Below are 256,108 nucleotides of genomic sequence, written 5' to 3' on the forward strand. Positions count from 1 at the left end.
AAAATGTGGGTGGTGACACAACTGTCAAATAAGGCATGATAACATTTCACTGCTCACCTGCTTTGTAGCATCTGCTGTGTCTGAACTCCCCTTACAATATTTTACAGTTTTGTAGTACTTGCTACCCACTGATAAAGGCAGGGATCACCACTAACAATGACTATGGCCAACTATGATTGCCTAACAATCAATAAGTTTTTCCCACTTATGATTGCTGGCAGATATTGGGGGTTAAAAATGGCTGCTAGCCTAGGCTATATATTGACAGCCATTCATGATTGCAGGCCGATACTGGAAGTCAAAATACCACAATGAAGACAATTGTTCATTTATTTCAATGTTTATTTATAATTTATAAATTATTTAGTCAATGTTTGCCCTTTGTAAAATCTTTCCTCTCCCTCATTTACTTTCTGAAATTTATCACAGATGGCAATATCTTTCGTACTGGCAGGTGATGTCCGCAGAATGTTCATTTACTCTAAAGCCAGTAGAAAATATAGCTGGTCTCCCAGAATGCTCTGGGGGTAAGAATTCTGCATACTAAACAGACTAGGCTAACGTATACAGCAATATATAGTATAAGAAGGGTTTCTGATGCTGAAACCAGGATATTTTACGTAAAAGTCGGTACCCTGAATAATTTACTGCATTCTACTATATGTCGTTATGGTTCCTCTTTAAAGTGTACCCGAGGTGACATGTGACATGGTGAGATTAACATGTGAATATACAGTGCAAAACATATTAATAGCCAGGCTGTTTTACTTGTTTTATTTTGCTGCCTGAAAAAGTTAATTTTTAGGCATGGGAGTGACAGCTTCTGTTTTGTTGGCACCTTGTGGGAATATAGTAAACATCAATGATAAGCAAATTACAGCCATAAACGTTTTCCTGGCAGAATTCAACTTCTAAGGGCAGGGGAGATTAGAAAAAGGTCAATAGTTCATGTATTTTAATTTAGGCACACTTAAAGCGGAACTGTAAATAGTTTGTAAACACAGTGTTTCACTTACCTGGGGCTTCTGCAAGCCCCAGCAGCCGCCCTGTCCCGTGTCGGTCCTGCCCGAGCCTCCGTTCTCCCGCCACCGTTCCATTCTGTTCCTAGACTTCTAAGTCGATGCCAGCGCGGCTCTGGCCAAGCGTATCTTTTCTTCGCATTCCCCCCTGCAATAGCAGGGGACGCGAAGAAAGGATACGCGTGGCCAGAGCCGTGCAAGCGCAGTGGCCCAGCGGCGAAACCGAAAGCAGCTAGCGGTGGGAGAACAGAGGCTCGGGCAGGACTGGTGCGGGACAGGACGGCTGCTGGGGGCTTGCAGAAGCCCCAGGTAAGTGAAACACTGTGTTTAGAAACTATTTACAGTTCCGCTTTAATAGGCTGCCACTGAGCAGAGACAACAAAACATACAATCTACTTTGTAATTGTTTAAATATAAAATAAAACCATGGGATATATTTTTCAAAAAGTCATTTTTAGGAGTAGGAGGATAAATACAATTGTTTATCTGATCAGTTTATTTTCACCTCGGTTTCGCTTTAACGCAATACAATACAATATGGGTTGCTGGCAAAAGCGCTACAGGCAGCATGTTTGTGCAATATGGCAGGCTGTCCCATTGCATTCCACTGAATGCGCCACATCATACCACAAAGTATTGCCACATCTGTTAATACAGTGAGAACCAGCCCTGAGATGTCAGATAGCAGTTCAGGGTAAAAATACTAACATTCAATTTTTATTTAAAAGTTTCTCTCCCAGCTGCATTGTCTGTGAAATGTTGCGTGGTTACCAGCCTTGATCGCATGCCAACATCACCCCGTCTTCAGCAGCAGTTGAAAAAGGATAGAGATCGGAATCTCCGCTCATGCTGAATTGATTTAGAATCCGCAGAATCCTTTAGTTGTTTGTTTCTTTCAGTGCTTCCATTATTACCCAGGGGTTCACTTAACAGGTCACTTCCAAAGACCTTGCCAGCAGCAGTTTTAAGAGCTGCCGTTTTATCCCTGTCACCCAGAGTGCTTTGTAGTGGAAGTCCCTGTCTATGATAGGAAGCACTTTACTGCAAGAATGACCTTAATGAAATTACTAAGAACAGCTCCTTTGACTGGGATTTGTGACAGAGCACAGCTTTTGTACCTAAATGTCTTTTCTTACATAGTTTACTCAAAGCCTTTAACTTCAGCCATTGTAGAGAGTGCCACTGTGGCAGGGCTAAATTAATTAATAACCAAGGTTTCAATGCAGATTACAAGTTCAGTGTCTGAGAGCTGACAGCAGGCAAACAAGGATAAATTGCAGTCTTGTACAGGGCCTGACACAGTCATATCTTTCATCTGACACAAGAAAGATCCGGTATTTTCCTCTTGTAGCTGAACTAGTGATGAAAGAAACTTGAGATCTGCCACTGTCTGATTTATTTGAAGGCAGTGCCGAAGTCAAGTAAAAAAGACATGGAACATCAATATTTTTGTAGCCGCATTTAAAGTGACCCGATCACGTTTAGGCGCATAGATAGAGGTGGATTCACCATGCAGTGGTAAAATTGTAATGTGCAGGGAGTGCACAGGAACTTTACTGGTACTTCTAAAGCGTGCATTACCTAGGTAATGTATATATTGCTAGGATACAGCGCACTACGCAATTATCCTCTCTTTCTGATTGTTTTGACACAATTGTATTTTTTTGGAAATGATTGGTTTAGGCCGGTTTCATACTGTATATTGGCGGTAGCCGTGCGGCTCAGGTCCCGCACCGCCCAAAACAGGCCTTCGGGGATTACAGCATTTACTCACTTCCTGTTGGTGAATTGATGATGTGCGCGAAAAGGATGATGTACGCAGGAACCACATGGTAACGTAGGTATGCTCTTGCGTTAGATAGGGTACATCCGACGCAGCGCACTGCACCGCATGCAATATAACCTACCCCATAGACTTTCATTGCCATAGCATTAAGCTGCGGCAAATTGCCACACCGCGCCAGTGTGAATGGGCCCTCAATGTTGCTATATCCTTCCACACTGCAGAGAGTACACAAGTACAGGAGGCAAAATAGTCAGACTCCAGGTTTCTTACAATCGCTGCGCCAGATGTTCGGGGTACCGAGATTATACAGCTGTCATCAAAGCGTTGAGAGGCAGCGGTTTGTATGACAAATTGCTTGGGAAGAGGACATGTGTAAGCAAACAGATTCACTAAATGTGTGCTGGGGAAAAGTCCAAGTTGGGTCATCTTTAAAGGACACCCAAAGTGACCTGTGACATGATGAGATATACATATGTATGTACAGTGCCTTGCACACAAATAATTATGCTGTGTTCCTTTTTTTCTTTCTCTGTCTGACAGAGTTAAATATCAGGTATATAAGTGGCTGACTCAGTCCTGACTCAGATAGGAAGTGACTACAGTGTGACCCTCACTGATAAGAAATTCCAACTATAAAGCTGGGTCTACACGTGCCGATCTTACTTATCAATCGAGCCGCTGATAAGATCCGACAGGTCCAATCTCGGCGCGGCCGATTCCCTGCTCGACCCCCGCGAGCGAACAATAGCGGGGAATAGCGAGTGGAAGATAAGTGGCGCCGGCGGAGACGAGCGGGTATCGAATTCGAAGGACGCGCGGACGAGCGGGGACGCGGCGGGTACGCGCGGGGATGCGGAAGGATCGATCCGGCGGCTAATCGAGCTGCCGGATCGCTCCATGTGGATGGGGCTTTAAAACAATTTCCTAGCAGAAAATGGCTGCTGAGAGCAAGAAAGAGATAAAAGGAGAATTTCTTATCAGTGAGGGTCACACTGTAGTCATTTCCTGTCTGAGTCAGGGATGAGTCAGCCACTTACCTACCTGATATTTAACTCTTTCAGGCAGAGAAAGAAAAAAAGGAACACAGCATAGTTATATGTGTGCTAGGCACTATACATACACATGTCTATCTCATCATGTCACATGTCACTTTGGGTATCCTTTAATAAAAGGCTCCGGCTCAAACAATATGGCGAGCTTTCTCCCCATTTTGGAGCTCCGTACACAATCTCAAAACAAAACAATTGTCGGACTGCTGGCAGATGTCCTGTCCTTGTCAACATGTGGTGAGACCATTACCATGTTAAAGGGAACCTGAAGTGAGAAGTACATAGAGGCTGACATATTTATTTCCTCCTATGCGGTTTCTGACCCTAGAAGTATCTGATGGCAGGTAGCTGTGGGATGCTGCAGGAGTCCTGGCCAGATGACAACAACACATACTATTACATGCTGTATTAATGCTCTACAATTGTGATTCCCTTAACCAGTTGCAAGATTCTGATCCAGTACAGTATAGTAAGCTATAGTAGACACCTACTGTAGCATAAATGCTTTGATTGTAATAAAGTCAGGGGCGTGGCTAGCATTCTAGAAAATCTATGGCACTCTCATGCAAATTAAACTGGGTGCTCTGGGCATGATGTCAACACATTGTGGGTGTGGCTAAATAATGGTCGTGATTTGAAAGTAGATAAGATACATTTTCTAGCCATATTTTTATTCACAACACATGCGGTAACCATACAATACGCTACACATAATATTGTCCCACAAGCAGGGAGCACTGCTCCTCATGCCAGAGTACTCCTTTCAGGAAAAACATCAGTAAAAACTTACTTAAAAACTAAAAAATTGGTAAAAACAGTGTAAAATATATTGAACCAGCAGATGCAGCTCTTTGCCCCATATCTCTAGACTACAGTTGCACATGTGTAGTAAAACCCATTAGGAGCCATGTGATCAATTTCATCAGGTGATAGATTTGAAAGGTTCTGATTTGTTTGTCACAATCATGTGATGTGGTGAAAAGGGCGCCCAAGTTTTCGTTTCTGCTACAAGGTTTTCAGTTCGGCTACAAATAGGCGCCCCTTTGTAGACGAGATTTCTGATTAGGCAACAAGGTTTTCGGCTACAAAAGGGCGTCCCTTTGAAGCTAAGATTATTGGTTTGGCTACAAGGTTTTCGGCTACAAGGTTTTTGATTCTGCTACAAAAGGGCGCCCCTTTGTAGCCAAGCTTTTTGATTTGGCTACAAGGTTTTCCGCTACAAGGCTTTTGATTCTGCTACATTAGGGCACCCTTTTATACCCGATATTTTTGATTTGGGGTGCAAGGGGGGGTTAGGATTAGGCATCACAAGAGGGGGGGGGGTCTTGGGGTTAGGCACCACAATGGGAGGGCTCTGTGTGAGCGTAGGGAGAAGTTAGGTCATACTTATCACTTTTCTATATCCAGAGCCCTTTTATAGCCCAACAAATTTTGCCTATGACATAATCCCTTTTATAAACTAAAATTAGCTTTTCGGCTACACCAGGCGCCCTTGTAGCCAAATTTCACATTTTGGCTACACCTGGCGCCCTTTGTAGTTAAATTTGACATTTCGCCTACACCAGACGCCCTTTGTAGCTGAATTTGACATTTCGCCTACACCAGACGCCCTTTGTAGCTGAATTTGACATTTCGCCTACACCAGACACCCTTTGTAGCCGAATTTGACATTTCGCCTACACCAGGCGCCCTTTGTAGCCGTATGTGGCATTTTGGCTACACCCGGCGCCCTTTGTTGCTGAATCAGGATTTTTTTGTCTATATTAAGCACAGGCACCCTTTTCAAATGTACGCAAAGACCAGACCCTAGCAACCCCACCAAATAAAGTAATACAAGTTGCATCTGTAGCGCTGCTGTGGAACGCTGCACACATAGGACTCTGCACTGTATTAAAGCCAAAGGCAATAACATATGGCATTAAAGGAAACACCAAACACATTTTCATTAATCATTAATTTTTGTCTTCAACATAAATAGGTCTGTGGGGTAGTGGAATTAAACTAATTCCATTCCTTATGGAAAATGTAATTATTGTTACCGCATTTCACAATGGATTCCGCTGTATGCGTGAGCTATACTATAGTGATCACTGAAAGTCTTTTGCAGACCTGCAGAAAGGATATTAAATTCCTGGAAGTTAAGCATTCTGTGCTGCCACTGGGGATAGGGAATATGACACATACATACTTGCATGTAAGCTATTAAACTACAGCTACCGGTAAATGATCTTTTCGTAGAGCTCAGTTCTAGTAAACAAAAAACGCAAATTTAATGTTTCAGGAAAAATCCCCATTTTAAGTTTTGCAAGCTTCATAAAAGTTCAATTTTATATCTGTATGTTGCAAAAATCAAAAATTGATTGATCTAAGTAGGGATTAGTTTAAAGAGAACCCGAGGTGTGTTTGAAGAATGTGATCTGAATACAGAGGCTGGATCTGCCTATACAGCCCAGCCTCTGTTGGTATTCCAAACCCCCCTAATGTCCCCCTGCACTCTGAAATCAGACATAGATCACAGCCGCGCTGTGCGGCTTTGTTTACATCTGTAGTGTCAGTCTCGGCTGCTCCCCTGCCTCGTGCAGAGCTCCGGTCCCTGCCCCCCTCCCTTCCCTCTAATCAGTGAGGAGGGAAGGGAGGCAGGCGGGGACCGGAGTTCTGCAAGAGGTAGGGAGAGCAGCAGACTGACACTATAGAGAAAAACACAGCCGCTGCGACACGCTGTGTGTCGATAGCACGGCTGTGATTTATCAGGGATTGCAGAGTGCAGGGGGACCTTAGGGGGGTTTGGAATACCAACAGAGGCTGGGCTGTATAGGCAGATCCAGCCTCACTATGCAGATCACATTGTTCAAACCCAGCTCGGGTTCTCTTTAAGGCCTCTTTTACACTTGCCGCAGGGTAACACAACGACAATGCAAGGCAATGGGGCCTAGCATACTTACCGCTTCATGACATGTTGTGCCGGAAGTGCCCGATAGGCCGACTATCCGCCACAAAGTCAAGCGCGTGTTACAGTCGGACTTTCGCAGCAAAGCAGCAGCGGAATACATAGAAGTCAATGGGAAATGCAGGGATTTTGAAGCTGCGCCCATGCAGGGGGTATATCACTAGGCGAGGGGCAGTGAAGGTTATGAGGTGGGGGGGGTCGATGCTATGCCACAGAGTCATATGAATGTCGTTTTTTTTCCTTGAGGTGTGATATAATTGGGGATGAAGTGTCGCACTGCAACGGTTAGGTGTAAAAGCAGCCTAAATTGTCACCATTTTCACATGGAAATTTGCATCCTAACCGGACTTGATATTTCAGCAAAAATATATTATGGATATGAAACACATTTTTTGTGAAAATTAGAACTTTTTGAAAAAGGCGGACATTCACTACATGCTGTAAAAATGATCATGTGCTCACAGCGATTTACGCAACTTTTCAGCACTCTACAACTCAAAAAGTACCTAAAAGTAGTTGCGAAAGTAATGTCAAAATTATTCTGAGTATTTTCGTGATTGCTGGTTGTATTTTTTTGCTTGCTGCAGGAGTATTTTTTTTACTTGCTGGTGGCTTCAAAGTTTGGTGGCACAAAAATGTTATTAATATGGTGTGAAAATATTACTTAGATAAAATAGTTAATTGCATGAGGGCCTATGTCAGTGTCCTTTAAACCACCAGCAATTTAGAAAATATGCAAAATAATTTTGGTAGAACAAATTTAACTCAAAACGTTAATGCACATATACAATATTGTATACCCTAAAAATGTCAGAGAATAATTGGTTGCTGTGGGTAAATAGAAATCTTTCACTTTAGCTTACTTTTCACATCAACAATATTGATAACAGCATGTGTGTTTCTTTGGGAATTTTCACCCAGACTGCAGTATCCCTGTCTAGTTTCCAAAACACAAATTCTGTATTGATATGTGCTGATGATGAACGCTTGATTGACGTCAGCCAATTAGAACGCTTGCTGAAATCTTCTGGTGGTTTCAAACGCATTGTTTGTACAGTATCTGCGCCTTCTCCAGTAAGTGGGACACACATGTGCAGATAAGGTTAACATCTAACAGTGAAGACGTGCTAGATGGAGGCATTAGAGGGAGAGATAAAACAGGGACTCGCTATGGGGCAGCTTTCTCTATTCCTAGAGCTGTTTTACAAAGGTCTTCATTTCCACCATAGACACACACTTCCCATCTGCATCTGCAGCATTGCTTTTATTATCTGAAAGCTCATCCACTGGCATTTCTATACAGATGGCTTTCATTACCTCGAAGGTTTGCAGAATTTGTTAGTCTGTCAGATAATCCTAGTAAAAGGATGACTGTAATCTCTCTGCTTTGAGCGCAGTGCTGGAGCCACACTATAACAAAACCGCCAATTTACACAGCCTGATCCCTGCATGGCTACAAAGTCTCCCCTCTTCTGAACCCTCCGCTCAGCTTTGATGTTAGCAAAATTGCTTGTGAAGGTTCCACAGCAATTAGACACACTTTAGCATACATCAGACATATCTACTGTGTAACAGGTATGGGCCGAAGGATGAGGCACGCTATATCCCGGATGGCAGCCATAACTGAAGATGGTGTGAGTGTATTGCTGTGTCCGAAGGAAGGACTGTGCTGTGCTCACTATGAGCAGTCATTTAGACTGAGAAGCCTGAATATATTGCTCTGTTCGTGCAGCCAGTCCAGGTCCACCTGGACTTACCCATACCTGTTTCACAATTTAGTTTTAATGTTAACTGTTATGTGCCAGGATTCACTAATGACTCTTATCCTAATTCTACATGGCGAGCCAAACCCCCAAAAATTCTGGCAAGGGCTTGTATACCTCCCAACTTTACCCGATGAGAAAGAGGGACACCTTAAGACACACCCCTGCCACACCTCTAGACACGCCCCCTGCCACATCCCTAGTCAGGCATACTACAAAGAATCCATAAGCAAAAGATTTTGTTTTTTTAATTCACACCACACTGGTCCTTTCTATTATCATTAGGGTTTCTTAATATTTGGAAATAAGAAAAGCATTGTGGAGTACCCAAATACATGTCAATGGTTTTTTTTTTAAACCAACAGAGTTTGTGTCTGTCTACTCAGGAGATAAGCCCAACACTACCTCCTTTTTAAACATTTTTTTTTAAACGTTTTTATTCTGTTTTGGCGCCTCTGTTCGAAACTTTTGTCTCATCAATTTAAAGGATGAGAATAAAGTTTAGAGTCAATTAAACACATTTTTAAGTGGAAAAATAAAAATCTTCCCATAGATCCTTACATCAGTCCTGAAAGAGGGTCAAATGAGGAAGAAAGAGGGACGGGGGAATTTGGTTCCCAAAGAGGGACTGTCCCCCCAAAAGAGGGACAGTTTGGAGCTTTGGACTTGTTGGAATTAATATCAGGGCAGCATTCCTCTGCACCCGGGTGAGCATGGCCGGGTGAGATTTCTGCTCCGGCTCTCTTTAAGAACGTGTTTCCAGTAGACATATTTTCAACTGGTTCCTAAAACGTTCACATTTTGCCAATTACAAAGAGACTTTTTTTTTTTAACAATGTAAATCGTGGTGCTGTGCCTCCCACTGATGATAGGCGATATGTGTCAAATGGCAAATGCACCTCATGCTGCATTTTTTGTACATTTGTGTTTCTGTACCATTTAGTTCAGCATGGGGCTTTGTTATCGCACCAGAAGTCGTATAGCAAATGCAACAGGAAAGACACATTCGTTCCCATTCTATCGCTTATCGGAGGACCTCCCCCTTATGCTGCCTGTGCATAGAGGTTTGCGTGTTACTTTTCCTTTCACAATTAAGCACCTTTTTTAGGATAATGATTATTTTTTTTCTTAACACAATTTAACTCCCTATTGGATTGCATAATATTAGAGGTGATTCATAAGTAATTGTATAGCTGTTTGAGGTTATAAGAATAGAGCTTAACCACTTCCTCTCCCCCAGCACGAGTATCTACATCCCTGAAAACCACCACTACAACTCGCAGGGACGTAGATACTTGCCTGTTGCCGCCGCACTCTCCCGCTTGCTCCCGCTCTCGCTTCCGTGCGCGTTCGCGCCACCGATAGTCATAGGGTATATGTATTAATGGAAACGCAGTAATCTAAGTCCCCTTGTGAATGATCGCTGGCATTAATGAGATGCCTGTGGTCTTTGTACTTACAAATGTAACACATCCACACATTACTTCCTGTTTGCATATTAATAGTATGCTCAAGAAATTGAGTGAGGACATCTTATGGGCAAATACTAAAATGACAGCTACATACATTTTTTTCAACAAAAACACCTACACATACATTTAAAATTAACCCCTTACCTCCCACACTCTCCCATAGCTGCCCAAATAAAACTTTTGCTTAAAAGAATGACAATTAAAAAAAAACAAAACATAAATATTTACCTTCAGGGGTGCTCATCAGGACTCTCGAATTCGAATGTACCCGAATATCCGGTAGATTTTCATGGTTTTCGAATTCGAAGAGGGATCCTGCTCCCAAATTTGAAGTCAAATTTTCCCGAATAGTGCCTCTCGAATTCGGCGGTGATCACGGGTTTTAACCCGTGATCATGAATTCGGATTCAACTACCGCCGCCCAAAACTCGCTGATTTTAAGGGTTAATTCCAAAGCCCCCTTAAATACCAGAATCACCAAATTTGCAGGTTATGTTAACAAGAAAAGTGGGAGCAAGGGGAAATGTTTTTTTTCAAAAAGACCTTATACTTTTTGAGAAAATCGATTTTAAAATTTCAAAGAAAAAAACGATACATTTAAATGCCGGTCAATGACAGATTGTGGGAAATATTTCCCAGCAGTTAATAGCAAAGGCCCCTTACATCCTAGTAACACCAAATTTGCAGGATATATTAGAAAGATAGTGGGAAACAATAGATTTTTTTTAAATATTAAAAATGTTTATTTTTGGGGAATGTTCTGCGTGTGGGAAATCTGGAAAAAAAATGACGTGGGGTCCCCCCTCCTGAGCCTCTGTAACCCCTTGCCCCCCATGCAGCCTGGGATAGCCAGAATGCGGAGCCCCGGCCGACTGGGGCTTCGCACCCTAAACTATACCAGCCCGCATGGTCCATGGTATGGTGGGCTCTGGGGGGGGAGGGGCGGCCAAGCCTTCCCCTCCCCCCAGAGCCCTTGTCCAATCCATGGACAAGGGGCTCTTCCCCACCTCCGGTGCCCCAGGCGGAGGTGGGGCGACGACTCCCTGGGGGGGTTCGTGGTGGCATCTGGGAGTCCCCTTTAAGTCCCCTTTATTGGAAATGTATTGGCAGATGAATGGACCAAAGCTGAAATGTGAAAATTGCTCTGGTGTTTAACCTTCTGGGGACCAGCAGCCTACCCCCCCTTAACCACTTGCCGACCGCACGCTTATACCGTGCGTCGGCAAAGTGGCAGCTGCAGGACCAGCGACGCAGTACTGCGTCGCCAGCTGCAGCTTAATTAATCAAGAAGCAGCCGCTCGCGCGAGCGGCTGCTTCTTGTCAAATCACGGCGGGGGGCTCCGTGAATAGCCTGCGGGCCGCCGATGGCGGCTCGCAGGCTAGATGTAAACACAAGCGGAAATAATCCGCTTTGTTTACATTTGTACGGCGCTGCTGCGCAGCAGCGCCGTAAGGCAGATCGGCGATCCCCGGCCAATCAGCGGCCGGGGATCGCCGCCATGTGACAGAAGACAGCCTGTCACTGGCTGCACAGGACGGATAGCGTCCTGTGCAGCCCAGATCTCCGGGGGGAGCAGGTAGGAGAGGGAGGGGGGAGAATGTCGCCGCGGGGGGGGCTTTGAGGTGCCCCCCCCGCAACATGCCAGACAGGAGGAGCGATCAGACCCCCCCTGCACATCATCCCCCTAGTGGGGAAAAAAGGGGGGCGATCTGATCGCTCTGTGTGGCCGCGGATCTGTGCTGGGGGCTGCAGAGCCCACCCAGCACAGATCCAAACAAACAGCGCTGGTCCTTAAGGGGGGGTAAAGGGTGGGTCCTCAAGTGGTTAAAGAGAATCTGTACTCTAATATTCTTACAATAAAAAGCATACCATTCTATTCATTATTTTCTCCTGTGCCCCTCTGTGCTGTTTCTGCCACTCTCTGCTGCAATCCTGGCTTGTAATTAACAGTTTTAGGCAGTGTTTACAAACAAACTAACCAGCTTCTAATAGGCTCAGCTAAGCATAGAGTATGAGTCATTCAGAGTATGCAGGGGGCCTGCAGAGGGTGTGTATCGCTTCTACCAATCACAAGCAGCCCTGCACATTCCACACAATCAAGCTTTAGCCCGACAAACAGGACAGAGGAAAGATACATTGATTTATTACAGAGACAGTGCAGTTAGGGAAGACTGCAGTAAGCCAGAGCAGATTAGAACAGGCATAGTAACTTATAGGATAGAAGAATTAAGGCTGAAAAATTTGTTACAGAGTCTCTTTAAGGACCAGTGTATTTTAGATGCGCGTTTGGGGGGTCAGGCAGCTGGATTCCCAGTATAGATAAATAGGCATTGCTGTCCCCAGTATAGCCAGGTGTCCCCAGTACAGCCAGCAGCCTTTACTCACCTCCTTGGGTCCTGCGATGAGTAGCTCTACCCCCCTCTGCTCTGTCCGGTATCCCTGCTTGCACTGACTCTAAGTTCCGGGTCCTGGCTTGATGATGTCATCAAGCCGGGACACGACATAAGAGTCAGAGCGAGCAGGGATTACGACCAGAGCAGAGGGGAGTGACGATAGCTAGGGGAACGTCAGGAAGGTGAGTGGATCCTCTTCTTCCCCTCCTATCGCTGCTGCTCCAATAGTGATTACTACGATTGGCCGGCGATAGTAGTGATCACGTGATCAGGAGCCAATGGCCATGGTTCTGATCACTGGGGGGAGATGTCAGCTGTCATGTGACAGCTTAATCTTCCTTCTCAGGTGCGCATGATCGTGGCGGGAGCGGAATGAGCAGTTTGCGTAAATATTCAGCCACAAGCGCAGCGTAGGATTTACTAAAGGGGGCCCCCAGAAGGTTAAGGGGGGAAAACCGTTAGAGGTGAAGTGGTTAAGCCGACACATTACTTATGACTGTCAGAATAAGTCAGCCCCCCCCTCTACCCCAATTTTCTATCTCCTGTCCACATCATACACATTATCACAATATGTGTTTGTGTAGCTTGGGTATTTCTGCAAAACTTAACAGAGAACATAGTCATGTTACTAACTGTCCCTCAACGGTGCTCAAGAAAAAAATAAAACTACTTGCCTTATATTTTGGTAGCCCACCTTGAATCACCCAAGCAGCTCTGTCCTTTCATTGATTCGACAACATGACGTTGACTTCACAAGACCACTGAAAATGGCCTGTGGTTGCACAAAGTCACTGGCAGCCGATCATTTTTTTGTCCTGTAAGTTGTGAGGTAAACCTCCATGCCACCAAATTTGTTCTTCCACATTCCATTAACTGAATTGAGGTCTGGGGATTCTGGGGAATTTGAAAACCATTTCTTCTGTTTCTCCATGGGCCATTTCTGATGCTCATTTATTTTCCCATTCAGAATCAATTTTTTTTTTTTTTACGCCAAGTACCGGTAAGTTTGCACCTACAAGGAATTTGTCTTGGCAGTTGCTTAACAAACACAAACAAAAACAATACAATACATTATAAGCACTTTCAGTAATGGATTTGGGTCAATGTGGGCACTCTTATGACGGCTTATGACGTTTTCTTCTCACTTATCATCTGCATCTTTCAACAATTTGGTGCCACAGTAGCTCTACTGTGAGATCAGACCAGATGAGTTATCCTTTGCTTCCTGTCTTGGGCATCCATGATGACTGTGTCTCCAGTCCACCAGATGCCCTTCTTTGTTCCACCTTTGGTTGGTATTATCCGTTGCATACTAGTAACCTTCTACAGGATGCTCTGACTCAGCTAGCTGTCTAGCAATCACAACTTGACCCTTGTGAACTTCACTCAGCTATTTATGTTTTACCAGTTGTCTTCATATGAATTCTATATATCTTCACAAAAATTTTTGCGTCTAGTGAAAAATGGCGCCAGACATCGTTTATATAAAAATGGCGCCTCATAGGAATTAATTGTAGAGATTATTTTTTCGTTTTTGAACGTTAAAAAATGGCGCCGACGTCCAAAACGATATTTATCGTTTATATGTGTGTTTTTAAATCTCTTTAAACTATATTTTTCGTTTAATACTAACCATTGAATTAGAACGTTATTTCACGATCTATTTGTTTCATCTATCCTTTTATTTTTCCGATTGTATCTGTTCTCAAAAACTTAATTTTTCATTTAATAATTATTGTTTCCTTTTTGGTTTATGTGAATATCTTTTTGGTACGATTATTGAACTGCGTGTAAGTATTTTACATATGGTTGCGCACTGATGTGTATTTGATACTCTATTTTGAAAACTATTACATAAGCTAAAAAGATACAGCAAAGATTTTACTTGGTATGTGTGCAATATTTTTTTAATTGCTCAAATTAAAAGATATATTTTTTTAAAAAAAATTTGTCGAGTCAATGAGATTCGAACCTGCAAATGTAAAATTCTTCTAACATAAGCCATAGGACTTACCCTCTACACTACGTCTTTTTTTTTTTTTGAAGTCTTGATTTTCATTACTTGTCTTTATAGTCAGTATCCCCGAAATAGCACCATCTAGTGTTCAAACGAAATATTGTCCTAAATTGCATTCTATTTTTTCCCAATCAATTCAGTATTGTCTTAAAATTGTCAATTAAAATGTGTATAGAATTGTTATTTTTACATAAAGTATTATCTATTAAAATATATATAGTATTTAATGTGGTCAATATGTGTAAGTAGCATCAGTTTATAATTTAAAACATAATTCTTATTAATTTTAGTTTCAGAACGAATTCAAAGGGAACATTCATCTTGTGATCATTTATGAACATTTTTTAAATATGGTTCAGTACATATGCATATTTTTTTTATATATGTTCTGAGAACAAATGTCTAATATATTAATATATATGAAAAATGTTTATTGTATGTGTAAACTTAAATTCTTATAGATAAAATTTAAAGTTATATTTTGTACTACCACTGAGATTTGAACCAGCCAATATAAAAGTCTTTTCACATCAGCCCTCTGCCTTATCCACTAAACTACACCCTTTTTTCTTATGCTAACTGTTCTAGTTCAATACTTCTATTCATACTTACTTCCCCTATAAATAGCACCATCTAGAGTTTTAATGAAATACTGTTCTAAATTGTATTTCTTTCTACATGAATTGAGTTTTGCTCCAAAATTGTAATACAAATTTGTAATCAACTCCTATTTTTATTTATTTATTACATAAAGTAATATCTACTGAAATATCGAAAAATTTTAATTTTGCCAATAGGGCTAATTATCATAAGTGTATAATATAACATTATACATGCTGCCTACTGCCCTGGCGGTCCAATTCATTGAGGGACCACCAGGGCAGGCTGCAGCCACCGTAGTCTGCACCAAGCACACTGATCTGCCCCCCTCCATCCCTCTGGTCGCCCACAGCACCCTTCAGACCCCTGTTTGCACCCAATTACCCCCCTAATCACCCATCAATCACTCCTGGTCACTAGCTGTCAACGCTATTCTTTATATTAGGCCCTTAACTGCCCCCTGTGGGCTCCTGATCACCCCCCACACCCTCTTATACTCATTAGACCAAACCACAACCCCCCCCCCCCCCTGTGTACTGTATACATCTATCCTTCCCTATAATCACCTGTCAATATCTTTTCAATCACCCTTTAATCACCCACCCATCAATCAACCCCTGTCACCACCTTTCATGGCTATCCATCCGATCATACCCTAACTTTCACCCTGCTGTCGTCTAATCACCCATGCACACCCTCAGATATCCCGCAGACCCGCCGTCAGATCACTGCCCAAGTGCATTGTTTACCTCTGTTCTCTCCTCTACACACCCACTAATCACCCATCAATTACTCATCAATTACACCCTGTCATCACCTGTCAGTGCTACCCATCAGATCAGACACTAATCTGCCCCTTGCGTGCACCCAATCACCCGCCACAACCTCAGATATCCCCCCAGACCCCCTCTGATCAACTTGCCAGTGCTCTGCTTGCATATATTCTCACTTGTAATCACCTATTGATTACCTATAAATCACCCTGTTCCCCCCTGTTACCACCTGTCACTAATACCCATCAGATTATACAATAATGTTCCCCTTGTGGGTACCCAATCACCTGCCACACCCTGTTCACTCGGCCACACCCTCATATCCCCCCTATATCCCCTTCCTATCCCCTTCTTAGTGCATTGATTTCATCTATTCTTCCCTCTAATCACCCATTGAGACACCCATCAATCACCTCCTGTCACCACCTGTCACCCCCTAGCACTCCCTTTTGTGATAATTTAAGTAGTCCTCAGTTATTTGGCCTGTGGTTTAGGTAAAAGGCTTGTTTGCATAATATACCTTTAAATTAGAGTTTCTTGTGATGCAGGCATAAGCATCTCATTGTCTGGTTGAAGCAGATGATTAACAAGCAGATACTGATAACATGTTTCTGAAAGAAGGCCACAGGCCTACACTGTCCCAGACATATGGACTATGAGAACAATCAACATAGGCCCTATTTACAAAATACCACATTCTTGTAAGTGAAAAGTTACATTAAATATTAATCGAGTAGGTGTGTATTACGACACCACGAGGAGTTTAAGCCAATAGTTGGGTCTGGTGGATGGCTAAGATGAGGTCACATTTAACTCTTTCCTACTCATTATTAAAGGGCCGGATGGGCTGACGGAGAGCACTCTGATTCCTACTTTTATGCTCTATATCTGCTGACTGGAACACCTAATAATTTCCTCTCTTTATGTAATCTTATCTAATGTATGCTGTACATAGGTAGGCTAGATGTAACTAGAGATGGGCCGAACAGTTCGCCGGCGAACGGTTCCCTGCGAACTTCAGCGGTTCGCGTTCGCGAACTTTCGCGAACTTTTGCGGAAGTTCGGTTCGCCCCATAATGCACCCTGAGGTGTCAACTTTGACCCTCTACATCAGTCAGCAGGCCAAGTGTAGCCAATCGGGCTACACTAGCCCCTGGAGCCACTCCCCCCCCCCCCCCCCTAATAAAAGGCAGGCAGCGGCCATTACGCTCACTCGTGTGCCTGTGTTAGTGAGAGTAGGGCGAGCTGCTGCAAACTGTCTCTCATAGGGAAAGATTAGTTAGGCTTAGCTTGTTCCTGGCTGCATACCTGTTCTGTGAACCCACCACTGCATACCTGTACTGTGAACCACCACTGCATACCTGTTCAGTGAACCCGCCACTGCATACCTGTTCAGTGAACCCGCCACTGCATACCTGTTCAGTGAACCCGCCACTGCGTACCTGTTCTGTGAACCCACCACTGCGTACCTGTTCTGTGAACCCACCACTGCGTACCTGTTCAGTGAACCCACCACTGCATACCTGTTCAGTGAACCTGCCACTGAATACGTGTACTGTTCAGTGAACCCACCACTGCATACCTGTTCTGTTCAGTGAACCCGCCACTGCATACCTGTTCTGTTCAGTGAACCCGTCACTGTTCATTTCCAACACTCAGCACATGAATAGGGCTTCTCACCTGTGTGAGAATTCGCATGTTTGACAAGACTTCCTCTCTCCCCAAAACATTTCCCACACTCAGCACAAGAAAAGGGCTTCTCACCAGTGTGTGTTCTCTCATGTCTGACAAGGTGTCCTTTCTGCCCAAAACATTTCCCACACTCAGCACATGAAAACGGCTTCTCACCTGTGTGAGATCTCTCATGTATGACAAGGCCTCGTTTCTCTCCAAAACATTTCCCACACTCAGCACATGAATAGCGCTTCTCACCAGTGTGAGATCTCTCATGGTTGACAAGGCTTCCTTCCTGCCCAAAACATTTCCCACACTCAGCACACGAAAATGGCTTTTCACCAGTGTGAGATCTCTCATGCCTGACAAGATGTGATTTCCATACAAAACATTTCCCACATGTGGAACAGGAATGGGACCCTCCAGCAGGGGGAGAGCTGTGCTGGGTATGGGGCCCTTCAGTGTTAGACAGGTGAGGGGAGTCTGGGAGAATATTTGGGGTAACCAGGATATCTGCAGGAGACTCTTGTCCAATGACATCATCATCCGTTGTACAGTCAGTGGATACATAGAGACGAGTCTCTGAGAGGTTCCTGATGCCGGGACTCCGCCCTGTTTTGCTCTCTGTAACAGTTTCCTCCTCTTTATTTGTCCTCATCATGTCACCCTCCTCCACAGACTGCTGATCACTCCTCACATATGTCTCCTCTTCTTCCTCTTTACTTGTCCTCATGTCACCTTCCTCCACAGACTGCTGATCACTCCTCACATACATCTCTTCACAGAACAGGTATGCAGTGGCGGGTTCACTGAACAGAACAGGTATGCAGTGGCGGGTTCACTGAACAGTACAGGTATGCAGTGGTGGGTTCACCTGTTCTGTTCAGTGAACCCGCCACTGCATACCTGTACTGTTCAGTGAACCCGCCACTGCATACCTGTTCTGTTCAGTGAACCCGCCACTGTATACCTGTTCTGTTCAGTGAACCCGCCACTGCATACCTGTACTGTTCAGTGAACCCGACACTGCATACCTGTTCTGTTCAGTGAACCATATGGGCTGTAAAGCCACCAAAACCTGCACTCTCGCCATGGTGCGCGCACCAGTCCAGCACGGCCGTCACTACACAAACAGCTGTTTGCGGTGCGTTACACGGTGAGTTTGGTGTGTCGGTGTGAAGCAGTACCTTAATTACACTACCTGATTGATGTATACACATGCAAGATGTTTTAAAGCACTTTAGGCCTGTCATTTAGCATTCAATGTGATTTCTGCGCCTTAAAACGCTGCTTTGCGTCAAATCCAGATTTTTTTCCCGGGACTTTTGGCATGTATCCCACTCCGCCATGCTTTCACGGTCAAGGCGGGGCCTATTAGGTTCGCGGATTGGAGTTTGCGTATTTGAAGGCATAACGGTTGGTCTCGGCACAAGTAAGTCGTTACAACACTGAGCAGGAATAAAAAAAAAATGAGGTTGGGAAGGTGATGGTTTGGACAGGTGGTCAACACGCAGGGGGGGGGGGAGGGATCAGGGCCTGATCTGATGGATATGAGGGCTAAGGTGTGACAGGAGGTGATGGATGGGTGTGTCAGTGGGTGATTAGAGGGGATAATGAATGTAATCAATGCACTGGGAAATTGATTGAAAGGAGGATCTCAGGATTTTGCTGAGTGAACAGTAGTACACACGGGGCAAATTATGGACTGATTTGATGGTTAAGTGTGCTAGGGGGTGAAAGGAGGTGATTGATGGTTCTGTCAGGGTGTTAGTAAAGGTGTCAATAGATGAAATAAATGCACTGGTAATATAATCGCGGGCTATGTGAGGGTGTGGGCAGGTGATTGTGTGGCCGCATGGGGCAGATTAGTGTGTAATGTGAGGGGTAGTAGTGACGGGTAGTGACAGGGGTGATTGATAGGTGATCAATAGGTGATTAGAAGGGAGGATAATTGCACGCATTGGACTGGGGAGTTGATCAGAGCGGGTGTGTGGGGCTATGTGAGGGTGTGGGCAGGTGATTGTGTGGCCCCATGGGGCAGATTGGTGTGTAATGTGAGGGGTAGTAGTGACGGGTAGTGACAGGGGTGATTGATAGGTGATCAATAGGTGATTAGAAGGGAGGATAATTGCACGCATTGGACTGGGGAGTTGATCAGAGCGGGTGTGTGGGGCTATGTGAGGGTGTGGGCAGGTGATTGTGTGGCCCCATGGGGCAGATTGGTGTGTAATGTGAGGGGTAGTAGTGACGGGTAGTGACAGGGGTGATTGATAGGTGATCAATAGGTGATTAGAAGGGAGGATAATTGCACGCATTGGACTGGGGAGTTGATCAGAGCGGGTGTGTGGGGCTATGTGAGGGTGTGGGCAGGTGATTGTGTGGCCCCATGGGGCAGATTGGTGTGTAATGTGAGGGGTAGTAGTGACGGGTAGTGACAGGGGTGATTGATAGGTGATCAATAGGTGATTAGAAGGGAGGATAATTGCACGCATTGGACTGGGGAGTTGATCAGAGCGGGTGTGTGGGGCTATGTGAGGGTGTGGGCAGGTGATTGTGTGGCCCCATGGGGCAGATTGGTGTGTAATGTGAGGGGTAGTAGTGACGGGTAGTGACAGGGGTGATTGATAGGTGATCAATAGGTGATTAGAAGGGAGGATAATTGCACGCATTGGACTGGGGAGTTGATCAGAGCGGGTGTGTGGGGCTATGTGAGGGTGTGGGCAGGTGATTGTGTGGCCCCATGGGGCAGATTGGTGTGTAATGTGAGGGGTAGTAGTGACGGGTAGTGACAGGGGTGATTGATAGGTGATCAATAGGTGATTAGAAGGGAGGATAATTGCACGCATTGGACTGGGGAGTTGATCAGAGCGGGTGTGTGGGGCTATGTGAGGGTGTGGGCAGGTGATTGTGTGGCCCCATGGGGCAGATTGGTGTGTAATGTGAGGGGTAGTAGTGACGGGTAGTGACAGGGGTGATTGATAGGTGATCAATAGGTGATTAGAAGGGAGGATAATTGCACGCATTGGACTGGGGAGTTGATCAGAGCGGGTGTGTGGGGCTATGTGAGGGTGTGGGCAGGTGATTGTGTGGCCCCATGGGGCAGATTAGTGTGTAATGTGAGGGGTAGTAGTGACGGGTAGTGACAGGGGTGATTGATAGGTGATCAATAGGGGATTAGAAGGGACAATATGTGCAAACATGGGACTAGTGAGTTGATCAGAGCGGGTCTGGGGGGTCTTTGAGGTTGTGGCGGCTGATTGGGTGACCGCAAGGGGCAGATTAGAGTCTGCTCTGATGGGTACCACTTACAAGTGGTGACAGGGGTAGATTGATGGCTGATTGACGGGTAATTGACAGGTGATTATATGGAAGGATAGATGTATATGGTACACGGGGGGGGGGGGGGCTGTGAAGAATCAGAGGGTGTGGGGGGTGATCAGGAGCCACCAGGGGGCCGTTAAGGGCATAATGTAAAGAATAGCTTTGACAGATACTGACAGGGAGTGATTAATGGGTGATTAGGGAGTGATTGGGTGAAAACAGGGGTCTGAAGGGGTGGGCAGGGGGGGGTTGAGGGGTGCTTTGGGCGATCTGAGGGAAGGGGGTGGCAGGATCAGTTTGTTTGGTGCAGACTAGGGTGGCTGCAGCCTGCAGCCTGCCCAGGTGGTCCCTCGATCACTGGGACCACCAGGGCAGGTGGCAACCTGTATGATACACGTATTATACATTAGAAGGCGTATAAATACGCATTACATGCCGCGATCCAAGGTTTAACAACCCGCCGGCGCTTAAAAACAGCCAGCGGGTTGACGTTGCGGATGGGCGGAAGCTATTGCCGGCGGATGCGCACAAATCACACCTCAAAAACAACGGCAAAACAGTGTCCCAGGACCCAACGCTACTTGGCGTAACGTGGTCCTGAGGCTGACACTTTTGCGCCACCAATGTACAGTAGGCGGTAGGCGAGTGGATCAACACATTTGTTTATGACAACAAAATGCACTTTTAATTACAAAAAAATTATTGTTGACATACACTGTGATAGGGACATAAATTCATAGTGTTGGACAATTAGCTAGTTAGCGTGGTACCGATTTAAAGAAGGGGTATTGGAGTTTGCAAGAGAAAAATATATGGTTGGTAATGTAACTGCTTAGTGTGGTGGAGACTTAGTACAGGGGTAAAGCAATGTACTATGGTGAAAATTTTGAAATAGGTTTAGTTGCCGGTTCGAATCCAGTAAATGCTCTTTTTTTATATAGGGATTTATTTATAGATGCACTGATATGTATACATTACAAAAACAGAAATTTAATAAGACATTTTTAATGAGGTTTAATTTTTTAATTTTTTATATCCCAACTGCATAACGAATATAACAATGTACGTGTAAAAGAAAGTGGGATGACAGAATAAACATGAGAGACAAGCTATTACTGGCTAAAAAAATGAAGAAAAATAGCTGTAGTGATAAGTAAAAAACATTGTAATTCATGAAGAAATGATTTTTAAATAATCTATAATTGATTAAAAAATCGTTAATTAATGTAAAAATAGAAGCAGTATCTATATATATTCAGGTAAAATAAATTATGAGGTTCAGAAGATTCGAACCTGTAAAATTTTGAACAAAGACCAGCACTTTACCACTGTGCTACAGCTGCTTTGCTCAAAATTGAAGAACATTATTTTAATATCCTTATGCGTCACAACAGTATGTTATACAACGCCATCTACTGTTCGATTATTTTAAAGCAAACCACGCCACCGAAGGCACTGAGGCATCATGATTCGCAATCGTGCCGTCTAATAAATGCAGGCAGCAGAAGAGAATAGAAGAGAGCTTCACACAACGGATTATTCAAAACGCGGTCAATTAAAGCAAGTGACAGTAATATAATTTGAAAACGCTATTTCACCGTATTTAAATGTAACGCTCATTACATATAAACGAAAAATACCGTAAACAAATGTTAAAAGAATAAGCATAAAACGAAAAAAAAAAAATAACAATATAAAAACGAAAAAAAAAAACAAAACGATATTTTTCGTTTATATGACGTTATCGATCGCTATCTGGCGCCATTATTTGGCCGGCGCCATTTTTCACGGACCCGAAAATTTTTATCTTCACAAAAATAAGATAAAAAAAATGAAAATGGTCACGTATCATCATCACTTATCACGTTCTGTCAAACTGATGCACATTAAACGAGTTTAACCAGAGCCACCTGAATCCTAAAACAATCACAAATTGCCTTCTAATCAGCAACACAATTATAATGCAGTGCTGATTGTGCCCCTTTGAAGTTGGGGAACTTCCTCACTGCCTGTTCTGTACATGTGCTTCCTCTTTACTTGCAATCTGTACATATATGTTCTCCCTCCAGATGCCCCTCCGCTGCCCATGTCTATCTGATAACATTACTGATGGATCTGATGTGACTTGCATGTTGGTGGTTTGATAACTGCCCATCAGTCCTGACCACTACTCTGTATTACATTCCTTCTTATGCACGTATCTGAAGTGAAATAACAGCTCACAGAACACAGATGTGTGGTTCAGATTAAAGTGAACCTCCAGACTAAAAATCGATTCAGCAGCACTGAAAAGGCCTGGTGTTTATTTAACAAACAGTTTCACAGCATCAGAACTTTGTTTCTCTTATACAAGCCTCATTTTTAGCTGCACAGAAGAAAACTGCCCGGGCAGTTTTCCCCTTATGCTGTGCAAAGCATGATGGGATTTCTGATGTTCTCGTTTTGCTGTTTTGGTGCAATTTTTTTTTTTTTGACATTTTGAATTTGACATTTGAAGCCTAGTGTGTGCAGCTGGGAGGGGTGATCAGGACACAGGACAGTTGGAACTGTGTCTCCTGCTCCCTGTCACCTCCTTTCAACCAAAAAGATGGCTGCCTCCATGACAAAGATGGCAGCCTCCGTGAATCACAAACATTTGCCTGTTCTTTTAAAACAGTGTGGGTAAAAGATTATATTACTTATCTATTCTAATTAACATAACTAATGTAACTTAATAACAGTATGTTTTTTAGGCTGAAGTTCCCCTTTAAGAATATAGGAGAAATGCTGGCGCTATTAGAATAGAGGAAACTAAGGCAGAATGAGGCCAGGCCAGCACACAGGTATTTAGCACCACAGTAGTTCTTGCTGAACAAATGCAGGCTGCTGGTGAATGAAGAATGTAGAGTTTGTAAAAATAGGTAGCCAGGAGCTCTTATCATGACCAGACAAAGGGCCAACAACAACCAAGGCTGAGAAGCTAAAGTGCAGCCCCTCAAGCTATCAGACACTGTGCTTGATCATGCTGAGGCTCAGAGGTGCCACTGAGTGGGTATTACAGGGTAGAAGAGCTTGACAGAGGGGAGTGGAAAGAAGTGGAATATTAATAAGGTTATGGCAGATGGGAGGTGAATGTGGTTTGCTGTTAGCAGTATGATTAGCAGGGGGTGTGTGGAGGAGTGAAGTTGCAGAGCGGTGTGTAAATTTCAGGCTTAACCACTTGCCGACCGCACACTCATACCGTGCGGCGGCAAAGTGGTAGCTGGAGGACCAGCGACGCAACTGTGCGTCGCCAGGTGCCTCCCTAATTAATCAGGAAAGGCCGCTCGCGCGAGCGGCCGTTTCCTGTTAGCTCACGGAGCGGGTCTCCGTGAATAGCCTGCGAGCCGCTGATTGCGGCTCGCAGACTAAATGTAAACGTAGGAGACATTAGTCTCCTTTGTTTACATTGTACGGCGCTGCTGCGCAGCAGCGCCGTAAGGCAGATCGGCGATCCCCGGCCAATCAGCGGCCGGGGATCGCCGCCATGTGACAGGGGACAGCCTGTCACTGGCTGCACAGGACGGATAGCGTCCTGTGCAGCCCCGATCACCGGGGATGAGCAGGTAGGAGAGGGAGGGGGGAATTTCGCCGCGGAGGGGGGCTTTGAGGTGCCCCCCCCCGCAACATGCCTGCCCACCGGAGCGATCAGACCCCCCCTGCACATCATCCCCATAGGGGGGAAAAAGGGGGGGGGGCGATCTGATCGCTCTGCATGAAACATGATCTGTGCTGGGGGCTGCAGAGCCCACCCAGCACAGATCACAAAAAATAACGCTGGTCCTTAAGGGGGGGTAAAGGGTGGGTCCTCAAGTGGTTAAACAGGTATCAACCTGTACATTTATGTGGATATTAAATACTGATGACTCCTAGAGAGTGTGGATGGTTTTAATTGCTTTTAAGTGTGTGTCCATGCAACTGCTATGTGTTTTTTGATATGATAAATAAACCTGTTATACCTTTTTGACTATACCCAGCAGTGGTGCTGTTAATATGGGGAGATCTTTACTTCCTTTGTGTGGCTAAATAGATTTTAGTTCCATATGATAATTAACATTTCTTTGCCATAAATTGTCTTTCTTTGAATTCCACTCCAGTGGTTGAATGATTGATATATTTTGTTTTATTAGGTGAGTTTAAAGAAATTGCTGTCTCTCACATTTACTGCTGCAGAGTTTCAAGCCTGGGAAAACTATGAAATTCAGCCCACAGCTGCTATGAAGCCGACCCCGCGATAAAGGGCGGGATTCCACTTCTTTCCCCTCCTTCTGTCCATTAAAAAATGGGTGCGGCTCACATACAAGCTAATCAACTTGCCCAATTACACTCTCCAGCGCCAATCTCCATGCCTATGGCGCAATCATGTAACCTGCCCTCAGTACGTACCAGTAGGCTGCTGTCGCCATGGAGAGAGTGCAATTAGGTGAGTTACCACCCATTCTCTCTCTGCGCATGCTCTTTCTGGATGGAGGAATGCAGCCGGCAGCCAGGAAAGTTTGCCCACCCCTGCTCTAGAGGCATTCCAGACAGGGGAAGGTTGTCCTCTTCACCTTAGCGGATCTAATCTGGGACTGACAGGTTTCAGCTGTGGGGTCATCACAGACTCAACATGGAGCTGCATGGAAGGAGTGGGCATTATTTACTCAAGGCTAAAGTAATTAACCTGTAAATGTTTCTGGAGAACTGTATTTGGTTTCTCAGTACAAATTACTCACCAATCGCTTGATTCATCAAACTACGCTACTAAACAAGTACAGCTTAATGAGAGGAGCGAGAGCTCATTGCACGCTATGCTGCAAAAGTGCAGCATAGCATGCGCTGGCAACTTACGTGCGCTCCTTGTAACTAACAACTGCTCCACTCTCCCGCCCTCAGCCCTGCCGGGACCAGTGACTTTATAGGACGTGATCCCCGCATGTTGATTGGCCCAATCGGCTACCTGTCAAGTGACAGTCAGCCGATTGGGCCAATCAAAGTGCTGAGATAATGTCCTAGAAAGGCACTGGACACGACAGGGCACAGGGTGGGACGAGTGGAATTGCCGTTAGTTACAAAGAGCGCACATAAGTTACCAGCGCACGCTACGTTGCACTTCCGCAGCAAAGCTTGCGCAGCAGCTTGATGAATCAAGCTCAAAGTTATTTTCTTATCCTCACATTAATAAAGTTTAGGCAAGAGTTTCATTTCTTTTTTAGATTACGGTAAATAATAATTTGCCATGTTCATTTTTCTCCAGAAAACAAATGCTGGAAGGGAACAAAACATCCCTCGTGGTTAGGGATATTTTAGACAAGCTAATTAAGGCTGCTGATGCTATTTGCAGTTCATCTTGAGAACCAGAATTGTTCAAGTGTTCTTTCATTTTAGCATTTTATGCTGCCCAATGGATTTCTGAGTTGGTGGCTGCAAATAATCATAGGTGATTAGGCCTCTGATTTGAAGATGTGTCCCTGTAGTCTGATATAGTCTGATATATTTATACATTTATATTTAGCACAGTTTTTTTTTTTGGTAGTAAGGTGTTTTTTTTTGTTTATTGTGAGCTTATGGTGTTGTGTCCTGAGCAGAGATTATAACCATTTCTATTGGTTGGGCCTAATTTTCAAGGTACCGGTAATTGTTCTATTCACAGCAGGGGGCGGATCCACCATCATCTCATTCTAGTCCAGGGCTGTTTTGCACAAATGTGTTGCTTGCACTGGCGTAACAATAGGGGATGCGACCCCTGCTGTCGCCGGGGTTCGGGGCCCCCCTATGGCCCGCTCAGGGACTTTTGGGGGGCAGGAGGGGTCGCAGCCTAAGAGGAGAGTGTGGCAGATCGGTGGGGAAGGGGGGAAATTCCCCCCCCCCTCCCTCACCTCGGGCTCTCCTCTCAGCGCTCCCCCTCCTGCAATCAATCATTGGTGACAGCGGGCAGCTGCGGCGGCGGCGGCTGCAGGCTGAATACATTACCTCCTTCTCGCTGGAGGTCTTCCGATCGCTTCATGCAACTTCCTGCCACCAATGATTGATTGCAGGAGGGGGAGCGCTGAGAGGAGAGCCCGAGGTGAGGGGGGGGGGGGGAATTTCCCCCCCTCCCCACCGATCTGCCACACTCTCCTCTTAGGCTGCGACCCCTCCTGCCCCCCAAAAGTCCCTGAGCGGGCCCTGGGGGGGGCGGATTTTTTTTTTGCAGGGGGGCCGGGGATTTCTAGGTACACCCCTGGTTGCTTGGTCAGGATTGTCTTATGTTAACCCTGTCTTTCCATGTAGGTGCAGCCGTGAAACCTGCCAGGGTGGGGCTATCTGCAGAAATCATTAAAAAAAGTTTGGAGTAAGATTGTTTTAAGCTGTACATTTGCCCTAATCCACAGGCTATTAGTGATGATCGTAATCTGCTAATTACGAATACGCAAAGTTTTGCAATTACAGCCATATGTAATTACGGTTTGGACATTCAATTGATTTTTTTGCATAATAATTATGCAAAATTTTGTGTCTAATTTTTTTCAAAAAAGAACTTGTCATTTTAAAGATAATTGATTTTGAAAATGCAAAGGAAAAAGGGTTTTTAAACTCTCATTTTGTGATTTTACAAAACATTTTGCCTTTACATTTTCATAATCAGCTATCTCAAAAACTACAAGGCCTTTTTGAAAAATTATTTTTTGACTTGTTTCCCATATTCCTCATACCTAACAATTTTGGTGATGATAGCACGTATTGTTTGCTATTAACCGCTAAAGTTGGCATGAAATTACGAGAGATTTCACGTAATTACAGATGGATTATGTTTACAGGCAAAATTAATTATGAATTTTCCAGAATTTTCGCAATTTTCCATAATTGTGAATTACGATGCGAAATTATGATTATGCAAAATTTGTGCTCATCACTACAGGCTATGCTATTCTAGGTCAGAAGAAGATCATGTGGATAGTCCATGTCTATTGGCTGTGCGGGAGGGGTGAAATTTGAAAGAAGGTGTTATACAGCTAATTTATCTTTCAATCCTGTTCAATTTACAGTTTATTGGGGTAGTCTAGGGCAGGCTTTCTCAACCCCATCCTTAAGTACCACCAACAGTGCATGTTTTGTGGAAATCCACAGAGGTAGTTAATCAGCTGTGGCGAGGCATTAATTGCCTCACCTGTGAATGTTTGTGGTTTTCTGGAAAACATGCACTGTTGGTGGGCCTTGAGGAAAGGATTGAGAAGCCCTGGTCTAGGGGAAAGTAGAACTCCAATGAAAATAATGTAATAAAAAAAAGTTCTTTAGTTTTACAATAATTATGTATAAATGATTTAGTCAGTGTTTGCCCATTGTAAAATCTTTCCTCTACCTAATTTACATGTCAGTGGAAGGAGATGCTGCTTGTTTTTTTGGCAGTTGGAAACAGCTGTAAACAGCTGTTATTTCCAACAATGCAACAAGGCTTCCACAGTGTGATGTCAGAACCATGGTCCTGACATCACACTGTGGGAGGGGTATTACCAAAATATCAGCCATACAGAGCCCCCGATGATCAGTTTGTGAAAAGGTAAAAAAAGGAAAGGATTTCTCATGGGAAAGGGGTATCGGCTGCTGATTGGGATGAAGTTCAATTCTTGGTTACGGTTTCTGTTTAACCACTTGCCGACCACGCACTCATAACGCGCGTCGGCAAAGTGGCAGCTGCAGGACCAGCGACGCAGATCTGCGTCGCCGGCTGCAGGCTAATTAATCAGGAAACAGCCGCTCGCGCGAGCAGCTGCTTCCTGTCAATTCACGGCGGGGGGCTCCGTGAATAGCCTGCGGGCCGCCGATCACGGCTCGCAGGCTAAATGTAAACACAAGCGGAAATAATCCGCTTTGTTTACATTTGTACAACGCTGCTAACAGTAGCAGCGTTGTACTAGATCAGCGATCCCCGGCCAATCAGCGGCCGGGGATCGTTGTCACACGACAGGCAGGAGCCTGTTAGAGGCTGCATAGGACAGATCCGTTCCTGTGCAGCCTCTGATCTCCGAGGAAGGGAGGGAGGAGAGGGAGAGGGGGAAACCTGCGGTGAAGGGGGCTTTGAGGTGCCCCCTCCCGCAAGCCACACGCAGGCAGGAGCGATCAGTCCCCCCCAGCACATCATCCCCCTAGTGGGGAAAAAAGGGGGGCGATCTGGTCGCTCTGCCTGGGGTTTGATCTGTGCTGGGGGCTGTAGAGCCCACCCAGCACAGGGTAAAGGCTGGGTCATCAAGTGGTTAAGGCTAGTTTTACATATAGAGTGGTATGATCATGCTGCAGCAGGAGAGCCCTCCGCATCATTCCCCCGTGCATAATACTCTGTGGCAGAGTGCTCTGACAGGGTAATATGCGTACCTCCCGCTCAATGACGTACTCCCTGCTGAACAGGAAGTACATAACTAAAGTTTCAACGCTCTGCACCTGCACATTGCGCCACTACTGCGATCAGGGATTTACACTTACTGCATTACCATAGACTTGCGTTAATGCATAATCTGTGCGGTAGGCAGGGATCATGCGGTAACACACTGCAGAGATTTGCATAGATTTCACTACTTTCGTCACACTGCATCATGCCGCCATAGTGTATAAGTCTTTGTAGACTTACATTGCCCTCGCGACAAGCTGCAGTGGGGGAGAGCAACGCGATGCGATGTGATGCAGGAACTGTGAAATTGCTTTGTTAACACATTAATAGGACCTGCCATATCATTCTTATACTAACAAGGCGTGTCAATTTATGTTTTAGAATTAACATTCGTAACCTTCTAAATTGAACTAACAGTTGTGCATAAGAATTCCATCAAGCACAATGTGCTCATAGCTCTGTGGTGCCCTCTCCTGCAGTTGTCACTCCAGGCATATGCCTGGTTTGTCTATGCCTAAAAACCGCCCTGGGTGGATCACAAAAATTACTGTAAAAACAAACAGTAAACTTTTTTTGATAGCCAGGGAAGTACTATAGTATCAGTCTATATTTTTTTAAGATAATATTTGATCCCTTTTGAAGAAATCTGTACTACTGTATGCAGAGAGTGTCTGTTATTGCCTGATTGGCTAGGCCCTCTGCAGTGCTAAACTACATTTCTTTGTTTCAGTCTGTAGTCTTTTTTTAAATGTTCTACTGAAAGGTGTCGTTTCATGTTAAACTTTAACAAGTGTAACACAGCAGCTGATGTCTATGTGTGTCTGCTGCAAATCACACAGCCTGTCCTGTTTCCACTTTAACTTGTGCTAGAAAGACAATCTGCAGTCAATCTAAATATGTCTGAGAGAAACATCAATTGTCTGCATTATGTGTTCGTTTCAAAGCAATCGGCTCACAGTGCTTGACAGGTGCTCCAGCAGCCTGGAACTAGCAAGTGGTTTATGAGTAAGACAAGCCTCCTTCAGGCATGATCACATTGCCCTCCAGCATATATTCTAGCTAGCTTCCATATAAACATGAGGAGAAACCATAGCACCCTGAAGATATATTGCAGCAGGCAGAGTCCCAGCAGAGCTAGACACAATTCCTTTGAACCTCATTGGTAAGCTTTCTGTTGAGGCCATACAGTAGGGTGACCATATTTTGATTTCCAAAAAAGAGGACGATCGGCACGGTCTCCAGACCTTCTGCTGCATTTACATCATCCTCTGTTTTTCCTGGTCTGACAAAAAACTCTGTCAACTTTGCAGATGAACTCTCACCTCGCATAGCTTTTTTATGTTTCTCGGTGTCCATGTGGGCTTTCAGATCCCCAGCACCTTTATTGGATACAGAGACATATGTACCGGGTTTGCACACGGTGCACTCCGCCTCCCACTTGTCCCGACCGGAACGGTATGTGGGAAATTTTCTTTGCAGTTCATCTGTAAAGCTGTACTTACGCTTAGGCATTTTTCCTGCTATACTGCTCCACTCTCTGCTCTGATCCCTGGCCTGTCTGTCTGCAGTCTGCACTGCTTCCTGTCTGTGTCGCTCTCTGCTCTGATCCCTGGCCTGTCTGTCTGCTCTGCAGTCTGCACTGTTCCCTGTCTGTGTCGCTCTTTGCTCTGATCCCTGGCCTGTCTGCACTAGTTGGCACTGCTACTGCTGCTCCCTGTCTGCTCTGTGTCGCTCTCTCTCTGCTCTGATCCCGGGCCTTTGGCCCTCTGCAGTCTGCACTCTCTCTGCACTACTGCGTCTGTGTCGCAGCTATAATTACTGCTCCCACAGGCCACACAGCACCAGCGTGACTTCACTTCACTGAACTCAGGCCCTAGCCTAACCTCCACCCCTCGTCGCTGCCCCTCTGCTCCGCAATTTGCTCTCAGTGGATGGGGCGGAGGCGGAGCAGAGCAGCAGGGATTGATTGCCAAAGAGCCATTTGGAACGAGCTGGCTCTTTGGGAGCCGAGCGGCCGAGCCAGAAGAGCCGATGCTTAAAGAGCCGGAATTCCCAGTCTAGTGATGGGAATTCCGGCTCTCTAGAAAGCATCGGCTCTTCTGGCTTGGCCGCTCGGCTCCCTTTAAAGAGCCGGCTCGTTTGGCTCCCAAACGGCTCTTCACTACCCGGACATTTCTAAAACCCACCAGGACGCCCCGGACAGGTCGGAAAAAGTGGACCTGTCCGGGCAAAAGAGGACGCCTGGTAACCCTACCATACAGTATATATTATGCAGGAGAACAGAGGCGCCAAAAGGATAAAAGGAAGCTAAATGAGCTTAAAAACCAAATTCTTGGTAAATAGAGGAGGTAGTGGTGGACTTAGCTCCTCCAAGTAGACACACAACGACTGTAGTAAACACAGTCAATATATTTTATTTATGAACTCCAAAACTTCTTTGGAGTTCATAAATAAAATAAAATATATTGACTGTGTTTACTACAGTCGTGTGTCTACTTGGAGGTGGTAAGTCCACCTCTACCTCCTCTATTTACCAAGAATTTGGTTTTTAAGCTCATTTAGCTTCCTTGAACCCCCTTTTTCTCATCTACAGAGAGCGACTTCTTATTCCTGAGTGGGGTCAGGAAAATCTCCCCACCTGCCTTTACAGTGGTTGCCTAATGGTAACCCTGGTTTTTGAGTATTAATATTTACTCTATCTAGTAACCATTTACCAGTACATATTACACTATTGGGGCTCTTGGTGTTCCTTGTTTTTATACAGTATATATTGGCTTATTAGTGCTCAGTGGAGCTTTTAAGGGAAAGACCACGAGTTACTCTCAGGTTCATCGTTTTGTTTTTAGGTAACATTTAACCACTTCCGGATTCTCGGTGCGTATATATACGTCCCTGAATCCTGAAGTGTATTCCATGGAAATGGCCGCTCGTATGAGTGGCCGTTCCATGTCAGTTCACGGAGGTTGTCTCCGTGAACACCCTGCGAGCCGATCGGCGGCTCGCAGGGTAAATGTAAACACACGGGGAAGACCTTCCCCGGTGTTTACATGTATACGGCGCTGCTGCGCAGCAGCGCCGTAGAGGAGATCGGTGATCCCCGGCCTCTGATTGGCCAGGGATCGCCGGCATCTGATAGGCTAAAGCCTATCCCATCAGGCGCAGGACGGAAATCCGTCCTGCGCCGCTCACAGGGGGAGGGAGAGGGAGGGAAGGGGAAGGAGGCCAGGAAGCGCTGCGGAGGGGATATTTGAAGAGCCCCCCCCCGCAAGCGCAAGCAGCCGGCGGCGATCAGACCCCCCCCAGCAGGACATCCCCCTAGTGGGGAAAAAAGGGGGGAGTCTGATCGGCCTGGCTGCTATCTGATCTGTGCTGTGGGCTGGAGAGCCCACGCAGCACAGATCAGCACACAATTTCATGGTATGGAAGTGGTTAATCCATTACAACATGAACAGGTTCTGGTAGCACTGCTCAGTTGCTTTTTCATCCAGACTCCAGCATCTTCTGCATCTGGCCCAGATTTACCTCACAGGGGCCTATAGGAACAGATGTTCTGGAATCTTAAGCTCAACACACACCATACAATCTTGGTTGTACAGATTTACCAAATCTATGTAGTATAAAGGCCAACAGATTGAAAATACCTTGAAAGATTGATTGGATAAGCTCTTATACTACATGAAAATGGTAAGATTGAACAACCAAGATTGTATGGTGTGTGTTGACCCTTAGACTTCGCCCACCATGAACCTACAACCAAATTGCAGTGCTACTGTGCTGGCAGGCCCAGTTGTCACTTCTCTTAATTCCTTTGCCCATCATAGATAGCTACAGGTGTCCCTTAGTATTAGGTAGCCAGAAGTACCATCAATATTAAGTAGCTAGATGTGCCCCCAAGTATTAGGTAGCTAAAGCAATCTCAGTATTAAGTCGCTCGAGGTGCTCCTGTCCTGACTAGGGGGAGATCTTATCAGTGGAATGCTGAGAGCAGGATGAGTAACCTCTCATTTACGCTATGCTCTGGACTCTGCATAGAGAAGGAGGGAGGGAGCCACTCAGGGAGGGAGCAACCTTTCCATCATCTGGCGCCTGTAGGCACGTACCTACAGTGCCTTATGGTAAATCCAGCACTGCAATGCATAAAACAAATATTGGGGGCATTTATACATGAGAAGTTTTATATATCCAAAAACACAAGTACAAATAAATATAGTTGATGTGTAGTTTGAGACATTAACAATACTGTTGCACTTTCATGTGATAACTTACAGCCCTTTTGAACTTACCATATAGAGGGTAATTGGTTGGAGACACAAGCGAAAGTGACACAGGTTAGAGGATGAGGCATTGAGCCTCCAATGCGACCTACAGCAAATTATAGGCTTGTCTACTAAGACTTGTTTTGGGAGAATGTTTCAAGGTTTCCAGGCTTGGAGCATGAGGCTGTGAGAAAGAGTTCCAAAGGAGAAGTGATGCATTTGAGAAATCATGGATAAATGGGGAAATGTATGGAGGTGACAACTTGCCATTGTAAGGCTTCTGGAGGGTGTTGTCATCCAGGACAAACTATTTAAAGGAACAGACAGTTAAAACCCCATCCTCACTTGAGATGTCATCACTTTTGAGATCAGGTGTTCACTGTGACATGGGAGCATTCTTGTTATTGTTTATTTGCATATGCTACGCTGCAAGAAATAAGAAGAACTTATTTATTCTTCGCAACTCTGCCCTGCAATGCCTTTCACTCCCTACGTTACAGGTGTTGCCCTTGCCCCATATCCCTTCTCATCACCCACCACTGGTGCAGCAGGAGGAGTGGGAGTGCCATAATTGACTGGCAGATCTGGTCATTCCTCTACATGATGTGGACATAAATAGTATTGAATACAAAAATGTGTATGTCTTGTTATAGAGCAGCAAAGAAAGCAGTGAGAAGGGAGGCAAGCAACCGGGGGAGCCCAGTGAGGTGGTCCAGTCCAGTCTCATTGCTCAGATTAAAAAAAAATGGCTCACCACCAGTTTATTTCCATTTTAACTTGCTTACACGGCAGCCTAGGACCGCTCAACGCCAAGTGGCGTGAAGTCCTGGGGCGGGGTATTGCAAGAGATCGTGCGCACCGATGCTCCGCCCTGTCATCAGTCTCCCAGCGGCAAAGGCTGTCTATTTACATTGTACAGTGCTGCGATCTACAGCAGTGCTGTACTGGGGACAGCCATCTGACACGGCTGTCCCCCTGAGAGGCACAGAAGAAATCGGCTGTTATAGGCTGATGTCTATGACAGCCAATCGTTGTGATTGGCTGGCGGGGGGAGGGAGGGAGCGACGGGTATGAAAAAAATAGTAATATTTATTAAAAAAAATAGAACTAAATGAATAAACATGTCGGCAGGGATCAGAGAAAAGGGGGGGGGGGGGAGATCACTTGTGTGCTGAGTTGTACGGCCCTGCAGCAAGGCCTTAAAGCTGCAGTGGCCTGTATTGTAAAAAATAGCCTGGTCACTAGGGGGGTGTAAGCCTGTGGTCCTTAAGTGGTTAAAGCAGCAGGAGGACAATTGTAGCATTGTAAGGTAATGTATCTGAGTCCTACCTTCCCATTCTCATAAGGGGACAACTAGGGCCTTAAAGATTAAAGTTCTTTCAGAGAAAGTTGAATTTTGATGGTGTGCTACAGGTTCACCTTGTGTTTCGCCTTACTGATCTGGCGAGTTCAAACATCTGTTCAGAGTATTTCAGCTTGATCCTGCCTTCTAAGCTTGTAAGTTTTGGGACCATTTTCTGAAAATCCTTTTATATATTATCTTTAGGGAACCTGATGTGAAGCCTGTACACAGTATTGGGCAGCACATGTGCACCGCTAGGTATAAGGGGATGAATGGTTTTGTATAAAGGCAAGATAAAGAGACATCAAAGTAAAGAACATCAAAGACAGGAAAAAGCACAGGCCTAATGAAGCGGCAGCACATTCTTCATAATTACACAACGCTTTACATAGGATTTATGGCTGGGTTGGTGTAAGATGACATAATGCAAAGTCACTGGCATTGGGTTGTAGGCAGTGTGACCTCGTCTCATAACCTGGCTTAAAAAAAATGAGGTGGACTTGGGAGTGATAGAGCCACTGAGGACTCTTTGATAAGGTTTTGCTGGAGTTGGAAAATACTCTTTGCAGCGATAAGATTTGTATTGTTATTACCTAATAAGTATTGTGTCATTTTCTTAAAACCACTTCAGGACCACGGTGCTAAATCCCCCTAAAGACCAGGCTATTTTTTTCAAAATAGGCCACTGCAGCTTTAAGGCCTCGCTGCAGGGCCGCACAACACAGCACAGAACTGATTCCCCACCCCCATTTTCTCCCCACCAACAGAGCTCTCTGTAGGTGGGGTCTGATCGCTCCCCCTGTGTTTATTTTTTTATCAATATTTTTCTTATTTATTTTTAAATAAATATAACTATTTATTTATAAAAAAATTTCCCTCCTTCCCCGCAGCTAGCCAATCATGGCGTTCGGCTGTCATAGACTTCAGCCTATGAGAGCCGATCGCTCTCTTGCGCCCCAGGTTGCAGCACTGTACTTAGTAAAATGACGGCAGGTATGCTGTCTAACAGTCTCCGAGCGGCCGCTGGGAGACTGAAAGCGGAGCGGAGCTCCGCCTACCAAGTAGGAGATGCCCGCGCAGCTTGCGTGCGATCTCTTGCAATAGTCGGCCGCAGGACTTGATGCCATTTGGCGTTAGGCGGTCCTGGGGCTGCCGCCCCGGTCACACCCATTAGCGTGACGCGGTCTTGAGGTGGTTTAGGAATGGAAACCTGACACATTTTACTTGCCTTTTCTAGCCTTGCAAGGAATAGGTTACTGGGGTCTGAACAGTACTAGGAGGGGATAGGAGGCACCCAAGGTAAGTGTATCATGTGTGGTGGACAGTAAAAGAACCTTACCTTGAAGAAGTCAATTTCATGGAGGCAGTATTTTCAGAAAAAACGTATTTTATTGTGCACATCTGACAACGCGTTTCATAGTGGGAGCCGCTTCATCAGGTAAAGTTTAAGAGGCTAAGGGAAATTCAGGTAAGTATTAGCCCTGAGTGTCTTTAGCAGAATTTCCCTAAGAAACTTAAACTTGACCCAATGAAGCGGCTCTCGCTGATGTGCACAATAAATTTAGCTTTTTCTGAACATACTGCATCAATGAAATTGACTTCTTCAAGGTAAGGTTCTCTTACCATCCACCACAAGAGAGTAAGATTCACTTACCTTGGACAACTCCTATTACTTCCCAGTATTACCAGTGACCCTCCATTCAGGAATTCACTTTACGCTCTCACCTTGAGTGAAATCAGCCTTTTTTTTTCTTTTTTGGAGAAGCGATCACCACCTTTCATCCACAAGGCTGAGTGGGGACGATACTTCCCTACATGCCCGCATGAGTGGTTGCATCTTCTGCAACCCACATTTGTGAGTATATTTGTCCATCTTATAAATATACCATCTGTCTCTACGATCTTACACGAGATTGGGCTCCCGGTGTCTCTGTGTGTTTTTCTTCCTGACAAGTCTGAGGGCTCATTCACACTATGTGCTGCGCTGTCAGTTTAGACGCAACGCACAAGGGGCTTGATTCACTAAACCGTGATAACTCAAATATCACACCTTATCAAAGATCAAATACCTTATGAAAAGATATCACACCTTATCAAAGATATCACACCTTATCAAAGTTAACACGCCTTATCAGAGTAGCATAACGAGCGCTACAAACGTATGCCTGCTAATTGGCAATGGCACTCGTCCTGCCGAGCCCCTGCGGGCTCATAGCGCTTGCTATGTTACTCTGATAAGGCGTGTTAACTTTGATAAGGTGTGATATCTTTGATAATGCGTGTTAACTTTGATAAGGCGTGATATCTTTTCAGAAGGTGTGATATCTTTTCATGAGGTGTGATATTTGAGTTATCACGGTTTAGTGAAGCAGGCCCATAGTGTACAATCTACATGGCAACATGAAAGTTCATAGATGCGTTCCCATGCGTTACAATGTAACGCTTCTTGGAACATTTTATCGCACAACGCACAAGTTTCCCGATGGGTGTGGCTGCCGACGTCTGCGCTCTAGCGCACCACAATGTGTATTCTGTGTGATGGCAACACATGCACAAAATCATGTATGCGCTCTGTAGCGTGAATGAGCCCTGAACAGTACTAGGTCTTTTTTTCTATAGGTTAAACAATGAAAAAAATATTTTAGAATTTCTTTTGGATCACAGTTCACCGATTACTGTACTGCTGTAGAGCTGTTGGGCTCTCTGCCAAGCAGCCCATTATGTGCCATGTAGCAGGGATGGGGCAGAACAAGCATGCAATGGGAACTGCAGTAGTAGTCACCCAAACAGTATCTAACTCAATGTATCACTGAAAAAGAAGCTACTGATGTCGGTGTTCTCGCACATTACCTAGGTAACTTCAGTGTGCAATTTCCGCAACAAATGCTATGTACCTGGCATAAGTACGGAAAAAGTGTCCTGGCTGCAGCTACCCTGTAATTGAGCTGCATAGTGTCATTACTGTAATACTTCTTTCATTCAAGTGAGGATGTGTAGGAAGCTGGCTGTCTACCAATTTGGCGGGCAATCGACTTTCTGATTTAATAATTATTATTAAAATGGATGAAAATCAGGCCTGCTGAAAGCATGCCCGATTGACGATGCAAAAAATTTCAGGCCGAAATTGGTCACATGTATCGATCAGACATGCTGCAAGATGTTGGGCCGACATGCATGATCGGTGCAAGACGGTAACAGCACACAATAATTGCGAACAGGCAATGCGACGGGAACTCCCCTAGTGTAAAATGTGCCGTCCGGTGCCCCATGCAGTTATAATGTAACGACAGCCGTCTCCACACTACTTCTGGATTCCTGCCCCATATGGTTGCCGGCGCACGATGTTATAGCACGTTAGGCATGTGTGTGACATCAAACACGTGCCTCACGTGCTATAATGCAAATTGTGTCATAGTGTCAAGAGATCTGTCTCTTGGTCAATCTGTCCATACATCGGCTGATCTATTGGCACCTTTAGGGGGAAACAGTAAATTTGGGCGCCTGAGGCAAGTGAACAAAAAGGACACCGCCATTCACTCCCATAATAAATATCGTTTAATGGGCGCCCAACAGGAAAAGAATAACGTTTTACAAGCGGTGCCCGGAGACTTTTACTGTTTTATAACTGCTTCTCATGATTACACATTATTTAATGATTTATAATTTTTTAAACATTATTTTTAAACGAAAAACTGTACAATATTTTTTAAAACATTATTTTTAAACGAAAAACAGCGCAATATTTTTTTCAAACGTTATTAATGCTTATCACAGGGGGGTCTTAGGTCTAGGCACCACCCGGGGGGTTTTAGGGTTAGGCACCACCTGGGGGGTCTTAGGTTTAGGCACCACCAGGAAGGTCTTAGGGTTAGGCACCACCTGGGGGGTCTTAGGGTTAGGCACCACCTGGGGGGTCTTAGGGTTAGGCATAACCTGGGGGGTCTTAGGGTTAGGCACCACCAGGGGGGTCTTAGGTTTAGGCACCACCAGGAAGGTCTTAGGGTTAGGCACCACCTGGGGGGTCTTAGGTTTAGGCACCACCAGGGGGGTCTAGGGGTTAGGGGTAGGTACAGGGAGAGTTCTGTATGAGAGTAGGTTTAGGTATAGCTTTAGTAAAATTCTTATTAATCTTTTATAAAACGTTATTATACATTTCACTTTTTAAACAGGGAAGATTTCATACACATTATTTAAACGAAATATAGCACAATTTTTTTTAAACGTTATTCATGCTTATCGTTTAAAACCCTGCGCCCTTTTTTCCTGACGCCCTTTTTTAACGTACGCCCTTTAGGGTCCTGGGTTCGATATCTGACAAAGACACTATCTTCAAGGAACTTACTTACTGCAAATGTTTGTGGGGGCTCCCACTAGTTGTAACGGTTTCCGCTCATTCAAATACATACGTGTAGGCCACGTGATTGTTTTTTCCCAAAGCTGGTTAGATATTGTGGTTGTGAGATCAAATTATAAACCTTTTTGAAGGAGAATGAGGGACCTGAACACTTCAGGAAGGGGTCACACTTATCTTTCAGTTTTCTACACTTTTCAGAAAACTGAAAGACAAGAGTGACCTAGTCCATTGATTAACATGAGTTCTCAGTTGAAAATGTTGCTGTGGAAAATTGTTCAGCTGTATTAAATTAAGCATATAGCCAGAATCTCAGTGTTAGCCCAAATATTCTTCAAACAAATTGATTTGGACTGGAAATGTGACCTTACACAAAACAACCACTCAGAAAGTGTCATAAATTCCTCTTAACGTTTCACTGAACAATTTAACTGACTTGCACAAATATTACAGGAACTCACATCACTCACATTATCATATCCCAGGCTTCTATTTGCCTGACACTGATCTTTCAGCTGTTTATAACAAGAATGGTGAGCGACTAGACTTGAAACTGAAAAATTACACTTCTCACCTATTGTCAGCTCAGATACTGAATCATCAATGACTCTCTTATTCATGCACCATCATTGAGAGCTTCCCTCATAAAATGCATTACTCCTGGAGGGACTGATCTAGTAACTGTAAGTTGTAATAGTAAAATTAAGACTTGTGAAACATTTGAGCACCAAAACTAAAACTAGAACAATTGTTAAATTCCAGTCAGGGCTGGTTATAGACTTTTTGCTGTGTGAGGCAAAATTATGAGGATGTGCCCCCCATTGTAATGATTGCACAGCACCCGACAATTTGCACTGCACGTTATAACTGCGGTGAGACCCCCAAAAAAACACCCTCAGTATAGGTAGGTAGCCAGTTATAGGTGCCCACAGTGTTGGTTGCTAGGTACAGTTGCCCCCAGTATAGGTTGGCCAGGCACTCTCTTCACTTCCTGTTTCTGCTTGGTGCTGCCCCCATACTTCTGTCGCCTGAGGAAGTCGCCTCACTTGGCATCATGGGTGGACTGGGCCTGATTCCAGTTAGTAAAATGGTGGTAAGTAACTCCTAATCTGTCAATGAGCAGAGAAATTCTTGTCACTTGTAGATGTCCACTACTATGGCTTAAGGTCTTGAGTAAGCCAGAGTATATATGAAATGATGTAGAAAACATTACATTGAGCCTAGGTAGTATAAACTATTGCCTGTTAACAGTGTTGCTTGCAAATTTTCAAAGCCATTTTCGCATCGAAAATGCTATTTTTAATTTCGATAAATTTTCACACAAAAAAAGGCTTGTATTTTTGCGGTTTCTGTAAAAAAGAAAAAAAAATCGGTATTTTTACTGCAAAAAAAAAAAAGAAAAGATATTTCTACTTCAACACGGACAGCAACAGATTTCACCACAAAAAAAAAACACAATATTTCTGCTGCGAAAATGTACAAAAAGCGTGAAAAATAATACACATTTTCGCTGAAATTTTCACTCAGAAATCGAATTTCACATTATTTTTGCGAAAATATATGTGAAAATAATATTGGCATTTTTCGCTCATCACTAGGGCATACTATCTGCAATTGCTGTGTTGCAGGACGGTGCAAGCACTGCTATTCTATATGCAGGCTGCAAATATTTAAAGATGCCATGGACCAAATCTATAAGTAATACATTTTGAGAGTGGGGGCCGGTGAAAAAGCCTCAGGGGGCCGCATTCGGCCTGCGGGACTTAGTTTAAGGACCACTGGTGTACACCAATATACAAAATACAGAATTGGTACAAAATACAGAATTGGGAATTACAGTGACAAAAGTATCATGAATAAAATGTATAACAAATTGATGTTGCATTGTGACCATTTGCTGCAGGCTGTGGCAGGTGGATGAAGTTTCCTATGCGTGAAAGAGCATAGCGCTTTGTCTTTTTACACTGTATTCTAAATTACTATGCAAATTGTATTTAAGGCCTGGTGCACACCAGAGGAGTTTTTCTGAGCGTTTTGAGTTTTTAAATCTGCTGCTAATGTTATCCTATGTTTCTATGCACACTGGAGCAATGAGGTTTTGTAAAACACCCCATAGCATTACATTGGGAAGAGCTTTTGAAACCTCTAGCGCCCAAACGCTAAAGGTTTCAAAAGCTCATCCCAATGTAATGCTATGTTTTTTTTTACAAAACCTCATTGCTCCAGTGTGCATAGACACATACAGGGCCGGCCCGCTCATGAGGCGGGGTGAAACTTTTGCCTCAGGCGGCAAATTTCCAGGGGCGGCACCCGCCCGTCCGTGGGTGCGGGGAGCCGGCCCGCCGAGCTGGAGGGGTAGCTGGCAGGACGGGGGTATTGGGCCAGCGGCGGGGAGGGGGGTCGGACCCCCCCCTCCCTCGCCTGGGTCCCCCGTCCTCCTCTCCCCTCCAGCCTAAATAGACGCAGCCGTATATGTAAGAGGCACGGGCGGGGAGACACTCACCTCCTCCTCGCTCCAGCGTGCGCTCCACTGACATCACTTCCTGCAACGCTGCAGGAAGTGATGTCAGTGGAGCGCATGCTGGGAAGAGGTGAGTGTCCTCCCCGCCCGTGCCTCTTACATATACGGCTGCGTCTATTTAGGCTGGAGGGGAGCGGAGGACGGGGGACCCAGGCGAGGGAGGGGGGGGTCCGACCCCCCTCCCCGCCGCTGGCCCAATACCCCCGTCCTGCCAGCTACCCCTCCAGCTCGGCGGCCCCCCAGAGCGGCCCCCCCCGAGGGGGGGGGAGGGGCGGCGGTGGCAATTTTTTAAAAAAAATTTGCCTCAGGCGGCAAAAAGTCTAGGGCCGGCCCTGGACACATAGGATAACATTAGCAGCAGATTTAAAAACTAAGTGTCAAAAAGATTTAATATTTTGTTTTTCAATTAAATTCTTTAGTGTTATTGTATCACAGGGTTCTTTTGATTACTGAAATTCTGATTATGGATATGGTATTATCAATATGCAAACTATCGGTGCCCAAGTTTACCGGCGCTATTATTAAGTGTAGACCTGGCATCCCCCTGGCAGCATCTTTGCTTGGGGAGCAACGCTGCTAGCATACAAAGGATCATAATGGGCAACAAGTTATATACACAGCAGCAAAAGTCAGCTATTAAGCCATCCGTTGAAGGTGGCTGTGGAGTTCATATATCTAGCCTGTAGATGGCACTGTGATACTACAGGACTGCGTAAGATTATCTAGTCTATTGTGAGTTGTTGGTTCCTGTCTTCTGCTGGCTAGAAACACTGAGTGATGCTGCTTATGTTGAGACCTGCTGAATCCTGTGAACAGTGACTCTATTTATGAATAAATAAGTAATTCATTCTGTGCAAATGGTTTATGGACCCCACAGATACACTTATTAATGCCTCATGTAGTTAGCAAGGTTTTTTTTTCCATTAATGGGGCCAATAAACTTTTTCTTGATTTCTGATTTTACTTTTAAAGCGGACCTGAACTCAGAACTTCCTATCTGCTCTAAAAATTACACAACAGCATAATAACCTTTAAAGAAAAATATTTCTTTGTTACAGCTGATACAAATCCTGCAATAAATATGCAGTATTTCTACTTCCTGCTTTCATGGAAGCAGACATATTGTTAACATCCTGTGGTTTTAAATGAGCTTATCTGCCAGGGGTGTAGCTTGGGGTGGGCGGCATAGAACACGTGCCCCCGGGCGATGGGCCCCTGGGGGCGCCCAGCCGTGACCTGAAGGTTTTTAAAAAAAAATATTTATTTATTTCCCCACAGTGGGAGCGCAGAGAAGAGGGAGAGTGGTCGGCACAGCGGTGGAGAAGGGGGGACGTCTCCCCCCCCCTCCTTTCACCTTAGGGCTCTCCCTCGTGCTCTCGATTTCCCCTGCAGATATGAGTGGGCGGCCAGCAGAACACTTACTCTATTCGCGGCGGGAGTAGACAGATCTGTCCGCCGCTACTCTGGTCTAGTCTAGACCAGAGTAGTGGAGCACAGATCTTTCTACTGCCGGGAATAGAGTAAGGAAACATTTACACTAGGAGCGGTGCGATGCGGCTACATAGCCGCATTGCACCGCAGGTGTCCTGAAACACATGCACGGCAATGGAAGAATTTCAATGCGTGGTTCATATGTATGTTGGGGGAACCACTGCTGCCAGATTTTGTCTATTTTGGGGGAACCGTTGCCAAATTATCTGTATTTTGGAGGAACCTCTGCCAAATTACATGTATTTTTGGTGAAATGCTGTCAGATTACATGTATTTTGGGGGGGAAACACTATGGCAGAGCTCAAACTTCGCTGGCAGATGTTTTACACCACTGCTAAGGTCATGTATATTTGGCCCCACCCATTACCATGCCCACATTCTGTAGCGTGGCCACGCCCCTTTTTTAGCAGGTCCCTCCTTAGAGGGCGCATTAATAGTCTTTGTACCCGGACACTGAAAGCCCTAGCTACGCCTCTGTTATCTGCCGTGGCAGTCAGGTGACACGGGAGAGATCAAATTACAATTTGTGATTAGACACAAATGAGGGGGGATTATACAGGTTAAACTCTCTAAATACATACAGGGTGTATTTCTCTCTGTTTTCCTTCTGTCCTGTGCAAGAGTTCAGATCCACTTTAAGACCTGGTGTTTAGATTTCCAGTATTCAGTGAACTAGAGATATAAAATTTCAATACAGCATGTATTCAGGCCAGAGGACATACTGCCTGGACTTAAGCATTAAAGCAAAATGGTAATAATCACCATCCCTCAGGGGTCTTTCACTGTGTAAGAGATCTGCACTACACCACATCACTGGTAATAATCCTGACCCGGTTAAGATCAGACACAGCTATCTATTCAATTTGCATTATTATTATCCAAAGCTGTCATTCATAATACTCCTACTCTATGTGACAAAATGTCATTTTTAATGGCAGGTATGAAATCTCGTGAGGCATTGTGCTGGATCCGAATGAATCATCTTAAATGATCACTTTGAATGAAGCACAGGGATGCGGATAGAATTGCCTTCCTCCACTTCACGCTTGACTGCAGACTGACAAAATAGCTTTCAGCGTGTGACTTGGAGGAGATTAAGCATGGTAGATAACCACCTATACAGACCCAACAGGCTGCATTAAATTATTTCACATCTAAAGTTTCAGCATGTTATTATCTCTACAAGTTAAAATTTATAGAACACCCCAGTGGATTGCAGATCTTACTGGCGGCTAACATTCACTTTACTTTTTTACTTAATTTTGTAGGAAAAAAAACATATTACCAGGGAATGGTACTGGACAGGTAGTTTCTGCTTACGGCGCTCACGGCAGGGTGCTGAAACTAGGCGGTCGCCAGACCCCTAATTACATCTCCCTCTGAGTTGTGACAACTACTGTATTTTTTGGACTATAAGACTCCCTTTTTGTCCCCCAAAAGTTGGGGGGGAGGCAGTCACTGCATCTTATAAAACAAATGCAAGGAGTTTCTGACTTGCAAACGCCTGTCAATACGAACCTCCAACCCACTGCAATGTTGGGGACTCCCTGTACAGTGCCCATGCAGAGGAGGACACAGGGGGACAAACGAAGGACGCAGGGGGACACAAAGGAGCATAGAGGAGGACACAAGGGAGACACAAAGGAGCATAGAGGAGGACACAAGGGAGACACAAAGGAGCATAGAGGAGGACACAAGGGAGACACAAAGGAGCATAGAGGAGGACACAAGGAGGACAGAGAGACAAACACAGGAGGACACAGGGAGACACAAGAGGTACAAGGGGCATGAAGTACAAAAGGGTAGTAATCCACAAGATGCACCTTCACCATGGATGCACCAGGTTTAGTATATTTTTTTCCTCCCTGGTTTTTGCCCTCTAAACCTAGGTGGGACTTATGGTTGTCATGATAAATGTTAGCACACAGAGAGAATCTGATTATCGGTGATCTGCAGTATCACCGAAAATACAGATATGTACCCAATTATTAGTGATCTGCAGAATCACTGATAATACAGATATATTGCTAACCTCTGGGCACGACAGCAAAAGTGACACAATAAAGACAGTACAATAACAGAAGTGTGGAAATATCCACCTCACGGTAATTCCTCAGAGGTGTGGTTACCTCTGAATGGGAACCCCGTGAGTTAGATCCTCTAACCAGGCTGAGTGAGGAATCTCGGCCCCTAGCAGTAATCGTCTGCTTGGGGCAGGCGTCTCGGAGAGGCAAGCCTCAGAGATAACCCTCCAGTGGGAGACGTTCCACTGAAGGGAGAAAGGTCAGACGGGCAAGGGTTCGGCAACAGAGATGACGGCAACAGTACAGGAGCAGAAGGCAGAAGAGTAATCGGTAAACGGGCAGAGGTTGGCAACAAAGATCAGATAGGCAAAGGTACAAGATCAGCAAGAGATAGAGTAGTCAGGGATAGCCAGAGTCAAAACACAGATCAATATACAATAATATTCCTAAGCTAAGGTGTGAAATCCTTAGTATCAACACCTGGGAACTGCACTAGGGTCTGAGCGCTAACACAAACAGTGTATTCACGACAGCAGACAACTTGCCACTAACAGGCAAGCTGTATTTGTAGCTGAAGAGATACTCAGCGCCGCCCCAGAGCCCCAACCAATCAGGACACCTCCTGAGGTCAGCTGACTATTGAGTCAGCTGATCCTCCTACGTAGGAGGTAAAAGTCCTGCCTCTTGGCGCGCGTGCGCGCGACCCTTTGCCTCTGCATAAAAGAGAGGCCAGGCCCCAATTCCGCGTCCGTTTGCGGACCAGAGTCTGCCTGCCGCCATGCGGGACCCGCCGCCGTGTCGCCAGTCGCGGTGGCGGTGTCCCTAGGAGAGTGTGTGCCGGCTGCTCCGCATGAACGACGGAGTCAGCCGACTGGGAAGCGGCGGCCGCTGCCATGCCGCCCAGTGCGCCGGCGGTCCCGCTATCTCTCATAGTACCCCCCCCCTTGAGGAGTGGACTCTGGACACCTCCTACCTGGTTTCTCAGGATTTAACTGATAGAACCTCTTCTTTAATTTCTCAGCATGCATGCAATTCTCAGGTACCCAAGATCTGTCCTCCACCCCATACCCTTTCCAATGGACCAGATACTGTACGGAATTCTGTACCAGCCGAGAATCCAACATTTTCCCAACCTCGTACTCTGTCTGGCCCTCCACTATCACTGGGGGAGGGGGGGGGGGGAGAGGAATCCACAAATACTGCTGGTTTCAACAAAGAAACATGGAATGATCTCCCACCTCTCATGCTGGCTGGGAGATCAATCACATACGAGACCTTATTGATCCTTTGGGCCACCGGATAAGGCCCTATGAATTTGGGCCCCAACTTGGTGGACGGTTGTCTGAGTGCCAAATGTCTTGTTGACACCCACACCATGTCCCCAGGAGAAAAGTGCCACTCAGCAGACCGTCTCTTGTCAGCCTGTTTCTTTTGATTCCGGAAAGCTATTCCCAAATTCTCCTTTACTTGTCCCCAAAGTTTTTTTAAAGCCTTCTGCCATTCTTCCAGGGCTGGGAAGGGAGAGGAGCACACCGGTAATGGGGAAAACTTAGGGGACCTTCCTGACACAACCTGCAAAGGGGACAAGCCCGTAGAAGCGCTTTTCAAGTTGTTGTGCGCAAATTCAGCAAAGGGTAAGAATTTGACCCATTCCGTTTGTGCATCTGCCACATAACACCTCAGGAATTGTTCTAATGCCTGATTGACCCTCTCGGTCTGCCCGTTGGTCTGTGGGTGATACCCAGATGAGAAGGACAGGTTCATACCCAAATTATAGCAGAAAGCCCTACAAAACTTTGATATAAATTGGACTCTTCTATCCGACACTACATCATCCGGAATCCCATGTAATCGGAAGACGTGCTGTATGAAAAGGTCGGCTAACTCTTGAGCAGATGGGAATCCCTTGAGAGGAACAAAATGGGCCATCTTGCTGAACCTGTCCACAATCACCCATATCACAGTCATGCCCTCCGACCTGGGAAGCTCGCCAATGAAGTTCATGGACAGATGGGTCCATGGCTCACTTGGAACTGGTAAGGGTTGTAAGGTACCCACTGGAGCCTGGCGAGACGGTTTACTCCTGGCACACACCACACACTCTCTGACAAACTCTCTGCAATCAGAGGTCAATGAAGGCCACCAAACACACCTTGTGAGTAGGTCTAAAGTGCGGGTGACCCCTGTGTGACCTGTGTTCTTATGGGCATGGAATAGCTGCATGATTTGTAGACGGAACAGGAGTGGAACAAAGAGGACCCCTTCCGGGGTATCTAGCTGGTGAGGTGCCAGTGTGACTGCCCAGTCCTCCCAGGCTTCACTGGCTGCCAGTACCACCTTGTGGTAAAAACATCTGGAGAGAGCGTCTGCCTTAACGTTTTTGGAACCTGGGGTATACATGACAATAAATCTAAAATGCGAGAAAAATAGGGACCAGCGGGCCTGACATGGAGTGAGCCTTTTAGCCCCTTTAATGTACTCCAGGTTCTTATGGTCAGTATATACAGGGATGGTGTGCTCTGCACCTTCCAACCAATGGCGCCATTCCTGGAAGGCTAACTTGATGGCCAACAGTTCCCTGTTGCCCACACCGTAGTTCCTCTCAGCAGGAGAAAACCTGCGCGAGAAATAGGCACAAGGCTGTGTCTTGCCCTGTAGACCCGAGCACAGCCCCCACCCCGATCTCTGAGGCATCTACCTCTACTATGAAGGGAAGAGCGATGTTAACATGTCTTAGAATAGGTGCTGAGCAAAACAGTTTCTTCAGGGTATTAAATGCGGCCTGGGCCTCTGATGACCACTGATAGGGATCGGCCCCTTTCTTGGTTAGGTTAGTCAGGGGGGCTACTACCGAAGAGAATTCTTTGATAAATCTTCGGTAGTAGTTAGCAAAACCAAGGAATCTCTGAAGTGCCTTTAAACCTACCGGTTGCGGCCACTCTAGGACCGCCGAAACCTTTTCTGGATCCATTGAGAGCCCTGAGGTTGAGATGATGTATCCCAGAAAAGGGATTTGAGTGACCTCAAAAAGGTACTTCTCTAGTTTTGCATACAATAAGTTTTGTCTCAACCTCTTCAACACATATTTGACATGTTTGCGATGCTCATTGAGGTTTGGAGAGAAAATCAAAATGTCGTCGAGGTATACCACAACAAACCTCCCCAACACCTCCCTAAAGACCTCGTTAATCAAGTCCTGGAAGACGGCCGGGGCATTACACAACCCGAAGGGCATAACCAGATACTCATAATGCCCGTCGGGTGTATTGAAGGCCGTCTTCCACCAGCCCTAATGCGCACCAGGTTGTATGCCCCACGTAGGTCCAATTTCGAAAAAACAGTGGCATTGGTAATCTGGGCAAAAAGATCGTCTATCAGGGGTAAAGGATAGCGATTCTTTATGGTGATCTTGTTTAGACCTTGGTAGTCAATACAGGGTCTAAGACCCCCATCTTTCTTTTTAACAAAGAAAAACGCCGCCCCGGCTGGTGACCGAGAAGGGCGGATGAACCCCTTAGCCAGATTCTCAGTAATGTACTCTCGCATTGCCTGTTTCTCTGGTCCGGAGAGATTATAGAGATGACCTCTTGGAGGCATACAACCAGATCTTAGGTCAATAGGACAGTCGAAACTCCGATGTGGTGGGAGTTTATCAGCGGATTTAGGACAAAACACATCCGCAAATTCAGCGTACTGTGCTGGTATCCCCTTGACTTCTACCTTGGCAGCACACATGGCAATCCTCCCCAAACAATGGTTGTGGCAATGAGAAGACCAGCTGAGTAACTGACCTGAGGCCCAATCTATTTGTGGGGAATGGAGCTGTAACCAGGACATACCGAGAATAACGGTGGTGGTTGCCATGCGCAAAACAAGAAACTGTAGACTCTCTTTATGTAGAACCCCTATCGTGCATGACAACCTTGGGGTCCGAGAAAGGGGTTGTCTACACTGTAGAGGGGAGTCATCTACAGCGGTGACGACAATTTGTCGGTCCAAGGTCTGTAAGGGGATACCCAGCCCTTTCACAAATTCGTAATCTATGAAATTGGCCGTGGACCCCGAGTCCACAAATGCTTTCGTATCTACAGTAAAATTCCCCCAGGAAATGGAACACGGGAGGAGTAACCGATTATTCTGACATAGAGGTAAGCTCTGTGCGTCTAGGGTATTACCTTCAACTACACCTAGACAGCAGCGTTTCCCGACTTCCTGGGGCAATTTTGAGCAATATGACCCTGCTCTGCACAATATAAACACAGATTTTCTGCCCTTCTACCCTTCTACGCTCCTTCTCAGCTCGAGTCAATCGAGACTGTCCGATTTGCTTCGGCTTATCCGTAGGAGGAGCAGGAGGAGCAGGTGATGAGGACGCATGAGAGAAGACTCTCACTGCATTCCTGCCTTTCGACTGGCGCTGATAGCGCAGTCTGCGGTCCGCCCGTATCGCCAGGGAAATGGCGTCATCCACAGACTTGGGCTCTGGGTGTCCCAACAATAACTCAGAGACTGCATCTGACAGGCCTGACAGAAAACAATCTAACAAGGCGTGAGACCACCACCTAGATGACACAGCCCACTTTCTGAATTCTGCCGCGTAAACCTCAACCGTGTCTCGACCCTGCCTGAGATTTTTTAGCTTCCTCTCGGCAGTGATCAAAGCATCCGGATCATCATAAATTATGGCCATGCTTTGAAAAATTCCTCTACTGAGGTGAAAGCCGTATCCTCGGACGGAAGACCATACGCCCAGGTTTGCGAGTCCCCGGACAGTAAGGTTTTAATAAAGGTCACTCTTTGCTGCTCAGAACCTGACTGAGTAGGTCGTAATTCAAAGTAAGATAAAACCCGGTTACGAAAGTTCTGAAATCAGATCTTTGCCCTGAAAACTTTTCGGGCACTGGCATGCGGAGATCTGTGGCCGGAGGGGGTTGCACTGTGGCCACAGTTGTCCGCAAGACCCGTACAGACCCAGCCAATTGATTGATCTGAGTCTGTTGCGTATTAACCACCTCAATGAGATTATTAAGTGAGTTGGTTAAGGTCTCGATCTGACCGCGTAGTGCTTCCATATTAATGGTCTGCTGTTCTGTCATGATAAATGTTAGCACACAGAGAGAATCTGATTATCGGTAATCTGCAGTATCACCGAAAATACAGATATATACCCAATTATTAGTGATCTGCAGAATCACTGATAATACATATATATTGCTAACCTCTGGGCATGACAGCAAAAGTGACACAATAAAGACAGTACAATAACAGAAGTGTGGAAATATCCACCTCACGGTAATTCCTCAGAGGTGTGGTTACCTCTGAATGGGAACCCCGTGAGTGAGATCCTCTAACCAGGCTGAGTGAGGAATCTCGGCCCCTAGCAGTAATCGTCTGCTTGGGGCAGGCGTCTCGGAGAGGCAAGCCTCAGAGATAACCCTCCAGTGGGAGACGTTCCACTGAAGGGAGAAAGCTCAGACGGGCAAGGGTTCGGCAACAGAGATGACGGCAACAGTACAGGAGCAGAAGGCCGAAGAGTAATCGGTAAACGGGCAGAGGTCGGCAACAAAGATCAGATAGGCAAAGGTACAAGATCAGCAAGAGATAGAGTAGTCAGGGATAGCCAGAGTCAAAACACAGATCAATATACAATAATATTCCTAAGCTAAGGTGTGAAATCCTTAGTATCAACACCTGGGAACTGCACTAGGGTCTGAGCGCTAACACAAACAGTGTATTCACGACAGCAGACAACTTGCCACTGACAGGCAAGTTGTATTTGTAGCTGAAGAGCTACTCAGCGCCGCCCCAGAGCCCCAACCAATCAGGACACCTCCTGAGGTCAGCTGACTATTGAGTCAGCTGATCCTCCTACGTAGGAGGTAAAAGTCCTGCCTCTTGGCGCGCGTGCGTGCGACCCTTTGACTCTGCATGGAAGAGAGGCCAGGCCCCAATTCCGCGTCCGTTTGCGGACCAGAGTCCGCCTGCCGCCATGCGGGACCCGCCGCCGTGTCGCCAGTCGCGGCGGCGGTGTCCCTAGTAGAGTGTGTGCCGGCTGCTCCGCATGAACGACGGAGTCAGCCAGCTGGGAAGCGGCAGCCACCGCCATGCTGCCCAGTGCGGCGGCGGCGGTCCCGCTATCTCTCACAATGGTCTTATAGTCCGCAAAATACTGAAATAGGAATAGCATTTTACGCCTCTAGGAATATAAGCGTCAGCAGGGTGAGCCATCATTCGGCTCTACCTGCGCCCAGCTCACCAGCAGCGTACACATACATATGCTTTTTCTTTGTTTGTATGGTACTAAAGGTGCCTCCAGACACATCCATGTATTGCAGAGCTGTCTTATTATAAAACCAAGCAGGCTTTGTGATCTGAATAACATAAATAGTTAAAAATAATATAAAATATTAAGCTTTTCTTTATAAGACTGCTGAATGAAAACAGCAGGGACAACCATACTATCCTGGGGCCAATAGAAAAATGTTCAGTGCCAAATTTTAATGTTACCTTTATTTTATTTTTTCCCTTCCATTTTCTTGTAGTTTATAAAGTGTGGCCCAGTTGTCAGAAAATTCAAGAGCCTGTCAAAGAGACTCCTGATCAGTTACGGATATGACAGGTAGTGGTGGCTTTCAGTGATCTCCACAATTTAACAGACGAATGGAAGAATAGAACAACAATGCAGTTTGCAGATGAAAATCCCAGAAGATGGAAAAAGTATACAAATAAGATTACATCAGAAGACAAGACTATACATAAGAAGATGAAGAGAGAAGTACACAAAAGAAAAGGAATAAAAATAATACAGAGGAAAAAAATAGTTGTTTTTTTCCATTTATCCTGTTTAGTAAAATATTTTTATTGTGTTTTTATTTCTAATAAAGTGTTTCTTTAACCATTTGTTATAAGTAGATACAGTGGCGCCGCTAGAGATTATGTGGCCCCATAGCATAACTTTCATGGCGCCGTCAGATATATGCATTTTAGAGCAATGCTACCTGCTCCTTACCTATGGATATGTGGCCAATTTTTATCTACACTGCATGCAGTCCATGGACACTGAGACACAGTCAGAGGGTGGAGGAACACAAGAAAGTTAATGGTGAATACATCAAGTACCACCTGGGCTCTCTCTGCTACAGGGCCCCATGGCAGCTGCTATGGCTATTGCTATGCCCCTGTAGATAGGTGGTAAAAAATGACTCAATTTTACCTATTTCCCTGAGTTGTGGTATTGCTATTAAAGGGGACTCCCAGATTCCACCATAAGCCCCATCTTTAGGGTCAACACCCACATATAAGCCCATCTACCCTACTCTACTACAATGGTGGGGTGATTTCCCTATTCATATCATACAACAAGAGCAAAAGGGGGAGGTGAGGTGGAGGATTTGCTGCCCTTTATGCAGATTGTTCTTCCAGTCTTATGGCCCATGTGGGTTGGTATAGCTCAAGGGGCAGAGACTCATGTTGGTGTGCTGTGCAGTAACTGCGTTATACCAACCTACATGGGGAGAAGGGGTTAAAGGGACTTGGTAGAGGGGCTTGTGCTCTTTTTTCATAATATATGTTTGATCACAATCTGCAGAGTTTCCCCGCAGGAAAATCGCATGGAGAAACTCTGCCATAAGGTACAATGGCGTCACCAGCCTGAATCGCTTGCACTAGCAATTCGGCCGACATTGTCATCCGTTTCTGTGCGGGAGGCAGCGAATCCCATAGCTGTGCATGGCACAGCTGATGGGATTCGGCTGCGTATCTGCAGACCAGGAAGTGCTGCCGCGCGCGGCACAAGTGGAGACAGGACCTCAGTTAAAAACGTTTGTTTGTTCCCACATACCAACACACATAGGGCTCGATTCTCAAAAGCGTCACAGCAGTTATCATGCGATCTGCTGCATGCAGAGAAAACTAACAGACAAATGTACTACCTGCCTAAAATTTCTGATAAGTGCGTTGCTGCATCAAATTCTGCCTGCTACCATCTTTAAAAACACAAATCGCACTTAAAATGCATAAAAATTTAAATCTTATAAAAACACAAATTCATAAAAAATGCGTGTGACTTTCTGCCACTTTGTTTTCCGTTGAGGTTCTGGGAGCCCCATATGAGTGATTTAGCCGCCCGGTCAGTTGGGCGCAGGGTGAGCAGAGTAACGCTGCGGCTGAAATATCGGGGATCATTAATTACTATTCCCCCTCCGAGTCATAGTAATTCAGAGGGAGAAGTAATTAGGGGTCCAGCTATCAACAGCACCCGAATTACACTGCTTATACAACTGTGCTGCCATAGACGTAATAACATTATGTCTCTGGCGGTGTCAGGCGCAGCTAGGGGAAGAGTGTGCACTGAAGTGACCTGCTTCGCTGGGAGCCTGTGTAATAGTTGTCCCAGCATCAGAGCAGGATCATCCACCAGGCAACCTAAGCAGCTGCCTGGGGCCTAGTGGGTGTCAAGGGGCCCACCAGCCATCTCTGATTTCTCTTCACTTCAGCTTACCAAAAAGACCACAAGGGGGCCTGCAATCTACTACCTTTTAGGGCCCCATTACATCTTATCCATCTCTGCCCAGCATCCAACATGATCCATAACTAAGTATGGGAATCCTGCTCCTTTACTGCTAAGAACAAACAGGCCAAACATAACAGTAGTCTAGAGATATCAAGCAGAGTATATACAAGCATACACTAATTACAGCTATATGATAGAATCCAGCTATTTGTCTGTATCAGTGTCAGCTCTTGTATAAGTGAGTCTTGCTGTCTGGGGTAGCATTTATCCTCCTGACCCTCTTACTGGCCCCCAACACCCTTCTGTGTGATATAAATGTACTACATGAATCACCATTTGATGTGGCAGCCTTCAATAAAACACCAACCTATAAGTAATCCCCATAGTGATAAAGATGGCAATCACTTTGATAAGCGGCCTTCTCAGCCCAGAACATTTACGACTTTGGCCGATTTCTGGCTCATTTCATTTTCTCTCTTGATTATTGGGTGCTAATCCAGGGATACAAGAGTTACACTATTAAAGTTCTCCTCTTTGATCAGACACAGCTGTGGGTTAAAGATGACCGGCGCAGACATCAAGCTGCAGATGACCCGTGAGTTCAGAGCATGTGTTTCCTAAAACAACACTTGAAAGGGGTCTTTCTTTTTTATCATCAGAACTGTGACATTTGTGAGGTTTGGCCTGGTGATCATTACCGTTCTCATGGGGTTAAAGGTCTGGGTGCCTCCTGTATTTCCAGGCTGATAATGGGCATTTGATCAGGACCAGCCCTACGCCTCTGGGTGGGTGTGGTGGACCCATTGATGTGCCTGGCTACACGGACGCACCATTTTACTTGATGTCTACCTTAAGTCAATTAAACTTGGATTCCTCTTTCCCTGGACCTCCAGGGGGGGTAAACATTTCTGAGCAGTGGTAACTCTTTGCAGCTGGGTTGCATTATATTGGAAGTCAGCAGTTATTACAATATCCATTATAAATCCGGCATCAAAGGACTGCTACAGCAACCTCTCAAATGTAGACAGCTGCCTGAAATGCCGGGCAATTGATGACTTTACTTTTTTCCCTTTCCATTATATCACGCATCCCCAGAGCTGTACTTGAAGGATTTTATTCAGGACATAATTTATGCACCACGGTGTGAAATATTTCCTTATAGAGTCATTATCTCTTAATAATGGCTATGCGGTGGGGATATTTCCATCTTGCTGTGTTGCACACTCTGTTATTTATCACATTAGTCATATTACTTGGCAAGTCCAAGGCTGTTTCTTACCATTCTGGCAGGTGACCAGAGATCAGCAGGAAGGCTGCTGTAAAGGAATCGGTATGTGTGCACAGGTGGACACCAAATTCTGGATCAGAATCAAACATGTTAATTGATCGCCGCTTTTGACCCCTTGCTGATCATAAATTCCAAATATCTTAGATTAAAAAAGCGCTAAAACCTGGGGTTAGCTAAAACATACCAGGGATGTTCTATGTGCCTTTGGGAGAGTAAAAAGGGTTAAATAGGCACCCAAAAGTAGATAAAACTAGGTTAAAAACACATACAATACAAAAGTAGAGGTGGCTTACCTCAGAAATGACAAGTTCATATAAATATGAATTTTAATAAGCATATTTAATAAGCATATGTTAATTAAAATTCATATTTATCTGAACTTGTCATTATTGAGGTAAGCCACCTTTTTATGTGTTTTTAACCTAGTTTATCTACTGTTGGGTTGGGTGCCTCTTTATCTCTTTGTGCTTTTCATCCTCCTTGTTGGAGGGGTGTACACAGGTATCTAGTGGCTCTGCCACTGATAGGACCTTTGTTGTTTTTCCAAGAGTGCGACCGCTTCCAGTTCCAGTTCAACACCCAAGTGTAGTCGGAGTTATTGATCTCCACCTTCCTATAATGGTTGGTTTCCCCTTGTGCAACCTTCCTTTGTGAGGAGCAGAAGTTTCTTCTGATATTCACTAATTTTCCTGTGATATACTGCACCATTGGGGCTCTCGCTGTCTCTGTGTTCTTGTTTTTAGAGTGTTTGCCTCCCCCCCCCCTTTTCACATAGCTGTTCAGGTTACCTGCAATCATATCTCCAGAACCCAGTTATGGGAAACCTAAAGTATTGTTCTTACCACAACTAGAACAGCACTCCACATAAAGCGTACCTCAAGTGACATATAACATAGGGATGTATTCAAAAAATTGTCAGAAAACTTGCCTTGTGCATGGAGCACATGGCAATCTTACTCTTACCTCCAACAGCAGGGTAGCATGCATTCTGCAATTAGCATGACCCTGGCAACAAGTATATTTCCTAGGTAACTACGTTACTGTTTGTATGGGAGGTGAATAAACATTAAATGAAAATCTAAGTTTTCAGTTGTCACTGCCACTCTCAGGTACATGAGGACAGTATTACACATTTTATACCAAAACAAGGTAATGGGACAACTTTTTGCTCTCTTTTAGGGCCTGTTTCCACTAGTGCCGCAGGCGGCTGGGAGACGCGTGGCGGCACTTCCTCGTCTGCAGGAACGCTGTCAAATCCCATAAGCCGTGCCATGCATGGCTATGGGATTTGCAGCCTCCCGCACGGAAACTGATGGCAATGTCAGCCGAATCGGTAAGCGATTCGACCGGCGGCGCCATTGTTTCCTATGGCAGAGTTTTCCCATGCAATTTACCTGCGGGGAAACTCTGCAGATTCGGCCCAGTTTCCATGCTAGTGGAAACGGGCCCTTAGTCCTCTACACTTTCCTAGTGATTCTCGCTCACCCTGAGCTGTTAGGGTATTCTGAGAAACCCCATAAAAGTCCTATTTAGGGTAGGGTTAACAAAACACAGAATAGCAATTCTACAGATTTCCTATCCAGGTAAATTACACAATTTCTGCCCCCCCCCCCCAAGTATATAGGCTGGGGGAGGGCTTGGCCTTGGAGTGCAATGCAGTGGGGTGGCTGGCAATGTGTCATTGACAAGGGAGTGTCTGTAATATGGTACACAGGGTTGTACAAGGAGGTGGAGGGGAGGGCGGAGTTGGGACATTACAAAAGAAGGTGAACAAAGCTCTGAGTAGCTTCAGGGATTGGGACTTCAAGGTTCTGTAGTCAAGTCCAGGCAAGATCATGACCGTTAGTTGTACAGGGATGTGGTAAAACTGAGGAAATCCACCTTCTGGCCAAGCAGCAAAAACCATGTGTTATCACTCCTAATAAAAACCCACAGCCATGAGCGTCCCTACATAGGGCAAAATGGGGCATGCGCACTCCCCTGGCTAGCTGACGTCTCCCCTTCCCCACCGCTGTGCCCGCCGCTTCTACCACCGCTGCCCCCCCTTCCCCGCCGCTGTGCCCACCGCTTCTCTTCTCTCTCTGCTGCCACTGGGGACACCTATAGACCTGGCTATCTATACTGGGGGGCACCTGTCACTACCTGAACTAGGGGGCACCTGTCACTACCTAAACTGGGGGGCCCCGTAACTACCTAAACTAGGGGCTCCTGTCACTACATACACTGGGGGGGTCCCTGTCAATTCCTGAACTGGGGGGCACCTGTCACTGCATACACTGGGGGGCTCCTGTCACTACCAAAACTGGGGGGCACCTGTCACTACATACACTAGGGGGGCTCCTGTCACTACCTAAACTGGGGGGTACCTTTCACTACTTGAACTGGGGGGCTCCTGTCGCTACCTAAACTCAAGGGCCCTGTCACTACCTAAACTATCCAGGCCAGCCAGCCCAGCATCACCACCAGCCAACCAGCCCAGAATCACTGTCAAAAAGGCCACAGCATCACCACCAGTCAGGCCAGCATTTACTTCAACCAACCAAGCACAGCCCAGCATTACTGCCAGCCCAGCCACAGCATCACCACCAGCCCAGCCACAGCATCACCACCAGCCCGGTCACAGCATCATCTCCAGCCCGGCCATAGCATCACCAAAGAAAGTGTTGCCAGGCACAGCAGCCAGTAGAGGAGACTTCAGAAGCCAGGTGAGAGATGTCTACCATATTAAGTATTCTGCCTATTTATATGAAATGCTGTCTATTTATGTGCCTCATGACTGTTGACTTTGTCTTGTTGGGGGCCTCATGGTTACTGAATTTGTCTTGTTGGGGGCCTCATGATTGCCGAATTTGTCATGTTGGGGGCATCATGATTGCTGAATTTGTCTTGTTGGGGGCCTCATGATTGCTGAATTTGTCATGTTGGGGGCCTCGTGATTGCTGAATTTGTCTTGTAGGGGCCGGGGGTCACATGATTGCTAACTGCGAGACTATGGAAACAGCTGAATCATCATCACATGAGACAATAGCATTAAACCTACTTAGCTTTATAAAACAAAAAAGAAAACTGGGAGGTTCTAAAAAAATGAATACATTTTTCAGGAGTAGGATGGATGAAATTGTTTATCTTCACAGTTTATTTTCAACTTGTATTTTCCATAATGTTCATGTATGAGTTAAAATGTTTGTATTTAGTTTAAATTGCTGTTGGCACTTTGCGATAGATAAGTGACTTTTGGGTTGCAGTTTGGGCACTCGGCCTCCAAAAGGTTCGCTACCACTGTCCTAATCTAATGTCCCAACATTGCTAAGTTCATGTAAATTTGTCTCCACCCGTGACCACACCCACATTCTGATAATTAAAAACAATGGTGCATGAGCCAGCCTGGGGCCCCGGGAACTCTCACTGTCCGGGGCCCCAGAACCAGCATCTAACACCATATGTGAGCGCAGCCAAAACCTTGGAGCTGCCACCTCCAAGGCCTGTCTCCTACTGCTCTAAAACTTACCAAACACACAATTGGAGAACCTCACTCCCAAACAGTTCTCTGCTGCTTTATAAAGCCTGCAGGCTGCTTATAAGCCAATGAGAAGTGCACACATAATACACCTAGCTTGCAGTGATAATCAAGCAAAAGCTGAGCAAGTCAGCCAATTAGTAGGAGAGGGCTTCAGTTGCATATAGACAATGGCTATATGACCAGCAGGGGGCACCAGCGTGCAGGATATTCCCTCTCATCTGCCCCCCTCCTAACTAAACTGCATGGGATACTACAATAATTAAAAACAATGGTGCATGAGCCAGCCTGGGGCCCCGGGAACTCTCACTGCCCGGGGCCCCAGAACCAGCATCTAACACCATATGTGAGCGCAGCCAAAACCTTGGAGCTGCCACCTCCAAGGCCTGTCTCCTACTGCTCTAAAACTTACCAAACACACAATTGGAGAACCTCACTCCCAAACAGTTCTCTGCTGCTTTATAAAGCCTGCAGGCTGCTTATAAGCCAATGAGAAGTGCACACATAATACACCTAGCTTGCAGTGATAATCAAGCAAAAGCTGAGCAAGTCAGCCAATTAGTAGGAGAGGGCTTCAGTTGCATATAGACAATGGCTATATGACCAGCAGGGGGCACCAGCGTGCAGGATATTCCCTCTCATCTGCCCCCCTCCTAACTAAACTGCATGGGATACTACAATAATTAAAAACAATGGTGCATGAGCCAGCCTGGGGCCCCGGGAACTCTCACTGCCCGGGGCCCCAGAACCAGCATCTAACACCATATGTGAGCGCAGCCAAAACCTTGGAGCTGCCACCTCCAAGGCCTGTCTCCTACTGCTCTAAAACTTACCAAACACACAATTGGAGAACCTCACTCCCAAACAGTTCTCTGCTGCTTTATAAAGCCTGCAGGCTGCTTATAAGCCAATGAGAAGTGCACACATAATACACCTAGCTTGCAGTGATAATCAAGCAAAAGCTGAGCAAGTCAGCCAATTAGTAGGAGAGGGCTTCCGTTGCATATAGACAATGGCTATATGACCAGCAGGGGGCACCAGCCCACATTCTGGTCTATGACCACACCCATTTTTCACCACACAACGTGCCTACTTCTTCCCTTCCCCCCTTTTTGCCCCCCCCCCCCCCCCCCGGAAAATTTTCTGCGGATGCCCATGCCCGTAGCAACTCTCCATTGTGAACAGCAACATAAGATTACTGCTGCTTGGCCACCTAGTGCATTTCCTCAACTTCTCCACCTCACTGTCCAACACTGTATACCGTAGGTAAATGTTACTTTCACAGTAATTAGGTTAAAGTAAGCTGAGCGCTAGAGGACATCTACTGGTTTGCAGAGCAACTTATCCCATCAACCATAAGAAATGGAGCCAAACTGTACTTTTACATTAAAAGAAAATGGCCCCTATTCAATAATCTTTTTCTCCTATCTTTTTCTCCTACATTTTCTCCTTGGTGATTTTTTCACATCTTGTTAATCAAATGCCCTTTAAAGCGAGATGAAAAACTAACTATAACAAGTAACTTGTCTATATATCTTATCTAAAATTTAGATTTACACAGCAAATCTAGCTGTAAACAGCTTCAACAGTTTATGATGATTTATTCCTGCGATACAATGAGGGCAGCCATGTAATGTTTGTCACATTACACACAGGTAAGCAGATAGCATCTCCAGCCCCTCAGCCTGTGAAAACTTAACTCCCCTCCTCCCCTCTGCCTCTGAAATCCCTGGCTAGTAACCTCCTCCTCCTTCTGCCCAGACTGAGCTCCCATAAGCCCTTGCTACATGAGTCTGAAAGTGCCAAGGCTCTGGAGAAGCTGTGGGCGAGGCTTGTTTAGTTTATAGGAAATTAAAGTATTAAAACAAAACAAAAAAAGAATTTGGCTTGAGGAATGCCCTATACAATGTGAAAGGAACACAATTATGCAATGTGTAAAAGTTTATCTCGGATCTCGGATAATGAAGTGTATGTGTAGAACGATTAATTAATAGAACATTAGAAGCAAAGAAAAAAGTCTCATATTTTTATTTTCAGTTATATAGCTTTTTTATAACATTGCATCATACTGTCACAGTTGCCGTTTTAAAACCACACTTTGTCGTTTGAGCTATAAAACAAAGCAGAAATAATGACCCTTTGAACCGGCAGTAAAACCTTATCCCAAGCTGTCTCTTACTTTTTCTTGGCTGTATAAGTGCTTCAGAAAACAGGACTGTATTCAACCGAGTGAGTCGAATAGCTCAGAGAAGCTCTTTTGCACAGATAACATCTGAAGTTTTTTTAACTCTTCCTGTACTGGAAAATAATATTAGACTTTTTTCTTTGCTACTATTGTTCTATTTATTAGCTGTACTACACATACAATTCATTATCTCATAAGTTTATTTTTGTATCATGTTTGCTTTAAGCCTCCAGCAAGGGGGAAAGTGCTTAATTTTGATAGTACTTTTTCACCTACTTGTTGGTACTCGTTCAACTGCTAAGTACTGAAAAGTTATTCAAACGAGAAGATTAAAAATGATCTTCTAGGAGAAAATTCAGGAGAAAAAAGTTAATTGTATAAGAACCAACATTTTACTTCAGCCCTTTATCCCTCAAATCCTAGAGCAAAAATGTACGACTTTCTTGGTGGTGGATTTTGCTGCCCAGGGAGGCAGAGCTTACCGCTGTAGCTCTGCCTCCATTCGCGTCAATCCACCATGGATCTCTACCTCTCTCCCGCCTCTCTCAGTGAAAGAAGACTGAGAGGGACGGGGAGAGGCGGAGAACAGCGGGGATTGATGCGAGAAGAGGCAGATCTACTGCAGAAGGCTCTGCCTCTTACAGGAAATACTCCCCTGTTTTTGCCCTGGGGATTTGAGGGTGATAAAACACTCGTTCGGCCGCAGGATAGTGGCATTTTAGGTCAGGTAATCATCCTTAACATAAATAAGAGGTCAAAACTGATTTTTAAAGAAGCTTCAGTCTCTCTTTAACTACTAATCATTTTAACACACAGTTGATATTAATATCTGATTTTGTATTTTTCATTATTTACATACTCCATTTATCCTGCAGATGTTTTTAACAGGTGCTGTTTACGAGACTGCTATTCTGCAGTTATACAGTTTTCGATGGAAACATTTACCAAAGTATTGAGCAAGCATTTTAGCTGTAATGCCCTTCAGATTTATAAAATCAAAATATTTTGTCTGTTTCACAGGTCTCAAGATATTATCTGTGCATACTAGTCTTCCTGCTTATGTTGGTACTTATTCAAAGTGAAATTTATTTTGCATTTTTCTAAGAAGTCTTAAAGACATATCCTTCCTATATGGAGTTTGTACAGCAAGATCTAACTAGCTCAATATACATACTTTTTTTTTTAATAAATAACCCTTTGTTGGCAGTACAACTCGAAAGATATGGACAGGATGACCCAGCAGAAAGTTGGAACAACCAAGGAATGAGAAAACACAAAAGAAAAGAAAAACAGGGGCCAATCATGTGGTATTGTTATGCAGCACCAAAATATGTATTAAAAGAAAAACTACTTCAGTGACTCGAGTGGTCACTCTCCTGATGATGCAGTGAGCTTTAAACAATTAACCCAAAAGGCAACAGCCTCCTAACTGAGGTGTGAAACTGTCAACTAAGTTTTGGGGGTCCCTGGAGAGTATAAAATAATTAAAAACAGTATAAAAAGAGGTATTGCTGACTTACTTCTATTGCAGATATGCACCAGTCACAGCAATACCTCTTTTTTATACTGTTTTTAATTATTTTAATTATTTTATACTCTCCAGGGACCCCCAAAACTTAGTTGACAGTTGCATACCTCAGTTAGGAGGCTGTTGCCTTTTGGGTTAATTGTTTATCCCGAGGACTCGGGATAAACCCCCAAAATGCATTGTTCTTTTTATTTTCCAGTACTAAATAAAAAGAACAATGCATTTCGGGGGTTTATCCCGCCTCCTCGGATCAATAAACGACAGTGTGCCCAGGGCCGGGCCGAGGCATAGGCTGGAGAGGCTCCAGCCTCAGGGCGCAGTGTAGGAGGGGGCGCACAATTCATTCAGCTGTCATTCCTAATTGTGTATGAGGCAGAAAGAAATTAGAAAAGGGGATACATAGCAGTGACTCCAAGCCAGATAACTAGATATTAAGGTGTTGGGGAGGTTGTGGGCCCTGTGGCACCTCTTAGTCTAATAGCAATCAGTGTGTGACGGCTGGGGTGGCAGGGATGGAGGGGCGCACTTTGGTGTCTCAGCCTTGGGTGCTGGAGGACCTTGTCCCGCCTCTGAGTGTGCCTAATTGCTGGGGTTCACTATCATGAGCGCCTCTATTTTAGGTTAGAGGTGCTCATGATAGTGAAGAAGCAGGATAAACCGATTATTGTCCAGTGCATTGACATATCTGCTAGAGAGGTAAGCCAACAATACTTCTCTTTTTTTTTGTATATTTCTTTTAACAGAGTAAAGATTACTAACCACAGGTGTGCGTAGGCACATCCATGGGCCTCTCTCTATTTCACTCACATGGCCAGGAGCATTCTGCAGTTGCGCAGTGTGAGTCTTTGTGAGCTGCGCAAATGCAGAATGCTCCCGGGCATGGGAGCGCGATTGAGCTGTGGTCGGTGATCTTTTGGAGGTGCTAGCACCGCACTGGAGGTCAGTGGAACTGCAGTGAGGGGAGAAGCCCCAGGTAAGTAAAGCTTAAAGTGGACCCAAACCAAACATTTTTTTTTTATTCAAAATATTTAATTGCACCACTCTGACACATACAAAGATAAATAAACACTCCTTCAAGCCTATGAGCATTTCAGTGCATGCTTTTCACCCTTCTCTTTTCATAACTAGGGTTATACAGGTGGCAGCCATTAGCAATTCCTCCTTTGCTGGACACCTCCTACTCCACCTGTCTGCCAGATTCTGTCCCGGCAATAAGGAAGGGAGGGGTTCCTCCAATAAATGTATAATATTTTATATTTGTTATCATGCAGCTGAAAAAAGGCTGCTATTTATTATTATAATTTAGAAAATATATTTTATTTCTGAAATCTTGTATTTTTAATTTGGGTCCACTTTAACCTTTACCTTTCAGTTCAGATATTCTTTAAAAGAAACCTGAAGTAAAAATAAACTAATAAGATAAACCATTATCTATACTTTATTTAAAGCTCCCCACTGTCCCTTTTTCAGAGGGGCTGTCCCTCTTTCAGAACTAAATCCTTCGGCCCCTCTTTTTTCCTCATGTGCCCCTCTTTAGGACACGTGTACAGATCTATGTAAATATATATATTTTTCGACTGAAAAATGTGTTTAATATACTCTAAATGTCATTTTTATCATTTAAATTGATATACTTCCTATTTTTATATGTTAAAATGAAGAACTAGTGATGATAGAGAGGACCAGTGTGTTCTGAATTTTAAAACTGGGTCTTTTGTTTCTTAATTCTTTCTGGTATCTGTGACAAGAGGTGTGGTGAGGGCGTGATTAAGGGTTTGTCTTAAAGTGTCCCTCTTTCTTATCTTAAAAAGTTGGGTAGTAAGTTTTAAAGAGTAACTGTTAGCCCCCAAATTGAAATTTAAATCTGTATTGCAATGTTTTATTTAGTATTTCTGTGAACCAAAAAGCCAATGCAGAACTTTAAAATCAATCTAATTTTTTTACAATGTAACCTTTTTTCCCCGCTCCGGACGCAAAGCCGCATATCTGATACTGCTTAGCATGCAGAGCATGCCTATGTCTGCCCGACCCCCCCCTCTCCCCACCAGGACCAGGTGCCAATATATTCTCCCCAACAAACAGCTGACCGCTCTGACACGGAGACAGAGCGGCAGCACTTCCAGCACCGTCACCGCAGAGCAGCCGCCGCCGAGTCACAAGGGAGAGAATCACATGTGAGAGATGCACGGCGGCGGCTGCTCTGCGGTGACGGCGCTGGAAGTGCTGCCGCTCTGTCTCCGTGTCAGAGCGGTCAGCTGTTTGTTGGGGAGAGGCAGATCGGCGATCCCCGGCCTCTGATTGGCCGGGGATCGCCGTCATTTGATAGGCTGAAGCCCATCCTACAATGCGCAGGACGGATATCGGTCCTGCGCAGCTCAGAGCGGAAGGGAGAGGGAGGGAGAGGGACGGAGCGCTAAAAAAACGCTGCAGAGGGGGGCTTTGAAGAGCCCCCCCGCAAAGCGCAGAGAGCCGGCGGCGATCAGACCCCCCAGCAGGACATCCCCCTAGTGGGGAAAAAGGGGGTAAGTCTGATCGCCCTGGCTAAAACCTGATCTGTGCTACGGGCTGAAGAGCCTACGCAGCACAGATCAGCCAGAAAGCCACTGGTCGGCAAGTGGTTAAAGACATTTTATCAATAAGTTAGAAAATATCACCTAGGAGAAAACTGAGGAGAAAAAGTTAATTGCATATGGGCCTGTGGCCCATATGCAATTAATTTTTTTACCTGAGCTATCTCCTAGGAGATAATTTTCATCTTCTCTATAAACCAAATTTTCAGAATTTTACAATTGAAAAAGTACCCAAAAGTTGGTGAAAATGTACTATGAAGTTTATTTTTAGTAATTTCTTGCTTGCTGGTGACTTAGAAAACATTTTATGGCAAGTTGTAAAAATATCACCTAGGAGAAAACTGAGGAGAAAAAGTGAATTGCACACGGGCCTGTGTGTCTTAGATCAATGATGATTGTTTAAAAAGGTTTATTCAGCTCCCAAACAGTTAAATCGTGAACTCTTTAATTTTTTTTAATCTTTATCTGGACTCAGAAGGGTTTTTCTCCGTCACACGGCAATTTAATGAGCTTAAATTAGTTATCGGTGAGAGTATGCTACTGTTATTGAAAGCTCTGGATTCTTAAGTATTGCTAATATAAATGTGTGTTTTAACACCATAACTAAATATACTTATGGAAAGAGAAGAGTGGAGGGTGGAGGCAAGTATGACGACAAAGGGAAAGGAGGAGTGAGATAGGAAATAGGATCATGGGAGACACATTGGCCTCAATTCACTAAGCTTTATCAAACACTTTATTGAGCGTTTGATAATTTACCCAATGAGTAAAATCTAGTTTTGTGTTCACTAATGTGTTATAGATTTATTGAACGTTTTATCGATAAACATTTGATAAATCTATAACACCTTATTGAATTCAAAATTAGATTTTGCTCATGAGGTCAATTATCAAACGTTCGATAAAGTGTTTGATAAACCTTAGTGATTCGAGGCCATTATATGAAGGGACTTGGAGATAAGAGAGGACAGCCGGTGTTCAGTTAGCAATCTTAAAAGCTGTTTGGAATTACTTATTACCCCAAATACATGTGACATATCATATAGCATAACATGGCTGCTCACATTGTTGGGAAGTCACAAAGTAGCCATTTTATTTTATACTTCCTTCCTTTTATTTCCTATACTTCCTTTGAGGATATTATTTAAATAGTTAGGTTTCATTTAAGTAACCTTTGTAACTAGTGTACTTTTTCAAGTTTGCTTAAGAACTCTTGCACGGGGCAGAAGGAAAACAGAGAGAAATGAACCCTGTATGTATTTAGAGAGTTTATCCTGTCTAATTCCCCCTCATTTGCATCTAATCACAAGTTGTAATTTGAACTCCTCCCCGTGTCACATGACTGCCACGGCAGATAAAGCAGATTTGAAAGCACAGGGTGTCAACAATATGTCTGCTTCCGTGAAAGCAGGAAGTAGAAACTGTGCAGATTTATTTCAGGCTTTGTATCAGCTGTAACAAATACATGTTTTTCTTTAAAGGTTATTATGCTGTTGCTTATCTTTTAGAGCAGAGAGGAAGTTCTGAGTTCAGGTGTACATCAACAGTTAAAGGAAGACACAGATATTTCCCTGCATGTACCTTTATTTCCCCAGCATTCCAGGAGTCACATTTTCTCTACCCCCTGGTGACTCAGTATGCAGATTTTCCAATTCTTAACTTCAGCCTGAGAGCTGGAAAGAAATATTTGCATAATGAGTACATGAAGTTCCAGAGAGCTCAGGAACATTATGAAAAGTACTGTATGTGCAGCCAGGTACCAATTGTCATATGCATTTAAATGATTAACATACTTACTGTCATACTAAATACTGTATATTCTGGCGTATTAGACTACTTTAACCCAGGAAAATGTTGTCAAAAGTCAGGGGTCGTCTTATACGCCGGGTGTCATCTTATAGGACAGGTGCTGAAACTACCGAGCCGGACTGGAGAATCTGCGGTTGCCGCATATAGTTGGAGGAGCACAAAATGACCGTGGCTGCATCCCCGCCGTATGCAGCGACCCTATGAAAGCAACAAGGGCGGTGCTGTACAAGTAGTCTTGGAGACAGGGATAGCTGACCAATCCAAGCAGGCTTTGTATACAACAACCAGCCAATCGCTCTTTGGCTGTTTTTTGTATACTGGGTACAACACAAAGTACAGCTCCAGTATCTGTACTTGTTTATACAGTATAGCACCAGTACATAGAGTACAGTATACAAATGTCCAACAGTCAAGAGGGGGTAGTCATATACGGCGAATATATCACAAAATATACAGTTTAACTGGAAAAGTTGGTAGTCGTCTTATACGCCCAGTCGTCTTATACAGTATATTAAATTCACCCCGAATTACCCCATGATCAATAATGTAATATAATGTATAATCCATTAGTGATTTTGCTTCCCTGAAGAGATCTGAAGGCCTTGTGGCTTGGAGATCCCCAAAGTGTCAGGATGATTATTACCAGACATGCTGTAATATGTACAAACAGAGGCGCCAAGCAGAGTAAAACAATGTTCTAAAAATGATAAAAAGAGGGAAGTCGAGGTGGACTTACCTCCCTCTGGTAGTGGACATATACTCAAATGCAGAGTAAAAAATATACAACTTATTCTCAGCTCCATAACATCGCAACGCGTTTCCCGGTCAACAGTCCCGCTTCATCAGGCAGTACAGGAGCATATAAAACTGGTTTAGGTCCATAAAGCATGTGAGCGCCTCACAGACACAGAGGCGCTCACATGCTTTATGGACCTGAACCAGTTTTATATGTTCCTGTACTGCCTGATGAAGCGGGACTGTTGACCGCGAAACGCGTTGCGATTTTATGGAGCTGTGAATAAATTGTATATTTTTTACTCTGCATTTGAGTTTATGTCCACTACCAGAGGGAGATAAGTCCACCTCGACTTCCCTCTTTTTATCATTTTTAGAACATTGTTTTACTCTGCTTGACGCCTCTGTTCGTACATATTACAGCACGATTAAGTCCACCCCTGGTGGAGGGGTTCTTTCCCCATTTTCCTGTCTACAGAGAGCGACTTTTATACCTGAGTGGGGTCAGGTACTAATACTCCTCACCTGCCTGTCAAGTGGTTACCTGATGGTAACCCACCTTTTGTGAGTATAAGTACCTTTGACATTATATATTGATATATTGAGCTTACCATACAATATTGCACTACTGGGCTCTTGGTGTCCTCTGTTTTGTAATAGGGCCAGTTCTAGACTTTTTGCTGGCTGAGGCAAACTTGTGTGGATACGCACCTCCCTCCCCCCCCCCCCCCCCCCGCCAAACTGGAATGATCGGCCAGCACCCGACAATTTGCACCGCTCGTTATAGCTGCTGTAAGCCCCCCCCCCCCCCAAAAAAAAACACCCTCAGTATAGGTAGGTAGCCAGGCATAGGTATTGGTAGCTAAGTACAGTTGCCCCCAGTATAAGGGCCAGGCACTCTCTTCACTTCCTATTTCTGCCTGGTGCCGCCCCAGACTTTTGCTGCCTGAGGAAGTCGCCTCACTTGGCGTCATGGGCCCTGGGTGTAAGGGCTGAAGATCCAGGGCACTTCCTGGATTTCCTGTGCCTCAGATATCAGGTCATGAAGTGCCTATCAATTGTGCCCCGATCCTGCTGTGGCGCCGGGCAGCTCCCGGTCCATTCATGCCACTATTCACCATGATCTGTGGCAGACTCACTTTCCTCTAAACAGCACCTGTATAGAGGAAAGCGTGTCTGCCATGGATCACAGCATGTGCAACAGGCAGCTATGGACTCTATCTACCACCCCTGGCAGCTCAGCCACGGTTATTATCTGCACCCTCCTCCACTTCCTGCCTGCCAGTGCTGTGGAGGGGAGTGATAAATGCATGGAATGCTTAAAACACTCTGGTGGTGTTGGGAACGCCGCGGTCTGCCGTACACACCAGCAGGCATCCCCCCTCCTATCCTTGTTGTTCCTGATTGCATTCTGGCGCATGTCGGTTTTCTCCTCTCCATCCCTCCTCTGGATGGGGCATCAGCTCACCGCGCTCGGTGAGTCCTTTAACTATGCGCTCGGTTTGCACATGGTATTTTGGTTACACTTACAGTTTTTCCTCACGCGTGACTAAGCACACAGCACATTATTATCGTCTCTCAGTACTTTCTCTGATCTTCTATTGTAGCACTTGGTGCTGCATATTTAAACTTGCCTAGTGCTCAGGGGTGCCCCGGATCTCCCAGGATCCTAGCAATGCCCCTGATTATTACTGTGTCCCAGAATATTTTTGGGGGTGGAGAGACAGTTTAGAGATGGAATGTGTTGCTATACTGGGTACTTTTTATTTTTGGTAATTACTATTAGCTCATGGAATGTAGGCGTAAATGGGAATCCGGAATTGGTACAAATATCATTAAGGTTGGTTCACACTACAAGAGCTTTTAAAGCGCTCGAGATTTTGGAAAGCTCTTGCTAATGCAATGCTATGTTTTTTTTTACACAATCACATCACTCCAGCGAGAACACACACATAGGATAACATTAGCAAGAGCTTTTAAAATCACAAAGCGCTTAGAAAAAGCTCTTTTAGGGCTTGATCACACTACAAGAACTTTTCTAAGCATTGCATTAGCAAAAGCTTTTAAAATCTCTAGCGCTTAAAAATCTCTCGTAGTGGGAATCAGAAGTGTAAATTAGCCCTAAGAACAACTAAACTAAAAGAAATCTCTGGTTCATCATGTGAAGGTTAGAATATTTACTCCCTTTCAAAAATTCTGTTTGCCTGACTGTCATGCTGATCTTCTGCATCACATAATCACTGTCCCAGTCCTAGTATGCAAAACAAGTCATCTGACTCTGGTCTCACTCCATAATGGCCCGTACTCACGGGCTGCAAAACTCGCCTGTCGCCAGCACACGTGAGCGTGTGGGCGACAGGCCGGCGACAGCTTCTCGCCAGGTCCCTCCGCGTACACATGCGGAAGAGGGACCAGCAGCAAGGCGGAAGCTGTCGCTGACGTTCCTCCTCCCCCCGCCGGAAGCTCACCGGAAGGTCTGTGAACCTCAATGGAGGTTGCTGTCGCTAGTCCGCGTACTCACGCGGACTAGCGACAGTTGCGGCGGGGGGGCAGCGGCGACTGTCGCCATGCGATTGAAAGTTTCAATCGCATGGCGACATAGCGACGGGCGACAGTTCGGGGGCGCGCGCGCGTGCGACGGCCCATACTCACGGGCGACCTGTCGCCGCAACACGCGCGCGCCGCGTGTTGAGGCGACAAAAGTCCCTCGTGAGTATGGGCCATTACTTGCATGCTTGTTCCAGATGTGTGGCAATACTTGGTTAGGGGTGATCTCCCTCTGGTGTTGTACGATCAGATGACTAATTCCACACAGGTGCAGCTGTATGATCCTGCTGAAGATAGAAAGACAAAAAGATACAGCGCTCACTGTGTGTGCTAGAGTTGGCCAAATGGCTGCGTGGACAGGTCTCACTGGGTTTTGATGGGCTGTTTGGTTAGGAATCCGTCTTTTAGCAGGTGCTTCCCTCCTGTGTCCGGGGACCCAGCACTCAATAATCTTTGGACCAAATGGTATAGGGCGGTAGCAGGAAAAAAGGGCGCCGGCTGAAGGTGTACAAAAAGGGCGCTGCCATAGACTTTAATGCAATTATCGTTAATACAGCGAAAACAGCAGAAAAAAGGACACAGTGATAAATATCCTTAAGAACATTATAACATTAAAGTTTTTGAAGTATGTTATCGTTTCAAAATCTTGCAATGTTATAGTTTTTTTTATCGTTATAGATAACAGATTTTACTTTATCAAAGATATTATCGTTTCTATGTGTAAAAGGGTGTTTCTGCAGAGGGAGTGGTTAGGGTTACGCAACACCAGGGGGAGTGGTTATGGTTAGGCACCACCTGGGCGGCGGTTAGTTTTAGTCAACACCGGGGGGGGGGGGGGACTGGGTTAGGGATAGGCACCACTAGGGAGGTGGTTAGGGTCAGGCACCACCGGGGGGGGTTGGTTAGGGTTATGCACCACCGGGGGAATGATTAGGTTTAGGCACCACCAAGGGAGTGGTTATGGTTAGGCACCACCTGGGTGGCAGTTAGTTTTAGCCAAAACACCGGTAGGGTTAAGTTTTAAGCTGTATTATTGAATTACGTAAAAATGTTTAACGTTAATATCTTTTCGTTATTACTTACAGTTAGAGATGAGCGTAATGACGTAATTACGATTTCGCGAAATTTCGCGTAATTAGTGTAATTACAATTATGGCCGTAAGTACATAATCGTAATGAAGAAGGATTTCACGAAATTTCGCGTAAGCGTAATTTTCGCATTACAGTGGGTATTACGAAAGTAATGCATATGGCCATGCTCCCAAGCGGAAAAGTTGACGCATGGATCAATATTAGGTAGCCGCCGACTTTACGGGTTAATAGCAAAGCCCCCTTAAATGCTAAGAGCCTCAAATTTGGAGAATATATTAAGGAGATCAAAAGGAATAAGAGGAAAACATTTTTTTGCAAAAAGACCTTATAGTTTTTGAGAAAATCGATGTTAAAGTTTCAAAGGAAAAATGTATACATTTAAAAACCCGCCGACTTTAACGGTTAATAGCAAAGCCTGCTTAAAGTTTAGGAACACCAAATTCCCAGGGTATATTAAGGGGATCAGTGGGAATTAGAGGAAATTTTTTTTTTCAAAAAGACCTTATAGTTTTTGAGAAAATCGATTTTTAAGTTTCAAGGGCAAAAATGTCTTTTAAATGCGGAAAATGTCAGGTTTTTTTTGCACAGGTAACAATAGTGTATTATTTTCATAGATTCCCCCAAGTGGGAAGAGTTTTACTTACTTCGTTCTGAGTGTGGGAAATATAAAAAAAAACGACGTGGGGTCCCCCCTCCCAGACCTCTTTAACCCCTTGTCCCCCATGCAGGCTGGGATAGCCAGAATGCGGAGCACCGGCCGCGTGGGGCTCCGCACCCTGACTATACCAGCCCGCCTGGTCCATGGATTGGGGGGTCTCGAAAGGGGAGGGGCAGCCAAGCTTTCCCCTCCCCCTCCGAGCCCTTGTCCAATCCAAGGACAAGGGGCTCTTCTCCACCTCCGATGGGCGGTGGAGGTGGAGGCCGCGATTTCCTGGGGGGGGGGGGGTTCATGGTGGAATCTGGGAGTCCCCTTTAAAAAGGGGTCCCCCAGATGCCCACCCCCCTCCCAGGAGAAATGAGTATAGAGGTACTTGTACCCCTTACCCATTTCCTTTAAGAGTTAAAAGTAAATAAACAAACAAACACTTAGAAAAAGTATTTTAATTGAACAAAAAACATAACCACGAAAAAAGTCCTTTAATATTCTTAATTAACCATTAATACTTACCTGTCCCTTTAAATAAATGATCCCTCGCAATATCCTCGGAAATGTTCTATCAGTTACAATGTAACAAAGTTATTACAATGTAACAACTTTGTTACATTGTAACTACGCCGCACCCGACGTCACTCGCCGCTCAGCCGCCGCATACACTTACACGTCCGTGCAGGACGCTAAGTCCCCGCCGGCTCCCGCCGTCCACCCCGCCCACATCTGTCACCCACATGTCACCCACATGTGGGTGACATGTGGGTGACATGTGGGAGAGGCGGGGAGGGCAGCGGGAGCCGGCGGGGACTTAGCGTCCTGCACGGACCCGACAGAGCTCTGAGCTATATAGCTCAGAGCTCTCTAAGCATCTTTGAAGTTGGGCTCCAAGGAGCCCCATTGGTCCTTAGCAGACCAATGGGGTTCCTTCGAATCAGAAGGAACCCCATTGGTCTGCTAAGGACCAATGGGGCTCCTTGGAGCCCGAATTCAAAGATGCTTAGAGAGCTCTGAGCTATATAGCTCAGAGCTCTGTCGGGTCCGTGCAGGACGCGTATGCGGCGGCTGAGCGGCGAGTGACGTCGGGTGCGGCGTAGTTACAATGCAACAAAGTTGTTACATTGTAAATAACTTTGTTACATTGTAGCTGATAGAACATTTCCGAGGATATTGCGAGGGATCATTTATTTAAAGGGACAGGTAAGTATTAATGGTTAATTAAGAATATTAAAGGACTTTTTTCGTGGTTATGTTTTTTGTTCAATTAAAATACTTTTTCTAAGTGTTTGTGTGTTTATTTACTTTTAACTCTTAAAGGAAATGGGTAAGGGGTACAAGTACCTCTATACTCATTTCTCCTGGGAGGGGGGGTGGGCATCTGGGGGACCCCTTTTTAAAGGGGACTCCCAGATTCCACCATGAACCCCCCCCCCCCCAGGAAATCGCGGCCTCCACCTCCACCGCCCATCGGAGGGGGAGAAGAGCACCTTGTCCTTGGATTGGACAAGGGCTCGGAGGGGGAGGGGAAAGCTTGGCTGCCCCTCCCCTTCCGAGGCCCCCCAATCCATGGACCAGACGGGCTGGTATAATCAGGGTGCGGAGCCCCACACGGCCGGTGCTCCGCATTCTGGCTATCCCAGCCTGCATGGGGGACAAGGGGTTAAAGAGGTCTGGGAGGGGGGACCCCACGTCGTTTTTTTTATATTTCCCACACTCAGAACGAAGTAAGTAAAACTCTTCCCACTTGGGGGAATCTATGAAAATAATACACTATTGTTACCTGTGCAAAAAAAACTGACATTTTCCGCATTTAAAAGACATTTTTGCCCTTGAAACTTAAAAATCGATTTTCTCAAAAACTATAAGGTCTTTTTGAAAAAAAAAAATTTCCTCTTATTCCCACTGATCCCCTTAATATACCCTGGGAATTTGGTGTTCCTAAACTTTAAGCAGGCTTTGCTATTAACCGTTAAAGTCGGCGGGTTTTTAAATGTATACATTTTTCCTTTGAAACTTTAACATCGATTTTCTCAAAAACTATAAGGTCTTTTTGCAAAAATGTTTTTCCTCTTTTTCCTTCTGATCTCCTTAATATATTCTCCAAATTTGAGGCTCTTAGCATTTAAGGGGGCTTTGCTATTAACCCTTAAAGTCGGCGGCTTTTTTATATTATACGGAGCGTTACGGTTTAACGCGAAATTACGGTATGGTTTAATGCAAAATTACGGCATGAACGAAACGCGAAATTACGCATTGAAAATTACGCTTACGGTATTTTCAATTACGATTTTAATGGCAATTACGCTACCGTAATTTCGCATCGTAATCGCAAATTTCGCATGCGTAATTATGGTAATGCGAAATTACGAAAATTTCGGCTCAACTCTACTTACAGTCTATATTCACAACGGTATTTATTGTTAACCAAGTTTGAGAACGATGTTTATCATTCTCAGATTTTGTTATCCACCTGCGCCATTTCGTTATCCAGCCGGGCCCTTTTTTCACTGTGCCCTTTTTTCATGCATGCGGTATAGGGCAGCACTCAGGATTTTGCTTTATGCAAAGTGCACTTGTAGGGGTTATGCATGCATACAAGCAATTGCAGGTGCAGCTTGTAAGGATGCACAAACCTGTAGACTAATACTGAAGTGATGTATACAAAAATTACAATGTGTTTCTAAAGGGTTCGCCTTTGCTTCATCAGGTAAATACAAAGAGCACTTGCTGGAATTGCGGTAGCCTGCTGGCCCTCTTCCCCTTGTTCCCGCATACCAGTGCTGGGTAGCGGTAGTGGTTTAGTAGCATGCCAAGGACAAGGATCATTCATCTCCAGATACCAGGAGAACTTGCCAGTGAAAAAGAAAGCATAATATTAGAAAACTGGCACTGCAGAGTAGTAAGCAACACTTTTTATTATGTAGTTATACTCTTGGCTTTATTTATTAGAGCTGAGTGCAAAATCACTTTAAGATTGCGTTTATTTATACTTCCTAATTTATACTTCCTAATTGAATGAAAGCATTTTATTTATTTTTCATCTCTTTAACCACTTCCGGATTCTCGGAGCGTATATACACGCCCCTGAATCCTGAAGTGTATTCCATGGAAACGGCCGCTCGCCTGTCGCCAGCACACGTGAGCGTGTGGGCGACAGGCCGGCGACAGCTTCTCGCCAGGTCCCTCCGCGTACACATGCGGAAGAGGGACCAGCAGCAAGGCGGAAGCTGTCGCTGACGTTCCTCCTCCCCCCGCCGGAAGCTCACCGGAAGGTCTGTGAACCTCAATGGAGGTTGCTGTCGCTAGTCCGCGTACTCACGCGGACTAGCGACAGTTGCGGCGGGGGGGCAGCGGCGACTGTCGCCATGCGATTGAAAGTTTCAATCGCATGGCGACATAGCGACGGGCGACAGTTCGGGGGCGCGCGCGCGTGCGACGGCCCATACTCACGGGCGACCTGTCGCCGCAACACGCGCGCGCCGCGTGTTGAGGCGACAAAAGTCCCTCGTGAGTATGGGCCATTACTTGCATGCTTGTTCCAGATGTGTGGCAATACTTGGTTAGGGGTGATCTCCCTCTGGTGTTGTACGATCAGATGACTAATTCCACACAGGTGCAGCTGTATGATCCTGCTGAAGATAGAAAGACAAAAAGATACAGCGCTCACTGTGTGTGCTAGAGTTGGCCAAATGGCTGCGTGGACAGGTCTCACTGGGTTTTGATGGGCTGTTTGGTTAGGAATCCGTCTTTTAGCAGGTGCTTCCCTCCTGTGTCCGGGGACCCAGCACTCAATAATCTTTGGACCAAATGGTATAGGGCGGTAGCAGGAAAAAAGGGCGCCGGCTGAAGGTGTACAAAAAGGGCGCTGCCATAGACTTTAATGCAATTATCGTTAATACAGCGAAAACAGCAGAAAAAAGGACACAGTGATAAATATCCTTAAGAACATTATAACATTAAAGTTTTTGAAGTATGTTATCGTTTCAAAATCTTGCAATGTTATAGTTTTTTTTATCGTTATAGATAACAGATTTTACTTTATCAAAGATATTATCGTTTCTATGTGTAAAAGGGTGTTTCTGCAGAGGGAGTGGTTAGGGTTACGCAACACCAGGGGGAGTGGTTATGGTTAGGCACCACCTGGGCGGCGGTTAGTTTTAGTCAACACCGGGGGGGGGGGGGACTGGGTTAGGGATAGGCACCACTAGGGAGGTGGTTAGGGTCAGGCACCACCGGGGGGGGTTGGTTAGGGTTATGCACCACCGGGGGAATGATTAGGTTTAGGCACCACCAAGGGAGTGGTTATGGTTAGGCACCACCTGGGTGGCAGTTAGTTTTAGCCAAAACACCGGTAGGGTTAAGTTTTAAGCTGTATTATTGAATTACGTAAAAATGTTTAACGTTAATATCTTTTCGTTATTACTTACAGTTAGAGATGAGCGTAATGACGTAATTACGATTTCGCGAAATTTCGCGTAATTAGTGTAATTACAATTATGGCCGTAAGTACATAATCGTAATGAAGAAGGATTTCGCGAAATTTCGCGTAAGCGTAATTTTCGCATTACAGTGGGTATTACGAAAGTAATGCATATGGCCATGCTCCCAAGCGGAAAAGTTGACGCATGGATCAATATTAGGTAGCCGCCGACTTTACGGGTTAATAGCAAAGCCCCCTTAAATGCTAAGAGCCTCAAATTTGGAGAATATATTAAGGAGATCAAAAGGAATAAGAGGAAAACATTTTTTTGCAAAAAGACCTTATAGTTTTTGAGAAAATCGATGTTAAAGTTTCAAAGGAAAAATGTATACATTTAAAAACCCGCCGACTTTAACGGTTAATAGCAAAGCCTGCTTAAAGTTTAGGAACACCAAATTCCCAGGGTATATTAAGGGGATCAGTGGGAATTAGAGGAAATTTTTTTTTTCAAAAAGACCTTATAGTTTTTGAGAAAATCGATTTTTAAGTTTCAAGGGCAAAAATGTCTTTTAAATGCGGAAAATGTCAGGTTTTTTTTGCACAGGTAACAATAGTGTATTATTTTCATAGATTCCCCCAAGTGGGAAGAGTTTTACTTACTTCGTTCTGAGTGTGGGAAATATAAAAAAAAACGACGTGGGGTCCCCCCTCCCAGACCTCTTTAACCCCTTGTCCCCCATGCAGGCTGGGATAGCCAGAATGCGGAGCACCGGCCGCGTGGGGCTCCGCACCCTGACTATACCAGCCCGCCTGGTCCATGGATTGGGGGGTCTCGAAAGGGGAGGGGCAGCCAAGCTTTCCCCTCCCCCTCCGAGCCCTTGTCCAATCCAAGGACAAGGGGCTCTTCTCCACCTCCGATGGGCGGTGGAGGTGGAGGCCGCGATTTCCTGGGGGGGGGGGTTCATGGTGGAATCTGGGAGTCCCCTTTAAAAAGGGGTCCCCCAGATGCCCACCCCCCTCCCAGGAGAAATGAGTATAGAGGTACTTGTACCCCTTACCCATTTCCTTTAAGAGTTAAAAGTAAATAAACAAACAAACACTTAGAAAAAGTATTTTAATTGAACAAAAAACATAACCACGAAAAAAGTCCTTTAATATTCTTAATTAACCATTAATACTTACCTGTCCCTTTAAATAAATGATCCCTCGCAATATCCTCGGAAATGTTCTATCAGTTACAATGTAACAAAGTTATTACAATGTAACAACTTTGTTACATTGTAACTACGCCGCACCCGACGTCACTCGCCGCTCAGCCGCCGCATACACTTACACGTCCGTGCAGGACGCTAAGTCCCCGCCGGCTCCCGCCGTCCACCCCGCCCACATCTGTCACCCACATGTCACCCACATGTGGGTGACATGTGGGTGACATGTGGGAGAGGCGGGGAGGGCAGCGGGAGCCGGCGGGGACTTAGCGTCCTGCACGGACCCGACAGAGCTCTGAGCTATATAGCTCAGAGCTCTCTAAGCATCTTTGAAGTTGGGCTCCAAGGAGCCCCATTGGTCCTTAGCAGACCAATGGGGTTCCTTCGAATCAGAAGGAACCCCATTGGTCTGCTAAGGACCAATGGGGCTCCTTGGAGCCCGAATTCAAAGATGCTTAGAGAGCTCTGAGCTATATAGCTCAGAGCTCTGTCGGGTCCGTGCAGGACGCGTATGCGGCGGCTGAGCGGCGAGTGACGTCGGGTGCGGCGTAGTTACAATGCAACAAAGTTGTTACATTGTAAATAACTTTGTTACATTGTAGCTGATAGAACATTTCCGAGGATATTGCGAGGGATCATTTATTTAAAGGGACAGGTAAGTATTAATGGTTAATTAAGAATATTAAAGGACTTTTTTCGTGGTTATGTTTTTTGTTCAATTAAAATACTTTTTCTAAGTGTTTGTGTGTTTATTTACTTTTAACTCTTAAAGGAAATGGGTAAGGGGTACAAGTACCTCTATACTCATTTCTCCTGGGAGGGGGGGTGGGCATCTGGGGGACCCCTTTTTAAAGGGGACTCCCAGATTCCACCATGAACCCCCCACCCCAGGAAATCGCGGCCTCCACCTCCACCGCCCATCGGAGGGGGAGAAGAGCACCTTGTCCTTGGATTGGACAAGGGCTCGGAGGGGGAGGGGAAAGCTTGGCTGCCCCTCCCCTTCCGAGGCCCCCCAATCCATGGACCAGACGGGCTGGTATAATCAGGGTGCGGAGCCCCACACGGCCGGTGCTCCGCATTCTGGCTATCCCAGCCTGCATGGGGGACAAGGGGTTAAAGAGGTCTGGGAGGGGGGACCCCACGTCGTTTTTTTTATATTTCCCACACTCAGAACGAAGTAAGTAAAACTCTTCCCACTTGGGGGAATCTATGAAAATAATACACTATTGTTACCTGTGCAAAAAAAACTGACATTTTCCGCATTTAAAAGACATTTTTGCCCTTGAAACTTAAAAATCGATTTTCTCAAAAACTATAAGGTCTTTTTGAAAAAAAAAAAATTCCTCTTATTCCCACTGATCCCCTTAATATACCCTGGGAATTTGGTGTTCCTAAACTTTAAGCAGGCTTTGCTATTAACCGTTAAAGTCGGCGGGTTTTTAAATGTATACATTTTTCCTTTGAAACTTTAACATCGATTTTCTCAAAAACTATAAGGTCTTTTTGCAAAAATGTTTTTCCTCTTTTTCCTTCTGATCTCCTTAATATATTCTCCAAATTTGAGGCTCTTAGCATTTAAGGGGGCTTTGCTATTAACCCTTAAAGTCGGCGGCTTTTTTATATTATACGGAGCGTTACGGTTTAACGCGAAATTACGGTATGGTTTAATGCAAAATTACGGCATGAACGAAACGCGAAATTACGCATTGAAAATTACGCTTACGGTATTTTCAATTACGATTTTAATGGCAATTACGCTACCGTAATTTCGCATCGTAATCGCAAATTTCGCATGCGTAATTATGGTAATGCGAAATTACGAAAATTTCGGCTCAACTCTACTTACAGTCTATATTCACAACGGTATTTATTGTTAACCAAGTTTGAGAACGATGTTTATCATTCTCAGATTTTGTTATCCACCTGCGCCATTTCGTTATCCAGCCGGGCCCTTTTTTCACTGTGCCCTTTTTTCATGCATGCGGTATAGGGCAGCACTCAGGATTTTGCTTTATGCAAAGTGCACTTGTAGGGGTTATGCATGCATACAAGCAATTGCAGGTGCAGCTTGTAAGGATGCACAAACCTGTAGACTAATACTGAAGTGATGTATACAAAAATTACAATGTGTTTCTAAAGGGTTCGCCTTTGCTTCATCAGGTAAATACAAAGAGCACTTGCTGGAATTGCGGTAGCCTGCTGGCCCTCTTCCCCTTGTTCCCGCATACCAGTGCTGGGTAGCGGTAGTGGTTTAGTAGCATGCCAAGGACAAGGATCATTCATCTCCAGATACCAGGAGAACTTGCCAGTGAAAAAGAAAGCATAATATTAGAAAACTGGCACTGCAGAGTAGTAAGCAACACTTTTTATTATGTAGTTATACTCTTGGCTTTATTTATTAGAGCTGAGTGCAAAATCACTTTAAGATTGCGTTTATTTATACTTCCTAATTGAATGAAAGCATTTTATTTATTTTTCATCTCTTTAACCACTTCCGGATTCTCGGAGCGTATATACACGCCCCTGAATCCTGAAGTGTATTCCATGGAAACGGCCGCTCCTACGAGCGGCTGTTTCATGTCAGTTCCCGGAGGGTGTCTCCGTGAACACCCTGCGAGCCGATCGGCGGCTCGCAGGGTAAATGTAAACACACGGGGAAGACCTTCCCCGCTGTTTACATGTATACGTATAGAGGAGATCGGTGATCCCCGGCCTCTGATTGGCCGGGGATCACCGGCATCTGATAGGCTAAAGCCTATCCCATCAGGCGCAGGACGGAAATCCGTCCTGCGCCGCTCACAGGGGGAGGGAGAGGGAGGGAAGGGGAAGGAGGCAAGGAAGCGCTGCGGAGGGGGGCTTTGAAGAGCCCCCCCCCGCAAGCGCAAGCAGCCGGCGGCGATCAGACCCCCCCAGCAGGACATCCCCCTAGTGGGGAAAAAAGGGGGGAAGTCTGATCGGCCTGGCTGCAACCTGATCTGTGCTGTGGGCTGGAGAGCCCACGCAGCACAGATCAGCACAAAATAGCGTGGTAGGGAAGTGGTTAAAGTCTCTATCTTGTCTAAACCACATTTATATTATAAAGAGGTGCGTTCTGGAACTACATTCGTAACGTAAGTCTAAACAGATGATGAAAGTTTGGTTTAATTCATGCATGTCAGCGGGGAAATTCAATATCCTGTGGTTAAACGCACGACCCTTGCACTCTAAGCCATATATTATCAGATCTCCCAGCATGGCTGCAGAGTCCAGTAGAGCTGGCTGCCTGCCTGAGCTACATGACATCATGTCTTGTCTGCCACTGTAGGCCTCCACTGCAGTCAATTTACTACCAATACACAGCCACGCCGTACAGTGTCATTACTTACTGCTGTAAAGGATGCTGAGCGGAGAAACCTCCGGCACCTTCACAGCTTACCAGGCAAACCGTGCTCCCCATATTCCAAAGACAGGAAGAAAATGGGTCTGTATATCAGTCTACATTCCAGATACAGCACAAGACAACATTTAACATGGTACAGGACATCCAAAACCTTTACAATGCTCTATAAGTCACACAGCTGTATGCAGAACCATGTGTCCAATAATAGAAACAACCAGCAGTAGCTACTAGAGAAGCTGGCTATTAGATAATACAAATACTATAATTAAATGGAGGCTAATAAAGACACAAATAGACAAGTTTTATGTGTTTTTTTGCTGAAAAATAACAATGATTAGAGAGACAGCAGATCTCAAGTACAAGCTGCTGTTACATAAAAGAGCTAATAACACTTCCTTGTACCTCTGCCAAAGTTGTGTTTTATATTTGCTCCAAAACAAAATCTGGCCTGTTTTTTATATCACTACTGTCCGGATTTATAGGCTGGAAGGGGGAACAGACACTGTACATGGAGAATGCTTGTAAATAGTGAAAGATCTCCTCTGCTTGTCATTCCTTCTGCTGGCTGCATATCTGGGATCTAACCATGTGTATTACACCAGTTAAGCTGTCCTAATGGTTTTCTTGGGGTGCCCTGGTGGGGAGCAGATAAAAATGACGCAGAGCGAGAGCCGATAAATATGTCGCCATAGGTGGCAATAGTAAAAGCCGCGATTAGCGGCAAGTAGGTTAATTATGATGCCCACCTCCTCGCCACTAATTGTGGCTTTCACTATTGCCGCCTATGGTGGCAGGGAGTAGGTTCAATTAGGCAGGGGGTTAGGGTTAGGTAGCGTGGAAAGAGTGGTTAGGGTTAGGCAGCGGGAGTGGAGTGGTTAAGGATAGGCAGCAGGGATGTAGTGGAGGGTTATTAGGGTTAGCCGTAGGCAGAGGGGTGGTTCAGTGTGAGGGTAGGCAGGGGTAAAGGGATACATTACCTGCTCCCAGCGATCGCGTCTCCCCAACATCCTAGTTAGTTTCTAGCTGTCCTGCAGCCGGCCAATGTCCTGCAGCCGGCTTCTGTCCCCGCATGGTGACTGGCTGGCTGCAACACTCTTGCAACTGGGAACCAGGATGTGAAGGAGGTAATGGGAGGGACCTGGTAATCTATGCAGATGCCAATAGTGACATCTTGTTACTAAGGTTATTTAACTTTTTAGGACATTTCTAAAACGTTAACGTGTACCTGAGACGAAGACAGCCTCAGGTGCCATATACCTGGGGTCTCCTTAAGCCCCCTTGAGGCCGCTCGGTCCCTCACCATCTCCCTGGGTCACAGCTGACCCCTGCTGGATCGCCCAGTAGCCTGGCCAAATCATGCTTCGTGGCGCATTCGTGGCTTGTCCTCGCGCATGCCCCTGTTGCATTCCCTTGGCCAGGAGCGTTCTGTGCCTGTGCAGTAACTACTTCCTGGCAGTCCTGCTGATTGGCTGCAGTAATGAAGAAGCATGCAACTAATCGGATCAGACTTCGGTCAGAGCACCTGACCTTCATGTTTGTTCAGGATCTATGGCTAAAAGTATTACAGCCAGATGCAGCAAGGAAGGATGTTCCGCTACACCATGGGTAGGGTATAAAGATTTCTTCAATTTTATTGACACATCAGAAGATACACATTTAGCCTTATGTGTATCTTCTGATGTGTCAATAAAATTTAAGAAATCTTTATACCCTACCCATGGTGTAGCGGAACATCCTTCCTTGCTGCTTGTGCTGAGACCCATGATTCCTGCTCCCCTGGGCTTTGTAGCGGTGGTGGCAGCATTTCCACTCTTTGCTTATTACAGGAAGATGATCAGCAGGATAGCCGTGCAATTGTTTAAAGGGACACTATTGATTAACTTGTTTTTTTTTCAATTGAGATAGGAAATGTTTGGGAAGTGCTGCTAAGTACTGGTGTATACATTTCACTGCTTATCTATTTGAGTACTGTTATCTAATTCCTTTCACATTTTTCTGATGGCAGTCTGCTGAAATTCTGACGGCAGACTCTGCCATAGGGGTGGGGGAATTCCCTCACAGTGCATCTTTATGTGTGCAGAGAACTCAGTCAGAGACAGGCAGCGCTTTCTCTCACAGAGAGCAGAGGAAATGTATCTTATGTGCAACATAAACATTTGTAATACTGTAGTGTGTGAAACCTGCTACCTGTTTTCAAGTAATCTGCTTCAATATTACACTGTTCTTAGCATGTCAGACTGCAGAGAGTCATACATCTGCAAATGAGACATTCCAAACGTAGCTAAAATCTACACACAATGAATTAAAGCTTTTGTCTCTGATATTTAACATGAATAGTAGGAAAATGTTAACACAGCTACTTAGACATTGGCCTCAATTCACTAAGCTTATCTCCTGTCTTTAATACGTTTCTAGAGTTGTCACCATAATGATAAGGCATGTAGTATTCAGGAAACATTTTACCTCAGGCAAACCTAAAGTTAACTCTTCTGTCTTTAAGTTAACATTTCAATCCTTAAAATAACTGCAGAATTAGACAAGCTGTTAATTAACTGCATGTGAAAATAACTACAGAGGAGGTAACTTAGTTACAGAGAAGGTAACTTAAGGAATGAAGAGATAAGATAACTCTCTCACTGTGTGGTGGTAAGTTTTCTCTTGCCTTATTATCTCCAGCATGATCTTAGTGAGTTGAGGCCATTATTTGTACGTTGTCATTTTAGAACACTTGGGCATTGATAGTATTCCTTTAAAAAAAAATAAACGTCATCCTCCATGTTCCTTTTTATTCAGGTGTCCTTTAAGTTGCTGAGCCAAGTAAGATCCTCCTCACTCACACAGCCTGCCGTTAAATTCAGCAGTTGGGTTTCTTCAGATCATAGGTCTGAAGTTTGAAAATAGGATTTAAATTAAAATGTAGAAACCTGATTTGGCAAACGAAGGGTAGCATCTGTGCTAGTGCCTGTGGTCCTGGTTTATTGAACATTATTATAAAGAACCCATTTGTAAATGTTATTATCAGGCCCAGGCATGGTGTGACTGTGCTGTGCTGCAGGTATTAAAGAAGGGGTTTACACGTCTGGAGAATCTGAGCCTCATAAACAGAGGTATTTATGTCATTCAAACCTGTTCCTCATAAATACTCAGCTTTATAGACTGCACGTGGCTCTGAGCATTTGTCCATTGCATTATACAGTATATGTGGCTCCTCTTGTCCCAAAAGGTGATCACCTCAGGCCAAATGCCTTTACATTCACATTCTACATCTGAGATTTCATTTGAATGTCAAGTTGTACCTTTGACACTTGCATACCAGGCTAGTTATGCCCATGGCAAATGGCCACACAGCCTGAAAAGACTGGGAAACAAATTAAAGATGCTATAATCTGGCAATGGCTAAAGACACATACGACACCTGTTCAGTGTATTAAAGGGAAGATGGCCTGAAAAACATTTAGTAAAGTAATGGAATGTTATTCTATATTGGACAGCAAGGAGGAACATGGAGACTGACATATTTTTTCTGGGCGTTTTGCTGTTCCTTCTCCTCTAAAGGCTTAATCCCACTAAATGATTTTTCATGAACGATTGTGCACGATGAACGATTTTTCCGTGATATCGCGCACTATTGTTTAATGAAAATTTGTTAAACGATGTTAACCGATGCACGACACCCACGGCGATCTTTAGTTTTTTAATCCTCACTGACTTGTGTGCGTTTTACTGCGATTGTGTAAACAATTGTTTATACAATTGTTTAGTTCCAACACTGCGAAGGACTCTTGCAGATTCGGCCAGGTGGATCAAGGATCGCCACAGACGAACGTCCGTTTCCCCAATCCATCTTGCCATATCTGCCAGTGGGTGTTTCGCTTAATATTTTTAGCCATAGACTCTAAACAAGCATGCAGATGAGGTACTCTGACTGAAATCATTAGCTGCAGCCAACTGGGATTGTTGAAAATGAAATAAATATGGCAGCCTCTATATCAGTGGTTCTCAAACTAAGGCCCATTGGCCGAATGTGGCCCCTTGAGGCTTTTTCACTGCCCCCCCCCCCCCCCAAAAAAAATGTTTTACTTATAGATGTGGTCAGCTACATCTTTAAATATTGGTGTTCCGCATATAAAATAGAAGTGCTGGCACCACCCATCCACATGGAAGCCAGAAAGCAGTTATTCGCTGGTTTCCAATCAAATTCCACATCAGGTGACACTGCTGTCCAATTGGACTGCAGGTTGTCACCTGGGTATGTTTCAATGTCTGGCCTGCAAAGACTTCTACATTATTTTATTTATATTCCGGCCCCCCAGCAGTCTGAAGTATGTTGACCCGGCCCTCTACCCAAAATGTTTGGGGACCCCTGCTTTATATGATTCTCACGTTAGGTTCCCTTTAAATGTATAGCATGCTTGTCCTGCAGGTTTACTATCCAGGGCTCTTTATAGTTATAGCCTACCATTTTTATTTTTGAAATGTTTTTTTTTTTTATTGTGGAAAGATACAAAAACAGCATTTTACAAGATCACATGTCTTTACAAATTCAGGCACTTTTTTTTGAAAATAAAAATAACTTAAAGGCACATTTCCACTTTGGTTACGTTGCAGACAGGCGTTTTTATTGCGAAATTGTTAAAACGCATGCATTTTTATTGCAAAATTTCAAAATATCTTTAAACTGCTCAACTGCTCAGACCCCTGAAAGTCGATTGAAATGATTATCGATCTAACATGTTGGGGCATCGATTGCTGTCAGATTGGATCAGATTGTTTGAATTTGCTGAGAATTGACCAGTTAAATCGATGGATGCATGGCTACCTTAATGGTGGCCATACATGGTACAATTTTTTCATTTTTTTTTCGATTAGATAAATTCGTTCGATTATCCTGTTAGATTGAAAAGATCGCATAGTTGTTTTTAAAGTACCATACACGAATGTTTGATTAGGCCGAAAATCCGGGGTAAATTATCGAATATGCCAAAAATTCAAATTGAGAAAAAGATCGAGATAAAAAATAAAGTATTCGATCTAATGGTTTATTCGATCGGAAGTGACTTTTTTTTTTCAACCGGAATCTCTTTTTTTCAGCTCGAGCTGTATTTTACCTCAGATAGTTAATCCAGACGTCAGTTTTAGCAGCAAGCGTCCATTGAGCTGTATTCTTCATGTTAATTGTTCAAATGTATTGATTCTGATGTTATTATTACCTCAGAACCACTATATAGCTGTGTTTTACCTCAAACATTTTTGGGGGGTGGTGTTGAGGGAATTTTTTTCCATAGAGCAATTACCAATGGCTCTATTAGGTAACAGAAAGAAGACCAGAATTGCTTTTGCATTGTATCTATGGACTCTCCTTGATGAGGAAAAGCCAAAAAGGAAGTGATGCAAAAATTGGCTACTAGAGAAAGAGAAATATCCTAATGTGTCACTGATAAGAGAATTAAAGGAGAATAATCCAAAGGATTTTCATAATTTTTTGCGAATGGATAATGGAACTTTTCAGTTGTTGTTGCATAAGATTAAACTGATAATTGATAAAATAAAATAAAAACAAAAACACGTAGTGGGAGCCGTGCATCATGGCTAAAGTTTTAATTGAGTCATAGCCCATGGGCAATACTAGTCAGCGTATGCCACTACACAGAATGGTCCATCGCTGTAACCCATTGCTCTGCAAACTTGTCTCTCCAGCTGTTAAGGAACTACAAGTCCCACAATGCATTTGCCTTTATGAATCATGACTGTGGCAGTCAGACTCCTGCAATGCATTGTGGGACTAATAGATCATTAACAGCTGGAGAGTCAAGTTTGCAGTTCACTGTTGTAACCAATTTGAACTACAACCAGGTCCCTACATGTCAACTCTGACCTGGGGCGCTGACTGAGTAGAATGCCAACTGTTGCCCCTTTGAGCACAAGGACAGGAAAAGTATTGAGTCAGAGCCACAGGCCAGAAAAAAAAATTGTAAGACATGCAGCAAGGAAAAGGTTTCAGTCATAGCCCATGGGCAATACTGGTCAGTGTATGTCACTATACAGTATGGCCCATTGCTGTGACTCAATTTGATCACAAACAAGATCATACCTGAAACACTGAGACAGTTCAAGTCCAGTTGCTGCTGTGACTGTGAAAAATACACCTATAAAACAAAAATTAATAATAACCACACTTCACATACAACTAAATAAAAACAATTATATTAAACTACTTATTTTTACTATACTTCACAAAACATTCATTAGAAAAGAAAAACAATACACATACTTCAATCTTTGATCTTTAATCTTGTTAGGATCACAATACAAATAAAGATTACACTTCTTACAATCTGGATCTAAAAGATCTTTTCATACATTCCAACATACATGATACAACTACAACACATAATCAACAAAAAATTTCCAGCATGTCCGATCAGATTTTACTCGAAAAAACGGGATAATCGTTCGAATTTCTTGATCGAAAACAAAATATTTGTTTTCGACTTTCATTCGATTCGATAGAAAAAACTATCATTCGTTTAGATAGAAAAAACTGGAAAATTGAACGTTTTTATTGTATCGTGTATGGCCACCATAAGTCACCCACCTGCCCTGCTGCCACCCTCCTTCCTTCAGCAGACCAGCACGCTCGACCTGCTGTGACGTACCGCTGACGCTGTGCCTCTCTTTCCTGTGGCCCTCTGGTATATGTATGATTTTACGTCATATGCCCGTGGGTCACACAAAAGGTTACACAACCAGACAGCGAGCTATGGAGATGGGATATGCTCACCAAAGGAGGAAATACTAACTCTCATCTACAAAGCCCTTTACAGTGCAGCTCCAACTACACTTATCTGCAGATACCATCCCATTTGTAGCCTCCATTCCGCTAATGATATTTCCCTCTCATCACTCCATTCATTTGCTCTCATTTTCACATAAAGACTTCTCTCACATTTTTCCCTCCTCTGGAACTACCTTCCACAACCTTTTAGGGACTCACAAAACCTTTCCATCTTTGAGTGGAACCTGAACCTAGCACCATGTACCCAGCTTTCCTTTAAGCTATTGTTGATATCCCTTAACTCCTTCAAATGCAATCTTAGAAGGTCAGCACATTTCTCTCTCGGGCATATTTACTACGCAGCGATAAAATTAAAGTCCGCAGGAGCTCATGCCGATTTTGCAGTTCCTTCTCACACTACGTAGCGCACGTTTTGCACTTAGCACAATATGCGTTACCTAGGTAACATGGACGCTGCCAGGGTACTTTGGGTTAAGCTACTAGTGTAGCATGCAAAATACAAATTGTCTAGGTAATTCTGGTCATGCAAATAGTACAATGCAAGCTACGTACCTGTCAGGAGCACCAGTAAGATTGCCCTGCTCTCCCTGCACATGGCAATTGTACTGCTGCATAGTGAATATGCCCCTTGTGTGTTTTAAAACTGCTGTGTAACCACTATTAACAATCTATTAGCTGATTTATTACAATGCTTAATCACTTCCTCTCACTCCCCATCCAGGACTTCTCATGAGCATCAGCTCTCCTTGGGAACGCTTTCCCACAGCCAGTCCGTCATGCTCTGGGCCTGGAAACCTTCAAACATTCTCCCAAAACACACCTATTCAGACAAGCCTATAATTTGCTATAGGTAGCATTGGTCTCCTCCCCTAATGTATGCAACCCACTTCCTTCTAGATTGTAAGCTTGCAAGGGCAGGGACCTCTTTCTATTGTTTTGTATTCTGATGTAATTTATCATAGGAACCTGTACTAGTATTAGTGATGCATCACACCCTATATCAACTATCTACATAGTTGTATTTGTATTGATGGATGTCCTGATTGTACACGTGGCCAGATTTCAGGCAAGGCCACAAAGGCTATGGGCTAGGGCACCAGGAAAGTAAGGGGCGGGCTGTAAGCAGCAAGGTTGCAGTAGCAGTTAGCCTGCCCATAATTCGTCCTGCTACACAGTGTTTGCACATAGCGGTGGGCGGATACCAACAGCCAGATTTGGCACTAAGGGGATGAAGGGGCAGCGAATGGGCACTTACAGTGATCTCTAGGCAGCCTGTCACTCACCAAATGTGCCGCTCGCCAAGGAGCTTACAGTCTGATCCCTGCCATCATGTCACTAACTGTCCTCAGAGGAGCTTATAATGTAATTCCTGCCATCACTTCACTATCTGTCCTCAGAGGAGTTTACATTTTAATCTCTGCCCATCATGTCACCATAACTGTCCTCAGAGGATCCTACAATCTAATGCCTGCTGGAGGGAAGTTTAGGTTGCTGTTGGTCCGGGGGGCAACTGGTGATAGTGGGCTTTGGGCAGTAAAAAGAACAAATCTGGCCCCGATTCTGCAGAGTTTCGAACCTCTCATGTATCTATGTTCTCCGCTATTTCATTTGTACTTTGTACAGCGCTACGGAAGATGTTGGTGCTATATAAATGAATAATAAAAAAATTCATATTAGCTGTATCCCATCATTATTTATATTACTCTATATACTATGCATTTTCTATTATACAAAACCTCACAAGATGGTGGCACTCCCTAAATCCAGAACAATAAAATAATAATAAATGTAAAATAACTATTGAATTTTATTATAATTAATATGTTCTAATCATTTTTCGTAGTTTCTCATTTTCTCGCCTAATCTAAGCAATCCCTTTTCAGCATGAGCAAGTGAAGGAAAACTTCAAATTGTTTATGTACGATTAAAGTTTAATATAAATTGATATTCTTTTTTTTTGTTTGTTTTACTTATTTTTTGTTAAATCTTATTTACTATTTTTGAAGAGGGATTATGTAAATGAGATAAAGGAATTACAAAAGGATAGAACTCCTGGGGAATGTGAAATAAATCTGGTCCTCAGAGAGAGAGAGAGAGAGAGAGAGAGAGAGAGAGAGATTCAGAAGTGCAGTGGTTGCAGACTCCATGGAAGGAATAACGTCCATATGATGGATTTTGTAGATGACATTTCACATCTGTCCTTCAGCACTCAGAATACCTGATAGCATTTGGTCAGTTTTTTTTCCCCTCTGGAAATGGGGCAGCTCAGAGATGGGACAGAGGGAAGTCTTTAAGTTGGCAGATGTGTTTTAAGAGAAGAATTGGATGCAGAAAGGGGATGGGCAGGGGCTGAAATGCATTGCAGGGGTCTCTGACACTAAAAAATAATCTCTGGGATGAGAGCAACACCCCTGCAATGAGGATTGGTCCTTTCTGCTGGCTCTGAAGAACTCTTAAACATCCCAATAGAGTAAGAAGCCAGCAGAGTCCAAGTCATCAGATTGGGGTAGGTGTTCATAAATCTGTGGTACCCAATGCAGTGGGACACTATGCTAGATGCCCTGCAATAGGCAGCTTTTTGAATACATATATTTGATTGTAGAACTATCTAAGTAAGCTTAAATATAGATTTTGTAGGAAAACATTAAATGTAAACTGTACATTACTTAACAGTTAAACATTATTATGTTTTTATTAATATTTCAGAACAACTGTATCAGTTTTAAATGTGATTGGAAAAAGGGCTCCTTTTAAATGGTTTAAGGATTTATAGCAGTTCTAGCATAGAAAGTGACTTGATACAATGTTTTATTTTGTTGGTGTTTTTATGAAATGAATATTTACCATTAGGATTATATGAGTTTTTAAAGGGAACCTGAAGCGGGAGGTATATGGAGGCTGCCATATCTATTTAATTTTTTTAAACAATACTAGTTGCCTGGCTGTCCTGCTGATCATTCTGGCATCAGTAGTATGAAAATCATATAACTGCATGCTTGTTTAGGGTTCTATGGCTAAAAGTAATGGAGGCAGAGGGTCAGCAGGACTGCCAGGCAACTGGTATCGTTTAAAATCAAATAAATATGTCATATCCCTCTCACTTCAAGTTACCTTTAAGTTTACTTCCTCCCATGTGTATAACTTATCTTTTCAATTTATGCTACTGTGGCAGACTTGTTGCACTTTGTATGTCGATGCACTAGGCTAGGCTGTAGATCGGGTAATATTAGGAATTAGCAGGGGACCCTTGTTTATGTGCTGTGTGTGGTAGGAATCTGAACATGGTGACACAGCTGGGATCAGTGAATAATGGCGCACAGCTCCTATGCATAAAAATGGCGCCACATTAAAAAGATACGCTTATCGCTATTTATCGTTAGTACTGCATAATAATGGCGCACAGGGAAAAAAGAAGAAAAACGGCACACACTAACGTTATTTATCAATAGTGGCACACACTAACGTTATTTATCAATAGTGGCACACACTAACGTTATTTATCAATAGCCCCCTACATAAGCCAAACTGCAGACGTTATTTAACTGCAAAACGGTGAATGGATTTACTGTAACACTGTCAAGGTTAGGGTTAGGCACCACTGGGGGGGGGGGGGGAGAGGGGTCTTAGGGTTAGAAACCACCAGGGGGGTCTAAGGGTTAGGCACCACCAGGGGGTGGTTAGGGTTAGGCACCACCAGGGAGGTGGTTAGGGTTAGGCACCATCAGGGGGGTGGTTAGGGTTAGGCACCACCAGGGGGGTGATTAGGGTTAGGCACCACCAGGGGGGTGGTTAGGGTTAGGCACCACCAGGGGGGGTTAGGGTTAGGCACCACCAGGGGGGGGGTTAGGGTTAGGCACCACCAAGGGGGTGGTTAGGGTTAGGCACCACCAGGGGGGTTTATGGGTTAGGGGTAGGTACAGAGAGGGTTCTGTGTGTTGACGCTAAATAACAATAAGGCTTTAACGCTAAATAACAATAAGGCTTTAACGTTAAATAGCGATAAGCAGCAAACGGATTTGCGGCAACACCGTGCGCCATTATTCTCAGGCGCCATTTTCAGATGTAAGCGACACAGCTACCCTTATATGACTGATCACTGCTTTTATGAGCTTTGCAGAGGTTGCTTGCATCTGTCCATGGTGATTAATTGCCTTGGTCAGTATGAATGACTCTTAGTGTCTGATTGGACCGTATGTCTCAGTGTGTGTGGACTTATGAGAGCATCTTTTATTCCTACAAATTCTGGCCAGAGTCCATTGTTCTTGGTGTTGACAGACTGACACGTGCTGGTTTTGCTGCAGCTTGTAAGTGCTAAGTGCAGAATCTTAATGATAAATTAGCGTTCCTCTTGTGATCTAACCCTAAGACCGACTATACGTGCAACTATCACCCAAACATATATGATTGAATCAGACATGTTGGACAATCTTGAAGTGATTGGGAGAGGGCAGAGGCTGTGGGGGATGGATGTCACATAGCGTTGCATTGCATGGAGCAGTACACTTGAGGTTTAATTAATGCTGTATAGATTTATGCTGACATCTATAGAAATTGAGTTTGTGTGTAGTGTAGGTCTGTAGGAATCAATCACTGTCTCATTGAATTCCTCTAAGGGAGGGATCGGTTGGCTTGGCATATCGGGGTGTAATCAACCTGTGTATACCATGGGGTTGATTCAGTAAACCGTGCTAACTGTTAGCACGCTTGTGAAAAGCCCCTCTTCACGCCTAAAATCACTTCGTCCGCGCTAACTAGCGCTCACGCGCAAAGTCCCGCGCGCAAAGTCCCGCGCGCAGAACTTTACGTGTGAGCGCTAGTTAGTGCGCACAAAGTGATGCACAGCGGTGCACGTGAAACGTCGCATCGCGGTGTTACGATAACGGCGCACCCGATGCGCCTATAAGGTCGCATTGGGTGCGACCTTAAAGTCGCATAGCGACCTTACAGGCGCAACGGGTGCGCCGTTATCGTCGCACCGCGATGCGACGTTTCGTGCACACCACACCGTGGGACTTTGCGCGCGATCTAAATTTGACTGGTGCGTGCTAAGTACTTAGCACCCTAGTTAGCATGCCCAAAGCCTTTAGGCGTGCTAACTAGCTTAGCACCGCATATTGAATCAAGCCCCTAGTGTTATTCTATCCTTACCACTAATCTATACTAACACTGACCAGGTAGCCTAACCTTTCACTAAACCTAACCTGTTAATTAATCTGATTTTTCAGAATACCCTTTCTGGAAATATGTAACCTTAACACATTAAGCTTCTGCAGAAGAATACTCATCTAGACTATGAGTTATCTTCTGCAGTTTCTGCAGCAAATAGTGCTTTGCAAGGATCAGCAAGTACCAAAGCCTCAGCACTAAGATTAGGCAAGTCACTGTGTGTGTGGACCAGCACTGTAGTGTTGTCCGGATCATGAACGATTCGGATCTATTTTGTGAGTCGAATCATCCGAATCATCAAAATGAGTGATTCGGGTCGCAAAGGGGGCAGGGCCAGGAGCAACACGCCCCCTCTCAGCAGGCAGTGGGGTCCTGGAAGCAGAGCAGAGATGGATCGCTCTGTTGAAGGGGAGGCAGCCTTGCACAGCCACAGGTAGATGAGAGAGAGGGGACATGGGTGCCACTGCCAGATATGTATAGAGCACACATTCTGACTATAATGTGCTGCTCATTATAGGCTGTCTGTTCCATAGTTGTGCACAGTGAACACATTGGAAACTTTTGGCACAGCTCAGTAACGTTACAGGCAGCATGCTGGGCTAGGACAGGGCAGGCGCTGTGATTGCAGGTCAATATGATCCTCCTGCACTGCTCTATACAGCTGCACTTCACTTCTGGGAATGCTTTGGGGAATGGGAGTTGGGAGTATACAGATGCACATATAGGTGAAATATATGTAAAGCATATGATTGCAGCATGTGGGTATTGTGTGCAAACAAACATTTATGCTCTCTGCTTCCCTTCTCTGTCCACTCCCTGCCCTCTGTCCATCTTCTCCCCTTCTCTGTGTGTCCACCGCCCTCCCCTTCTCCTGTCCTGCTAGTCATTTCCCCCCCCCCCCCCCCCCCCAATGCTTCCTTTGTAAAATGATCCGAGATTCGGATCAAAGTTCCGGATCTTTTCAATGATCCGATTCGAATCATCCGGATCATTGAAAAGATCCGAACTTCGCATCTCTACAGCACTGTACATCTTTCTATTGCTCAATGTTAGTAGGGCGGAGCCTCAGGGACTCCATTCCTTCCTGTGTGGTGTTGGAAGCACTGTGCTGTGCTGAGAATATGTAGGGGCAGAATAAACTACCTAAGTCTGGAAATGTAACCTTTTTCCAGAGCAACATTAGATTACTGTTACTGTGGCAATTTTGTATTCATATGAGGCTTGGTATTTCTCTGTGACCAACTTGGCTTGAGGAATTTGTGATTAGTTGGATTTAACTGTCTGATTGCTATTGTATACTCCACACAGCAGAAGGTCCAGAACCACACCCTACTTTACTCTCTGTAGGAATGAGCATTACATTTCACTGAGCAAAGATTGCACTCCCATGTGGGCATCAGTCATGGTTATACATTGGCTGTCTAACTGCCTACTAAGGGCTTGATTCACAAAGCGGTGCTAACCTACTTAGCACGTCTAAAGTCTTTAGACGCGCTAACCAGGGTGCTAAGTAGGTTAGCACCGGATTTCTCAATCAGATCGCGCACTAACTTTGCGCGCGCAAAGTTTTACGCACGCAAAGTTTTATGCGCGCTAAGTCCCATAGGCTTTAATGGGCACTTCGCACGGAGCGCCCTGCGCTCTGTGCAGTACGCGCGTAAAGTTTTATGCGCATAAAGTTTTGCGCGCATAAAGTTTTATGCGCGAAAAGCTTGTTTAGACGTGCTAAGGGGGTTTTCACAGGCGTGCTAACAGTTAGCACCGCTTTGTGAATCAAGCCCTAAGTGTGTATCCAGCACATGCATCATTTTTCTGATCAATTTGATCGCTTTTGATATGTTTTTTGCAATTTATCAAGCGAAAGCCGGATCAGACATGTTAGCAAATCTCCGTGAAAGGTGGGCGGGGCAAAATAATAAGGAACCGTTACAATGAGCAATACGATGCTTGTCGGATTTCTCTAGATATGCAGGGTAGGAATCGATCGATATCCGGCTGAATTCCAATCAGATAGAGATCAATTTACCACAGCTGACCTTTGTATGGCCAGCTTGAAGGGGGATAAAACTCTGACATAACATTAAATAAAAATTTGTTTTCTTCTTTTTGTTACCCATACAGTTTCCATATTTGCTTTTGTGCACATATTGCCTGTCTACAAATTCCAAAAATACAGTTTATTTACTCTGCAAGTTCCCATTTTATTTTATTGCATAGCTGCTGTATGTATATATTAAAATCTATCGATCTATCACTTCTCAACTCTTTCTGCTTCTCACCTCAGTACAGATCAGGTTCAGCAGTTTACTCATGTTTGCTCGGGGGAGGAGAGAGGAGTTGGCAATTGTGAAGAGTTGAGTTTTGAGGGCTTGTTTGAAGGTGTTGTAAGAGGGGTTGAGCCTGATGGGCGGTGGAAAGGAGTTCCAGAGAGTGGAAGTAGGGATGCTCATTCAGATTCCGCGGAATTGAAATTTCCGCATTTCCGATCGGAAATTTGTATTTATAATAGGAACTTGGAAATTGGATTTCTAAAAAAATACTGCATTGCCACAACTTGCGAATTTTAGCCCAATCACAGAAGCATTGGGCCAATCAGAGAATGCAGAGTCAACTCAGAAGCATTTGGCCAATTAGATAAGGCAAAAAAATGACCAAAAAAATAACTCCGCTAAAATCAGAATTGGAAAATGAAAGTCTGTGGAATCGATAATCAGCATTGGTGTAAATCAGAATTTCCGACCATCCCTAAGTGGGGGCAATTTTGGAGTCCTGCAGTAAAGGCAAGTATGGAACTATACCATAAATTACATACTATTCATATGCTAAATACAAATGTACAGTTGTCTGAATATTAATGTAAATTTTCATATTTGATGTAGCCATTACAGAGAAATTTCCTAAAAAAATTTGACCTAATGATGCAGCGATCCATTAAATAAAATGGCAGCCGTCAAGAAATTGGGTATTCCCAAACTAGTGGAAAGCTTTCACTCCCCTACTGCACATCATCTGCAGTATGTTCTGTGCATGTGCAGTACACTCCACACCACGTGCGAGTGATTGACAGCAGCGCTCGGGCAGATGCAGTAGAGGAGTACCTCAATAGAGGACGACCTCTCAAGGGCGGCCTCTGCACCAGCGGACAGACTTCTCTAGCTCTGGCTCCAGTACCGTGTCCCGTAAGTTCTGTCAGTCGCTGCCAGTCTGCACAAGAAAAGTGCGCCCTCTATGTATCTCTGTGGTGACCACCGCAGAGATACGTAAAGGGCGCACTTTTCTTGCACAGACTGGCCTCGAGGAATGAACGCAAGTCAAGTCAACGCAAGTCAGACGACTCTCCTGACTTGTCTCCCAGACATACTGCGCCGCGCATGCGCAGTTTGTCCTCTCTGCTTCACCGTGGCCGCGCATAATGGCGTAGCAGGCTGTACATGTACCCATATTGATGATTTTCAAACTACACATCAATTGTATGTATCTGTACTTGTGTCTCAGAAATTCCTGATTGTACAGTGTGTTGAACTGCTCACCCAAAAGGATTTACCGTAACGGAGGGGAAAATGATAAGCAATTCAATCAGACTAAAAGAATAGTTACGAAAATTCGGATCCGTGGAACGATCATTCATCATCAATCGGCACCACTAATGGCACCCAATGTGGTTGATCATATGGCTGACTATTTGCGAGATTGTACCATTAAAAGGCACCTTCATCTAATCTGACCACTTATGGGCAGATCAGGTGAAAGTTTTACGTATGTTCAGTTTTTATCTAACCAATGCACATGGCCCTGTTTGGGAAGTAGTGACCAGACACCATGGATTACGTCAGCCGATGGTTATGGTATTGACCCACAGTAATTAATGCCCCTCTTATACACAGCCTCCCCCCATCATGGCAGATGCCAGGGATGCCCTGTGATGATTAGAATGTGACATTGCATGCAGCACGGTGACATAGTGGATAGCACTCTCGCCTTGCTGGGCTTGGTCCCCGTAGTGATGCTCGAATACCCCCAATCACGAATTCGAGTAAATCCGGCTATGGCAGAATTGAAACCCGGATACACCGTGATCGTGATCCGGATTTGAATCAGAGCTCCAATTTCAACTCAGATTTTAGCCCTGATTACATGTAGAATCTGTGATCACGGCCGCGATCACGGATTTGACTTTAACGTTAATAGCAAAGCCCCCATACATGCTACAATCACCAAATTTGCATTGCTTACCAAAGTGATCAGTGGCTACAACGTAAAAAAAAAAAATTCAAAAAGAACTTTTCGTTTTTGAGAAAATCAATTTTAAAGTTTCAAATGAAAAAAGTTTTTGTGATTAAAAACCCGCCGAATTTAGCGGTTAATAGCAAAGCCCTCTTACTTGCTAGAAACACCAAGTTTACTAGATATGTTGAGAAGAACAGTGAGGACAAGAGGAAATTTTTTTTTTCAAAAAGACCTTTTAGTTTTTGAGAAAATCGACTTTAAAATTTCAAAGGAAAAAAGTATACATGGAAATGCGGTTAACACATTAACTGTCATTTACCGCATTTAAATGTATACTATTTTCCTTTGAAACTTCATCGATTTTCTCAAAAACTATAAGGTCTTTTTGAAAAATGTTCCCTCTTGTTACCACTGTTCTTCTTAACATATCTGGCAAATTTGGTGTTTCTAGCAAGTAAGGGGGCTTTGCTATTAACTGCTAAAGTTGGCGGGTTTTCAGGTAATAATCACGGGCCGGATTTGGACCACGATCATGAGTGTATTCGGAACTGAATCCGTGATCAAGAGGCAATCCTGAATTTGGAATCCGACCTTGTGATCAGGATAAACAGCTCGGTATCACGGGTTACCCGTGATCACAAGGCCGTGGAGAGCAACACGGTTCCCAGAATACCAGCCATGGCACTGTCTACACGGAGTTTGTATGTTCTCCCCGTGTCTACGTGGGTTTCCTACGGGCACTTGGGTCTCCACTCTCCACATCCTAAATACAGATAAGTTAATTGACTTCCCCCTAAATTGGCCCTAGATTACAATACATACATACATACATACGATACTACCCAATAAATACATACAGTACATACACATATGACTATGGTAGGGATTACGGTAGATTGTGAGCCCCTCTGAGAGACAGTTAAGTGACAAGACAATATAGTCTGTACAGCCCTTGCAGAAGATGTTGGTGGTATATAAATACTAAATAACAATAATGCAGGGAGGATTGTGGTTGATGATGAATCATTGTTTAAGAACATACTGCCAATTACTGTCTGTGGGAACTCAGTACCTCTTTCTGCATACTCATTTAGTGCTTGTCACCTCCTTGTCTGCATCTGTCTGTCTGTTCCCTTTGTGCTGAGTGCTTGTGTCTGTTTACAGCAACCACAACAGAGTAAATCCCATCTGTTTACCACAATTAGGTTCCAACAACTAGCACACATTTTATGGAGTGTGACTTCTACTATTATAGTTCCCAGCAGGGAGCAGCCTGCATACTTCTGCTAATGTCCACAGTAAGTAAACCACCATATCCACACGGAATTCCTTGTCATGGGCTGAAGATTTGTGAAATGTTAGTTTATGTAACAGTAGTAGCCATAGTGTAATTATAGTGTCATTTATCATCAGCATGTAGATTGTTAATCCATGCGTACTCTGTGTATATCTACATGCTTTGTATACATATGATCCTTTGAAGTGCTGGTTAAGTGCCCAGGTGGTAACTTTACTGGTTCATCTTTGGGTTAAAAGCCAAGACAATCGCCATTAAAGACATTTAGTGGAGATGGTAGCTTGAATGACAAAAACGCCAGGCCAGACTTCATTGTGGCTAAGTACAGTAGAGTACACCAGTATTAAAGAGGAACTTTAGTGAAAAGGGGAAAAAATGTATCAAAACATTGCAAAGTGAGAAGTTAACCACTTTACCCCCGCCCGTACGAATTTCTCCGTCCCTTTTTCCATCCTTTAACCCCCAGGGATAGAGAAATCCGAACTTTCCGCGCTCCCGCCCCTGCCCGCGCTCCCGCTCGCTCTAGCGCGCACTCCTGCGGGTAAACACGCCGCCCGCCCGGAGATCAATGAACGGGAAAATCCATTCCCGTTCGTTGATCTAAGCCCCGCAATGATCCGCTGCTTTTCCGCTAAGCAGCGCGATCATTGTGAAAAAAAAACAACTTACCCAGCCTCCTAGTACTTCCGCTTACCCAGCCTCCTAGTCGCATTAAACAAAAAGTTACTGTTGCCATCTTGTGGCCAAATAGTAAAACTACACCCTAAACATTTTTCACATACAAATGAATTACTTATACACAAAAAATTAACTCATTACCTCCCACACTCCCCATTTTTTTTTATGTAATTAAAAAAAAATTAAAACATTTCCAATAAAAAAATACATAAATAGTTACCTTAGGGACTGAACTTTTTAAATATTTATGTCAGGAGGGTACAACACTGTTACTTTATAAACTATGGGCTTGTAATTAGGGATGGACGCAAAACTGAAAAAAATGCACCTTTATTTCCAAATAAAATATTGGCGCCAAACATTGTGATAGGGACATAATTTAAACGGTTTTATAACCGGGACAAAAGGGCAAATAAATTTCATGGGTTTTAATTACAGTCGCATGCATTATTTAAAAACTATAATGGCCGAAAACTGAAAAATAATTAATTTTTTCCCACATTTTTCCTATTTTCCCATTAAAACACATTTAGAACAAAAAAATTCTTGGCATAATGATCCCCCTAAAGAAAGCCTAATTGGTGGCGGAAAAAATAAGATATAGTTCATTTCATTGTGATAAGTAATGATAAAGTTATAGACGAATGAATGGAAGGAGCGCTGAAAGGTGAAAATTGCTGTGGTGCTCAGGGGGTAAAACCCCTCAGTGGTGAAGTGGTTAAAAGGAAAAAGTGAGCTCAAGAAATGATTGATGTTCGCCATGTAATTTGTTCATGCTGCTTGATACACAATGAGCCTGTATGTCATCATCTTTACTACTGGCAGACATAAAAAAACAGGCAGCACCAACTGCCATTATTTATAACCACACCCACTAACATAGTGATAGGCTAAAAGGTTGTTTGTTTTTTATAGATATACAGTACATATGCACAGAGGGAGATACTGGTTTCTTGGCAGTTGGAAAAAGCCATTATTTCCCACATTGCAACAAGGTTCACAGACAGGAAACTGTTAGGACCTAGGTCTTGACATCACGCTGAGGGAGGGGTTTCACCACAATATCAGCCAGCCATACAGACCCCCCTGATGATCTATTTGAGAAAAGGAATAGATTTCTCGTGGGATAGGCGGTATCAGCTACTGATTGAGATGAAGTTTAATCCTTGGTTACGATTACACTTTAACTTTGCACATCAACTGAAATAGGAGTTTAATGAAAATGCGTTTCACTGGCCTGGAAATGCTGCAGAGGCTAGGAGGCTCTGAAAAAAAAAAATCTCTCTCGCCCCCTCCCCTCCCTCTAGGTAATTAAGTGAGCCCGCTGTTTTCTAAGTTTCTATTTCCTGGCCCATGAAGTGGATCCATCATGAACGAAACTCTAAATATAGCAGTAGCACTAATCATGACTCAGCTATAATACTATCAAATACGCTATTTATTGAGCCATATGTTTCCACAAGAGTTAGCCGACAATTGTTTTGGGGGCCGCGCAGGGTCCCCCTTATCAGGCATGTGGTTACACGCCTTGATAAAGGGGGACCCTGCGCGCCCCCGAAACAATTGCAAATTTTTCCAAGTTGATCCAAATTTATGCAATGTTTTATACAAATGTATACAGTTTGAAAATGGACCAATCAATTTAAACCCAGGTTTAAACTGATTGGTCCATTTTGAAGCTACATACATTTGCATAACAATTTGAATAAACTCAGAAGAATTTGCAACTTTTTGATCATCCCTAGTCTGAACGTTGATACTAGTAATTAGATATCACAAGCAGGGCAGCATGAGTTTTAGTTATGCCCCTATTCTGCTTCCAGATTTGCTGGTAGTGGTTGTGGGGCTTGGGCCCCTAAGGCTAGGTTGACAGTGGTCAGTTGCTTAATGCACACATTATAATCAGTGTGAACTGCAATGGAGACATAGACCTCAATTCACTAAGATCATGCTGGAGATAAAAAGGCAAGAGAAAACTTACCTCCACACAGTGAGAGAGTAATCTTATCTCTTCATTCCTTAAGGGCTCTTTCACATCAGACAACGCGAACAGGAGCCGTTCTCCTGCACGCGTTGTCTGCCTGCGGCGTGTCGCCGGGTATCTGCGGTGCGACGCAATCAGCGGTGGTAGCTGGTAATTAAACCCGACGGAAAACACCGGCTCGCGGGTGCGTTGGAGGAAAAACTGCGCCCGGATGCGTCGGAACCGCAACGCATCGAAACACAGCGTCGAGTGTGAAAGGTAAAATGAAAGTCTATGGACTTTCATCTTACCTTGGTTAACGCAAACGGCTGCCGTTTGCGTTAATGCACAAAGTCTGCCCTAATGTGAAAGAGCCCTTAGTTACCTCCTCTGTAGTTATTTTACCTCCTCTGTAGTTAATTTACCTTCTCTGTAGTTATTTTCACACGCCTGTCTTTAACTCTGGAGTTATTTTAAGGATTGGAGAGTTAACTTAAAGACTGAAGAGCTAACTTTAGGCTTGCCTGAGGTAAAATGTTTCCTGAATACTACATGCCTTATCACCATGGTAACAACTCTAGAAGAGTTATTAAAGACAGGAGATAAGCTTAGTGAATTGAGGCCATAGACTTTAATACAAAGCCTGCAGCCTGCATGCAGCGAGTGAGACTAATGTGATCCGTTACAACACAGTACTGTGAACAGGCCCATAGGGTCATATAGACAGAGAGTTGACATGCAAATTTATTCTGAAAAGCAACTGAGTGAGCGCTGTGAATTGGCCCTTAAAGGGAGGGTATTGTGTTTTTCTACTATACCTCTTTCATTTATTTAGTATAAGTTGCACCAAAATACTATTGAAAACGTATCTGCGATTAGGCAGAAGGTCAGCCTGACTGGGATTTGTGCAATGGCAACATTTTGTGGATAAAATTAAACTGTTTGTTTTGTTACTTTGGGCCTGAGGCTTAAAGTGCGAATAATTTTACCATGCTCAGGCAGCAATTTTACCAGTAGTAATGCTAGCAGAGTACCGTGTGTTGTGCAATTAACACATCCTGCGATACATAGGTAATCTGAGTGCTGCTATAGTGTGTTTTGATACTTTCTTAATGGGCAGGGCCGGATTTGTACTCTTTACCGCCCAAGGCCACTGTCACCATCCGCTCCTCTTCAGTATAGATAGTGAGTTGACCCCTCCCCCCTTCCCTCCAGTATAGGTAGCCTGATACCCCCCCCCCCCCAGTATAGGTAGCCAGATGACTCCCTTAATCCCTCCTCTCCCCCCCCCCCCCCCCTTTCAGTATAGGTAGCCAGCTCGCCTTCACACCACAGCAGCCATCAGTGTCACTCATTTATCCGCTTATCTCCAGTGCAGAAGCTTCCTTTTCCTTTCCATCTCCAATGCTGCCCAAGTCCATATCTGCCAGCCACAATTGCTTGATCACCCTGCATTGCAGCATTTGCAAGCTTGCAAATGCTACACCAGTTTATCCTGCTGCTTTGGTGCCCTTGCTCCTGTGGTGCCCTAGGCCATGGCCTAGGTGGCCTTGCCTAAATCCGGCCCTGTTAATGGGTGCTACCATAGCAACACTAGTGTTACTCTTGTGCTGTGGGTTGCGCTTGTTGTGCAACGCGCAGTATTCTGCTGGTGTCAGTACCGGTAATATTGCCAAGTGCTGCCTGTGAACGGCAATAATACCAGCAGGTCATGCATCAGGCCCCTTGTTACTTGGCAGTTGCTTGTCTGATGTTGTGTGATATCAAATGTTTGATCTTTCTATAGATATACAGAGATTTTGGACTCTGTTGGTGAGACTATCATTCCAACTTCATTGTAACAGTGGTCATCAATAGATGTGCTAACGTCTACAAATACAGTATTAAAGTTCCCATCTATGCTGTACATCACAAGGGTTTTCCAAATATTGTTTCAAATGTATTACCTTCAGAGACCACTGCATGCACACCTCAGCTTTCCAGCATACAAAGCGATTATTACCTGCATCAGTTTTCTGATTTGGGTTATCCTCCTGGATTGCAGTGCATTCTGTTTTGTGCTGCTAATTAGACACAGCAGGAGAAGAGTTACTGGGACATTTCATTTGCACACAACTTTAATAAGTACAAATTTCATGCTTGACATTTATTGCTATTTGAGTGTCCAGACCTACAGGCTCTTTAGAATCAGAATCAAAATCAATTTTAATCGCCAAGTACGATTGGGTCATGCCCAGAATTGGTTTTGGCAACAGCAGAGCATAACAAACAACAGACAAGCAGATAAACAAGGAATGAACAAAAAGCACAGGAATAGTGTGATAGCACAATAACCATAATAACCATAACCATGGTAAAGATCATGGTGGAGCGCAGGGTGCAACATCAGTGCTGCAGCCTAAGGAGGAACAGGAAGGGGAGAGGTGACATGGCGTGAATTCAAGAGTCTTATGGCAGAGGGGAAGAAAGTGTTGTGCCTAGAAGTCCTGGTAGGGATGGCCCATCCTGATGGTAGCCGGCTAAGGAAGCAATGACCAGGGTGTGAGGGGCCATTTGCGATTGTGATCCTTACAGCTCTGGTGTGCAGTCTGGTGTCTTGAATGAGGTCAAGTGAGGGTAGGAGTTTCCTGATTAACCTGTCCGCTGATCTTTTGACACTCTGAATCTTGTCTATTTGTCGGTGGTGGCGCCAGCGTACCAGCCAAGGATGGATGAACAGAGGACAGATTTGATTGTACCGGAGTAGAAGGTCCTTAGAAGTTCCTGTGCATTGTCAAATTTAAGTTGAGGGTCTTCTTCTGTGTTGAGATGGTATTGACCTTCCAGCCCAGGTCATCCGCGATGGTTGTGCCCAGGAGCTGGATGCTGGAAACTCTTCTGACTTCAGTGCCATCAATGTAGATTGGGGGGGAGGATTAATGGCACACTTTCTGAAGTCGACAACCAGCTTAACGGTTTTGGTTGTGTTCAGGACCAGCTGGTTCTCTCTACACCAGCGGCAGATTCTGTTACCCTCTTGACGATAGGCCTGCTCGTCGTTCATACTTACAAGGCCCACAATGGTGGTGTCATCAGCAAATCAGAGGATTTTGATGGAGATTTCTGTGGGTGTGCACTTATTTGTGTAGAGAGAGAACAGGAACAGTAACCAGACACAGCCTTGTGGAGCTCCAGTGTTGGTAATTCTTGGTCTGGAGGAGATGTCACCCAGTTTAACTTGAGACCTGTTCGTGAGGAAGTCTGAAATCCAAGTGCGGAGGATGGCATGGTTGTTTAGGACAAAACTTGAAAACAGCGATGAAAATATACATTGTAATATATCAGTGTAATCATCTGCCACACTTTGAAAAACTTGTGTTTATTGTAAAGAGATGCAGAGTCTAGAGATGTAGAGTCTATGTGACTATCTTCAGGGTTCCAGTATGTTACGGATTTGGAAGTAAATACTTTTGTTAACGGTTTTCTTCAGTGCAGGCATCTGTCATTCCATTTTTGCCTTGATTTGAATGTCTAGCCATTAATCAATGTAACTGCTTATTTGCATCAGTTACATTTACCCAATTGATATATTGGGGTTTTTACTTTGCCTCCTGTCATATCCATCACATTGGTCAGATGGACTTGTTAACCTCTGCTCTCTGAGCATCTAGTGGAGAACCTGTCAGCAGGGCTGCTATCTGTCACAGATAAGGATTCCCATCACTGAAAGGCTGGCATTAACTGATAATTACAGGACATAACACAGTGATCAGTTGCAGAGATGAAAAGGTCTCTGATCTGTCAACAACAGTTAGAGAAAAGCAGTATGCAATCTGCAACCTCATAGGCTGCTGAACTGACAGTTGAGGGCTCCCCCTGCTTCATATTAAATAGAGAACCCAATGAGGGAGCACCAACAGCCACCAGACTGTGCCTCACAAGGACTATAAAGGACCTTGGGATCTGGCCTAAAACCTTACAGTTAGGCTTCATTTACACAGACGGCTAAGCTGTACACTTGGGGAGCTCAGTCTCTCATTTGCCAGCACCTTCTGGCTGCAACTTAATGCCAACTACACGGCAGCATTTGACATATGGTGGCAAAAAAATCATCATGTCACCACGTTTGAGCATGGCTACATTCAGATGTGACAGTGTGATATTTTTTTCCACCTCATTGGGAATCACAATCACGCCCACAAAACGCACCCATAATCATGGTGAAATGTACTCTTGAAAATTAGTGAAAACCAGGATTACAGTGCACAGCGATTGCGTGCGTAAGGTAAGGTTCCATTTAGGTGCCCCTAACATTAGCAAAGCACGTACTTTTATGTTTACAAACATTTTTGGCAGGGATGCTCAAATCCGGTCCGGGAGACATCCAGATAATTGCTATCCGGATACCTCCAAGTACAGCTGTGCGGGGGCTGTCAATCTTACGCGTATGCCGTCTTCTTCTCTCCGTTCTAGGTGCCTCCCACGATGCGCTCCAAGCGCCGCATGCACCGGTCACGTAACTACAAACACTTCCTCCTTCCGGGTTGAAGGAGGAAGTGTTTGTAGTCACGTGACCGGCGCATGCGACATATATTCAGCAGCACTCCAAAAACATTTTTTTCTTAAAAGTCAGTGAAATTTTTTTTTTTTTTCCCTAAAGTAGTTTGAGCGTTGGTCCTTTAGCCTGATTTGGAATAAGTTCAATCTTGGGTTAATGTTCCTCTATAAGTGCATCAGTCGTATGTAACTCCATTCTTGTGTCCTTAGGTGCATGCCTATTTTATTATTATCATTATTGATTTATAAAGCGCTAACAAATTCTGTGGCTCTGTACAAAGTAAGAAACAAACATGTAGTACAAAACAATACTGACAAATAATAGTGTACACCAATTGCAAAATACAGAATTGGTACAAAATACAGAATTGGTAATTATAGGGTCAAAAATAACATGATTAATAAAATATATAACAAATTCCAAGAAACAAAAAGGGTGAGGTTTTACAGTATGTGCTAGAACAAATAGAGTACAAGTAGATGTCTGTAATGTAGGAAAACAGGACCTAGAAGCTAAGACTTGCTAAAGAGGCTCACATTAGGAAGCATAGGGACTAAATGTCCTTCAGAAAACCTAATTTAAAAAAAAAATCTAAAAAGATGTGGGGTGAGGCGCTAATGTAAAGTTATTAGATATTCCATCCACACTTCCCACTCTGGTGGCCTACAAAGAAAAAATAAAACATTATGGACTCTGACATTTTGCAACACAGATTTTCTTTATGGGATGTCTGCAGTTGCACGATTTGCTGTGTCATTGACATTATTTACTGCCGAGGGGACTGGTTCCAGAACAGTAAGCGTTATTAACGTTAATGACAAATCACAGGAAGATTTAGGACTTTCTTGTTTAGGTGTTTGTCCTCCTTGTCAAAGTTATGTGTGTTTGTCAGCCTTCATCATTATTTAGCTGTCTTTGGTATAACTTTGTAGATCTTTGATTTGCTGCCAGATAGTAACTGTCACTTTGTAGGTGACTTAAACATTTCTGTAGTTATCGGCATTCGGTTCACTGCAGAAACGGGCTGATGAACGTCTTCTTAACACTGTCCTAGTCCAAGGTGGACATTCACTGATCAAACAATGTCCACTGGATTTTATTTTTGTCCATCAGAAAACAGTTTGTCAATCAAGAGATGCACGATCACTACTTAACACACTGGAATCAATATCTGATAGATTTGTGCTGTCATTCAAACCAGAAAGGACAATTTGAGTGCAAGGCACACCTCTGAAATTTGAGCAACACCATAGGTACTCATATTAGGGAAGTAACTGGCTATAGCTACATAATAGCTGAAATCTATAGGAATGGTTGGCTTGCTGGGAGTAGCAGCTCATCTGAGTTTTGCAACAATGCACAAAATAGCAGTTGGTTAGTGTTAAGAGTAGATGGGGAGTGGTTAGGGGTAGAAATAGGTGGGGGGTGGTTAGGTTTAAGCATAGATTGAGGAGGGTTCAAGTGAGAATTAGGGAACAGAGGGTGATAGTAGAATATTGGTAAAAACACTGATATGCTACTATAGTGGATAGTAAAATATTTGTAAAATTACTGATATTCTATTACCGCTAGTTGAAGCCCATGTTCCTTGCGCCTCTTTTGCATAGATGCAATCAGGCTGCTCAGGAAATGAGTCATAGTGCCAACCGTCTTCCCTCTAATGATATACATGCTCAGAAACACTGAATTGATCAAAATATAACTGAAATGCGCTTGATTCTTGTACAATCAATCAACATTTTACATCCTGTTTGATCAAGCATTTGTTAATTATCTGGGACATATTGATCAATATGCATCAATCAATCCGGCAAAATTGTAATTAATTTATAATCGATTCGATAAAAACATCATATTTATTGTGTGATTTAACAGCAAAGCCGATCAATGTATGGCCACCTAACCAGTGAGTTCCTTGTCTAGCATAGAAGGGGCAATTTTATTGGTGTCAATGAATTTTTGACTTACTGTTTTGCTAGGAAAGTTATACTGTAGTCATCATGAACTTGAAAATCTTCAAGATGTTTGATAGTTAAAATTGTTTTTTCATAAGAGCAATGATGACTTGACCATGGAGAGAGGCAAGAGATTAATTCATCTCCCTCAATAAAAACCCTGTAGAAGTGTACATGGAAGAAACAATATTCCTCTCCTTTACAGATGTTTTGCCACAACCACCCAACCTAAGTCAATTTACGCAGTCAGAACAGATTGTGCTCCTTACCAAGGGCTATTTAACCCCTGCAGCCCCTTTTGCTGTGTGATCCAAGCAGCTCTAGTCTGTGTACCCCTGCGCTGTATCCTATTGTGACCTTGGCTACCTATTGCTTTTACTCCATATTTCTGTTGTGGCGTTTGCCTGCGAACGTGACTTTAGGTGACCTCCTCCTGCTCTGTGCTCAGTCTGTGACCTCAACTCTGCTTGATCAATCTCCCCTGACCACAGCTTTTGACCTGACTTAGCCTACTCACTGCCTAAATCAACCTTTGGCTTGCCTTCGTGCAGCTAGTCCACCTGCCAGTCTTGACCACCTGCTTATTCATTTTTTCCACAGTCCATGGTTTATTTATTATTTTATTTAGTTATTTGAGTATTTATATAGCGCTGACATCTTACACAGTGCTGTACAGAGTATACTGTCTTGTCACTAACTGTCCCTCAGAGGAGCTCACAATCTAGTTCCTCCTGTTATCCCTGTTTTCATTGGGCAATGCAGTTATCCAGCTAGCTATGACTTGATAGTCACATGCATCAAAATAGTCACCTGTTTACTAAAGGTAGTTGCAGAATGCTCTGGAGGGGATCATTAATTAGTTAGACTCCCGAACCAAGGGGAAGCCTTGCCTATAGACAATGAGTCAGCAGAGCACTGACACTTCGGCTCATGTAAGTAACACAAAGTAGTATACTCATCTCTATCCAGTCTTTAGTAGGCCAGTGTACATCTAGTATTTAAGGGTAAGTGTCTCTCTTTATAATGAACAAGTCAAGGAATTCTGCCCAGTGAATGGTTTCATTAATAATCCAAGTTTCATTGTCCTTCCGGGCTGTTTTTAATATTTGGTGTGTAGAATACATCTACCTTCTATCACATATTCTGGTGTTTTGATTTATTGCGCTATTGGCTCCTGGTTTGTGTCTTCCTTGTGTCTTCTTGATCCACAGATTCCTTGGCACACTCTCCTCCAGTAAGCCTGTATTAGACAACAATACGTGCACAACGGCAGTTCACGTAGGTAGAAAAACTCAGCTGATGTTGACCCCGTTTTAAAGACGTTTTACTTAAAACTGCTCAGACCTTATACTTGGTCAGTTGTATTTCAGACATTGTTTTTAAAGAGAGGAGCTATTGCATGTGCAAAAAAAGGCAGATGGAGCTCTGGCTACAGGAGGGGATGATTAAACATGAAACAGTGAGTAGAAAGACGGGTAGTTTTTCAAGGATACAAAACAAAGTATGTAAAAAATCTGTCATTATGCACATGTTTTGGCTAATATGAAAGTTTCCATTTAGCTATAAGTTATGTGAGCCACACTCCACCACTTGTGTTCATTATTTCCCCAGTGCGTGTGTCTGATCACACACATGTTACCCTCATGTCTTCTACAAAAATATTCCATGGGAATGTACAATTTTTTTTAAATATCTGTTTTATTTATGAAGTCTATACTATATATATGTATAATTTTGCAAACCTTGCATTTATACACTAACCCCCTGCTGCTGTCTTTATGCTAAAATAATTTCTCCTACATTTGCCCTTTCCTTGTGCAGCACACAACAAAAATGCTACAGCATGCCCCAATCATATACTGTAGAGATTGCTGTAGAACTCTCCTGTGCAGCCTACAAAGGAAGGGATTGTCTCTTCTCCATCCAAACCTCTGCTGTGTGGCTCATCAACCTTTTTTTTCACACTCCTTGAATATTGCTCCCCCTGCCATTCTCTCTATTCGCTGCCTATTGCACAAACAATCTAATTCAGACTTATAACACTAAGCTATAGAGCTCTCTTAACCCTCCTGGCGGTATAAAAAAATACGCCAGGAGGCAGCGCGGCAGTTTTTTTTAAATTTTTTTTTTCTATATCATGTAGCGAGCCCAGGGCTCGCTACATGATAGCCGCTCCCCCCGCCCTCTTCGATCGCCTTTGGCGATCTCCGATCAGGAAATCCCGTTCAAAGAACGGGATTTCCTGGAGGGCTTCCCCCGTCGCCATGGCGACGGGCGGGATGACGTCACCGACGTCACTGACGTCGGGTCGTCATTGGGAGTCCCGGGCCACCCCTCGGCGCTGCCTGGCACTGATTGGCCAGGCAGCGCACGGGGTCTGGGGGGGGGGGGCCGCGCGCCGCACCGTATAGCGGCGATCGGGCGCGCGGCGGCGGCGATCGGGGTGCTGGCGCAGCTAGCAAAGTGCTAGCTGCGTCCAGCAAAAAAAAATTAAACAAATCGGCCCAGCAGGGCCTGAGCGGCACCCTCCGGCGGCTTACCCCGAACTACGTTCGGGGTTACCGCCAAGAAGGTTAAGGAGATGAGAGAGTTGCAGCAAAGGTATCTTTAACATCACAAAATCAAAGTCTCCAGACTTGGTAACAAATACCGTAAGTCCTGTTGCTCTTCATATCATATCTTTAAAAGTGTTGTTATTTAGCTTTGGGTTGAAGTTATTTGATGGGTGTTGCAGTAAGTAGGTGTCAGAAGGATTGCAGCAGTCCCCCAAGTTCAGCCCCCCAAGTTTGCTGGCCACCCTAATGTTATTTTCACCACTTTTTATAATCTATCTGACGTTAGGGATGGTCCTTCAGAAGAAAGCAAGCTCTATGATCAGTCAACTCTTGGCTGGCTATGTCATTGACTGTCCATGATGTCCTGGCCAATCAGTGGCTTGTTCACCATCTTAGGTAAGCACAGTTCATCATTCAGCACACCATATGTGGATATTAAATTCAATGCACTTTTATTGTGCAATCAGTTACATGAAGTTCCAACAATTGTTTCGGGGAGCCTTGACCACACGCCTTGAGTAAGGGGGACCCTGTGAGGCCCCCAAAACAATTGTCGGAACTTCATGTGGCTATTTGTACAATAAAAAAAAGTGCATTGCATTTAATATCCACTTATGGTGTGCTCATGAAATGAACGAAACTGTCTACGTCGCATCATCAAGCACCCAGAACCTGATGGTGTGCCTGCTTCACTACGTGCATTGTTCACCAGCTTGATTTCTAACATAAAGCTCTAAGCTAGGTTTTACCACAATCCTGTCTTATTTTATCATGATGTTAATAACCAAATATGGTGTTAGTTAACTCCATAACCACTGGCAGGTGGGAAGAAGAACTCAGCTGACGTGGATCCTTTTTTAAAGGTTTCAGTTTACAAGTGGCTGAGAGGCATAATGGTCATCAGTCATCAGACAGCTCTTTAGTCAAGTCATCAAGACTTTATGAAGACCCTAATCAATGATATTCCTTTTACCCTGTCTATAGTGTGGGGCATAAATAAAAGCTTTTACTTATGCATTGTCCTTCTTCATTAAAGTGTACCAGAGACTATATAAAATAAAAGTTTTATACCTACCTGGGGCTTCCTCCAGCCCCATACGCACGGAGAGATAGGTAGAGAGTGCACTTCTCTTGCGCAGACTGGCCGAAGTTACCAGCGATACAGAAGGCTGAGGACTGCAGCGTGGGAGCGATCCATGCACATGGGGCTGGAGGAAACCCCAGGTATGTATAAAACTTTTATTTTATATAGTCTCTGGTTTCCTTTAAAGTTATTGGTGTTTTTGTGCCATTTAACTTTTTATGGGGTTGTGCAAGGGAAGAGGGCAGTCATCTGAGGACCACCTACAATTAAAGGGGCTTCTAAATGCTATCACTAGTTCTCCCATTTTACCAAAAGGGGAGTCTAAGCTGCCCCACTTGTAAATGGGAGCTGGGTCCATCTAGCTTTAGACCTCAAGCTTTTGGTAATTTTTGAAAAACTTCTCTGTTAAATTCCAGCTTTAAAGCCTAGCAACTAGACTTTATTTAAATATTAAGATATGCTCAAACAAAGGAATTACATTTTATTACATTTCAATAAAGCTATAATATACAGCACTATGCAGCATTGGAACATTCACTGCTACACAGGGGAGTTCCTAGGGTCCTTGGAGATCGAGGGCACCTGTGGGCACTATGTGGGGGTATATGCGCCGCGGCAAAAACATGGGCGTGGTCATGTAGTGAGTGGGCATGGCCATGCACCAGAACTTAGCAGCGGTGTAAGCTACAAATAACGGGTCTGCCCATCGAAATATTGGATGGAGCCCCCTGTCCTTTATTTATATAATTTACAATCAGTATAGACATAGATCAAAAATGTATACGCACATACAATTTTGATTGGTCAATCACTGACCAACTTTACCACCCCCGCGCAGTAAGTTGGTCAACAGACAATGAATTTGATGAACAGAGCTAAAATTGGCTAATAAAAATTGTATGTGTCTACCAGGCTTTACAGCTAATACTGTACATACTGAAAGTAGCAGGGATCAGCATACAATACAGCTGGTTTACAATCAGTAAAGGCACAGAGTAACACCTTATACTGTACACACTGGAGGTAGATCAGCACACAGTGCAGGCACTAGAGAACAGCTTATACTGTACATACTGTAGGCAGCAGAGATTAGCACACTGCAGCTAGCGTGCCGAAAAATATGAGGGTTACGTCGAAAAATAGGTGTGGCCATGGACCAGAAAATAGATTGGGGGCACCCCAGGACATGTTGGGGGCACGGGCCCCCCCAAAATAGGGCTAGCGACGCCCATGCTGCTACATACAGTATAATATTAAAAATGACTAGAGTCCCATCATGGTTCAGATTCTGGGTAGTCAGAAAACTGATCATAGTGCAAAGATGGAAAAAAAAATTAAATTTATATGTACATATGCATGGAAGATGTACATTTGTCCAATTAAATACATTTTTAGTTCCTATGTAGCTGTCACTTACAATAGGTATTATAATATATCAACTCTGTACCGCTTACCAGATTTGGACTAGTCCATTTCCTCATAGAGGATTATCAGGATTTGTTGAACGTTCAAATGCTCTCCTTGGATGGCACTGGCATAGTCCAACTTTTGAAGCAATTAAAAAGAAACTTTAAGAATATCTCATGAGGAGGAGGACTATTTCAAAACCTGTCAGTAAAAAGTTCAGACCTGTCAGATTATAATACCTACTTGATACACTGCAAGTAAAAAAATGTATAGTACATTTACTCTGGGACAAGCATACATCTTGTATGTAGGGGTTGATGCACTAACTGCCAGTAATATGTCATGTGCAGGTAGCAATATTACCGTTACTACCACCAGCAGTGTACCGCACATTACTTAGCGTGACCTGCAGTACATAAGAAAAGTAAGCATTGCTACAGTAACATGCACAAATAGCATAATGCACATTATCATAGCAATACACATGTTACTTATGTGCTGCGGGTGGTGCTGAGTGCATAACATGCAGTGCACTGCTGGTGGTAGTAACTGTAATATTGCCGTGCGTTTCTTGTGCATGGCAATATTACTGGCGGTTAGTGCATAACCCCCATGTGTCTATAAGGACTTTACATTTTCCAGTTTTTCGCTATAGTGCCCCTTTAAGTCTAATTTGTGATATGTAATATTTCTCAGAAAATAATTAAAGTCAAACTTACTTCAAAATATATTATGCTAAACTTAATGAATAAATTATAATGAAAAATAAATCACTGTATGTTCCGTTTAATTTATGTCTCTAATTTTATATGCACAAAGTACCTCTAAATTGATAAAAAAGGAAAGATAAACAGGTTGTATTCTTTGTGTCTATGTTCTTATTTTTATTTTATTGAGTATATTCAATATAACAAATTCCTTTCTTAATTAAGGAAGTACAAAATATGACATAATATTTTTTACATGATGTTTTCAGAAGGCAAATTTCCAAGCAATCTTGACTAAAAACTCTAATTACTTATGATAGGTATAACTAATGACACTTGCACAAGGTACAAAAAGCAAGTAATTACTGCAGTTCGGAATAATGATGGTGCAGCCACCAGCTAGACTTATTAGGTATACTGAAAAGTAAAAGATTTGTACAATCAGTTCATAATTACCTTCATCAAGAAAAATTGCACACACCACTCCACTGGTAATAAAGAAGAAAAAAATCAATATACAGTACATTCTCTTTAAATTATTTCATCTAGGTAAATTAGTAGTCTTAGTAATATATCCTCTTTTGCAGACATAAGAAGACTTGAATAGCACACATTGGCCCTGTGCTGTCACAACAGCCTCCTTTAATGTTATTTAACATTATTTATATTCTTTGTATTAGTATATTCCAGTCCCCCTGCAAGATTTAGTTATTTAGCATTTCCCAACTGTAACTCCCTGCTCAACAGCCTTGTCTAGATGTTTCTGCAACAGTTGAGTTCAGTTAGTGAGGATATCCTGCTGTGCTTGTAGTCGCATCATATTTTTACCTATGAATATGCTCTAAAAAACATCTTTGTATGCTTTCAACGCCAGTAAAGATACTACAGATTATACTTGGAGTCATTATTTCATCGAGTAAACTGCCTGTGGAGGTTTCTAAAATCAGTATGGAGTCATACTGCTATACAGACTGGGTCTTCTGGAGTATGCCTCACACATAAAGCGGGAATTCGAAACAGAACAGTAAAAATACGATATCTGCAAGAAGGTAATGGGATTTCCTGTCATCTCATCAGTAAAGGACTGATCTGCAATACGATAAAGGATTACCTAGCTACACCTCAAACACAAGTCTACAAAGAGTAAATAGACGTTCAGCAAAAAAGTACAAGAATTGCCTGTCTGCCTTCCTACAGTGAATACAGTGAGTACAGACTGCTTCAGAAATTGTACATTTCTTCTGTTTGGGACTATCGCTATTAAGTTTTAAAAAAAAAAAAAAAAAAATCACCCAGTGATAAGATTCATAAGCATCATATCTGCAGCCATAGAGCATGTCTATTTCTATGCATTCTATTAACATGGAAGATGAATTAATGCTCGGTCAAGATGATTCAGATAAACATGTTGTACTACCTGAGAGACCAAGGCGGTCAATACATCTTTCTCTAAAGGCAAGAGAGAGGTATGAAGCAGAAAGTGAAGGAATGTTTCATAGTCTGTCTGAATTGTGGATAAAAACGCTGCAACACATATCTGATATTGAGAAGACTGGCAGTAATGGAGAGCAATTAAACAATGCACTTACAAGACTTAAGAAGACATATGAAAATTACAGGAAACTCTCTGAAAAATATTCTTCCTTTCTATCGCAAGTTAGTACAGAACAAGCGTCAAAAGAGTTGAATGACTTTACCACTGCTGATCAACAGAGACATGTTACGTTTATGGAAGCGAAGTTACAGTTAGAGAATAGGATAGCAAATTTGATCGAAACTACATCCTGTACCTCTATTTCTTCTAGACACTCAAAAAAACTGTCAGTGCAAGCAACCTCTCACAGATTTACTAGATCAAGCAAATCGCTGCAGTCACTCTCCCAGAGGTCAGCATTAAGCATTCAGTTAGTCAAAGCCCGTGCAGAAGCAGAGGCTGCGAAAGCACAATCTTATTGCTTTGAACAAGAATCGACTCTTAAAGCGGACGCAGCACGCAAACAGGCGGAAGCAGCACGCAAACAGGCAGAAGCAACACGTGTGCAGGCAGAAGCACAGGCAGAAGCAACACGTGTGCAGGCAGAAGCACAGGCAGAAGCAACACGTGTGCAGGCAGAAGCAACACGTGTGCAGGCAGAGACAGAGGCCCAGTTAGAACTTCTGCAAAAGAAAAGAGAAGAAGCAGCAGCTCTAGCAAGGTTAAAGGTCTTCGAACAAGCTGTGGAAGAGGAAGAAGGAATTAATTACCCTAGCCTAAAGTCTGCTGACGATCCTGCTAAACGAACTTTGCAATTTGTTCTGAACCAGAACAATGGATATACTCCCCTACTTACAGCTGAAGTCTCTGCACCTACCTGTTCAGCAAGTAAACAGCCAGAATGCATATCGTTAAAACATGAATCTCAGTTTAACACTGTACCTTTGAAGGATTCTGCTATGCTGTCCAACACTACAAGTCCAAGAGAACAAATCTATACACCTTGTCAGACCTCAGCAAGATATAATCACAAAGAAATATCACAACCAATTGGAACAAATCCTATGAATCTCATAACACAGTCTTTTTCAAGCTCCCATGCTCCAAACATCACACAGATCAAACCCTCGCCTGGAGTAAACGCATCTGCATCTCCATTCTCTACATCACCACTGGAACAGCACAAGCCACATACTGTCTGCAGTGGTGACGCATTTCCACGTACAGAAATAAAATCAAAAAAGTCTGAAATTGAAGAAGTTGGCAAGTATATGATTCGCCGAGAGCTTCTTAACTCTGGACTAACGAAATTTGATGATCAACCAGAAAACTACAGAGGTTGGCGAGCTACATTCAAGACTATAATCCAGAACCTGGAGATTGAACCTATAGGAGAACTTGACCTACTTATCAAATGGTTGGGACCGCAGTCATCAGAACAAGTTAAAAGACTGAAATCTGTTCATTGCGATGATCCAGCAACGGGTCTTAACATAGTTTGGGAGAGATTAGAGAGAGTTTATGGATGTTCTGAAGCTATTGAGCTTGCTTTATTCAAGAGACTTCGAAACTTCCCAAAACTGTCTAACAAGGACAACCACCAGTTTCAAGAACTAAGCGACCTTCTTCTTGAAGTAGAAAGAGCCAAGGCAGACCCATACCTTCCAGGTCTTGTCTACTTGGATACAGCTCATGGTGTAAACCCAATTGTACAGAAGTTGCCACCGAATATTCAGAGTGAATGGGCAAAGAAAGGATCTAAATATAAACAGGAATATAAAGTATCCTTTCCACCTTTTTCTTTTTTCTCCAAATTCATTAGAGACATAGCTACTGTAAAGAATGACCCAAGCTTTTTATTTTTTGATACTACAGTTCTTCCTTCAACACCTTTAAATTGCGATACTCAAGGCAAGTTTAAGGACTCACGGAACTCTATCTATGTCAAGAATACTGGAATCTTCTCAAGTTCTCAAGACTCTGATTTTAAATCACAGCAAGTCAAGGAAAATGATCCTAGGTATCAATGTTCTATTCATAACAAGCCACACCCTCTTAGAAATTGTCGTGTGTTTAAACAAATGCCCTTTGAAGAGCGCAAATCTTTCCTCAGAGAACACGATATTTGTTATAGATGTTGTGCATCTACAGACCACTTTGCTAAAGACTGTAAAGTTCCTGTCAAATGTTTTGACTGCAACAGTGATAAACACATAACGGCTTATCATCCTAGTTCTCCCAAAGAAGTGCTTCAAACTGCTCAAGACTCAAAGACCACACCAAGTTATGGCGGGGAGAGTACTGAGGAAATGACAGCATCTGTATCCACAAAATGTATTGAGGTATGTGAAGAAGGATTCCACAGAAAGTCATGCAGTAAAATATGTCTGGTCAAGGTATATCCAGAAGGACGACCACAGAGCGCAGTGAAGATGTATGCTATCCTTGACGACCAGAGCAACCGTTCATTAGCAAGTCTAGAATTCTTCAACGTGTTCAATATTCAAGGAGAAACCTGGCCCTATACTTTACAAACTTGCTCAGGCCTGGTTAAGGTATCTGGAAGAAGAGCACATGGTTTTGTGGTAGCATCTGAGTATGGAAACACAGAATTTCCACTTCCAACACTTATCGAATGTGATCAGTTGCCAAACAATCGAGAAGAGATCCCTACACCAGAAGCGGCTCTTTATCATCCTCATATGAAACACATAGCCAGTTACATTCCACCGCTTGATGATGATGCAAAGATTCTCCTTCTTTTAGGCAGAGATATCCCAAGAGTCCATAAGGTGCGACAACAATGCAATGGACCAAATGATGCCCCTTATGCACAGAAATTAGATTTTGGATGGGTCATAATAGGAGATGTTTGCTTAAATACATTTCAAGAGTCTTATGATGTGTTCTCATGCAAGACCAGCATCAGAGAATCTGAATGCACCTTTCATTCACTTAAACATCCTTTTAACTTTCAAGTTCAGGAGAGTTTCAGTTTAAAGACTTCATGCGATGTACAAAAGAAAATCAGTTGTAAGAACAGTTCTCATCAAGACTTTGGTGACACTATATTCCAAATAACTCGTGATGACAATAAGACAGTTCCTTCCATTGAGGATAAAGAGTTCATAAACATCTTGAATAATGAATTCTTCAAGGATGAAACTAACAGTTGGGTAGCTCCTTTACCGTTTCGTTCACCAAGAATTAGGCTTCCAAATAACAAGAAACAAGTTATTTCTAGGCTAACTTCACTTAAAAAAATTCTGAAGAACAAACCCGATATGAATGATCACTTTATAAAGGCAATCACTAGCGATGATGGAAAGGTTCGCAAGGTGAAAGTGAAGACAGCAAGAAATAGTAGTGTTAAGACTTTGTGTAGACCCATCACGGAGACAGTCTTACTCCTGCCTTCAAATGAAGATGTCTTATCTACTCGATCCAAGGGAACAGCCTGATATGCCTTCAAGTCTACTGAGTTACATCCTTTCTCCAGTGATGGAAGATTCTTCAAAGATCTGCATTCAAGAATTAATGTTTATGTTTTATGTTTTCTCTCTTCTCTACAAGTCTTAATTATACTTATAGTTTTCAATGTTAAATTGTATTATATATAGTGGTATCTACCGATACCAAGCGGGGAGTGTGCTGTCACAACAGCCTCCTTTAATGTTATTTAACATTATTTATATTCTTTGTATTAGTATATTCCAGTCCCCCTGCAAGATTTAGTTATTTAGCATTTCCCAACTGTAACTCCCTGCTCAACAGCCTTGTCTAGATGTTTCTGCAACAGTTGAGTTCAGTTAGTGAGGATATCCTGCTGTGCTTGTAGTCGCATCATATTTTTACCTATGAATATGCTCTAAAAAACATCTTTGTATGCTTTCAACGCCAGTAAAGATACTACAGATTATACTTGGAGTCATTATTTCATCGAGTAAACTGCCTGTGGAGGTTTCTAAAATCAGTGTGGAGTCATACTGCTATACAGACTGGGTCTTCTGGAGTATGCCTCACACATAAAGCGGGAATTCGAAACAGAACAGGCCCTATTAAAACACAACTACTGTATTACTAGCATTGTATGTAAATATTGTGCTATGTGAAAGTTATGTCGCTTGTGCAAGTAAGTTTAGTATTTATTTTTTTACATTTAAAGAATAAAATAAAAAAAGTGTGCCTCAAACCTTATTAACCAATGAAGGCTGGTATTGTATAGGAAGGCTAAGGGCGGTTCACATTTGAAGCATATCGCAATTGCGTTCACGATTTGACGTACAAAATATTGCGGGTTTACCTAAATTTGCGTTTGTGATTCCCATTCAATAGAACGAGAATCACAATGCAATCGTCCCTAAAGCGCTGCATGCACTGCAGTTGCGATTTTTTAAAATCACGAACACTGCAGTGAGAATGTCTCCATAGGGATACATTAGCAGCAGCGCTTTGCTGATCGCTGGCGTCACGTCTCCTTCAGTTCACCCTGCTTCCTCATCTGACTTCAGTGCGTACCTCTGACTCCGCCCAATGGGAGACACAGGTGCGCACCGACATCAGATAAGGAAGCAGGGTGAACCGAAGGAGACGTGCTGCTCTGTGTTCCGCTGCCAGAGCGCATGCTTGTCCTAGTAGTCCCCTACGCTTTTACAATAAGGGCCTATTTCCACTACATGCGGATTCTGAATGCAGAAAACTGACTCCAATGAATGCCTAAAGAGAACTTGAGGTGGGTTTGAAGAATATTATCTGCATACAGAGGCTGGATCTGCCTATACAGCCCAGCCTCTGTTGCTATCCCAAACCCCCCTAAGGTCCCCCTGCACTCTGCTGCAATCCCTCATAAATCACAGCCATGCTGCTGACAAAAAGCTTGTCAGAGCTGGCTGTGTTTATCTCTATAGTGTCAGTCTGCTGCTCTCCCCGCCTCCTGCAGAACTCCAGTCCCCGCCTGCATCCCTTCAGTCCCTGCTGATTGGAGGGAAGGGATGGGGGCAGGGACCAGAGCTATGCAGGAGGCGGGGGAGCAGCTGAGACTGACACTACAGATGTAAACACAGCCTCATAGCATGGCTGTGATTTATGAGGGATTGCAGAGTGCAGGGGGACCTTAGTGGGGTTTGGGATAGCAACAGAGGCTTGGCTGTATAGGCAGATCCAGCCTCTGTATGCAGATAACATTCTTTAAACACACCTCGGGTTCTCTCTAAGGGAAATCTGCATCAGAAAAGTCGCTTTTAGTGGAATCAGGCCCATAGGCATTCATTGGAGTCAGTTTTTCTGCATCCAGAATCCGCGTGTATTGGAAACAGGCCCTTAACTTTTAGCTTGTACCGCCGGAGTGGAGGGTTTTCCTTGGCTGACCAACCTTTTATATGCAGTGATACAAGAGGCGCTTCCGGTGAGTGGATGCACAAAGGGGTGACCCTTGCTTTTATCCTTCCTGTGGTGGTGGCACTGCCCTCAGGAGTGCAGCACTGGGTGCTGTGTGTGGAGTAACTACAGCAATACTTAGCACTGTGTGCAAACTTTAAATTGTGTTTTACAGGGTTTTCCACTCCGTTCTTGGATTGTGAGTGGAGGCACGAAGCGCAGTGGTTTGTTTGCTACTTAGTGAGATGAAATCTCCAACACTTCCTAACAGAACAAGGACAGGGGTAAAAGTACCTATTCCCACAAGCAGTTAAAAGTAAACATAAAACAGTAAAACATAAAGGGCTTGATTCACTATAACAAATAGTGTGCCTCATCAGATTTAACATGTGTTATAAGAGTTAACATGCCTTATCAGAGTTAGCATGCCGTATCAGAATTAATGTGCCTTATCAGAGTAGCATAGCGAGCGCTATGAACTTATGCCTGCTAATTGGCAATGACGAGGGCTCCACTCGTCCTGCCCTGAGCCCCTGTGTGTCTATCACTTTAAAGGACATCATCCCCGCACTTTGATTGGCCCAATAGGCTGCCTGTCAAGTGACAGGCAGCCTATTGGGCCAATCAAAGTGTGGGGATAATGTCCTTTAAAGCGATTGGACCTGCAGGGGCTCAGGGCAGGACGAGTGGAGCTCTCATCATTGCCATTGCCCGTTAGCAGGCATAAGTTCATAGTGCTCGCTATGCTACTCTGATAAGGCACATTAATTCTGATACGGTATGCTAACTCTGATAAGGCACGCTATATTTTATAGTGCATCAACCCCAAAGTCCTTTATTAAAAGATATAACACTTGCTAGAAAAAATAAATGTTTTTTTTATTTTTTATTAACCTTCCTGGCGGTAACCCCGAACGTAGTAAGGTAACGGTAAGCCGCGCAGGAGGTTTTCTCCGGCCCTACTGGGCCGATTTTCTTAATTTTTTTTTTGCTGGACGCAGCTAGCACTTTGCTAGCTGCGCCAGCACACTGATCGCCACCGGCCTGCGCCCGATCGCCGCTATCCGTTGCGGCGCGCGGGCCCCCCCCAGACCCCGTGCACTGCCTGGCCAATCAGTGCCAGGCAGCGGCGAGGGGTGGATCGGGACTCCCAATGACGTCACGACGTTGCTGACGTCATCCCGCCCCGTCACCATGGCGACGGGGGAAGCCCTCCAGGAAATCCCGTTCATCGAACGGGATTTCCTGATCGGAGGTCGCCGAAGGCGATCGAAGAGGGCGAGGGGATGCCGCTAAACAGCGGCTATCATGTAGCGAGCCCTGGGCTCGCTACATGATTTAAAAAAAAAAATAAACTAAAAAAAACTGCCACGCTGCCTCCTGGCGGAATTTTTCATACCGCCAGGAGGGTTAATGTCCCCTGCTGTAATTCAAATCATGAGCTATCCTAAGCATTGTGATCCTAGAGTCTTTAATACATCTGGGATGGGATTCCCAGCAAAATAATCCTTAAATTTCCTGCTGGGGCTTCCTATTAGTCCATTGATCTGGACCAATAGGAAGCATCCCCTACTGGGGGTCTCATTGGTTCAGAACACAAATCCAAAGATACTTTTGCTGGGGCTCCTTCCCAATGGTGATGTGCATGTTTTAACCATTTATGAGGATGCATAACCAGCGCCAGTGTACCTTTATATTAATTTCCTATGGGAGGGGATGGATATCATGTGACGCCCTTATTGAAGAGGGCTTCCAGATTTCCCAATCAGCCCCTCTCCATTATCCACATTATCTTGAGCACTGACGATTAGAATGAGCCTCATGTTATTGACAAATGTGCTTTTGAAGGGTAGGTGGAGGATTCAAGCCCCTATTTGCAGAGTACCCACTGTGAAGAACCAAACTGGTATTGGTTTGGTTTTGTTAAAAATGGTACAAACAGATACATGTGACCTGTCCCATAGAAAATCATTGTCAGCTTTGACCTTTGGCTGCCTGTTGCATCTAAATGCAGGCCAGTGGACCTAATGTGAACTGAGCCTAAGTTAACAAAAGTCTCCTATCTGAGGTCAGCAAAAATGTCTGATTGCCTCCTAGGCAGAGTAAAAAAAACAACCTATCCCTCCTCTGTTCTCATTTTTTTTAATGATAAAAGGTCTTGGAGTTGCAAACATTAATGTAGCATTTGAAACAGATGGTAAAGCGTGTGTGATGCAGGCTGATGGTTTATATGAACCAAGGTTTTTAAAATTGAATTGGGTACACATTGAGTCACCTGACCCGACCTGCAGCCTTTTACTACCTGTTCCTTCTCCTCTCTTCTCTTTCAATCAGCCACAGGCTTCAGGCTAATGTCCAACAACACGACACTATGAATGTACATTACTCAAATTTCCATGTAGATTTATGGCCAACAATGTCAAAGAGTTTAACTGAAATCAGAAATGCATTAAAGTAAAACCTTTTAACCTCAGAGTGCCAACAATATAAGAAGTACTACAGCCTCTAATGAACACATTAATCAGAGAACCTGAAAACGAGCTTCCTGCCAGTAGAAGACAGCTTGGCCTGCACAGCCTTTGCTGATCCTAGACCTTCGCCTCCACCCCGTTAGAATGGAACAAGAGTTGAAAACATGGAGGGCCATGCCACCAGCCTAGAACACCCCTTCCTTTCAATGATAATTGATCATCAGTAGCAGCTAAAGAAAGACAATAATAAGCATGTGTCAATTGAAATTGTACTTAATGCATATAGTCAAATGCAGCATCTAAGTATAAGTTTGTACAATATATTTTTTTTCCTGCACCTTTGGAGTCGTCATCAAGGGCACAGCCAATTGAAATTTCCTTCAGCTTATTTAACTCATTTTCTAATTCATTGTATGTAGAATAAGGTGGCTGCCCCCCCCCCCCCCCCTCAGGAGGCAATTCTATGCAGCTGCCTAGGACCTAAAGATAGAGTCAAGGGGCCTGTTGGATGATAGCTCACACCAAATCTAACTAAAAAAGCCAGGTGGTGGACAAAAAGTGCCATCTTGCCTAGGGCTCCATTTCATCTTGATCCTCTTCTGGGCACCACAGACCTGAAGGGAATATTCTACACTCACATACATAAACAATGTTCAGAATGATGGGCCAAGTAAACTGGCCATCACTGTTTATAGGAACCAGACAATTTCAGGTGTGTAGAAAGAACAATAGGGCTGAGGATTTAATTTGTTGCTAATAATAGTCTTTGGTAACCGAGGCATAACGTGTTTTTATCCTATAAGTGATTTCTTTGAACTTCTCAACTGAAGATGTTGACTGCACTATGCAATAAACTATCCACCGCAAGGCAGAGTTATAGATCTTGCATGGTAATGTGACACCGAAGCTTCCTGAAAATGACATCCAAAATTACTACACAACTAATGTAGTTTGTGTTTTTGTTCTTTTTTTTTGTTTTAATCCACAGAGATCTCTGCACAGTCCCAGAATGGAGCTCTTCTGGGGAGTTCTGGTTCGGTTCCTCCTCCTTTGTTGTCCCTGCCACCTTCTGACCACTGCAGCTGTCATCCCCGTTGAAATTGGAGAATGCAGCAGCGAGCAAGGACTCACCATTACCCATGTCTACAGCGCTCCTGGGGACGACGAGCAACTATCAACTGTGCAATCTGATAAAAATAATCTTGTATTCCGGCATCAACTTCGTCTCCAGAACCCTGCCGGAGACTGTGAGAGGAACTCCCTATTAAAAGACCTCTTGGCTAGGCTGCAAGCTCTGGAATTAGAGATGACTGCGATGAAGGACAATTATGAAGGATGCTGCGGAGGAGCAGGTAGTTTATATTCCTGTATCTATAAAGTGTATTCTAGGAGGGTGAGGTCTACCAAAACTCTAAGTGATGGGCGGATCTACTTGTAGTACAGGTACAACTGAATAAACAAACCAAACAGGCACAGGTCTTGGCATTGTAGGTAGTTGGAGATATATGGTGTGAGTAGACAGGAGGTGAACTATGCAGAACACAGAGACTATAGTACCAGCTACCGAAGCAGGTTAATGCTGGGTGCCATCATAGCAGCAATGCCATGCCCTGCATAGCTGTAATTCGGGGCTCCAGTGGTTGCCAGACCCCGAATTACATCTCCCTCTGTGTTGCGACAACTCAGAGGGGGAATAGTATTTAACGCCGCCAGGAAGTTTAGTGGCAGCAGGGAGAGCTGTCATTCGGCTCCCCCTGCGCCAAACTGCCCAGCGCCCAAATAATATGTACTCCCATCTACCTACGATGAAGATACTGGAGAACAGCAGAGGGCATTTTCACAATTACCTTTCTGCTGCAATGAACACCAAAGAATGTGACTTATTAGATGTCCGTTCTGGCGCTCTCAACAGATTAATCCCACCATTGTCCAATTTCTTATTTCTTTCTTATTTTACTTTGCTGAGCATAAACTGGACATATTTGCATATTTCATTAGCACAATACATAGGCTGGTCAAGAGCCCAGTTTTTTTGGCACAGCTAAGGACTACACTTCCATTCATCACCGCTTGGGCCAGGAACGTCCTGCATTGGTAAGGGGATTGATATTCTTCATGTACCAGTTTCAGCCTCCTGTGTCCTCAGCAAGGTCTTGTTGGTGCGACCAGATAAACAGTAGTTAAGTGATGCAGCACTTTTGTTCATGCTAGACCAAGGCCAGATTTATACTTTTTCCACCCTCAGTTCAACTTTCTTGCAGCTTCTCTTCCATGTGCTGCACCTCTCTCCTATTCCTTGTGCTGCCCCCTCATTCATGCCTCCTTCAGTTCTATACAGGTCCCTTGGGCAGCAGCTCCCTATTTCCAAATGTTGCTCCTTATTTGCAACCACTGTATTCCATTTGCAGCCTCTTCGTCCAGCTATGGGTGGGCAAGGTGGGGACATAAGTCCCCCGGTGCAGAACTGTGAGGGGGCTCAGCACAAATGCTGCTGTACCCCCCACACGTGAGAGGCAGTTTGCTGGCTGCCCAAAGTGCCCCTGCTTCTCTCCCTCCCTCTGCAGAGGAGAGCAGATACATTATAGCAGCAGAAAAAGCAGGCACATCTGTCTATATAAACGGGAGGAAGGGGGGCAATTCTGGCTATATAAACAGGAGGAAGGGGGCACATCTGGCTATATAAAGGGGCACATCTGGCTATCTATGTGGGAAAGGGACACATGTGGCTATCTAAACAGCATTTGTCCATCTGTCTCCACCCATAACCAGGCCCACATTCTGATGCATGCCAACGCTCATTTTGTCCAGGTGGTGGGGCGCAAAAATTGTCTTTGTCCCCAGGGCGCTGAATACCATAGGTATGCCTCTGGCTGCCGCCCAAGGCCTTGGTGTCCTTTCCAGACAAGTGGCCCTGTGCTAGACACCAGTTCTGAACTTACAAAGGGTAGGCTTTATTGTGATCCAATTATAGTAGAGTCTCAACTATTTAGGACCAACAGGGGTCTGCTGATGCCAGATAAGTGTACTTTTTGGTTGCTTGCAACTCAATGTTAAAAATAGCAGGCCTAGCCACTACAGTACTACTGTATACCTCATTTTATATACAGTACATACTATGAACTCTGTATTGAATGTTAAAATATAGTAATTGGAAGTTTATTAACCATGAGTGAGCTGTGAAACCCAGTCTTTAAAGAGACACTGAAGCAAAAAAAAAAAAAATGATATAATGACTTGGTTGTGTAGTACGGATAATTACTAGAAAATTCGTAGCAAAGAAAATATTCTCATATTTTTATTTTCAGCTTTACAGTTTTTTTTATTATAAAATTGCATAATTCTCTAATATTTGCAGTTTAACCACTTCACCACTGAGGGGTTTTACCCCTTGAGCACCAGAGCAATTTTCACCTTTCAGCGCTCCTTCCATTCATTCATCTATAACTTTATCATTACTTATCACAATTAAATGAACTATATCTTGTTTTTTCCCCCCACCAATTAGGCTTTCTTTAGGTGGGACATTATGCCAAGAATTATTTTATTTTAAATATGTTTTAATGGGAAAATAGGAAAAATGTGGGGAAAAAAATCATTATTTTTCAGTTTTCGGCCATTATAGTTTTTAAATAATGCATGCTACTGTAATTAAAACCCATGAAATGTATTTGCCCATTTGTCCCGGTTATAAAACCGTTTAAATTATGTCCCTATCACAATGTTTGGCGCCAATATTTTATTTGGAAATAAAGGTGCAATTTTTTCAGTTTTGCGCCCATCCCTAATTACAAGCCCATGGTTTATAAAGTAACAGTGTTGTACCCTTCTGACATAAATATTTAAAAAGTTCAGTCCCTAAGGTAACTATTTATGTATTTTTTTATATTGTAAATTTTTTATTTTTTTTTAATTACAAAAAAAAAAAAAAATATTGGGGAGTGTGGGAGGTAATGAGTTAATTTTTTATGTATAAGTAATGTATTTGAATGTGAAAAATGCTTTAGGGTGTAGTTTTACTATTTGGCCACAAGATGGCAACAGTAACGTTTTGTTTAATGCCACCTCCAAGCGTCCTTCCGGATGCTTGGAGGAAGTACTAGGAAGCTGGTAAAGTTTTTTTTTTTTTTGTCACAATGATCGCGCTGCTTATCGGACAAGCAGCGGATCATTGCGGGCTTAGATCAACAAACGGGAATGGATTTTGCCGTTCATTGGTCTCTGGGCGAGCGGCGTGTTTACGAGCGGGAGTGCACGCTAGAGCGTGCGGGAGTGCGGGCAGCGGCAGGAGCGCGGAAGGTACGGAGAAATTCGTACGGGCGGGGGTAAAGTGGTTAAACACTACTCAGCATTCTAAATGATTTCACAGAGCAGGCTAGTGAACTTTTGAACTGTCCTCTGCAGGACAAAAAAAAACCACATTACAGTTAGAAACACTTGAGATGATTAGCTTCAGAAGACAGAGTTCGTGGAGCTCAGTGGCTCTTTTGCATAGATAACAACTGGAGTTTCTTAACTCTTCCTGTACTGGAAACAATATTAGACTTATGTCTCTGCTCCTAATGTTTTATTTCTTAGCTGTACTACACAACCAATTCATTATATAATAAAAAAAATATTTTGCTTCAGTGTCTCTTTAAGCACAGCAGAGACCACAAACTGCCTAAGAAATTGGCCTTTACCACCTTGAGTAATGCAGCAATTTGTGCTGGTTGGTTGAGACTTCTGGTTAGTTAAGTTACGAATAACCAGGACTATACTGTACTAAAGAGTGCGTTTCCATTGCTGAGGTATGAGTAGGTCTTTAAAAGGGTTGTATTTTCTTTCCCTTTGGTAGACATGCTTTCATTTTTGTAACTTACAAAAGTGGCAGAGACAAAACATGAGCAACAGCTTATACATTCAAATGGCCGGATTGCCACTGACAATGTCATAAATGGGTAAACAATGTATTTCACCTGTAGCACATGCTTAGGCGAGGTTCATGGTTGGGTGCCCGTTACCGGTGGAAGTTTGGGCCCATTCCAATATCAACTTTAAAGGGAAATTTGAGCACCCAAAAAAGTAACATTTTTAGATTTTCCTGTATATTAGGGAGGTTAAAGTTAGCCATGGAGGGGGGAGGTTAGGCTAGCCGTTTGGGAGTTGGTGGTTAAGGTTAGCCGTGGGGGTTGGTGGTTAAAGTGAGGCATCTGTAGAGGGATGGTTCAGTGTGAGATTAGGGTTGTCTAATATCTGTGGAGACAAAAAAAATCTAATTTTTTTAGGGCCCTTTTTTCTTTGGTGCCCTTTTTGCATAGATGCTCATTATCCTGCCTTATGCAGGAACTTTCTCATGCTGCAAGCCTCAATGTTTTCCATCTCACACTTTAGTCACTTCTGGCACAATCTGTAAAAGAAATAAAGGATTCAAGGAGCCGATTTTCTCAGCATCATGCACTCAGGGACCAATGATAACACTGACAAAATGTCATCAAAATACCAAAATAACTTCCGGGTAATAATTAAAACTTTATGATACCCACCAGGCCCAGATTTACCTCACAGAAGCCTATAGGCACAGATGTCCTGGCACCTTACACTTTGCCCTCCATGAACCTACAAGCACCTGCTGAACCATACTGCAAGTGTGCCGTCTGTCCTCCCTTACTTCCCTTGGCCATCATAGTTATCTACAGGTGCCCCTTATTATTAGGTAGCCAGAAGTACCATCAATATTAAGTAGCTATTAAGGTGGTTCCAAGTATTAGGTAGCTGAATGAAGGGAGTTCTCACCAGTGGAATGTCCCAAGCAGGATGGGAAACCTCTCATTTACACTCTCATCAGGACTCTGCATGGAAAAGGAGAGAGAGAGGCACTCAGGGAAAGGAGTGAAACGCCTTTCCATCATCGGGGCACCTATAGGCATGTGCCTACAGTGCCTTATGGTAAATCTGGCCTTGATACCCACTATATCGCTATATCCTCCTGTGTTCAGGCATTGTTATGCCTCTCCATAAAATCCTCCTATCCCCTCTGGTATTCATGATCTTCTCTTCTTGGTGGTTCAGTGGCTGATTAACTTTATGCAGAAGCCCATGTAGCTCCATGAGTGACCTCTCCACCACAGCTATATACTTACTTTGAGCTCCATTTCAAATGATCCCTCTTCCCTGCCTAATGACTGCTAAATACAAAAAGCAGTGCTTACTAGGGTGGACTATGCTGAATAAAACCATACTGTCCAACTGCTGTAAGGAAGTGTACCACAAGATGGCGCTTTGCACCAGTAAAACAGAGCTGTACCGAGTGATACAGAGTGAATCAAAGATATTTGTATTGCTGAATAAATCTCTTAGACATTCACATTAAATCCCTTTCCGAGCTGAGAGATTTAGCATTATTTGCCATAAAATTCTTCTTTTATCTGTAGTAATAAAAATTCCACAAATAAACTAGCCTACCCAATTCGTGTCAAGAACCATTATTGATACAAAACAGAAATCTGCTGGAGTCATTGAATTCACTCCCTAAATTGATGTTGTGCTGCATCTGAATGTGCCTTGCAGCTTCGTATCTTTAAAGTGCAACTCCAGCCTCAGAAAAGGGTTATATGGCTTCCACTTCAAGGCTGAAACCAACCTATAATGAAGTGTAAACAGCAGTGGCGTAGCTAAGGAGCTCTGGGCCCCGGTGCAGGTTTTAGATTGGGGCCCCCAATCACTCTATACATAACAATTGATATGGCGCACCAAAACCTGCCAAGGACAACCCCAGTGTCAGAGTTGCAAGAAGGGGATGGGGAACAGTTTGTTAATGATTACTACTATTCAAAGCATCTATAGAAGTGTTTATTATGAGCACAGGACCAATAGAGAGCTAATATTGTGATAGAGGGTGGACCCTTTTGGGGCCCCTCTGGCCCAAGGGCCCCGATGCGGTCGCTACCTCTGCACCCCCTATTGCTACGCCCCTGGTAAACAGTAACGTAGCTAAGGAGCTGCGAGCCGCTATACAATTTTTACAATGGGGCCCCTCAAGTACTCTATACATAACAATTGATACGGCACACCAAAAACTGCCAATGGCAACTAGAGTGTCAGAGGTGCAAGAAGGGGATGGGAAATAGCTTGTTAATGATTACCACTGTTCAAAGTCTTTATAGAAGTGATTATTATGAGCACAGGACCAATAGAGAGCTAATACTGCAGTTGAGGGAGGGCCATTCGGGGCCCCACTGGCCCAAGGGCCCCGCTACGGTCACAACCGCTGCAACCCCTATTGCCACGCCCCTGGGTGTAAACCAGGCATTCTCTAAACACAACTGTCCATGAATGTTATGGTCTCTGACTGGCTTCTCTCTCCACCACTGTAATGTACACAACAGTCAAATTGGATTTAAAGTATAAAGGATAAAGTGAATTAGGCTTTTTTTTTAATTGATAGAAATAGTCAAAACAAGCAGCATGTGGTGGAAGAAAAACAACAGCAAAAAAAAAAAAAAAAATTCAGTCAGTGAGCATCCCATCGCTTGTCTAGTTAAAGTGGATCTCCAGCCTTCCTGTAAAAGAAAGTTATAGTTACCTGGTCTGCTGTCTCCCTCGAACCCGTCCCGACTTACGAATCACCCAACTTCCAGCGTATTGCCCCACCTTACCTCCCTACTTGGAGAAAAACGCAAAGAATTTTACTCCAGTAAACATAAAAGGCCACACCCCAGAAGTCAGGTGATTCAGGACGGCTTTGAGGGACAAGACAGCGCAGGCAACTATGACTTTCTTTTACAGGAAGGCTGCTAGATTTTAGCTTGCAGGCTGGAGAGCTGCTTTAACAACTGACATGCAGATCAGCTCATTCTCTTGTGGGGGATAGCAAAAGTAGCTGCCGGTTTTTTGAAAACGTTCCCTCCCTATAAGGATGAGATAGTGGTACGTTGAATGGTGGTATGTTCCTACCTTCCTCATCTCCCTCTCCCTAGCTACGCTGATCTATGAGGCCCTCGGCACCTTAGCTAGCTTTTGTGTGGACATCTGCGTGCGGCCGTCCCCCACTTTAGTGAACAGCACATGACCGTTATTCTTTCACTATTCTTTCACAAAGGCAGGTTGCAATCCTTGCAACCACCATGTAAGCATGTGGGAGAAATAACCGTCCTCCGTTGTACAGGAGAATCTGGATGCTGAATGGTCACTCTCCTGGAAGACTTCATAGATAACAACTGTAAAGCCATAAAAACCTCCTCTGGAGGTCTAAACTAGACTGGTTACTGTGGTGTAGGCACCCGGTGTATCTATGGTTGGTTCATAGATAAAAACAATACACAGTACAGTATATCCATAAAGGTATAAAGAAGCAATAGCTTACCTCTCTAGGCGAATAAGGCAATATGACAACAGTATACTGGAAAAAGATTTTATTCAACAGAAAAAGATCTTTTTGTGTGGAATAACATCTTTTTCTAGTATACTGGTGTCATATTGTATATAGAGGTAAGCGATTGCTTCCTTATACCTTTATTTATTTTAAGTATTTATATAGCGCCGACATATTATGCAGCGCTGTACAGAGTATATTGTATTGCCACTAACTGTCCCTCAGAGGAGCTCACAATCTAGTCCCTACCGTAGTCCTATGTTTATGTATGTATCATGTAGTGCATGTATCATAGTCTAGGGCCAATTTAGGAGGAAGACAATTAACTTATCTGTATGTTTTTGGAATGTGGGAGGAAACCGGATTGCATGGAGGAAACCCACACAGACACGGGGAGAACATACAGTGATGTGAAAAACTATTTGCCCCTTTCCTGATTTCTTATTCTTTTGCATGTTTGTCACACTTAAATGTTTCTGTTCATCAAAAACCGTTTACTATTAGTCAAAGATAACATAATTGAACACAAAATGCAGTTTTAAATGATGGTTTTTATTATTTAGTGAGAAAAAAAACTCAAAACCTACATGGCCCTGTGTGAAAAAGAAATTGCCCCCTGAACCTAATAACTGGTTGGGCCCCCCTTAGCAGCAACAACTGCAATCAAGCGTTTGCGATGACTTGCAACAAGTCTTTTACAGCGCTCTGGAGGAATTTTGGCCCACTCATCTTTGCAGAATTGTTGTAATTCAGCTTTATTTGAGGGTTTTCTAGCGTGAACCGTCTTTTTAAGGTCATGCCACAACATCTCAATAGGATTCAGGTCAGGACTTTGACTAAGCCACACCAAAGTCTTCATTTTGTTTTTCTTCAGCCATTCAGAGGTGGATTTGCTGGTGTGTTTTGGGTCATTGTCCTGCTGCAGCACCCAAGATCGCTTCAGCTTGAGTTGACGAACAGATGGCCGGACATTCTCCTTCAAGATTTTTTGGTAGAAAGTAGAATTCATGGTTCCATCTATCACAGCAAGCCTTCCAGGTCCTGAAGCAGCAAAACAACCCCAGACCATCACACTACCACCACCATATTTTACTGTTGATATGATGTTCTTTTGCTGAAATGCTGTGTTACTTCTACGCCAGATGTAATGGGACACGCACCTTCCAAAAAGTTCAACTTTTGTCTCGTCGGTCTACAAAGTATTTTCCCAAAAGTCTTGGCAATCATTGAGATGTTTTTTAGCAAAATTGAGACGAGCCTTAATTTTCTTTTTGCTTAAAAGTGGTTTGCGCCTTGGATATCTGCCATGCAGGCCGTTTTTGCCCAGTCTCTTTCTTATGGTGTAGTCGTGAACACTGACCCTAATTGAGGCAAGTGAGGCCTGCAGTTCTTTAGATGTTGTCCTGGGGTCTTTTGTGGCCTCTCGGATGAGTCTTCTCTGCGCTCTTGGGGTAATTTTGGTCGGCCAGCCACTCCTGGGAAGGTTTATCACTGTTCCATGTTTTTGCCATTTATGGATAATGGCTCTCGCTGTGGTTCACTGGAGTCCCAAAGCTTTAGAAATGGCTTTATAACCTTTACCAAAAAAACCCCAAAAGTTTGCTTTCTTAAAACAGAAAGAATTTGCGATAATTCAGGTTGGGGTGAGCTTGAGATGTCTCCCAGAGCATCACTGCTGAATATATGCAAATTAACCATTGTACCTTTACCAGACTGATAGATCTCAATTACTTTTGTTCTCATTTGTTCCTGAATTTCTTTGGATCTTGGCATGATGTCTAGCTTTGGAGGTGCTTTTGGTCTACTTCTCTGTGTCAGATAGCTCCTATTTAAAGAGACACTGAAGCGAAAAAAAAATTATGATATTATGATTTGTATGTGTAGTACAGCTAAGAAATAAAACATTAGGATCAGATACATCAGTCTAATTGTTTCCAGTACAGGGAGAGTTAAGAAACTCCAGTTGTTATCTCTATGCAAAAAAAGCCATTAAGCTCTACGACTTTCAAAGTCGTGGAGAGGGCTGTTTTCTGACTTTTATTATATCAACTGATAGTGAACTATTTACTTTTTCTCTTCCAGAGGAGAGGTCATTAGTTCCCAGACTGCTCTGAAAGAATCATTTTGAATGCTGAGTGTTGTGTAATCTGCACATATTAGAGAATGATGCAATGTTAGAAAAAACACTATATACCTAAAAATAAAAATGTGAGAATATTTTCTTTGCTGCTAATCTTCTAGTAATTATTCATAATACACAACCAATTCATTATATCATATATTTTTTTTCACTTCAGTGTCTCGTTAAGTGATTTCTTGATTGAAACAGGTGTGGCAGTAATCAGGCCTGGGGGTGACTACAGAAATTGAACTCAGGTGTGATAAACCACAGTTATTTTTTAACAAGAGGGGCAATCACTTTTTCACACAGGGCCATGTAGATTTGGAGTTTTTTTTCTCACTAAATAATAAAAACCATCATTTAAAACTGCATTTTGTGTTCAATTATGTTATCTTTGACTAATAGTTAACGGTTTTTGATGAGCAGAAACATTTAAGTGTGACAAACATGCAAAAGAATAAGAAATCAGGAAGGGGGCAAATAGTTTTTCACATCACTGTACAAACTCCTTGCAGATGTTGACCTGACTGTGATTCGAACCGGGGACCCGGTTGCAAGGCGAGAGCGCTAACCACTACGCCACCGTGCTGCCCACAGATATATATACTGGTATATAGTTTTTAGCTATGAATTAACCATAGATACATCGGGTGGCTCCACCACAATAACCAGTCTACCTCTATATGTGCTTTGAGTAGTGGTAATTATTATCAAACTGTTACCCTTCTTACATACACCTCTGACACTGTGGCAGTAGTTTGAACTTGGCAGGTTTTGGTGATCCATATCACTTGTAATGTACTATAAACAACTTGAGAGCAAAATTGGTTTTAGGAGAAATGGGACCATGGGCGGTGCTACACTGGGGCACGCTGGGGCACTGGCCTCCCCTGGGAATCACCGTGCCCCCCCCCTGAGTGCCCATCCTGTTAAGTAAGATACAGTTAAAAGTACCCTGAGCAGTCAATAAAAATGAAATTGGTACTTACCTGGGGCCTCCTCCAGCCCACCGAAGGCCGCGAGGTCCCCCCAGCGTCCTCCTGGCTCCTCTCCTGGTCCCGCTGGTGGCTCCGTTACCAGCGACTTTAGGGTTGAAGGTCTGCCGTACGCTTCCTGGATGAGATCGCTCCACATCATCACACCCGCCGCTACGCGTCCTCACACCGCCGTGACAGTCCTGCACATGTGCGGTTCAGAGTTAGAAAACCCCTGCTCCCCTATGGCAACTCCACTAAACGAGGGGAGACCAAGTCCCTAATGGAAGTAATAGCACTCTTTTAGGAGATGCAGTGTAAAACTTGCTCTGGGCCCCATAGCTCCTCAGGTATTCCCTTAATTCCTGCTCTGCTGCCAGATTCCCTTAGAACAGCCAACTAGTTGAAGGAAATCTATAAAACAGGGACAGAGGCAGCAATAATAAAAGCAAGAGGGTTTCCAGCCTTCCCTGCACTGTCTAGAACTAAAAGAAAGAGTTTGACTGGAGTTTTACTTTATAGAGTTTTAATTAGCCCTCCTGCAGCGGCTGCCTGTGTTCTCACAAGGAGAGTGGGAAGTATCCGCATTACAGGTGTTAGCAATACATCCTAATTATCTCCACTCGCTCCTCATCCATTTCATGATTAGCTCACAGTTGCTGTAGTTAACACAAGCGTTCATTTTTTTGGAAATTATATTCACAGTAGACAAACATGGCATTTTTTTTACTATTTTAAGACACTGAATCTGAGGATGAAGCCCACAGGCAGTCATTTTCAAAGTATTTTTTGTTCATTTTTTTTTTAACATCTCTTTTCTGAAATGAAGACAGAACACAATAAAGCGGTCATTTAAAATAGCCTGCGGCGAACTCGTCTACTGAAGTGAATTGCAAAGCATCCCTGTGAAAGGTAGCAATAATACCCTTCTGTGGGTGAAATGGTTTGTATAATGATCAGCCACCCACGTCTAGCTTGTCCCAGTGTCAATTAATAATGAAAAGGAAGCAGTACAATGAGCTTATCAGAACTAGGACAAAAGGAAGAGGTCTTGTCCGCAGCAGCCGTCTCCAGAGGTCGCTTCTCTGGGGCACGTTAGGGCATGAAAGCTACGATCTAATTGGTGGAAAAGGCCACTCTTTGTTTTTCTCTTTTTTGCTTAAGTTTTATTTGAATTAACCCGTCAGTGACTACAGCTCTCTTAATGGCAAACATTTATTCAATAACTTGTGGTAAAATTGGCATGCTACCGGAACTTCAGACAGCTCCATAGTGCACATTGTTCACTTTGCGCATTTCAACCAACGTTTGCATTGTTAGAGTAGCAGCTTGAAGTCCTGAGAAGATGTGGTTACACACGAAAAAGCTACTGGCTCAGGGGGCCTTTTTCCACGCTAAACTTTCGACTGTGTTCAAAGAAAACCTCAGATGAATAGAACATGAGCATAAGGATTCATACTCGGGCCTCGTGCTTCCTCCAGCCCCCTGTAGTTTGTCTGCTCGAACGCAGTCCTCCAGATCCCCTCTGTTCTTTGGCAGTGGAGTCCATGATCCAGCCAGATTGTGGGCAAATGCTCATGCGTGGTCCTGGATGCACACCCTTGATCATGCACCCGTTAAGAGTAGTGTGATCGGTGGGCATGCGTGGCTGGGACTGCAAATGCATAGTGATCCACAACTGGGCCAGTTGTGGCCTTTATTGGGCCACATTGAGAGAGAACTGAGGGGATTGAGAGGACAGCGACAAGTATCAGTGTACTCTAACAATCCTTGCGGGTCGTGCGGTTGTGGGTCATCTTGTTACTGTAAGGGTACAATTGGTGTGAGCTACCTGTGCATGGCAACATTACAGTACTTTTGTGCACATGCCCCTATGTAACTGGCACAAATAGTGATAAAATTGCTGTGCCCTAACTGCCCACTACAATTTACCACAATTTAGTGCATATGCCCCACAGATTGTTCATCAGTAAAGTGTTGCATTTCTGTAAAATACTTTCAGATCCCCACTTTTATAAAAAAAAAAAAGGTTTATCGGCTTAAATGATGGCTACTTCTATACAGAATCACTACATTTCTGAGATTGTTACTTTACCATTATTAAACCACTTCGCATTCCGAGTTTTTTTCCCCTTCAAGATTCCTGACAATTTTGTCATTTCAGCTGTCACTATTGATACATCAATAACTTTTTGATTACTTATGCCATCAAAGTCATACACATGTAGTTTTTACGGGCATTTGATATGGAAAAAATAGACTTAAGGGCAGAAAATACACATTTTTTCATATTTCATCCTTCACAAATTTTACATGATAAGTGCCACAGTTATAAAACATCTCAAAATAGGTTACTTTTCGTTTTCCAGTTAAATTGATACCCTACATGACATATTTCATCACCAGTTGCGAATGTGGCATACCATTATAGGCAGCTTGTGTGTTTGCAGTGATTGAATCCAAACGCTACGGCGCACAGTTTGGTGACCTCAGTGCTGTACAGCTACATTGCAGGGAACAGCACAGCAATGCATATGTACAGTGTTGGGTCCCGGAGCTGACGCCCTATCGATTGCGTGCGATCGCTACTGGCGGCAGCCATTATAGGTGTCCGCTAATACTAGGGCTAAGTATAGGAGACACAAGGGGTTAATTAGTTAGGTAGGAGTTAATATTTTACTTGCGGAGGGAAGAGAAACATTTTATTATTTAATGGGGACACTGTCACTTTAATACTTTTTTTTTTCTTAGTTTCATGAATAAGTGCTGTTAGTGGTAACATTCATTCACAGTTAAATGAATGCACACGAACACAAACATGCGCGGGACCGACGGGAGAGCTCATGTGCACGCGGCGGCCTTTTAACTGCAGGATGTGATTTTCACGTCCGGGAATGTACAGGGGTCTAATTAGGATGTGAAATTCATGTCTTGGAATCTTAAGGGGATAAAGGCAAATTATTGATGATCATCATGTTATTAAAGTGGCACTCTGCTTAAAGCAGTACGATCAGCCATACTATGCCAGGGAAAAAAAACACATATATAAGTAGATAAATACTTGAGCTACTTGCATAACACATGTATTATACTGTCCACGTTTTGATTTCAGTGAATGTTATATAAAGTAAATGACGAGAATTCTGTTCCTGGTGGGGGCCATGTCTTTTGCCCACAGTTTAGGCTAACTCGTGATGTCATTTCTGCCCTTTATTTTTTTCCTTGTCTCCTCCAATCGCCGAGTCGCCTCAGCCTTGTTTGTAAACACAAGTGAATAGGGGATTAGGTTTCAGATAAGCAGCAGGCAAGGAAATAAAGGGAAGAGGAGGAATAGATTATAGATAAAAAGAACCCCCAGCATGCAATTCTTTGGCACCGACTACTAAAGAGCCAGTGCTCCTAAGGTATGTGATAACTCCAAACCATAACAGCAGAAAAAGTTTGGAAAGTTTTGAATGCAGGAATAGCATCTTTATCACTTAATACACTCAGACCAGTTGCTGTTGAAATTTGATTTTTATGGTAACGATACCGCTTTAATATGTGGCCTATCTACAGAACCATAGGCCCCACTGCAGATTTTACGCTGTGCCTCCCCTCCAGCACTGTATGTAAAATCAGGCCCGTTTCTAGGGGCCGTGCAGCCGTGCGGCCGCTCTGAGCGCTATTGGGAGGAGGGCGCTGTAATGGAGGGGGGAGCCGCAGTCACGGGGAGGGCAGCCCGACCTCTCCCACCCTTCCTCTCCCCGGGCCGCCCTCCGTGCTCCCCCCTCAGATGCAGAGTAATGCGCAGGGAAGCACTGTAAATAGCTACTCACCTCCCTGGTTCCAATCGCTGTACACTCACTAGCCGCTGGTCTCCTCTCTGCATAGCCGTTTGGCAGGAAGCAGCATGTGTATACCCGGCTATGCAGAGAGGAGACCGGCGGCAAGTGAGTGATCGGCGATTGGAACCAGGGAGGTGAGTAGCTATTTACAGCGCTTCCCTGCGCATTACTCTGCATTTGAGGGGGGAGCATGGAGGGCGGCCCGGGGAGAGGAAGGGAGGGAGAGGTTGGGCCGCCCTCTCCGCGGGTGCGGCTCCCCCCTCCATTATGGGGGGGGGGGGCAACCTACCTACCTACCTAACCTACACTGGGGGGCAGCTACCTAATCTAAACTATACTTGGGGGGCACCTACCTATTCTAACCTATACTGGGGGGCAGCTACCTATCTAACCTATACTGGGGGGCAGCTACCAATCTAACCTATATTGGAGGGCAGCTACCTATCTAACCTACACTGGAGGCACCTACTTATCTAACCTTTATTGGGGGCACCTGCCTACCTAGCTAGCCTATACTGGTGGCAACTATACTGGCTACCTACGTATATTGGAGGCACCTACATAACTAACCTATACTGGGGGCACCTACCTATCTAACCTATGCTGGGGGCAACTATTCTGGCTACCTATATTATAGGCACCCACCTAGCTAACCTGTACTGGGGGCACCTACCTATGTGACAATGGTAGGGATTAGATTGTGAGCTCCTTGATTGACAGTTAGTGACAAGACAATATATATACTGTACAGCGCTGCGTAAGATGTCAGGGCTATATAAATGCTAAATAATAATAATAATACCGGAGGCGCCTGCATATCTAACATATACTGGGGGCAACTATACTGGCTACCTATACTAGAGGCACCTACCTGGCTAACCTATACTGGGGGCAACTATACTGGGTCACCTATGCCTGGCTACCTATACTGGGGGGACCTATATCTGGCTACCTATACTGGGGTACCTATTCCTGGCTACCTATACTGTGAGGACCTATACTGAGTGCAACTAGACCTGGCTAACCTATACTGCAGGCACCTATACCTGGCTCCGAGGGGGGCACAATTTTTACACCCTTGCCCTGGGTGCATTTTAGCCTAGAAACTGCCCTGTGTATAATAAGTGTTGGTGAACAGATTTGGAACACCCAACCACTCCTAAACAGCACACTTAAGCACCAATTCAGTACTGAACAAGTGGACAGGGTTGGGGGGAGTTCATTTACTTGCATGGAGCTTTGGAAGGAGGAAGCGTCAGAGTCACGTGAAACATGTGATGCGATGCACAACTGAACTCTCCCTGACCCTGTCCACCTGTTAGGCACTTAAAAGGAGCTGAAGTCTGGTGTTCAGGAGAATTCCAGTATCCCGAAGTCGATATGGTGAATTTGAACACCAACACTAATAATATATGGTATATGCAGGGACATGGTTTGTTAATGATTAGCAATATTCAAAGCCCATATAGAGGATGGAGATCATAACTACTACATGACTAATAATAGGCTTATGCAGAGATTGGAGGTGGGCCCTGTGTGGGTGCCTCAGGCTCAGGGGCACTGGTAGTAGCGTAAGTATAAATCATGGACATTGGTGGGGCCACTAATATTCACACACTCGCACGTGCATCACACGAGTGCGCTAATTCTGGCGCCAGAATTTAAAGTATTTCAAGAGACTGATCACAGCCATCCAGTGGAGCAAGTTTATTCTTGAGCCTGATATTTCCTGTATTCCTGTTGCTGACCAATCGCCAATTACTAATTACTCCTGTCTGCCACCTGTCTTGGCCAATTGCCTGTTACCCGAGTACGCCTGTATGCCACCTGCCTTGATCTACTGCCTCTTTCCTGATTACGCTTGCCTCAAGTTTTCCTGCAGTAGAAAACTTCTCTCTGCCTCCCGTGGGTCAATCGTGGGGCCTGTGTCCTGGTGCCTACCAGGCAGCAAAGTGTTCCCTTGCCCGCTAGGGGTAGAGGTCCATTATCCCTTGCTGGGTGCTCTGGTGAAGAACCATAGTCACTTAGATTCCTCACCCCGGGAGAGCTCACGCTAACCACTGGTGTCAGGGTCAACGGCATCACAGACCATAACAGACTAAGCATTACCTTATACTCATACTGTGCTGTGTGATCTGGTTTTCTTGTATTCCTGTATTACCATATTGCTGTATGTCACCCCTAAATATTGTCTGTAACCTAAATTAATGTCCAGCGCTGCGTAATATGTTGGCTGTGAGAGTCCACGGAGACGCCGCCGCGTGGGGCAACATGGTGCTTCACATGCGGAACTGCTGGCACGGGTTGGTGGGGACACCGCCGCCGCGGCTGGCGACATGGCGGCGGATCCGGTGGTGCAGCCGGCGGACTTCGGCACGCGTTCGCGCGCGGACCCTAGGCCTGGCCTCTCTTGTGCACAGAGGCAGAGGGTCGCACGCGCGCGCGCAAGGAGGCAGGATTTTTACCTCCTACGTAGGAGGGTCAGCTGACTCTCCAGTCAGCTGACCTCAGGAGGCCTTTTGATTGGCTGGGCAGCTGGGTGGCGCTGCTGATGCGCTCCCAGCATATAAGAAGCTTATTTTCAGCTGCTCCTTGTCTGCTGTCGTGAATACACTTCTGTGTTAGCGTTCAGACCTTAGTTCAGTGCCCTGGTGTTGATGCTAAGGATTGTATCTGTGTTTGACTCCGGCTATCCTTGACTACTCTCTCTCTCCACGCTATTGTACCTCTGCCTATCTGATTCTTGTTGCCGACCTTTGCTTGTTTACCGATTACTCTTCTGCCTTCCGTTCCTGTACTGCTGCCACCATCTCTGTTGCTGAACCCTTGCCTGTCTGACCTTTCTCCCTTCAATGGAACGTCTCCCACTGGAGGGTTATCTCTGAGGCTTGCCTCTCCGAGACGCCTGCCCCAAGCAGACGATTACTGCTAAGGGTCGAGATTCCTCACTCTGCCTGGTTAGAGGATCTCGCTCACGGGGTTCCCATTCAGAGGTAACCACACCTCTGAGGAATTGCCGTGTGGTGGATATTTCCACAGTTCTGTGATATATATTACTGTCGTTATTGTATTTCTTGTGCCGGGTGTCCAGAGGTTAGTCATATATCTGTATTATTGGTGATTCTGCAGATCATCAATAATCAGGTTCTCTCTGTGTGTTGACACCGATCATTACATTGGCGCTTTATAAATACAATAAATAATAATAATAATAACAACAGTATTCATCAACTGCATCAGCTGATTAATCTGCAATTCAGAAACCTTGTATTCACTGGGGTGTATTCACTAAAAGTCGGTAAAGTTGCTGTGCACTGGGAGCAAACAGCAATTTTATCATTACTCATACTATGTAGGTGGTGCGTATTGTACAATTAGCATGACCTGCATTACCTAGGTAACGTGAGTGTCACTGTTTGCGTACCGCGTGTTACCCCAGTAATACTTGTGTTAGCTAGGTAACATGAATCACGTTATTTGTGCAATGGGTACTACCTTCTCATTGTGAGTAACAGCAAAATTGATGTGCGCTATCTGTGAAAAGGCCGAAGGCGGAAGGACACAACCAATGCAAGAAACACTTCTTTCAGACTTTGGCTGGCCAGAACGTGACCAGATAAGAGGCGGCCAGCCAAGCCATGAAGAAAGGCTTTCGTGGAATGCAACAGAAGGAGCAAACTGCTTCAGCAGTGGCATCTGCATTACCCAGCTCTGGCTCCTTTCCCTGCCCTTCGCCCCCAGTGTCCTCTCCAGAGCTGGGACACGGTCCTCCAGCACCCAAGGCTGAGACACCAAAGTGCACCCCCCCATCCCTCCCACCCCAGCCATCACACACTGATTGCTATTAGACCAAGATGTGCCCCAGGGCCCCCAACACCTTAATCTCTAGTTATCTGGTTTGCAGTCACTGCCATGAATCCCCTTTTCGTATTTCTCTCTGCTTCAAAAACAATAGAGGAATGATAGCAGGGGCGTAGCAATAGGGGGTGCAGCGGTAGCGACCACATCAGGGCCCTTGGGCCAGAGGGGCCCCGAAGGGCTCTCCCTCAACTACAGTATTCGCTCTCTATTGGTCCTGTGCTCATAATAATCACTTCTATATATACATTGAGTAGTGGTAAACATTAACAAGCTCTTTCCCATCCCCTTCTTGCACCTCTGACACTGTAGTTGCCATTGTCAATAGCTATGTATAGAGTGCATGGGGGGCCCCATTGTAAAACTTGCATCGGGGCCCACAGCTCCTTAGCTATGCCACTGAATGATAGCCAAGTGAGCTGTGTGCCCCCTCCTACATTGTGCCCTGAGGCTGGAGCCTCTCTCGCCTCTGCCTTGGCCCGGCCCTGGTCCTCTCACATCTGTCTCCAGGGAGGAAATATACAGGACAGTTCCTGTGCCTGCACTCTCTCTCTCCCTGTTGTGTGTGTGTGTGTGTGTGTGTGTGTGTGTGTAGCCTGCGAATACTGGCAACACAGCCATACACACACACAGCAGGGAGGGAGTGAGTCCAGGCGTGCTGAGACAGGCTGCCCTGTATAATTCCTCCCTGGAGACAGATTTGAGAGGAGGATGCAGGGGACAAGGGGAAGGAGGAGGAGCCAGGGATTTCAGATGACACCCCTAAAACTTGTGCAGTTTGCCTTTCTTCAGAACTTGGCCTGACAGGTCCTGTCCCGTTCTGGCTGTCTAAAACCCCAAAACGTCAGTATAATGCGATGAATTTGCATATTGGCCGGCCAGATTCCGAATTGGCCAGACTTTTGGTTTTGGCTGTAATAAGTGAAGTCAGGGATATCTTTGCAATGCGTGCTTGGGATCAGAGGGTTCACTTAACACTTTTAATATTTGATATATTTAACCTTATCTCGTTTCATATTTTTCAGGCAAATGCAATGGGAATGGAAAGTACAGACCTGAGTTGGGTACCTGCGAGTGTGACGAGGGTTGGGATCCACCCGATTGTGCTACAAGGAGCTGCCCAGGCAACTGTGGTGGAAACGGCGTGTGTGTCGATGGCGTCTGCCAGTGCGCTGAGGGCTTCACAGGAGACGACTGCAGCATTAAGAAATGTCCCTTTGATTGCGGGAAGTTTGGCACCTGCGTGGACGGCGTATGTGTGTGCATGGACCCATACATAGGCCCAGCATGTAGGAAGAAGAAGTGCCCCTTCGACTGCAGTCCACATGGAAAATGCGTTGATGGTGTCTGCCAGTGTGCAGAGGGATACACAGGACCTGACTGCAAGGAAAAGAAATGTGCTGTCGACTGTCGTCCTAATGGCCGCTGTGTCAATGGCGTCTGCCAGTGTGCAGAGGGATACACGGGACTTGACTGCAAGGAAAAGAAATGTGCTGTTGACTGTCGTCCTAATGGCCGCTGTGTCAATGGCGTCTGTGTCTGTAAAGCAGGCTTCATCGGAGATGACTGTTCTATCGGTAAGAAAATTTACACTGATTTCAAAACTATGTTATGTCATAATGTCATTAAAGGAAATTTATTTTTCCTTTTAGCATTTTTTGTGTGTATACATAACGTGTGTAGCATTAAAAAAAAAATAGATATTGCAAGTTCTCCAGACTTGGTGACTGATAACTAGGCCTAATAGTTCTCTATGGGGCAATTTTACTGATTGGGACCGAAAATAGAAGAGTGAATGAATGTTATATTTTCTTTGTGATATGAAACATTGTGGTTGATTTATGAAACCTTGATTTGTACAGACAGCACATGTCAAGTTTAACAATATTTACATAAGAGGGGTACAGTGCGTAGCGCACATAGCACAATTAATATAATGCATGTTGTAGAAGAAGCAACATACATGTTATTTGTATAACACTATGGGCTTGATTCACTAAGACAAATAGCATGCCTTATCCGAGTTAACATGCCTTATCAGAGATAACCTGCCTTATCAAAGTTAACATGCCTTATCAGAGTAGCATAGCAAGCGCAGAGGCGCAGCAATAGGGGTTGCAGAGGTTGCGACCGCACCTGGGCCCACCCTAAAACACAGTATTAGCTCTCTATTGGTCCTGTGCTGGTAATAATCACTTCTATAGATGCTCTAAATAGTTGTAAACATTAACCTTTTGAGGACCACAGTGCTACCCCCCCCCTAAAGACCAGGATATTTTTTGTGTAATGGGCCACTGCAGCTTTAAGGCCAAGCTGCAGGGCCGCACAACAGCGCACACTAGTGCTCCCCCCCCCCTCCCTTTTCCCCCCACCAACAGAGCTCTCTGTTGGTGGGGTCTGATCTCCCCCCAGTGTTTGTTTGTTAGCGGTTAGGGTGCTTGCCCACCACACAGTGAGACCCGGGTTTGATTCCCAGCCAATGTGAGTTGGCTTTTATGCTACAAATCCTTAAAGGGAACCTAAACGTTGAAGGTTATGGATTTTTCCTTTTAAAATAATACCAGTTGCCTGAATCGCCTGCTGATCCTGTGTCTCTAATACGTTTAGCCACAGCCCCTGAACAAGCATGCAGATCAGGTGCTCTGACTTAAGTCAGACTGGATTAGCTGCATACTTGTTTCAGGGTGTGATTCAGCCACTATTGCAGTCACAGAGATCAGCTGCACTGCCAGGCAACTGGTATTGTTTACAGGAAACATCCATATCACTCTCAGTTAAGGTTCCTTTTAATCAACCTAATGTTTCTATTGCATTGAGCATAAATAGTAAATGCTAGGCCAGCTTCAGTTTGTACTGTTGTGGTACAGCAGTTAGGGTGCTTGCCCACCACACAGTGAGACCTGGGTTCAACTCCCAGCCAATGTGAGTTGGCTTTTATGCTACAAATCCTTAAAGGGAACCTAAACGGGGAAGGATATGGATTTTTCCTTTTAAAATAATACCAGTTGCCTGAATCGCCTGCTGATCCTGTGTCTCTAATACTTTTAGCCGCAGCCCCTGAACAAGCATGCAGATCAGGTGCTCTGACTGAAGTCAGACTGGATTAGCTGCATGCTAGTTTCAGGGTGTGATTCAGCCACTATTGCAGTCACAGAGATCAGCTGGACTGCCAGGCAACTGGTATTGTTTACAGGAAACATCCATATCACTCTCAGTTAAAGTGAACCTCCAGACTAAAAATTGACTCAGCAGCACTGAAAAGGCCTGGTGTTTCTTTAACAGTTTCACAGCATCAGAACTTTATTTCTCTTATACAAGCCTCATTTTTAGCTGCACAGAAGAAAACTGCCCGAGCATGATGGAATTTCTGATGTTGTTGTTCTCGCTCTGCTGTTTTTGTGCAATTTTTTTTTTTTTTACATTTTGAATTGGACATTTGAAGCCTAGTGTGTGCAGCTGTGAGGGGTCACAGGACAGTTGGAACTGTGTCTCATGCTTCCTGTCACCTCCATTCAACCAAAAATATGGCTGCCCCCATGACAAATATGGCAGCCCCCATGAATCACAAACATTTGCCTGTTCTTTTATAACAGAGTGGGTAAAAGATTATATTACCTATCTATTCTAATTAACATAACTAATGTAACTTAATAACTGTATGTTTGTTTAGGCTGAAGTTCCCCTTTAAGGTTCCCTTTAAGCAACCTAATGTTTCTATTGCATTGAGCATAAATAGTAAATGCTAGGCCAGCTTTAGTTAGTACTGTTGTGGTACAGCGGTTAGGGTGCTTGTTCACCACACAGTTGGACCTGGGTTTGATTCCCAGCCATGGTATGTAAACTGGTTTTTGAAATAGTATAATTCCCTGGCAGATGAGACCCTCCTCCCTCTGGTAGGAGGGAATGGGTAGAAGGGTAGGAGGGAGGGCCTCCAGGTATTAGAGCCCTTGAAACATGTTTTCTATCATTTTTCCAGCCGGTAGAATTTTTTCAAATTTTCAAAGTTCGCCTTCCCATTGAAGTCTATTGCGGTTTGCGAACTTTTTCGTGAACCGAACCTATCGCGAAGGTTCGCGAACAGGGTTCGCGAACCAAAACTCGGGGGTTCGCGACATCTCTAGTTAACTTTGATAAGGTGTGTTATCTCTGATAAGGCGTGGTAACTCAGATGAGGCATGCTGTTTGTCTTAGTGAATCAAGCCCTATATGTGCAATGCACGGTAGGTGCTTGCATACACACTGCTAACATTTGCTGTGGTTTCATTACTCAAGTCTTTTTAGTAGCATCTCTAATGAAACAAAATTGAAAACAAATCACTCTAAAGTGAATACATAGGATTTTTTTTAGTGTTATATCTATTTTAATTTGGGATAATACAAGCAATAATTTCAGAATTGTGGAGATCCACCTCCTTGTTTGACCGTTATGTTTTTTCTTCTTTATTCTTTTTTTTCTTAACTAATAATAATAGGGCCTATTTACAGAGGCGTAGCTATGGGTGGGCAAGGGGGGACACGTGTCCCAGGCACAGCACTGTAAGGGGGTGCAGAGCATGGTCACCACAACACCCCCAAGTGAGTGAGAGGCGGCTCGCTGGCTGCCCGAAGTGCCCCTGCTTCTTTCCCTCCCTCCCTCTGCAGAGGAGTGCAGAAGTGTTAACAGCAGCAGAACAAGGGGGCACATCTGGCTAATTATAGTGGGTACATCTAAACGTGGGAAAGGGAGGCACATCTGGCTTTCTAAAGGGGGGCACATTTGGCTATCTAAACAGGGGGAAGGGGGCACATCTGGCTATCTAAACAGCATTTGTACATTTGGCTCCACCCATGATCACACCCATATGCCCAATTTGTCCAGAGGGGGCACAAAAACTGTCTTTGTCCCTGGAAAGCCTAGCTACGCCTCTGCGTATTTATCGGAATCGCTAAAAGAAGCATGGACAAATGTAGGCACCTGCTATTAGAGAGCGCCAACATTTTTCTTAGGGGATTGAGGTTAGGGAGGGAGGGAGGGCTGGGGGGAGGATAAGGTTAAGTGGCCACTGGTTAAGGTTAGGTGCCCACTGTGGTGGTTTTAGGTTAGGGCCCAGTAGGGGGGTTAAGGTTAGGCACAACCAGGTGGGTTTTGTGTGAGAGTAGGGTGGGGTTGGGTAAAAGTGAAATATCTGCAAATGTTACCGATATTTCACTTTATGAAACCAAACACATTTTTTCAGTTAGCAAAAATTGGCTAGAGGTGCTTTTGGATATGTGCGTAATTATGAGTCACCAAGTCGTGAGACATAGGGCCAGATGCAGTAAAATGCAAAAAGTTGCGCAGAGAGCTACAGGGGCAGTATTAATTTATTCTGCTTTCAGGGTAGCCAGTCCACCTGACTGACAGGTAGCCATTTGTCTGTAATTACCCCCGGTGAAGCACTACCCGTTAACCCGCTAGCGCTACAAGCATTTCCACGCTAATGTGGGCATTGCTATGCATGGTTACAGTTTTTAGGGCAGTGCTCCACCGGCGGTAGTAACAGTAAAATTGCTGTGCGCTCCCTGTCAGTCAGGTGGGCTGGTGCCCCTGTAGACTTGTTTTCAGCAAACAAACACTACAGTAAGGACTGTAAATGTGTGCATAGACTGAAACCTTGCCATTAGGGAGCAGCGTGTCCAGTGTGAATATGACACAAGCTCACATTTATTTCATGACACGTTTGATGTTAGATTGCATAGGTTTACCACCAGATCTGCTGCTCCCAGGCCACCAAGCATGAGTGGAGTTGGCTGAAATTCCTGGTTGCTTTTTTAGTATTGTCAGGAGACTGTGTTAACAAACAATGACTCCAGAAAATTCTGTGGCGCCTACATTCTGAGCAAATACCGGTATGTTTTGCCTGAGCTCATGCTGTTTTTTTCCACACAGCTAAAAGGTTTGTTTTTGTTGTTCTTGATGTAAATGATGCATAAATTAGGATCATTAATCTTATCTATTTTACATTGCTGTGTTTGTAAATATCTTTATGTAGTTTGTTTTATAATTATATTTATTAACCATCTTAGCGGTATGGACAAGCTCAGCTCGTCCATCACCGCCGATGGCTGCCGCTCAGGCCCTGCTGGGCCGATTTTGTTCAAATAAAGAGCAGCACACGCAGCCGGCACTTTGCCAGCCGCGTGTGCTGCCCGATCGCCGCCGCTCCGCGGCGATTCGCCGCGAGCAGCGGCGAAAGAGGGTCCCCCCAGCCGCCTGAGCCCAGCGTAGCCGGAACAAAAAGTTCCGGCCAGCGCTAAGGGCTGGATCGGAGGCGGCTGACGTCAGGACGTCGGCTGACGTCCATGACGTCACTCCGCTCGTCGCTATGGCGACGATCTAAACAAAACAAGGAAGGCCGCTCATTGCGGCCTTCCTTGTTTATTCTGGGCGCCGGAGGCGATCGGAAGAACGCCTCCGGAGCGCCCTCTAGTGGGCTTTCATGCAGCCAACTTTCAGTTGGCTGCATGAAATAGTTTTTTTTAAATTTAAAAAAAACCCTCCCGCAGCCGCCCTGGCGATCTTAATAGAACGCCAGGGTGGTTAAGGGTTTAGTTGCTTAGCAACCAAAGAAGATTTAATTAATGTTTCCTTTGTGGTTATTAATAGAACAGTAGAAGGAGCAAAGTACTAATGTAGTGCCTACAGGACACGGAGAGAATACAGCCACCTTCCAGGCACAGAATTGCATTTCTGATGCGGAAGACATTTGAAGTTTATCACTGTCATGTGTTCAAAAAGTAAGATCAAGGCTAGCGCTGCCAAGGCAAAGGGGCCCATGACAACTGAGGGGATCCCCTGCGCTACGGTGGGGAAGGGTGCGTGGCAGAAGTGGGGAGGTGGGGGTTGACATCATTCCTCCCTTCCTCTCCATGGGCCCCTCTCCTGGGCCCCCCTGCAGAGCTGGAGTACAGTGGTGCAGTGTGTAATTAACTCACCTGTTCGCCGGCTCCATGCGCTGCACCCGCTCCAGCACTGCAGGGGGGCACAGGAGGGGGCCCCAAGGAGAGGGAGGGAGGATGATGTTGGCCCCCCCCTTCCCGCAGTGTCACCTATACCTGGCTACCTATACTGGCTGCACCTATAACTGGCTACCTATACTGGCTGCACCTATACATGGATACTTATACTGGCTGCACCTATACCTGGCTACCTATACTGTGGGGACCTATGCCTGGCTACCTGTACTGGTGGCACCTACAGTATACCTGGCTACCTATACTGGCTGCATCTATTCCTGGCTACCTATACTGGGGGCACCTATACCTGGTTACCTATACTGGTGGGAGGTATGCCTGGATACATATACTAGGGGCACCTATACCTGGCTACCTATACTAGGGCACCTATACCTGGCTACCTATACTGGAGGGACATATGCTTAGCTACCTATACTGGTGGCACCTATACCTAGCTAACTAAACTGGCTGACTGTACCTATATCTGGCTATCTGTACTGTGGGCACCTATACCTGGCTACCTATACTGACAGTACCTATACCTGGCTACCTGTACTGGGGGCACCTACACCTGGCTACCTATACTGATGGCACCTAAACCTAGCTACCTATACTGGAGCACCTACACCTGTCTACCTATACTGGCTGCACCTATACCTGGCTAAATATCCTGGGGGCACCTATATGCAATGCTGTAATTGTGGCTCTCCCTCAGTCGGGGTGGATGTGCGGTGGGCTAGATCGGAAGGCCTGGGGGTTGACTTTGGTGGTGGTGGGGGGGGGGGGGGGGGGGGTAAGGGCAGAGGGGGTCTGGCAATGTATACACCTATTCAGGCAGTTGAAAAAAAAAGAGTAAGGGGGAAATGACATCAGGATTGGCTTCAGACTGCAGGCAGTAATGATGGAAAATGCCTGGAACAGTTTCCTCTTTATTTACTGTATAGAATTCACTGAAATCAAAATGTGGACAGTACAATACATGTGTTATGTAAGTAGAACAAGTATTTATCTACTTATATATGAGTGTTTTTTCCCGGGGCTAGTATGGCTGTCCCTGCTGCTTTAAGCTGCTTTGGGGATATGGGAGGTAGTATGAGAATAGGAAAAGATGAGCTGGTAATAAAATATCAGTAGCTCTACTGATATTCTACTATCGGGTAGATCTCATGCTCATTTTAACCTTGCAGAGCTTTTAAATAATTGCTTTATTCCTTGCAATGCATAGAGCTAAAGTGAAAGTATTGCGCTTTTTTTCAAAGCCTAAGTAGAGTTTTACCTCAAACATCATCCTACAGGAAAGTGGTTCACATGTGCATAAGAACTAGCATATAAAATGTATAAAACTCGCCTTTCAAGAACACGGCTGAATGGAACAGAACTCTAAACGGAAATTGCATATCAGTATCCTGGCATAAACTCATTTCAGAGATGAGACCATGGAGAACACAGGCATGAATGGAATTGTGATAGATATTGAATGAAGACCGCCGTTGTATTGTTCAGCAAAGGAACACTGACATAAACAGGCTTGTTTAGAATGGATGTTTGCATCCATAATGTGTAAAATGCTCCAAGACTCAGCATTCAGTCAGATTCCGCTCACACTAGTGAGAGGATACGTGTAGCAACACACAGGGATACCCTAATATATGAATAATCACCTCACAATTCCTGCAGATTTATGTACCCCAAATGGAGCTGAAAGCCATGGCCATTTTAAAATTGGACATTTTCCTATGGAGAGTCAAAAGTGCAGTCATTGTCAGCTGTAACCCTGTTCTGGAATGGTCTAAACCGATACAATCCATTGTCAGCTGTAACCCCATTGGGAAATGGTCTAACCTAAAATATTCCATTGTCAGCTGTAACCCCATTGGGGAATGGTCTAACCTGATACAATCCATTGTCAGCTGTAACCCCATTGGGGAATGGTCTAACCTGATACAATCCATTGTCAGCTGTAACCCCATTGGGGAATGGTCTAACCTGATACAATCCATTGTCAGCTGTAACCCCATTGGGGAATGGTCTAACCTGATACAATCCATTGTCAGCTGTAACCCCGTTGGGGAATGGTCTAACCTGATACAATCCATTGTCAGCTGTAACCCCGTTGGGGAATGGTCTAAGATAAAATATTCCATTGTCAGCTGTAACCCCATTGGGAATGGTCTAACCTAATATACAATCCATTGTCAGCTGTAACCCCATTGGGAAATGGTCTAAGCTAAAATATTCCATTGTCAGCTGTAACCCCAAAGGGGAATGGTCTAACCTGTAACCCCGTTGGGGAATGGTCTAAGCTAAAATATTCTATTGTCAGCTGTAACCCCAAAGGGGAATGGTCTAACCTGTAACCCCGTTGGGGAATGGTCTAAGCTAAAATATTCCATTGTCAGCTGTAACCCCATTGGGGAATGGTCTAACCTAATATACAATCCATTGTCAGCTGTAACCCCATTGGGGAATGGTCTAACCTGATACAGTCCATTGTCAGCTGTAACCCCATTGGGGGATGGCCTAAGCTAAAATATTCCATTGTCAGCTGTAGCCCCAAAGGGGAATGGTCTAACCTAATACAATTCATTATCATCTGTAACCCCATTAGGGAATGGTCTAACCTAAAATATTCCATTGTCCCCTGCAACCCCATTTGAGAATGGTCTAACCTGATACAATCCATTGTCAGCTGTAACCCCATTGGGAATGGTCTAACCTGATACAATACATTGTCAGCTGTAACCCCATTGGGGAATGGTCTAACCCAGCCTTTCTCAACCTTTTTACTCTGGAGGAAAACTGCAAATAACTTTTGGCTCTCAAGGAACCCCTGCAAGTAATTTTTTGATCTTGAGGAACCCCTACATTTATTTTGCAGGAGGCAACTGCCGCTACCACCTAATACACTGCCACTCACTATACTGTCTCCTTATCCTAGTGCTTTTTATTAATGTACTCATTATTATTCTGACCCCCAATTTAGTGCTTCTTTTTACAGTACCCCGTATTGTAATGTTCTGTATCATACTTCCCCCACGATGGGGAAAATGGCAAGGAACCCCTGAGCAGCAGTATTCAGGGAACCCTAGTTGAGAAAGCCTGGTCTAACCTGCTACAATCCATTGTCAGCTGTAACCCCATTTTGGAATGGTCTAACCTGATACAATTCATTGTAGGCTGTAACCCCATGTGGGAACGGTCTAACCTGATACAGTGTGTTGGTAAGCGCATACAGACGAGAGGCCTAGTCCTTGTCTGAGTCCAGTACAAAGCTGTCAGGTAGCAGGTCACCCGCTGTAGTGGGAGGAAATGGAAGCATGCAACCTTTTCCCAAGGATCAGTGGTATGGTAATGCAGCTTTGGCCAGTAGTCAAGAATTAACCCTTTCTAATCCTTTGTTGGACAGTAGGGGGCGCTGTTGCTGGATAAAATCTGGCCCCTTTAGATCTAAGTACCGGACTAAGTCAGTAGCTGCAATGTGCTCTCCCCTCCCCCCCCCCCCCCCAATATGTAACATGCCACATCGCTAGTGGTGCCTTTGCCTTATCTGGCCCAGTAGGGCAATACCCAAGTTTATCAATGTGTCAGGCATTTTGATCCCCTCCAGTACCACACTGCGCCATGTTATACCATTATTATACTAGCGTGCGTGCAATGGGGCGGAGCTGCAGCACCTCCTCGCTCTAGCATCACATTCCCCGGTATCCCCTGCACACCGTAAAAAAACAAGTGCTGGGAGGACGTGGATGATCACAAAAATGGATTGGAAAGGGTTCATATTATGAACTTTACTGGCAACATGTTTCATGGCTGAGTATCTCACCCTTGCTTCCCTATGAGAGCTAGATGCTAAGCTCAGACAGGGATCAAAGTGGTGTACACACATATCGCACACAGAGATTGCTTTGTACTCCATGAAGAGTTTGGGGGCCAAGTGCTGCAGGGACACATCGCTATCCTGCGGGCTTGCGCAGAGTGCATGTAAAGTTTACTGGCCTTGACACAATCTGTGTAGAGCTTTATACAAATAGCATTCCTTGAGTTGTACATGCCATGCCTACATTGCTTTTTATATAAGTAACGTAGGCACTGCATGAGTAATGTGTGTTATGCTATCTGCGTGATGTGCTACACAGACTCCATAAAACCTGGTAAACATTTACCAAGGTCCTGTGAATACACCACATGGTATCAACTGTAATGCAGGGATGCTGGGAAATGTATCCTACCATCTATTGTTCTTCCTATATCTGGAGTCACATGGACACACGTGATTGACCCACCCACCAGTTGAATCCAGAGAGGAGAGGAAGTGATGTGAGGTTCACCTTGCCAAGCACATTTGACCCTTAAAACAGATGATCTGTCCACCACTGCTTATATACACTGTTAATATTCACTTCTCTATCTGATTACTACTAGAGATTCACTTTTTCAATTTTTGGTGTGGTTGAGCAGTAAAGTTACAACTTGGTTGTTAGAGGATTCTGTTCAATCTGTAGTTTCATAAAAAAAATGATTATGAAATATTCCAATCATAAATGGTCTGCCTTTCTTATTTCAGACATCAACACCCTTTGCAGCGGCAATGGCAGATATGATGTGGCCACTGGTTCCTGTGTGTGCAAAGCAGGCTGGGAAGGTCCAGACTGTTCTATGAAGAGCTGCATCCCAGCCTGTGGGGAAAATGGCAGGTGTGTCAATGGTGTCTGCGTCTGCAATCCAGGCTTCTCAGGACCAACCTGCTATGAGCAGGACTGCGCCGTCAGCTGTGGTGAAAACGGGCGCTGTGATGGTGGCCAGTGCTTCTGCGAGGAGGGATTTTTCGGCGAATCCTGTTCAGAAGGTAAGAGATATATAACTGTATGTTAAATATTGTAGCTATATAACTATTATAGTATAACATGATGAGATAAACACATGTATGTTTAGTGGCAAGCACACAAATAAATATGCTGTGTTCCCTTTCTTCTTTCTCTGTCTGAAAGAGTTAATATTCAGCTTTGCAACTGACAGTTTTACTCCAATGGGACCGTACGTTAAAAAAGGGCGCCGGGATAAAAGGGCGCAGGGTTTTAAACGATAAGCATGAATAACGTTTAAAAAAAAATTGTGCTATATTTTGTTTTAAAATAATGTTTTATAAAGTTATAAATCATTAAATAATGTGTATGAAATCGGGAATTGTAAAAACGTTAATCTTCCCTTTTTAAAAAGTGAAATGTATAATAACGTTTTATAAAAGATAAATAAGAATGTTACTAAAACTATACTTAACCCTACCCTCACACAGAACCCTCCCTGTACCTACCCCTAACCCCTAGACCCCCCTGGTGGTGCCTAAACCTAAGACCCCCCTGGTGGTGCCTAAACCTTAAACCACCCCTGGTGGTGCCTAACCCCTAGACCCCCCTGGTGGTGCCTAAAGTTTAGGCACCACCAGGGGGGTCTTAGGTTTAGGCCCTAAACCTAAGACCCCCCTGGTGGTGCCTAACCCTAAGACCCCCCTGGTGGTGCCTAACCCTAAGACCCCCCTGGTGGTGCCTAACCCTAAAACTCCCCTGGTGGTGCCTAAACCTAATACCCCCCTTGTGGTGCCTAAACCTAAGACCCCCCTGTGATAAGCATTAATAACGTTTGAAAAAAAATATTGTGCTGTTTTTCGTTTAAAAATAATATTTATAAAAACATATTGTACTGTTTTTCTTTTAAAAAAATGTTTAAAAAATTATAAATCATTAAATAATGTGTAATCATTTATAAAATGTAAGCGGTTATAAAAAAAAGTCTCCGGGCGCGACTTGTAAAACGTTATTTTTCTCCGGCGCCCTTTTTTCCTGTTGGGCGCCCATTAAACGATATTCATTATAGGAGTGAATGGTGGCGCCCTTTTTGTCCACCTGCCTCATGCGCCCAAATTTCCTGCTTCCCCCAGTCGGACTATAACATCCCTCACTGATAAGGAATTACAGCCATAAACGAGTAAGAGGATAGATAAAATTGCTTATATCATATTTTCACTTAAAGTAAACCTGAGTTAAACAAAAATAAAAAAGTTATACGTACATTGGGCTTCCTCCAGCCCCCTTCAGGCTAATCGGTCCCTCACCGTCCTCCCCAGCCGCCTAGAGCCTCAGGTAGATGCCTCTTATGTTCGCCAGTTGGGGCGTACAGCGCATGTACGGATGTGTGTACTTGCCTCGTCACGCTGGGAGTGTTCGGCACCTGCGCAGGCACAGAAAGCTCCAAACCGCAGGAGCGCAACGGGGGACTGTGCTGCCTGGCAAAGATAACGGGGCATCTACCAGATTATCTAGGCTGCGGAGGAGGGTGGCAAGGGACTGATTAGCCTGAAGTGGGCTAGAGGAAGCCCCAGGTATGTATAAGCTTTAGTGAATCAAGCCCCATATGTGAAACCAGCTTTAAAGGGACACTTAACTGGAAAAAAAAATCTCCCAGTTACTTATCTGGTGCTTCTTCCAGTCCACTGATGTCCTCCTGCAACCTTGCCGTGTTTTTGCATTCCACTGTACCCCTCCATAAGCCCGCCTCTGCTCATGCATAGCGCTGGCCGTGCGCCTCCTCTATCGTGATTCCAAAGCTAGGAGCGTTCTGCACATGTGCGGTAGGAATTTCTGTTTACTGCGCAAGCGCAGAGTACTCCTCGCCATGGGACAGCCGTGAAGCAGGTGCACAGCAAGGGGCCGCGCATTCAGCGTTAAGAGGGTGACGACGGGGGGAACTACGAAATGCGTGATCATGGTGAGGGACCAGAAAGACTTCAGGGGGCTGAAAGAAGCCGCGGGTAAGTAAATTACCAATTTTTCCCTCAGTTAAAGTCTCCTTTAAACATTTTATTTATTTTAGTATTTATATAGCGCTGACATATTACGCAGTGCTGTACAGAGTATATTGTCTTGTCACTAACTGTCCTTCAGAGGGGCTCACAATCTAATCCCTATAAACATTATAAAGTAAGACAGCAGAATGATCAGTGCGAAAAAACCAATTTTGAACTCGGTTTATTGGATCACTGCTGACTGCTAGCTACTGATACCGATGTTGGAACAAATACAGTCACAGCTATGGACTAGGTGCAAGTGATTATTTTGATTATTTTACATCGTGTTTTAAACCAGATAAACCCCATTGAGAAATCAAACCCTTCTACACGACATCCAAAACTTGAAAAAAACAATTGTGTGTGAGGTTCAATTTCACTGCTGCGTGATTACACAAGTTATTTTCTTGTCTGGTGTATTCCATTAAAGGAAACAGACGAGGCAGGCACTGAAGATGTAGAACGAGAGAGTAAATTATTCACATCCACTGAAATAAGTAATTTTTTTCCCTGTCTAGTGATGTCAGTGCAGAATTTACGTCTCATCAGCACCACCGAGGACTCTCTGAATATCGCCTGGGACGTGCTGGTAGAAGTGGATTATTACTATATCACTTACTATCCTTTTGGAGATGAAAGCCAGAAGAAGCAAATTAAAGTGGCTGCAAACAAGGACTATTACCAGATCGGAGATCTCAGCCCCAGCACTCTGTACAAGATACTGATGTACCAGGTGAAAAGCAGCGTGACCAGTGAGCCTGGGGAACTTCAAGGCCGAACAGGTGAGAAGGACAGGGGGGAATTAAAAGGTGGATGTCAGATGACCCCTGTGCTCACCAAATTTAGGCCCACTATGCTGGTGGGTATACTGTCCCATCAATATTTTTGACACAGTCCTAAGCCTTTTTGCCAGGCCTCTGTGACAAATTGTAACACTAGGTGGGTGGCTAAGGCAAGGCCATCTTTGTTATTATTTAGTATTTGTATAGCACCAACATCATGGGCGTCCGCACATCGGGGCAAAATGGGGCGGACACCCCCCCTCCCCGGCCATCAGCTGCCTCGCCGTCCGACAGAGTGCCAGCAGCCAGCGTCAGACCTCCGATCGGCTGGCAACCAGTAAATGCAGGCGCTAGGACCTTGCGGACACTGCACTGATATGCGGAAGTGACATCACTTCCGCATATGCAGCACGGTGTCCACAGGGGTACTGTGTGCCCGCTCTCACTGGTCGCCGGCAGATTCTGAGGTCTGACGCTGGCTCCTGGGTCAACTGAGTGGGGGTCCCTGTCATTAAACATGGGGGGGCACCTTTCACTACCTAACCTGGGGGGCACCTGTCACTACCTTAAATGGAGGGCACCTGTGATAAGGGTTGTGGCAGGGGCTTGGCTTAAGTGTCCCTCTTTCTTATCTCAAAAAATTGAAAGGTATGCACATTTGCTATTGAGAAGGAGCGGCATCAGAATTTGTTACTTGTTTATGTGGTGATAGTGGTGGTAGTGGTTGGGGGGGGGGGTATCGTCACGTTATAGTGGGAGGAGGGCATTGTGATGGCCAAACATTCTTTGGTGGGGGAAGGTGGCCACACTTGGTCACAGGGGTAGGGGTGGTGCTGATTCAGGATGGATTTGGAACTACGCCACTGTGTCTGAACCTTCCTTCTCTTCTCCAGATGATGCACATCTTGGAACTCTGTGGGTGACAGGAGAGACAGCGGATTCTCTGGAGGTGGAATGGGAGAACCCCACTGAGAGAGTGGACTACTTTAAACTGACGTATGCTGCCCAGCCTGGCGGCGCTAAGACAGAGGTGAAAGTGCCTCAGAGCAATGATGCAAAGACCAGCTATATTATTAAAGGTAAGTTATCAGCTTCCACGCACTGTCGGTACCAGTCCTCAATAAATATCATTTACATTAGAGGTTCATATTCTATGGGCCCTATCTCCTCTCTGTCCAGCATTTTCTTTATTGAAATTTTTTTTATATACATAGAACAGTGTTGTTGTAGTGACATTGCTAGGATCCTCAGCGATCCGGGGCACTTTTGGTCACTCCAGCCGGAAAATGGGAGCGGTCACGCACCAGAATGTGGGTGTGGTCATGGGTGGAGGCAAATTTACATGAACTTAAAAACGGTCTAAGTAGGCCTGCCCAGCAAAATGTTGGATGAAACACCCCTCTCCACTAATGCAAAAAAAGCAGCATATGATATGAATAAGCAGTGTCACTTAAACATTACAAAACAGAGGTACCCGGGTTCTGTGCTGGCTGGTCTGGCTTTCTGCTGGGCAGGCTGGCCTGCCGCCAGGTTATCTGGAAGTCCCCCCATACCATTTAGGCACCACAACTCCCAGCAGGCCCCCATAGAATAGCCACAGCTCCCAGCATGCCTGCCATTGAGGCACCACAGCTTACTCTGTCTGGGGGACATCTGGGGCACCCCAGAATAGATCTGGGGCACATGCCACTGATCTTTGGGCCTAGCGACACCCCTGGTTGTACGAGTCTTTTTGCAAGTTATTAAAAATACCTGCCAGTTTCAATCTGCAGCAAACTATGTTTTTCAGTTATATTTCTGGTGAAATCTGGTTAAATATATTCAATAGATTTAGGTGGAAATCTTGAAAAACGATCAATATCAGGTAGATATTGATGATTTACTGAATCCAGCACACAACTCATAGTATGTTCCCAGTTTAGGAATATAGCCATTTCTGATCATTTCTGGCTGTGCTTAGTGGAACCTGAGTGGACAGCGGAAGGGTCAACCTGTAGGCATCACTGAATCCAACAATACAGAGGTCCGACAGGGTGCAATTTTTTTATCAGTATTTCCCACCTCAGTGGAAGGCAGCTGGAGAGGGCTTGCTATTTTTCAGCTTCTTCACTCTGCAGTGAGATAGCAGCTAGGCTGTGGAAATGCTGGCGTGTAGGCTTCAATGATCTCTAAAGGCAGCATACTGATAGCACATCCCACTTCCTTGTTAGACTGGCCAGTAGCAAATGGTACTTTGAACTCAGGCTACACCCTATCCCAGGGGTGTCAAACCCAATCACAAAAAGGGCCAAAATCTGAAACATGGTCTTAGTTGCAGGCCAAATTGTTTATTAAATTGTAATGGGGTGTGGGCACCCTAAAAACGTCAGGTGCAATACCTGAATGTGGTCCTACACCAGTGTGTTCCTCTGGATCGGAAGGCAGCCTGCCATCACCTGCAGTAAAAATAAAGTGGCAATGGAGGGCAGCAGCGTGTGATGTATACTGTATTCCACAAATCTGCTCACAGCAAACCGGACCTTACATGTGTATTGTGGGATACCCAGGACAGTGAATGGGGTTGGTGTGGAGGGGGTAGCAGCTTCAAACAGCTAACAGCTGTCTTGCATAAAGAAGAGAATATTTCCTTACAGCTTTCGGTGGTATGGGTGGGAACGCCAAAGACGCCATGCTTTTAAATGCGTACTGTGAATGTGCGGTAGACCTATACAGGGGTGCATATATTTAGAGATAAAACTAAAAAAATGTAAGGATGTCTACTGTCACTTAACCACTTTGTCCTCCTTGATGTAGTTATACGTCAAGGAGGACATGTGCGCTCCCGCGGCCGATCGCGCGCATGCATGTGCACTCCCGGCCGGAGATTGGTTAGCCCAGGAATCAATGAATTGGGCCATAGTGCCCGATCACTGATTCCTCTCCCCCGCTGAAAAAGTGACAGCTTCTCTCGGAAGCTTCGCTTTTTCTGACTCCTATGTCCCTCTAAGCCAGGGGTGTCAAACTCAAATATAAGTGGGCCGATATTGTACACTGGGACCAAGTCGCGGGCCAACCTCAATGTCTACTGGCCACCTTCCTCCCTTATAAAGTTCTCTGGTGTCTAGTGATCCTCTCTCTCCTATACAGTTCCCTGGTGTCTAGAGACCCCCACCCTCCCCTATACAGTTCCCTAGTGTTTAGTGCTTTCCCCTACCTCCCCATATGGATTTCCCTGGAGTTATAGGACTTCACCTCCAGTATAGCTTCCCTGGTGGTCTAGAGTGGGCCATACGTAATGCAAAGTGGGAAAACCACTTGAGGGCCAAATTTAATGGCTCTGAGGGTCAAATTTGGCCCGCGGGCCAGAGTTTGACATGTATGCTCTAAGTGTACATTGTGCGCTTAGAGTGACGTCATGTAAACAAACTCAAGGTTGTCATCTTGTGGCCAAAAAGTAAAACTACATCTAAATGTAAAAAAAAAAATGCACATATATTTACCCCAAACAAATACTATTTACATCCCACCCTCCCAAAAATACCCACATAAAATGTTTAATAATAACAAAAAAAAAACCATTACAATAAAAAAACAAACACATAAATATTTACCTAAGGGTCTAAACTTTTTAAATATCTATGTAAAGATGAAATATTTCAATTATTTTTTATTATAAGTTTGTAAATAGTGATGGATGCAAAACGGAAAAAATGCTCTTTTATTTCCAAATAAAATATTGTCGCCATACATTGTGATAGGGTAGGGACATAATTTAAACAGTGAAATAACCGGGACAAATGGGCAAATACAATACATGGGTTTTAATTATGGAGGCATGTATTATTTTAAAACTATAATGGATGAAACCTGAGAAATAATCAATTTTTTCAGTTTTTTTCTTATTCTTACTGTTAAAATGCATTTACAGTAAGGTAGCTCTTAGCAAAATGTACCACCCAAAGAAAGCCTAATTGGTGGTGAAAAAAACAAGATATAGATCAGTTCATGGTGATAAGTATTGATAAAGTTATAGGCTAATGAATGGGAGGTGAACATTGCTCAGATGCATAAAGTGAAAATGACCGAGGGCTTAAGTGGTTAAATATATAGTACTCTACCAGGAAGTTAGTGAAAAAAGTTACATCTGCAATGGCCTGCCTTCCTCATGGAAATGTCAAGAGCCACCGGGACAAAAACACAAGTCTATATAGCAAGAATTAATTTCCTCATTTCTTTTACTGCTTACAATCATGCAGAGTTGAGGCTCTTGAGGGCCACATAAATCGGTGTGGGGCCGGATTCGGCCTGCAGGCAGTGGCGTAGCTAAAGAGCTGTGGGCCCCGGTGCAAGTTTTACATGGGGCCCCCCCAAGCACTCTATACATAACAATTGATACGGCGCACCAAAACCTGCCAAGGACAACCCCAGTGTTAGAGGTGCAAGAAGGGGTTGGGGAACAGTGTGTTAAGGATTACTACTATTCAAAGCATCTATAGAAGTGATTATTACCAGCACAGGACCAATAGAGAGCTAATACTGTGATAGAGGGTGGACCCTTTGGGGCCCCTCTGGCCCAAGGACCCCGATGCGGTCGCTACCTCTGCACCCCCTATTGCTACGCCCCTGCCTGCAGGACTTGTGTTATACACAAGTGCCCTAACCTGACTGTAACTGTGCAGCTCATTAATGGCAGTACATGCTGGGGACTCAGTTCACAGGTCCTTACTGGCCCACATAACACCACAATCATATGGATTTATGAAAAAAAATCATATAAATGATAACACTTTGGCCAATATGCAATAAACCTTCTCTCCTGAGTTTTCTCCTAGGAGATTATTTTTCAACTTCTTTTTAAAGTAACTTTTTAGCAGTTGAAAAAGTACCAAAAAGTAGGTGAAACGTACTATAAAAATCGGAGTATTTTTTCGCTTGCTGTTGATTTAAAAGGTGTCATATTGACAAGGAACAAAAATATCACCTAGGAGAAAACACAGCAGAAAAGGGCAATTGCATAGAATTGTCTTTATACAAGAAAAAAAAATGACCAAGAACACAGGAAGCATTCATTAATGTTATTATTATTGATTTATAAAGCATCAACCTATTCCGTGGCGCTGTACAAAGTAAGAAACAAACATGGGGTACATAATAATACAGACCATGGTATATACCCCAATATACTAAATACAGAATTGGTACAAAATACAGAATTCCGCTTTAAACAATCACATATCCACTCATCTGCAGGTTAAGCATGGAGCATAAATCTTGATCCAATTAGTCATTGGTATAATCATCGATTATGTCTTGTAATGTGAAAAGTGATTGTAAAATCCAGAGATGTGCTGTGTTGAGTTAGTGCTCTTCCGTGACTTCTGACCCTGGCAGAGATACAGCCAGTCTGCTAACGTCTGTCGGTAGCAGTTGTGTTTAACTGGTTCCATATGCTCACAAGATGTACAAAACATCTTGCAGGGGCTGCCGATACATTTTTGGCCCCCAAGGTAACAAAGGAGATAGGAATTAATGCAGTCATTACTGCCTGCACATTTCAGTGTAGACTGTCTAAAGGAAACATTCTCTAAAAGCTCTTATCCAGCTGTTATTCTTTTATTTCCAACTTTCGTTTTTAGTGTTCTTCAAGATTTGTATCAGAGTGCAACATTTGGGTTTTAGAAACCTGCCAACCGTTTTTGAGGAACAGGCATGCAGAAAACAACTGCCTCAGTCATGGCTGTAAATAATCTTTTAGAGCAAAGAAGAAATGTTGAGTTTCATACCACTTGCCGTCCCCCTCCGCCAACTGGATCGCCCACAATTCGGTCTACCGAAAGTCTTTCGGTCTGGGGCGTTCTGCACTTGCCCCCTGTTGGGTTCTGCGCCTGCACAGTACTGTTGCTCCAGCACACAACGTTCCCCATGACAAGAGTACAACGGGGGAGCGTGCATGGCTGGGCTGCACCTGTGCCGACAGGAGGAGTTTCTGGAGCAAACTGCAGGCTATCCAGGCGGCAGTGGAGGACAACAAAGGAGTGATCAGCCTGGAGGGGCTGGATAAAGTCCCAGGTATGAATATATATATATATATATATATATATATATATATATATATATATACTGTATATATATTTATTCTGTCTCGGGTACACTTTCAGCGAATATACCCTTAATTCACACTTGTGGAGAAACTGATGACAGGGTGCTTTAAGACAGCAGATCAGGTTTCCAGGAAACCTTCAGTAGTTAATGCAAACTTATATTCCTGGAATCTCTGGTGCATTGTAAATCTCTGCAGTAAGTCTCTTTGCATTGAGTCCAGGCTATGTGTCAGACTGCTGGCATTTACAATACACCAGGGATCTCCGCAATGCAACCTCAGAGTAACCTAAAACTCAACTCACTGGAAACCTCTGCTGCTGTCTTATAAGCACCTGTCACCAGTTTCCTGAGATAACACTGGAGACAGGTATACTTTATGGTAAATGATAAAGAAGCTAATTTCACATTACAGATTACAATGCCTGATTGCAAGCTCCCTACCTCTGTTGCAGTACTTTTTTTTTTCATTTTTCTTTTTTTGTCTTATGAATTAAAGAACCACTATGTGAAAATGATTTGACATTCCCATTTAGATGTTCATTTATTAGCAGCGTTTAATAGCAGCTGCTGTCCGGGAAAAAGATCCCCGTCCTCACTTGGTCTCACAGTTCCTTCACCACAGTTACTGACTGGTCAGCAGATGTATGTGGAGAAGCAATGGCATTTAGAAGTCTTGTCTGGTGGAAGAGTCCATGCCTATAGGGGGCTCTCTCCCTGTCTGTTGGCCTTCTTTTCGATGAGGAGCTGTCAGACATTGATAGGCAACATTTCTGATCATTTGTGTCTAGATGGATAATTTTTTTCTCCCTATGCCCGGCAACAATGGGGGTGAGGAGGACACTGGAAGCCTCTGGACTATATGGACTAGCCAGAGGCTTCTCTCCACAACTTTTTTTTCCTCGCGTTCACTTTCATTTTAATACCCCTTTACTTTGGCTGGTAACCTGTTTTGAAAGATTCCAATAAACAATCTGTTCCTGTCCTATAATGCCTCTGTATTGTTGCATGAGTCTCAACATAGTTCCCAACTGTCCCTCTTTTGGAGGGACAGTCCCTCTTTGGGAGCCCTGTCCCTCTGTTCCTCTTTCCTCCTCATTTGTCCCTCTTTCAGGACTTTGTCCCTCTTTCTATGTAAATATATATATTTCTCTACTAAAAATGTGTTTGATTGACTCTAAACTTTATTCCCATCCTGCGTAATATGTTGGCGCTTTATAAATACAATAAATAAATAATAAATAATAATATATTTCCAATTTTAAAATGTTAATATGAAGGAAAATGAACCAGGATAGAAAGGACCGGTATGGTTTGAATTATAAAACAACACATTTTTCTTATGAAATCTTTATGGTATGCGTGACTAGGGGTGTGCCGGGGGCGTGATCAGGGGTGTGGCTTAAGTGTCCCTCTTTATCATCTCAAAAAGTTGGGAGGTATGTTCTCAACAGTGCTTAACCTCTTTAATACGCGTCACCGCGGCGGCAGCCCCAGGACCGCCTAACGCTGATCGGCGTAAAGTTCTGGGTCCGTGTTTTGCAGGAAATTGCGCATGCCGATTCGCGCCCATCTCTGCTTGGATGACGGAGCTCTGCTCAGCCCAGTCTCCCAGTGGCGATTAGTACAGTGCAGCGATCTATGGCAGCGCTGTACTCGGGACAGCAGTTTGACACGCCTGTCCCCCTGGGTGGCAAGACAGCGATCCGCTGTCATAGGCTGAAGCCTAACAGCTGATCACACTGATTGGCTGGCGGGGGGAGAAAGGGAGGGTGGGTAAAATAAAAAATAGGAACATTTATTAATAAATAAAACAAATAAATATTTATTTAAAAAAAACAACACTCCAGGAGCGATCAAAGCCCACCAACAGAGAGCTCTGTTGGTGGGCAGAAAAGGACTTGTGTGCTGAGTTGTGCAGCCCTGCAGCAAGGCCTTAAAGGTGCAGTAGCCTATTTTGGAAAAAATGGCCTGGTCACTAGGGGGGTTTAAGCCCCTGGTCCTTAAGTGGTTAAAGCAAGCCCAAGGCATGGTTAAAAAGTTGGTCTTTACTCATCCGAACCCTCTTCCAGCCCCCTACGTTGTCCTCCCAGCCCCCTCCTCAGTAAAGTCTGCGAGTTGGCTGGGTTGCACAATACTTCACGTGTGCTGATCCCACGGCGCACTGCTTCGAATGTGCACCCATAGCTGGGAGCACTCTGCTCATGCGCAGTTACATGTGTTGACGTACTGTGAATGCACAAAATGCTCCCGGCCACGTGAACATGAGCGAGGAGGGATGCCACTGGGTCAGCACATATGCAGCGGTGCACAACTCAGCTGACTCGTGGATTTTACCAGGCTGGCCTCCATTGTGGAAGTGGAAGATAGTAAACAGCCAAACCACACAGCTGAAAAAATAGCAATGTTGTCTGGGCTACATTGCAGCGCAGTGGCATAGCAATAGGGAATGTGGAGGTTGCGACCGCACCAGGGCGCTTGGGCAAGAGGGGCACACTTCGGGTCCTCCTTTATCCATCTAATTAGCTTTTTATTGGTGCTATGTTAATAACCTGCTCGTCTATATGTGTATTGAATAGTGGTAATCCTCGACAAGCTATTTTCTTGCTGATCACACCAGGGGCGTAACTAGGAATCACTGGGCCCAGCCGGGAAAGCTTTGGTTGGGGCCCCCTCCAGGATGTGGCTGGGCGCTGTACAGAAGAACCTGCTGCACACTGAATAGGGACTGTCTATAAATCTTTGTCTACAAAACTTTGTATGATTTGTTATCAGTGGCTGAGCAGATGCAGTCATTAGAACAATTGTGCAGAGAATAGAAAGCGTTTTATTTCTGTGCCCAGACTCCTCAAACATCACTACAGGACACAGCACTTGGGGAGGGGTAGAGAGGTTGGGGGAAGGGCGATGTACACAAGAGCCTGCTGAGCACTGAATAGGGACTGTCTACAAATCTTTGTCTTCAAAACTTTGTATGATTCCTTATCAGTGGCTGAGCAGATGCAATAATTAGAACAATAGTTTTTTTCTTCTTGCCGTTAGTTGTGAATCTCTCAGGACTGGGCCACCTGTGGCTTCTGGGCCCCCCTGCAGCTGCATCCCTTGCAGGGTCTATTGTTACCCCTGGATTACACCTCTCTGACACTGCAGCTGTCCTTGGAAGGTTTTGGGGATCTATATAAAACTCACAACAGGACCCCAAGTTCCTTAGTTACGCCACTGTTGCTGCTCCAAATAGGAGGAAGAAGTGGCATGACACCCTAGGTCTCTGGGCATGTGGATGACTGTTAACAAATATTGAGGATTTTTGAGGGTTAAATGGAGGTTATAGGGATATTTGTAAAACAGTTTTTTTTTTAATATAATTCAGTATACCTAGATCCTATAGTTATTAAAGTACACCCGAGGCAAACATAAACTAATGAAATACACAATTGTATCTATCTTCCTTCTCCTAAAAATTACTTTTTAATATATTGCAGTTTTATTATATGTTTAAATCTACTTTTTAAGTTTTAACTGTTTTATTGTTTTTGCTCAATGACACATTCATTGAAATATGTCAGAGCTAAATTCTATGAACTATTGACCCTTTTTTCTCTTTCCTGCTCTCTGAAGCCATTTTCTGCTAGGAAAGTGTGTTATAGTAGGAATTTCTTATCAGTGAGGGTCACACTGTAGTCACTTCCTGTCTGAGACAGGACTTATGCTGGGAATACACGTTTCGTTTTTGCCTTCGTTTTAGCCTTCGATTCGTTTGGTAAACGAATCGAGTGTTGAAAACGTATGTGAAAATAGTCATTATCTCATTATAGTTTCGATTAATAGACCCCAAAAACGAACGACTAGTGATCGAACATGTTTGATATTATCTCTCTTTATCCATCTAATCGAACCATTGGTAGGCTTGATGGCTGTTCAGATCGATTATATATTCGTTTATGCCGTCCGTCCCTATACTACGTTTCGTTTCTTTGCAGCCTTCGATCATTGGAAAAACGAAACCATCAGAATCGAAAAAAAAAAAATGAAACCGTGGGTGGTGATATTAACCGTACGATCGATTATTTCGGGATCGAAAAGGACAAAAGGCACAATCGAAACGAAGGTTTAAACGAAGGGAAAAACGAAACGTGTATTCCCAGCATTAGCCAGCCTCTTACATACCTGATATTTAACTATTTTAGGTAGAGGTAGAAAAAAGAGGAACACAGCATAGTTATTTATGTGCTAGGCACTGTACATACTCATGTCTATCTCATCGTGTCACCTCGGGTATCCTTTAAACAACAGCTAGGTTATTCTTCCATTCTTTTGTGGCTAGTCCTTCTCAGAAATGCTGTATATACACAACAGTCTCGTATTGATTTAATGGCAATCTACCGAGAATTGATGTTGACAACATTAGTTTGAAACTTGTGCTTTGTAAGTACAAGTTTAGCTAATAAAATCACAGCCAACTAAAGCACTACAGAAAAGAAAAACACATTTTGCAGTATAAATTGGGTTATTCATCAAGGTACTGTTCCTGCAAACAAATATCAACATGTTTAAAAAAAAACACACAGCACAAATTACCATCAATTCTGTGCTCCCGTTTGACCTCTTCTACGGTAATAAAAGATTACTTGTCACGTACGCCGGGAGAAATATAGATAATCTTAAACACGTTATTTATATGAAGGGATCTCGATACCAAAATGTGCCTCCTGAATTGTTGCCGTAATACATTTGTCTGCGATGTGCTTTCAGGCTGAACCTGTTTTATGAGGTTGATAACCAAGATAAGTGAACATCTTAAAATTCTCTATACTGACTATTTGCTTGGTTTTTTTCTCTGTAATCTGGTGCTTAGAGTGAAAGTCCACAGCATCAATTGCCTCATTCTCCCACTAAGGGTTGTTATAGGGTGAAAAACACTCTGCGCAATGACCTAATAATTTCCTCCTCACCTCAAACCAAACACAATGTACGGCTACAAGAGTTCTCTTAACTGTTCCCATTAAGATTCTGTTCCAGACCAAGGACCTGATCCTATTGCAGCTATTGCCAGAGTACAGGGCTAGTGATAGTCTGTTAATGTGTTTTTATATAATTCAACTAAGGCCTCTTTTTCCACGAGTAGCTAAAGACAGGGATGTAACTAGAGGGGAGCAGCACTTGCGATCGCAGGGTGGCCCAGAGGTGCGGGGGCCCCCAGCTACTAACCTTCCCTTCCTCCAATACAGGGGACTATACTTCATATCAGGTGTTTTTGTGGCTTCACTTGATATGGGTGTGAAGATCATGATGTCCACACTTGTTTTATGACCCCTATAAGATGGGCCCCAAGGCCTTGAAGGGCACCAAGGAAGGGGTGTAAACATTGGGGGGATCCATCAAAGTTTTGCGGGAGGGGCCCATGAATTGTAGTTACGGCACTGGCTGAAGATGGTGAATCCACCACCTGGCTGACTTTGTTCACCGGCCAGGTGCCAGTGGTGTAGCAATAGGGGGTGCAGAGGTTGCAACCGCATCAGGGCTCTTGGGCCAGAGGGGCCCTCACTCAACCACAGTATTTGCTCTTTATTGGTCTTATACTTATAATATTCACTTCTGTAGATGCTTTGAATAGTAGTAATTATTACACTGTTTCCCATCCCCTTCTTGCACTTCTGACAGTGTTTGTCCTTGATTGGTTTGGTATGCCGTATCAATTACTACGTGTATAGTGCTTGAGGGGCCCCAATGTAAAACTTGCACCAGAGGCCAGGGGCGTAACTAGAAGTCCCTGGGCCCCCCCTGGAAGAATTTGAACGTGCCCCCCCCCCCCCCACCTCGGGGCCCGCTCATGGCCGTTTTGGGGGAGGGGCAGGCGGGGTCGCAGCATGAGGGGAGAGCTTTGCACATCAGCGGGGAGGGGGGACAGTCGGAGTCCCCCCCCTCAACTCGGGCTCTCCCCTTTGCGCTTCCCTCCTGCATATATCTAAGTGTAAGCAGCAGCGACGGCGGCAGCAGCAGCTATAATTACCTCCATTCACCAACGGAGGTCTCCGATCTGCAAGGGCTTCACATTACTTCCTTGTTTTAACAGGAAGTAATTTGAAGACCTTGCAGATCGGCAACCTCTGGTGGTGAATGGAGGTAATTATAGCTGCTGCTGCTGCTGACACTTAGATATATGCAGGAGGAGGAGCGCAGAGGGGAGAGCCGGAGGTGAGGGAGGGGGAAGACTGTTCCCCCTCCCCGCTGATGTGCAAAGCTCTCCCCTCATGCTGCAACCTCTCCTGCCCCCCAAAATGGCCATGAGTGGGCCCCAGCCCCCCCCCCCCCCCCCGCGGGGGCTGTTTCCCCTAATGTTATGCCAGTGCCGGGGGCCCTCAGCTTCATAGCTATGCCACTGCCAGGTGCTTACTAGCACTTGGCATAGGCAAAGGTCAGGCGCCCCCCCATATGGAGTTGCATCTGTGCAAGGGGGTTGTCATCCTCAGACACGACATGAGACTTTTTTTTACTGCCGGGAAATGTGATGTGTCGTGTTACCAAATGCTACCATTCCGCTGCATGTATTTGCAGCTTCTGCCAGCTGCTGTCTGTGAAAAAGGCCTACATGTTCTTTGTTGAAGTAGAAACAAAATCGTTAGCGTGAAGGGTGATCCAGTATTCTATTCTGTTGATTTAATTAGTGTTTGTGTCGACAGTGTTGTTTATTGTCAAAAATCTGAGGAAATGAATAAAGATGTTTTCACTTGCTTTGAGATGATGAAAAAACACCTACGTAATTTATCTCAGGATAGAGATGTTTAATTAAGCTTAAAGGAAACTTAAAGTAAAAAAAATGCTCATTTACTTACTTGAGGCTTCTTCAAGCCCCCTAAAGGGCTTTCTGGTCCCTCGCTGTCATCCCACACTCTGCCGTTCCTCCGGTGTCCCCTTCCATGCTGGATACGCACCCCCCCCCCCGTGCCACGCCTGCCCTCTATAGGGAGTGGTCTGCGCTTGCACAGTAAGCAAGAATTGCTTTTGCGTAGAACGCTCCTGTCCGCGCGAGAGGATTCACGATAGAGAACGCGTGTAGCCAGCGCTGCACATGCGCAGTGCCGTTATGGACGGGACAGACTGACTGAACGCGGGATGACGGCGAGGGACCAGGAAGACTTCAGGGGGCTGGAAGAAGCCCCATGTTAGTAAATGGGTAATTTTTGTTTACTTTAGGTTCAATTTAAGTTTTAAAATCAGTTAAAAATGTTTTTACATTTGCTTTTTAGCAATAAAAAAAAAACGGCTCTGATATCTTTTAACCTGTTGCTGTTCCAAGATGTAGATTCGTAATACAGGGGCAAACCCAGGATTTTCAAGGGGGGGGGGGGGATTCCTGAAAGGTCTCCCTCAGCCACACACAATACAGAATAATAATATGGCAGGTCACATCATGTGGGTACACATAATGTAATTTCCCTCCTGACCGACAACGGGATGGATCAGGAGCAGTTTGGATACAGATAATAATGAGGACAAGGGACATTGTTAATGAAGTGGAAAGTGAAGCATTCACAAGGCAGGGCACAGGGCTGTGCTCATACCTGACTCTGAGTTACCCAGAGTACCAGCTGAATTATTGCAAATTTCCTTCCATTTTAGGAAGGCAAATCACACTAAGCGTTGCTTTTTAGTAGGAGGGCTTTTCGGTCTCTTTTATTCCCCTATACATTCCTAGTGGTTTGGGTCACCCTGAGCTGCTAGGTTACTCCATGCTCTGTACAAACGTTGCTGCTACATCCAAAGTCAACTGTAGCAGAGAAAGAAAGGGGGCAGTGTGAGCTGCAGGATGCCTGCAGATATTCTGGTATCTCAACTTGTGCCTGTCCTCAGACACTGCACCAGCCCTGGTCTGAGGGAGGATTCTGGGCAGCTGTAATCCCCAGTAGAAACCAAATGTCAGCCGGCCTCAGGTGAATCTTATTTACGGGGAGTCCTAGTGGGATGAGGGGTCCATCACACCTCATCTGTCAATAGTCCAAACACAACAGGAATTATCCACACTGGACTCAACCCTTCCACGGATAAATATCCAACTTCTTTAATGCATATCAGTGCGGGTACAGCATACAGGTAGCACAACGTTTTGGGCCAATCGCCCTTTCTCAACCTCTGGAAAAACAGTGACATGTATACGATATATAGACAATTAACAACACGCCCACTAACTAGGGGCGGGTACCTCCTTAACACACTGTGATGATCTGCTCAGCTGGCTGCACAGGCAGACAGCTGTTTGTCCATTCCTCTAGTCTGTGGGCTGCAGGTCTCTGGAACAGAGACCTGTCTTTCCATTGCAAGTTTCTGGTCTGTTTTCTTGATGGGGAATTTGCATACATTCGTTATGCAAATCCCCTACCTGCCTTCTTTGATGACTGGCACTATAAGAGCTTTATGTTTCCTAGAAGGCTTTGCTGGTCATTTCCTTTCCGTGGTCTGTTCCTGATGGACACTGCTGGAGTGTCAGCCATTGCTATCTAGTATAGTTAATTCCTGGGGGTTGCTTTAGGCTCCCCTTCTAGCCCAGTCAGGTTGTATTATCTGTATTGCCTGTTCTGTCTTGTCTTGCCTGTTGCCATTGTCCTGTCCCAAAGGTGGTCGACAGGAAATGGTTCTGATCTCTGTTCTTGGAGTATAGCTGGTGCAGCGGTTGCTACCAGCTATCTCTTCTGTTCTGTCTCCTGGGATCGCGCTAGCTACTTTTCGCTAGCGCTGGGGATCCTTCTGTTCTGTCTTCTGGGATCGCGCTAGCTACTTTTCGCTAGCGCTGGGGATCCTTCTGTTCTGTCTTCTGGGATCGCGCTAGCCACTTTTCGCTAGCACTGGGGATCCTTCTGTTCTGCTACTCTGTACCTGGATCGCGCTAGCCACTTTTCGCTAGTGCTGTGGATCCTATCTCTCGCTTGTCCCTGTTTTCGTGTGTCTGTCTTGTCCGCTACGCTTGCTGGACGCTCGGTGAGGTAACCGTTAAGCAAGCGCTCGCGTCCTCTGTTTTATGTTTGTCTGTTAATGGTTAGTTAGGCGTGCTTGTCTCTATTGTGCTTATCACGTGGAGATCGCGCATAACCGCGTGCACTGTTGCGAATGAGTGCGGTGTTTGCGGTTAGCTAGCGTTTGTTATTTTCCGTATCTCCTTATTGTATTATTTGCTGTGCCTTTGCTACCCTCGTATTCCATTCTGATCTGCCTTGTGTCATGTCTGGCGATCGCACCTCTCGCGATCGCGTTCCTATTTCATATCTGCTGTTGTGTGTGCGCGGTCGCGGGGTGGCGACTGGATTGGCGCACACACATACAACCTGTCCCTTTGCTCAATCTCATTCGCAATCGCCTCTCTTGCGATTGTGTTCTGCGCTTCGTACAATTCCTGTCTGGCACTTGTGGAGGTACAGAGGATTGGTTCCTCTGCACTCCCCAGCGCCATCTGCCGACAGGAATTTCCCTCTACAGGTGCGTAGCACCTTTTGCTGGGTGCCTGCAAATATACGCTTGTGGAGGATTTCCGCCGTGTCAGCGCACGCGTTGTGCGCTGATCACGGAGAAAGTTCTACAATCGTTACACACACCTGATTAACCCTTCACAGGGTTAATAAAGTTTACAAAAAATATCTCAAGCTAAAATCCTCATTTAGACCACCCGATGACTGAGTATCCAGCCTGTCCATCCACCAGGTCTCCCGTCTGAGGAGGGTGTTCCTATGGGGTCTACCTTCCTGTATCTGTACCACCTCCAACACTTGCCATCTTAATTGACTAGCATTATGTTTCAATTCCACAAAATGGCGTGCAAGTGGGGGTGCCTTACTAGTATCCCCTCCCTCACTCATCTTTTTCTTAAGGCTAAGTATGTTACTCCTGTGTTCATTGAGTCCAGTTTTTATATCCCTTGTGGTTTGACCCACATAGGCCAAACCACAAGGGCACTTAATGAGGTAGACCAACCCCTTAGTGTCACACGTAGCAAAATTTTTCAATGGCATTGTTAACCCTGTCAGTGGGTGGCGTACTTCCGGACCCTTTATGATACTGTTACAGTGTTGACAATGTAGGCACGAGAATGTGCCGATGTGTGGTGTGCCTAAAAACCTTTGTGACACCCCGTTAGAACGACCTTTATCTGCCCTCACCAAATGATCACGTAACGATTTGCTTTTCTTATATACGAATCTGGGTGGAGACCTGCTGAATGGAACAAGCTGGGGGTCACTCTAAATCACCGGACAGAATTTTAAAAACATATCCCTAAGTATATTAGATTCACTACAAAAAGTAGTCACAAAATTCACATCATTACTGCCATCATTATTCACTGCTTTATATTCCCTTAATGGTTTACGATCCATCTCACCCACCTCTGCCATGATATCATCACATCTCTTCCTGCTATAACCTCTTTTCTCAAAATCCTGAGTGAGGAGCTGCACCTGTTTTGAATATAACTCATCTAAGGAGGTGATCCTCCTCTCCCTGACAAATTGGCTTTTTGGAAGCCCATTTATCAGTGATCGTAGGGAGCTGCCCATGCTGAGAAACTGTGAGAATCCCAGACTGGAGTGCAGAAAATCCACAATGTAATAAAAACTTGTAGTATACTGTAACATTATATATTTATATATATATATGTACACACACACACACACACACACATACATCACTTCCTGGTTAGCAGCCATATTTTTTGTTTGTACACATTGCCTGAAACTGGTGATTAAAAAGCCAGGATCATGGCGAGGAGCGGCGGAAACGGCAAAGAGGGATCCAGGAGATCACAGTGATTTGATTAGTGTGTTTTTTATTGTACAAATCGGACAGTACAGATTCTCTTTAAGGCAGAGACATAGCTAGGGTTTTCAGCACCTGGTGACAAAGACAGTTTTTGCACCCACACCTGGACAAAATGGGCATGGCCACACATCAGAATGTGGACGTGGTTATGGGTGAATGTACAAATGCTGTTTAGATAGCCAAATGTGCTCCTTTCCCCTGTTCAGATAGCCAGATGTATCACCCTTTAAATAGCAAAATGTGCCCCTCTTTAGATAGCCAGGTGTGCCCCTCTTTAGATAGCCAGGTGTGCCCCCCTATAGATAGCCAGATGGGCCTCCCTTTAGATAGCCAGATGTGCCCTCCTTACCCCATTTAGATAGTGAGGTGTGCCCCCCTATAAATAACCAGATATTTCCCCTTTAGATAGTCAGACGTGCCCTGCTTTTTCTGGTGCTGTTTACGCCTCTGCAAAGGCAGGGAGAGAAGCAGAGGCACTTCGGGCAGCCATCAAGCCACTTCTCCTGCATGTGGAGGTGCAGCGACCATGCTGAGCCACCTTACAGTGCTGTGCCCGGGGACATGTGTCCCCCCCTGCCCACCCATAGCTACTCCTCTGCCTTAAGGGGTAAAAATCGTGGAACACGAACCAGTGATATCAAGCTATGTTAATTCATCTTTTCTGTTTTTATTTGCTGGCTTTGTATTATTTTGTGCTGTTTAGTATGTTAGTTACCTGTGTTTTGTCATGCTATGTAATAATTTTCAAAGACAGGAATGTGAGGATAATGTTTCTGTTCCTTGTTTCATCATCAGGGCTACGACCAAGCACAAACTACGACATCAGTATCCAACCTGTGAAAGGAGGCCGGGAAAGAAAATCCTCTACAGCTATTGGTTTAACCGGTATTATAATAATACTAATTCCTTTCTCTTTTTACAGCTATATTGAGCAGTGAGATTGCAGATTGCACTGTATACAGTGTGACTGTATGGTCTGTAAGAGGTCAACCAGCATCAAGTTTTTTTTATACCTGCAGTGGTGACAGTAAGGTTAGGCGTGGGGGAGAAGGAGTTAAGGTTAGGCGTGGGGGAGGAGGGGTTAAGGTTAGGCAAGGGGGGAGGGGTTAATGTTAGATGTGGGAGTGGGAGTTTGCGGCGGGGATGGTTAAGATTAGGTATGGGGAGGAAGGGTTAAGGTTAGCCACGGGATGGTTTGTGGCGGTGGGGGCAGTTAAGGTTAGGCTTGGGGTAGTAAGTGTTAAGGTTAGGTGGGAGGTTTGCAGCGGCGGGGGCGGGTGGTTGAGGTATTGGTAGTGGGAGAGTTCATTGTAAGAATAGGCCTAGGTTGAGCTGTAGTAAAGTATCGGTATTCAATGCCGATATTTTACTATCAGTTTTACACTTTATTAGTAAAATATTGGTAAATTAACCAATATTCTACTATCGGGATTACTGGGCGCCCAAATCCCTAGGCGCCCCTTTTTGACCTATGCCATATGCATGCATAAACATGTAAATGTTTTGTTTATTTCTTCATATATGCATGCTCTCCAGTACTGAATACTTTATATACTGTATGCAATGCACAGTATGTATGTGGTCCAGTGTTAGTAGAATCCGAAGACATAACAACAAAAGTTGTTTAGGTCAGGAGATACCTTTAAAGAGGAGCTGTCAGCCATACTATCTCAGAAAAAAACACATATGTAAGTAGTTTTGATTTTAGTGATTTTTCTGCAGTAAAAAAAGAGAAAATCTTTCTTATCATTTCCCATTTTAAGTGTGGCTATTTTGATGCCAATCCTGATGTCATTTACTCCCTTAGGCTGGCCATACACTGGCCCGATTTGCCGCCGTTCGACAGCAAATTCGATCACTGGGATCGAATCTGCTGCCAATCGTTTGCGCTAAACGCACCCACCGATCCGATTTCCACCCGAAATCGGATCGTTCCGTCGATTGCGCCGTGCGGGAAATTACCATCGATCACCCGCGGGTAGGGAGCGCGTCGCTAGCGGCGGCCGATCCGATACAGGTATACATTACCTGACGCTGGCTCCCGGACATCTTCTCCGCTCTGCACCGCTCTGTTTCTGCTCCATCTCAGCGTACATTAACTTCCTGTTTCACTCCAGTGACCAGGAATTTCAAATAGAGGGCGCTCTATTTGAATTTCCTGGTCACGGAGTGACACAGTGTACGCTGGGATGCGGTGCGGTGCGGGATGCTGGGATGCGGTGCAGCGCGGAGAAGAGGACCCGGAGCCAGCTTCAGGTAATGTATACGGGGGGGACAGGCGGCAGGAGCAGCTCAACAGATTGTGATCGGTTTCAGGCTGAAATCGATTCACAATCTGTTTGCAGTAAAGGCAGCCATACGATCCCTCTCTGATCAGATTCGATCAGATAGGGATCTGTCAGTTGGTCGATCTAATGGCAAATCGACCAGTGTATGGCTACCTTTACTCTACTCTGTCTGATTTGCCCGCCCTTCACTATAGAAAGTGCATTGTCTCAGAATGAGAAACATTGGCCAAACAGAGAGGAACAGAGGTGTGGGAGGGGAAAACAGGAGGGAAAGAGGATTCATCCAGTCATGCTGCATTAGTTAAGTCTGAGGGGAAGTAGAGAAGCAAAAAAGGACAACCCAGCATGCCGTGCAACTTCCTTTTTGTGTAATTCATACTAAAAGGAGAGGAAAACTGAGGTTACGGGTAATCCCAAATATTTACTCTACAACATCAAATTCCAAAATTACCAAAAATACTTTAATTAGTTCCAAAATACTGTAAAATACTAAGTTTTAAAATTAATCTGAGATGGCCATCCCATCAGGCAACCAGCCACGTCTCACATCAGTCTCCACACAAACACACACACTATCTGTAAGATTTGAAGCAATGTAGGGGGTAAAGCGGTCTAGCAATGCATAGGGCCTTCACTTTAACAGTCCAAATGTGCACTTCCTCCCAAATGATGAGACACAAAGCTTGTAAATGATGAAACACAGTTCATTGTCCACAACTGAGTAAACTCAGACAGATGGTAACTGTTGGTGATGCAGCATATCATAGAAGCAAAAGATGCAAGAAAAGCCAGCAGTCAGCCAAGCAAAAGTCTAATATGGCAGCATTAAACTGGCAAGCAAGAAGCACAGTTGAAAAATGGCACAGTTCCATATATGTATATAGTACTCTTACCATACCACGGATCTTCTCTGTGTACTTCAGTTCAATGATGCATATGTCCGACCGGTACTTGAGAATACAAGCAGGCTGTAAGTAATGATGCACTTACTTCAGGCATGAACACATTTTGCCCCACAAGGAGGCCATAGTGTGCAAGTGTGTCAGCGTCGCTTAGCATGGACAGGCATAACAAGAAAATGTGCTTATGCTGGAAGGAGAAGTCCCCATAGGCTGATGTAGTATCAATCCACGTGTGAGCCGAACAGCAGTTTCCCCAATTTACCCAGCAGGTCCAGTCGGGAGAAGTGTAGGTGTGGGAGAGCGTGGGGTCCACTGGTGGGAGGTCAACTCATAAGAGGCACGGCCCTAACATGTTTCGCCGGCTTCTGGCGTCATCCTTTGTGTGTACCAAATTTTGTATGCACCATATAAGAGTCAAGTAAACTGGGGAATGATCATTTATCAACAAGAAAAGTAATAGTGATTTTAACTCTTGGATTGCCTGGTTAGCATCCTTATTACTTGTTTACCGGATAAAAATAAAGAATTGATTTTTGATTTTATGCCCAACAGTTACACTTTAATGACTAACTGTACAAGATTTATTTTTTAAGCTTTCAAAATGTACGTTTCTTCTGCAGGCATGATACAAATCTGGATCAGAACCTAAACAATTATTTTTTGTAGTTATGTCTTTGGATCCTGTACATTAAAATGAAAATACCTAAAGGCAGTGGTGGTAGTGGTAGTCACCAGGGGCGTAGCAATAGGGGTTGCAGAGGTAGCGACTGCATCGGGGCCCTTGGGCCAGAGGGGCCCCAAAGGGCCCTCCCTCAACTACAGTAATTAGCTCTCTATTGGTCCTGTGCTCATAATATTCACTTCTATAGATACTTTGAATAGTGGTAATCATTAACAAACTGTTTCCTATCCCCTTCTTGCACCTCTGACACTGTGGTTTTCATTGGCAGGTTTTGGTGCGCCAAATCCATTGTTATGTATAGAGTGCTTAGGGGGCCCCAATGTAAAACTTGCATCGGGGCCCACAGCTCCTTAGCTACGCCACTGGTAGTCACATTCCACTTTCCATTTCCAGTTCCTCTCCTCTACATACATCTGTCCTCTACAGAGCCCATCTCTTGTACAGCAACAGTGTACCAGTTCTCTGTCCCCTTATCTTCATAGCCACATCCCTATTTATCACTCTCCAATGCAATGCCCCTCATGTACACAGAACACACTGTAGTGTGCACTTCTCTCCTGTGCAGAGCCTGTATTGCAGCATGCCCCTCATGTACACAGAACACACTGTAGTGTGCACTTCTCTCCTGTGCAGAGCCTGTATTGAAGCATGTCCCTTGTGTACACGGAACACACTGTAGTGTGCACTTCTCTCCTGTGCAGAGCCTGTATTGCAGCATGCCCCTCATGTACACAGAACACACTGTAGTGTGCACTTCTCTCCTGTGCAGAGCCTGTATTGCAGCATGCCCCTCATGTACACAGAACACACTGTAGTGTGCACTTCTCTCCTGTGCAGAGCCTGTATTGCAGCATGCCCCTCATGTACACAGAACACACTGTAGTGTGCACTTCTCTCCTGTGCAGAGCCTGTATTGCAGCATGCGCCTCATGTACACAGAACACACTGTAGTGTGCACTTCTCTCCTGTGCAGAGCCTGTATTGCAGCATGCCCCTCATGTACACAGAACACTGTAGTGTGCACTTCTCTCCTGTGCAGAGCCTGTATTGCAGCATGTCCCTTGTGTACACAGCACACACTGAAGTGTTCACTTCTCCACTCAAGGGGGTATGTTGTAAATAATATTATAATGGTGTGCACACATACCTCTCAACTTTTTGAGATCAGAAAGAGGGACACTTAAGCCACACCCCTGCCACACCCCTAATCATGCCCCGACACACCCCTAGTCACACATGCTATAAAGATTTCATAAGAATCATATGTTGTTTTACATTTCAAACCACACTGATTCATTACCCTTCATATTAACATTTAAAAAGAAGAAATATATTCATTTTCAGGATGGGAACAAAGTTTAGAGTCAAGTAAACACATTTTTCAGTAGAAAAAAATACATATTTTTACATAGATCTGTACGTCAGTCCTGAAAGAGGGACTGGGTTTCCAAAGAGGGCCTGTCCCTCTAAAAGAGGGACAGTTGGGAGCTATGGGTGCACACAAAGTTGTGAAACACTGTTTTAAAGTATAACTGCTTTGAAATGGTTAAAGATCTGAACAGGAAGTTCATGTAGCTTTTTGGCATGTCAAAGCATTTATGAAGTGATGTACAAACTCTTGTGATGAGAGCAGACTCCTAGCTAGACATGAAAGATGACATGTGATTGGTTGGCATGGAAAATGACTTCTCTGATGCTCTAGCTTGCATAAATCAGCTTCACTGACTCTCCCAATCAGTTGGTACAATGGCTGGATAGTTCTTTTATGGCCTGTCATGCAGTCTCTGAACAAATGTCACGGATGAATATTGCATGAGGATGTCACAAGTGTTAATAAGGCTCTTACATCCCTTTCATGTACAAATGACAGGCCAGCTGCTACACTGACATACACTTCTCTATCTCCTCGCGTGTAAAATGAAATGGGAGCTGTTGAGAGCGATGATTTCTGGCGTATGTGCGATTCTTCATTAAACAGTGCTATTTACTCAGGGAGCGCTCCATGAAAATGCCATATTTGCAATATCTATCCCACGGCACACAAGAACTCATGGGTATCGCGGCGTATATATCAGAGGCAACACCGCCTCATACATCAGTCAGATAAGCATCGCTGATACCGCAGCAGCCTTGTACAATTTCATTATTTGCGTCTTCCCATCTCCAGCACCCGATTCCCTCCATAAATCCCTGAATTATGCATGTTTTAACTCCCTCTATGAAGAAACAGTGTCGGCTCCCCATAACATCTGACTTCATAAATAACGCACATTATTATTTTTATATACTTTAGTCGGCCATGTAAATTTACTTGGGATAATTAGATTCATTAAGAAAACCGGAGACTAATGAAAGTGGTGATTTACAGCAGGCCCCAAGCTGTAGTAGAGTCTAATCATTACATGCTGGCTTATAGGAAAATATACAGAAAGAACTAAATCATATCACATGATATCGAGAAACTTATGGAGGAACGCTGCTGCATGCTGACAGGCTGCAGTGTAGAGACAAGAGGACCCGGAAGTGATGGAGCATGCATTAGACTTCTGCTGCAAGGTCTGCCATTGGATAGGGGAGAGAGAGGTGGGCTACTAGCTACCTATACTGGGCTGCTAATCTGGCTACCTATATTGAGGGGGCTACCTTTACTGGGGGGCTACTTTGGCTGCCTCTGCTGGGGGATAATCTTGCTACCTATGCTGGGGGGCTACTTATGCTGGGTGGCTTATCTGGCTACCTTTACTGGGGGACTTATCTGGCGATCTATATTGGGGCGCTACCTATACTGGTGGGCTAATCTGGCTACCTATATTGCAGGGCTACATATACTGGGGGACAAATCTGGCTACCTATACTGTGGGATTTCCTAGACTGGGGGCTAATCTGGCTTCCTATACTGGAAGGCTATGTATACTGGGGTCCCTTGCTACCTATACTGGGAGACTACTTCAGGCTACCTACAATAGGGGGCACATGTGACTATCTATACTGCCCCCCCCCCCCCCTCTGGCTACCCCTGTACTTGGGAGCGTCCTAAGGCACAACTGTACCTCTTTTGCACTTTTGCCTTCTTTTGGGGGGGGGGGGGGGTATTCTACTGGACACAATTGCTGGTGGGGGGTTGGGACTATTGTACTGGCCACTCTTATTAAGGGGTTTAGGGTTAGGCTGGCCTACTTGCTTTTAGTGGGGGGGGGGGGTGCATGGTGATTGATCTCACTTGCTAGGCCATGGTGGGGGGGGGGATTATTGAGGGTAGAGTGGGACTAAGGTGGTGGGGGGCCCATAGTTATGCCCCTGGGAAACAAAAAATGTAATCAGGAGTCTCAGGCTTTGTTACCCTTAGGCTATCCCCAGCAGGACAAGTGTGTTTTGTGAATGATGATTAGAGCAGTTGGAGTGCAGGTAAGGTTGGAGAGACATTTGAGGACGAGTTCATACGAGTTATATTGTGCCACCCCAGTTTGTAGAGTTGAAATTAGAAGTTTACATACAGTCACTTTATAATGCCAGCTGCCACAAATGTTAACAAAACCAATATTGTTTAAGACATCTACTTTGCGCTGAGCAAAATATAATTTTCCAACAGTGTTCTCAGACAAATTATTTCACTTTTTATTGAATATAACACAATTCCAGTGAGTTCTAATTTTACACACACTGTTAACTGTGCCTTTTTAACAGTTTTCTAAATTCCAGAAAATGGGCCCCGGGCCCATAGGCAATTCCCTTCTGCTCTGAAGTTTTCTCCTAGGAGATCAATTTTCATCTTCTCTTTACAATAACTTTTCAGCACTTTGCAAATGAAAATGTACCAAAAAGTAGATGCAAAAGAACTAAAAAGTACCAAAAAGTATTAAAAAGTACTACTTTTTAATTTTATAACCCAATCTCGGGCTCTCTTTAAGGAGCCCTTACTCTGACACATTAGATCAGAGTGATTGATTCTGCAGGGAATCCGAAATGATTAGTTTCGATTAAGTTCTGATTGATTTTGACCTAAAATCAATTAAAGTATCAATTGGACCAAATCAAAGATTTAGGTTAATCAGGTGGGAGTAATGGTCAATTGACACCCCACAGTGTTAGACTGCAGTTCGAGCAATTGAATCTATTGAAAATCTGCGTGTGTTAGGAATTGATTCTTCTGAATTGATTCCAGTCAGAGAGAAATCGATTGTTTTGCCACATTGGGCAGCAATCTATAAGTATATGGGTACCTTTAGACCCTGCCACTCATTATATACTAAATTGCCTCTGTGGCCTCTTTACACAGCTTGCACCTTGGATCCTGGGCAGTGTGTTAGATCCCTGCTTCTATGCATGTGGTGCTGCTTACTACTTGCTCTTGTGCTGCCATGATCCGTGCTTCATTGCTACCTGTGAGTACAGTCCCTTCCAGCCACTGGTAGGATTTCCCCTCAGCTATATGTCAGTGGTATATCCCATGGAGACAGGGACGTAACAATTAATCATGAGGCCCCCTGCAAAAACTTTGATGGGGCCCCATTAATGTTCCTTGCCTCCCCCTGGTGACCCTCACAGCATGGGGGTCCATCTTATAAGGGTCATAAACAAGTGTAGCCATAAAGATCTTCCCACCCATAACATGTGCAGCCCCAAAAAAACAACCACCAGATCTGGAGTATCAGAGGTGGGAAGGTTAGTAGTTGGGGCCTCTCCACACCTGTAGGCCAACCTGCAGTTGCAGGGGCTGCCGCTGCTCCCATGTAGGTACGCCCATGCTTACAGGGTCTTGTCTTGCCATGGCATTTCCTCTCTTTGCTCTTCCATACATGCCTGTCCCCACGTCAGGTATCAGCATATACTATATAAAAGTTTCCCAAGTCGCTCATTATATTGTAATCAATAATAATAGTTACAGAATTCCAGGAATTCATATTTCCATGCACAAAACTCCAGGTTTCTGGAAACCAGAGAGAAGTGGCAGCCGTGATTTGCCTCACCGTTTATAGCAATGCTTTAAACAATAAGAAGGTAACAGTATAATATAAAGCTTGGAACTATGAGACAGATATACTGTAAATGTAAAAATAATGCAGCCCTGCAATATATTCCCTAAATATTACCATTGGCCCATTTATAATTAGCTCTTCCTCAAAAGGATATACTGGTGAGATGAACTCATAAATGTAATGAGGTCATAATACCCATATTTCTGGCGCTCTGTAATGCAGCTGGCCAGTGATAAAATCAGTGTTCCATGGAATAAAAATATTAATATAGTAGATAAAAATACACGCTAAAGGAGAACTGTTTAATAAGTGTTTCAATATTCTGGAAGATTAGCGATCTTCATAAAATTACAAAATGATCAGCTAAAACTCTTGTACTGCTGCGTTACCACTGCGTTTTATAGCTGATAAGTCTCTGTAATGAGAACACCTGATAGCAATACAACAAGCAACTAAAACAACAACAACAAAAAATAATGTACTAAGCTTTGTGTATTCTCCACTATTAAAAAAGTTAAGGTAGCAAAACAGCTACCGATTTTGCAGCCACATAGTTACATAGTTATTTTGGCTGAAAAAAGACATACGTCCATCGAGTTCAACCAGTACAAAGTACAACTCCAGCCCGTTCCCACATACCCCTGTTGATCCAGAGGAAGGCGAAAAAAAACCCACCAGACATGGTCCAATTAGCCCCAAATGGGAAAAATTCCTTCCTGACTCCAGATGGCAATCAGATAAAATCCCTGGATCAACATCATTAGGCATAACCTAGTAATTGTAGCCATGGATGTCTTTCAACGCAAGGAAAGCATCTAAGCCCCCTTTAAATGCAGGTATAGAGTTTGCCATAACGACTTCCTGTGGCAATGCATTCCACATCTTAACCACTCTTACTGTAAAGAACCCTTTCCTAAATAAATGGCTAAAACGTTTTTCCTCCATGCGCAGCTCATGTCCTCTAGTCCTTTGAGAAGGCCTAGGGACAAAAAGCTCATCCGCCAAGCTACTATATTGCCCTCTAATGTATTTATACATGTTAATTAGATCTCCTCTAAGGCGTCTTTTCTCTAGACTAAATAAACCCAGTTTATCTAACCTTTCTTGGTAAGCGAGACCTTCCATCCCACGTATCAATTTTGTAGCTCGTCTCAGCACCTGCTCTAAAACTGCAATATCTTTTTTGTAATGTGGTGCCCAGAACTGAATTCCATATTCCAGATGTGGCCTTACTAGAGAGTTAAACAGGGGCAATATTATGCTAGCATCTCGAGTTTTTATTTCCCTTTTAATGCATCCCAAAATTTTGTTCGCTTTAGCTGCAGCGGCTTGGCATTGAGTACGATTATTTAACTTGTTGTCAATGAGTACTCCTAAGTCCTTCTCCAAGTTTGATGTTCCCAACTGTATCCCATTTATTTTGTATGGTGCTAGACCATTGGTACGACCAAAATGCATGACTTTACATTTGTCAACATTGAATTTCATCTGCCATGTATGTGCCCATATAGCCATCCTATCCAGATCCTGTTGCAATATGACACTATCTTCCTGAGAGTTGATGATTCTGCACAATTTTGTATCATCTGCAAAAATAGCAACATTGCTCACTACTGCATCTACTAGGTCATTAATAAATAAATTGAAGAGCACTGGACCCAGTACAGACCCCTGTGGGACCCCACTGCTAACAGTCTCCCATTTTGAGTACGATCCATTGACCACAACTCTTTGTTTTCTGTCCATTAGCCAGTTCCCTATCCATGCACACAAACTCTTCCCCAGTCCTTGCATCCTCAACTTTTGCACCAGACTTCTGTGGGGAACAGTGTCGAAGGCCTTTGCAAAGTCCAAGTATATCACATCTACAGCATTCCCAATATCCATATTAGCATTCACTACCTCATAAAAGCTGAGCATGTTAGTCAAACAGGACCTGTCTTTAGTAAACCCATGTTGATGCTGAGAAATAAGATTATTTTCTACTATGAAGTCATGTATAGTATCTCTTAGTAACCCCTCAAATAGTTTGCATACAACTGATGTTAAGCTTACAGGTCTATAATTTCCTGGATCAGATTTTTTGCCCTTCTTAAATAATGGGAAAACGTGGGCTGTACGCCAATCCACTGGGACTCTGCTAGTTGCAAGAGAGTCACAAAAGATAAGATAAAGGGGCTTAGCTATAACTGAACTTAATTCTCTTAGGACCCGAGGATGCATGCCATCCGGGCCAGGTGCCTTGTCTATTTTTAATTTATTTAGTCTTGCCTTTACTTCTTCCTGCGTTAAGTATTTAATATTACAGTTAGAAGATTGAGACTCTTCTGCCTCTGTAATTTGCAACAGTGCTGTTTCCTTTGTGAAGACAGAAGCAAAGAAAGCATTTAATAACTCTGCCTTACCTTGGTCGTCCACCATTGAGTTCCCACCCTCATCCTTTAGGATTCCTATACAGTCAACCTTTCTTTTTTTAGAGTTGATGTACTTGTAAAACTTTTTTGGGTTAGATTTTATATCCCTAGCGATTTGATTTTCAGCTTCGATCTTTGCCAGCCTAATTTCTTTTTTACAATTTTTATTGCACTCCTTATAATTGCTTAGTGCAGCCTCAGTCCCCTCCTGTTTTAGGACCTTATAGGCATTCTTTTTCCTCTTCATTTTATCCCTAACCTTTCTATTCATCCATAGAGGCCTTTTTTTATTCCTAGACATTTTGTTTCCATATGGGATATACATACTACAATATTGATTGAGAATACGTTTAAAAGCTTGCCATTTCCCTTCAGTGTCGTCCCCTTGTAGTACATTATCCCAGTTCACCAAACTTAGTGCCTGCCTAATTTGATTGAACTTTGCTTTTCTAAAATTCATAGTTTTAGTGGTCCCGCTGCCCCGTGGCCTATCAGTCACCAGATCAAACGTTATCATGTTGTGATCACTATTTCCCAAATGTTCTTGAACCTGCACATTTGATACATTATCTGGTCTATTAGAAATGATCAGATCCAGTAACGCATTCCCCCTAGTTGGTTCCGTTACCATTTGAGTCAAGTAATTGTCCTGTAGTGCTGCCAGAAATCTGCTGCTTTTACCAGAATGGGTAGCCTCAATACCCCAGTCAATGTCTGGAAAGTTGAAGTCGCCCATAATTATGACCTCGTTTTTACTTGCAGCTTTTTCAATCTGCTGTAGTAATCGCAGTTCTGCAGCTTCATTAATAAGAGGTGGTCTGTAGCATACCCCAATAAGCAATTGGCAACTTTTATTTCCACCATGAATATTTACCCAAACGGACTCCACATCTTCGCAATCTTCCTCCATCTCATCGTTGAGGACAGCTGTAAAAGAATTCTTAACAAAGAGACAAACCCCTCCACCTTTTTTCCCTGTTCTATCCCTCCTAAACACATTGTATCCTTTTATTTTAAATTAGCTATCCAGTCATGGCTTTCATCCATCCATGTCTCGGTTATTCCCACAATGTCATAGCCTTTGTCATTCAGAATGAACTCTAGTTCGTCTATTTTATTTGCAAGGCTCCGAGCATTGGTTACCATGCACTTTATATTTTTACCAACACATTTACCTATTTTGTTTACACGAAATGGGCTACTTGAAGTTTTACCAACCTCCTTAATCTTTACACTGTCTCCACCCCCCTCTCCACCCCCCATAATGTTAGGCTCCCACTGTCTTTTTACCTTATCTTGTCTACATCAACCAACCCATTCAATAATTTTATCAAATTGGATGAAAATTGGTGTAACTACAAGAATGTCTGAAATTGGTCAAATATATTGGTTGGGCATGCTGGAAAGATCTCAATTGAAAGGGCTTAATTGCCTGCATGATGGTAACGGCATTCGATATTGCGACAACCACCAAACCTGCCTGGCCACTGAGGCAGGTAAAAATGGCGCGTGTAAAAATGGCACCGCATTGATTTATATTATATAACGCTATTTAACATTATAAGTGTTAAAACATGGCGCATGCAGGGTGACTTACACTTATAATGCTAAATAGCAATATAAGGGCTAAAAAAATGGCGCATGCAGGGGGGGCTAGAGTTAAGGCAGCGGGAGTTGGGGGGAGAGGCAGCAGGACACTGGTGTTAGGCAGCGGGGGTGGAGGGAGGATGTGTACATTACCTTGTCTTGTATTCCTGCATCCAGCCAATCACGATACGGGGACTGAAGCCACATGGTGATTGGCTGGATGCAGGACTATAGAAAACTAACTGAAGAAGTGAAGGAGCAATCACTGGGACAAGGTAATGTATGCCTATGCCACATCCTCCCTCCACCTAATCCTACTCCCTCCACCCATGTTGCCTTAACACCAGTGTCCCACTGCCTCTCCCTGCGACCCCCGCTGCCTAATTAACAGTATTTGAAAATGGCGCACCATTTCGCCAATAAATGTATCATAAAATGCAATTTACCATTTTAATGTATTAATGTATTTACATTAAAATGGTAAATAGCCTTTTATGATACATTTATCGGGGATACGGTGCGCCATTTTCAGATCCTGTCAGAGAGGAATATTTCTCTTGGTCAATCTGGTCAATGAGCACCTTTACAGTTTCCATAAATTATTTAAGACCTTATTTACTGAGATATATTTAGAGGTCTCCAATCCTCTCCAGTAGGAGATCATAATTGATCCAGCAATCCTGGCCTGAACTTATAAAAAAAAAAATAAGAAAATGGCTGCTTTTGAGTGATTATGAGTCACATTAGATGACAGTCATGGTTGGTGAGTTTGGGGATTATTCATGAAATTGTGCTGCCTGCCCATGGCAGTATTACTGGTTCTTTCACCAGTTAGGTAGTATACCATGGCTGAGTCAGACCAGCAGGTATGCGTAGCTTAACAATCATATTGGAAGCTGAAAAAGGCCATGAAGAGAATCCACTGTGCAATTCACCACTGACTTTTCATCAGGTTGCATTATTTACCAGCTAATGACAGGCTTTTTTTTTTTTTTTAATCCACTCTGATGGTTGCAGGATCACTTATGATATCCCCCTGAATATGATCTCTGGAGATGCTTTAGTAAATCAGGCCGGTCAAGTTCCATTATTATGCCTTTGAAGTGCTGAGATGATTGTATAGAATTCGATGAATGGCTGTAATCAAAAATTGTTCATCATTCAAATGTAAATGAATCACTATTCACATACAAATCCCTGTCAACAATATGCAGACAGAAACTGTTTTTCAAAAGTTGCTCTGCAAAGGTGTGGTGGTACTTTAGCTTCTGTATATTTGTATGTCTGAATTCGGAGTTGTCCCAAATTAAATAATTTATTCACACATTCCAGTATAGACACTATAACCCAACCTCCCAGAACGGAACGTGTTTGTGTGCAGGGGGCCGCCTTTATGTTAATTATTGATTTTGAACCATTAAATACAGATCACGTTTAGCAATGAATGTCAAAAATTGCCACCCTCCCTCCTCTTTTGTCAACAATTGAAGTCTCATCTGCCTAATGGAAGGGCTAGCCTTCACATAGTGCAGCGTCTAAAGCTACCCACAGCAGATGGATCGGGGATCTCTGTTCACAAAGGATCGTTTCTCGATCCATCTAGCCCAGTGACGGGCAAACTATGTTACATAGTTATTTGGGTTGAAAAAAGACATATGTCCATCGATGTATGTCTGCTTCTCAGGCCCTCTGATAGGCATCCAGATTCCCCTCCTTTCCCCCTCCCTCTGTGAAAAGTTGCGACTGGGCAATTTGAAACTCATCTTACTCACTGATGTCCCGTGACATGTCTCCATGGCAACAAGGCGTCACATGGCCTGTTGTCAGGGAGCGCCAGCGTGTAATATGCTGGCACGTCTTGACGTCATGTCATGTGATGCCCTGTTGCCATGGAGACGCGTCACGGAACATCGGTGAGCGAGGTGAGTTTCAAATCCCCCACTGCCCACTCGCAACTTTTCACGGAGGGAGAGAGGTCGGAATTTCAGGCATGTGACCCGCGGTCCGCACAATGTGGCCCGGGCCACGTAAAATTTGCCCAGGCCTGATCTAGTCTAATCTGTAAGTGTCATTTGCATTTATGGAAGCAAATGATTGTTTACATTATCCCGGAAACTGCTGTGGGAGTCTGTGGGGATTTGAATGATCGCTCGTTCAGAGATTCGACACGACGGTCGTTTAATAGGAACTACCACCGAGGGTGATCACACATCGTTAAACATTGTTTCATTAATGTTTGTTGAGCAATGTTACGCGATATCATGAAAATGATCAATTGTCACCAAAATGTTTCCTGAAAAATCGTGTTGTGGATATGGGCCTTAAAGAGACCCTGAAGCGAAAAAAAAACTATGATATTATGATTTATATGTGTAGTACAGCTGAGAAATAAAACATTAAGATCAGATACATCAGTCTAATTGTTTCCAGTACAGGAAGAGTTAAGACACTCCAGTTGTTATCTCTATACAAAAAAGTCATTATCTCTAAGACTTTCAAAAGTCGTGGAGAGGGCTGTTTTCTGACTTTTATTATCTCAACTGTTAGTTAACTATTTACATTTCCTCTGGCAGAGGAGAGTTCATTAGTTCACAGACTGCTCTGAAAGAATCATTTTGAATGCTGAGTGTTGTGTAATCTGCACATATTAGAGAATGATGCAATGTTAGAAAAAACACTATATACTTGAAAATAAAAATATGAGAATATTTTCTTTGCTGCTAATCTTCTAGTAATTATTCATAGTACACAACCAATTCATTATATCATATATTTTTTCGCTTCAGTGTCTCTTTAAAGTCTCTCTAAAGACACATACAGTATTAGATTTACTGAAATTTTAGTAGGTGTAACTATTTGCAGCAGCTATATTAAAGCAAAACTGTGAGTGGGAAGCCTCTGGATAGCCGAGAGTCATAGGCTTCCAAGATCCTCCTCAAGCCCACCACTGCTGCCCAGGACTCTCTCTCTCTCTCTCTCTCTCTTCTTGGCCATACTCCTGTTCATATATGAGCACATCAGTAGTGCGTATGCCCAGTAGAACCAAGCCACAGGTCTGTTCTACTGGGCATACATAGACCGTATCTTGCATGCTCAGTATGAATGTGCTTGCTTGTACACGGACGGAAGCAATGTCACAAGTATACACTTGTAGTCCAGTGTAGACAGGAGGGAAGCAGCACCGATATGCCGACAGTTGGAGCGTGCCCAGGTCCTAAACACCCCAGTGCCTCCTGGGGAGTGCCACGTGTAATCACAAGAAGGAGGACCGGCACCGCTCAAATGTATCAATTGCTCTTTATTGAAGATAAAAAGGCAGCAGGACAGACCGCTGTTTCGGGATAAACCCTTCTTCAACTGCTTAATGCCATACAAACATGTGATCCCATACACCCTTAAATACCCTGGAGGCGGACCTGATGGAGACCTGTTGAACTAACATGCAAAATATAGTCAAAAAAATCTAAAAGGCAAAGCGCAAACTCACCATGGTGGTACAGAGTAACACGCTCTGTATAGGACAACAGCGCACGCCTCTCCAGCCGGAAGCACCCCATGTGAACCCGACAGCCAACCACAATGTGTCAAAGCGCCACGTCATGCACTGCGTCAGGGCAACCACTCCCCCAACGTCAATCACAGGCAAAAGAGCGGTCTGACGCGTAAAGAACGCCACAAAGAAGGCGTCCAAACGCGATCCTACACGTAAAAACCGCCGCAAGAACAGCGCCCAAACGCCTATACAAGACATGGCGTAAGGGGGGGGGGGGGGGAAACCGCAACCCAATGCGTGACAAACGCCGCAGGGACGCCGCACAAAAAAAAGGCGTTTTCGGAAACCGCAACCCAATGCGTGACAAACGCCGCAGGGATGCCGCACAGAAAAAAGGCGTTAGAGTGCCATGGCGTATAGGTGGTTAACCATCCAATCGATGATACAGCCACAACCTAGCGCGTATCAAACGCCATAACCAAACATGAATGTGGCGTGGTCAAGTGCATGCAGCACGCCTCCTAAAGGCGTGCCCACGCAGAGACCAATAGTAATGTTCAAAAGTGCGAACACAAAGTAAAACATGCTAACCTCGCCATGAACCTACAGCGAAGCGGCATGATACAAAACTGATGAACAGGATGTGTCGCACAACATGAAAACATGTCCTGTGTCAACACACCTGCTCATATACGTGTTACAATAAAAACAATACCTCGACATGACACATATGAAGGATTAGCTGAAGGGACAATGGCGATGCCTCCCCTGTAGAGACTCAAGTTCATCCATGGAACAAGGTGGGCTCTGCAAAAAATGCCACCTATACGCCATGGCACTCTAACGCCTTTTTCTGTGCGGCGTCCCTGCGGCGTTTGTCACGCATTGGGTTGCGGTTTCCCCCCCCCTTACGCCATGTCTTGTATAGGCGTTTGGGCGCTGTTCTTGCGGCGGTTTTTACGTGTAGGATCGCGTTTGGACGCCTTTTTTGTGGCGTTCTTTACGCGTCAGACCGCTCTTTTGCCTGTGATTGACGTTGGGGGAGTGGTTGCCCTGAAGCAGTGCGTGACGTGGCGCTTTGACACATTGTGGTTGGCTGTCGGGTTCACATGGGGTGCTTCCGGCTGGAGAGGCGTGCGCTGTTGTCCTATACAGAGCGTGTTACTCTGTACCACCATGGTGAGTTTGCGCTTTGCCTTTTAGATTTTTTTGACTATATTTTGCATGTTAGTTCAACAGGTCTCCATCAGGTCCGCCTCCAGGGTATTTAAGGGTGTATGGGATCACATGTTTGTATGGCATTAAGCAGTTGAAGAAGGGGTTATCCCGAAACAGCGGTCTGTCCTGCTGCCTTTTTATCTTCAATAAAGAGCAATTGATACATTTGAGCGGTGCCGGTCCTCCTTCTTGTGATTACAAGTATACACTTAACAAGCTCTTGTCAAATATGTTCGGAAGGTCCAAGCATTGGAACGGATGGCTAAATTAGGATCAGGGAAGCTTCTGGACTATCTAAGATTCTTCCTACTTCAGTAAATATCTGCTTTTTAACTTTTATTCCACTTCAGGAAAGCTTTATAGGAAACACGAGGTGAAAATAAACTCGAGATAAACAATTATATCCTCCTCCTAAAAATGACTTTTTTTTAATTCATCCCAGAGTTTTACGTTTTTACTGTTTCATTGTTCTATATCACCTTCAGTGAAGTATGCCAGAGCTCAAATCTATAAACTATTGACCCTTTTTATCTGTTTCCTGCTCTCAGAAGCCATTTACTGACAGGAAAGTGTTTTATGGCTGCAATTCCTTATCAGTGAGGGTTACGCTATTGTCCCCGGACAGAAACTGTCACTTGCACAACTGATGTTTAACACTTTCAGGCAGAAAAAGAAAAAAAAGGAACACAGCCTAGTTATTTGTGTGCTTGGCACTGTACACGTCTATCTCATCATTTCACATGTCACCTCGTGTTTCCTCTAATAAAGGTAAGCAGCTTTCTCCTGGCAGCACTTGTTCCCTGTAATGTTGTGCTAATGATCGAGTAGCAATATTTAAAGTGTTTACAGGGCTTATGAATTCACATGCTGTTAGCAGATGAAGTGTTGTACACAGAATAAAATAACATGGACGCACTTAAAATGATCTGTGGGGAAGAGATATGGCATACAGAACATAACCTTGTCTTGGAGTAACGTGTGGTTTTGTATGATCTGTAGTTGAGTGGATCTCTAGCTCACCTGTGCAAATCCAATTAGTTAAATAAATTGTCTCATCCTGCGGAATGGTAATACTGTTGTAATACTGTTCTCTAAGTTCGCAATAGTTCAAAGTTCAAGAAAACTTTTGGTAAGAGAAGACTATTAACATGTATGCAGATAATAACCTTTGAAGGATAGTGACTTTGGGACATGTATAACTTACAAACCTTATTATTATTCAATCTCCAATCCAATGACACATCATGGCGCTTCTCCTTAATAATGCTCTTAATTGGACCGTGTAGATGAAGGACGCTGCTGAGGCTGCAAGAAGGTGACACCCTAGCAGGATTACTTGTTTTCATCTGAACAATGTAAAGAAGAATTAAAAACAGGATGGTGACCGTGCACAGACAAAAACATTCCCCCTGTGGTCCCTCCGGCATTATCATTTGGGATTTGTGAATATTACAAAAATTATTTTTTTACAAGGTAGAATTATTTGCAGAGAAATGGATGCTATCTCTGACAAAACATCCCAGGCAGAAATCCATAATGCTCTGTAAGTCATACAGAAGTGACAGCTGCTCTTACTGAGTGACTATTGATGTGCTGCACAACACAATGCACAATTTGTATGTCATTTTGAGTAATTCAACTCAAAATAAAAGGCATGAAGTACGACTACAGTATATAAAACCGAGAAATGGAGGTAACTGTGATTGTCATAGTAATGTGTGGACAGGAAAATTAACCGTGGCAATGTACACGATGTGTTAAGATATTGGGCCTGATTCACACTCTGCCGGTAATATTGCCATGCGTCCAGCCTTCTACTCTCATGGGGGTTGATTCATTAAGGATAAGGCACTCAAGCAGCGCAAGTTAATACAAGCGAGCAAGAGGAACCACCCAGAGGCGCTATTTGTGACCTTGAGACTATACTATTGTATGCTCCCAACTTTTATTGCCTGAGGAAGCGGGTTTAAGCCTGTGAAACGCGTTGCAGTCCCCCCTTTTTTTGGAGTATGCCAATAAATGTATTTATTTGAATACTACCACTGCCTCATAAGCAATTTTAAATGTTTTTAGCACTTGTTCTTATCCTTTTGGCGCCTCTGTAATCTCTTCACAAACGCTACGTGTGGTCCTGTCAGCGTAGTGTGTGCTCTTAACTTATGCGCGGTTCTTTGAAGTACCACGCAATGTGATGGTAGCTAGACCTCGCTTCTTCACTAGCACAGCCACTACTACATTAATTAATGTAGTAGTGGCCACGCTAGTAAAGTATCGTGGTCGCGTTACCATCACATCGTGCGACACTTCAAAGGATCGCGCGTACGTTAAGACCACGCGATACGCTTACAGGACCACACATCCATGTTTGAGTGAATTATCATTAGGGAATCAAACCCAAGGTGAACAAGTCCTGTGTCAGGAAAGACTGCCTGACACACTATGGGCTGTTTTACTACATGCAGTTTTGCTGTGCTTTCCAATTGCATGCAAATCGCAAAAGCAAGGTGTTATAATTCGCATGGAGTTTGTGCGCTGCACCTGGAGCAAACAGAAACCAACGCACAAACCCGCAACCAGGCAGAGATGTCACTGTTTAGGAAAAGACTGCCAAACCAGGAGTAAATGAATAATAAGGATTTATTATTAAATGAAAATAAAGAAATACTGTGCATTCACCTCATGCACAGAAACAATCAGTATCAACTTGCAGGCAATGTATTCTACACACACATACAACACACTGCATCAAATAATACTGGCAGATATATACAATAAGCATACAAGGTATGAAAATCAGGGTTTATACAAGGACCTCTCTGCATAAGCGAGCTATGCAGAGTAGATCCAGTGTATAGAATTGTGTGCACACAGACCCTGGATCCAGAATAGTAATACAACATAAACCTAGGAATATATATACAAAATACAGATTACAATCGAGGAGGAGACACACGGATAGTCGGCAAGCAGAGGTCATACACAGGAGATCAAACAGTACAGTAATCGCTAGGCAAAGAATAGTCGGAATACAAAGCACAAGGTCAAAACACGGGAGATCAATACAGCAGGGAATCAAGGAACAAGGTAACCAGGAACAGGGAACTCCGGACAGGATGGCTAGGATCAGGAACAAAGAGCTAGCAAGTTCAGAGTGTTCAGGTGTGGCTTAAATACCATGCGATAGTCCAGGCCTCCTCCCTGTCTGTGGAGAGATATCCAGAGAGTCCACCCTCTGCTGGTGGGCAGAGGAAAGTTCAGGCTGTATATTCATAGAGGCTGGTGACATCTGCTGGTAAAGCAGAGGTAGTACATGCAGGGATCTACCAGCAGATGCAGATTGTAACACAAGGACATCAGCAAAATAATGAAAACCACAGCCCTTTTATACTTGTGTGATGTGATTGTGAAGCAGTTTTGCCTGATCGCAAAAGTCTTCTCCTTGTGTTCCTAGCATTCAGAGAAAATTGCATCAAAATTGCTTTGTAAAATCCCAATTGAAATTATATTGCATTTGCGATTTGCAGTGTAAAAGAGCCCTAAACAGCCCGTTACCACTAAGAAATGTGTTGCAGTCATGATAATGGAAAAGGGCCCTAACAGAGACTTGGGGTGCCCCCCCCCCCCCCCCCCCCCCCGTTCCTTACACCATTCTTGGGTGCCAGTATTTCCACTTCTATTGAGAATGAATTTAAAATTAAATATGTTTCAAAATATGTACTTATTATTGGATGATGGTGACAAATTTCAATATTAAATACATTGGGTGTTTTGTGATAGACGAAAATATCTTTTGTCTTAGGTGATTGTCTAAAAAAACAAATGTTTTCTGTTTTCAGGAATTGATGGCCCTAAAAACTTGAGGACAACACAGGTTGGAGAAGACACTGCTAGCCTGGCGTGGGAGGCTGCTCGTGGTCAGATAGATAAGTATATACTCACGTATTCGTCCCTTGATGGGCACAGCGAGGAGGTGACTGTGGGCAAAGATAAGACCACCACTACTTTGTCTGACCTTACCCCAGGTATGGAGTACGTCTTCCATATATGGGCAGAGAAGGGAAGCAAGAGGAGTAAGAGGGCCAGTGTCACTGCTGTTACAGGTAAGAATTGTCATCCAGCAAGTTGCAATATGACATCTCATCTGCAATTTCTGTTACTTCTTAACTTGGCCTGCATTATATTACATTAATGCTCTGCAAAGCTCACCTACCACATTCTACTGGTACACAAACTTGGTACCTGGCTGCTGGCGCCAGACTGCTGCAGGAACACGACTCCTGCTACTTAGGTATTGCCCATACACTCGTCAGATTGGCAGCAGATAGATAAGAAATGCATCTGATGATCTATCTGATGCGTTTTTAGAACATTTTTTACCAGGATAGAATTCCAATAGATTTCAGTTTGAAATCTATTGAAATTCGATCTGATGGCATTTTTTTGCCATCAGATTTCCATTAAGGCCAATGCAAACTGATAAGCAATCTCATCAGATCGACCTAAATTTTCCACCCTGCCAGTTCGATGGAAATCCATCGAAATCGGCCATTGATCGGTCTATTGGCCAACCGATTTGCAATCGATCTATCGATCGATCGATCGGTCGGCCAGAAAATCGGCTGAGTGTATGGGCCCCTTAAGGAAAGAAGACAGAGATGCCCACAACTGGCTACAGCAATAACTTGTATCAGAGAAAACAGGTGAATACACAACCTTTCGGGCGTGGTCCTTCCTCAGGTCCCTTCCTCCTGGCCCTTCCGAATGTGAGGAAGGGCAACGCCCAAACATTGTGTATTCACCTATTTGCACCAATACAAACTATTGCTGTAGTCATTTGTGTCATGAGCTGTCTCTCTCTTCGTTTTACCTCATGAAATGTAATGTTTACTTGTTATAGTTAATTTCCTCCTAATGAATAGTCAATGCTAAACCTAGTAAAACACAGTTTTCAAAAGGTTTCAAATATGCTAAAATATACTAAATATTTCCTTTGATTTCCAAATGATTTGATTGACATAAGCTTACTACCTCTACACAGATACACAGAATAAGCCATGCCAAAGACAGGAAAGGACAAGGAAATTATTTGGGCATGGAGTTGAGCTGTAAAGTGTCCCTGTAGGGAATCACTACCTCCATATTTGTCCATCACTTACTAGCTTAAAAGCATGCCAGACAACTCCTACTTACAAGACTACAGTGAGCCTCTGTGAGTGTCAAAGTTTGGCATAATCTTCACAAAATAGGGGCACAGTGACTCACTGCTTTAACTCTGTATACAAAGGCCATGACTAAGCTTAAACAGCAAAACTACATAATTTGCGACTGGCTCAAATAATTTCCATAAAGCCAGGAGACAACTACACCTACATTCCTCCTCTATCATTCACTGCCTGTTGAGTAGTGTTGTTGTTTGGCATTATGGTATTCGGGACCCAAACACACATTCACCACCATATCAGCACCAAACAGCTGGACAGGGGGGGGGGGGAAGGGGTCATTTATCTACTTCCTCCTTCCAAGCTTCCCCATCCAGTTGTTCGGTACTGAAATGGTGCTGAATATGTGTGGTCCAAAATTCGAAAAAAACACTATTGATGTGAGTCATGCACAAAACGCTGTATAATTGTTACCACAATCAAAGCACTTCTTTCCCAGAATATTATTGGTCTTTGTTGCTGTTTAAGACACACCTCTATAATTTACTTGAATTATTGTTCTTTCCTTGTGCTTCTTCCACTCATGCCCAGATCAACTGAGGTGAAGCATATCTCGTTTAGTTGATAGAACAGAGGAACAGAAGAGAGTAGTTGAGTGTTATGTAAACAAGTTTTCAATTTTTTTTTAGATATTGATGCTCCTAAAAACCTGCAAGCCACAGAAATTACAGAAACAGAAGCCACCCTGACATGGATTCCACCCACGGCACAAATTGAAGGCTACATATTGATCTATGAGGATGGCGATGGCAACCGTAAGGTACTTTGACCAAATTAAAGCATTCGTCCTATATATCATAGGGAGGCTGACAATGATAACTGCATTCTCTAAACACAAGAGAGTAGGCCACTTTAACAGTGGCCAAAAAACATATACCATTAACCTAGACAACTGAAACTGATGATATGATGCTAAAAATACATAATCATGTTTTCGAAAACTGCATGTTTAAGAACATTAATACCGTAGTTCCAAGGATACTAGAGGCAGATGTCAAAGGTCAACTGAAAGGTAATGGAAGTTGAGCTCCTGAGGTTCCCTATTGGACACTGGAGCCATCCATCACATTTAATGACCAGTAGAGAAGTTTGGAAAATCAAAGAGACAAGTTAAGCTTGACTTTTCTAGGAAAGTCAATATCTGCATACTACTTCAGTAGCTGGTATCTCTAGAACTACAAATTCTTTTGACAGGCAGTTTTCTGTAAGGGTACCTTCCAGTGGCGTAGCTAAGGAGCTGTGGGCCCCGATGCAAGTTTTACATTGGACCCCCCTAAGCACTCTATACATAACAATTGATACGGCGCACCAAAACCTGCCAATGGCAACAACAGTGTCAGAGGTGCAAGAAGGGGATGGGGAGCAGCTTGTTAATGATTACCACTATTCAAAGTATCTATAGAAGTGATTAGTATGAGCACAGGACCAATAGGGAGCTAATACTACAGTTGAGGCAGGGCCCTTCGGGGCCCCTTTGGCCCAAGGGCCCCGATGCGGTCGCAACCTCTGCACCCCCTATTGCTACGCCCCTGGTACCTTCTCATTTTCTTTACTTTCAACATAAGATCAGATTCAAAAGTGCCACCGTGATAAATTTTCGCATTTTGTAAGTAACCCATATAGTATAATAAAACATCAGCTGACACTATTTGTGATCTGACTAAATAAAACTACCCATCCATTCATATAACACCATCGTTACCCAGCCATTGTATATATTTTGAACCATTTTCATAACCCATAACTGTAACCACTTGTGAGGTCCACTTGTGTGGATTGTCCTGCATATCTGCTAGCAACTAAAAAACTGATTGGTGGAGACACATTCCAGTTTGCAACTGCCATGTTCACATGGGTTATGTAAAAACAGCAAATCAGGATTCTTGACTCTTCTTATCTTTTTACCTGTTCCAAGGGAAGTAACAAAATACAATTATAACCAAAGGATCAACATTACAGCCATTGAAGTAAAATTATTTTAGAAGGAGTTTCAAGATAGCTTCTATAGCTAAATACAAACAGGAATGCTTTAATGTACATCTGACGGAGGCAAAGCTACCTAAGGTAAGTACAGAGGTATAAACGGAGAGATACCGAGATCCCAATATAGTGTAGTACGTATTGGTGAATCATGGAAATATAGAAGAGTAGAAAAGTAATATACTCACAAGACAGGGTTACCTCCAAGGCAACCACTGTGTAGGCAGGTTAGGAGTTTGTCCTGTCCCCACTCAGGATTAAGAAGTCGCTCTCTGTAGATCGGAAAAAAGGGGGGATCCCCCTCCACCAAGGGTGGATGCAAAGCTATGTATTGAACAGAGGCGCCAAAAGGACAAAAACAATCTTTAAAATTGTTAAAAATGCTTGGGCGGCAGTGGTGGACTTACCTCCTATAAGCAGACACTAGAAACTGTCAATTCTTCAGATATACAATTTATTGGCATACTCCACATTAAGTTGCAACGCGTTTCACAGGCATAACCCCACTTCCTTTGGCAATAAACGTGGGGGAGCATACAACAGCAGTAGGTCCGGTATACACCAGGGGATGAAAGTATATTTGATTATATACTCACAAAGGTGGGTTGCAGTTCCTGCAACCACTGTATAAGCCTGCAGGGAATTCACCGTCCCCGCTCGGTGCTCCAGGTCCTGCCTGATACTGGATAGTCACTCTGATGTAGTTCAATACACTTTCCAGAAAACTGTAAACCTATTACCTCTAAGGAGGTCTGAATGATAGAAGGGTGGGGTGTAGGCACCCAAAGTATATGGGTGTTAAAACTTTAAAACCTAACGTATAAACGAGAGGTAATCACTTTCTTCTTCAGAAGATACAGAAACCAGTTCAGCTGGGAAAATATTTATTCAAAAGATTGACAATGCATTTTGTGGGTCTTGGCCAGCTTCTTCAGGTCAATAAAAAAATGTCTTAGCAGCATAAGGAGTAGAGACGCCTACAATCTACTTCTTATGCTGCTAGGGCATTTTTTGTATTGACCAGAGCTACCAGGCCAGTTGAACTGGTGTCTGTATCTTCTGGAGAGGTAAGCGATTACCTCTTTTTTACACATTATGTTTTAAAGTTTGAACAACCATATACTTTGGGCACCTCCACCCCACCCTTCTATCAGACAACGCACGGACTGTGCTTATCTTAGGTAGCTCTGCTTCGGGTCAGAGTAATCTAGACTTGTTTACGGATACACCAGTCACATTAAACCATTTGTTCTCCATCTTATATTTTCCAATGAAGATTTTGTTCAGGTTAATATCTGGTGAGCAACAAATGAGACCAACACAGAGAGTGTTTGAAAGGTTGGAGTGATTTTGTTGTCTCAGACTGAGTCTAAACAATTTGTGTGTTCCTCTGCTAGAGTAGATATCAGTAAAATGCAGGACGTAAAAGGCAACAAAAATATATTTCTGTTGATGATATCAGTTTACGATGCACTCCTGGCATCGTAATGACAAAATTGCAGGTTAAACTTAAGTCTGACAAAACCCTATTAATGTAAGTCATTTTAGTTATGTTCTTTGCTTCTAGTAAAAGCCAAACAAGTCTGTGGACATAAACAAATATTGCTGTTCTGTACTTAACCCTCACTGGTTTTATTTCCCATTCTAAAGCCTGGCTTATGTACAGAAGCATAAAAATATGATTGAGCAAAACTTGGTGCGGAGCATCTAAAATTCCGCGCTGTAAAGGTAATTACATCTATGCCAGATGGAGGGATATGAGTTTGGTTTGTTTAGTATAGCATTAATATCTACACAATGATCTCAGAACAAGCACTTTGCACTGTAATACATCAATGAAATTTGTTAATGTATTTTTGCTTTGCTGGAATCTTTTTTTCATCTTAAGAACTTTATGTGCCTCCGAAAGCCAGTAATGGCTCTTTTATGGCCACAAACTCTGGTTAAGGTAGAATGGGGGTTACATGGGCTGTTCTTAGCATTACTGGTGCTATTTGTCTTTCATTTTATTATGAAGACGAAACAGTTATCAGCTTATGTCAAAACAGATCAGTGATTAAAGTGGAGATATTTTTTTCCTGGTTGGATTTACTGCTGTAAAACATATTTCCTAAGCAACAAAGAGAAGTGGAATGTGAATTTTGTATTGAGAATGATCTATAACTGGACTTTTCCCCCAACTTTTAATTACTCATCTGGTACTCAGTAACATCTTTAAAGAGAACTCGAGGTGGGTTTGAAGAATATTATCTGCATACAGAGGCTGGATCTGCCTATACAGCCCAGCCTCTGTTGCTATCCCAAACCCCCCTAAGGTCCCCCTGCACTCTGCAATCCCTCATAAATCACAGCCACGCTGCTGACAAACAGCTTGTCAGAGCTGGCTGTGTTTATCTCTATAGTGTCAGTCTGCTGCTCTCCCCGCCTCCTGCAGAACTCCAGTCCCCGCCTGCATCCCTTCCCTCCCTGCTGATTGGAGGGAAGGGGGCAGGGACCGGAGCTATGCAGGAGGCGGGGAAGCAGCTGAGACTGACACTACAGATGTAAACACAGCCTCACAGCACGGCTGTGATTTATGAGGGATTGCAGAGTGCAGGGGGACCTTAGTGGGGTTTGGGATAGCAACAGAGGCTGGGCTGTATAGGCAGATCCAGCCTCTGTATGCAGATAACATTCTTTAAACACACCTCGGGTTCTCTTTAACATTTCATGGTCCAATTCCACAGCTTCAGTAACCACTGGAGGCTCTCCTAGCTGTTATTTTCAGGGTTAGTATAATATAGATGCCAGTTAGGAAGGGGTCACTCCCTTCTATGTAGCAGTACGTGTGGGATTCAGAATGGCTTGGCCAATGATCTGCATTTCTCAGTACTGCAGTACACATGACAGTGCTTTTTTTCCTCTACGGACACAGCTATCATTAGGATGGCCAATTAGAACCTTGCTCGTATCTGAAGGCACATACATGAGGACTAAGGTTGTTAGTAGTACTAATTAGTGTAAAATGGGACAACCTTGGAGCTGGCAACAAAATGAAACAGTAATGGGTCTTTTGCTTTCACTACTGATGTACATTAGAACACCTGTTGATTACGTTGAATTTTTTTAGTTGCACTTAAATTGTCTTGGAAATCAGCTTAGTACCTCTTCCAGTTTACGATCAAAGAAAGGCTTTTAGAGTGGTCCTTAAGACCCTCTCTGGTGTTCCTTTGAAAGGAGATTAACACTCTCCTTGACTTTAAAGTGTTTTACTGCAAAAGCAGCATTTCAGGGGAACCTGGAGAGTGAAACACTCAGTTTCCTTCATCACTAATGGTTAGTTTGGTCACATTTTGACACCTGGTAACTGTGTCCTGTACCAAAAGCACTGTTTTTTGGGAATAAGAGATATGGATGGAGACAGAAGGTTTTGAGCAACTTAAGGCCTCTTGCACACTGCACGCGATTCCGATTCAGATTCCGCTTTTTAATCAGTTTTTACATCCGATTCAGATTCCGATTTGCAGTGTGCAGGGAGCAAACTGCAAATCAGAATCTGAATCGGATGGAAAAACTGATTAAAAAGCGGAATCTGAATCGGAATCGCTTGCAGTGTGCAAGAGGCCTAAATGGAAAGTCTGTCTTGCCCCAACCTCCTAGTGGAGAATGTTTGCAACTGGTGTTCTACAGAAATGGATGCAGCATATGTTGGCCAGATGTCCCTCAAAGAGATCTCTGCCATTTTTCCTTTAATGATGACTCGTTACTGAGTCTCCGTATACAGAAACCTGTTACTGAGTCTTATTTAAATGTCCTTGACAGGAGGTCAAATTGGATGCGGCAAGCAAGCGCTATGAACTGAAGGGCCTAAAGAGAGGGGCTGACTACAAGGTCTACCTGCAAGCATACAAAGGAAATAAGCGAAGCAGGCAGGTCATTACCACCTTCATTACTGGTAAGCACTGAGCTCTTACCCACTGGATAATATACAGGTACTCAAATCTCCTTCACACCAAAGGAAAGGCAACAAAACAAAGATTTTAGTTCTCTCGACCATTTCAAATCAAAGATAGCTTTATTGGCATGACCAAGATTCATACAGGCATTGCCAAAGAAGGGTGGAAATGGGAGGGCATGGAAGGGGGTAGAATGGGGTACAGTGGGTTAGCAGTTTGTGTACATTTTTAGGTTTACAGTTCATTTATGCTCCTCTCAGTCTGTGGCATGCTATCACATAATGTGCAGCGACTGACACTGTGGATTTCTCTTCTTCTAGTATGTAGGTAGAAAAAAACAAAGTCTTGTAAAAGTAATACCTTTTAATGGCTAACTGATAAAGTTAAATAATGCAAGCTTTCTGGGATCTAGTCCCCTTCTTCAGGCATATTTCTAGATGTTAGCTGTAGTAAAACACTGATGCAGGGAAGCTGCATGAAGATGGCAGTTGTACTGGTTGCTGTTTAGCAGTTAGATGTCAGGTGATCAGCAGGCTGGAGCCAGTGAGCTTATGCAAGCAAACATGAAATCTAGCAGGTTTCTGAAGATAGTGAAGCCAAGTCAATCATGTTACATAAGGAGTCATGAATCCCATTCCACAATTTAAACCTTCTGTTAATGTCTTGAACATTTTCATAAATTTGTACTCAGAAATCTTTCTTGCTTGTTCATTTTTGAAGTTACCCTTAAGAATAAATACTTTTAGATCTTGCATGCTGTGTCCTGGTTCGCAGAAGTGTTGGCCAGGGAACCTGGACACAGCATGCAAGATCTAAAAGTATTTATTCTTAAGGGTAACTTCAAAAATGAACAAGCAAGAAAGATTTCTGAGTACAAATTTATGAAAATGTTCAAGACATTAACAGAAGGTTTAAATTGTGGAATGGGAATTATGACTCCTTATGTAACATGATTGACTTGGCTTCACTATCTTCAGAAACCTGCTAGATTTCATGTTTGCTTGCATAAGCTCACTGGCTCCAGCCTGCTGATCACCTGACATCTAACTGCTAAACAGCAACCAGTACAACTGCCATCTTCATGCAGCTTCCCTGCATCAGTGTTTTACTACAGCTAACATCTAGAAATATGCCTGAAGAAGGGGACTAGATCCCAGAAAGCTTGCATTATTTAACTTTATCAGTTAGCCATTAAAAGGTATTACTTTTACAAGACTTTGTTTTTTTCTACCTACATATATTGTTTGGCTAACACGGTACAGAAACATTTTTACTACTATCTTCTTCTAGTAGAATGTAGAGTTTTCTCTCATCCTCTGAAGTCGGGAAATGGTTCTATCAGTTTCTTGAAGGTTTGCCTGGTTGCAATATATTTGGGGTAGTGCAGCCGGAAGCGATTCTCATCTTTGAGGGTCTTCTGCTCACAGTATTGGCATAGTCCATTCTCTATGAGTTTGTATTTCTGTCTGTGTCTCCCAGACCTGATTTCCAGGTTATGAGCACTCAGTCTGTAGGCACTCTGGATTTTTCTCTCAAGAGTTTTGGAGATTTTCCAGGTATGATGCCATTTTATATTCTCTCTGTAGGAACCGGTATATGGTTAGCTCTTGTGACTGTTTTATTTCACTCCTCCATTTTCCACATAGTTCTCTTTGCTCATGGCTGTGGTGTACTTTATCTGAGCTCTTGATAGGACCTGAGGATCTGAGTTTGGGGGGAGCAGAGAACATGGCTTTTCTTGATTTTCATTGTGCAACATGACTTTGTAGTAGGGTTAGTCAGGCCTGCAGCTCTGTAGGTGGGCCCAGTAGGACAGCACTCTCTTCTGTTCTCAATGGAAAGAAAAAACCTCAATGTGTACCAATACCTGTGTCAGAACCCTTGTAGAAAGGATGGCATTTTTTCCTCTTTGCATAGTAACATAGCTAATTGTGTATGAACACTGTTCATATGGCATTAAAACTTCCTACTTGCTTTATGTAAACAATTTCATCATTGGTCAGGTAAACTAGGTGTAAACAGTAAGAGAAGCACCAGGAACTGGACTGTAGATTAACTGAGCTGGTATCATAAGGAATAGATTTAACCTTAAAGGGAATATAAACTGAAATTGCCATGGATGGAGCCATTGCTGACTCCCCTTGTTATATGCTAGTCGCTTGGTTGTTATGCTAACTCTCTTTTTCTGAAATCATTTCAACCACTGATCCAAATGGCAGATGTAGGTTAGGCTTCCTGACTGCACTGAATGTATTCTTGCTCCTGGCATGTGAACTGGAAACATTAAAGGCAATGCATCAACATCAAAGCCAGGCACTGGCATTTCTTACAGCACACCTGAAGCAAGAGAGATATGGAGGCTGACATATTTATTTCCATTTAAAGGACACCTGAAGTGAGAGGGATATGGAGGCTGGCATATTTATTTCCATTTAAAGGACACCTGAAGTGAGAGGGATATGGAGCCTGACATATTTATTTCCGTTTAAAGGACACTTGAAGTGAGAGGGATATAGAGGCTGACATATGTATTTGCATTTAAAGGACACCTGAAGTGAGAGGGATATGGAGGCTGACATATTTATTTCCATTTAAAGGACACCTGAAGTCAGGGAAGGATCAAGACGAAGTTGCGCCTGGGGCAAGGTCATATTTTGGCGCCTAAAGGTCAGGTTTTGGCGCCTAAACTGCCATTCATTTTGCCGCCTTTTAAAGAATTCAACAAACTGCACCTGGGACAAGATACCCGCTTGCCTCCCCCCCCCCCCCCCATAGATCCGTCCCTGCCTGAAGTGAGAGGGATATGGAGGCTGACATATTTATTTCCTTTCAAGCTATACCTGTTGCCTGGCTGTCCTGTTGATCCTCTGCCTCTAATATTTTCAGCCATCGACATTGAACTAGCATGCAGCAGCAGATCAGGTGTTTCTGACATTATTTTCAAATCTGACCAGATTAGCTGCATGCTTGTTTCTGGTGTTTTACAGGCACCACCGCAGCCAAATAGATAAGCTGGGCTGCCAGGCAACTGGTATAGTTTAAAAGGAAATAAATATGGCAGCCTCCATATCCCTCTCACGTTAGGACCCCTTTAAATAATGCAAATTGCTTGGCATCCCTGCTGATCATCTGCCTTTGCTACTTTTAGCCAAAGACCACGAGAAGCATGCAGATCAGATTTTTCTGACTGAAGTCTGACTGCATTAGCTGCATGCTTGTTTCAGGTGTGTGATTCAGACACTGCAGCCAAAGAGATAAGCAAGACATCCAGGCAGCTGGTATTGTTTAAAAGCAAATACATCAAATTTTATTTGAAAAAACAAAACAAAAAAAAACCAGCAAATACATATGGCCGGCAGCCACAATATATCTCTCGTTTCACGTTCCCTTTAAAAGGATATGATGGCAGCTTCCATAATGCTTTCAGTTCAGGTTTAAAGTGAACCTTAAGTCATCTAAAAAAAATGAGTTTTACTCACCTGGGGCTTCCCTCAGCCCCCTGCAGCTGATCGGTGCCCTCGCCGTGTCCCTCCGATCCTCGTGTCCCCGCCGGCAGCCACTTCCGGTTTCGTCGTCACCGTCCATCAGGCAAGGAAGGCAATAGCAGTATAGGGGGAGATATTGTGGCTGGGAATGCGAAGAATCACTCGCGTTCCCAGCCTGACGGACGGTGACGGCGAAACCGGAAGTAGCCGCCGGCAGGGACGGGAGGATCGGAGGGACACGGCGAGGGCACCGATCAGCTGCAGGGGGCTGAGGGAAGCCCCAGGTGAGTAAAACTCATTTATTTATTTTTTTACTTAAGTGCCCCTTTAATAATAATGTTTTAAAAAATATTTAGTTATATATGTTTAGTTAATATATATTTAGTTTACAATATATATTATACACTTTTGGGTACGGGACATTAGTGTTAAGCAGGTTGCTCTGCCTGAACAGGATTTGAGAAGTGATAAAATTACCGTAGCTACACTGATGAAACGATCCTTAGCAGGGTAACAACTAGTGGAGCGAGTATCACATTTTTGCTCAGCGCTTACACTGAACAACAGCATATTAACTGCATATCAACAATATCACATTAACCAGCACCATGAAAGACGCTGGCTGGCGCTATATAAATCAATAATAATAATATCAACTAGGTTCGTGACATTTGTTGGTTATATTTAGACAGAGTAAACTAAAAATGATTAAAAATTGTAATGGTTTGTCTCCTTAACACCAGTGGCCATGGTCATTACCTTCCCTGTGGACTGTGTCCAAGTTCGAATGGCTGGCAACAAAAAGAGTGGAGTGTACACCATCTATCCTGATGGAGAGAATAGTAAGGGAGTTCGAGTATTCTGTGACCAGGATACAGATGGAGGAGGATGGACTGTAAGTGCTTTGACGTTCTGTATTACTTTGATGAGATCACATTGCCTTAGACAACACTGTTAATTGACACTTGTATACTGTATTACACAAATGAACCAGAAAGTGTTTTTAGGTTGGCATGTTGGTTGCCTTCCTTTCACAGTGATCACAGACTGGACAATACAACCTCCTTACTGGAGGTGGCAGAGATTGAAAGATGTACTGGGGGCGGGGCCACAAAAAAAAAAAGAGTATTTTGACTCTTCTCAGAAACACCTCCATCCTCACCTTGTTATTGTATTGTTTTAGATGTAGTATTCTGATCTTACTACACACAATAACAGCTTTTCGTTAAGATTTATTTTGTGGCTTCAGCTGCTAACAGCAAGTGGAAAGCAAATAAATAATTATAGGTAATCATATTTGGGTAGTTCACATTTAACTTTTTAAGTTCTACCCATACTGATCCTGGTTCCTAGAGTAGAGGTATACTTTCACAATAAACTCCACCTAGTCGTGCTGGTGTTGTGAAAGTGGCTATCCTAAGGTGCCACCCTGGCCACGCCCACTCACCACACATGACCATACTCCCAGCTGGCTCCACCCCATCCAAGTGCAGAGGGTAGGGTGGACCCACAGCTTGGCAACCTCACAGTGATTGTGTTTGCATACCCACTTGAAGGAAGAGGTGCTAGGTCTTGAAGAGTTAGTAAAAGGGTGCACATTATTGGTGACGGTGAGTGGTTGAAAGCAGCAGAGAAAGAAAGTGAGTGGGGACAATTACACTGTTCCAAATGTACCCTTACTCTTAGCAGGAGAGATATACTGTACTTTGAAGGACACCTGAACTCAGGGCAGGATTTGTACTTTTTACCACCCAAGGCCAACTATACTGTCTGTATGGTTGTTATCTCTGTGTGCCCCAATGAGAATTCTACTAACTTTCCATTATTGGATGTCACAGACAATAAGTATTTTAGTAATACGCGTATAGGTTATAAGTTATGTTTTCCTTAAGAACTTTTATGTTATGTTTGCCATCTTGTTAATGATGGACCCACTGTGTCACCATGAAAGTTAGGCTGATGTGTACCTGCAGGATAGAGCTTACAGGTCTTGCAGGGATGACACAAGTACAGGACACAGAGTACAAAGGGTTAAAGATATCCTTGTAGACAGGGATGGCTGCACAGAACAGCTTTACTGCCCCTCACTGAGCCGCCCCTAAATTTCTGGTGCCCTAGGCCATGGCCTATGTGGCCTTGCCAGAAATCCGACCCTGCCTGAACTGAGATAGATATGGAGGCTGCCATATTTAGTTCCTTTTAAGTAATACCAGTTGCCTGGCTGTCCTGCTGATCTTTGGCTGTAGTCGTGTCTGAATCACACACCTGAAACAAGCATGTGGCTAATCCAGTCAAACTTTAGTCAGAAACATCTGATCTGCATGCTTGTTCAGGGGCTATGGCTACGAGTATTAGAGGCAGAGGATCTGCATGTCAGCCAGGCAATCTGCATTGTTTAAAAGGTAATAAATATGTCAGCCTTTCCTCTAACTTCAGGTTATGCTTTAACCTCCCTGGCGTTATGATTATTTCCAGATTTAAAGATATCCTAAAGTAAAAAAAAAATGAGATTAACTCACCTGGGGCTTCCCTCAGCCCCCTGCAGACAATCGGTGCCCTCGCAGCTCCGCTCCGATGGCCCAGGACCCGCCGGCAAACACTTCCGGTTTGGCTGTCACCGGCCAACAGGCATGGGAACGCGAGTGATTCTTCGTGTTCCCAGCCTGTATATCGCCCCCTATGCTGCTATTGCATGCCTGTCGGCCGGAGACGGCGAAACCGGAAGTCGTTGCCGGCGGGTCCAGAAGCATCGGACCGGAGCTGCGAGGGCACCGCTTGTCTGCAGGGGGCTGAGGGAAGCACCAGGTGAGTTAATCTCATTTTTTTTTTTTTTTTTTTGCCTTTAGGTTCACTTTAAGGTCTAAAAGCCATACAATTTTTTTCACAAGCTTTTAGACCATAAAAACAAGAAGAAAAACATACTACAGAGAGGTCTGCAGCAGCTCCTGCATGTAACCACCCTGTTCTGCGGCTTTCCGTTCCAAGCCTGACTCAGGATTACAGCTAAGGAGGCTAATGGCAAACATCACAATTGTCATCTGAACCTACATATTATCTCAATCCCAACAACTAACCCCATACAATCCACTTATTCATTATTCAGGTTTTCCAGAGAAGAGTCAATGGGAAGGGTGACTTCTATCAGCGCTGGAGAACATATTCTGAAGGATTTGGAGAACTCACTGAAGAGTTCTGGTTGGGTAAGTGATAGAAAAGGTTTATTATATGGCACAATGCATAAAAACATGTTCACTTACTTCAAGGAGGCGCAAACTCTGGCATTGTATCCCACTCTGGCTTAAAATTAAATTGTGAGCAGCAGTGACACAGGAAGACATCACCTTCGTTTCCTCGTTCTGAATGACACATTTTCAGCTGCCATTGTTTTATCAGACCTCAACAGTGCTGTAATCTGTAATATGGATGCTGCCTATTATTATTTTGTATTTATATAGCACTGGCATCTTTCGCATTACAGAGTACATAGGGCCTGATTCACGTAACTGCAGTAATATTGCCATTCAGACAGGGCACAGCAATGTTTCCCTTACTTCCACTATTAGTGCAACCCACGGTTTTCGAATAGCAAAACCGTTTCTCCCAAAAATGTGCATTATTTATAGTAAGTAACGCTTGCTAGTAGCACAACCGTAGTTACCATAACCGCGGTCACACTACTAGAGTAACGGGGCTGGCTGAACAGCACTTGCAAAATAACCAGGGAGTGGAGGAGATGCTTGTGCCGGGAGCAGGTAATGCACAATAATGCTCTGCTGAGCTCTGCATAATAATGTACAGGACCCCCCCCCCCCCCCACCACCACCACCACCACCACCACAACCACCACTGCAGGGGTTACATAGTTACATAGTTAACTAAGGCATACGTCCATCAAGTTCAACCAGAGAATAAAGTACACCACAATCCTGCACCCTCATATATCCCTATTGATCCCGAGGAAGGCGAAAAAACCTTACAAGGCATGGTCCAATTAGCCCCAAAAAGCGTAAAATTCCTTCCCGACTCTAGATGGCAATCAGATAAAATCCCTGGATCAACACTACTGGGCATTACCTAGTAATTATAGCCAGTGGTGCTCATCACGAGCTTGTGATCAACACTAACTCGTGATGAGCTGTTTTTTGCTATCACGAGTTCGTAATCGGTACTAGTGATCAGTTTTTGATCACGAATGCAGATCACAAATGCATTCGTGATCGCACTCATTACCCGACTCGTGATCACGAGTTACTCGGGATCACGAGTCGGTGTTAGTGATTGAAAACCCACCGACTTTAGCGGTTAATAGCAAAGCCCCCTTACATACTAGAAACACCAAATTTGCAGGATAAGAAAAAACAGTGGGAACAAGAGGAAAAAAAAACATTTTAAAAAATACGTTCGTTTTTGAGAAAATTGAAAAAGTATACATTTAAATGCGGTAAATGTCAATCAATGTAGCAAACCTAACGGTAGTGTAAATTTACATATATCAAAAGAAAGAGCAATGAATTTCATGATGGGGTTTCCAGGGGGGTCTGTACGCAGTGCGTACGGACCCCCTGGAAACCCCTCTGGAGCCGAAACGCTTTGGCCAGGGATCGCTATACAGCCGCAATATGGCTATATAAAGAACCCTATATAAAGAACGCTGGCATCTCTTCCTATTTTTTCTAACTTTTTTTTATGATCAGAGGTTATAAAAAATGTTTTTAAAATGATATGAGTACCCCCCTCCCAAGCATCTTTAACTCCTTGGGCTCGATTCACAAAGCGGTGATAACCCAGTTAAAGACTTTAGGCGTGATAACCATTTTTATTATGCCTAAACTCAGTTTAGGCATGATAAGTTTAGGCATGATAAGTTTAGTTAAGTTTAGATCGCACGCAAAGTCCCGCACGCAAAGCAGCGCCATTAAACTCTATGCGAAGTGCACCAGACTTTGCTAGCGCAAAACTTTTGATCAGCTGTGCACTGCGGTGCTAACCCAGTTGGTGCTTAAACTTATCACGCCTAAAAACTTATCACACCTAAACTTATCATGCCTAAACTTATCACACCTAAACTTATCACACCTAAACTTATCACACCTAAACTTATCATGCCTAAACAGAGTTTAGGCATGATAAAGGGCTTTTCACTAGCGTGCTAACTGTTAGCACCGCTTTGTGAATCAGGCCCCTTGTCTCCCATGCAGGCTGGGATAGCCAGAATGGGGCTTTGTACCCTGAGCTATACCAGTCCGTGTGGTCTATGGTATGGGGGGCTCCGGGGGAGAGGGACGGCCAAGCCTCCCCCCCCCCACCCCCCCGAGCTCATGTCCAATCCATGGACAAGGGGCTCTTCCGGTGCCCCAGGAGGAGGTGGGGGTGACGACTCCCTGGGGGGGTTCATGGGGGCATCTGGGAGTCCCCTTTAAGAAGGGAACCCCAGATGCCCGCCCCCCTCTGAGGAGAAATGAGTATAGGGGTGTGGGGGTGGAGAGAACAGCAGGAGCTGGCGGCAAAGGGTCCGCATAGGAAGTGCTCTTCAGGATTCACCTGAAGTCAGCGTGTTACCGGAGCTGCCAGCAGGGCAGCAGAGTGGGCCAGGAGGATGCCAGGGTCCTTGCGGGCTACGGTGGGCTGGAGGAAGCCCCAGGTAAGTCCAGTTTTCTTTTTTAATATACCACTCAGGGTTCCTTTAATATCATTACTTTTCCTGTCCCTTAATCTCTAAGGAGCTTGTGTAAAAATGCTGGGAATCCACAAGCTGCTATTTACACCCTATATTGTAGGTCACTTATAGATGACTAGATGGGGAGGTCGAATAAACCTCTCAGCCAACAACTGCAAATAGAAACAAACCGGAGGAGAAAAATCTACAACAGACAAAAGTGAGGTAAACAAGTTTTTATTTAACACTTTAAAAGACTTTTAGGGTGTTAAATAAAAATGTCCTTTAAAACAATAAAACGTATCTGTTAAAAAAATGTCCTTTACCTTATGCAAGAGCATTCTTCATTGAGCCACCTTTATTACTTTCAGGGCTGGGACCCACTAGAGCGATTTTGGCAGCATTTTTGGATTGCCAACAATCGCCGGAGATTTCAAAAAACGCATTGCCAATGTATTTACAGGAGATGCAGCATTTTAGGTGCATTTGCGCTCAATGCTATGTAAAGAAGCGCAGTACAATCGCTTTGAAAAGCAATTTTGCAGAGATTTGGGGGCTGAGCGTTTTGATTTTTAAATAAAGTTATTTACACATACAGAGTGTCTTGATGTCCGGCTTCCGCCCATAGCCCCGCCCCCTAGCACAAGAGGTCACAGGCGCTTCTCTGATTCATCCTAGAGATGCACCTATGACCTCTTCCATTAGGGGGCCGGTCTACAGGCGGAAACTGGACATCGGGAAACCTGGTAAGTATAATAGAAAAAAAACGCTTATCGGAAGCGCTGTACAGTTTACTGTACAGAGCCTCAAATTAGTGGCAAACACAACCGTAATCGACCTAGAAGTTGATGCACACAGCGCTTGCGCGATTTAAAAGCGCTGCATCAATTCCAGTCCCAGCCCTCAAGATGGTTTTACATTTTTTAATCTCATTTTGGGCTGCCTCTTCCATTCCAGTTTTCCCCAGTCACTGAATGGTATCAGCACTACAATGGAGAGCAATGTAGGTGCCATTTGTTGATGTACAAACACACAGCCGCCTGCATTGTATAATGAAAATGAACCCTAAGGCCAGGGGCGTAACTAGGAACCACCGGGCCCTCCCTGCAGAGATTCTGACGGGCCCCTCCCGGGTGCCTGCTCAGGGCCGTTTTGGGGGGCTGGAGGGGTCGCAGCATGGGGGTAAAGCCATGGCCACACATCGGCGAGGATGGAGGACAGTCCCCCCTGTTCTCACCTCGGGCTCTCCCCTCTGCGCTCACTTCCAGCTTCAATAAGTGTATTTGCAGGCAGCAGCAGTTGTACATACCTTCCTTGGGTTCCACCTCGGATGTTCCTCGCTCTAGTGTCTGATGCTACTTCCTGTTTATACAGGAAGTAATGTCAGACACTAGAGCGAGGAACATCAGCGCGAGCGAGGACAGTCCCCCCCCCCCATTCTCACCTCGGGCTCTCCCCTCTCCGCTCCCCTCCAGCTTCAATAAGTGTGTGTGCAGGCGGCGGGCAGCGGCAGATATACATACCTTCCTTGCGTTCCACCGCGGATGTTCCTCGCTCTAGTGTCTGACGCTACTTCCTGTTTGTGTGGCCATGGCTTACCCTCATGCTGAGACCCCTCCAGCCCCCTAAAATGGCCCTGAGCAGGCCCCAGGGGAGGCCCGGGCCCCTCGCAACTGCAGGGGCTACAGCCCCTATTGTTACGCCTCTGCATAAGGCCCTTTTCCCACTAGCATGTTTTCATTGCATTGTGTTACCCATTTTTACCACAGGGTGATGCTAAAGCAATAAAAGTCTATGGAACATTTCATAACTGATGCGAGGCAATGCGGCGGAAGTAGGCAAATGAATGCTAGGGCAACAGCGCGTTATGGGCCAGCATCTGCAGTGTCATACGTTGGCCGGAAGTCAGGTAAGTCAATGGTGCTGCAGATATTCTAAACTGTGTTGCGGGGCGCTTGCGCAGAAGCAAAATTTGTCATTACACTTGCTTACAATACGTATTTCTGACACAGGAAGGAAGCAGTAGAGAGCCTCAATTGTGGTATGTTTTGCCAACATGAATAACATTGACACGCATTACCGGAGGTATCTATGAGGCTTGTTTTTAGCGTTGCGGTGCAATCGCAATGAAAACGCTGATTGCAGATGCGAAACTGGCCTGAAGCTTTTTTCAGCTTGCAGAACTTTATGGCTTATCTTGTTTCATAAGTGCTCAGACATGGACAAGCAAAAACATTAAACAAAAAGATTAAACAAAATTTGTAAATGTCGCAGTTTAGAGATGACATTGTTCCCATAAACACAGGTCTGTGAGAGTCATGGAGCAAATACATCTCTTTTGATGAAAAAATAATGTGATCTTCCTACCTCTGCAGGTCTTGAATGGATCCATAAACTGACCTCCACCGCTGTGCCATATGAGCTGCGTGTGGACCTGCGCACCGGACAGGAGACCGCCTACGCCGTTTATCGCACCTTCCGTGTTGGCACATCTAGAGACAGATACAAGCTGACAGTGGGTGACTACTCAGGAACAGCCGGTAATTGGATTCCTTACTTTTATCAAAACTCAAAAAAAAGTTACTTTCATTTGTTGATGCTGGTGAGATAAATGACACCCACCTGCTCTGAGATGCCACCTGATGCAGCTTTAACCAGGAGGATTCACTCTTCCTCCTATAAATTACAGACTGTGAAGCAAAAGAAGCAAGAGGTCAGACACTTTATTAGCTGGATCTTGTTATAGAAGCTGTAGATTAAAAGTAAACCTGAGATGAAAACAATACGAGAATGTATACCTACCTGGGGCTTCTTCCAGCCCCCTGTAGTCCATGGGCTCCCTCTGTGTCTGTCCAATCCTGTTTGTTCTCCCGCTGTTAGTCCCAGTAGTCGGGGACTACTGCACATGTGGGACCGTGCCGCACTCCTTCTTGGTCACGCTTCGGTGGCCAGGTGCGTTCTGTGCCTGCACAGTTAGTTAAAGGGAATATCCGCGCAGCTGCAAAAAAAAATACAAATACACTTACCTGGGGCTTCCTCCAGCCGGGAGGCAGGGCGTGCCCTCAGCACCGCTCCGCAAGCTCCTTCCGGTGGCGTACCCGACCTGGCCAGGCTGGCTTCCAGTTTGGGCTTCTTGTGTGCTTCAAAATGCGCCTCACGGCGGTGCACTGACGTCATCGGACGTCCTCCGGGCTGTACTGCGCAGACGCAGAACTACTGAGCCTGCGCAGTACAGCCCAGAGGACGTGGGATGACGTCAGCGCGCCATTTTGGAGTGCACAAAAAGCCTGACCTGGAAGCCGGCCTGGCCAGGTCGGGTGCGCCACCGGAGAAGACCGGGAGCCTGCGGAGCAGCGCCGAGGGCACGTCCTGCCTGCCACGGGCTAGAGGAAGCCCCAGGTAAGTGGATTTGTATTTTTTTTTTATTTATTTTTTTTGCAGCTGCGTGAACCTTCCCTTTGAGGCTTGTAACTGGGCAGATGAAGAACACTCCCGGCCAATCGGCCATGGAAGTGTGGCCAAGGAGGCATATGGCCAGGAGGCGTAGGGACTACTGCTTGTGCAGTAGTCCCTGACTGGCTCAGTCGGGGACTTTACTGGGGCTGAGAGCTGACAACAGCAGAACAGAAGGGACTGGATGGACACCAAGGGAGCCCACAGATTACAGGGAGCTGGATGAAATCCCAGCCCCCAGATAAGTATAAATTCTAGCGTTGTTTTCATCTCTGGTAAGCTTTAAAACTCTGATTTACAAGGGTTATCCGGAAAGCAACATTTTATTTATTTCAGGCACACAAGCCCATGACTCAATTCATTTTTACCTACATTTTCTCCTAGGTGATATTTTCACACTTGAGCAATAACATGCTTTTTTAAGCCAGCAGCAAACAAAAAAATAATGTCAACAGAACTTTTTCACCTACTTTTCAGTACTTTTTCGATTTCAGAGTGATGAAAAATTATTTTGAACAGCAAATGAAAAATGATCTCCTAGGACAAATATAGGATACAGGGCCACTGTATCTTCTGATTATTTTTTACTTTACATAATCACCTTTATTGAAGCATGTATCATATCTTTTTACAAGGTTATCAGTCCCTTTGTTGTAGAATCACATGCCTCACCTATGGGCTGGAGGGATTGGGGATGGGGGGGTTCATGTTAATGCTGCTGAACAAACAGTTACCGGCATTCTGCAATCACCAAACAAGCGGTACAGGGAGAGAGGAGGTTAACCTGATAGATGCCAGTTAAACTACATTGACAGAATACTTAAAGCGGCAGGTAAAAGCAAACAGCTGATAATTTCTGGATGACTCTCATCCTTTTCAACATACTACCCAATGTTAGGTAGATTGCCCCTCTATGTACACAGAAATTGGAATGTAGTGATGGCAGCCCTGCTTCTGTAAGAAATAGATTTGGGGGATATGAAAGGGAACTTTTTTTTACTTGTTACTGCTGTCCCCACTGGGGAGGTCTTTGCTTACTTTCTGATTTCTGTTCCTACTGGGTGGCATAGTGGCTTATTGACTAACACTAATGCTACAGGTTCAGAACCCAGCTAGGAAAGTCTGCCTGATGTATGATTCGCATGCTTGCATGGGCTACTTCTGGATTCCCTGGTTACCTTCCACAACTCAAGAACATTTTCTAAAGTTAATTATACATGTAGCTGTCAGGATTACATCAGTTGAGCTCATTGTCTTAAACCAAGAAGAGCTACACAGGGGCGTAGCAATAGGGGTTGCAGAGGTAGCGACCGCATCGGAGCCCTTGGATCAGAGGGGCCCCGAGGGGCCCTCCCTCAAGCACAATATTAGCTCTCTATTGGCCCTGTGCTGGTAATAATCACTTGTACAGATGCTTTGTATAGTAGTAATCATTAACAAACTGTTTTCCATCCCCTACTTGCACCTCTGACACCGTGAAAATCCTGGGCAGGTTTTGGTGCGCCGTATCAATTGTTATGTATAGAGTGCTTGGGGGGGGGGGCCATGTAAATCTTGCAACGAGGCCCATAGCTTCTTAGCTACGCCACTGGAGCTACATATCTTTAATCAACATGAAAGAAGACTGCAATCAGGTTTACAGTAGCGGAGTAGGCTGAGCTGCAATCAGGCTGAGAAGATTCTTTAGCCAACTTTGAGACAGACTTTAAACAAGCCCAGAAGGGCATTGCTTTATGATCAACAAGACAAAAGGCTTCAATCAACCTTGTATTTAAGTTAAGATGGGGATTGCAGAGGAAGAACTCAGCAGACTTCTAACAACATAATAAAGTGAAGTTTCACAATGTGCAACAGAGTATTCTTTGGAAGTATAGCCAAAACTATAATACCTCCCTCAGCTCTGGCAGCAGTCCCGCCCTCTCTCCCGCAGCAACCAATCCCCCATGGGAACTCCAGGGCTCACTGCCAAGTAACCACGGTAAAGCCCTAAAGTCCCTGCAGGGATTCCAAAGCTAAAGGCGAGACATGCAGACTCCTGCTGGAGCCAAGCAAGAAAACTGTAGGCGGGGGTGGGGCTACCTGTGAATTGGCTTATGTGTGTGTGTGTGTGTGTGTGTGTGTGTGTGTGTGTGTGTGTGTGTGTGTGTGTGTGTGTGTGTGTGTGTGTGTGTGTGTGTGTGTGTATATATATATATATATATATATATATATATGTGGTAGTTTTCATACAAGTCAGCGTAAGTAATGCTGTAATTGCCCTACGCTGTCTTTGCATGGTAACTTTACTGATCTTTAGTGACTATTGCCCAATGTGTCTTTTACTTTTATTTACACTTATGGCCAATGGGTAAGGGCTCCTCTAGAAGGCCCATGTACTTACTGACTGGAACAGAAATTCTGCATTCCCTCTCATCTATGTTTGAGGCCTTGTTCACATTGTGTTCCATTCGGGTGTCCGTCCTTATTGGCTGTTTTTGAGGGGACTTTTTTTCCGACTCCTAGCGCCTGGGTGGGTGATTCGTTTTTGCGCTAAGCAGTTTTCTAATCGTTTTTCCCAAACGGTTTTGTAATGCACTCCCTGACGCAAGTCAGGAAGTGAACTCTTTGACCAGGAAAATAATAAATACAATGTATTTATTCTTAACCACTTGAGGCCCCACCCTTTACCCCCCCTTAAGGACCAGCGCTGTTTTAGGTGATCTGTGCTGGGTGGGCTCTGCAGCCCCCAGCACAGATCAAAGGGCACTCAGAGCGATCAGATCGCCCCCCTTTTTTCCCCACTAGGGGGATGATGTGCAGGGGGGGTCTGATCGCTCCTCCTGGCTGGCATTTTGCGGGGGGGGGGCACCTCAAAGCCCCCCTACGCGGCGAAATCCTCCCCCTCCCTCTCCTACCTGCCACCCCCGGGAGATCTGGGCTGCACAGGACGCTATTCGTCCTGTGCAGCCAGTGACAGGACGTCCCCTGTCACATGGCGGCGATCCCCGGCCGCTGATTGGCCGGGGATCGCCGATCTGCCTTACGGCGCTGCTGCGCAGCAGCGCCGTACAAATGTAAACAAAGCGGATTATTTCCGCTTGTGTTTACATTTAGCCTGCGAGCCGCCATCGGCGGCCCGCAGGCTATTCACGGAGCCCCCCGCCGTGAATTGACAGGAAGCAGCCGCTCGTACGAGCGGCTGCTTCCTGATTAATTAGGCTGCAGCTGGCGACGCAATACTGCGTCGCTGGTCCTGCAGCTGCCACTTTGCCGACGCACGGTATAAGCGTGCGGTCGGCAAGTGGTTAAAAGCGCGAACGCAATCGGTACACAAAGTGATTTTGTGAGCGTTTTGCGTTTCTCCTATACTTTCCATTGATGTGGAATCACCTCAAAAATGGTCCACGCACCACTTTTAAAAATCGCCCGCGTGTAAAAAAAAAAACGAAAATGCCTGCAGTGTGAACTAGCCCTCAATGTATGTTATAAATAAAGGTACTAAGAGTATTATACCTTCACTTTCAAAAACTGGTATTTGTGAACAGTGGACACCGGGGTTCTACTTTAACCTTTTTTCTTCATCATCTTTATTCACAGGTGATGCTCTTGCATATCATAATGGACTGAAGTTCACCACTTCGGACAAGGATAACGATTTAGCTCTCACTAACTGTGCCCTTTCCCATCGTGGAGCATTCTGGTACAAGAACTGCCACCTTGCCAATCCTAATGGACAGTATGGAAACAACCATCACAGCATGGTGAGAATGTCTTCACTGTGGAGGAGGGTTAAACTTAGTGCTAGGTACAAATGAAGTAGAGGTTAGAATTAGGCAAAGGACAAGCCGTGAGGTTAGGGTTAGGCTACATGGGATATAGGGGAGCTGTGGAAACCCTAAACTTAGATATGAGGCATCTTTCTCTGGCTGATCATCACCAGAGCCCAGATCATTTGCCTGGACGCCTGGAGGGGGCTGGCGGAATCCCCAGGTATGTATATTTTCTTTTTAATCCCCCATCTCAGGTTCTCTTTAAGAAAGCCACAAATAAAATGCACAAAATGTTGGTTCACAGATGTGTGTGCAGGTTGTAATCCCCGCATGCAAAAAACCTCATCCACTTCTGTGCTCCAAGTATATGCAAACACATATGCTCCAGCACGATTGATCACAGTATACTTATATCAAGGATAAACCTCAACCAGAAACACCCAACCCAACAACCTTCGGGTGTGGTCCACACAAGCTTCTGGGACCTTATCAGGCATCCCACAACCCTTTGGCAACCTTTTCTTCTGTGTTTTCCCCTTTATCTTATTTATTTATTTTTTTAATTTAAGTATTTATAGATCGCCAACATATTATGCAGTGCTGTACAGAGTATTTTGTCTTGTCACTAACTGGCCCTCAGAGGGGCTCACAATCTAGACAAGACAAATAACATTTATATGGCACTTTTCTCCTGGTGGACTCAAAGCACCAGAGCCACTAAGACGTGCTCTATAGACAGTAGCAGTGTTAGGGAGACTTGCCTAAGATCTCCTACTGAATAGGTGCTGGCTTACTGAACAGGCAGAGCCAAGATTCGAACCCTGGTCTCCTGTGTCAGAGGATTTAACCTCATGAGAAAAAACCTCCCATAGTGTAATACAATCATAATCAAACAGCTTTCATTAAATCTGCATTCACACGTCACTCGGGGTACATTGCACATAGAGTTTGGTGTCTGGCTCCCGCCCTTGCACCTCCTGTGTATGGCATCTTATGGTGGCCATACATGGTACAGTAAAAACGTTCGATTATCCCATTTATTCGATCTAAATGATCGAATTGAATGAAAGTTGAAAATATTTTTTTTTTCGATCAAGAAATTCGAACGATTATTCCGTTTTTTCAAGAAAAATCAGATCGGACATGCTGGAAAAATCTTTATATTAGATCTAACGGAATAATCGAACTAAATTATCTAATCGAAAAAAAAAATGAAAAATTGTACCATGTATGGCCACCATTATGGTGCCCATACACGATACAATAAAAAGTTTGATTTTCCCGTTTATTCGATCTAAATGATCGAATCGAATTAAAGTTGAAAATATCTTTTTTTTCGATCAACAAATTTGAACGATTATCCCGTTTTTTCAAGAAAAATCGGATCGGACATGCTGGAAAAATCGTTATATTCGATCTTACGGAATAATCAAACTAAATTATTTAAACGCAAAAAATGAAAAATTGTACTATGTATGGGCACCTTTAGTGGCATCTGTCTCCTCTCTCGCAATTCCCCTTGTGCTGCAGTGTTCCTTCCTGTAAGCCGTGTGGACTCCGCCCAACATGTTTTGTCATGTACTCATGGCTAAGTAGGGACACATATAATGTGTGTTTAGAAAAAAAACTGCAGTATGCTATCTATGTAGTCTCTTTTCAGCATAAAGCAGTATAGGGAACAGATTTGTGGAGGAGTTCATGCGGATAGACAGATGCTTCTGTAACTGCTCACACAAATGTTTTCCTTTTGGCCAGATGTGCTCTTTAAATCTTGTGATGTCTGTGTGGAGGTGAAACTCCACATTATACTGCAGGTCTGGCAGAGTCTTCCTCCTGGCGGGTCTGGCAAGGCCGTAAAGCAGTAGTGCTCAGGGCTGAGCTCCCCATGAGACGGCCACGGACGATATCCTGCTGATTTCAGGCTGCCGGAGAGAAAACTGATGTGAAATGGGAGATTTACATAATTTCACTGCTATTTCTGGCCTTGCGCCAAACACATTAACATAATATACTTTAGTGTAATGCCATCTGCAAAGATTCCATTTTAGCTGTGATGTCCCTGCCCGAGTGAGGTTCCTTTTACAACAATGATATGTGGTGATCAGGGAACACAGGGGAATATTCAGCAAACAGCGGTAAAATTGCCTGGCACAGGGTATGGCGATTTTAAAGGACACGTAAACTGAGAGAGATATGGAGGCTGACATTTATTTCCTTTTAAACAATACCAGTCCTGCTGATCTCTTTGGCTGCAGTAGTGTCTAAATCATTTATACACCTGAAACAAGCATGCAGTTAATCCAGTCAGAGTTAAAGGGATGCTTAAGTGACATGTGACGTGATGCACTAGACATGTGTATGCATAGTGCCAAGCACACACATAAATATGCTGTGTCGATTTTCTTCTTTATCTGCCTGAAAGAGTTAATTTTCAGCTATGCAACTGATTATAGCACCCCTTACTAATAAGGAATTACAGTCATAAAATACTTTCCTGGCAGAGAACGTGGCTTCTGAGAGCAGGGGATAGATAAAACATGTCAATAGTTCATATGTTTTAGCACACTGAGAAATAGGACAGACTGTTTCATTGAGCTGAGACAAAACAATAAACTTCTTTTTAAATGTCTAAACATAACATATAGCTATGGGGTCTCTACAGAAAGGTCATTTTTAGGAGTAGGGGAATACAGTTGTTTACCTTATCAGTTTATTTTCACTGAAGTTCCACTTTAAGCCAGAGCTGCATGCTTGTTCAGGGTTTATGGCTTTAAGTAAAACAGCCAGGCAACTGAGAGCAGGGTTGGGTGAACTTTGCACAGCCCGGGGCGCATGCTGCGTACCGCATTCTTGCAGTTCTCCTCCTCCTTCTCCCTCCCTGCAGAGTTGCGAGGGGGCTTTAACATGGGGTTAAAACTCATGTGCTCGTCGATTCCAGCGTCACGTCTCCATGGCAACAGGGCGTCACATGACCCGCCGTCAGGACATTCCAGCTTATTACACACTAGTGGCAGCCAATCTGTTGGCGGATGGATGTATAGCGCCGGCGCTTGTCCAGAGGCTTACCAGATACTCCTGCAGCCCACTGTTACAGCATGGGTCCCTCATTAGCTAAAAGTCCAGTCAGGATGCATGTGTCCATGACTGGGAGTGAGGCTAGAAGATTAAGAGGAAACCTGCATTGGAACGGTGGACTCTACGCGGTCCTAGAAGTTTCTGGACCATCCACAGGCTTCCAGTTACTGCTATCTAACTATAGATTTTGCTTTCATTTGCTTCAGTCATACATTAAATCTGTTTGTGCTCCTATTGGGACAGTGTTCATATTTCAATGTTTTTGTTTTCCAGGGAGTCAACTGGGAGCCTTGGAAGGGTCATGAGTTCTCCCTTGATTTCATCGAAATGAAGATAAGACCTGTAAATCTAGCTGCTGTGTGAATACAATCAAACACACATCTGTTTTCACAGTTTTCCCTTTAAAAGTTATATTTTGTTGAAGTCCTGCAACTATTGACAACCAGTAACCAAATACTCAGAGCTAAGCTTACAAATATGTGAATCAGTGGGTGAATTAACATGCTCAAGATGTCATCGAGATTGACTTGAATCACACTTGTAATCCTAGGCCTCGGTGCTACTCTTTGTGAGTGCTGGGAGATCTAATGGAAAAAGTTATCCCAAGTTGATTGCCACACGGTCAATGTTAAAGTAAATCTGAAACAAGAAAAAAAAAGATACTTACCTATCGAGATGGAAGGCTCTGAATCCTATATAGCCTACCCAATCCTCTCTCTGTGGCCTGGTTGCCCGGCTGTCCACAGTTCGAACTTACTGCCTCCAGTAGCCCATGGAAGGCTTCACAAGCACTTGTGTCCCCAAGTGCTCCTGAAGATGGGCGGCTCCATACTGCGCATGCTCGGGCAAGCTTGTGCATGAGCAGTACAGAGCTGCATGTTTTTGGGAGCACTTGGGGACGCAAGTACTCCAGAAAGCCTTCTGAGGGTCCCTGAAGGGGCATTTGACCAGTTGGTCAAATACATGCAACAGGTTGACAGCACTGGAACGAGGCAGTGGAGAGAGGACTGGGAAGGCTCCACAGGATCCAAAACCTTCCTTCTCCATAGGTAAGTATCTATTTTCTCCACGCTTCAGTTTTACTTCTAGGTTGTGTTAGGAGTTCTGTAACAAAAAAGTTAATCGATTATGTTGGTTTCTCCCGTGGAGTGCCAGCAATACTTTCTAGAGCTCACAGCTTGTAAATCATGACATTTATTCCGCATTGATATACTTGTATATAAGACTGGCATACTCATATATTAGTATCTGCCATAAAAAGTCAAACATCTCAATTCTAGAACCAAAGATATCCCCAAAACATAGTAGAGTAGTAGAGTAACTTCTCCATGGCGTCAAGAACCCTCATGCTTCACTTCTTCTTCGTTATAGGCAACACAACTTGGTATTTCTTTGTATTTAATCTTATTTTATGATTTTTTTTTTTTGTTTTTTTTAATTTAAGGCAAAAGCTGTGCAGAACGACTAGATAAGATTATACTTTTATGTGTTAATGTTTTGTTAGTTGAGCTACCTAAATCAGGAACGGGGTTTTGAACTGAGTGCACCAGTCATCTCCCCAAGAATAAGCAGGATGTGTAAATAGTGTTTTTCTCTACTGTGTATCTCTTGCTGGCAAGCTAACCACCCATTCCAATGTCCACTGTATGTGTGTACATAGTTGTATACTGCACTACGAGACTACAACCTCTGTGCTAAACAGAAATAAAAACTCACAGAAACAAAACGCACTATGTCACTTTGTTTTTCTTTGTAATACATTTCTGAACAATAACATTTGCTGAGTGAGCAGTGAGTAATGTACATAGAATTAAGGTTTTCCTAAACGTAATAATTTTTAGATATAGCTAAACTACCTTCACCATGATTATTCCACACATACCATCTAAAGCTGCTGTCAAAAGATGTTGATCTCTTTCGCTGTTAACCCATAGACTGCCAGCTTTTACAAAAGTGACACACCAGTGCCAGCTATGTTGTATTGTGTTTCTTAAACGGAACTCCAGGAGGGCATTTTTGTAAAAAAAAAACAACAACAAAAAAACATGCTACTTGATCCAGGTAGCATGTTCCCTCAGGTAGCATCCAGCTAGCTTGATCAGGCAGCCTCAATTACCGCCGCTGTCTGACGGTTCTGTGACCAGATATCAAGTAGTACTTCATTTTTGTTAGTTTTCAGTGATCCCTGGGGTCACAAAGCTGCAAGCTCTGCTCCGTGTGTCTCATTACAGAGCAGAGTGCAGGGGAGAGGCAGAGCTGCCCAATGAAAGCTGGAAAAGGGACGTTAGAAACGCCCCCAGTGGGCGTTTATTTCCTTTTAAACAATACCAGTTGCCTGGCAGCACTGCTGGCAGGGCCGGATTTAACCATAGGCAAGATAGGCTTGTGTCTATAGACGGGCTCGTCCTTGAAAGCTGGCTTGCTAGCCGTCAAAGTGCCTACTTCCCTCCCTCCATGCAGAGTACAAGCAGAGCTACGACTCGTCACCAGCGCCGATGTGCCAGCGATGACCTGCAACGCGCCCAGTGTCATCTCCTAAGTAACAGCGGCGTCTCCTTACTATGATGCACTGCCGCCAGTACGTGCAGGCACGTCATAGTATGGAGACACCGGTGTTACCTAACCTAGGAGATGATGCTGGGCGTGCATCGGGTAGAGAAGCGGTCATCGCTGGCATGTCGGCCCGGGTGAGTCTTTGCTCCGCTCGCACTCTGGAGGGAGGAAACTTATTATACTGGCCATATAGTGTCTGATTGGGTTGCACATCTGACTATAGGGGCTGATTGGGGGGCACATCTAACTATCTATAGGGTCTGGTGGGGGACACATCTGACTATCTATAAGGGATGATTGGGGGCACATCTGACTATCAATAGGGGCTGATGGGGGCACATCTGGCTATCTATAGGGGCTGATTGGGGCCACATCTGGCTATCTATAGGGGCTGATTGGGGCCACATCTGGCTATCTATAGGGGCTGATTGGGCACATCTGGCTATCTATAGGGGCTGGTGGGGCCACATCAGACTATAGGGGCTGATTGGGTGCACATCTGGCTATCTATAGGGGCTGGTGGGTGACACATCTGACTATCTATAGGGGTTGGTGGGGAACACATCTGACTATCTATAGGGGCTTGTGGGGGACACATCTGACTATAGGGGCTTGTGGGGGACACATCTAACTACATATAGAGGCTGATTGGGGCCACATCTGACTATAGGAGCTGATGGGGGCACATCTGACTATCTATAGGGGCTGATTGGGGCTACATCTGACTATAGGGGCTGATGGGGGCACATCTGGCTATCTATAGTGGCTGATGGGAGACACATCTGACTATAGGGGCCGATGGGGGCACATCTGGCTATCTATAGGGGCTGATGGGAGCACAGCTGACTATCAGTAGGGGCTGATGGGGGCACATCTAACTATCTATAGGGGCTAATTGGGGCACATCTGACTGTCTATAGGAGATAATGACTATTTTGGGTCTGGTGGGGAAGAAACATTTTAATAATCAAAGGTTCAGGGGGTGTGGCCTGCAATAAGGGGCGGGATTTAGGGCACCTGAGCTTATGTAGCTATAGGCTGTGTTGTAACTCCGGCACTGCCTGCTGGTCTATTTGTCTGCAGTAGTGTCTGAATCACACCAAAAACAAGCATGCACCTAATCTTATACAATAATGTCATAAACATCTGATCTGCATATGCTAGTTCAGGGTCTATGGCTAAACCTATCAGAGGCAGAGGACCAGCAGGACAACCAGGCAACTGGAATTGTTTAAAAGGAAATAAATATGGCAGCCTCCATATCCCTCTCACTTCAGTTGACCTTTAACCCAAACATTTTAATTTTAAATGCTGGTGTCTAGCTACTGCAAAATATGCAAACGACTCCTATATGTGCGGGTGAGTGTTGCTGGCAGGACATGCACCCTCCATATACTGGCCCCTAGGAGTTATTCTGTAATCGGCACTGGAGATATAAAGGATTCAGTGGATGTGTAATCCTGACAGCAGAGAGGAATGTACATCAGCAGTATATAGATGAACATGATGAACCTGTCATCTATCAGAACTAGAACATGCAAAGTGCTGTCACTGTGCCGCATTCACAGATAAAGCAGCTATCAGAGGAATTGTATTGTCAGAGGACTGCAGGATACATGAAATATGTGTATGGTCAAAGCTGGTAACATTGTTACTGACTCACACAAAACACAATTCAGGAATTATCTATTTTTATCTCATGCATTATTGGCCCTTATTGGTCTTACAATTACCCAAGCCGACCGTCAGGTACGAAAGTGCATAATTATAGTGAGACGCGAAAGTTTGGGCAACCTCCTTAATCGTCATGATTATCCTGTATAAATTGTTGGTTGTAACGAAAAAACATGTCAGTTAAATATATCATATAAGAGACACACAGTGATATTTGAGAAGTGAAATGAAGTTTATTGGATTTACAGAAAGTGTGCAATAATTGTTTAAACAAAATTAGGCAGGTGCATACATTTGGGCAGCACAAAAAAGAAATGAAATCAATATTTAGTAGATCCTCCTTTTGCAGAAATTACAGCCTCTAAACGCTTCCTGTAGTTTCTAATGAGAGACTGAATTCTGGTTGAAGGTATTTTGCACCATTCCTCTTTACAAAACATCTCTAGTTCACTCAGGTTTGATGGCTTCTGAGCATGGACAGCTCTCTTTAACCCACACCACAGATTTTCAATTATATTCAGGTCTGGGGACTGAGATGGCCATTCCAGAACGTTGTACTTGTTCCTCATGAATGCCTTAGTGGATTTTGAGCAGCGTTTAGGGTCGTTGCCTTGTTGAAACATCTAGCCCCAGCACAGCTTCAGCTTTGTCACTGAATCTGCTGATACTAAGTAGAATCCATGCGACCCTCAACTTCCCGGTCCCTGCACTGGCCACACAGCCTCACAGCATGATGTAACCACCATATTTTGCTGTAGGTAGCAGGTGTTTTTCTTGGAATGCTGTGTTGGTTTTTTCTCCATGCATAACGCCCCTTGTTGTGCCCAAATAACTCAATTTTAGTTTCATCAGTCCACAGCTCCTTATTTAAAAATAAAGCTGGCTTGTCCAAATGTGCTTTAGCATACCTCTGTTTGTGCTTTGGGCAGAGAAAAGGCTTCCTCTGCAGCACTCTTAAAGAGAATCTGTACTCTAAATTTTTTACAGCAAAAAGCATACCATTCTATTCATTATGTTCTCCTGGGCCCCTCTGTGCTGTTTCTGCCACTCTCTGCTGCAATCCTGGCTTGTAATTAACAGTTTTAGGCAGTGTTTACAAACAAACTAACCAGCGTGTGATAGGCTCACATAAACAGAGTGTGTGAGTCATACAGAGCCTGCAGAGGGTGTGTATCGCTTCTATCCAATCACAAGCAGCCCTGCACATTCCACACATTCAAGCCTTAAGGTGGCCATACACTGGTCGATTTGCCATCAGATTCGACCAACAGATAGATCCCTCTCTGATCGAATCTGATCAGAGAGGGATCGTATGGCTACCTTTACTGCAAACAGATTGTGAACCGATTTCAGCCCCCCCCGCCCGCATGCCCGCATACATTTCCTGTTCCGCCGGCGCGAGTCCTCCCGGTCACCGCTGCTCTGTCTGCGCTCTGGTCTCCAGGTCCGGCATGCTTTGCTTCTTCCTGCCCGGCAGGAAGTTTAAACAGTAGAGCGCCCTCTACTGTTTAAACTTCCTGCCGGGCAGGAGGAACTGAAGCATGCCGGAGACCAGCGCGGACATGGAGCAACGGTGACCGGGGGTAGTCGCGCCGGCGGAGCAGGTAATGTATTGCCGCTCTATTGCGTCGGTCGTCGGGCACTCGAACTCCGCTAGCGACGCGCTCCCTACCCGCGGGCGGGTTCAATTTAAGAATTGCAATAAATTTTTCTGACTGGTCGGAACATTTCAAAAATATGACCAATGTACCACACATGTATGTTCAATTTTTCCCCAATTATGATAAAAATAATTGGAAACTCTGACAAAATTGCTAGGGTGTGTGTATTAATAAATTGACAATCTAACACACACCATACAATGTTCAGAAAGATTGAAGAAAAATATCTGGCATTCCGGATCGATAAAAATCGAAGAAAATGGGAAGTTCGATCGGATTTTTCAGGCGAATGAAAAAAAAAGCTTTCTGGAGATCTGATCTTTTTTCTCGAATTGCCATAAAATCGGATAAGTTGATTGTATTGTGTGTGGCCACCTTAACATACAGCTTCTCCTTGTGTAATGTGCGCCGAATGGTTGAACGATGCACAGTGACTCCATCTGCAGCAAGATAATGTTGTAGGTCTTTGGTGCTGGTCTGTGTGTTGACTCTGACTTTTCTCACCATTTGTTGCTTCAGTTTATCCGAGATTTTTCTTGGTTTGCCACTTCGAGCCTTAACTTGAACTTGAAATGTTCCTAACTGTGGAAACAGACAGCTGAAATCTCTGAGACAGCTTTCTGTATCCTTCCCCTAAACCGTGATGGTGAACAATCTTTGTCTTCAGGTAATTTGAGAGTTGTTTTGAGAAACCCATGTTGCTACTCTTCAGAGGAAAATTAAAAGAGAAGGGAAACTTACAATTGACCCCCTTAAATACTCTTTCTCATAATTGGATTCAGCTGTGTATGAAAGTCAGGGGTCACTGAGCTTACCAAGCCAATTTGAGTTCCAATAATTAGTTCTAAAGGTTTTGGAATCAATAAAATGTCAGCAGTGCCCACATTTATGGACCTGCCTAATTTAATTTAAACAATTATTGCACACTTCCTGTAAATCCAATAAACTTAATTTCATTTCTCAATTATCACTGTGTGCGTGTCTCCTATATGATATATTTAACTGACATTTTTTATCTTATTATTATTGATACAGCGTACTCAAACCTGCCGAGGACAACTGTGTCAGAGGTACAAGAAGGGTATGGGGAACAGTTTAAGGATTACCACTATTACTTTTACTACCACTAATTACCACTAATTAAGCATCTATAGAAATGATTATTATCAGCACAGGACCAATAGAGAGCTAATACTGTGATTGAGGGAGGGCCCCTTGGGGCCTCTCTGGCTAAAGGGACCCATTGCGGTCACAACCTTTGCACCCACTATTGTTACACCACTGTCCACAGCATCCTCCGGTCCCCACAGAGATTCCGGCCAATGGCTTGTAGGTAGGAACATTGGGGCCGCACTCTTTTTCAGGCACGAGTGCGACCGTACTGTGTAGGGATGGTCGCTAGATTCCGCGGAATTAAGATTTCTGCGATTCCAGCTTAAATTTGGTGATTCCGGTTCCGTTTGCGACGGAACGGAATTGATATAGCGCTATGGCGGAATTTCCGCGGATAACTGTGGAATTCTGCGGAATGCACATTTTTTTGCCACCAAATGGATTTCTGCCTAAAAATAAGATTTTCTTCTCGCCAGACTTACAAGGAGGGAGGAAGTAAGTCAGCATGTAGTGTTGGTGGTATAATGGTGTGGATAGCTGCCTTCCAAGCGATAGGCCTGGGTTCGATTCCTGGCCAATGTATGTTAGCTGGCTTTTGACATCCTACAATTCCCTAAGTAAGCACATTTTTCTCTTGGGTATATAACAATGGCACATGCTAGGCTGGCTTCAGCATGTAGCATTGTAGTGTGTAGCGTTGGTGGTATAATGGTGTGCATAGCTGCCTTCCAAGTGGTAGGCCTGGGTTCGATTTCTGGCCAATGTATGTGAGTTAGCTTTTGACATCCTACAAATCCCTAAGCAAGCTCATTTTTCTCTTGGATATATCACAATGGTACATGCTAGGCTGGCTTCAGCATGTAGTGTTCGTGGTGGTATAGCGGTAAAGAGAGCTGCCTTCCAAGCACTAGACCTGGGTTTGATTCCTGGCCAATGTATGTGAGCTGGCTTTTGGCATCCTACAATTCCCTGGAAGACAAGATCCTCCTCCGGAGGAGGAGGAAGGAGGAGGGAAGGAAGAGGGGAATATGACCAGGGGAACAGCCAACAGGTGCTATGGGCTACCAGTTAGCATAAACAAGGTTTTATTTGCGATTACAGGAATGCGGAATTCCGCGGAATTTCACAAAATTCCGGAGGAAATGTCATAGCGACGGAATTTAGCGCTGGCGGAATCCGCAAGTTCCGGTGGAACGGAATTTGCTCTTTCCGATCATCCCTAGTACTGTGCCTGTGCAAGTATGGCCAAGCCTGCTCATTATGTGTTACTGTGCCTGCGCAAGTATGGCCATGCCTGCTCATTAAGTGTTACTGTGCCTACACGAGTATGGCCACGCCTACTCATTAAGTGTTACTGTGCCTGTACATGTATGGCCACGCCTGCTCTTTAAGTGTTACTGTGCTTGCGCAAGTATGGCCACGCCTTCTCATTATGTGTTACTGTGCCTGCCCAAGTATGGCCACGCCTGCTCATTAAGTGTTACTGTGCCTGCACGAGTATGGCCATGCCTGCTCATTAAGTGTTATTGTGCTTGCGCAAGTATGGCCATGCCTTCTCATTAAGTGTTACTGTGCTTGCGCAAGTATGGCCACGCCTGCTCATTAAGTGTTACTGTGCCTGCACGAGTATGGCCATGCCTGCTCATTAAGTGTTATTGTGCTTGTGCAAGTATGGCCACTCCTGCTCATTAAGTGTTACTGTGCTTGTGCAAGTATGACTACTCCTGCTCATTAAGTGTTACTGTGCTTGCGCAAGTATGGCCATGCCTGCTCATTAAGTGTTACTGTGCTTGAGCAAGTATGGCCACGCCTTCTTATTAAGTGTTACTGTGCTTGCGCAAGTATGTCCACACCTGCACAGTAAGTGCTACCATGCAGGCAAGGGTCTGCTTGTGCCAGAGGGCGTTAAAGAGGGTCCCTGCGAGCAGTAGTAGGAGCGAGGTTAACCCCGGAAGCTTCTATAGGCTTCTCTCTTCTTAGGCAAGTATTCTCTTTTTGACTCGAGCTTTGGCTTTCACTTTAACTCATGATATACCACCATATCTGTCTTATCTCATTATTGATTTATTAAGCACCAACATATTCCGTGGCATTGTACAAAGTAATAAACATGAGGTGCATAATAATACAGACCATGGTATACACCAATATACAAAATACAGAATTGGTAATTACAGTGACAAAAGTAACACGATTAATACAATATATAACAAATTCCAAGACACAAAAGGGTGAGAGAGCTCTGCCCTTGCGAGCTTACAATCTAAAGGATCTTATGTATCTTATTCCTACTTGTTTATCTCATGCCAGGTTCAGATTTACATTACAGGAGCCTATAGGCACAGATTTCCTGGCACCCTAGACTTTACCCTCCATGAATCTACAAACCCCCGCCAAACCGCAACACAAGTGTGGTGGCTGAACCAGCTGTCACTTCTCCCTTACTTCCCCTGCCCAGTGTAGGCAGCTACATGTGCCCCTTAGTAATAGGTAGCAACAGGTGCCCCTAAGTATTAGGTAGCTAAAGGTGCCCTCGGCTGAAGGGAGAATGCCGAGAGCAGGGTGAGTTACCTCTCATTTACACTCAGCTAGGACTCTGCATAGGGAAAGAGAGAGGGAGGTACTAAGGGAGGGGAGTGAGACGCCTTTCCATCATCAGGCGCCTGTAGGCACATGTCTACTGTGCCTTATGGTAAATCCGGCCCTGTCTCATGCATTACCTCATGTTACGGGGCTGGTCCCTAAATATGCATTAAAACTGCTGTAAGCAGGCCACGCATGGCAATTGTACGGGTACTTACAACAGCACACTACGCAAATAGTGTGACTCGTGTTAACGCACACATTGCTAGTATACCGAGTATTACGCAACTTGCACAACGCACACTACATAAATTGCATCAGTATCAGTAAAACTGCAGTGTGATCCCTGCACACAGAACTGTTTCCATACTTGTGTGACTCACCCCCTCTCTGTCTTACCTCATGATTTACCTCCATCTCATTTCCTGATATGTTTCTCCTAATATGTTTATCTCATGGATTCTCTTTCCTTATAGTTCAGGTGAAACAAATGAGGTGAGATAGTTCATAAGGCAAGTTCTGTAACTCATCTCCCTCATGGCTTTCAAGACAAGTTTATAAGTAAATATTCAGATATAAAAAAAACACACAAACCTGAGCAACTCAAATATTGATGAATATCAATTAGCCCTTTTGGACAAACAATAATCAGGAGTAAAATAGCTGAATTAAAATTTCAGTAGTGAGCAGTGGCATAGCTAAGGAGCTCTGGGCCCCAGTGCACGTTTTACATGGGGTCCTCCCAAGCATTCTATACATAACAATTTATACGGCCCACCAAAACTAGGGATGCTCATTCGGATTCCACGGAAATGCAATTTCCGAAATTCCGATAGGAAATTGCATTTCCGCATCGGAATGCGGAAATCGGTAATGCAAGTGCGTTAGGCGGATTTCAGCGGGAAATCGCGGAAATTTCCGCCGGAAATCGTGGAAATTCCACCCGACTTTAACATCGATTTTCTCAAAAACTATAAGGTCTTTTTGAAAACTTTTTTTCATCATCTTGTTCAGGAGATTCTGCTTAATAAACACTGAAAATTTGGTGTTTCTAGGACTTACGGGGGCTTTGCTATTAACCGCTAAAGTCGGCAGATTTTTACTGTAATGTAAAATGCAGAAAATCTGCATCTGCCTATTTTCTGCATTTACATTACAGTAAAAATCCGCCGACTTTAGCGGTTAATAGCAAAGCCCCCGTTAGTCCTAGAAACACCAAATTTTCAGGGTTTATTAAGCAGAATCTCCTGAACAAGATGATGAAAAAAAGTTTTCAAAAATACCTTATAGTTTTTGAGAAAATCGATGTTAAAGTCGGGCGGAATTTCCGCATTGGAATGCGGAAATTGGTAGCGGAAAGCGGAATCGGTATTTGGCAATGGCGGAATGCGGATTTACCGCGGAATCGGAAATTGACATTTCCGACCATCCCTAACCAAAACCTGCCAAGGACAACCACAGTGTTAGAGGTGCAAGAAGGGGATGGGGGAACAGCGTGTTAATGATCACTACTATTCAAAGCATCTATAGCAGTAATAATTACCAGCACAAGACCAATAAAGAGCTATTACTGTGGTTGCCCCGATGGAGTTGCAACCTCTGCACCCCCTATTGCTACACCACTGGTAGCAAGGTTCCACCCCAAACCACAGTTCATACATACACAAAAAAGTCCAATATAAAGACCGCAAGACTGCAGTATCCGCAACCAGGAAGACTTGTGATTTGAAGAAATAAAAGGGTGATACTGTTCCAAAAAAAAGCTTTACATTGGACTTTTTGTGTATAAATAATCAGGAGTAAACAGATCAATCGACCTCCTACCAACTATATACCGATTTTAAGAAGAAAAAGTGTTACTCCTACATAGTATTAAGCACAAAAAGAGAACCTGTTGCATATATCAAATTTAGTTTATTGATGATTATAACCTGATAACATGATTAAAGACAATTAGACCCGGGTTCACACTGGCAATTTAGTGGCAAACTGATCCATGAAAATGAATCTGATTACCGGTCGATCAGATCCATTTTCACTCTGATGCCATTCAGCTGCTTCCGTTCTGTTTCCCCACATCTTCCCCCAACCCCCATCCCCAAAGTGGATCAATGCAGTGAGTGCTTCAGAAGGAGGAAACTTGCGGTCTGTTCAGCGGATCGTGCTGAACTGATCTGTTCGAAAGGATGAATGTGAACCAATCCGTAGGTTAACATTAGTTACGTTCCAATCTGTTCCCTTCTGATCTGTGAGCAGACAGTTTTGTAAGGCTGATGTAAGCCGGGCCTTAAAAATAAGAATTGCTGTAGCTTGGTGAATGAATGATAATGCGTCACCATAAGGCAAGTAAAGGATTGAGATATTGGCCTCAATTCACTAAGCTTATCTCCTGTCTTTAATAACATTTCTAGAGTTATCACCATGTTGATATCACCATGGTGATAAGGCATGTAGTATTCAGGAAACATTTTGGAGCTATCACCATCGTGACGAGGAAACATGCCTCGTCACGATGGTGATAGCTCTAGAAACGTTATTAAAAACAGGAGATACGCTTAGTGAATTGAGGCCATTGGCCTCAATTCACTAAGATCACGCTGGAGAAAATAAGGCAAGAGAAAACTTACCTCCACACATTGAGAGAGTTACAGTATCTTATCTCTTCATTCCTTAAGTTACCTCCTATGTAGTTAAATTACCTCCTTTGTAGTTAATTTACCTCCTCTGTAGTTATTTTCACACGCAGTTAATTAACAGCCTGTCTTTAACTTCTGGAGTTATTTTAAGGATTGAAGAGTTAACTTAAAGACAGAAGAGTTAACTTTAGGTTTGCCTGACGTAAAATGTTTCCTGAATACTACATGCCTCATCACCATGGTGATAACTCTAGATACGTTATTAAAGACAGGAGATAAGCTTAGTGAATTGAGGCCATTGTCTAAAAAGCTGAATTGGGCCATACACACAACAGAATGACAGCTGAGGCAGTGATTATCGGCTGGCTCAGCCAAGTTAAGTCAGGTGTGTGTATGAGGCTTTACACTCTCCAGGTGCTAGCCTAGATTTCCTAATGGATAATGCAGTACTAAGTGGTGCAGAGAATTTTCTTTAATACTTTTTTTTTGGGGGGGGGAGGGGGAATCAAAATTTTGGTTTTGGTCCAAGCAATTTCTAGTTTTGTCTCTCTCCTCATAACATGTCCTCAAGGTGACATCTTGGGAAAAATCATTCACCAGTCAATCAGGGTAGGGTAGATACAAAAAAGGACGGGAAGAGAACCAGGAGCCCAATCTGGTCTAGTATTGCGGATTAGAGTTGGAATTAAATAAATATAATTCTTAGGTGATTATACTCACAAAATTAGGTTGCAAGCCGAGCAACCATTCAATGGACATGCGAGGAAGTACCGTCCTCGCTCGGCCTTGTTTACCAGTGGTCGCAGCTCTTTAAAAAGTTCCACTTGCTAGGAGTGGTGACCCCGAATAGGGGTAATTCGTCAGTAGAGTCGGAGTGGAGGCACCCGAAGTAAACGTAGCTTGTGTAGTTAGATAATGCTATTTAATGTTAGATGTATAAAATGTATAATTAATAGATGGTCCTACCTTAAAAAGTAGTCCATTCACTTGGTTAGACAATAAACGTTTTTATTAGGCACTTTTTGAGAGACAACGCATTTCGCGGAAAAAACGCTTCCTCAGGTCGTATGGTGTGCCTTTAAAAAGCAAACAGGGCACATAGGATCAAGCATCAACATTCTACTACACATATGTTTCAATTTGTATACACATACGTTAAATAATAACAAAAAAAAAAAAAGCAAGCAACATAATAAGTGCAAATATTCTTAACATAAACATCAGTACAACAAGTATAGAGGTAAAATATATTATCAAAAATAAAAATGCACAATAAAATACTTATAACAGGGGAGATAAGGGGAAGGGACCGAGAGGAAATAATGACATTCTTTATAGAAAATACTTTATTTAGACGCATATACCAGTATATATTTGGTAGGAGGGGGACTTTATAGGTTCCAAAGATGTATTATAACTGAATATTGGCTAGGATAATGTGACCATATGGGATAAACATAGTGCCTAAATAGGTGTAGGTAAGGCTGAAAAGTAGGTAAAGGATGAGGACACTAAAAATAGTCCTCGGGGACATCCATTTTATAGGAGACCTTAACAGGCAGCATGGCCACGATTAAAATGCTATTTATGTAAGAAATTCAATTTTTGATAATCAATAAATAATTATAAATACAAATAAAAAGGTATAAATATATATAAAAAAATAATACAATACTAATAAAACAATAATGACGGCAAAGCTTAAAAAAGTGTTACAGCTCCATATTCAAATCTATTAGAATCACAGTAATATAGCACATGGCAGATGTGAAAATACCTGTGCCCACTCATAGTAAGTCTTCTCCAAACAGGTTGAGGATATACATATATAGATATCTCCTTGTGGTAAAAAGGTATAGATTATAAATTGTACAGGAGTACATATCTCCTTATAATAACAGTATGACATACCGATATAAAACATACAGATGTCAGGGTACCTAGTATACCTTCTGGCATCTATAATAAATAATGGAAATATACTGGACAAGTGTATAGCATATAAAAGGACCAAGGGGAAACAATTTGATTTGACCCCATAGAGATTATGGACCATGGCATGAAATATAGATGTTTATAATAGAGGGGTACAGGACTAGGGAGGAACAATTTAATAGGGTCTTAAAAATGGTTATATTGGATAAGACAAAAATAGAATATATACGTAGGTAATTTATAATACAAGATTCTATGGTGCAGGTGTAGGCAGTTTGATAGGTCATGATTTTTTTGGATGAGTGATATTTCTCTTCTAATGGTTGTAGTGTAGTATTATTGATGATACACCTGTGTCTGGCTCTAGTGTGAGATTGCTAACGTGTATAGATATAGGGGTAAGAACTGATCTGTAGTGAATGGAGTAGAATGGAGCTAAAAGTTGTGTTCCAGACAGATATTCAGCCCTTCAGGTTGTAGAGTTCCTATTTTAAAGATCCAGAACATCTCCCTACTTTTCAATTTTCCTGTTCTGTTATGAACAGAGTTGGGGATCTGTTCAATTAGACACACCGTAGTAAGTTCAGGATTGCAGTTGTGTGTCGTTTTGTAGTGTCTAGACAAACCATGTTTCAGGTAGCCCTTCATAATATTTCTCCGGTGTTGTCCCCATCTCGTTCGAAGTTGCTGGGTAGTGCGGCCTACGTACTGTAGCCCACATGGGCACGTTATAAGGTAAATTATGAAATCACTTGAACATCGATTCTTTTGCAGCATAGGCAACTTGTACATGCAACAAGTTTTAGCTCCAGAAGAACAGGCGACATCTATCCAATTAACCAGGACATGGACTGTTCAAGTGATTTCATAATTTACCTTATAACGTGCCCATGTGGGCTACAGTACGTAGGCCGCACTACCCAGCAACTTCGAACGAGATGGGGACAACACCGGAGAAATGTTATGAAGGGCTACCTGAAACATGGTTTGTCTAGACACTACAAAACGACACACAACTGCAATCCTGAACTTACTATGGTGTGTCCAATTGAACAGATTCCCAACTCTGTTCATAACAGAACAGGAAAATTGAAAAGTAGGGAGATGTTCTGGATCTTTAAAATAGGAACTCTACAACCTGAAGGGCTGAATATCTGTCTGGAACACAACTTTTAGCTCCATTCTACTCCATTCACTACAGATCAGTTCTTACCCCTATATCTATACACGTTAGCAATCTCACACTAGAGCCAGACACAGGTGTATCATCAATAATACTACACTACAACCATTAGAAGAGAAATATGACTCATCCAAAAAATCATGACCTATCAAACTGCCTACACCTGCACCATAGAATCTTGTATTATAAATTACCTACGTATATATTCTATTTTTGTCTTATCCAATATAACCATTTTTAAGGCCCTATTAAATTGTTCCTCCCTAGTCCTGTACCCCTCTATTATAAACATCTATATTTCATGCCATGGTCCATAATCTCTATGGGGTTGTGAGAAAACGCGGAAAAGCCTCCAATACTCAAGGTGAGGCGGCTGACTCCGCGTTCAACATGGCAGCTGGCGCGCAGTCGGAGCGCGGAGAAACCGCCGCATGCTCTAACAACAGGACGGCGGATTCCGCGTCCAATGCGGCAAGTTGCTCGCATAGGCCTGCCCCTCTCAGCAATGCGGAATGCGGAGAAAACGCCGCACGCACTGACAGCGGTGCAGCGGTTTCTGCATCCAACTCAGCAGAAACATTACAACACATGACTGGTGTGGCTGGGACTGATAGTCCACACTGGTTTAGGAGGACGCGCGCGTGCGCAGAGAGGTGGGGCCTTTATGACAGTCAGAAGAGGGTCAGCTGACCAAGCTGGTCAGCTGACAAGTTCAGTAACTTCCATTGGTCCAGCACTTAGGGGAGGCGCTAGTGAGCGCTAGTGTATATATACTGGGTGCTGGTCATTCATCTGGTGTCTGCCGTTGCGATCACTACGTGGTAGCACTCAGACCTTGTCTGTATCTGTGTTATTAGACCAGTTTCCAAAGGTGTTGATGGCCAAGGATCTCACACCTTAGTCTAGGAATTCTGTTATTATCTGTATTGTTATCTAGACCAGTTTCCTAGGTGTTGACGGCCAAGGAACTCACACCTTAGTCTAGGAATTCTGTACCATCTGTATCATTCACATTATTCTAGTCTAGTTCCTGGAGTGTGAGAATCTTGGAGCTCACACTCAAGCTTAGACATTGTTGATTATCTGTTATGACTTTCTGCATTCCTGACCATTCTCCTGATCTCTGATTCTCTGATCTCTGATACCTTTGTCTTTCTGATACCTTGTTGCCAAACTCTGCTAGTTCCTGGATTCTGCATCTGTCTCCTGTCTCTGTACTGTATCTGTCCGTGTGGTTACTACCTGGCCTGTCCGACCTCGAGAACTATCTCTGCTGTTAAGAGATAGTTCACAGATCTGTTAGTGACACTACCCTTGGTGTCACTCACGTTCTGTCCTTCCCACTGTCTCAGCCTGGCTCCGCCCCTTGGGGAGCATCAGACCTGTGGAAGGAATCTGATCCATAGCAGTAGCTCTTACGTCTAGCACCCATCTTCCGGGTGCGTTCCTCAAAGTATTACTGTTGCACCAAACACTCTCATCTCTCGGGTGTCCAGAGGTTAGAAGATATATCTGATTATCGGTGATACTGCAGATCATCAATAATTGGGTATATTCTGCATTCTCGGTGATACTGCAGATCACCGGTAATCAGATCCTCTCTGTGTTACACCGATCGTTACAGGGGTCAAATCAAATTGTTTCCCCTTGGTCCTTTTATATGCTATACACTTGTCCAGTATATTTCCATTATTTATTATAGATGCCAGAAGGTATACTAGGTACCCTGACATCTGTATGTTTTATATCGGTATGTCATACTGTTATTATAAGGAGATATGTACTCCTGTACAATTTATAATCTATACCTTTTTACCACAAGGAGATATCTATATATGTCCTCAACCTGTTTGGAGAAGACTTACTATGAGTGGGCACAGGTATTTTCACATCTGCCATGTGCTATATTACTGTGATTCTAATAGATTTGAATATGGAGCTGTAACACTTTTTTAAGCTTTGCTGTCATTATTGTTTTATTAGTATTGTATAATTTTCTTATATATATTTATACCTTTTTATTTGTATTTATAATTATTTATTGATTATCAAAAATTGAATTTCTTACATAAATAGCATTTTAATCGTGGCCATGCTGCCTGTTAAGGTCTCCTATAAAATGAATGTCCCCGAGGACTATTTTTAGTGTCCTCTTCCTTTAATTTTGAACACACCCCCGTAGCCCATAAGCCTCTCCTAATCCAGTCCTTTTCATGCGCTGCGTGCGCATCGAGTACTGCACGCAGCGCAATGACGTGCTCTACCCCTGGCTCCCTCGGTGGAACGCACAGCCTCTGATGACATCAAACACCGCGCGCGGCGACGTCACGCGCAACGCGCGGCCCGGTGACGCCCGCTACACCACTCCCCTCTCCTTCCAGGCATATTTTAATTCCAACAGGGGCGAACGCCGGCCATACAGGCGCCCAGGATTCTATGATCCTTTCAATCGGTAAGCTAACTCCTTTTTATTTCCCTCTGAGCCCGCATATATTTCAGCCCCGTGCGAACCCAGCTATAAAAATATAATCTTTTAGATCTACCTATTCCACGAAGGGTTAGTAGCATCCACTATCCTATAATGCCTTACCTACACCTATTTAGGCACTATGTTTATCCCATATGGTCACATTATCCTAGCCAATATTCAGTTATAATACATCTTTGGAACCTATAAAGTCCCCCTCCTACCAAATATATACTGGTATATGCGTCTAAATAAAGTCTTTTCTATAAAGAATGTCATTATTTCCTCTCGGTCCCTTCCCCTTATCTCCCCTGTTATAAGTATTTTATTGTGCATTTTTATTTGTGATAATATATTTTACCTCTATACTTGTTGTACTGATGTCTATGTTAAGAATATCTGCACTTATTATGTTGCTTGCTTTTTTTTTGTTTTTTGTTTTTTTGTTGTTGTTATTATTTAACGTATGTGTATACAAATTGAAACATATGTGTAGTAGAATGTTGATGCTTGATCCTATGTGCCCTGTTTGCTTTTTAAAGGCACACCATACGACCTGAGGAAGCGTTTTTTCCGCAAAACGCGTTGTCTTTCAAAAAGTGCCTAATAAAAACGTTTATTGTCTAACCAAGTGAATGGACTACTTTTTAAGGTAGGACCATCTATTATTTATACATTTTATACATCTAACATTAAATAGCATTATCTAACTACACAAGCTGCGTTTACTTCGGGCGCCTCAACTCCGACTCTACATTCACCAGTCAACTTCCCTCAGCTAGGTAATGCCACACTCATTTCCTACTGACAAGTCATGGTGCAGCAGAAGTTACCCAGGAAGCACCTCACCCACGCTGCTCGATTGAAAAGAAAAAAAGAGAATGATTACTGTGCTGTTCTCTGTATTCATTTCTGTTATATAAATGATCTGCGCAAAGTAAGAGAAATACAGGCAAAATGCGAGCCGAAGTGTACTTTATTAATCTTGCTTATTAATGTGAGATAATGGCCATTAAGAAACTGCAGCTGTCATCATAATAACTGTGTGTTGTCTAATGGCTATTTAAACATGTGTAGTCGCTTAATTTGACATTCTGTTTATCACCATAGGCAGCACTATGAGTCAATGAGAAATGCATTATTTATGTCATTGCTTCAAATTAGAGAAGATGTTAAAGAGAACATTGAAACTGGGCTGCATAGACGATCTTGCTCAGACTCTTCTATTAGTAAAAGATGAAAGCTGTATACCGATAAAATACACAAGTAGAACATTTCAGCACTGGCTTAAAGTAAACCTGAGACTACAGGGTATAAAAGTTTTATACATACCTGGGGCTTCCCTTAGCCCCTCCACGTTGATCGCTCCCTTGCCGCCATCCTCCGCCTCCTGGATTGTCCGCTAAATGTCCCATTAGGCTCGCCAGTTGGGGCGTACTGCGAATGCGCAGTAGTACTGTGCAGGTGCAGAACACTTCCAGCCACTGGAGAGCGACGGAGGAGCGTGCGCAGGCAGACTGTGCCAACTGACCCCAACGGGCGAATCTTATGGGGTATCTTCCAGACAATCTAGGAGGCGGAGGAACGGCGTCGCAGGAGCGATCGGAATGGAGGGGGCTGAATGAAGACCCATGTATGTATTATTTATTTATTTATTTATTTATTTAAAGGAAACCAGAGCTGAAAAATATAAAAGATTTATACATACCTGGGGCTTCCTCCAACCCCATAAGCTTGGATCGCTCCCACGCCGCCATCCTCAGTCTTCTGCAGCGCCATTACCAGGTCCCGTCACTTCAGCCAATCGGTGCCAGTCTGATGTAAGAGAAGTGCGCTCTTTGCCTATCTCTCCAGCGGCCACTGGAGAGATATGTAGAGGGCGCATTTCTCCTCTTATGCACTGTCGACTAAGGTACACTTTAACTATGGGGAGCTGCCCCCGCAATCATGGGGGGACCCGGCGGGAAGGAGGAGCCTGAACTTCCTCCATTCCTCCTCCAGAGCCCCCTTTATGTGCTTCCCTTGTTGTGTCCTTTCATCCAGACCTACAGATAAGGGCAGCAGCAGCGACAAGGCTAACCTCTTCCCGTCCTGGGTTTCTCTGGTGCTCCTACTGCAGCCACTAGGTGTCACTGTCCTCTCTGCCTTCCTTATGGTCTGATGCACGTCCCAATAGCCTGTGTGTAGCATTACTTATTATTGTAGGTCATAATTTGTGCACATATTATCACTGAAGCTTACACCTCCCTTTGTCTATAGTGAGTGCTAGGTGTGTAATGTAGTCCAGTTTCTGGAGCTCTGCCCACCAATGCAGATAAATTCACTAACCTAGCCCCCCCCTCTTAGCCTGTAGTGAGTGCTAGGTGTGTAATATAGTCCAGTTTCTGGAGCCCTGCTCATCAATGCAGATAAATCATTCAGGTATAAGGTATGTTTGAAAGTGCTGCCATGTCTCCCACTGTGCAAACTGAACGTAAGTATACTAGTGATTAGAGATGGGCCGAACGGCTCGCCGCGAACGGTTCCAGGCGAACTTTGGTGGTTCGCGTTCGCCTGAACCAGGCGAACTTTTGCGGAAGTTCGATTCGCCCCATAATGCACTATGAGGGTCAACTTTGACCCTCTGCATCACAGTCAGCAGGCACATTGTAGCCATTCAGGCTACACTAAGCCCTGGAGCCCCACCCCCCCTTATATAAGGCAGGCTTGCCGGCCATTACACTCGCTCGTGTGCCTGCTAGAGACAGACTAGGGACAGCTGCTGCAGACTTGTTCTCCTAGGGACAGATTAGTTAGGTTCTTGGCTGCTTAGCTTGCTCCTGGCTGATTATTATTGCTTTTATAGCACCCCTCAACAGCTCTTTTCTGAGCTCATCCTGTACTTTTTTTTTTTCTGTGTGTCAAACTGACACTTTTGTTGCATGCACAACCATGCTAATTCATAGTGTGCGTGCCACTGCCAGCAGCCCAGCACATTCAGTGATTACCTGTGTTTTTGACAGGGAGCTGCACATTGTACTACCCAGTACTGCATATACCCAGTACCTGTTGTGTTTACTTAACCCACCTCATCAATGCATATACCTAGCTTTGTGTTGAGTGAACCCAGCTCACTGCATCTAACTACCTTGTTGTGTTCAGTGAACCCACCTCACTGCATATACTTAGCTGTTGTGTTGAGTGAACCCACCTCACTGCATCTAACTACCTGTTGTGTTGAGTGAACCCAGCTCACTGCATGGCACATGTGCTGAATCTGGTCATGCAAAGATTTGTGTCGAAGTACCCAGGCTTAGAGGACGTCCTGAAGCAGGCCAGGAAGTTGTGTGGGCATTTCAGGCGCTCTTACAAGGCCATAGCACGCTTTGCGGACATTCAGCGTAGAAACAACTTGCCGGTGAGACGCCTGATTTGCGATAGCCCGACTCTCTGGAATTCCACCCTGCTGATGTTCTCTCGCCTGCTAGACCAGGAGAAAGCCGCCACTCAGTACCTGTATCATTACAGTACAAGGACACAATCTGGGAGGATGGGGATGTTGTGGCCCAACAACTGGACACTGATGCGAAATGCATGCAGGGTCATGGAGCCCTTTGAGGAGGTGACCAAACTGGTGAGTCGCGCTGAGGGCACCATCAGCGACTAGATCCCCTACGCCTACTTCCTGGAGCGTGCTGTACATAGAGTGGTGGATACAGCTGTGGAGGAGCGTGAACAAGAACAGTTATGGCAGCAGGCGTCGTGGGAGCGATTTACATCCGAACCCGATGTTTCCACAACACCTGGGGCAGCACAGAGGGGGGAGGAGGAGGAGGAAGAAGAGGAGCCGTGTGGGGAAGGAGAGGAATCAGACTCTGATGATGATGATGAGGAAGGTGTTTCTGTGGAGGAGGAAGAGGCGGCGGAAGAAGAACAACCGCGGCAGCCGTCACAGGGGGCTTCTGCTGCTTCACGTTTCCGTGGTATTGTTCGTGGCTGGGTGGAGGAAGAGGAGTTGCGTCCCGTCACTGAGGAAGAGCAAGAGGAGATTGAGAGTACGTCTGCATCCAGCTTTGTGCAGATGGCCTCTTTCATGTTGTCCAGCCTGTTGAGGGACCCCCGTATCAAAAAACTCAAGGGGAATGACCTGTACTGGGTGGCCACGCTACTAGACCCTTGGTACAGGCACAAAGTGGTGGACCTGTTACCAACTCAACAGAAGGCGAAAGGATGCAGCACTTGCAGAACAAGCTGTCGATGATGCTTTACAATGCGTTTAATGGTGATGTGACAGCCCAACGCAATCAAGGTACCACTGGCAGTAACCCTCCTCCTCCCAAGTCCACGCAGGCAAGGACAGGAAGCTCCAGCGATCTCAGGGTGATGTCGGACATGCAGACATTCTTTAGTCCAATTCCTCGCCATAGTCCTTCCGGATTCACCCTCCACCAACGCCTGGACCGGCAGGTAGCCGACTACCTGGCCTTGAGTGTGGATGTACACACTGCGAGCAGCGACGATGAACCCTTGGACTACTGGTTGCACAGGCTTGACCTGTGGCCAGAGCTGTCCCAATTTGCCATACAACTTCTCTCTTGCCCTGCCGCAAGCGTCCTGTCAGAAAGGACCTTCAGTGCAGCTGGAGGCATTGTCACTGAGAAGAGAAGTTGCCTAAGTCACGACAGTGTTCAGTAACTGACCTTTATCAAAATTAATGAGGAATGGATCACGGAGGGCTACTGCATGACCGAAGACTAAGTCAGTCCCCACACACAGCATCTCTTCCTGCAGGCCGCTTGCCTTCTCCGCCACCACCAACAGGGTCCAGGACTCTAGGCGGATTCCTGAATTTTTAAGGCCGCTGCTAGCAGCGGCCGCTACACTAATTTTTCTGGTGCGTGTACATGCCTGCCTAATTTTTCTGGCTGCACTGCGGGCGGCTGCAACAAAAAAACAAAAGGCATGTACATGTGCCCATCCCCCTTTGTGATCATTACCTTGCCGCGGTGAAGGGGCTTGCGTATCACAATGAAGCAATGACCGCCGGCTATTTGAGTGTCTCGGGTGGGGGTGGCACACAAAAGATAATAAGGTCGTTGCTTCATTGTGGTCAGACCAAATTTGGTCAGCTGGACAGTCACTGTTGTTCTATTATTGAGCTACCACAGCCCGGCGACCATATGGGCTTGAAAACCGCCACGGCCTACACTCTCGCCACGGTGCGCACCAGTCCAGCACGGCCGTCACTACGCAAACAGCTGTTTGCGGTGCATTACACGGTGAGTTTGGTGTGTCAGTGTGAAGCAGAACTCTCATTACACTCCCTGACTGATGTATACACATGCAAGATGTTTTAAAGCACTTTAGGCCTGCAATTTAGCATTCAATGTGATTTCTGCCCTTAAAACGCTGCTTTGCGTCACATCCAGATTTTTCCCCGGGACTTTGGGCATGTATCCCACTCCGCCATGCCCCCCTCCAGGTGTTAGACCCCTTGAAACATCTTTTAAATCACTTTTGTGGCCAGCATAATTTTTTCTATTTTTCAAAGTTCGCATCCCCATTGAAGTCTATTGCGGTTCGCAAACTTTTCCGCGAACCGAACCTTCCGCGAACGTTCGCGAACCTAAAATCAGAGGTTCGGCCCATCTCTACTAGTGGCCAGCTGCATTCACTGTTTTAAATTCACTTTCAAATGTTTAGATTAGAATTAGCACATAATTTGCAACTGTTTTGCATTCAAGGCATGTATTTAGCCCCAGGGCATTGCCTCTGTTGGCTTACAATTCAGGTGCATCCCTGAGCGCTAGTCATTTGTCTGTTTGTTTATAAATAAATCTAAAGGTGGCCACTAACGGTCCAATTTCTAGTGAAAAATCGTTCTAGTGAAAAATCAGACATTCTGATCAGATTTGTTGTAAATAATCTCTGCTGATGAGCACAATCGATTACAAACGATTATAAAAACAGACGTCCGATTGTATTTTCATCAAACCAAAATTTGGATTTTCTTTTTGGTTGTAATAGATAGGAAGCAAAGATTGGTTCATTGATGGTGTAGTGAACGATTTCACTTCTGATCCGAATTTCTGATCGCTCAAACGATTTTTCGCTAGAAATTGGATTGTTAGTGGCCACCTTAAGTATAGCGCTTTCTGAGAAATTATTTCAATAATATACGCTATCTACACTTTAAAAATGAGGAATATCGGTAGATATTAACAATGTTTCTATTAGATAAATGGATATTGGCAATTTTTTTTATTAACACCCACCATTTTTCCTTGTGTCCTTTTTTCATGCCCGCAAAATAATGACCTTTGAACTTTACTGCAGTAAAACCTTATTTCAAGCTGTCTCTCACTGTTACTTGGCTGTTTTAGTGCTTCAGAAAACAGGACTGTATTCTACCCAGTGGGTCGACTAGCTCAGAGAAGCTCTTTTGCATAGATAATGTAATAGATAGCGGAGATGCCGCCGCAGCGGTGAGCGGCATGGCGGCTGTCTCCGTGTCTCAGCCGGCGGCCTTCGCCGCGCAGTTACATGGTGGAGTTTTGCCTGGTCCGTCAGTTGCACATAGACTGAGGGCTACGCGCGCGCACGCCAGGCGACAGGACCTTTATGCGAATAGAAGGGGAGTCAGCTGATCGGCCGGTCAGCTGACTCCAGCAGTGCTACTGATTGGTTGAGTGACTGGGGCGGCGCTGTGGGTGCTCTCAGTATATATAGGACCTGCCTGTCAGTGGCTCCTCGTCTGCTGTTGCGAATGCTACGTGTTAGCACTCAGACCTTCGTCAGATCCCAAAGTGTGCTAGAACTGGCAGGAGCTGGGGATCCACACTTAGTCAGATTCTGTTGATAGCTAAAGTACTAATTGTATTGTATTATTTGTTATGACCCTCTGCTAGCCTTGACTACGCTTCTGCTTACTGATTCTGTGCTTCTGCCTATCTGATCCTGTTGCCGACTCAGCCTGAACTCTACTCTGATTTAAGCCTTCTGTCTTTGTACTGTATCTGTCCGTTTGTTGCCGAATCTGCTTGTCTGACTCTCCTGCCCTCACCAGTGAGCCTAGTCTCTGGTGAGGGATTCTCTATACAGATTAATCACCTGCTCCTCAGGTGACCAGTAGCTGCAGTACAGTCTTAATCACCTGCTCCTCAAGTGACCAGTAGCTGCAGTACAGTCTTTATCACCTGCTCCTCAGGTGACCAGTAGCTACAGTACAATCTTAATCACCTGCTTCTCAGGTGATTAGGAGTTGCAGTACAGTCTTGATCTCCTGCCCCTCAGGTGATCACCTGCTGCAGTACAGTCTGAATCACCCGCTCCATGGGTGATCAGTATATGTTGTCTTACTGTGCACCACTCGCTCCTCGGGTGAACTGATTACTAGTTCATCTGCATCTCCAGCTTGCTGGAGTGCTGATCCCTGTGTTCTATAGAGATATCTCCCTCTACCAGCTTCTCTGGGGGAGTTGGTATCTCTATCTGTATTACTGTTGCACCAAACACCTATCTTTACATCTGGTTGTCCTGCGTCTCGCTATACTTGCATTATTGGTGATTCTGCAGATCACCACATAATCAGGTACAGTATCTGTATTATTGGTGATACTGCAGATCACCAATAATCAGAAAATCTGTTCTTGCTGACACCAATCGTTACAGATAACAACTGAGGTTTTCTAACTCTTCTTGTACTGTAAAACAATATGAGACTCTCTTCTTTGCTACTAATGCACTATTTCTTAAGGTGGCCACTAACGGTCTAATTTCTAGCGAAAAATTGTTCGAGCGATCAGAAATTCTGAATTGGAAGAAAAATCGTTCACTACACCGTCAATGAACCAATCTTTGCTTCCTATCTATCACGATCAACAGGAAAATCCAAATTTTGGTTTGACAAAAATCCAATCGGACAAATATTGTTATAATCGGTTATAATTGATTGTGCCCATCAACTGAGATTATTTTTAACCAATCTGATCAGAATTTCTGATCGTTCAAACGATTTTTCGCTAGAAATTGGACCGTTAGTGGCCACCTTTAGCTGTACTACACATACAATTAATTATATCATTAAAAAAAATACAAAGTTCAAAACGCTCAACCCCCTAAATTCCAAACTAGTGGGTGCAGGATCTGGAAAGCCAGGTCAGTCCACAAGTATGCACAGAAGGATCCGCAAACCAAGCAGTTGTTGGAAAACGCTGGTATTCTTTATTCAGGCAAGTGCAATAAAACCACAAGGTTCAACTAACGCGTGTCAGGCTTACAATCTGCCTTTAATCATAGTTAAAAGTGAACCTGCAAGGGGAGGGCTTTATGTAGGTGGGAGAAGAACAAGCTCAGCCCTATACCTCAACCAGCCATCACCTTAAAGGAAACATTACAAACATATACAATGTATAAATATACAAAATATTATAGTTAATAACAATTTTCAAGAAGCTAAAAAGTAATGTAAAAAGTCACCACTGGAAGGAACATTAAAGCCTAGGTTTTGTATAACAAAATACTCAAAAAGGGGAGAGAAAAAGGGCACATGAGTTCTTTGTAGCAGGAATAAAGAGGGGAGCAGACATACAAATTTAGTAGTCATAAACTAGATTTAAATCCCAACGTGTGTTGACACCCCTTGGGGTACGAGTACCCATCCTATGGATCCAAAATGCTTCTCATCTTAAAAGTAGTTTATGAGTATTGCCACCTCTCTTTGGGCACCAGGAGACCACGGAGTGAACTTCTAAAAATCAGAAGCCAGAGTAGGGACCAAGACGACCGGGTGCCTTTTGTTATGGAATTCAGCCTTGAATTTAATAAAATCACAAACATCGTGAGGAAATATCTTCTTGTGCTGAATTCCGATTCTAAATTTAAAGCCATTCTTCAGAAAGGGTGTTGCTTCTCTGCTAGAAGGGCACGCACGGGATCTATTCTTTCCCCTAGTTGCTTTCAGTCTACTCTGCCGTCTCGTACCCCTACCTGGCTTGCTACGGTGGGATCTTACCCTTGCGGGTTTCCAACCTGCAATTATTGCCACTGTCATAAAAAAGGATCTTCTATTTTCTCTTTTCCGACTGGTGGTAGCTTTCCCATTAAACAATATGTAAATTGTGACACAAGGTGTGTCATTTATGTTATATCTTGCACCTCGTGTCGCTTACAATATGTGGGGTGCTCCACCCGTAATTTGAGAGCCCGCATTGCTGACCACTACTGTGGCACAAATTGGAAGACTTTTAAAAAGTCGGCAGTTTCTAAATACTTTGAAAATGTTCATAAGGGTAGTCTTTCCTCCTTTAGTTTCCAGGGGGTGGAACGTATAGTAATTCACAAGAGAGGTGGCGATACTCATAAACTACTTTTAAGACGAGAAGCATTTTGGATCCATAGGATGGGTACTCGTACCCCAAGGGCTCTCAACACACGTTGGGATTTAAATCTAGTTTATGACTACTAAATTTGTATGTCTGCCCCCCTCTTTATTCCTGCTACAAAGAACTCATGTGCCCTTTTTCTCTCCCCTTTTTTGAGTATTTTGTTATACAAAATATATGCTTTAACTACTTGAGGACTGCAGGGCTAAACCCCCCTAGTGACCAGGCCATTTTTAGCAAAATTGGCCACTGCAGCTTTAAGGCCAAGCTGCAGGGCCACACAACTCAGCACAGAAGTGATTCCCCCCCCCCCTTTTCTCCCCACCAACAGAGCTCTCTGTTGGTGGGGTCTGATCGCTCCCCCCATGTTTATTTTTTTTAAAATAAATATTATTGTTTGTTTGTTTTTCTATAAAACCCCTGTTTCTTTAAGTTTCTTCCCTCCCTCCCTCCCTCCCTCCCCACAGCCAGCCAATTATGGCGATCGGCTGTCATAGGCTTCTGCCTATGAGAGCCGATCGCTCTCTTGTCCCCCATGGGGACAGCCGTGTCACACGGCTGTCCCCAGTGCAGCGCTGCTGCTCATCGCAGCGCTGCACCTAGTAAATAGACGGCGTGATCGCCGTCTAACAGTCTCCCGAGCGGCAATAGCCGCTCGGAGACTGAAGGCGGGGCGGAGCTCCGCCCTCCGAGCATGAGATGCGCGCGCACCATGCGCGCGATCTCATGCAAACCAGAGCCCCAGGACTTTACGCCAATTGGCGTTAGGTGGTCCTGGGGCTGCCGCCGCGGCCACGCCTGCTGGCGTGACGCGGGCGGCAGAAGGTTAATGTTCCTTCCAGTGGTGACTTTTTACATTACTTTTTAGCTTCTTGAAAATTGTTATTAACTATAATATTTTGTATATTTGTATATTTATACATTGTATATGTTTGTAATGTTTCCTTTAAGGTAATAGCTGGTTGAGGTATAGGGCGGAGCTTGTTCTTCTCCCACCTACATAAAGCCCTCCCCTTGCAGGTTCACTTTTAACTATGATTAAGGGCAGATTGTAAGCCCGACACGCGTTAGTTGAACCTTGTGGTTTTATTGCACTTGCCTTGTGGAATCTCTGAATAAAGAATACCAGCGTTTTCCAACTACTGCTTGGTTTGCGGATCCTTCTGCGCATAATTATATCATAAGTTTGTTTTCATTTCAAGTTTGCTTTCAATGCAACTTTATTGCTAATGAATCATGATTGGTTTCATCTGAACACACTGTTTCAGCAGAAAATCACATTTCTTTTTTTATTACAAATATCACATAATGGGTAAAGACTATAAATGTCTCTCTTTTTGTGTGGTGATTTTAAGTGGCATCTCCTTTAAAAAATATTTTTTTTTCATGATTTTAGGTTACAGTAGAGTAGACCGTTGTTCACAGTATAGAAAACTTGACTCTGTGACAAGCAGCATGCATTGTCTGAGGGAGAGGGGGCAGGACTGGCAAGACAAGTGGGACAGAGAAGACCATGGTACCATTCTAATACCAAACATGAGCACAAGATGTCACCCTTCCTGCACGCTCCTTGTTCACCAAGTACTGATAAAGGAGGTTAAATAAGGTTCAGAAAATCAGGTTTGTAAGAAGAATTGTTAAGCGTTGTTTGGAAATAAAGGAAAGCAGCAGGTGTGTGCTGTCAGACGTAATTCCAGAATTAAATATGATTCGCTGTGACACAGAGCGTTCTTGTTCCAGCAAACTCTATGCAGACTGCTTCACCTATTTATGCAGATCTATTTACTCCCCTGCTAATGCAGCTCAGAACATTATTACTGGATGTTCCTTATTGTGTGTTTCTTTTACTGGGGGAGTACGCTGAATCTCAAAAGAAATCATTTCTCTGGCAGGAGACTCACTGAACTCAGATTGCTCAAAGAGGACCGGTCACAGGTAGGCAGTTGTAATAATCTGAATCCCCGCTTTAGCCTCAATTCACTTAGCACTACCACATTTGGTAATGCGGAAAACAGCTGATTTTACTGATCATCTTGCCAAATGCCAATTCACTAAACCTATTACTGTGCTGAAAAAGTAAAATTACTGACTAGTGAGGTAAATTACCGACTTGTGCATTAAATACCTCAACAAATTTCAAGAAATTGCAATTTACTAAAATTAAAGCATTCAGTAAATCAAGTAAAAGTGTTCGGTATTTACCTTTAGCTCTTACCAGCCGGTAACTCACAATCTCCATGTGGTAACATTGACAGATGCAGAAGACAGCCAATAGGTAGAGTCACGCAGCCCTGCTTCTCACCCCATTTGATCCGATACACTGAAGCGCAGGATTTCAGAATAACAGAGCAGGAGAAGAGATAATTTAAAACAAATTTTCTGTATCCCTTTAGATGTGTATATCTTTATACTGCTACACAGAAGAGCTCCCTCTAGTGGCTACAACACCTACAGCACATCTAAAGAGATGCAGTGGATGCAGAGAGGAAAACCCAGACTCATGCACACCACCTCATAGTTGTTAGCTGGCAGTACAAAGGCCAACTATTAGTGACCCCTCCCCCTTCCCAGCCATAACCCAGCTGTAGTCAAACAACCAGCAATCCCCTGAACATAAACCTCTCCAAAGGTAAAATGCTGTTCCCCCTGCATGCCGCAGCAGTTTCCAACTAACTTTCCCGATGTTAAAAATTCCTGCACTGTTTACCCCTGTGATGAGATCACCTGAAGGCTGCACCAAAACTAACCGGCACATAAGTTCATGGTACTCTGGGCACGGGTCACACAACTGTTGAGTAATCTTGGTATCGTGCTCTGGGACTGAGGCTGCTTTAATCCAATGATGTGTCTTACACCGTTCAACGTCCAGAGCAAGAACTGATCCTGCTCTGAAAAAGCTCAGTGATTGACGGTTTTTGCAAGGAAGTAGGAGCACAAGAGATGTAAGTCTAGTGTCAGAGACATTACAGTAGTCAGTTCAGTTAGAGCAGTGGTCCTCAAACTAAGGCCCACGGGCCGAATGTGGCCTCCTGAGGCTTTTTTACCGGCCCTCCACACAGAAAATGTATTACTTACAGATGCGGTCAGCTACATCTTTAAATATTGGTGGTCTGCATATGGAATAGCAGTGCTGGCACCACCCATTCACATGGAAGCCTTAAAATTCCACATCAGGTGACACTGCTGTCCAGTTGGACTGCAGGTTGTCACCTGGGTATGGTTCACTGTCTGGCCCGTAAAGACTTCTACATCATCTTATGTATACTCCGGCGCCCCAGCAGTCTGAAGTATGTTGACCCTGCCCTCGACCCAAAAAGTTTGGGGACCCCTGAGTTAGAGTTTCTGTCAGTGGTCACAATATGGTCATCTTGCAGCCAGTGAGAGGATGCTATTTGTGGGGTACTTAAGTTGGGATTCATAATATGAGGAAATGAAAGTGTTATAGTGAGTCTATAATGTTGCTAAGCATGAGGAACAGAAAGCTCTTTTGGTGGTCTGGATTAACTTTGAGAGTTGCTGACCAGTCTGGATCAGAGTGACGAATTTTCAGAGCCATAAGAACTTCCTATAGAGCCACCAGTAGGTATGTACTTAAAGCCATGACTTGTCCCATTCCATTGGTGTTTTGTTAATTGGTTGCCAGTGGCTGTGAATTATTCTGTCTTATTCCAGGAGACTGTGTCTGACATCAACAGCTCACTTTCAAGAACTATGCCTCCAGGAGCAGTGGCGGAGGTCTGGAAAATCTGCAGATCTTCTAGGAAGAAGAAAAGGCACAGGGTATACCAGGAGTCCCCTCAGGTGTATTATGGTAAAATAAATGGTAGGAATTAAAACAATAAAGATGGTATTCACAAACCCAGGTTGCAGAACACCAACAATGGCAAAAAGCTTTGGATGCAGTGGGTAGGATAACCCTGTGGAGATGATTATGTCCTATTGGGTTTGGTCGCTCTCCAGAGAAGGTGTAGTTCTTGGGTCAACAAGGTATTAAGGACCACAAATGGCCGGAGCTGGTAACCTCTTTCATAGTAAATATAAAACAGTTTAAAAGGTAAGAGGAACTTATCCTCAAAATAAAACGCCCCTCTGTTTTCCTGCACTAGGGCCACCAAGCCAAGGCCAAGTTCCATGGAGTTTGCCCACACTGCGCAGGCGCAGACGGCTAACACTTGCACAGTAGCACAGAGCCACCTCTTAGGCACAGTGGAAAAAGCAGAACCCACTCGGCTCTGTGCTAGTGCACAGGCATGAGCCGCCTGCACCTTAGTAGTGCAGGCGGGCTCCATTGACAAGCACTTGTTGACAGGCTTGCAGGGGTCTCAGTGCTAGAATGGCGAGGAGGAGGGTAATGATAGAAGCCTCTGGAGGATCCAGAGCCTTTCCTTTTCCAATGAAAATACACAAATTCCGCAGTTTTTTCCCTTCAGGTATATCTTAAGTTAAAAAAGGCAGTTTAATAAAAAAAATACTGGGCAATGTGTTTCACAGGAATCAACCTGCTTCCTCAGTTCAGTAAACAATGTCTCAAAGTAAATATCACACGACTCAGAGCACCTGTCAATACAGGAGCTCCTCTTAATCTTTTAACTGTTTTTATAGCGCAACTGTATTGAAAATAACTTAATGAACACTGTATATTTGCTTTTTTTTTTTTTTTTAAATAGTCACTTATAAATTATTTTGTCAGTATTTGCCCATTGTAATATCTTTCCTCTCCCTGATTTACCTCCTGAAATGTATCACTGGGGGTGACATCGTTAGTTCTGCCAGGTGTTCAGGGCGTATCTGGGTAATATAGAGACTATGGCAAATACTAAAATTGCGCTCTCCCCTCTCATTTAAAAACAGCATCCTTTCTTGCCTACAAGTATTATGGTTGCCACGTTTTTTGGCTCGGGATATTGCTGAAGTTACTTTTTTGGAAATATCTCTTCTTATTTCCTCTCTGTCCTCTTTTCTAACACTAAGCCAAATGCAGTCTACATACTGTATATAAATTAAGTAGCCATGTTCCCCAGATATCAGGATTAATCTGATCTGAAATCACAGGGCAGGCATGGCGGTGCAGCATAGGGGCAGGAATGGTGCCTATGGTGCTGTGGGGCCCATGGCAGGAGCCATGCCTGCACCCTCTAGATACGCCTCTGCAGGTGATCTGTGTGGATTGCTCATTACTGAGAGTTCTATGCAAAGAGGAAGATATTGCTTGCGTGGTAGTTGGAAACAGCCTCTATTTCCCACAATGCAACAAGGTTCACAGACAGCAAACTGTCAGAACCATGGGCATAACATCACACTGTGGGAGGGGTTTCACCACAATATTAGCAGTACAGACCCCCCTGATGATCTTTTTGAGAAAAGGTAAAGATTTTTTTGTGGGGGTTATCAGCTACTGATTAGAATGAAGTTCAATCCTTGATTTAAGTTCCTACAGAGACTTACCCTGAATGTATTTAGAGCATTTAGCCTGTCTAATTCCCCCTCATTTGTTTCTAATTACAAGTTGTAATTTGATCTTTCCTCTGTGTCACATGACTGCCATGGCAGATAAGCTCATTTGAAAGCACAGGATGTTAACAATATGTCTGCTTCCATGAATCAGGAAGTAGAAACAGTGCAAATGTATTTTAGGATTTGTATCAGCTGTAACAAAGCAATGTTTTTGTTTAAAGGTTATTATGCTGTTGTGTATATTTTAGAACAGAGAGGACGTTCTGAGTTCAGGTCCACTTTAAGGCATCACCGTGGAATCACCGTGCCGGAGCCGGACCGCATGAGGAACATGAGGAACAGACGGAACGGACGCACGGCATAGCAATGAAAGTCTATACGTCCGTTCACATGCGTCCGTTTCGTCCGGACCGGATCCGGACTCCGGCATAAGATTCAACATGCGCTATTTTTTGGTCCGGCTCCTCCGGCAGACGTATCCGGAGCGGAGCCGGACTGTTGCTTCCGGCCAATACAAACCAATGAGAACCGGAGAGCGCACAACACACTGGCTATAAAATCCGGATGTTTTAAGCAGTGACGTTTAACGTGCTGGAGATGTTGGCAGTATGTCGGAGGTGGAGGTGAGTTCTAAACAGCGGAGGGCCTGATTCCACAGGTCCACCTTCTGCTGACCTCCCAGACCCCAACATTTTTATTTTATTTCTACTCTCTTTTGCCAAACGGATCCGGATCGCATCCTGATGCACACCTGATGCAACCTGACCGGATCCGGATCGGATCAGAACCGTACGGTTCCGATCCGGATCTGGTCCGGATCCGGTCAGGTCATCCGGTCCGTTTGGCAGAGAACCGCAAGTGTGAACCGGGCCTAAGTGTTATATTTCACCTCCTTCCCTCTCAGTCCAGGAGCAGTGCTCATTCTCCACATCCATGACATACTTTTACATAAACGGACAGTCCTCAAGGCCTGGATGTCATACTGTGCTAAAAAAAAAATACACACACAAAAATCTCTGTTAGAGAAAGATAATCTATAATTCGGTATGAGAGAGCGCATCCAGCACAACATACCTCAAATCTCTATTGACTCGTAGCAGCGAATTACATTCAAGGCTGTGTTCCTTGTTATTTTCATGTGCAATTTTGAATTTAATTGGTGTCTGTTGAACAGTTCACGTTTATAGCAGGCGGATAAATAAGACCAAGCTGGGATTTGTAGTCCTCCAGCAGCTGTAAACGTACCGGCAGATGTCTCTGGTGGAGGGGAATAATATGCTGGCGGGTCTTACTGGCCATTAATGGAAAAATGGCAGGAACATAAGCCCTCCGTGTAAATAAGCTTTCCATTTCCATTTCGGGAGCTGATGCCGGGCTTAGAGTGTGACAGGCCTGAACGTGTCAGCCGCCATGATCCACATAAATGAGATTTGAATAGCGAGCGGGGGAAATGGTATTTAGATGGAAATGAAGGATATTGTCTATAATACAGGCAACTGGTGAACCCATCGGAACTGCTGATGCCAAAAAATTAATAAGAGCAATTCCAAATCCCTGACACTTGGCGAGAATCAATGACACCTGACAGACCAATTATTCCAATTTGTAAGCGGTCAAGGGAAGCGATTGGTGGGGAGATAATTATGCGCAGATGTGAGTGACAGGCAGAGTGACAGCTCAGCCTCTAATGACTTCAGCAAGTCCAGTTCATCTCTGTGTACAGTGCGGGTAAGTGCAGAAATGTATGAGCCTGTGAGACAACATCATCGTTTTATTGCTTGCTATAAATATCATCACTGGGGCTCATTCATGAACATGATCACTGGGGGACAGCAGGCATTTTACTCCATAGCAGCTAATCAAATATTGCTTTTATAGTGTGCTCTACAATACAAAATATGTAAGCTGATTAGAGACGCTCGCTCCTGACTCATCTTTGCCATCTGGCACACCTTATTACTGACCTGAGGAAGCTGGGCCAGCCGGCGAAACGCATAGGGCTTGATTCACAAAATGGTGCTAACTGTTAGCACGGCTTTTCACATGGTTTAATGCGTTTTCACGCACGTTAACTTGAATTTTTCGCACGAAAATTTTGCGCGTACCACTTTTCACAGCGTGCTAACAGTTAGCACCGTTTTGTGAATCAAGCCCATAGTCATAGCGCAGTAAATATCTTTTCCAGTAGCCATTGTATGACTGGCTAATTCTTCTAAAGAGGCGCTTGGCTTGTTACAGACCCGCTTTAGGTGCTCTGCTATTTGCCTGAAGAAGCAGGATTATACCTGCAAAATGTGTTGCATTGTGGCATACCCTAATAAAACAAACTACTGATTACTTTCTACAGAATTAAGTCTACTTTTGGGGAGGTAAGTTCACCATTACCTCCCTTTTTAAACAACTTTTAGCATATTTTATCCTGTGTTGGTGCCTCTGTTCCTATGATCAGTCTATTGTACAGTATAGTCCAC

At 44.1% G+C, this 256,108-nt stretch overlaps 1 protein-coding gene across 2 annotated transcripts; it reads left to right on the plus strand.

The window, feature by feature from the left end:
* The first annotated feature begins 89,846 nt into the window (after nucleotides 1–89,846).
* LOC137520976 (tenascin-N-like) lies at nucleotides 89,847–222,742 on the plus strand. Of its 2 annotated transcripts, none has more exons than XM_068239620.1 (15): nucleotides 89,847–89,903; nucleotides 123,283–123,646; nucleotides 142,451–143,002; nucleotides 152,965–153,246; nucleotides 155,760–156,023; nucleotides 156,917–157,102; nucleotides 173,700–173,789; nucleotides 194,301–194,564; nucleotides 196,313–196,443; nucleotides 201,465–201,597; nucleotides 205,827–205,978; nucleotides 208,187–208,283; nucleotides 213,115–213,279; nucleotides 217,769–217,932; nucleotides 221,290–222,742. In XM_068239620.1, exons 2-15 carry the CDS (start codon nucleotides 123,304–123,306, stop codon nucleotides 221,377–221,379), a joined length of 2,913 nt encoding a protein of 970 aa, XP_068095721.1. In that variant the 5' UTR covers nucleotides 89,847–89,903; nucleotides 123,283–123,303; the 3' UTR covers nucleotides 221,380–222,742. The 2 variants fall into 2 exon arrangements, with proteins under 2 accessions (XP_068095721.1, XP_068095720.1); XM_068239619.1 differs by lacking the exon at nucleotides 89,847–89,903 and adding an exon at nucleotides 118,455–118,579.
* The last annotated feature ends 33,366 nt before the right edge of the window (nucleotides 222,743–256,108 follow it).

The sequence above is a fragment of the Hyperolius riggenbachi genome, chromosome 6, assembly GCF_040937935.1.
Source record: "Hyperolius riggenbachi isolate aHypRig1 chromosome 6, aHypRig1.pri, whole genome shotgun sequence".
NCBI classification, from domain to species: Eukaryota; Metazoa; Chordata; class Amphibia; order Anura; family Hyperoliidae; genus Hyperolius; species Hyperolius riggenbachi.

Excerpts from the sequence above, each read along its gene's own strand:
- LOC137520976 (XM_068239619.1), top strand. Across the intron at positions 156,024-156,916 it reads GGAACTTCAAGGCCGAACAG|ATGATGCACATCTTGGAACT; the intron begins GTGAGAAGGACA and ends TCTCTTCTCCAG. Across the intron at positions 194,565-196,312 it reads CAGTGTCACTGCTGTTACAG|ATATTGATGCTCCTAAAAAC; the intron begins GTAAGAATTGTC and ends ATTTTTTTTTAG.